The 230,101-nt window shown below is 42.0% G+C and overlaps 7 protein-coding genes and 1 long non-coding RNA gene across 19 annotated transcripts; 4 read left to right on the plus strand and 4 right to left on the minus strand.

The window, feature by feature from the left end:
* Window positions 1-14,897: 14,897 nt before the first annotated feature.
* Window positions 14,898-149,948, minus strand: LOC124306756 (RNA-binding protein Musashi homolog 2-like). 7 transcript variants are annotated; one of them, XM_046767721.1, is made up of 5 exons: window positions 144,689-145,434; window positions 144,268-144,413; window positions 99,273-99,384; window positions 17,134-17,371; window positions 14,898-16,189 (listed from the first exon to the last, which is right to left on the minus strand). In XM_046767721.1, coding segments are annotated over exons 2-5 (1,155 nt in total). In that variant the 5' UTR covers window positions 144,269-144,413; window positions 144,689-145,434; the 3' UTR covers window positions 14,898-15,385. The 7 variants fall into 7 exon arrangements, with proteins under 7 accessions (XP_046623677.1, XP_046623679.1, XP_046623678.1 ...); XM_046767723.1 differs by lacking the exons at window positions 144,268-144,413; window positions 144,689-145,434 and adding an exon at window positions 149,474-149,948; XM_046767722.1 differs by lacking the exon at window positions 144,268-144,413.
* LOC124306758 (uncharacterized) lies at window positions 93,733-182,735 on the plus strand. Its single transcript, XM_046767728.1, has 4 exons — window positions 93,733-94,167; window positions 153,169-153,329; window positions 154,842-155,083; window positions 182,683-182,735. The coding sequence occupies exons 1-3, from the start codon at window positions 93,752-93,754 to the stop codon at window positions 155,042-155,044; spliced, it is 780 nt and encodes a 259-aa protein (XP_046623684.1). The 5' UTR covers window positions 93,733-93,751; the 3' UTR covers window positions 155,045-155,083; window positions 182,683-182,735.
* Window positions 182,736-197,724: 14,989 nt separating this feature from the next.
* LOC124306759 (uncharacterized) lies at window positions 197,725-199,748 on the plus strand. Its single transcript, XR_006908677.1, has 5 exons — window positions 197,725-197,857; window positions 197,942-198,175; window positions 198,761-199,036; window positions 199,130-199,262; window positions 199,645-199,748. It is a non-coding gene; the product is annotated as an uncharacterized LOC124306759 (long non-coding RNA).
* An 8,177-nt stretch (window positions 199,749-207,925) lies between these two features.
* LOC124308253 (proteasome subunit alpha type-2) lies at window positions 207,926-210,130 on the minus strand. Its single transcript, XM_046770807.1, has 3 exons — window positions 209,995-210,130; window positions 209,248-209,580; window positions 207,926-208,406 (listed from the first exon to the last, which is right to left on the minus strand). The coding sequence occupies exons 1-3, from the start codon at window positions 210,033-210,035 to the stop codon at window positions 208,076-208,078; spliced, it is 705 nt and encodes a 234-aa protein (XP_046626763.1). The 5' UTR covers window positions 210,036-210,130; the 3' UTR covers window positions 207,926-208,075.
* Window positions 210,131-210,143: 13 nt separating this feature from the next.
* On the plus strand, window positions 210,144-212,652 carry LOC124308249 (interleukin enhancer-binding factor 2). 3 transcript variants are annotated; one of them, XM_046770798.1, is made up of 6 exons: window positions 210,162-210,279; window positions 210,386-210,409; window positions 210,821-211,127; window positions 211,237-211,543; window positions 211,716-211,973; window positions 212,051-212,652. In XM_046770798.1, coding segments are annotated over exons 2-6 (1,161 nt in total). In that variant the 5' UTR covers window positions 210,162-210,279; window positions 210,386-210,407; the 3' UTR covers window positions 212,338-212,652. The 3 variants fall into 3 exon arrangements, with proteins under 3 accessions (XP_046626755.1, XP_046626754.1, XP_046626756.1); XM_046770799.1 differs by lacking the exon at window positions 210,386-210,409 and having other exon boundaries at window positions 210,144-210,279; XM_046770800.1 differs by lacking the exons at window positions 210,162-210,279; window positions 210,386-210,409 and adding an exon at window positions 210,521-210,537.
* LOC124308252 (uncharacterized) lies at window positions 212,586-215,164 on the minus strand. Of its 2 annotated transcripts, XM_046770806.1 has the most exons (4): window positions 214,887-215,164; window positions 214,057-214,303; window positions 213,565-213,979; window positions 212,586-213,496 (listed from the first exon to the last, which is right to left on the minus strand). In XM_046770806.1, the coding sequence occupies exons 1-4, from the start codon at window positions 214,967-214,969 to the stop codon at window positions 213,462-213,464; spliced, it is 780 nt and encodes a 259-aa protein (XP_046626762.1). In that variant the 5' UTR covers window positions 214,970-215,164; the 3' UTR covers window positions 212,586-213,461. The 2 variants fall into 2 exon arrangements, with proteins under 2 accessions (XP_046626762.1, XP_046626760.1); XM_046770804.1 differs by having other exon boundaries at window positions 212,586-213,979.
* A 1,045-nt stretch (window positions 215,165-216,209) lies between these two features.
* LOC124308247 (uncharacterized) lies at window positions 216,210-223,992 on the plus strand. 3 transcript variants are annotated; one of them, XM_046770794.1, is made up of 10 exons: window positions 216,210-216,539; window positions 218,700-218,910; window positions 219,757-220,117; window positions 220,210-220,506; window positions 220,619-220,842; window positions 220,923-221,159; window positions 221,279-221,774; window positions 221,834-221,920; window positions 222,023-222,199; window positions 222,273-223,992. In XM_046770794.1, the coding sequence occupies exons 1-10, from the start codon at window positions 216,522-216,524 to the stop codon at window positions 222,457-222,459; spliced, it is 2,295 nt and encodes a 764-aa protein (XP_046626750.1). In that variant the 5' UTR covers window positions 216,210-216,521; the 3' UTR covers window positions 222,460-223,992. The 3 variants fall into 3 exon arrangements, with proteins under 3 accessions (XP_046626750.1, XP_046626751.1, XP_046626752.1); XM_046770795.1 differs by having other exon boundaries at window positions 218,736-218,910; XM_046770796.1 differs by lacking the exon at window positions 216,210-216,539 and having other exon boundaries at window positions 218,788-218,910; window positions 219,762-220,117.
* LOC124308248 (venom protease-like) lies at window positions 223,492-227,172 on the minus strand. Its single transcript, XM_046770797.1, has 6 exons — window positions 227,028-227,172; window positions 225,801-226,031; window positions 225,429-225,696; window positions 224,925-225,184; window positions 224,660-224,826; window positions 223,492-224,560 (listed from the first exon to the last, which is right to left on the minus strand). The coding sequence occupies exons 1-6, from the start codon at window positions 227,089-227,091 to the stop codon at window positions 224,390-224,392; spliced, it is 1,161 nt and encodes a 386-aa protein (XP_046626753.1). The 5' UTR covers window positions 227,092-227,172; the 3' UTR covers window positions 223,492-224,389.
* Between the last annotated feature and the right edge of the window lie 2,929 nt (window positions 227,173-230,101).

Consider the following 230,101-nt stretch of genomic DNA (forward strand, 5'->3'; position numbering starts at 1 on the left):
CATACAACAGCACAGAAAAATGCTGATGAATTTTTTAACCAACGTCCGATGCACGCCAAGTCACAAAGAGATGTTAATTCTATTTTATTTTGTTGTTCTTCTAACCCAGAAAAAATCGAAATAAACGAAAAGCACATAGAGCACAAAACGAAAAGATAGCGAAGAGGACGTAGGACAGAAAACGAGAGAATAACAACGATATCGGCAACACGTACAGACAGGATTACTCTAAAAAAAAAAGAAAAAATTGATATGTTGCATGATTTCGAAAGGTATAAGACACACAGAAAGAATAAATCGAGGTATAATACGGATTACGTGTGAGTAGGCACTGGCTGTAGGTATACGTACATACTTCTGAGGGGAACGAGAGGAGGATTCTTTGAAAGTTGGTATAAGATGGACCCCACCGATCTAACCCTCCTCTTATTTTCTCTTTGCCATTCTTCCCGAAGCCATCCAACTTCTAAATCCGCGGTAGGATTTCTCTCCTTTTTTCTCTCTCCCTCTTTCCTCAGAGCTCGATGTTTCCGCAGCCGCGGAACGTGCGGAAGACGAGAAGCGCGGTAGATGATTTAGGAATAATGGCCCCCAGTCGTCCCCTTCATTCCCCCGCACGCACGCCTCCGCTGTTTTCTTTTTTTTTTTTTTAAATCCTTTTTTACTCTTCCAAGAAAATAATTCATCTACGCGTTTTACTACGAGTAGATACTGTAAGCTGCCTCGAGAAGGAGAGTGAAAGAGAACGTAAGTAAAGAAGAGAAAGATCGAAGAAAGGAAAACCCTGAGGGACACTCCTAATTTCTTCCTTGGGAAACAGATGAAATTCTTATAAAAACACACAGCGCCAAATTAGCAGAGCTTTCGAGTGTTTTCCCGTATGTGGTTTATTTTTTTTTTTTTTACATCTCTATTAATTCTCTTTCCCCCTCCATCTCCCTTGTCCACCCCATCCCTCCTATCATCGTCAGTCTTCTTCCCTGTGCAAAGTCTACGATACAAATTATACATTCTACACGCACATACGCATAAAGCGGTTTCTCTTCGGTTTGTAAATTGAAAACAACTTGGGTAACGCAACACGGGGATACCGGTGGCAGGTGAAATTGATCGGTCACTAGGGACACCAGAACCAAAGAAAATCCCACGGCGGCGCAGCCATGCGGGTGCAGCAGACCAATAACCGAGGCAAAGTCGCACCCTCGATTCATCCCCGGGGTTAATCGATGTTTGACGGATGTGATTCGACTCGAATTTCCAAATTATTGTTCGAAAATCTAACGGAAAAAGCAAACGAAAGAAGATTCAAGGCATTTCTGATTTTTTTTTTTTAATTCTCACCCTTGGTTCCCTTTTCGTAAAATTTTTTCTATTTTTTTTTTTTGTTTTTTTTATTGTCTTGCAGGCGATAACGAAGGATTTACGGGTAGGCGGCGAGTAATGGGGGAGAAATTGATTCTGTAAAGCGGCAACGTATATATATGTACATGTACGTATATATGTGTATACATATATATACATAGCGTGGGATAAGAGTAATTTTTTAATGTTTTCAACAACAACAGGTACAGCCTGCGGTAAATACTTCACGATAAGATACTCTTTCAGTTTACCCAAATACTGCATTACCTTAATACTCGTTATTACCAATTAATCATTACGTAATACTTGCTACACATGTGTTTTACTATATAATGATAAATCACGCTAACCGCTATTGATAGACATCTGTTAATTTTACACAGATTCACGAGGGTCTGCAACGGAATTTAATAAGCCGCGTACAAGAATTCACATCGCTTCAAAATTAGATCAACAAGCTTAAGCGACGTGAGAAAAAAATCTTTCTTACTTCAATTGTATTATTTATTCATTTTTCTCTTCGTTATCACGCTGAAGACCCTCGAGATCCAGAGACAAATATACAGATAGATAAAGGAAAGCTACGTTTAAGCTGTCAAAAAAAATTATTGGCAAAATTTATACACCAACACAAACCAATCAATCAATCAATCAATCAATCAATCAATCAATCAATCGATATCAATATCATGAGTATTAGCTCTAAAATAATTCAATTGTGGATTTTTTTTAAATGTTTTTTTTTTTTTATTTTCCATCATTTTTTTCCTTTTTTTTTGTTCATTTGCATTATACTTTTTTTCTTCTTCATTTTTTAAAATAAATTAAATAAATAAATGACTAAAATGCATCTCGCGTAGCCCTGATCCGGGCCCGTGAAAACATTAAGATGAAAAGAGAAGGTTAAAAATTAGGGAGCAGAAATTTTATTGAAATTTCTGACCGACATGGAGAGAAGATTTAAAGGAAAAAGGCAAATAGAATTTCATCAGCCTTCGATCGATTGCCGTAAAATGGCTTATTGACTTGATACGCAGGTGCAGGATGAAATTCCTTTCAATTTCCTTCTCATATCTTTTCCTTGGTCATTTGGCAATGGGAATTACGATAAATATGCAGGCTTACAGACGAAAGTGTCCGAAGACCAGGATCAGGGGTTTTACACATTGGTGCGTTGTATAATAAGCAGTATACAACGATACCATTCACATCTATATACTATAATATATAAGTAAATTGAATATAGCTAATAATATTAATATTTTAAATTACGTTAAAAGTTTTCTTTCATTTCTTCTTTTTTTTTTTTCTTTATAAGAAGTATAATAACTACTCACTACCGACTATAATAATACTATTGTGAGATATTCTATGGTGTGCACTTTGTTCTTCTATTACAGGGTAATCAGAACGTATTACGTAAGGTTCACTACTCGTTGACGTTTTTATTAATTAATTTATTTGTTTGTTTGTTGTTTTGTTTTTTTTTTTTTTGTTTTTTTTTAAATCAATTTTCCGCTTTTCTACTCTCCTTTTCACCTCTTTTATATCTGAATTAATTTTATACGCATTATATAATAATATTATTATAATACTTTTTCAATACGAAGAAAATATATTTACATCAATATCTCCTCTTACTAGATATTAGATATTATCATCCCTGTACGACGCGACACGCGCATATAAATAAATTATACCTAGCGAGATCGTGTTTCGTACAAGTATTAATTAATCACGTAATCAGGGGTTGGGTAATAAGTGAAGGGGTTTACTGGAGATTACGATTAGTAAAAATAAATTACTGCTCCATGTACAGAGTTAATACGATAAATAAATAAATAAATTACTACTTGATGCAGATCATATTTTGTGTAATTTATATTATTATGTCCTATTATAATAAGATAATAAATATTCCGCGAGTGCAATATCGGGATTGAAAAAATATTTACAACTCTGCGCAGCCGAGTGTCTCGTGGTCTAAATATATTTATATGTATATATTATAATATAGATGCATATATATATATATAGGATATCAATTTTATTCACTCATATATATATATATATATATATATATACGTATATATTACTGCCTCTCCCTCAGTATTGCTTTATGGCTCTGTCCCTGATGCATTTATATAACCTCGCAACAAAAATTGGAAGCAAGAAATCTAGCTCTGTTCCACGTGGCACTCGAATTACGTGATAACTCGCGTTCTCAATACGTTACAGTGATAGTGTATAATATATACAGATTTTCGCGGCTACGTACTTGTTACTTTTTTCCTGCGTTCCTTTCCTTCGTCTCTTTCTGTTCATTAATTTTTTTTCCCCCACCCTCTCTATTTCCACGAGATTCACATACAGAGTTTCGCGAAACTTCGCCTCTCTAATGCGTTATGCGCCTCTTGAGGATAAAAGAAATCGTGATGTACGAGAGGAATTTTTTCTTTTCTTTTTTTTTTCTTCTTCGGCATCGGGGATTTCAAAAAGTACCTGCATAGAAAATACAGGATACGCGACGTATATCATTGGGAGAGTTTCTCGAGATAATCGAACGCACGTCGTGTGAAGAAGAATTTTTGGCGTGAAAAGTAGAATCGGAGGAAGAAAAAAAAAAAATGAAAAACAAACGACGAACAACAATAATATCTCGCAAAAACCGTAAAACACTTAATCGTTACAAAGAGTTCGAGTTGTAATTTACAAGTACGTAATATTCGTGATATATACATATATTTGTATGCATGCATGTATGTATTATATGTATATCATATATATTATATATACGTGTCGTGTACAATGGTGTGTGTGTGTGTGTGTGTGTGTTACATGTTAATTTATTTATACTATATGCACGCGCGCATATAGTAGTATGGAAGAGCAGTATGGCCCCGGTGAAATTAATATAAGAGCCAGAAAACGCTATACGAGTCATGTATGTGGGTCCCTTGTCCAAAGTGCTTCGAAAATCGATTAATTATTACTTATAGTATCATATTGAAATATACATGCATATATACATGCATATATGTACACACACATATATATATATATATGAATGTATATACGCATGTGTGTATTTATGTAATAGACGCTGCTCGTATATCATAGAGCAATACGTATAATTATTTTGTAATGCGTTGTAATTACACATTACGCGTTATTAACTAGAGATTTACCTCTCGCGATTATTCCATCAACTCGAAACTGACGTTTACGTAGATATATTAATTTTATCTTTATGCATATACATCATATGTATATACGAATTAAAATTTTATAGAATAAATTCTACACTGTATAGATTTCAATTGCTCTCTAGCTCTTACAATTGCTAATTTTAATCTTACAAACCGCGTATTTTTATCTATTCATTCTCTCTCTCTCTTTTTCTCTCTCTCTCTCTCTCTTTCTCCTTCTATTTATCTTTCTTTTTCCCACACTGGCGATTTGATACATTCGCTAATCAAAGAAAATCGACTCAGTTGATCGTTCGACTCTTAGCTCTTTTGGTTTTGTTCCATTTTTTTTTTTTTCCTTTTCTTTTTTCGTATATACTAAGACTAGCTGCTCGCGGTTGCACCGCAATCGTATTATCGTTATGTAATCTTATATACGTACAGGTACAACAACGATACGTGTGGATAATAATTGTTTTCTTTCATTTTTTTACACCGCGACAAAATTTGCACGATTAATTTGCCAGCCGGTATTATTAAAAATTTGTAACTCGTAAGTTTGAAGGAAAGAAAAAAAAACCGAGTTGCTGATTTTCGCTAGGCAAAATTGGTACGAAAAATATTTTGAAAGTTTAAAAGTCTGTGAATAAAAAAAAAAAAAAAAAAAAAAAAAAAAAAAGAGAGCGAAGCGATCTGCTGCATATATACGCTGGAGTGTTGGCACGAGGAGTTTTGATTTATACTTTGTTAGTGACATGCATGCAAGAATGCACCGATGTGGTGAATTAACTAATGGGCATAAATAAGGTATACGATACCCGTACACCATACATACGTGTACAAAGCAAATTTGAAGCTCAACGACTCAAGTTTCCGCAATTCGCTTAGAAGTTTGAAATTCAACTAACGCGTACCCAGCGATAATGAGCTGCGGGGTAACGCGAAATCATTTCTCTCAAAATGAGAACAACACAGTTGTCTTCTATGTACAATTATTGTTGGATTTACTTTATCACGCGTATAACGAGGGCCGACTGCTCCAGGGTTGAAAATTTCACCGATACGTTTGTCGATTATTACAGGTGTTTATATTTTTCAGGTATTATACAAAGATGCACAGTTTGCGAGAAAGACTATAGTCGTTGTTGAGCTCAAGTCAGTGTGTTACATATTGTTATTATACGCAGATATATACGGTATTATTTACGTATAAAAAGCCGTTACACACGAATCTACGCACTACACCATTTACCACACTTTTGGCAGTTTATACTACGAACAATAAAATTCTATGTATCATAATAAATACGTACATTGGTGAATAATCATTACGCTATGTGTATAGGGTGAATACTAATTAACTAGGATATCTACAAGTAATATCTTACCTGGTCATGGTTACGGGTTCCCCTCCACATACAGGCATCACACCTCCAGACGTTGCACGCACAGCAATCGATTCTATGTCAACCCTTTTTTTGTTATTGTGGTTTTTTTCTTTTTTTTTGTTTGCAAAATCGAAATACCAAAATAAAAACTAAAACAAAGCTACAAAATCAAGAATAAATCCAGAAATAATAGATTTCAAGTAATATATATATATATATGTACACATTATCTACGAGGCTTTCTACATAGATACGAATTTTTTCTATTCTTTGCTTGCTCTTCTTCAAAAACGTCTCTTTTACTATAGGTTATTTTTGGATATATATATATATCTTTGTTTCCTTTTTTGCGATGGAAATCAACGGGTCTCAAAGTCTACGGGGAAAAATTCAGGGTTCAATTCGGTAAGGTAGATATTAAGGCACTCGGATGGATTTTCGAACTTGAATCGATTTTTACAGAAATAAAATCAGGAATGATAATCAGGATGAATAATCGGGTCTACTGTATTATTAAAAGCTGGCAGGATAGTAGCGAATGAAGAAAAAATAAAAAAAGACACACGCAAAGTGTTGTAACAACGAAAAATAAAAACTGCACACTGCACACCCACTAAACTTCGACATTAGGTATCGTCGTTTCAATAAATGTGTAATTTAACCGGGAAAAAAAGAAAGATTGGCAAATTGAGGGGGCGGGAGGGGAGACGGGGAAAATCATTTGGAATTCTACCGGTTAGACTGAAGGGGGTCCAATATCAGTGCTCTTTATCTAACGCATGCGCTACTCGGCGATGATCCCTGGTGGTTACCCATGCATGCCCTCGTACTTTTCCGCGATTCTAATTCGACCCCGACACACGACACGTTGTAACGGACAGCAGCAGCATCCCCTGGCCGTCACAGAGAGAGAAGGAGAGAGAGGGAGAGAGAGAGAGAGAAAGAGAGAGTATCTCTTTCCCTGTTCCCCACCTTTATTTCCTACACTTTGACACGGCGAATCATGCGAGTAGTTACCGGGGTAACGACCAGCGAACAAAATAGCTGCTCTGCACCTGGGAGCTTTTCAATTCTATCACGTGTATATATATATATATTTACAAGTATACGCTGTACGATGGTGCAGCACACTGTTCGCTTCGTGAATGATTACTTTTTCTTTGTTTTTTTTTTTTTTTTTTTTTTTTTTCAAATATATTTAATGGATCAGATCTTGCGTTTGCATTTTGCTCGATCCCCGCCGCCATTCATCGTGAAAGAATTTTCAGAAAGCCGAAACGGCATTTACTCAAAAATCTGTAACCTCTTCTTCTTATTTAGCAAAATCGAAAAGGGGCGGGGTCGAAGGTTTGATCGCGTCAGGTCGTATTTAATAATATTAGTGACAAATTATAGTTGAAGAAAAATAATTGGATAACGGTTGTTAGAAATAAGTGAAAAAGTTTATAAAGAATGGAATGTTGTTTATTTATTTATTTATTTTTCTAATACTTTTCAGTGCAAACTATTACCTGAAACACGAGGCAAAATGACTTGATAAAAATCCGATCGACGTGAATTTTGACCTGACGCGATCCGAAAGCGAACGATGCGTAAAAATGATACTTGCATACGTAGATACGTACGTGTGGCGTTTAATTTTATATTCGTATTCTGGAGTGGCGTATCGGCCAACCAGACGACCGAGTGTGATGAGCACCCGACGGATTAACTCGCCTAATTATGGCTGAATATTAATTAGCCAATTAGCGAAACGTGCAGCCCTCCGGCTGCAATCTCCCTGCAGGGAAAGATGACAAACGAAAATTTCTTCGTCCCGGGATTGTCATATGTGCCATCGTACAGACGTACGTTTGCATGCATACTGCGATAAAATATTCACAAAAGAGAAGATAAGAGGAGGGGGGGAAAAAAAAACACAAACAAATAGACACGTTTTTGCGTCTCTCTAAATACTCAAATACGAAAGGTGGATTAGATTGAGAAAACAAGGCAAATCAATTATTATTATTATACATAGAATAAATACGGTGATATAAATAGGTGAGGCGGTGAGTTGAGGTGAGGTGAGGTGAGGTGGTATACGGGGGGAAAAACACAACAAATTAATTATACATACTGTTTTTTTTTTTTTTTCTACTAGTTTTATCGACTACTTTATTGGCAATTTTTCTAGGCAGTTACCTAAACTATTATACGGTTGTCATATTTGTATAGCAATGCAATGTTATTCCATATCGTGTTCTCGTCTCAGTTACTTTACCTCAAATATGATTATAGTGTGCATGATGTTTCGTGTATTTCTTTTTCATTATATAATAGTATACGTCATACCTGTATTCATCTTTATCTCTTTCGTTTTTTTTTTTTTCTTTTTCATCTTTGCTTTTAAATTTCAGTCGCGGCAGACCGGCGACACCGATTAAAAATTCGCTCCATTTTATATTATATAATATCAGGCTATTTCAGTCACGCGAAACTACCGAATTCGTCTACGATCGTTGTTTAAATTTTTATTCGAGGAAGAAAGTAGCGAGGAAAAAAAGACAAAAAAAAAAGAAAAGAAGATAATATACATATATATAAATGCGCGGGTGATTTGTCACAAAAAAATATTTTATTCTCATTCCCAGTTTGTTAAAGCGGATTCGATAAGCGTAAAATACGACCAAACGAGATGAAATCTTTCCACGGAGTGGTCCGTCCGCCGCGACAGGAAAATATCAGTTCTGTCTCACGTGTACAATTTGGTTCGTGACGATTATGCGCCCAATTCCTTCGGGATGGTAAAGAAAAAAATTGGTGGTGGTGGAAATAGTAGTAGCAGTGGCGAGAGTAGTAGAGTAGTAGTCGTAGTAGTATGCGATGCAACTTTATCGATAATTGTCGTTAGGTAAATTTAAGATTTATTTATTTAATTAATTAATTAATCAATTAATAGTAATAATAATACGTCTTGAGTATTGGTTACACAATTAGGTGGGCGGGGGTTGGGGTGTGAAGATGACGAGTTTGTGTAAAATTTAGAACGTCATCGAAGTGACGATTTTGCCAAACTAATTCGATTCGAGTTTATCACATATTTATATACGAATGTAACAACAATAACAATAATGCTGAGTGTTGTTTTTATCGTTATTCCTATAATTGTTTCACGATTTTTCCATTCCCTATCTTTTTTAAATTCTCATAGCGTACCTTTCCTAACGGGACAATTCTAAGCGCGCGACTAAAGTGAAGGGATTTTTATTTAATTTTTCAATTTCTTTTTTTTCTTTGTCTTCGTTGTTCAAAAATCTACGTGTCATGTTTTATCACGAATATACGTGTGACTGTGTATGAGTGTGTGCATGTGCGTCAATGTATTTATACAAGTTACAGGATTCTATGGTATATTACTTTACTTTACTTTACTTTACTTTACTTTACTTTACTTTACGTTACTTTACGTTAAGTTACTTTTACGGGAGTGACTATATTGGATAATACGGGGTTGTTCGTGGTGGTGGTGGTTTGTTGTTTTCTTTTTTTTTAAGATTCGACGTTCAACGTTCAACGTTTCGAGGATTTCGATATCGTAATTGATGCATTATTTCTCTTACGATTTTATCGCGGCATGCCTTGTTAGTCGTTTGTTCGTTATTTTTTTTTTTTTTTGTGTGTGTTTCAATCGTAACACTGATGTTTAGGCGGTGCGATAACCATTAACGATCATAATACTAGTAGTAGTAGTAATAATAATAATAATAATAATAATAATCATAGTACAAAACTACATACAAGTAATCAACTCGAATTCAACTCAAAAATAGACGAGATACATCGTTAGCTTCAACAACTAATTTATTGCTGCACACTAGAGATTTGCTAAATATATGTATATTATTACTCGCATTCGACAATATACGTATAATATTAGTATGACACAAGAATAAGAATTAAACAAAACAAAAAAAAAAAAAAAAAAACCAGAGACTCAAAAATGAAGAGAAACGAAAGTAAGAAAAGGGAAATAAAAAAAAAAAATAAAAAATTACGGGTGTCAATTTACAAGAAATTGTTTACGTGCATTCAAAAAATTATCTACCAAAAATACCTCCAACAAATTACACTTTCTACATTCTGCGTAAATATGTTTCTCGTTTGTTTTTTTTTTTTTTTACCTTTACAAGCAACGTGTATTACATATTCAGCTCCGTACACTTTGGGTAGTGAAATCCGATACACCATTTTTTCGCGATCGATTGACCGAAAGCGCGTAAAAAAAAAATAAAAAAAAATAAAAAATTGCCGGAAATAATAAGAAAAAGTAAATAAAATAAATAAAGAAAAGTTGAAACCCTTACCGAACATATCGACACAAAAGAGATGTGAAGAAAATAATTAATATCTGACGTGAGTGGGGGAAAAAAAAAACTGGAATAAAATTCGAATCGATCACTGAATAATTGAGACTATATATCGCAATTCAATGCGCGATTTGGAAAATTCGATTCATCGATGGTCGCCGAGCGTCGAGCGTCGAAAAACGAATTATAACTTGAATACGAAAACGAAAACAAAAAAAATAAAATAAAATAAAATGGGAAAACAAAAAATAAATAAAAAAAAACAAAAAAAAAAAATACGTCACCCGCCCTCCCTCCCCCCGAACACCCGAAACCATTCTACTTATGTACCAGGCTAGATAAGACTACGCAACGTATACGCACTCACTCGTGAATTCACTCATGCGCATACCGAGACATAAATCGCTCGTTTCTCTTGACTTACGGATATTACGAATTCAGTATAATTTAACTTGAAGTGTTTTCTATGCTTCTTCTTCTTCTTTTTTTTTTTTTTTTTTTTTGTTGCAGTTTTTGCATATTTTTTTTTTTTTTTTTTTGGTTTTCACCTCTTTTTTCTTCTTCATCGTCAAAGTATATCATAATATTATATATGTATACTTATACTATACCGAATACTTCCGGATGTCGGAAAAATTAACCGTACAATTAAACAGCCAGCAGAGACAACAGACAGACAGACGGACAAGCACACGTATTCTTATTTGCTTATAACTTATAGCAACTTATAAAGTAACTTATTTACTTAATCAGTTAGTTATTAATTTAATTCCTTAGTTACTTACTTATTTTCACACGCACGCACATGCGTGACGCATTGATCAGTACTTGACGGAAATTAATCACCGTTATACATATACAGGATAATCGTTGATTAACAATCGCTTTTCATGTTCCTTATAAATCTCCACCGTCATTAATCGTTATCTTTACTACCATAATTCACCGTTTCGAATATCTCACGAATAAATTTCGCATCGTCGTCTTATCGTATAGAATTTGTGTTGTCGCGTGTGTCAAATGTGTGTGTTTTTCGTTTCTTACAATTCTTGCTCTCATCCTGTGTTATTTCTTGTCAACCTCTGGGCTATTACAATATTTATTTATGTTTAATTAAAATGTATATAATAAATGCGACAAGAAACCTCATAATACGTGGTGGTGTGTATGTATATTGTATACCTATACGTATATTATTAAGTTTTTACGATAGAATAAATGTATCATGGGCTGCGGGCGATGAGATATATTACACGTCTCGTTACCGTACCGTTATTGTTAATTATTTCTTTTTTTCTTCGATCCTTTACCGTTTTTCCTTTCATCCAAGTTTTTCTCCGCATTTCTCATTCATCTCTAAAACCTAATAATATTACTACGCGCTTCCGAATCACTTCCAACAGAGCACACAAATTATTCGTAGTAATTTTTATCGTTAAACATTTATCGTATCGAATATAATGATACATAGTTAATAATAACTATGCGTATAATACTACCGCCGTTGCCGTCGGCCGCGTCCGCGTCGTCGCGTATTGTCGATGGTAATAAGAAAAACAAATTAGACAAGAAGAAATGTCATTTACGCGTTACCGGTGGATAATTGATTGATTAATTACAATTATAATTATGTTGCATTATACAATATAATCATCTCACGTATTTATCACTCGCACGTATATCACTATAGATAATTATTACTTATGGTTCAACAGGATAATTCTGTTTCTATTTAATTTTTTTCGCATTTTCATTTTCTTCACTCTCCTTCAAATGTTTAAGCGATATTTATCGTCATCATCATCATCATCATCATCATCATCATCATCATCATCATCATCATCATCATCATTATTATTATTACTACTATTATTATTATTGTTATAATTATTACTATTATTATTATTGTTGTTATAATTATTATTATTTTTAATTATTGTTAAGTATAGTTGAGTAATCACTTATTGCTCGAAATTTCCATCCGTATTTATTTATTTTTTTCGTGTTTCATCTTTCATCCTTTCGTTTTCAAGTAAGTGTGCTTAATACTTCATTATTCGTCCGTCGCATTATTAAATGCGCCTGCACCCTTTGATACCTCTCTGCATCTCTCTCACCGCTCTTTCTTTCCTGTTTCATTTGCATTTTCAGTTTAGTTTTTCTTTTTCTTTGAAATTAATCTTCTCTTCTTTATTTTTTTTTTTTTGTTTTTTTTTTTTATTTTTTTTAAATTTTCTTTATTTTCATATTGGTTTGCTTTGTTTCGTTTGCTTCATCTATGACTCGAGTCTTTTTTCAAATACTTTTAAAACGTTAAATTTGTAACCTTAAATTCTTAACATCACGAGATATCTAATTTATCGTATTTATATATACGCATATTAGCATAATTAATAATTAATTATTTGTTTATACGTGAATATAAATACATACATACAACGCATGCATAACTTTATGCATTTACGTACATATTTGTATTCACTTGCGTATGCATGTACGTATAATTTAAGTAACGACTTACTTACTGAGCTAGCCTTATCTTTTCAAAGTACATTATCAATATTATTGTTATATGTAATTTCTTAACCGCTATTTAAGTATTGTTAGCGTCGTTAAAAGTTAAGTATACATACTTCATCCAATTTAAGTGGAGCATCATTTGAGTAGTAAGTAATAGTAGTAAGTAGTAGTAGTAGCAGTAGTAGTGGTAGTAGTAGTAGTAGTAGTAGTAGTAATAGCAGTAATAGGAGTAGTAGTATTAGTAGTAGTATTAGTATTAGTAACATTAGTATTGTATTGTATTGTATTACACATATTTACCGTACATGTACGTATTGTATGCATAGTATCTATTGTAGTTTACGAGTCTTATGTAATTGTGGAGAGCAGAGAATATTGTCATTAATTACTCGAATGACTTTTACCATATATATAAATATCAAAAAATCACGCGCCTGTGATAATAGTGTACGCGAAAACTTTGACAAATCAAAAACCAGAAACAAATACAGTCAATCAATATTTGACAAGCTTCTCCGTACAATAATACCGTGATATATGTATTGCTTGAAAGGTCGTACAAATAACAATGCCGAATTTGGATATGCTAGTATATCAACATTGAAGGGGGGAAAAAAAAACAACAAATTCTATAAGAATATATAAACGCGAATTATTTAATTTATACGCGAACGAGTATTGATCGATTTGAGTAACTAACTAGGAACCGAATGCAAACGTGACACGACTGGATTGAGTTTGAATTCATGACAAAAAAAAAAAAGAAAAAAGTAGACATAGTAGACTAATATAGTAATAATTGTATCAGAGGGTGAAAAGGTGAAAAACAACAACAACTCGATAATGGAAAAATGCGTTCAACCAATAATTATACAATTATTGTTATTATTCATCGAGGCAACCGATCTGAGCGCTACAGTTGGGGGCCATGAACCATAAAATTGCATACATAGTGATTATCTATCGACAGAATGGTCCGTCGTCTTTTACGCTTTAATGCGCATGCGCTAAGATCCGAGATCAGTTGTTTGCCAGGGCGACCAACCGTAATGAACGTGACTTCAAAAATTTTTCAGATTACGTACATCGCGGCGAGCTGTCATCTGAATTTATGACTGTTGGTCGCCCTGACAAAGCACCGCTATTGAATTTTAGCGCACTCGCATGAAAATACAGTAGCCGAAGGACCATTCTGTCGATAGATAATCGCTCTTTATATACTTGCAAATGTTATACACGTGTGTAAGCTGCCTCGTTGAAAGAAGAATCGATAAAAATTAAAATATATATTAGATGAAAGTAGGATATAAGAAGAAACGGTGTAAAATAGATAATTTTACTATAGGATTACAGTAATAAAATAATTAATCTCTTTCTTTTTTTTCCATTTCTTTCATCCATCGTATTCCTCGTTTGAAAAAAAAGAGGAAGAGAAAAAAAAAAATTCCTAACACCACACACTTGCGATTTTTGGCTTTGATCAAGGATCGTACATGTTATTTTAATAATTATTATCCGTGTGATGATAGAATATGTGTATTTGCGTACGTGTATATTCAAGTGTGTGTGTGTGTGTGTGTGTGTGTGTGTGTGTAAGTGTATGTATAACACATATAATATAACGTGTGTGAGATCAAATTATCTTGGATTTTTTTTTATCAATATTCATTCATAACGTTTCTTTTTTTTCAATTTTCACTTTTCTTTTCTCTTTTACTAACCGAAGCCTTGCCTTTTCGACGAGTTTTCTCCGCGACGATAGCGCCCGCTCTCTCTCTTTCTCTCTCTCTCTCTCTCTCTCTCTCTCTCTAACACGCCAATTAAATTTCATTCATTGAATGTACACATTTATCCATGTCTATTCGCTGGGCGAGGTGATCGAGCAGCGTTGATCGAAATGAAGTGCAATCACAAAACAAAAAAGAAAACATACAGCCGAAGAGAGAAAAGAAAAAAAAAGATCCGATCCAAAAGTCGATTTACTCGTGAAGATTACGATGCTATTATCAATGCAGCGAGAAATAAAAATAATACTATAACGCGTCTCGCCTCAACTATGTACCAACTTCAAAGTCAACTTTGATTGGTGGTGGTGGTGTTGGTGCTGGTTATAGGAATGTCTATGAAAAGCTTGAATCATAAATTTCTGCAACGTTTACGTTGTACTGTACATGGAGGAAGCGGATCACACCAGATCTCATTGTTCCATGTATTCATACGGTAAAAGATCCGGTCAAATCACCGTGAACTTAACCTCGTTGAAAATATTACCTCATCGTAAATCGAATGAACCGAAGAAAGAAGAAAAAATTGTGTAAGAGAGAAATAGAGAGAGAGAGAGAGAGAGAGAGAGAGAGAGAGAGAGAAAAGGAGGGGGGGAGAGATAGAGAAAGAGAGAGAGAGAACGACTCGGTTACCATTTCGCAAGGTGAAAATATCGGCAAGGTAAAGAAGTTACACAGGGGGTTTCCATCGTTGTTAATTATCAACAACAAATATCCCCGCATCCCCTACAAGGTCGGTAAGAAGAACCTCGACAGTGGTCGGCGTAGTTTGAACGCGTCCCTCGCGTTGTCCCTTAGACGTACATCCCCATGCCGTACATCGATCCCCAGTCAACTCCCTGGAAACTGGACATGTCGACGTTTGTCAGTGAGTATCCCTGGTAGGGGTTCCCTGGGGCCGCAGGTGCCGTCGGTGTCGCCTGGGGTGCGGGTGCCGGTGGCGGTGCGGTGGCCATGGCCCCCGGTATCGGGTAGGGGGCGTATCTGTAGGCGGAAAGCGCTGGATAGCTGCCGAAAAGCTTTCCGTATCCGGCTACCGCGTTCTGAACTTGGGCCGCGGCCGCGGCCGCCGCAGCGGCCTGAACTTGGGCCTGGGCCTGGGCCGCGACTATCTGGGACGCCACGGGGTGCGGCTGCTGGGGTGCCAGTCGGACCCCGAGGGCGCCGAGGACGACGCGTTTCCCGAGGGCCAGGGCCCCGGGCTGGACCGCCTCCTTGGGCTGGGCCTTCTTGCACTCGACCTTCTTGTTCTTTATCGTGTGAAAGTGTATCTCGCAGACGCGATCGACCACGTCCTCGTTCTCGAAGGTGACGAAGCCGAAGCCCCTGTGCCGCTTCGTCTGCTGGTCCATCAGCATCACCGTCTCCTCGACCTTACCGAACTGGTTGAAGTAGGCCTTCACCTCGTCGCTGCTCGTGTCCTGGCTGACTCCTCCGACGAATATCTTCTTCGTGCGATTCGCCTGCTTGGCACGGTTCTTCGGCGTCGCGTGTTTCGGGTCGATCTTCTTGCCGTCGAGCGTGTGGATCGGGCACTTCAACACCTTGTCGACGCTGCCGGGCTCAGCGAATGTTATGAAACCGAAACCTCGACTCCTCTGTAACACGATATAAGCAAGGGGCGTTTTTTATCATACATGTTTGTGCGGTTACAGGTCAACTCGGAAGCGACGGTGATTACACCGATTCATAGAAATCGATTCCAGGATAAACGATCCTCCGTCCTAGGTTATCAACGCTTACGTACGCTGGGTTGTTCGGAACTAGGAACCACCCGATCACGATTTGTTAAGTGCAACGTCCGGTGCGCTTGGAGAGGTGAAGAGATGGTCGCGTGATTCGAGATTATACATCGGTGCATAACAGAGTACAATAATTGTACTTCCGTCACTTCGGAATCGCTCACAATCGATAAAATCAAATATTCAAATTGTGCTGGTACAGGATGAAATTCACTCGTTTTAAATCCCTTTCATCGGTCGAAATATACACGAGATGAGTTATACAAACCGGGGGGTGGGTGGGTGAAATCACTCGGAATGAATATTGACGAATCTCTTTCTCTACGGTTATCCCGACGAAATACTTTACCGGTTTCCACTTTGCTCCGCTCACTTGGAATAACGATAATCAAAGTTAAGACGTTATTGTAATATTCCAACCAGCACGTATCGTTCTTATACCCGAATCTCATCTAAAACATATCAATTTTCCAAAACGCTAGTAAGATTCATCAGGGTGCGTGCGAGGTGACCCCGAAAACTAGAATCACATTTAACCGAAGGATGCCATTTTTGCCCCAGTGTGTACCGAACTTCCATCACGCCTGGGATACGGTTCGAAAAAACAACGAAGAAGGGAGAGTCGGAGGCGACGGTGGTTGACAGAGGAAGACAAAAAGGATCCTTGTACCTTTTTCTTTATAATTATTATTATCACTAGCGAACGTGTGTACATCGAGGTCATAGAAGACGAGCACGTAGGATAGAAATTGCCGCGAACGACGAGGAGGACGAGGATGAGGAGGAGGTGAAGAACTAACCTGTGTAACGGGATCCTTCATGATTAGCACGTCCGTGACAGTGCCGAACATGCCGAAGTATTCTCTGAGCTTCTCGCTGCTCGTTTGCCACGACAAACCCCCGACGAATAGTTTGCCGGGTGCTGGATCGCCGCCGTTCGGCGTACTTCTTCCCGAGCTTCCCGAATGGCTGCCGTTTATGGGTACCAGGGCATTGTGAAAATCGTGCTCAATCGCACCGTTGGCTTCCATGCCGGCGCTAAAACAAAAATATGGAAATATTCATTCGCCAACTGTTTCTCTCATCCCTCGTTAATCGCACGCGCACGCACGCACACACACACACATACATGTATATATTATTATATCAATCAGACATCGTCATCGCACCCCGAACGAAACTCGAACAACCATCTGCAATGAATCACGTTTCTCTCACACGAAATGTGTACACAGTGTCTCGTTTGTTTCAGCTCGCGCCGTTTTACGTTTTGCCGTTCCTTCTCCTCTCGACGATGTCCTTCTTCGTCTGGCACAGGACCATGAGGTCGACCATAGACGTTCAGTAAGTCACGTTTTACGAGTTTCCTCAAAGAACGCGATCGTAAAAAAAATTTAGTCGCATGCAATCGCGATGCGCCGTTGGTGAGTTCAAAGTTTCCTCCACGAATGTTCATAAATTTGAGCTCGCGGTCGTCGGGGGAGGAAATAGCGGAGTCTAGAAGTCTAGTTTTCGAGAAATGGACAAGCAGTCTCCTCATCTGATCCCCGGCATCCCGAGTCAGACTCTCTCCGCATAGATCCGCTCGTCGCTAACGTATCGGGGAGATAGATCTCTATCCGGCCTAGCCAGCCAGGCAGTTCGACTGGGTACGAATCATAACTCCTTTCGCTCCGCGGGGATCGGGAAGGAAGAGGATGAGAAGGAGGAGAGTTTTCAGGTGCGGAACCCTCTCGGTTTTTCGACTTCGTGCAGTAAGAAAATATAAGGGAGGACGAGATGGACGGAATGGGATCTGGAGTGAGAGAGAAATTTATGGACGGGGAGAGCCGAGTTGAACTCTCCGGGAGATACGAGTGCGCGGTTCCCGCGGGAACGACGATTCCCGAGGGTCAGAGGCCGGACGGACGGATGAACGGACCGTGCACCACAGCATCGGCAATTGGGAGAAAAGGCCGCCTGGAAACGGGACGACTGCTTCTCGGGGCCGAGAAATAGTATACATATATATATATATACCTCGTGCCCGGCAAAGTCTGACCCGGGGAAAGTCTCGCGCAGGGGGAAAGTTAATATCGTAATTAGGGGTGTTTCTCCCTCGCCGGTAAGGGCGAAAAAATATCGACTGCGTGTTTTGATCTGCTGTCGAAACGAGACGCGTTGTAACGAACTGCTTTTTCTTTCAGGTTAGACAAGTATCAGCGATGGGAAATTCCCTCGAAGCCAAGATTCTTCGATCTCCGAAATCCACGAAATCTCAAGGTAAAGCGAGCAGACGAATAATGTTTAAACTTGACCGACGTTCTTCCACACCGTGGTCGCGATTTATACCGCTGTGCGTCAAAGTTCATCACTCGAACGATGATTCGGGGTACGGGCATAAGATATATACCTTAGGGTTTAAAAGATCGTATACTTCGAGGGGCTTGTACTCAAGGCTCGGAGGAACGAAAAGACGAAGCCAATATGCTAAATTCTAATCACCTGTAATCCACTTTTTAGATAGAATTACGACGAGTATCAAAGAATTAACATACCGTTCGCTCGGTTTCAGTTCGTACAGATTTACTCAGACGGTCGTGATAGTTGGTGACTTTTTTGTACTTCAACCCCCTATAAAAGAAGCAATAAAAAAAAAAAATATATATATATATATATATATATATATATATATATATATATATCCAGCAATACCTTCTACGAAAAATCAATTTTTCGTATACCGTAGAAGGTTGAAAAACTTTCGCCAACCCTCCGACAAATCGATTAAATTTCAGAAGCTGGATCTTGAGTCTCAATTAACTCAGTTTTAGACGTGACTTGATTGGTAAAGAGAAGAGACTCCGTCATAAAACCCTTCCTGAACACTGCAAGCTCTGACTATGAACACGAACCTCTTGAGTTTCCTCAAAAACTTGGGCTCAAAATGTTTCAAAACCAAGACCCATCAATGCCCAACCGTCAACTCTATGGCGAGGCGACTTACAGTCGCGATGCGTTGCGTTGCATCGCGGTACAGTGCAGACTAATAAGATGAGCCGATAGAGGGTAGAATAGACGGATAGCTGAAGAGCTCGGTAGTCCGTGATGATAACTCTGATCCGAAGGAGGCGAAAATTCCCGTACAAAGGGCTATATAGTATATAGAGATGAGTGTAGAGGAAAGGAGAGCGAGAGACGGCGAAATGCGAAAGAGAGGAGAGGGGTCAACGAAGACTCGACTATCCGGCCGATACGACACGAGTGGGTTATATACGTACGAGTATGTTACACGTATAATGCAGCAAGAAGAAGAAAAAGAAGAGAAAATATAAAACTCGCACGTGCTCTGCATTGAGAACGTGCCTATCGAAATTCAGGAACTTTAAACTGCAGAGTACCAAGATGATAGTTTGAGTAAAATTTTTGCAAACTCGTATGGAATAGTTCGAACTTGTTATTGCACGACGATTGAAGATCTCCAACTTAAGACTTTCATAACCAACGTTGTCTGGGTCGGACACGATAAATTGTTATTTCCACAAAATTGAAAGACAATTACCGATCATCGTATCACAGATTTTGCGTATCGAGAATTACAATTCCCATAAGTGATTAAATGTAGGGGGATAATATACGAACGAATGAATAAATGTACCCATCGGGTGTATATACGCTGCAGAAAAAAAAAAAAAAATTAAAAGATTCCTGTAAATTTTATTCAAACTCGTACAAATTGTACTTCGCTCTAATAATAATTGACGAGTGTGAAAATTGACTCGAGCTTTACTCGACTTGACACCAATTTAGCACGAATACGTATGCATAAAAATTGAATCAAATAAGTTGCCAGTTTTCCACCAAAACATCCGAAACCCTCGACGACGAAAAGTATTCTTCGGGAAAGAAACTTTCAGGATTTTACCTACATTTACACCACACGTCTGCAGATCGATGTATAAAATAAACCTATAACCGCGACATGCGAGTAACCGACGTTGCGTTCTTTTATCAATCTCCATTGCCAACCGCAGGTGTGCGTATATGTAGGAAAGGAAAACTGTTGTTCCCGTTGCAGCACAAATGCATACATAGATATAGTGCCCCTGTAGAGGAGAATGAACGATAGTTGGAAGTCGTCGACGTCGTTCGTTCGGTCGGCAGGCCGGAGCGGCATCATCGCGGGGGTGGAGGACGAAGGGTGCAGGCGACGGCACACAGCATTGGCCGTATCCCTGTGTGCGGAGAGAGGGAGTGAGAGGGAGAGGGAGAGGGAGAGAGGGAGAGAGAGAGAGAGATTGGGAGGGAGAGAGCGAATCTCTCTCGGTTTTCGTTAGTTCGTTCGTTCGTTCCGCGCGGCGTCGTCTCCCCCGGTGAGAGAGAACGCAGCCGGTGGATCAATACGCCCCGCGCTCTCCGTAAGCCGGCGAGGGGTCGTTTCATCCCTCCTCCTCCTCCTCCTCCTCCTCCTCCTCATCTTCCTCCTCCTCCTCCTCCTCCTCCTCCTCCTCCTCCTCCTCCTCCTCCTCCTCCTCCTCCTCCTCCTCCTCCTGCTCCTCCTCCTCCTCCTCCTCCTCCTCCTCCTCCTCCTCCTCCTCCTCCTCCTCCTCCTCTTCCTCCTCCTCCTCCTCCTCTTCCTCCTCCTCCTCCTCCTCTTCCTCCTCCTCCTCCTCTCATCCCCCGGCGACCAGTTCTTGCCACATCTCTCTCTCTCTCCCTCTCTCCTTCTACTTCCCCGTATTTCCCACCCCCGCCTGACCCACCTACGTCGTCGCCCAGTCGGTTCGCCACCCCTCGCGCACCGGCAGCGAGGGGGAGTTCGGGGGCGGAGGGATGAAGGGAGTTCGGGGCGCGGAGGCGCCGCCGCGCGAGCGACGCAGTGCCGTCGGGACGCTCGACCGAGTCGCTATCTAGACTCTCCCTCGGCTCCGTCACCGTCCGACGACCGCATCCTCTCCGAAACCTCCTGCGTTACTTTTCACCTACGACATACGCGACCACGTATAAGCCTGCGTCGCACACGATACGCGTATTCATTGCGTTACACGTACGCGGTTACACACCGCACGCGTCGCTGGATATATATACATGTATATAAATATATATATATATATACACATATATATATATATGCATGCGCGTGTATATAGACATATACGTGTATATACACATGCATACATATATATACATACATATATATGGTGTGTGTACGATAAACGGTGAGAGGGAAGACAAAAAGGATAAAATTCATTGATAAAGAAACAAATAAAAACGGAAAACGATTTTTTTTTCTCCTTCTTGAATCGAAAAGAAGTTGTGTCGCGGAAAAATGGATAACAGGAAGAGGACGAAAATGTGACACAGGATGGAAATTCGTGTCGTATCGGAGGAATTTCATCCCATCTCGTCAACGGATGTTACACGGAGCCGCAGAAACGATGGATCATCATCGTTGTTTCGCAGGGGCCGGGAATATTGTCCTGTCACAGCAGTACACCTTTTCAGAGTTACTGGTGTGGCGGGACATTGTCCTCGACCTCGAGCACACCCGCAAAACTCTCGCTGTATTGCACGGAAATTCACGGAGAACGAAGAAAAATTTCGTCTCGTCTCGTCGTTAGCTGCGGATGAGAAAAGAGACAGGGATTCGAATAAATCGAGAATGATTACATCGAAGGAATTACTAACACACGGATTTTAAATACTCATCTTATCCTATCGAGTCGAGGAAACTGACTAACTAGCTAACAAGATATGCAACAACGACGACGGTAATATTCGATCGCAGTGGTGTCTCGATACCTGCTGTATTAATCGGTGAAAAAGAGAATACCAAGAAGAAGGAAATTGTTTGGTGAGATCGCGAGATTAAAATTGCAAAAATATACGTATCGACCAATGTGCAGGTGTTAATTATAACAACCCTAACATTCTGTGTAACGTTTACATAAACGCATCGGTTTTTCACGCGAGAGAATCGATAAGACGTGAGAAAAAAAAAAGAGGAGGGGAAAAGTTTCTGTTACGAAACTGCCAGGGATTAATAAAAAAAATATTTTAAAAAACCGTATAAATAACAATTAATAACAATACCCGGTAATAAAAGGGTAAAATAAAAATAGAAAAATCGAAACAGCGTGCCGACAAATGAGTGCGAAATAAAGAATTTCATCGTAATTCCCAAAAAACAAAAAAATAAATAATTTTAAGAGCATTGATAAATCTGAAATTACAACGCGAAACAGAGGGATGAAAATAATAATGATCCCTTATTCGGGAGGGCAACGTGAACGCCGCCACAGTCGCTTGCAGGGAGCTTCGGAGCTTCAATGGAAATGGTTTCCGGTCGATATAGGCGCGGCTACTGCCCACCTCGTGGTTGCATCGATCACGCACTCAGACACACGCACGCACACACCCAAAAACCCTGCCCGCCTGCAGGTGGTCCTACTTATTTCCCGAATCTCTGGAAAATTTTCACCCACCCCCTCAAGTCGCCTTAAAATCCCCGTGCTCGCTCTCTGCATCGAAAACGGTGAAAAACAACAAGAAAATAAATAAAAATCGTATCCCCCAGCAGCACAATTTTTCACCACCGTACCGCAATGATACATTAAACAACTCGCCGTCGATTATATCAATGAAATATTTTCACCCTACCGATTTTTGCACCATTTTTCTTTCTTTCCTTTTCAAACCTAATTAATCCCCGAATTTCCCGGTACCTACTCGCGTGTCCGTTTCGTACCCCCGTGAGACCCGTTTATGGACCGACTAGCCGCGTACACGTGCGTAATTAAGGGAATACACGTAATGCACGCGATCCAATTTTGCGTAACGATCGATTAATCGACTTGTGCGTGCTTTTCTTTTCTTTTATTTTATTTTACTTTTATCGTGATTATCCCTGGGGCAGTGACATTTTTACACCACCTCGTCAATTATCCCTCACTGCGGGACTGTAGAACGATTTTGACCTTTCGTACGTTAAAACTGTGTGTGTGTGCGTGTGGGTGTATGTGTGAGAGTCGTGTATATATATATACACATATCTATATGAAAGTACAGATATATCGATGTGGGGAGATGCGCGAAATGTTATAAGAACGTCGATTTCAACCTTTCGTATAATTATTTACCCATCCTCCATTTTGAAACGAACCCCCTGCAATACGTACATAGGTGCTGTAGGTATATATAAAAAGCGCTCAATTGTCAACGACTCGCGTGCCTTTGTACATATATAAACATGTACATATCCCTCGTATAACCCTTACGTAGGTACGTAGGTACTTGGATGCGTATATTTGCTATAGACGCGTACCAACACTAATTGTTCCATCCTTCCGACAGCAGCGCGTTGCTGAAAGTGCCGTGACCCTCGGTCTTTTATAATGATACTCGGGGTGAAATTAACGATCGTCTGAGAAGAATAAGGCAGGTATATATCCAGTAAGCGATGAAATATGAATAACTGAGAAATAAGTTGCACGTTATTAAAGTGGGACAAGAAATGTCGATTTATACGTAATCGTGCGATTTGAAAATTCAAATGACGAGAAAAAAAAAAAAAAAATCGAACAGGAGAGAAAGAATACAGTTACAAAGTGAGATTATACGAGAATTAACCGGATACGAACGTCGTGAAGGGTTGAAGTAAAAAAGTTTCGACACTGAAAACCGTGAGGCTACCGCAGTTACAGAAAGATTCGTTCGGTCGATCGGCGATCGGTGCGTTGCGAATTAAAGGTCGAAGGAAGAGACTCTCCGGAGGTAATGATGGCTATTTATTAGCCGTGGATTAACGGGTTTGGCGCGTCTCGGTGGGCGCGAGACACACAGAGAGAGAGAGAGAGAGAGAGAGAGAGAGAGCGAAAGAAAAACAGGGGCTGGTTGCGTTTGGCAAAATTTCTTCTCTTTTCCTTTCGAGGCCTGGAGTAAGAGAAGGAGAGAGAGAGAGAGAGAGAGCGATGGGTGGGGGCGATAAAAAGGGATGGCAAGTTAGAGGGCGCAGCCGCGCGATGGCGCCAGTTCCGCAGGGGCGAAATCCACCCTCCGGACCAATCAGGACCACCCAGCTGAGCCGCCTTCCCGAATGCCGAAGCCGGGTGGCGCCACCGAATGCGGAGCTTTCGACAAAAGGCAGGCTGAGGCGATACTCTGAGAATCGATACCGCAGCTACGGGGGTAGCAACCCCTGAACGGCTCGAGTAGTCCGGCTCGAATTATCCTCCCGTCGTTATTTGCGGCACGCGAGAAAATACACACGGTTTAACGAAAACGAGGATCAAAAGCTCTGCGGGGCGTTTGTTTGTTCGACGCACGGACGTTATCGACGCGAGTAGGATTTTTTTTTTTCATTTCTTTTTTATTTGTTTATTTATTTATTTATTTATTTATTTATTTATTTTTTATTCCCTCAAGTTGTATCATCTAACCTCTGATCATGTACGAAATGCATCGGGGACGTTAAAATTCGGTATCTCGTCAAAAACGACGCGGTGTTGCTGAAGTTGACAAAGATGAGGACGAAGATCGATATCGAGATGAAGATGAAGATCAAGATCAAGACCAAGATCAAGATGAAGATGAAGATAAAGGTGAAGATGAAGATGCTGTCGCTGCTGCTGCGAGGACGACGAACAAACAACGTGAGAGAATTGATATGAAAAACCACAAACTAAAAAGATGTATGATCGATATTCAAACTAAACAAACCACAGCAAAGAGAGAAAGAGAGAGAGAGAGAGAGAGAGAGAGAGAGAGAGAGAGAGAGAGAGAGAGAGAGAGAGAGAGAGAGAGAGAGAGAGAGAGAGAGAGAGAGAGAGAGAGAGAGAGAGAGAGAGAGAGAGAGAGAAATCCCTGAGAAAATGAACATTTTTTATAAAGTGCCTTACACATAGATGTGTAGTCTGTAGTATATATTGTTAGCTATCGACTGTTATGTAGAACCTACTATATCACGATACGTATATTAGGCGTTTAATTATTATCATTGTTATTATTATTATTATTATTGACATTTGTTACATATATATATATATTTAAATAAATTTGTTAAATATATATATATATTTAATACGTATATCGTAGGTATACGTGGTTGTCTTATACTGTATCGTAGATGATTTATATAAGAAGCACATCCGGTTATTTATTGTAGATATATGTATATTCATACATATACATGTATAGGAATTCACCGCCATTTGATTAGACTGTTTATTTGGTGATTTTACTCTTTTCTTGTACCTATTTTTCTTCACTCGCATAGGTAATTGTACAATAGATGATATAGATATTAAACGTATAGTTATAGAGAATTTTATTCGTTTTTTTTTTCTTATTATGATCACCGTATAAGTAGTTATCACCGATATAGTTGTTATACAATGTAATTATTATCATTGTTATTGATGTGTATACGTAGCTTAGTCATACACAGTGTCGATATGTATGTTACATATGTACATGTATTTTTGTACCGTTTTTACAATATACGAAAATTATTATCCGAACAACTTTATCGACTTTTCAACGCTCGCGCGATACGCTTTATATATAATTTACTGTGCAGGAATTGTTCCATAGAATCGATCCGGCGGATCTCGTAAAACAATTCATCAAGATTGTTCGATATGTTATCGTATGTTCTTGAATATACGACATTTCGCAAATCGCGACTTGACTTCCGGTTACTTATAATGTGGTAAAAACGACGACATATCCCACCCTGCGACGTAACGATCCGTTGCAAATTCAACCAACAATCAATCCGCAGGATTAAGGCTCGTCGCGCACTTTCATTTCTTCCCGTCCAGCCAGGGTGCGGAATAGAAAAAAAAAAGAGAAAGAAATATTAACCGTAAAATAAAATATGACACAAAACTGAGTAACAAAAGCAAAAGTGTAAAAAAGTTACACGGCGGTAGCCGGAGCCGTATACCGGACGAAATGAGAAATTAATATCGCGCCAGCTCACGGTAAGAAAATATTATAAACCGCAAATTCGTTGCAATTTAAATTACATCCTATTATATTCTACGTCGCGACGTGTAATTTATTTAGCGAAGCGAGAAACCCGTAACACCGAATACGAAAGACTAATTTTGCAATGAAAATAACAGGTGATAAAATCTTGCGAAATTTTTACGCCAACGTAACACAGATTCGATCTACAACCAGACGTAACTTGCTAAACTGCATCTCGTTAAATGTCCATTACTTTGCAAACATCCGTCACTCCCAGAGCCCCGATCTCAGGCACTTAGCGAGCTTCTGCCGTGGTTCGTTCGAGCAATCGTCGCTTATTTCACGACAAAAGTAAACATTCGTCAGCAATTATCAAATTTCATCCCCTCCATAAAATGACGGAATAAACGGCTACAGCTTCGCCATTTTGCAAAATTTGAAATTCGTATGTACAATATTTTGCGAACGAGATTGCGCAGAGTTACCGCGGTGCATATTGCTCGTTGTGCTCGAGTGCGTAAAATTTTTCCAAATATTCTTTACCGATTCTAGGCCTACCCGACGTCGCGTCAACCGATGACAATTATCCCGTGAATATCTAGGATCGTTGCAAGATCGGTGTCACAGACAAGTTTCGATGCAATCGCAGGCCTTTGGTTCCCCGAGTATTCGGCATCGGGCTGATCACTCGGTGTCTTTCTGTGTCCGTCTCTCTCCCCCGTTATTGGATCAATACGTTGGAGGTCCAATTAATCCGCGGGGCGAAGGCCGGAGAAGGGGGAGGATTTCGTATCTCTCGACAGATGGCCGAGAGGAAACACTGCACCACGCTTCGACGAATACGTCGAACAACCAGCCAAGTCAGTCGGTCTCTCTCTCCCTCTCTCGACGGCAGCCCCACTTTTTTTTACATACACCAACGTACGCGCGTGACAATCTCATTTATCAATTATATTGTTAGGGGCGAACTAAATCACGGATATTCGTGGTTGTTGAGAGACGGAGAAGGAAGGGATGAAATTTAGAGAAACAGTTGAGACGGATAGGAATCCGGAAGTTGTCGAATGGAAAAGTGTAGAAGTGATGCTGAATTTTTATAACTTTGTATAATTTTTTCACAAATGTAAATCATTGATCAGATCGTTTAGCGATATTCGCTGGAATCCTAGTTCATTATTTACTGGTTCGTTAGACTTTTATCCGGTTTCCGTTGCATTCCGGGATATTCAGGGATCGGTAATTAGCATTAACTGACGGTAATAGTCACATTCCAGCATGATTATATGTATACTTCGGTCCCGGTTGTATAAGGTCTGACTGTTGCAGGTTTTTAGGGAAGGATTTTTGGATCTTTTAATATATCGATTTCATATATTCTTTACACCGTATAAATCTCTTTCTCTTTCTCTATCTCTCTGTCATTCTCTCGCTTTGCCACAATCAGATGTTCGAGACCCTCCTTGTGATCGATTGGTCTTTGCAAAAATTCTGATAATACACTGCGAATTCCATCAGTAATAGTAATAGTAATAATAACGATATTAATGGTGAAAGAACCGTTGAGAGAATGGAAAGAATTGATATGAGAAAAAGAAAACTTTACCAACATTCGTCCATAATCAGTTTTCCTTCGAAGGTGATACGATGTGATGATAAAAATAATTACAAGTGGCTCCGACCCAAACTAATTGGACGATTATCATCATTGTGATTATTGTTACTATTACTATTACTATTATTATTGCACACGTTTTAGTCTTATTTTGGTTATTATTCTTATTTATATTATTAATACTGCCCCTACATTTTGTGTATTATATAATACGCAGAAAATCTGAGAGAAAATTTTTAAAATCATCGAAGAGCGGTGAGTATAACAAAGTACTAAATATTCACGGAAACATGTCAGATTCACTCGCGATCAAAGAATTCCGCGATCAGCAGAATACCTTGATACGGTACCAAATAGATTGGTGAATAGTAAAAGCCAAATTTCGAAAGCGCGAATTGCTGAGAATTCTTCGTTATGAAAACAAAAGCAGAGTCAAATTACACTTGTTAATTTTGTTCAACCGTCTATAAAAAAATATTCAGTTTTTTCAAATACCTGTTATTATACGAAAAGAGAGAAAGAGAGTCAAGAAATTTAAGAAAAGGCAAAAGAATCAGGGACGAGTATTTTCGGCGTGAAAACAAATTCCCCCATAGTTGAAATAGTACATCAGGGTGGAGACAATTTTCCTCAAATAAAATTCCCTGACGTTTCTTTGACTTTTTCCTTCGGCCTTTGGCTTCAAATTCACGGTAAGATTCCTCCGTTTCACAGGAATAATTGTAAACTGAATGATATCATTTCCATAAGTTAGCTTGATTGAATTTACGAAGGATTGCCAAAGTTTTTCTCCCTGGTCCATCACGACTGCCTCACTTTTCCCAATTGTCGAAATTCCACGACTACTACCGATTTTCCCGGCTGTAGCCAACCTGTGTATACATGTATACAAATACGTATATAAATCTTTACATGGCCGCACGTGCGGTTATTGAATTCTTCTGTGTGCTCATTCTATAGCTTCCCTGTCGACGTTTTGCCCCAATTTTTTTTTTCTTCTCTTCATTCCGGAAGCAGCAATCTCGTATAGCCAAAAGGTCAAATCCGGAGCAGAAGAATTGCACGCATATATTTCACGTCGAGGCGCGGTCAAATAATTGGATACATAATAAGCGATGAAACATCTTGCCGTACAATTATTGTACAACAACGATCTTGTTTCAAATTTAAGTTTCCGAAAATTTCCACCCGTGCTTACTTTCGCTCGGGAATTCCCGCGTAGGTATTTCGCGGCAATAAAAGCAACCGTGAATTGGGCGATTTATTACGTGCCACGGGTATATAACATAGCGAGGGATGTGGTTTGAGGGTTGAAAAAAATTTGCGAATCTGAAAATTTAATTACGGCAATTGCGAAATACCAGACGTGAAACGCGTACGGCTGTACGCTGGCGGTTTATCCTCGTGCACACGGTTTTTCCAAGATAAATGCAAAATGTAAGCGTAGTAAAGCGGGAACGTATACAAGAGACGTGGATATATATGCTCGACGCGTTACGTGTGTGTAGTAACAAATGTTTAATCGTCTCTGATCCGCGTGTATACGACACGCGCAGCGACTAAATTTATCCAACTGGATGCGTGTGACAAGTTCGCAGCTTTTACGCAAATATATACGCGGAGCTTGCGGAGCTTGCGAAGCCGAAGGGACAAGCTTTGCCGGATATTTACTGACGCGATTTCCGTACTGGGTAGGCGTCGTGTAAAAGTTCACCACGTTGCGGAATACTCGCGGAATATTTCCAACTCGAAACTCATGGAGAATGTGAAATTCCGAGTTTTTTACACGTTACTCTCATCCGTACGTTGGTTACTACATTTTTTTCTTTCTCTTTTTTTTTTCAATTTTTGCTATCAGTTTTTACTTCGTTCGCCGATGGGTAAAAACTAAAACCAGCAATACACGCACGCGTAACGTTTCCGCGTAATTTCCCAATGCCGAATGAATATTCAGTGATTCTTTTTTCTTTCATTCTTCCTTTTTCCTCGATGTATTCGGGGCGTTTGGAATTTTCCGATATCAGCGCTCTCGGCGTGTAATTAATATTCGCTTTATACGCGAAAAACTCTGATGGTGCAAAAATTCATCGAGCTTGCAATTTGTTTTTTTTTCTTCCTTTCCAATAAGCAGCATGCAAACGGCTGAAAAAAGGCCGAAAAAGAACGTTTCAAATTCCTGCAGCAACTACAACGAAGCACGATAATTATCATCGTATCAAATACAAATTTCGTCTCTTTTCTCAATCGATATACGATGTAACACAAAAATGTTGTATCCAACATTTACACGAATAAGACACAAAAATTTGACGACACGTTAAGTACAGGTGTCACATTCCATCACTCTTTTTATTGAACCAAATGCCGAAAGAGTAAAAAAAAAAAAAAAAAAAAAAAAAATCGAACTTGCAGGTTGAATTATTTAGTTTACTGTGAAACGGACTGTATAAAATTGAGGTAACATTTCGACGCAGGATGGCGTCGCGGTGCAGGAACAAGACAGAAATTTCCGGATATTCTCGTGGTCGGTTTGTCGTGCAGGTCGCAGTCGGTAAGAAAGAGACGATATACCCGTCTTGTCTCACTTAGTTCCCTTTCTTACCGACCGACGAAACTACCCTGCCTTAATATTACCAACGACTGCCCACCCTCCCTACAACCGCCCCGTGTAATCGTTATTACAACTTCCTATCAAGGCGAGTAACGTAATAGCGATACCTCTGATCAAATATCAACCATTGTCGATTTTAGGGTCGGTTTATAAACATATATAGAGAGAATATAGATCATGATCGAGATGAAAGCAGCGAAAAGTTGTGTACGTGATAAAAAGAATAATAATAGATATTTGCCAATCGTGTGATAGTTGCAATTTTAAAACTAAACAATAAATCGCATCATAGATAATCTCTGTAAAAAATCGATAGCTACACTGTTGGAAAAATTCAACTAAACATGATGTCCCAGAGCAGGTTCACTGTAGATTTGTGTTATTCGTTACATTTCTATTGGTTAATGTGAAACAAATTTTTGTAATTCAAGCATTAAAATGGTCACATCGACATTTAATTTGTAATTCAACTTCTTCTTTCTCACTTACTAATAAATTAAAAATAGGTCAAATAATTCCGAAAATTTTAACGGACCTGCTGGGACATTTTTTATTCATTCATTTTTAACCGTGTAGAGGGGGTGAAATAGGGTGGTTAAAAAGCCAGGGTAAATAGGAAGGTAAAATTGTCAATCTCCCCGTGAGGCAAATATTGTCGAGACTCGTTCATCAACCCGGTCAAACGGAATTCGCTGACCGATGGCGCGCGGTCAGTCGAAATGAGTTTTCGCAGTTTTAACCAAATATTTCAATTTAGCAACGTACCTATACTAGGTACGTAGGTAGGGGATGTGGGGAGAAAAATACAGCGAGGGTGGCTGCCGGTTGCAGATTCGGGGGCGGCGGAGAAGCTGGGCTGCGGTAACGCCCTCGACTAAATTAAATCAGGCGAAAGTCGTTAGTCGTGTAAACGCGTCCCTCCGCGACTCTGCAAACTCGCATGTGTTGTGTAAGAGCGAATTTTCCTCTTACGGTTTCACCGTGCTGTGCATCGGCTGCTTTCCTTCTTTCAGAGGGCCGGGAAAAAAGAGAGAGAAAGAGAGAGAAATAAAAATGGATTAATTTTAAGTTTGAAGATAAAAACGAATTCTGATGTTAGCTTTGGTCAGATTGTTTTTTTTTTTTTCATGAGCTCGAAAAATGTAGAATGAATTTGAGGATCCAGTCGCTGATCATTGAAAATATGAAGATATCGCATCAATTTTCAATCGAGATAACTTTCCTATCGTAAAATCGTCAGATTTTTACGATTGAATATAGTTTCTTTGATACATTTGACATTTGGATATCATAGAACGATAATATCAGAGTTTATTCTGTTTTAACTTTGCGGGGAAATTTGAATATATCATCACGATTGCGTAAAATGGAAATGAAACCAACCTCCCGAATGTAATGAAAGTCGAGTGTAATTTCGGCGAGCAATTTTAACCAGTTTCTTTTTATTCACATACATATTCAACCGTGTATTTATTATAACTACGACTTACCAACGATCGGTATCGCAAAGCATAATTGCTTTTGCACAATTTAATGTATCAACCAGGACAATTAGCACAGAAGCAAAAAGACACTGAAATTTGACGCCAGCCTATAAAATTACGTAATCAATATTTTTCTCGGTAAAATATGAAAGCTCGCTCGGAGATAAACTGTTCCCAGGCATCGCATTTTCAAACCCTGTCCAATAATTCGGCTTTACTTTCTAAAGCGCACGTTGCAACGTGGGGCATATAGATATAAAATAACAGGCACGAGTTCAACGACGCTTCTACCATGCTCGCAAAATGGGTACGTAGAAGTGTAGCCACGAACTGCCGTCCGCTGGTGTATCGATTAGTTTACCGGGCGCGTAGCTGCACAAACAGCCGACGAAGCAAACCGAGGCGGCGATATCGCAATCCTGGCATTGGAGAGAGGAGAGGAGAGCAGAGAGGAAGAGAAGAGAGGAGCTCGATTGTGGGCAGCAGGTTTTCGCATCGAGGCATTGCTCTTGCAGCCGGCGGCAGTCCCGAAAGCAACGGAACAACGGAAACAGAAGCATTAATATCGCCAGGATTATGGGGGATGCAGGGAGAAGGGCGAAGGGTGAAGGGTGAAAACCCGCTGGGATGAAACGGACGCGGCGACGTCCTTCCAGATCTGCTTCTCCGTTTCACCCTTCTTCTTATTCTTTTTCATTCCCCTTTCGCAACTCGTACACGGAAGAAGAGATATTTCAACCCTCCGACGTTTCAAGTTTTCACACGAATCAAGATTCGGTTCTCATAAGCAGCTGGTATAAATTTATACCTTTCTCGCTGGTTTCTTTCTTTTTTTTTTCTTTTACGCGAAAGCGCGAACGATTTATTATTAATTACTCGGGAAAAAATGACTCCCGACAAAACGTTATCGTCAAAATGACACGTTTAATCGTCCATTTCGTACGTCTTGATTCAATTTAATTTAATTCAATTTCATTTAATCAAATTAATTTTACAAAACCGCGAGAATTCATTATTGGCATATCGCGTGCCTAAAGGTAAAAGGGCATATCCCTACATGTTAGTAGGGATTTATGCTGAAAGGGCGTACAAAAAAATTTTTTTTTGCCAATCGGTTCAAAATCGTCTGAAACGCAAAGATCTGTAAAAAAATTTTTTTTGGCATCCTAATGCTAAAAGGGCGTATCTCAAGACATACGCCCTTTCACCTTTTAGAAAAATAATACTTAAAAGTAAAAGGGCGCATAAAGAAAAATTCTCATTTTGATACTAAATGTTGAAAAATAGTTTCACGAAACATGCACTAAAAAAAAATTTTTTTTATACCTAAGAAATTTTTCCTTATGGATAAAAAAATGATAAAAATAATAAAAAAATGATTCTTGGGATTAGAATATGGAAGTTTTTTAACTATAAGAATATAGTTTTCTGACTGTCAAAAAACTAGCCTTATAATAAAACGTGGTATTCTAAGGTTAAGAAAACCAATTTTTTTAAATCAAGAAAACTCGCGTAAAAAATTTAGTATTCTAGGTAGAAGTAATTTTTTTTTCAGTGTGTTAGACTGTAATATTTAACAGTTTAATACATAAAGTTTTTTTTATAGGCAACGGAAAAAGTAATTAACAAAAAACAGATTACTTAAAAATCAAGTAATCAATAAAACAATGTTAGATGATATTCAAATATTTTGAAATTTCCCGCCTAGGCGCCATATTGAATACTGCTACTGGTGCTGCTCCGAACAGCTGTTACGTCTTGATCCCGAGTCCAGTTGCAATATTTTTCAAAACATGTCAAATAATTTGTGTTAAATCGATTTATCAACTATTGCAATAATTAAATTTTGTCTTCATTATTTATATATTTATTAGCAACAAAATAATAATTATCATTTATTTTTATAGTATAATTGTTTAAAATTAGTGACATTATTCGAAATTTGTGGCGTTATTTAAAAGTTAATGAAATTGTTTCAAATCAGTGACATTATTGGTGGTGTAAATAAATAATAATGAATAAGTCTAGTACCGAAACAATTAAAAAAAAATATTTTAACGATATTTCATCTAGTGACGATGAAAAAAATTATACGCCCTTTTACCTTTAGATTGCCAAAATTTCGAATTCTTAAAGGTGAAAGGGCGTATAATTAAAGACATACGCCCTTTCACCTTTGGAATTTTTTTTTTTGATTTTAAGCTTAGAATATATCAACCACTTGATTGGCAATAAAAAAAAAAATTATACGCCCTTTTACTTTTGCAAAGGTAAAAGGGCACATAGATTGGGATGCGCCCTTTTACCTTTAGTCACGCGATATGTCCAGTAATTTTTTCCGGAGTAAATAAATGCGGCTACCTTTATTCGTTACTTATAACGGGCGAAGTATCAATTATCGAAAATAATCGTCGTAACAAAATATCGCAATATTACGATCAAGGTCGTTAGATTCCCTCCGCAATCACCGCGCGTGTTATATGTTCACAAATAATAGTGAAAGTGTTAACGATGAGTTTGTTTCAGGAAAATTGCTCAAAACTACCCTCGAGCCATATAGCAAATATAAATTGTAATTTCCGGGCTCGCTTGTGTATTGATTTCCTAAATTTTTTTTTTGTTTCCCGATCAATCGGTACTTTCAACCAGTATCTACCGTGAGTTTTTCTTCTTTCCCTTCTCTTACCAGGGTATCTTTACTATGATACGATATCGCAATCCTCTGAAAATTTCCAAAAATTGGTAGCCGATAAACTACAATTTTCATTATTTTCAAAATTTTACTCTAAAATCATCATTCGACGATCAATCATTGAATTCGCTCAGTTGCGTGGTTAAGTCTAAGAGGGTAAAAAAAAATTAAGAGACATTTTCTTTTTCTATGATTATTACACGTGTTTCGGAGGTAAAAAAAACAACAAAAAAACAAAAAAAAACCATCATATCTCACCGGCAAAATTCCTTAAAAATTGCATTTTTAACAAAATCCCGGCACAATTTTCGAATTTATTTCAAAGTACACGCTGTATCTTGAACGCTAAATTATTGACGCGTATTTCAATAAAATATTTGTTCAAAGAACCGAGTTCCGGGTTGAACGTACATAAATAATGGTTGTCGAGGTAAAACCGATGGCTGCTGTTCCGCAATGCAACTCAATTGCGACAATTTATGTAGACGCATGAATACAGCTACAGATATTAGGGAATGTCCGTGTATCAAGTGTCATGCACCGTGGCCCAGTGGAATGTCATCGGGAATTACAGTAATTAGCGAGTGTTGATTAGAAATTAGGTGCTGCAGCACCGAGTCGCAGATGCACCCGAGGTTCGTACGTACGTGTATCGATGAGTCCGTGTTGCGTGCGCGTGTGTTACCTTTTCAGAATCACCGACACTGTATTTTCGTCGTAGAAACGTAAAGGCGACGAGCCACCTCGTCATTTCACTTAATCCTGAATCAATGATTCGAACCGATTAACGATCTCGTTAGCGCGGTCAATTGAAACGGCATGCGAGAATTCCCCAAGTTCACGGATAATCAAAATTAACTCTGTGAAATACCGCCAATTAGTCGGAACAAAAATTCGTACCGTATAATATGTATAAGATAATTTCAAATCGCGTGCAGACCATAATTGAGGCACCCTAGGTGCTTTTCTCTCCATTTTCGTCAACCTTCTGTTTCTTAATTTTTAAGTGTTTAAATTAAAAGAACCGCGACACAGCGTTCGGAGAAATATTGAAATTGCGTGCATAAGATACAGGTGTGTATATATATATATATATGTATAAACACGGAACTGGGGGAAGATCTGCCGAGGCAAAGTGAAAAAAATTAAATAAAATCTTATCAAATCACTGGAATCAAAGAAAAACGAAGAGGGGGGGGGGGAGGGGGGCTTGACTTTGAGGAGAAGATGACGACCAGCAAATGGACGCGAGAAGGGCGAGGGTGAGGGGAAGTCGCAAACCACGGACGGTTTGTTCGAACGAACCGATGAAAGCCGGCTTTCATCCCGCGAGCGAATTACCAACTTCTAACAAAGTGTGTGTTGGTACCTATGTATAAACGTAGGTATTACGTAGGTATATACAGCGTGTAAGGTATATAATACAGACTCTACACATAGAGAGATAGCCGTTGGGATCTCTTTGAATTTTCGTAATGAGGCGGTCTCTTGGAGTTTCCTTGTGTTGTTGTTGTTATTATTATTTTCGTTTTCTTTTCAAGCACCATGAACTTGAACCCCGTCGGAGAGAATCAATTTAGTTTGCCTCGTAACGGGACAGGAACAAGTGTGGGCAGAAATTTGTTGTCACATGTTATTTGGAAGATATCGCTATTCGCGGACTAAAAATATACCCAAACATTATTCAACGAGCGATAAGCGAAATTGAAACGACGTATTAGTTTAATCTACTCGAGGAGTTCCTCCGATTAAACGATAGCCGAAAATCCAACGAGCCCGAATAATCGTGAGATACGAGAAAAGGTGAGAGGAGAAGATTGCGGTTGACGAGTGAAAATATCTCGAGCCAAGGAGTAATGAGTTTTGCGAAATAAGACGCGAAGATTAAAGGCTTTCAAAGACGCTGTCGGATATGCTGTGATCCGTTCTGAAAATTTAAAGCCATTAATTTATTCAAAGCGTCAAATAAGCTTCGTCGACTTTTACCCCTTACCCTACCCTTCTCACCGCGGCACGACTTGACTCCGACAGGCTGGCAGGTGGGAAAGAGGGATGGTGGGAAGGTGGGAAGGTGGGAAGGAGGGAAGGAAGGAAGGAAGGAAGGAAGGAAGGGAGGAAGGAAGGAAGGAAGCAAGTTGTGTACCGAAGCCAACCGATGAAGTAAGAAACAAGCCAAACCAACCCTTATACCCACCCAACTCACGCCAACCCCGAAGAAGTTTTAGGAAGGCTCGACTTGCTGTGCAATATTAAATCAGTGACGGTTATCCATACGCGTGTGTGTGTGTGGGTGTTTATATACATATAGAAGGGAGATTCGGGAAATTTCACTTTAATCTCTCGCGCAAGATATAACTTTCCTTTCCCGCCTCATCCACATCCCTGCTAATGCAAAATGAATCGGTTTAATACGTACCACCTCCACTTTTCGCCCCAAGGAATTTATAACCAACTCTACTTTTAGCCTCGATAGATATTATGTAACAATTTTTATTCTTTACCGTAATGTTGTTGTTGTTTTTATAACAAACATATCGTAACATTTTTTTCACTCTATTTCATTACAGCTACAGAGCTCGAAGAGTCTGATTTCGTTGAAAAATAATTAAACTTTCCTTCGTTCTATGTTCTACATGTTAAAATCCAACACAGAAACGAGATATCAAAATTCTTATTGTACACAACTTTTCTTTCTTTACTTTTTCACTCGTTATATGTACATATGCGTCGTCGGTAAATTCGCTCTTTGGTTTTTTTTTTTAATAGTCGGTTCTCGGTTTACGTTGACTTTTTCGTTTAATTAATAGACAGCAAATTTTCTCATCAAAGTGTAAACGGCGAGGTGGAAAAGAGATATAGATTTTCTAGTCTGTTTTCGACTTTCGTTTCTTTCGGGATACGATGCAGACGGTATACAGTCGAGACGATATTCGGCATTGATATATAATTTCCGGAAACGGCTTAATCAAGCTTACTATAAACTGAAATTCAAATATCATTTCTTTAGTGTATAATAAAAATATGATTTGGTACGTGAGGCGTAAGATGTTATACATACGATTATCAATCAACAGGTTACGAAGTTCTACAAAACACTAAGCTGACCAACAATATCATATATATGTTCAACTAAGAATATTCTCACCAAATTTTTTTTCTCCTCTTATTTTCTTATCTGCAATTTTGTCTAAGCGTATTAAGGCAGCATGAATCCACTCGTTAATTATGCAATTAATTATTTGCCTGCCGGACGGCGGTGAACATTGAAGCTTTACACATACATACGTATATATATATATCGTGTAATAATATCCGCATGCAATAAACCCAGAGACCTACGTGGTTAATTTCATCTCGTTATGTATCTATATATATAAATTTACGGGAGCTTTTTCTCAATTATTTTATTTCATCAATCCTCGTAAAGAAGTCAATTCGAGCCAATTATCAAATTATGTACCAAAGCGAAAAGTTCCACAGAATTTTTTTTCTCAAATGAAATCGAAACATTTACAACAATTGAAAATTTTTCAAGTATCCGTTAACAAGCATTGTTAATAAAGCTACAAAAAGTAACATTTCCTACAGATATTTTGAGCCGCTTTTAGCGATTGAGATTTTTTAACCACGGCTTATATATTATTATATAATCCATGGCAACGATCGACTTGCTTTACGATATTATAATCTTATCGTGAGAGCTACTCGTATGTTAATAAAAAACGTAAATTATTCATGATTCTTCTATAAAAATATAGGTTATTATATAATATATGATATTCGTACAGGCGTAAGACGGAAAACAAATTAGTAATGAGACGAAACGAAACACATAGCAATTTTCTATACATACGATTATTCAACATTAAGTAGTGACTATGTAATTTTTATAATTAATATACCCAAATAACGATATGTATTATATACTTCGAGTTACGTAGATGATAGATGATATAGATGACATTACAATACGCGTATTGCCAAATTTTCGTACAATTATATGTACCATGCCAGAGAGTTAAAAGACATTATATTTATAAACTATTGTTCCTCTTTTCTTCGTTAACAGTTACACAACCAACATATTATACTATAGGTGTATATATAATAGATTTATACAAATATATTAGATATTCCTAGGGAACCCAAAAAACTAATCCCAAAATCATCCGCTTTTTCTATAAACTCAACAAAGCAACGGGTGTGTGTGTGTGTGTCAAGTATTTACGATGAGTGGGAGGAACAAAATGCGAATAATATTGTTATTATATACTATGTAAGGTACGTGGAGTACGTATGTGTATGTATAATAATAATAATAACAGTAATGATAATAACAATAATAATAATAACAATAACAATACGATACATACGATACGGATATGCCAAGTATAGTGTACGTATGCGTGAAGACTTAAAATTTTAATGCATATATGTAAAAAAGACACCATAATGTGAGCATATCCAGTTGAAACTGGGTTAACACTTCTAACCTACATCTATAAGGTTAGACTAAAATAATGTAACTTCTAAGAGTTAGAGAGTTATGTTTAGTTGACATGATTGACCACGTTATCTGACCAATAACCTACGCTAATCGCAGATCGTGAAAATAACAATATGAAAGAGAAAAAAAATAAAAAAACAAATGAAAAAAGTCTCCCCCTCGCCAACGTTGGCATCTTGACAAATTGTGGGAAGAAGTGCGTTTTGCACAATTCAACGAGTATCGATAAAAAAATTTATGACAATAAGTCGATAAACGATGTGCGAATGATTCGACGTAACTGAAGCTAAGACTTTATAAAACGCGAAATGATCGGCGTTGCCGCTGATTAGAAGGGACAAGAAAAAAAAGCTGCACACCGAAGTACGTACGGTGTACGTAATAAATCCACTACTACGTAGTATATAAATGCATAGGTATAACAATAGTGTAACGGGTCAACAATGTCAAGTAAGTGATAATCCAACATTTATATAATATAATGTAGGTATAAGTATTACATCGGTGGTATTAATGAACAAATATAATACGTATAAACAGTTAAGGGAGTTCCATTTGTTCTTCTTTTCTTTTTTCTTTTTTTTTTTTTTTTTCCTTTTGTCCTCTCATCTGTTTTACTTTAGTTTTCAATCAAGTTATTACCATACAGTCCAAACCAACCAAATACGAGAGAGCGAGAGAGACAGAGCTACATAAAAGATGGATCTAACAAAACAAGAACAACAGCAGCTGCGAGACGGGAGAGCTGGACGAAAGTCGATTCGTCAGGCTCCCGCAGCTTTTTCTTCGCTATTTTTTATTTATTTTTTTTTCAAATCGTTGTACCGATTTTTCATTTTTTTTTTTTTTTTGTTCTTTTACCTGGAGGGGGAGTTGGAGGTAAGGACTGTCAGCGATGGTCCAGTTTTTGATTCCCGTCGCGGTCCAGCGGCATCTTACGACGCTTACGACGCCTTTCGATCCGCAGAAATGTAACCTGCCTCCTTGAAAAACATAATTCAATTCGTGATGAAGCATATCTTATAATATAATGTAATATTAAATCTCATTATTCAAACTCACTTCGTGAGTATTACTACGTATTATAGGCCTCTAATTCACATATTATATCTGTTTTTAATTGCAAGTCTTTTTTTTTTCTACGTGGAATTGTTTAGCATTAGTAGTAGTAGTAGTAGTAGTAGTAGTAGTAGTAGTAGTAGTAGTAGTAATAGTAGTAGTGGGTGTACAGATAATAATAACACTAACGGGATAAGAAAGAATTATTATACATGAATATAAGTATACAAACACTACAGAAATTTTCATATCCCATCCTTGTTTTCAATTCCGTTTTTTTTTCCATTCTTCTTTTCTATTTCATAGACATATTCGTTCTTCGAACCCTTAATATATTATGAATACGTATAACGCCATATATAATTAAGTATATTATAATGATATACGAGTGCAGAGTGATTAGGAGAGAAAGAGAGAAAGAGATAAAGAAAGAGAGAGAGAGAGAGAGAGAGAGAAAACTGGTTATCTTTTACCATCTCATGCTAGTAAAGTACATATAGGTATACATATATACATACATAATTATATATATATATATATATATATACACACACGTATATCCTTCACGTCCAACTATCTAAAAACTTGTGTGCTATAAGGACGGTTATACATATTATATGTTAGACGTGATAACAACTAATATCAACAACTCTGTGGAATTCAATCACTGTGAATTGAATTGTCTGATTTGCGATCGAGAATGTTTTTTGGAATACACGCGTCGAGACCATGGATCTTTGTTACTAGTTTTTATTTCTTTTCTTTTTTTCGATGAAATATTTCAGTCAAAAATACAATATTTCGAATACTTTTTATTGCCGGTTTCTTTTTTCCTGCAATTTATTTTCATTATATCACGGGTAATCAAATAATAACCTTTTCTGTTTTTCTTGAAAAGATTAAGGTTTCACATACGTATAATATTTAACCTTAGTTACTCACAAAACGTTCTTCATAATTACTTTACAGTGTTTAATTCGTACGCGAGGCTATACGTATATTTACTGAGCTACTGTACGTACGTTACGTGCGAAGTGTATACTGATACGTGACAAACTACAAAACTCAACAAAGTTGATACGTGAAAATGTATAAATTACTTTCGAAAAAGATTTCGAAAGAGACACGAGAAAATATTTATAGAAAGAAATCACGGCTTTGCCAATATGTGAGCGTTGATTCTATGATTATGTCGGAACTATCGATAAAATTGCTTAATATTAATACACCGAAGAGACTTTATACTTGGTATGTTTTTCGAAATAATGCAGGGTATGAAAGCGGATATAACGTTGAAAGCGAGAAAAACTTTTCGTAAAATTCTTGCGCCCATTTTTATACCGTTCCTAGTACAATCCTTACAAATTGAAAAAATTACTGTCAAAAATAATCGCAAGTTGATAAAATAACTTTTACCTATACGAAGCTGCGGTAAAAATATTCTTTACTTTTATATTTACGTATTATACTCGATTTTGCTGTTGTATAAAATACACGTAATTGTTTTATTTACATAATAATGCTACGTATGTGTTATCCTCATGTCAAATGTCTAATTTGTTCATAATGACAAGTAAAAGAAACAAACAAACGGTCACGAATGTACGATCTAACTTGTGATAAGTTAATTAACAAGCTACAAAGAACTACTGGCGCTAATAGTTAAACAAAAGTGGGCGTATTGTGTGCTTTGTTTTCTTTTTTTTATCTTCTTCACTTTCTTCATACGTATATCCAATTCATCCGTATCAAGGGTTTTTTTTTTTTTTTTGTGTTTTTACCTAATATATTCCGAACCCAAATTATTATCCGATTTCTCTCTCTCTCTCTCTCCCAATTTTTATCCTCAGTTTCTAAGAACGAACGAATGAATATAAATAGTTATAACTGAAACCTTTCGGTAAGCTTTCAAGTCTGAAAACGAAGGAAACAACAAACCCTTTCATCGCGTCTTAAATTGCAGGCTACATCGTAATATATAGTAAAGTATGTGTGATGTATAAGTACATGCTTTAGACACAATGTGTCTACTGTAAAATGTTCCTGCTGCACTACAGTTATAAGGTTTCGAGATAAAAGTTATCAAACGGAGTAAGAACAAGATTTAAAAAAAAAAAACTACGCGTTTTGGTTTCATTTGCAATGTTCTTTCTTCCTCATCTTCATCTTCTTGTTCTGTTTGTTTTTCGCATTCTTCTTCTTTTTCTTCCTCCTCCTCTTCTTCTTCTTCTTCTGTTTGTTTTTCGTATTCTTCTTCTTTTTCTTCCTCCTCTTCTTCTTCTTGTTCTTCTTCTTCTTCTTCTTGTTCTTCTTTTTCTTCTTCTTCTTCTTCTTCTTCGTCTTCTTTTTCTTCTTCTCCTCTGCACGTATATATTTTGTAACGAAAATGTGAAAGATAAAAGTCAATAATGAAAATAAAAAGAAGAAACATGGGCACACGCTTTCATTAGTTCCGGAATTCTGAAATATTTTCAATCGAAATATATAATAATTATTATTAATTTCACAACAATTTCAAACAACCTTAGAGTGCAGCGATGCAGAAAAATGTGTCGTCTGGTTATTAACATATTTGCTGTACAAATAGGTACTATTTCTAGGCAAGTGACATATATATATATATATATATATATATATATATATATATATATATATATATATATATATATATATATTATGTATAATACCTATGAAACTAACAATAAATAATATACCGTAAATCGAAACTACTCTGGCACGTGATTAAGGCATACCCATTACAATATATATGTGTATATATGCAGGTAGAGATTTATTACGAATACATATATGCACATATACAATACATATGTGATGTGAAACAATTAACCGACTATCTCTAGCTGGCAGCACCTATTTGGGTTACAAATGTAGATTGTTAGTAATATACAGCGATTAGCTCTACGTATGCACAAACAATTAATACTAGGGTGATATATAATAAATTATACCTGTGTGTATATGTATATGTATGTGTGTATATATATTGTGTGTGTGTATATATATACATATATATATATATGTATGATTCGTATTCTACAGTTTTACAAAGTTCCGAAATGACGTGTAGAATAAGATCCGTATTATGACTTGTTAACGAGGTGAAAAGCGTTACTAGACGAATTATGCGGAGAAATCGTTATTTTCGATTAAATGGATGATGTGACAAGTCGTGAGTTGAAAAACAAATAATAAAACTTGTCAAACAAGTGTGCGCGCACACTTTTTATAAAAACATACGATTATGATACTTCGTTGATCACTTTATTCCACCCGATTATTAATAAATTATTCAATTTTTCCGTAATGGAGACAGCAAAATCAACGCGACAAAGATAAATCTCACTGCTGATCGTTTACATATTGTTTCGATATATCTGCAGAATGATTAAACACACCGTGTACTATAATAATGGCGTTTCGAGGGACGTTCAACAAATTATAATCAACTCCGAGTAATGAAATAAATATACATACATATACGAGAAACAATACTACGTGTTTATGTGGTGTTATTAAATAGTTCGTCGTTCGTTAAATGATTATAAATATTATAGAGATGAGAAATTTGGTCACGTGCAAATTAGCCGCGGCTTTTAATAATCTTCTGAGTCACAGGAGAAAATAAATCGCGATGTTCCAACACTATCGATCGGTTTTTCCCCTTGTTCCATCGTATTCAGATATCAGATGCATATCAAGTGTTCACGCGACACAATAATAAACAAAATTACTTTTCCCCCGTTTTGATACAATAAAATAGATCGTGCATAGTCATCGGTGTTTACGATTATAGTCAGTGCGAATATTTACGGCAATAAATAGGTACAATAGTAATTGACCAAGAAAGAAAAAATCAATAAACATTATAAACACAAACGTTAGACTCTGTGTGCCTTATTCTATATATCTATACATACATATATACTATAATCTCAATCTATCGTGATGTATAAGCCCCAAGAATGGCGTGCTAGTATAATAATGATAATGATTCATAGAAATAATATAGATCTACACAAAATCTACTTCTAGACATCAAGATTAATTTGCTCTCTGACATATTGGATTATATCATCTATCGTATACATACATATATACATATGTATATTTATGTAAATATATATGCGTGTGTGTACAACACATATATTATACGGTATATAATATACGTATTACGTTATATGATACTGCAGTCACTAGATCTACGTTTTCGTGTAAATATACATATAATACGTATATAATAATAATATAGTTAATTAACAATATCAAAATATAATGAGGTATGTAAGACAGGTGGTGATATAATTAGGTATAGTGTTACTCGTATACAGCAAGCCAAGCTTTTCATAATTTTTACGCGTCATCGGTTATCCACAAATAGAAACGAAAATAGAAGACAGAAAAGTAAACGAAGAAAAAAGTATCCCACAGTTTTTCTCCCCGTCGTGATTGACGATTTTTCGAATCTTACACTCAATCGGTTTTCAGGTAAATTTAGGGGGGGGGGGGGGGGGGAAGAAAAAGAAAAAAAAACTAAACAGATTAAACCCGACGAAATATCCAGGAGATTTATCAAATTTTCACCACGGCGCATTGTTTCGGTTCAATTAGCATTGCATTGCTTTTCAATTCTCGGGGAACGATAGAAATGGGAAAAGGGAGAGGGGCGGGTGGGGGGTGAATTTCAATTAGCAGAGAACAATGTTAAATTGCATTCTCTCGTGGCGGTTAAACAGCTGAAAATCTCCTCACCACCCTCCCCAAAATAAATTCCTCGTGCAAAAATCTTCTTCTCGTTTCGACGTCATTTCAGGAACAAAGGTGCGATTAAATTCGATAACGTCTTTTTGGGTCCGTTAAAATATCGCGGTAGCTTTGAGCGGCGGCCGAAACGACGGAGGAATCGTATTGCAACGAATCGATCAATCCCGGTCGAACGAACGGCGTATTTGTTGCCCGCGGAGTTATAAATGTCGGTGTAATTAGTTGATTAACCGTAAAAACGCGGTCGAGAAACCTAACGATCGTCTCGCAGTGACGTTTGTCGAGGAAATTTCAAGAAGACTGAAGATGGTAACGTTAATGCAACGAAGCGTCGTGAAAAAAACAGTTGTTGTACAATTTTAGAACGACTTTGCAAAATATGAACTTGTTGCAATATTTTCTAGCTGAATTTTCTAAAATCCTCAGGTTTCAAGGGAAGTTTTTTTCTGAACAGGCGTCGTCGAAGTAACGTTACTAACTTGAACCTCAATAAATTTTACTTCTTTACGCGATACATACAATTGATGGTTTTTCACAATCGGTTATTCTATCATCATTTTTCTCGTTCTCTAATTAATTATTATCACGCTACGCTGTGTTTACTTGGTTGATTAATTATCATACCAACATAGGATGGTACGTAACGTGGTCTCAATAAAAACCTGGACGATGGAAGTGATGACGTTACATCAATGACAGCGTTTACTTCAACGATGAACGAACCTCGTTAAGCAAAAAATTAGAGAACTGGAACGTGGAACGTAATTTAGAGAAGTATGGATAGAGAAGGTTCAACCGTTGAAACTTTTCGAAGTAGCCAACAACTTATCTAGCACCAGAGTAGAATAAAACACGGGGTTGGTCAAAAACAACTTATCTCGTTACAACTAATGAAACATTACTTTCCAAACTTGTCTCTATATGTATATCTTTATCGCGAATATCGATATCAATCGGTATTTGTGCGGCAAGAAAATCGGCGTTACAAAAATGATTTAACTTTAATTAAATTTCCTCTACGTATATATGTACATTTGGGCATTTGTTTGAAAGGATGAACGCGCATAAAATAAAAACAATGAATCTTCGAGCACCGTTCAACGAACCACGACGTCGAGTGTTGCCAATTTTTCCCGAAGCATCGAATCGTTATTACTGGCTGTATTTTCGCGAAACGTTTGCAAAGTTTTTTCCAAGCCCGCGTAAATATCGGCAAATTTCTTATTTTTATTTTTTTTTTTCTTATTTCTAACGTTGGAAAAAAACTTCCAATACCGCCGTTTGCTGCAGAAATTGAAACTTATTTGTATCGAGTCATAGAATTGCGGAGTATCGCTTACGTCCCCCCTCCCCCCCCCCCCCCCTTCCTCAATTTTATTTCCACTTTTGCACATCTCGTCGTTTTTTCGATACCAAGCAGCCAGCATCTCCAGCAAGTCGCAAATAAATGTAAACTGTATCAGTGCATAGTTATCGAAAAGAAAAGAAAAAAAAAAGGGAGAAAGAGAAAGAGAGAGAGAGAGAGAGAAATGGAGAGAAGGGGAGATGGTTCGTACACGATATCGACTGCACGAAGGGTTCAAGAGCCCCTCTGAAGAGCGTCTGTGACTCACCCCAGCCGAACATCCCCTCTTTCGAGAATTATTATTTCTCCTCCATCGACGTAAAAATGAATCAAAAAATGCAACGATCGGGAGCAATTCCATTTCCCGCGATGCGGTATTTTGAGAGAACACGTCCAACCTGACCCTGACTATCAATAATCCCGATCGATCCGCCAACGGTCAAACTAATTAAAGAGTCGTAGAGGAATTGGCGAAAATAAACAACACCAAGCGTGTCAAGATTTGTTGCATTACGTAACACACTCAAAAAGACTCTCGGTATCATCGCAACCACCTCGAATCATTGGAAACGTTATTTTTTAATTTTAAGTCCGGTCGTAATCGAGTCTGGATGGATTTCACTCGTCGATCTTGAATGTTCCAAGCGTCGTGGGAGCAGAGGATGTAACTCGAGCGCATGATGCGGTACAAGCTTGTACGAAGATGACAGGGATGATTATTACGATGCGATTGAAAAGCAAAATGACTGTCATTGATTCCCGCGTTTCACAGCCAGCGAAATGAACTCGCGGAATCGCGTCAGCGTTCGTCCCACGAGCAATGAGAACCACTGTTCCTGGCCCTTGGAGTTCCGAATTTTCTGCTACCTGTTTTCTGCCAATTTCCACTTCGTGACTGTCCGATGATTCATCCGCGGTTTGCTGCACGTGTAAAACGCGCATCCCTCCGTGCTTTCGACTACACTTTTTACTCTGTTCTGTTGCGACTTGCGGTGTTTTCCATATTCACAGATGTAGTCGCACGCAGAGTAAATCACACACGCTGCTCGTATTCTTCGTTCGCACTTCGACCGAACTTTGCCGACTGACTGCTTCCGCAGTCTGCCCGGACATTTATTTACACTGCCATTGATCTTTTTGATTATTTCCAAGCAGAGTACAAATTGTAAAATGAACATGAGTCGCATCATCAGACGCATCGTGTACGAGATTCTCATGAAAACTTGATGCAAATCATTTTACACAAATCCTTGTACACGTTTACATTGGACTGGAAATATGTAAGGTTTCTCAAGGATGAAAATATCCTGCAATTCCAATACTGACCCAACGTCGGCATTCGACTCGAACCGATTAATCCTTCGGCCATGCATCCAGCAGTTTTGTCCCGATGACAACCGGATGCGGAAGGGTTTTCTAGCTTCGCAACTTGGCCGTGAGAGTCGAGAGCTCGAAATAGGAATGAGGAAGAGGAAGAGGAAGAGGAAGAGGAGAGCGAGAGAGGCGAGGGATCGCTAGGTGGAGCCATCTGTGAGGGTCGACGGAAACTTTGTCTTAAAAATCATCCCCCAGATCAATACTCGGGCAAGGGGCGGACGGCTAGACAGAGGGGCTGCTAAACACGAGGGTTCCCAGGGCCGGTTGTTCATTTTCAGCTTCAATGTCGCGTCGCCGGATCCTCCGCTCCGCAAGGTTAAATCTGCGCCAGGTTACGCAAGTCGTACGAGTGGCCAATATCGCTTCTCTCGCGTGGCTGAAACTGGCAGTCGGAATTACCGGACAAATATTCTCGCGTTCATTCGAATAAGGTATAATAGCGATAAGTCCGGAAATCAAAATTTCATCCGATACCTTGAGCCCTTCGATACTTTTACAAATTTATGAGGATAAAACTGAACTGCATTTTTTCCATTTCCAAAAAGTTTACACATTTTGCTGCTATTGGCGGCTTCGGTTTCCGTGTTGCGTTAAATCTTCGGCTGACATCGCGTGTTAACATAGTTCTTAAAGCACATGTTCGACCTGCACGCAGCTTCCCTGATGTTTCGATCACGCGTTTCATTGTCTGACCATTATCCGCCATTTGATAACGTCCTTAGCGCGCGCGATCGGAGAGGTAAAAAAATTCAACCATTTCCTCTGACAATAAATTCGTCTCATTGTTAGAATGTGCAATATGTATGTAATACAAGAATATCTCGGTTACATTATTTCACGTATTCGACATTCTCAAGACTGGAGATACAAAAATACGATAAATATTTGCAGGTTTCTAAGTTTTTTATGTATTTGGTACGCATATCAAAGCCGAAAAAATCCTCGTGAATATCTCTCGTGAATACCGAACTGACCATTGAGAATGAAAAATGGATTTTCATGATAAACGATCGAGCCTGACTGACGCATATCCCTGCATAAAAAAAAAAGACGCTTTATTCTGGGTTTGAAATGATTGTTTCAAAATTTTGCGAATTCATTTTTTAAACGTACTCTTATAGTCAAAAGTTGCGGCCAAATATCGTTATGTTACCGCAACTGCTGTTCCTACGACGTTTTGAAAGCCTCTATCGAATGTTCGATGGTCCGTAATAATTAGAGATGAAAGAAAAACTGGGTCCGATCGATCCTGATATAAGACAAAAAGTATTCGCTGGGGGGAAACTTGTTGGATCGAACAATGAGTAACCTCCGAAGCTGTACCAAATCCTCAAAGAAATAAGAAGGTATAAGGTTCGTGGGTTAGCGACTCGCTCGTCCCCCGCACTTTCCTAGATCCTAGGAGAAAAGCTCGGGCGTATATCGTGCAAGGGATGGTTCTCCCCGTCGGTTATCCCCTGGGATATGACCCCGCTGCCGCTTTACCAATTCATATAAAGATAAGCCGGTGGAACGAGCCCCTGAGACCCCTTAATTATAAACATTCACATTCCACTAATCGCAAATGGGTGTCTGACGGCGATGCAGCGCGTTCGAGCAATCACGGGATTGAAAAATCGGCAAAAAAGATTTCAATTTATAAACGAGTTATCGACAATTGTAATTCGAATCTCGAGACTCCGTTATGCGGTTATAATACACGAGGAAATGAGAAGTAGAAAAATTAACTACGCGGAGGATAACGACAAGCAAATTTTCAAGACGAGTCCAATCGAATCGTTAAAATTCAAAGTTGATTTGTCGTCAAGCTTTTCCGACCGCCAAGCATCCTAAAATTCCCTTCGTACACCTTGCGCCAAGTAAAACTTCAGACCCAAAACGACAGCGATGATTGCATAAAAATTTGATAAAGAAACCGTACAACGCGTATAAGAGACCGAAACTAGGCCCGAGTTTTCAAGAATTTTCCACATATTTCCAGCAACATTTTACAGAGGACGTTGGTATTTCGAAAATCGCTTTGAAAGTGGATTCGAGGCGACGGAATTTCTTGTTTAGACTCGCGTCGTATACCTCGAAGGTTATCCTCGAGGAGGTAGGTGGGTAGGTAGGTTGGTAGGTAAGTACCTTACACAGCAGTCTCTCTTCGCTCCCTCGGGATTCGGGATGACAGGGACGTATTCTTGAGAAGGAAAACGAGGGAGGAAATAAGGGGTCTCGATGACTCGGTGGTTGACACGCGTAACATGTGTATCCCCGAATTACGGTGTATCAGGGAAAAGTTACGGAGGAATATGCCCAAGTTTAAAGTATATCAAGCTTTATAAAATTACAATTACATTACGAATATACGTGACGCGTGTAACGTGTTTACCGTTACATCGGCGTAAGGGAGACCTCTGAAGAGCTTCTCCAGGAGGAAAATGCCGCGAAGACCTGCCAATTTCAGGTCACGCGTTATATATCATACCCGATATATACACGGGGAGGGATATGCTCGGCATAAATTCCCTTCATTTGGGGCTTCGTTGATCTTTCGCTTTTGCCCGGCTTCGCGCGCATCGCGTAACGTCAATTCGATTTGTACGTATTTACGTAAACGTAAGATTCATTCGGACGGTTCGTCGACGACGAGGTAAATAAACGAAATGTAAATACAAGTATTTATTGATAATTTAACTCCAATAGCGTCGTTGATTTTGTTGTTTTTTAATTTTCTTTTCTTTCTTTTTTTGTTTCTAATTTCACCAAATTGAAATAAAATCATCTCTTTCAAATTCCTTCGAGGTACGATGATTTACCAAGATAGGTATCGGGACGTGACGATACCTCCTGTACAGAGGAAATACCAGGATTCCTCGGTTCCTGTATAGCTTTCCCGTAAATTCCCGGTATATAATAATCCAAGTTTGGTACATCGTAGAATAACCGTGAGCGATATCTTGAGCGAAGACAAGCGGGGTGCGGTTACATTGAGAAATTTGACTGAAGATGAGAATAGAATTCCTCCACCCCTCGGGACTCTGCAAGATGGGGAGGAGAGTTCGCGCATCGACTTCCGAGTTTACAGAAATTCGCGTGATTCGCGGTTACGTATCGTGTATTGTACGTCCGTACAACTTGTACACAACTATGCAATACGGATACTCGCATTGTTGTTACACGGCTCCCCCACGCAGAGGCGTATGGTATACACGTAACAGCGATGTACCTAATTAGATTTCACGGCTACCGGGGAAGAAACCGATAGCCGGGGAACGAAATCGAATTTTCTATATAATAATGTATTGTACCCAGTTATTTATTTTAATATTATAGGTGTGTGCGTGTGTATTATATACACACATACACGTCGCGTGAAGCCTGAGAAAATCTTGATGCGATCGGCGTTAAAAAACGCTGAGGAAGGAGAAGTTTCGGCAGTTATATGCTTTATTGTTGTTGTTGTTGTTGTTGTTATTATTATTGTCGTTACGACTTGTATTTCAATTACCCGGTCACATTTTCTTCGATTCCACGAGTCTGCGTATGTGTTACTTTTCGTTTCGATTGTTAGGTTCTCTCACGGCATATCCCACGCGCATTTCCACGTCGTCGCTCAACTTGACACGATCGGATCCGGTATTCGTTCGTTGCTTTGTGTATGATACGAATCGCTTTGGATATTGGTATAAGAGTCGACTCTGTGCCACGCTCTCTTATGGTTTCCCTGTTCACCGTTGCTGCTGCTGCTGCTGCATGCCTGCCCGTTTCTGGATTATCGCGAGATTCAAGAGCTTCGCAAGCTCGAGAGCGCGACTTTCAAGAGTATAGGCATACGTGTATAAGTAGTGTACGTATACGTGTGTTGACACGTGTGCCGAAATACGAGTATCAGATGCGTACGTAATTATGTACTTTCTTTATCGAGTCACGACTACCCAAGCCATGTATAATTATTAATAAATACACGAAGAGGTTAAATGTAGGTACGGTTGTTAGCCGCATGGCGTTACTTTATTTTCGTACTCTTGAGATGAGGTGGTTTCAAAACTGTGTGTATACAAGGAGTGAAAAAAAAAAAGAAAAAAAAACGAGAAGAAAAAGGGGAAGGGAAACTCGGTGAAAAATGAAAAGATAAAAGAAATTGTCCGCATCGCGATGATATTATACTTCCGTCCAAAATGCCGTACTGATAACACCCAAGCAGGCACTGGTTGTCCATTATCCTGAAGATGATCGGCGGGGCACGGCCGAAACGTCGAAAACATGTTTCGTTAATCAAATAAACAAATTACGAAACTGACCGGATTTCGACTAAACATGATTCAATCTGTCTCCCCGGTCACGAATACATCGCGGATGATATTATATGTAACAACAGTAACTCTCGAGAGTAGATTATTATTTTATGCTATCGTCATGATGTGGAGGAGAGTGAATTATTTTTCAAACACTTGCAGGCATAACAGCGTACGATGATACCACGCGGGAGAATTTCGTGGATAACGCAATTTTCTACTTTTTCAAAATATAAAATATACATTGTATACGTATATCCGCAATGAGTATAAAATACGATTAAGTGTAGGGGGGGGGGGGGGGGGGGGGGGAAGGAGTTGAATGATTGAAAAATTATCCACAGTAACATGATGACCACGACTTCATGTACTGTATACATTTATGTTTATTTAAAAAATTCTTACAATAAACCCAAAGATAGTAATTGAAGAGAGAAATTAAAAAAAAGTCTGGAAGTTACTACAACCAAAAATCATAAATTCGTCTGTGAGGTTTTTTAAATTTTTTCATTCAAATGACAGCCTTTTTCAATTCCCCTCTGAGCTTAACATTTCCACACCGATTCCCGCCGATTTTATACATCGATCAAGTATATCGAACAAACCTCGCATGGCGTCGATAATATAATGCGTCAGGGGGTGAACGAGAAAATGAAAAATAAATCGTAGAACTACCGTCACGATAGGGCTGCAAGTCCGCAAATCAAAGTTAAAGACAGTGACGCACAGGTATATAAAGTTACCGGTTAGTATGGAAGAATGGGAGGGTAGGACAGCTCGTAGTCGGATAAATAACGAAAGACACGCTACGCTACACACGGACACGTAACCGAGAGAGAGAAAGAGAGAGAGGGAGAGACAAGCAGCACGGGTCAACCGAGTCTAACAGAAACTGTACCTACAGTCAGTTTTCTCACCGCGATTATCGGCCCTGGATTTCAACCTGACAAATTGTTTTCAACCAGGTATAAAATGGGCGGGAGAGTACCAGGATCAGGAGATTAGCCCCATTCCCTAATTCTCTCGCTACGTGAATAATTTATAGCCCAAAAACTGCACGTAATGCAAACCGAGTGTTAAAAAAAAATCCGTTACGACATTTCCGAATGGTCTTTGAACTTGTTGAAATTTTCTTTTCCTTTTTCTTTTTTTTTTTTTTTTTTATATACTTGAAATCGGAATCGTCACACAAGAGACGAATTACGATACGTATCGATTTTTCAAAAAAGAAAAAAATGCGAGTATCCATAATTTGTAAACTTTGAAAGTAAAGAAAGTCGAAGCGTAAAGAAGTGGACAAATATTTCTAAACCAAAATGTAGATAGATAAGAAAGTTGTCGGAATTTCTCTATTTTTCTACATTTCTACGTTTACACGATACATACGCGATTCTGTATATTCCGACATTCCGCATATCTTCACCTCAATGATGTTGATTTTTCTTTACATTCTAAAAAGTAAAGATGCATCGTCGTTACAATAACGTTACACAAACTTTAACTTCGTGTACAGAGTTCTATAGATCATAATTTGGCGTTTATGAAACCCGAACATTGAACTAGTTTAATTTCGTACCCCGGCGACGTGACGGGAATGAAAATACTGAAAAATTACAACAAACAAAAAGCAATTAGAGTCTAATTCCCGTCATTCCGCGTCTGATGGGATGACAAGAAACGATGGAAAATCAATTTATGGATCACCCGAAGTAATGAAATCGATGGAAAATAGTATTTCCGATAAGCGTGTACTCGTATACACGACTAGCGTAGTAAGATGAGTGGATGTATAACGAATAACTCGACCCGACGATACTGACAAGGCAGCAGCATGTCGGATAGTATGGAAGTCTGTCGGATCAGACGGTACGCGTAGCGAGAAAGCCTGAAATAATCATCGTTCGGAGGGTGGAAGATGAAGCGTCAGGGGGTTTCTGAAAATGGTGGAGTGGAAGCACCGCCTGTAAGGAGGAGGACGAGGAGGAGGAGGATCAGAGCGGAGGTTAAGCCGCTTATTCCGAGAGCGCCGTGTTGCTGGGCTCCTCTGCGAAGTTGAAGCTGATAAAAAGTCGCAACACCGCGAGTAAGAACGTCACGCATCCTTTAACAAAGGCAATCGAATATCAACGCGTCTTTGTAACGAGGATCGTGAATCGCTCCGCGTTGCACGTGGGTGAAAAATTTATACCCTTTTGCAAAAGTGTGAAACTTTGTTGAAATCAAATAACAATAATAATAATAATAATAATAGTAATAATAATACGGAGAAAAGGAAGAACGATAAGAAACAGTGCACAAAGTCAACTTCACGTAGCAGCCAAACTTTTTACCAACAAGTTTACCTATCCCCGGTATATTTTTGAAGGTATAATAATATCCACAAAAAGAAACTTGGAGAATTTTTACCTATATATATATATAATATGAAGAAATGACGAATCCGGTGCACAAGTGTGAGCATGATAACCCCTGGATTGATAATAAAGCGAATAAGGAAATGATTGATGAGAAATTCTACACCTTTCGCACGATATTCAGGATTGGTATATACATGCATACATAATGTGTGTGTGCGTATGCGAACACGTAACAGCGAATCGAAGATTACAGCAAGGCGAGGGTAAAAACGATTGCCATTCGTGACCGCAGAGGAGGTCGGTTACAATAATAACTAAGGTAGTAGGCAGCGAGAATAATAAATAAAAACTTGTCCCATAAGATAAAAATATATACAATTGAAACGGGGAAAGAAAAGATGGGATCGCATGACCGTAATTTAGTATAACTTCTTGCCGGGCATAAATGCGGAAAGCGACGCGTTGCCGTTGAATCTCAAGCACAAGCCGGGGATGGTGGGGGTGGATGTGCGTGTCCGCGTTCGTAAGGATCACGCATCCCAGAGGCAAAGTTTGAAACGTTTAGGTTGGTACGCCCTGCTGACGTGGTTCTTGTATATTGGTAGGAGAGCAGGGAACGTCGAGGTAGAGACGTCGCCGTTTCCCAGGTAGGCACAAGAGGTGCCTTATACCACCGGGTAAAACTCCGCAGGAACAGCCAGCCACGCACCTGGCACAAAAGCTGTACCAAGCACCGAACCAACTTCACGATTATACCTCGACCAAATCTATGCCATTTCTATAAATTCACAAAAATCGTGGCTTATCGCAGCTCGATTCTCTTGCGGCCAAGAAAAAAAAAGAAAGAAAAAAATACCCCTAAACAAATATCGGTTTGAATCTTTCCAAATTCCAACGACGAATCGTTTCGATACGGCGACGATGATTTTATAATAGATTTTCAAACAACGAACGAGATCGAATATAGGAAACGAAGTTATTCGTCTATAGGTATTCCATTAGGGTAACTCGTTGCGAGGTTACAGATTACGCGAAATTGATTCAGCTTTCGCTGATTTCAGATTACAAGTTTCTATTTCTTTCCTATTTTTCAGATAATCCTTCATTTAAGTCAATTTCTTTTCATTTTCGCGGCAAATTTTCAATGTCCGTGAATTCCGTCGTACGATTCGTTAATTTGAAATTTATCGTTACAATAATAATGATATTATACATCATACGTGCAGATTTGTACATACATAACGCGTCGTCTATATTTCTCCTGTCCTTTTGCGCAAACTTTTTCTCGCGTTTAACGAGCGCGTATTTTTCCCTCCTCCGCTTCTCGTTCCTCCCACTCCCGACTTCGCATAGCTCGTTACATAAAATGTGATTAGGGATGAAGCACAGAAGCTGAGAGGTAACGAGATTGTCTCGATTACAAGAGACGGAGTTGGAGAAAAAGAGAGAGACAGAGAGTGAGGGGGAGGGGAGGAGGGGGGGGGAATAATGAATTTTTCATTTCTTCGCAAAACATAAAATTTCTTCACTTTCGTTGAAAAGAAGGAGAAAAAAAAAAACATCGGAACGTACGCGAGCAAAAGAATGTTACACTGGGTCAAAATTTATATTACTCGTTTTCTAAAGGTTGAGTCAAGAATGAAATTTAATGATCACCTACGGTATATAAAATATGAAAATTTATCGAACAATCGATATTTGTTCTCCAAAATTAGGAAGTACGCAGGCCATTAGAAAAAAAAAAAAAAAACGAAAGAAGCACGGATAGAAACTGTTGATTTTCGCTCATTATGCAAGAGGAAAAATCGAAGGTATAATACAAGATTATAAGATTCAGATACAGCAGCAGCAGTAGCAAGAAAAAATAATAAATGGAATTAAAAAAAAAATGGGTAGGGAAAAAAGTTCTCAGCATAACCTTTAATAAATTATACATATATGTATATATATATAAATTATAGTATAGAGATAATCTTATATGCATAGAATATGAAAAGCGCTACAGCCTCTCGCAAAGAGTGAAATTTTCTCTTAGATTATTAAACATTATTATTACCATTATTTTTCCTCGTTTTCAATTTTCCCTGCAAGCTGTTTTATCCTTATTTCTTCATCTCGCGTTATTCTTTTATACAAATGTAGCTATGTATAAATATGTACATATATATATATATTCCAATTTTTTCATGCCCAGCATCTTCTGTTCTTCCAGAAGAATAAAAAAAAAAATTATCCTAACCTCTCTCTCTCTCCCTCTCACTGCGGCCCGATGAGATTTTAATATTTAGCCACGTTAAATTGGATTACTCCACTTTTCTCTCTCTACACAGGTATACGCGTACATAGGCATACATATGTATTCGTTATATCCTTCCAAGCCGATTGTTTTTTCATTATTTTAATTTTATTCAATGTTGAGTTAATTTTAAAATTGAAACCTTTCCTCCTCCCTGTCATTCAAACTCGAAATATGATATTACTATTATTAATAAAAATGCGTCATCGCTGCAGTGCGTGTGTCCAAAGTCCTAAAATAAAACACCTCCCACATATTCGTGCAGTGCCTGGTGTAAATATAAAAAACATGTCATACCCGTATAACGCATATTATACATACAAGTAGATTGTAACAACGATCGATCGAACGAACGCAACGCCATGAATATTCGTTCGACTAAAACCCCGAGAGTGGTTATATATATATACATATATATATATATATACGTATAATATAACGTACATGGCCGTGTAAGCTTATAAGCCGTGTATATATAATATATACATGCGGTACGCGGTGCGAATTTTGAATAAATTTCTTTTTGCGAATTCATCGTGTGTTAAAGCGTGCGATTGTATACATTTCTGTACCTAATGAGAACGACGATGTTACGCCATGTTTTTTTTTTCTTTTTCTTTCCCTTTTTCCTTATAAATTTTTCACCCGATCAATATCGCTTGATGCGATTTTTTCAATTTTTCTTATCGTTGATTTTTTCCTTTCTCCGCCCAGCTGATGAACACGCACAATTGGCAACCGGCGATTCACCTCGACAACAGATACCGCCTGATGCGAAACGAGCCGATGCTCGACGCGGATGGTAACGAGACTGACGAGATTGGGGAGGACGAGACCGGCTGGGAAATTCCCAAGGAATTTCAAGAATAGGAAGAAAAAGCGCGAATATCAAGAATATTGTTACGTAACGTTGATGAAATTCATCCGCAACGATATAACGCCGCGAGTTTCTTTGTACTTCGAAAAAATCAATTCAAACCACATTTGTCGTTGTCATTTCGTTTTATAATATAACGTAATGTATAATGATACGTCTGTACGAAACAAAGATCAAATTTATAAGACCTCCAGGTTTCTTCCCCCTCCCCCCGTGCATTTACTGTTTTTTTTTTAATAATAAATATACACGCAAAAACCGTCCTCTGATCATTATGCACAGCCAATTAGATACAAAGAAACGTAAGTAACATGGAGGGGGGGGGGGAGGGGGGGTGGAAAAGTGGAACAAATTGAATTGAAAAGAATAAAGGTAAATATAAGAAAGAAAATCCAATCACCATTACAAAGGATGAGAGAAGCGAAAGAAAATGGAATAAAAAAAAAAATAAGAACAAGAATTCGAGTGTGTACAAAGTACCTGCAATACCTGTATTTCGATCATGTTCATCCAACGCAAAAATAGAGTGTATTCGCGAACTCTCTCGACGGGGTTTTACCTACTCGTGGACAAGGATTGACTTTGATAAACCGAATCGCCGTCGTCAGCAATTCTTGCAAATATCCTCCATCCTTCCTTACGTTCTTTATATCATGTATCGAACTACATGCATTACTATCAAGACATACCCGTACACATTATATCCGTCATTCCCTATTTTATAGGGTACGTGTAATGCGCATATGCGATACTGCAGCACCCACTCGTGTATTATTACAACGCATGGGTAAATATGTACAGGTGGTTGATCCCTCGGAAACTCCCGCAGGCTTTGCCCGCCGTTTCGAAAATACATCAAGGAAAAGAAGGGTAAAAAAAAAAAAAATAACGACAACGAAAATGACGAGACCGATACGGGTATGGTCACGGAAAAATATATAGCTTGCAGTTAAGCTCTTTGCAACGACAGAGCGAGATAAAGAGAGACAGAGACAAGGAAAAAAGGATTGTCTTCATTTTTCTTCCCCTCGTGCGGCACGTCGAAATCTTGAACCGTCACTGTTATCGCGTACAGAGAAAAGGGACTCCAGACGAAGATATTTGTTCGTAGTTGGAAATGATTTGGACCTTCCAGCGCCAAAGTCGCGACTCAGACGGAGACCATTTCGATTTCCCTCCCTCTTTTCAGTTTCTTCAGCTTTCGTCTTCCTCCATGCATGTATATTGTATGTATGTATATATATATATATAAACACGAAAATGTGCATACCTATGCACTCTGTTATACGAGATCGGTCCTGGCCATGCACGAAGATAATGCGGCTATTCATCTCGAGATTCAAGAGGGTAGAGAGGATGAGATTGTATATATATGTATGTATATAACGTTTGAAAATATGTAAAAGTACCGTGGTATGTTGCAGCAGGAGAGAATTAGTAGAATGTACAGGGAGCATGAAGGAACTCTGAAGGCACAAGGTGTACATATATATATATATACACACACCATTAGCAGATTAAAAGGAGTAGCTTTGAAAACCGATAACGGATCTTTTCAACTTTTCGACTTAACGGCAGAGACTTCAGATATATATATATATATACACAGTATACATGCACCCTGCAAAACTCCGCTTTCTTCTTTCCCAGCTACTACACGGTTCTATATATTATACATTAGATTGTATCAATAAAATCATTTCATAATAAATCTACTCTTTAAAACGTTATCTAAGGTGAATAAATGCTTTTTGATCTTAAATAACTTTTAAAAGAGTAAATTTATCACAAAATGATGGAAAAAGACCTTTTTTTGTAGAACGTTCAATTCCGTACACAAATTACACGTTCTGGTCTTGTCGGTACACGAGCGTTGACGAGTTATAAAATTACAGGGTAAAAAAAATAAAAAAAATACAAAATTTCCCGTGTCATTTGAGTGGGAAATAGAAAGTCGCGATGATGCACCTCTAAATGTTAAAATAACAAGAGCTGAAACTTGGACAGCATCTTTTTTTTGTCATTTTCAAACAATATTTTCAACGTGAATTTTGAAATAAAAAAAAAAAAAAAATCGTCGTTTCTTTTCATACAGTCTTGCATCTTAATATGCATGTAAGTAAGTATGTATTCGCAAGAACCTCTCTATCCCTCAAACGGCCCGTGGCAACATTAACGGAGTCGAAAAAGCAGGGAGAAATAGAGAAAGAGAGAAAACGTAAACATATACGTACCTATGTATTATATACATGCCTACCCATATACACAACTTTCGTATTATACGCTCATTATAATTCGCTTTCGCGAGGAAATTAATTACTTTCTTTCTTTCTTTCTTTCTTTCTTGTAGCTTTCTTCGTTTGCGAGAACATGCAAAAGTAAATTTATTTATCGACTATAACTAAGACTGGTAAATATCCCTCTCTTTTTCCCCTGTACAATTAATTACCAGTTCCTAAACAATACATATGAAAAAAAATCACATCTCTCAGAGTTTTCAGCAAAACTAATCGAGAAAAATGAGGATCGAATCCTTTATCGCCATGCAAATGACGCAGAGAATACCACGGGACTAGATTTTCGCACCGATGGTTACAGTAATTAAAAATGCCGATACAATACGAAATACGCGTATGACGCAGACGTAACGCGTGTCGTCTCGTTAGTCATTCGACGTTTTGTCCCAAAGTACCGATAAACACGTCGAGCGCAACACAGCGCCGTGCCTTTTGACCAGGCGTTTAGTTATCCGACCGGCTTCGACTTTACAACTATACCCACATCGCTGTTGCCGCTGCTGTTGCTGTCGTTTGTTGTGAAAAGCTTGCAGCTGTCGTTCCCAGCCTGCACCCGACAAATCCGCCGTTCCTGCTATACGACCAAACCCTACAGCCTACGTAAACTGATTTCGCACGAAACCGCACAAAGGCAAAGATTTTTAACGACTGTTATACGATAAAGATCGCAAACTGGTGAGAAAAAGAAACAACGTTAGCGACAAATCGTTTCTGATTTTTGTACAATTTTCAAGGTGAGTATAAAATTAAATAGCACAAAGCCGAGTCAAAGTTGCGACTTTTTAGCATTTTCAACGTTACAATGTTGAACAGAAAAATTTATCGATATATTCAATCGTGTCGCCTACGCTACAAATTATGATCAGCTGGAAGCAAGCGTTTGTACAAACAAATACGTTATAACCGATGGTAAATTTATTTATAATTCAGAGGCCACAGCCTCTTGGTGGAGTTTTACGACGGGTCTTAAAACAGGTTATTCTTCTTATACCGCGTACGTCGCGATGCACATCGAGGGCGAAACTCCGTCGCAGCAAAATAGCGGCAACAGCGGCACCGCGTAGACACGTTAAAAATTTTCGCCAATCTTTTTGCAAAAGTATTAAGAGATATAACGGTTCAAGCCTACCAACGATACGTGCACTATACATGTATTACACCACATAACTATAGTTATTACAGAAACTTTATCCACGTTGCTTCTTATTTCATTTTATAATCAACTTGTGGCAAATATTATTCTTACAATCCCAACGTTATTCAAACGTCCAATATTGCGGCGACACCGCTTTCCCCTGGAACTTTTCACGGTAGCCGTACCAAAATGAAAATAAATTGGGGGGTTTATGGGTTCGAGACGAGGTCGAGGATCCCAGGCCATCGGGGTTCCGGACCAGCCACTCCGGGGAGTTCGAATCCACCAGGTGTCTCGACAAAGCCCCGTTCAACCGAGAACAATGCTGGTTTTTAGGGGGGCACGAGGCACCCTCTTATACGAGAGCACGTTTGCCGCTGCTGCTGCTGCTGCTTTTACTGCAACCGGAAGTCTAAATTGCACTTCCTATTATTTATAATTCTATTTTACGAGAGTACGGGATATACGAAATTTGGCGTAATTTGATCCCGTATCTTCACATGGTTGAAAAGTAGTTGCCAAAAATTAACGATCGATGGATCTTGCATCGTCGAATTTGTTCAGACACTCTTCTTTCTCTCTAAAGAGGTGAAGTAAAGTTGACGATGCAACGTAAGGCGGAAATCTTTCGAAATAACATTTGATACTCGGTAATAATGTACGACGTACGATTATCGTTAATTTTTCACAAATGAATCTGTAAAAAGAAAAAAAACCGACTAATCTCTCGATGGTTACAATCGCTCTCTTTTATCATCCGATTAACTTCAAATTTTCCAAATTTTTATCCAACAGACAACAATAACCCGACGGGGGTTGAAATTTCATCAACGGTACGACGGTGACGACAAGAGTATTAATTTCAATGACGATAATAACAATGGTACAACAATGCAAGAGGACGTGAAACGATTCGACTTGCAGGTCTGGGAAAAGAAACAACGAAGAATATGAAGTTACTGCACGCACATTCGTCTCTCGTCTCCTCGTTTCAAACTGACGAGAAGAAGAGCATACACGAGAGACGACTCGATGTCATTAACGTACGCGCTACGTTATAACGAGCGAGTGAAGTTACAACGAGAAGTACAAGGTGGCAAGTTGTACGATGTCGGGGTAAACGACAACAAAGAATTCGACTACGATCAAGCAGGTTCGTAATAAATAAATAAATAAATAAATAAATAAATAAATAAATGAATGAATAAACGAATGAGGAAAGAAGATGTACAGACTTGATTCGAATACCTACACGGCATGTGTGTGTGTGTGTGTGTGTGTTTCTTCTACATGCATACAAAGTTTGTATACACGAAGGAGGAGAAGAAGAAGAGGAAGAAGAAGAGGAAGAAGAGGAGGCAGAAGAAGAAGCAGACGAAGAAGAAGAGGAAGTTCTAAAAGCCCGGGGGTGGTGAGTAAAGAAGACAAATAAGGAGGTGCCTTGTTTAAAAAAGAGGGAGGGAAGGATATTGCCCGCGTATAAAGAGAGGCTGAGGATCTTCCTCGTGCCTCGGTGACGCCAAGCACAACCCCACCATCGTCGTCGTCCCACCCCTGCTGCTTCCAGACTTTATCGTCCCGCTGCAGGGCGCCGCGGAACAAGCAAACGCGGCATCACGGCTTCACCACCACCAGCGGTTCTCATCTCTGAGGATGAGAAAGAAGGAGAGCAAAGAAGAAAAGAAACAAAGAAAAACGAGGAAACTATTTAATACGAATGAAATTATTTATTCTACCAAAATTCATTTTCTATACTAGACTTGTAAGATTCGACTGACTACGTGAGAATTAAAAAAATGTTTTAAAGACGCGAGATCAAAGTTCGTAATAAGATTAACGTAACCATGGAGGATTTTTATGCGGAAAATCATTTTCCTCGAAATTTTGAACTTAAACTCTTTCGGAAACGATATATATAAAGTTGGAAAGTAGTGATTTTATTTTCCAATGCTTGGTAATTCGTTACGTTGACGTCACTCTCGAATTTCAACCCTATTAAAAGGCGATGAGAATTTTTAGAAAATAAAAAGAGACTGTTGTACAACTTGAATTAGATATTTGGACCGATATTTCACGGCGCAAGGATACGCATGAAATCAAACATCCATCCATCCATTCGCTCATCGATCCATATCTATAGCTGAAAAAGGTTTTTGAGGCAGTTCACCCGGACTTCCATCTTCCTTGTACGGCGGCCATGCTTATTATAGACTCTCGTGAGGGATGAAAGTCAAAGAGGAGAATGAGAAGAGAAGAAAAAAAAAAAAGAGCGTGTTCCCGTTCAGGGAAGGCGAGGGTAGTTTTGCGGGCATGACGGAGGCATTCCTGATCTACGGACCCTCAAAAACACACAGCCTCTTACAGTCTGCAAGCAACACGAACACCCACGCATCCATATTCCTCCCGAGAGCGAAGAACCCATCGTTTTGCTGGATTGCCCCCACGGTCAGTGGATCTCAATTCGATTTACCTCATCGACGTCGATATTATTAAATCAAACTCGATAATGCGTACGTACAAGAAACAGAGACAAGATACGCTTCAGTTTGTAAAGATCTTTAAAAAACTCGTAATTTTTCATCAAAATTTTACTCAACTCCTCCGTTCTCGTATATTGCTTGAAATCTTGTTACATTCTGTTTTTCCATATCCTTATTATTACGTGTGAAAAAATTTTGTCGCCAAAGTGCGAAAAGTTTGAACACACTTGAATTTTCAATGTCCCAAAACTGAGAATTTCAATAAACAAATACATGGAAAAGAACCAAAAAAGAATTGACTAAAATGGGTAAACGAGAGGAGTAAAATCGAGTGATCCGGAAGATCGGAGACTGCGTTTTGGGACAGGGAGTAAAAGTCCGTTCGTGTTTGTAATTCTCGACTTGGGAATGGAATGTTATACCTGCTGCCTCGAACAGATCTCAGCATCAGGCGTAGCAGCAGCGGCAGCAGCAGCAGCAGCAGCAGCGAAAGTAGTCTGCAGCTCCTTGTGCGATGATAAAATGTGGTTTTATCGGATGAGAAACTCGCGACCCAGACGGACAAGATGTAATCGACCATTGCAGAGTAACTCCGCGTTTATAGGATACGGTAGACAAAAATGGCAAATTTTTTTCATCCGCACCACTTCGCCAAACATCCACTTTCCAAAATTATGCAATTATATAAATTACAGTGAATGTTGCAAAACCGCACCGGTTAGCGATTTTGGACGAATTTGCGCATTTCTCTTTCTCTCTCTCTCTCTTTAACTCTCTATTTATTCATGTTTATTCACCCGCTTTCAATCGAACAATGGCTAATATATACGTAACAGTGAGAAATTGTCGTCGTAAGGTTTTGAGTTTCTATTCCTCGAGTATAAAACAAAAAAAAGACGATAAGAGTTGCACCTGAAAATGTCCCGTTCAAGATTATTTTCGCCTAGGGCGTTTCAAACAGAAGAAGGAAGATAAAAACACACCCCTGGCAAAATGAAAAAACAAATAGGGGAGAAAAATCGTAAAGTTTTATTTATAACACGGTATGGAAGCTTTATTATGCAACCAAACCTTTTACCTCGTATAATGATCTACGTTCTAAACATACACACACACACACACGTTTAACCAACGCTTGTTAAAGAAGTTTAAGAACTGGGTTAAACTCGGATATACGTCATCTGATTAAAAAAAAATCTTTCCATAATCCGCCCAGCGTTGTTACATTGTGTCATTACATTGCACAGAAAAATTTCCTACAGGCTAGTCAATTTAGGCTAATCAACAAAAAAAGAAGATATTAACAAAAATTCATTCAACAAGTAGCCCGGAACTTCACGTATCAATAAATAAACTTAAACGTTACGTGGTCTCCATACGCATGATAATAAATCGTATTTCCTACCGTATACGATAATTACATGAGTAGTAAATTAATTTTACATCCTACATAATTGATTAGATACGTGTGATAGATTTTGTTTTATTGCTTAGTTTAACACACGATCTAATCGGCGATCAGACGAACCGTGTGGCCGTTTCTAAATGTTCCGCAAGAGTTGCCGTGAATATTCTACATTGTATATTACATACATGTATATATATATATATATGTAATATTGTACATATAAAGATATGGTATAGATTTTTCTTTGTTAGAAGTGTATCCGTAATAATTGAAGGAGGGGGGGGGGGGTAAAAAAAGAAGAAAATAGCGTAAGAACGAGGTAAAAAATAACGTACTTGTCGCGTAGCCGCGTTGAATGAAAACCTGGATCTGTACGTTCATACCTATGCGTTCTATGTGCCTACATATTGTATATTATGTAGGTATACACCGTGTTGAAACATCAAACGACGGGAATGTACGCGGTTGGAAATAATCTTCCCGCAACGGTTCCGTTCCATTCTCGTGACCGATATTATACGTAAGCCCGGAAGAAAAACCGTCTATCCTTACGCGTAATCCGCGCCGATGTTGCGTCACGCGTTAGTTTTGCCTTATTTGTCATTTCGTTTTTTCGATACGTTTTTTTCCCTCTCGCATTTTCTCCTTTTCTGCAAACTGGCTTTTTTCCCCCTCGCGAGACAGGTGAAACCCGGCATACGTGTATTGCGACAAAACAGAAACACGAAGAATATGAGAAAAAGATGGATTTCAATTTTTTAAATTCAACCCACCTTGGCAGGGTGAAGATATTCAAATTTCACCGAATTGTGAACGTTGAATGAATTATTTTTCTGATACACGTATCTTGTGTGTCGTAGAATTTGTAAACCTTCATTCGATGTATTCATCGTCGGTCGAAATTCAACTTACCGTTAACAACGTTTCGGCCAAAATTATATCTCAATTTGAGAAATAGACAATAATACGTGAAGATAAGTATTTACGTTTATACATATATAACAAAAATGCACATGTTTGAAGGTGTTTTAAACGAGATGAAAAAAGATGTGATTCGATTTTGGACTTTTTCAAAAGTATCTAAACAAACTCTTACTATCAAAGAAATAAAGTCCAGAAGTAAAAACAAGATTACCTACAAAAATAAAGTGCTCGAATTCCGTTCACGATTCCCTTTTCACGAGATACGAATAAAATTTGAGTCAAATTTGGAGAAATTTTCCAAAGAAAGGCTGGTGAATTTCACGGAATATTCTGAACAAACTAATCACCGATGCAGGGAAAAATTTCAGAGAGGGCAGTGATCGTGAGCCGAGAAGGCGCGTCTGAAATCGGTGGTTATTCCGCGTCGTCGAGACCCAGAGCTAAAAAGGCCGAGAAGCAGTATTAGATCCTGTACAGCGTCGTGCCGAGAGGCAAGGAAGGCAGCCGGGTCGGTGGAGCGGAACAATGAGACGAGAAAGAAATGACCGCGAGAATAAAAAGTGAAAAGTAAAAATGGTACGTGAGGTAAACGAATGGCCTGGCCTTGGCGTCGCCCGAGGAGGAGGATGAGGACGAGGACGAGGACGAGGAGGAGGAGGAAGAGGAAGAGGAGGGAGGAGAGCGAGAGGGAAGACGAGACGGCGACGCCGCCGCCGCGACGCTGCAGAGCCGAGGAGAGGAGGATGATCGAGATCCGGCGAGAAACGAGGCTCTTCTCTTCCCCCCCCCCCCCGCCCCGCCTCGCGAATTTTTCATCTCTCCAAAAGTCTCGATCGCTCCCGACCACCGAGCAGAGGCCAACCACCGTTTTGGAGGCCAACGACGGGGATCAGAAATGGAGGAAAAACAACCGGCTTATGACTGTATAAGTACACCGTCCGTCCGGAGCGTTCCCGAGACGAGAGAGAAGCGAGTCGCGAATCGTCGCGCGAGTGCATCTCCGAAACGATCCGGCATTGAACGGGAAAAAAATGTCATTGCAGATGATTTTACTTCTGTCGTGGTGAATATATGGACGGAAATTGTTATATTCGGAGTCAAATTTACGTCGATTGTAGCAGATCTGAGTATGTTGCGACGCTTGCTATTGGTTTTGTGAGTTTTGTTATACTTGTCGTCGGATATGTGAATCTTGCCACAATTGCTGTAAATTTGACCCAAGAAAAAGCTAAAATATTTTACTTTCCGTGAGTGAACTGAGATCTGAAACTCGGAAATTTGGAAGCGGCTGGAAGCTTGATTTTTATCTTCGTTTTATACCGAAGAATACTGTACTGCAACATTTGCAGGATAAAAAATATCCGAGAAATCGTGAAAGTGAATGAAAAAAGATGAAAATTTGCGTGAATGCTGGGTAAAAAATTAATTTCCGAAGATATTCTTCGACGCAGAAATTTCAACTCTACAACTTCGTTACGACGCTTTTTTCCACATTCCTTACCTGTGATGAAATAATCGCGTAAAACTATAACTACCTTAATTTCTGGTTAATTTTCGCAATTTCACGGATCCTGCAAATTTGCGTATAACAAGATTCTTCCGTATAAAGCGAAAATGAAAATCAAGTTAGCATCCACTTCCAAATTTTTGAGGTACAGGCCTTGGTTTACCGGATTAAAATTTATTCGAAGGAACAGCGGAGCGGCGATTGTATCGACAGAGCGAGCGAAAACTCGCACTTTTTTTAACGGTTTCCTTTTCTCTTCCGATAAGCAGTAAGACACTAATTGTTGAAATCGGTTGAGAAATTATTTGTATAGTTTGCAGTTGTGCCTGCAGTCCGGTGATTGGCAAAAAGTCAAGAAAGTTGAGCGAAACGCCCCGTGTAAATATATCTGCAGCTGATTCTCGCTAGCATTAAGATTATGACGAGGTATTAATAATGTTCGAAATTTCTTTACCAGTTTTCCGAACTTTGCTTAGCAGCTAGCCACACAAGCGCGATCGTAAACCTTGTAATTTGGAAAGTTTTCGAATGGGATTTAGTTGCTCGGAATAAAGAATATTACTAGAGTGTAATATACGATTATGCTGAAATCGTCGATGAAACGATTGAGAATTTCGAAAGCCTTTTAACCATGATTTTGAGTAATTATCGACAAACGACGATGATAAGGCAAAATAAAGAAAATAGCCAACCTACGGGCGAAAACCTATTTGGTATTAAGTTGTTCGTTTGTTCCTTTTTTTCATTTTGTTATTTCATTTCCTGGGAAAACCGTTCGTGTTGAAGATCTTTGCAAAGTATCATTAATAAAGCGTCGCGCGAAAAGAAGAAGAAAACAACTTTTTCCTTCCGAGGTTGTAAGAATTCTTCTCGTTCTTTTATATCTTATTTAACTTGGTTGTATTACAATTATTATTATTGTTACTGTTATTATCACTGGTTACGATCGTACACGGCATGCGTTTATTGCGATTATTAGCACGGCGCGAAGCTTTTAGTACAAAATCGTGTATACGCCTAAGCGGGAACAGCTCACATAAATGATCTGCAAAACCGATTATACGCACCCTGCGGGAGGACGCAAATGTGTCGACGGTGTAGCGTAGTACACGACAATTGTGCAACCCTGTATATTCCGCATGTTTCAGTTTCATTGCGATACCAAAAATCGAAAAACCAGTTAGCGATGTGAACTCGCGAACAACATCTCCTCGTACGCGATTCGATATTACTATTATCACGTACGCACAGTACTGCATTTCCCCGCAGTCTGCTTTCTATCTATTCGAAAATAGAAAAAATTATCAAAAGCGTATTCCAAGTCAGGGACTAATCGCAAGTACAATAACGCAAGCACGTATATAGCCGAGTTAAATACCGTAAACGGACACTTTCACGGGTAATGATAGCCCGCGGATAAGGCGTGCATTACAATCTTCGACAAACGCGTCGGTAATGCGAAAGAATTTCACGTCGCAGGTTAAGTAATTAACCTTTCAAATATACCAGCTACGAGTTCACGGTGGAGTGATTTTCGTCAAACGATTGCAAAACTTTATCGTACCGTTCCTCAAAGTTTTACATACACGTACGTTTCTTCGACGTTGAGTGGGTATGGATCTAAACGTAACGTTTTTCACCTCGCGTCGGTGTTTTTGTCGACTTTTGAAAATAAATCGCGATCGAATAATAGGGTATACAACTCGTTTGTACTCTCCATGCGAGAGAGAAGCAACGAGCTCGGTTTCTCTCGTAATAAGTACGCATATAAAATACGTACACGAGGAACAGAGTATACATGTATATGCCGATCCTTCAAAGTCCCCCCGGAGTCTCGCGAGAGTCGTAGAATTTCCAATTTTTTATATTTCACTCCAAACTGTACCAATTTTTCCTTCGATTTCGACCCAACTTTATCGATTGACTTTACTTTTCTCCTGCAACTCGAACGTTGTCCGTCGTTCGTAGATGTTGTAATACTTGTATATCTATCAGCTTCAAGAACTTTCGGAAAACTTGCCCGTCTGTGCACAGATGATGGAAGCGCGTCTGCGTAGAGAAAAATAATTGTAAGAAAAGATAAAAAATAAGGTGGAAGATAATAGAGAAGAGAAAGAGAAAAAAGGGAGTTTCGGGGGTGAGAGGGATATAGATGCACGATTCCGGATAGAAAAAGCTGCCTCTCTGCCGGGCTTATGGGTGCTTTTAACCGTTTGACCTACAAAGACAAACGGAGAATACAACGACTTTTTGTTAACGTAGCGAGAAAAACTTTCCTTTGGTACGAAAATGAAACTACCTTTCCTCTTCTATGTTACATTGTTGTACACGTGTGTGTAAGCCTGTACATAGGTCATGTATATACGATGCAGCTATTAGCCCGTACGCAATTTGGGTTAAAATTTTGCAGGTTGGAGTTGTTGGTTCTTCACAACGGATCGGAGAACCCGTAAATAGAGGAGACCGATCGACGATTTCTTTCCGTCCAGTTCGGACCACCGCAAAGCGTTTATATAAACTCTCCACAGTATTTTAACCCGAGTAGCAAAGTCATTATTTTCACGGATAGGCGGAGTCGTGCGATAAAATAGAAGAAAAAAAAGGAGAGAGTTTCGAGTCGAGTATCGAGGGAAGTATTTTTCTTTTCTTTTTGTTTTTTCAGCGAGTCTATCGATTATTATCGTTACGGGTATTAAATTTTCTCGGAAGGTATCATACGGGTTTGAATAAATGTTCGTTACGGTAATGGTGAAAAAAGTTAAACAACAATCTCGTTACGCAACAACAAACGTTCGCATACCTACCGTGTCGAAATATTTCGATCATTTTTACGCAATTCTCCAAACCGTTTTTGCCACGCAACGACGTTAAAGTAAAAGATAAGCCGTAGGAGAAACGCTTCGGTGTGGAACACAACGTCGCGTGTCTCCTCCCTCCCTCACCGACCAGATCGCTGCACAAACTAAAAATCTACGCAACAACGTGTAACGTGCGAATTCTGCATACAGTATCGCCCGTTACCGTACGTACAACGAACGATCCATACGGCCGGTCGATATTTAACGCATGAACAAGTTCCGTGAGTCTCGGCGTCGCGTCGAGGATGAGTTTGACAGTTCCCGGAGAGGAGAGGAAGAGAAGAGAGGGAGAGAGAGGGAGAGAGAGGGAGAGAGAGGCAGATAGGTAGGTAGGTACATCGGCGTGCGGAACAATGGGAATCCGTAGAAGGACGATGAGGAGGAGGGAAGAGGGCGAAGGGTTGGAGGGGGTTCGTCGACGGAAGGGGAAGAGAGCGGAGAGGAGAAGAAACAGCGACGGGATAGGGGGGGGGGGGGGGGGGAAAGAGGAAGAGTCAGACGCGGTGTGGAGATGGAAACTCTCTGTCAGCCACCACGTGCATCGACCGTCGCTGCTGCTGCTGCTGCTACGAGTTGGGTTCAACTTCTTCGTCGCCGGCGTATGTAAATACATACATGCATACACACACACACTGACGCACGTGCTCCGGGGATTCGCGCGAGTTCCTTGAAACTACGAAGGATCGTCGAAGATGAAGGAAATTTAAAGCAGAATGAAAACACAAATGGAAGAAAAAAAAAATAAATAATCATCGTCTGTATTCTATACGATAATATAGTATATATATGTATGCATATATTGAAACTTTGTCGAATGGGAGATTTTTTCTAATTTTTTAGAATATACAACGTAACGATGTATATGGTGAAACGATAGCTAACGGTAGAAAACGTACAGTATTTATTGGCGGATACCGAAAGACGTCTGGAATATTCTCGCTCGCTGCTCGCAGCGTAACAAACGCGTTGAATAGCGTAAGCCCGTCGAGAGGAGAGGAGAGGAGAGGAGAGAAGAGAAAAAACCAGAGTGAGAAAGGTAGGCGGAGAGGGGGGAATAAGAAGAATAAAAAAAAAAAAAAAAAAAAAGAAAAGGCCGAGGAAGCAGAGAAAGAAAACGAAGGGAAGAATCTATCGGAACGAACGTGACTTTCAAGGGTAAGTCGATCCCTGTCCGTTGTGTGCCGATGGGAAAGAAAAATACTTACAGACGTACAATGCGTACGTAACGCACACACCACACACACGTATATATATACACACATATGTAACATATATATACACATATGTAACGTACATAACGAAGAACCGCGTGATGGGTTTAAATTAAGTTTGTGGAATGCGATGCAACGGTGACGGCTGGGGGATTTGCGACTAGGTAAATAACGAAATACTCTTCTTTTCCCTTATTGAAAATATATATACATACATGTATGTTCCAGTTTCCATTTCGCGCGAAGAATAAAAAGGAAAAAACCTTTCCTTATAATCAAACAAACAACTTTCCAGAACATCGTCGTTCGATTCGCATGGACAACTAATGTGAATTGTTTTTTTTTTTTTTTTTTTTTTGTCATGTACGTTAAAAATACGTTACACCTACGCGAAGCGAGCCAACTATGTGTACGGATACGCAGGCAATAGCTGCTTCTGCTTGCAGTACGTGATGCATAATATTAGGAGAGAGACAAACACACACGCGCACACGTCTATGACGTGTGCGAACTGTATACCGGATACCTAGATGCACCTAAGTACATGTGTTACACGACAGAGAGCAAGACCCAGATAGTTGTTATGTAATTAAAATACAACACCATCGTTGATAAATAATATAATACCCACCCGGTAAGTTACGTTTTGTTATTCGTGTTACCATGGATATACAGAGAGACAACGATGCAGCGTGCATATTTATGTCTATTACAATACACAGGTAGAGTATATACCTATATAATAACAACAATAATCTGCTGATTTATTATTGTTATTACTATTATTACCGAGTAAGAGGTATACGTTATAATTATATTTACGTATGTAAATAATGAGAAATAAGACCGGGGGCAGAGAGCTTGTTACATGTAGCATTGCGAGCATGACGATGACGATGACGAAGATGAAAGACATCGACAACCAACCAACCAACAAACAAAAATAAGTAAATAAGTAAATAATAAGATAAACATGACTTTCTAACAAAGTGTACATTGTAAGACAATAAATTACGAATTGAGAAACACGCAGTATTGCTTGGCACACGACGACACGACGCGTTCGTCCTCCAGCTCGTACCAACGGTAAGAGAGAAAAAAAGGGAGGAAAATGACCAAAAGAAACAACAAATACAGCAACACCGTGTATCGTCGATCAAACTGCAAAAGACGATTCGATCCTCTGTACCTGCGTACGAAAATAATAGAGGAAGAGGAACGAGGACGAGGCGTGACGTGCGTGTGCCAGTTATTTTCTCTCATTGTGCTTTGCTTACCCTACGGCCGGGAAAGTTGTGTACGGAAACATCCCTAGGAGGGGGTAGTAAAAGACGGTGCAAAACGCGCGTTTCTTCCTCGCCGCTTCCGCCGCTGCTGCTTTACTTTTCCCTCTTCCTTATCGTTATATTTTTCTTTTTAATTTCCTTCTCCTTCTGGCGGATATTCGCCGTGAGAAACGATTATGTATCACTTCGATTCGCAGCTTCGTTCTCTCCCGAGGTTCCTCGCGCTGTCACGTGTACGAATTGACGGTGATAACAACAACGACAACACAGCGAGACCGAAAACACGGCGAACCAAGATCGGCACGCGACGCGCGGCTGCGGCAAAAACTATTTATTTACCTCGCCTCGAACGAAACGAGGAACAAAGACGAGCGAAGGCTCCTTCTTTATTTCACTTCACTTGTTTACTTCTTTTTCTTTCTTTATTTCATATATTATTTATTTCCTCGCCGATACGTGTGAACTGTCCGTTGCTGTTAATTGTTATTTATCAATAACGATTTCAGGATCTTCGTTTAAAAACACAGAAGACAGACAGACTCTGAGAGCTGCTGTCGTTAGTTTCCACAAAAACACACTTTGACGATACTCTTATCCGGATCTCACACTTTGAACAAACGAAGAAAACTACGACGATTTTACCCACGTTTCCAATTTATATATCATAAATACATGCACCGACCGTTTGCGTCGTTTGGTCAATCGTCCGCATTTCACTCACCAAACTCACTCTCACATCAATTTCCTTTCTTCTTCTTTCTATCCTTGCGTCTATTCCTCCGTATTATCAAAGAATCACACACTAGTTTCCGTACGTGAACAGGTTAATTGACCAATCCGCTCAACCGTCAAGTATCGTCATCGCGTCAACGTTGCAGCGTAGGAAGGAGAAGCGGGGGGGTGTAAAAAGGGGGTGGCGAGGGCGGCACGGGAGGTTACAACAACAATATCAATATCAATATCAAATAGTAATACCAAATAAATGATAAATACACCGATATACGGACATACGAGCGTCGATTGAGAACAGTGGCTGCCGGGGTGGCGAGGGGGGAGGGTGGGGGGTGTGTGTGGGTGGCGGGTGGTCGGAGGGGGCGGCGAGCGGGGAGTTTTCTAATAAATATTAAACACACGGAAAACACAACTCTCTACGCGCTAAAGAGACCGGAGAACGACAACGTAATACAAGCAGAGTCGCGGTGCGTCTCTCGCGTCGGCTGGCAGCTGTGCGCCGCTTGCCGTTCGTCGACCGTTTTCTCGGGTTGAAAGGAGGTGGGGGGGGGGGGGCGAACCCCTGCGCCCCGGCGGACGGAGGGCGAACTATAAACCGGCGAAGCCCCGCGGGCGCCGAAGCCCTTCGACTCTCTGCCTGGAACTCGGATGGATCGGGGGTTCTCACTGTTCTCAGGGCTGACAATGAGAGGCAGAGCGACCCCCTTAAGCCGCGCAGCGATTCTCAACCCCCGCTTCGCTTCTCGCTCGGTGGATGGATGGATGGATGGATGGGGAATTCTACAAGTCGCATCGACTACGCCGGTACGCGTTTCACGCGAATTTATTGCGCTATTTTAATTGAATGATCGTGATTTAAGGTGTGAGAGTCGCACTGTACGACGTCTGAAACGAAGGTGTTCCGATTTCTCTCTCTCTCTCTCTCTCTCTCTTTCTCTTAGGTTAAGTTAATAGTAAGTAAAAATTCTCACTCACAATGCATGTATCGCTTGCTCTTTGTACCTAAGGGTTACCGCCCTCGCACGATAAAAATATGTTCTATTTCTATTTCTGTTATCGTACGTAACCTAATTGTATCGATTTATGTTGATCTGTTGTCTCCAAGATTTTTCCTACTTGTTTTGTTTACATGTTACGTTTCGTTTCCTCGAGGTTATAACCGAGGCATACGTAAAGAATCAATCTCTGGCTGTTTCTCTCTGCGAAACATATAAAAGCAATTTAGATTTTGGATACTCGCTGAATACCTTGTTTTATAATTTCATCAATTCCAACTGAGAAAAACAGACGTTCATTCACGGTCACGCATACAACGAATGAGTCAAAGATTCTGTGTATAAAAAAAGAAAAACAGTATTCCTCCCAAGTTGAAATTCGAAAACATTTTTTTTTTCTTTATAGACATTTCATTCCGATACACGTATATCCCGTCATTTATTCGCGGCATGACGATTCGTGCGACGAATTTCCTCGTACCTTTCGATGAAACTACCTACCTACTGCTTATCGGAAACTGGTTCTAACTGCACATGATTTTCCTGTAAAAGGACCGACGCAGATCGGTGTTTTGCGTAATTGCAAAAGCGGTGTGCAGTGCAGGGAGTCCGACGCGACTGGTTCGTCATTGTTTACCCATTGTTGGCGTATTTACGCCTGTAGCTGCGAATACGTCGCATTATCTCGGACGAGGATAAATTTTTGGGAATCTTGTCTGTACGCGCGCGTCCGCGAACCTGTGATTAACGCTGCAAGCGTGTGTGTTTCGTACCTGATGCGAACGAGCCTGTTTGCTATTCGCACGGCGTTCCGAGAGTATAATAACGAAAGCTGCATGCTCCAGAACTGTATAACACTTGCAGCCTGGACCCAGACAATGGCGGATTCGTATAAATTCCGATTTTCAATTCGACGTACGTGCAGAAATAGGTATAAAAATCATTCGCAGTTAAATCAACATCCGAATGCTACACGGTGACGTTGGTGAATAAATTTTTTAACACGATGACTCTCGCTTGTACGTCAAACTTACAGAAAACAGTAATTATATATTTACACGAGCAAAGCGTTGCGTCATTTACGCACACTCCTGCTGTTGTTATTCTTGCACACAAATGAAATATGGACCAGTAGTTGTTCACGAAATCTTCCAATTAATTAATTACAGAATCGTTAAGAAAGGCCTTATTTGCAGCTGCGAGAGCCATTGTCGTTTTATTTCTCTGCAATGACAAGTACAATGAGTTTCTTCTACGAGTCATGATCAGGAGAAATTAAAAAAAAAAAAAACGCTTTCCATTCATCAGCGAAGGTCTCTCACTTTGTTGACAAGTGTACTGCCGCTTTGAAAAACAGACCGACGCACGTGCAAACGTATTTGACGCGAGACTCTACCGACAATGAATGAGCCTCTAGATACACAGAAACTTGAATCACTGCAGCGGCTAACTTACTGTTGGCTTGAATACAATTTACTCGTATTTAATTTTTATCTTTTTAGTTGTAATTTATACACTGTATTCTCGCAATCGTTGTACGTACTCGCATATCGCATAGCGTGCAACGATTTGCGGTAACATAAAAATTATTCGATGTTTACATCCCTTCCAAGAGATTATCTTTATTTTCTAATAATTTGATACAGAGTTTCAGATCGAAAATTCCATTGTTTCTTAAAAACGAAACTCTCAAAAAACAGATTTCCATTAATTATACCGTGACCTGAAATTTCTGTAGGAAAAAACAAAACAAGAAGAAACAATAGGTACGGTAGAAATAATATCCAGATTTGCAATCTGTAATGTGAAAGTGCATTCGCAGATAACCGCTGATCAGAATGTCAAACGTTCCGAATCGTCTATAACCTATACACCTATAACTTACAAATACTACACATACACGTGGACATTCCTCTGTTGGGTTGAAACAAAACAACGAAACGGCGTTATCTTAATTCGCGGTGTGCAGACGCTGCAATTAGGTGTATAATATACATTATATATACATGCATAAAGTATCATTAATATCACCCAAGTGGCATATCACGTAGCACTGCACGCATAAACTTTGCGTATAATAAACGATAGTTGGCAAGATTATAATACGTCATACGTTATAAGCGTATACGTATCTGTGTATGTACGCATGGAGACAAATCCTGTGCAACGAATTAGCAATACAAATAGTTTGCACAACTGTGTATACATATTCATATAAAGTATACGACGTGCGAGTACGAGTATAACAGGAAGGTGCGAAATGCACCGGCAAAATTACACCCGTACATAACGTGTACGGACTACACATGTAATATGCATAATACCTAGTATATATATCCGTGTAAAATTTTGCTTAACCTCCGTAATAATTTTCCCCCGCACAATTTTCCGTATCCCGCTACTACGAGGCGCAAGGGAGCCTTGCGTTGAAACCGACGCGGCGCGATACGAAACGGCAGCTGCAGCCTCGCGTCGTGTCTATAACTGTGTATGGAAGGGTGAATTTGAAAATTATAACAACAGGCTAAACAATTTATTCGAATCGATTGACCATTCCTCGACGTAATGTGAAAATTGTCATACCAGAAACACGCAACGACACGACAACTTCTTTCTGGAATTCGCATTTTATTTTTCTTCTACCCGCAGTTTTTGCGCAACATGAAAATATAACATACGAACAAGGTTGCAGAGTACTCGTATAATACGATGATAACAACTAAGCGGCAATGTGTGGTATTAAAGAATTAGGAGGATCGAATCAGCTTTTCGCGAATCGGTAACGTACTTTGCGACGTCACGAGGTGCAGCTTCGAGTAGTTATGCGGCAGAGCAAACGAGGCGCAGACTGCAGTTTTGCGACTCTGTATCCTGTCTAGGCGCGAGGCGGGGTGCGGCGGGTATTTCCCTCCGGTTCCCGGTTTCCTTTCCTCGAGGAACACGGTCTGTCTGCGTCTGTCTGCCCCCCCCCTGCCCCCGAGGGTCCTTTGTGCTCACACCCATCCAGATTGCAAATGTGGTCGAGAAAATGCAGAGGTGCTATAATATGGGCGTTGCGGAGGCCGCGGATGTGTGAGAGAGGATAACGCCGCGCGGATTAATCCTGAAGCCTCGGGGAAGGTTCCCTTTTAAGGAGCCTCGATCTGCACCTATACCTGTATCTGTTAAAGCGTGCCTGCGTATGTGGGTCTAATTGTAAGGTGCGGGAGAAGAGAAGGGCTCGCCGACGCCATTTGTCCAAGACTCGTGCCTTTGTTTCATTCTCTGCGCCTCTTCTTTTTCTTCATTTTCATCTTCATCTTCTTCATTTTCATCCGTTCACCGTAGAACCAGGAAACGCTCGGCTCGTTCACACGTCTCGCGTTATCACGCCCGACTCCCACCTGACCCGCCGCCGGATCACAAGCTTCATTCGCTTTTATCGTTCTCCGTTAAAGCCCTTCAGAGGCAGGTAGATATAAGCATACATATGTGGTACCTACTTGATTAAATTCAAGACCAGTCGCGTTATCGTTTTATTGTATTGCAGGTGATCCAATTTAATTCAATGTGTTACGAATATAAACATTATGTCCACCTTAATTATATTCCACAGTTGTAATCAGGTTACAGTACCTACGTGTGACATGTAATTACTGTATGATTAGTGGGTAAAAATGAAATGAGTTTAACCTGATTAATTTTTTTTTTTCCATTATTTACAATATTTTTTTTTAAAACACATCGGGTGAGACTGTACTTTTGCTGTACCTTAAACGCAGTTTCGCAGTCTCCTCATTACGCACGCCCGTCGGTACATTGTGACTGATCGAAGACAGATAAAAAGAAAGAAAGAATTACGTCTACTTGGGATAAAATGAAAGATAAAAATGAAAAAAATCAAAAATTGTGTCAAGGTGCACCCGTAATCCAGAGCAGGCTCACCTAACGCGTATTATAACATAAAGGCTATCGAGCAGCGGCGAGTTACTTCAAAGAATAAAGCTCTCGTGGAGGGTTGCACATAAACGCTTGGTAAGCGACGTTACGGCGGAACCGTCGTTCCCGGTAACATTTCGCGCTCATAGTTATATTACAGGCGAGTCAAAATATCGCCAAATATCGCCAAATATGGCCGACCTTATTTGCTTTAAAGCCAGCCTCTCGGGAGCGGCGGGCATGTGCGCATGTATGTACGTATAATATATATATATATATATATATAAATATATATGTATACACGCTTAGACACGCGTCGACGGGTATAACCTATGGCGAAGGGTACTCAGGTTGGAGGCGCGCCAGGATACCGGCAGCTTCGGTTGTTTGCCTTATATTTCACGCTTTACGGGGAGCAAAAACGAAAGAGAGGAAGAATTTTAGGGAATAAATGAGAAAGAAGGGAAAGAAAGAGAATAAAAAATTAAAAAACCAACAACGGCAAACCACCCGCAACAAAAAGAAACGAAAACAGAGAATGAAGAATGGGAAGGAGAGAAAGAGACATAACCGCGGAGCGAGAGGGAAAAGCGCTTAAAGCTACAATTACGACGGTAATTTGGAAAGGACCGCGTGCACGTCCGGAGATTTGAATTTTCAAGCAAATTAGACTCACTGATGCTGACGAAAGCGCGTCTGCCTTCCGAAACCGGGAACGTAGCTTAACGTTGGTTAACTGTCCAAACATTAGTCTTCGGACGAACCTACCCTCAAACCCAACTCAGCCCTGACCTCTCTGGATGTACGTATCGGGGCTTTTGCAAACCCAGGCTAAAATTATTACAGTTGAAAATCGTAAAAAATTACCCTCTCAATCCGTAAGCAGAACACTTGAGAATTCTGTCGTATTGTGTAAAATTTGTTCAGTCTATATGTACATGTACGATCAGCAGGGACTATTTTGTCGGATGATCTCGGGGATCAAGTTTCCGTGAACAAACTTCTTGGAGAAAAAACCTGCACACTTTGAAATTCGGAGCTTACACACGAGTTGCGCGAAATCATGAAATCTGGTGTGAGAAAAAATTGACGGTTGATTGACCGTTCGATCGATCGAAGGTTGTCGAAAGATTGTCACGTTGTTAAGACATTGATCAGCCTCGATCACCGTTTCAGAACGTATCCGCGAAGAACCGTCATTTGATCGTGATCGAGAACGACGGAGAATAATGGGAAAGGGCGGTAGAGGGTCGGTAAGAGTTCGGAAATCGAAGTACGAGCGACCACTGACGATGAGAGGAGTTTAAGTATCGCGCGTAGCGTCCCCGTGTGTTCGAGGGTACACGATAGGCTAGGCGAGACCTCCGGAGGTCTCATCTCTCGCGGTGGAAGGTGAGAACAAAAGGCCGGAAGCGTTGCAACGAGTAGGTTGGTAGGTACCTACGCAGTGTCCGGTGTCCTACGTCCAGCGATCCCCGAACGGTAACCCAAGCCTCGTCTCGAGAGGCCAGCCAGTCAGGATAAGTCCACCGTTCGATCCGGGGACGTATAAGTGCGACATACGCGACGTTAGTAAACCTCCACGGGGATGAGACGGATACTTCTGCACTGCCGGGGCTTTGCCGAGAGAAACCTGTCCGCGTTACGGCTCTGCGAGGTTTGTTACACTCTTAAACTTAATTTGTTACGGTGCTGTCTCTGTACCTTTTAGAAGGCTCTGTCGGCTCAATTGCGTCGTTTTATATCCTTCTTACAGAATGGACACGATGGTAGGTGATCGGAAATGGGGAAGAAAATTCACGGATACTACAAACGTTCGACCTCAAATCACTTGATGTGATATCAAAACACCGCGGGCGAGTTCGGTGCTACCGGACGCGCCCGGAGTCCTGAGGGATAATTGAAATGGATTGTTTGTCAGTGATTTTCAGCCCCTGGTCGCTTTGAACGTTACGGGATTTGGGAACGGGCTTCTTCAGCCGAAAACTTTAACTACGAGATCATTAAGGTCTGAAAAGAAAAGATCGGTAGACGCTGGAAGCACCATCCAAAGGGACACGGTAAATGTATTCCGAATAAATTGGGGTTACAATGGAATGATCATTTCGACTCTGCGATTGGGTTCCTGCACCGACTGATTTTTCCACCGTACGTGGAACGGTTGCACGAAACCAGAAGCTGGCTTCGAAACCGTTCGCCCACCGTCCGACCTGAATTACCGCGACGATCACGATCAGGTCAGCGGTATCGGAATTAAGTGCAGGTGAGTGAGGCGAGTGCAGGCGACCGGTCGTTAGCACGAACCAGGACGAAGATCGTCAGCTGTCGGAGCACGAGGCGTAGTTCCTGCCGCCTGGCACGAGGCTCGGTATCCAGAGTCCCTGGTAGGGACTGGCGATCGTGTAAACCTTACAATTCGTTACGCCATATGGTTTTCGTGGCTCGTGCTATGGCCGTTTCCTGCCTTCGATGGATCCCCGTTTCGCTTACGCGGACAATCGGATGGCGGTCCGCAAGTCGAAGGGATCCAGGGACCACCCGAGAGGTCCTTGGACTTTGCCTCGGGAACTTATCCAACGGCTCGAAATGATACTGCCGGGACTTCGCAAATTGACTCCCGGTTGTCAACAGCCTTGCAATTCGTTATGCCGCGTGGTTCGCGTTTCCTATCCACCTATAACGTGCCCTATCCTTCCCTATCGTTTCCTGCCTTGGCTTTCATTGCGGTTGATCTTTGGGTCTTCGATTAGGTTTGTTAAATCGAAACATCAGCGACGGATCGCGTGCGGCTTCGGAATTCCGGTAGCTCGGTAAAACGTCGATCTCATAATTTTCCGTGGAACTGTTTCCGCTGTTTCCCTGCATCGCTCGGACCACCAAAACGGCTTTCGAGTATTTTCGACGTTTTCAACTCTGCTCTGACTCTCTGAAATTCCGCGAACTTCGACGAGCGTTCCGCATGAATTGCGGTACCACCGCAACGACGAGGTTGGTACAAACGCTGTCCATCACTCTAATGAGTTTGTCAAACTATTCGCATCGCGGCGAGTGTATGCGCGGGCAACAAGACCACTGGTCGCTGTTAAGTTGCCGCAGCATGTCGTGCCGTTCAACGCGATATCAAATTATACCAAATTTACTCTCATTATTCCAGTACCACTCGACGCGGCCCAACGTCATGACAAAGTTCGACGATGGTGCGTGACTCGAACTTCGATGTTTCATAATCAATGTGCCGGCCTACCCGCCAAGGCATTCGGTAATCCATACTTGGCACCATTTTCTAAACACTTTTTCGAAAAAATGGTCAAATGGATACCGGGTATAGTAGTCCGACCTTGGGTGACCAAAACTGATGTCGCACCATAATCCTCAACACTCCACAATTCGAGGTGGGATCGTTTTGTGGCTGATTCGTCGAGGCGCGATTTGAATCTGAAAGACAGATACGAAGGTACGTGGTTCAATTAGCGCGTATATCAGCTGCAGGAAGACGGCACGTCGTTTAAGGACAAGACGGCACGCGGTGCCAATCAGCGGGCAGAACGATGAGATGGATGGCTCCTGGGGCTCAGGGCCAATTCGAACCAATCCAGTCCAATTGGGTACTATCGATCGGTGGACGAGGGAGTATGAGCTAAAGTCTAGCCTAACCTGACCTAACTCAACCGGCGAGTAACGTGCGTAGCCAAATGGCTCAGAGAAGAGATTCGGGATACGCGTACGTTTTTTTATTTTTTTTTTCATTTTGATGCAGGGGACGGTTTTTCCCTCCTAAAACTTTTCAACCCCAAAACTTCACCGGCGCGATTCTCAAGCGGATTTGATTTACGACGTGAGGGTCCATATTTTATAATACAAATCGGGCGAAAACTTTGAAATCGACGTTAACCGTTCACAATTTTTATTTTTTTTTCTTCATCCAAACTGGCTTGGGAATAATTATTACACAATATATGTATCACCGGTCAAACAGGGATGAATAGAGTTTGGCACATCTCTCCTAATTGGCACGATGTACCCTGCACCTTCCAATTTACCAAAGTGTATCACGCTCTCGATCCAATCCCGAATTCGGAGAACCGCATTCACAATTATGATGGTTATACACCTTTCGTACTAATGACCACTATAATCATCGTATCATTGAGTGTAATTGGTAACGGGATATTCTGTCGAACTGCACGTAGATATGCAGTTTCCATACTAGAGTGAAAAAGTGTTTTTGAACTCCCAGATCTTCCGGGCAACTTCAGCATCTGAAAACACATGACCGGATCGATTGATCGTTGACCCGATATGCAAGTCGCATAAAATCCCGCGTAAGCGCACATATACGCAGTGATTTAAGCCCGGCACGTTCACCCCGCCAAAGCACAGTAGAATATTCCACGAGCGGATGTGTGCTCACGTCCCTTCGGACAACTGGCACAAAGTGATTCTATGTGTGATTCAAATTCAGCCGGACACCTACATGTGTCTTATACGTCTCCGTAGGTGGATGTGCTACATCCAAGATGCATCACGAGTCCGCCGGGTGGCTCTCAGCCACAGATCCTCCGGCTCGATGCTGATCGGATCCACGTCCGTGCCGACTACATACGTCAAGCCTTCTAATCAGCTTCGCTGCAGGGATTGAATCGAAAAACCAGAGGACGAGAGAGCATAAATAGCCTGACGTTGAAGTCGGCGACTCTCGAATGTTTTCGAGACGTTCGCCACCAGTGCAAACAAAGGCGGAACGTGGAAGTGGGCGACTTTACAGTTCACCCTTAAGTAATTGAACAACGGGACATGTGCGCGTACGTATCTTGACCATCCATCGATGGCGTTGGCGTAGACCATTCGCAAGACAGAAAAAGCTACGGTGACCATGGACCTGAATTGTGGCTGTGATTGAGCTGGAGTAGCACTCAGAATCAGTAAAACTATTTTGGATCAACTTTGCAACTTTCCCGTCGAGTTGAGGAAGTCGCGATACCGAAATCATTGGTCTGACCTCGTGTGGCGCAAAAGTTGATACCTCCTCCGGGGCGGGTCGGGAATAGGACTGGCGCATCTAAATCCACGACTATTCGTCCTGATATGCCGGTGATAGAATGCAGAGCGGGAAATATTATGCAGGGACTAAAATTTAACGTAAGAGACGTCGCAGCGAGCGTCTGCGACGTTACTGTTTAACGCGGTGTGCAGCGTTCATCGTTACGTATGTACGACTTCTCGGAGTCGCTGAAAGAAGCTGGGCTGACGATGAGAAGAGGAGGAGAGAGAAAGGGGGCAGCCGGTTTGCCAGACGTCCGTCTGCCCGTCTGCGTGTCTGCACGCGTCTTGTCCGCGTGTGCGTGTTTTCCTCGGATTCACTCTGCGGCTCCATGGTGCACTCTTGCAGCACCGGACAAAATTTACCCGACTCAAAGGCGCGGCACTCGAGTCGAGGAGAGTCGAGTAGAGTCGAGTCGAGTCGAGTCGAGTCGAGTCGGGAACCGGCTGCAGTGCAGGTTCCTCTGCGTCGGGACACCATTGCAGACCAGGTCTTCACGTCTTGAACGCGCCCTTTGACGAGCGACTCATTCGTCCGTCGACCAGACCCCAAGGACATCAAAGTCTCGGATGAATGATGAAAAACCGAGAACCCATCGCCGTTCCTTGTATTTTTAAACTGTCTACGATCCCACGGTCTTCGATCTTCTCGCCCGGTGTACAAATCGGGACTTGAGGAATTGGAAGTGAGTTGGGAAAAGGACACGCGCCGTCAATTTCAGGCACTGTGAAATGGAATTCAAGCGCGTATCGACTTATCGACAGTACCGGAGACGCGGAAGAAACTCTCGATCTACAGCGGTCTTTGACAGTTTCGATACCGTTTCTACGAGCATCCCGAGGTGGAAGCGGAAAATGGATTCTCGACTGTCACTCGGCGTCTCTGATTTCCTCGACATCCGCATGATCTTCGATTTAGTATACCCGTGTGTATGATCAGTGGGCAAGTGAATTCCAAGTAATCGGAAGCTCGTTCCACAGCTGCGAAGAGAATGGCTTAAAGAACTTCGGATCAGGATTTACCAAAATGCATTTTCAACGTTGAATCAACGTGCAAGAAACTGACGATCGTGACTTCGTACGCTAAAAAAAAGGTGAACTTTCAACGGAGCTTACAGGCACCTCCGTGGTATTACGATGCGGAAGGGGAAAGTCCCATGAATCAGACGAAAGGGTCCAGGTAAGTAGAAATCGCGTGGCCTTGACTATTGGTGGGGTTTAAACACCTCGGAAATTGAGCTAATAAATTTTCGTTACCATAAATCGTCCCGCAGCTACTCACCACCGGCCGTCTTCCGCGAACTTAACACGCCGGGGCGAAATGGTGGTTAAAGAAAGGCGGCGGATGCTGCTGCTGCTGAAAGGTATGTTTATTCCCAACGAAGGATTTCCATTTTCATCGTGTTCGTGCCGGAATTTCAAATTGCGCGCGACGAACCGAGTGCACTTCCTACTTTACCCCACCGATTTAACTCGCGCCCTCTTCATATACATACCATATATGTATATATAGCTTGGCTACACGTACACGCACACACACTCGCTCTTTATCAACCACTCGTGTTTTAAATCCGATCAGATTTCCGGCCTGTAGGGTTTCTCCCACCGGATTACCGGACGGCTGGCCGAGGTGACGACCTCAAGCTTTCCATTTCTTTTTTTTTTTTCCTCTTCTCCCTCTTATTTAAAAATAAAAAAACTCCACTACAGCTTCGCTACAACATCGAGAAAAATTAAATTGATTTATGCAGTCCACAATGTAGAGCTGGTATTTTCGTTTCTAACATTTAAATTGGATTGGTGTAAGCGATATACATATATATATATATATTCTGTGGGAAAGAAAAATCATCCGAGGTTGAGGGTTTGAAGCAGGAGAAAGGTTCGCTGAATAGCGAAGACCCGGGGATTCACTTCTCCCTTCTCATCGACTGTTTAATAACGAAATACCTGCTCAGCCCTGACCGGGCTTCTTTGGTGCTCGAAAACTCGGTCTTTGCTGCTTCTTCTTAATGATACCGAAGACGTTTGAGGGTTCCCGGGTGCTCGAGTCGGCAATTAATTTTGTCACATCACGAGTCCGCCTCGTTGACCCGTCTCGGTTGAAGTTAACAGGTGTTCCTTGTTTGGAAATCGAGGAAGTGAGCGAGGAACCCCGATGGCTGACATCCCCAGCTGTAAAATACTTCGCCTATGTCCGGTGAGAATTGCGGCAGGCCGGTGGTGTGTGCCGGGTCGAAACGGAGGTTCCAATCTTCTGATTAGAAACGCCGGGCTCAGCGTGGCTTTCGTCGTTCCCCGTTCAATCGATCTCCACGGGGAAACGTGACGTTGCCTTGGCATTACGCAGGGTCCCGCGGTTTGTTTCACCGTTACCTAATACCAAACGATGCTCCTCATCATCGAGCCTCGCCAAGTGCGGAGACCCGTAATAACTTCCAACAGGTTTCTAAGGCCTTCGGTGAACCAGCGTGTAGAAATGCAACGACGGAAAGAATTAATGCGAACACTTGCAGGAAGCGGAGAATTGGAAATTACCGGGTGGGGATCAAAACTTGGAAAGTTCCACCGATTAGAACGGCTACTAATCGGTGACACTTTCGAAAATCAAAATTGTTAACAATTTATCTTTCGTTCTGGTAATTATATTTCTTCTTTCGCGTGTTTGAAATCCGATGATACAGGCCATTCCAAGCTTTGACTTTACCCTCGCCCGAACGACGGCCGCGTCTTTTTACAGCCTCGGAATTGAGGTCCTGCGACGCCAGGACAGCTGATTCGAAGCGGCCTCCTCGAGTTTGGCCTCCATAAAACGCTGGTGTAGCCCCTCGTCAATTCGGTCCTCGTATATTACGGCTCGTGCAGGTCTCTCCTTATATTTATACGCCTGGTGAGAGGTAAGAGCGAAACGTGCACTTAATAGCACGAGTACTCGAGTCGGCCCAGCGGCTCGTTCAAAGACGCGTTTATACTCGCACACCGACTCTCGGGTGTCCTTGGTTCCCAGGCCGGTACACAAGGGGCGCTGTTTCAAAATGTAAATAAATCGTGGGAAAGGTTCGAAAATGAAAGGATAACGGTGAAAAGAAACTCGAGAGGAGTGGCTGTCCAACTGCAATGTCGCTGAGCATCCACTCGGGGGAGTCCGAATTACCGCTTATAGATCCACGTGGAGTTGCCCGATTGCGAGTTTTTATCGTCGCGTATATTGCTCGAAAAATTCATCACCCATCAGAATTTCTCGCGTAGTTTCCTTTACCCTTGCTTCAGATTTCAGCGTCGTTTTTCCTCAAGCCGCATAACAAAAATACTGGCAAAAGTTTCCGGAAACCAAATGTTCCAAATGTGTACGTAACATTTCAGTCGTGAAAAAAAAAGTTGCTTCAACCGTAGACGTTGAATCTTTTCTCAACTAGATTCGAGCCACAAGAGTGAAAAGAAAAAGAAAATCAAAATTCTCAATCATGATAAATTTGATTTAATCAATCAATCCGTTCAATCATTCTCCCGTCACGATTACATGTTTTCATTTTTTCAGGTCAAGTAAAATAATATCAAACCTTAGCAATGGCGTAATACATAAGCAAGAATATAAAGTATAGAAATACAAGCACAAAGAGTATAATATTTCCGTGTGTCGAACCGTGAAACGGAGCGTTTCTCTCTCTCTCTCTCTCTCTCTCTCCCCATTTTCTGAACGTGTGCGAATGTCTGATCGATAGCGATACGCAGAGGGAGTAGAAAGCGGCGAGTTAGGGGCTGAAAAGGGGAGGTTTGGGACACGAGTAGGGGTAGAGGGAGGGGGAGGAAGTTGTGACAGGAGAGACCAATGGCAATCTGGTGGCGATATCTCTGGCAGCGTGTCGTAAATCGAATCTAACCGGGCAAGTCGCGCGGGTCTCGATTGATGGGCGTCGCGACGCTGCCGGCTCGGGGAGACTCTAATCACATCGGCTTTATTATTAGGTCCGAACTCGCACAGTTTTGCTTCCACGATTATTACTTCCTACCGTTGCCAAGAAAACGATTATCTACGCACCTTCTTTCACCATTCCACGATACAAGTAATTACATCGACGTCCCTGCGATGCGATACTCGTACATCGTTATACTTAATTATCGTTATATATAGATACTTTTTAACGAATCGGATTTTCCTCTCTATAATGTATAATAATATTCCTGTCTTCAGTTTGGTTCCCCTTTACTCGCGGGTTGTAATGTACGTACGAATGTTCCTCGCTCGTTCTTTGTTTCCTCGGATATTTTCTTCTCTGTACCAAAGTTTCAAAACTTAATCTTCAACACTACGCTGTTGCACGCTTGTCCCGTTAAAACTTTGCATCTTATCTTCCGTTCGGATGCAGGAGCTACGAATATACACCCGGTAATCTTGTAATAAATACATACGTATGAAACACAAAAAGATGCTTCGTCGCGCTAATCACGCAGTTTCACGCAGATCTTCCGTTTTAAGATAAAGCTTGATTAAAGTGCCATCTGGATATAACCTGATTCGATGAGTAAAAATAAATCCTAATCAAGAGAGAAAATCCTGAATTCAACAGAAACAATTTTAGTTTCGTGTTGTGAAAATCGTGAAACGATTAGTAATTATTCTGTTCCGTACAAGAAAATTGATCGGTTTGAACAGATGCAACGAATTTACACTCCGAGTACCATATTTCTACAAATACGATTATTCCCTGTCGTATTGTCGGAAGCTGTATAGGCACGTATAACGAATAAAAACGTTGTTTGAATAACGTCAAAGTTTGCAAGTGATTTTTCCACGTTTCCGTCATCGGCGCCTCAAACTTTAAGCTACGCATCGTGCCTCGAGCGTGTTTTTAATCGCGTATCGAGTCTTGGCAAGGAAGTTCGAGCGTTTTCGATTAGCCAGACGTTGAGTTAAGCAGTAATGATACGTCATCGGGATCGAGGCACGCATCCGACGTAGCCTTTATCGCAAGGCGCACGCCAGCTTGAGCGCCAGGCGAATGGCTGGCACCGATTTGCCCGAGACGCCGACGTCGGTGGCCGACCAAAGTCAGCCGCCACCACTTGCGTCGAACCGGATTGCACCGATTTTATTCCGCGTCGCTTTTACTTACGCGGCCGTGAAAAGTGAAACGCGGATCAAAAGAAAACTAGCCGCGATAACCCTCGTCTATCGCGAAAGAGGAAGAGGAAGGATAAGAAGAGGAACCAGCTTTGGTTTACCGCGCGATAGTTTCCATCTGGTTCCTGTGCGATGATACTCGAAAGAGCCGATTGCTCCTGCAGGTTTACGGACCGTGCGTTTCATATACCGAGTTTCATGTATCGTATTTATGTAGGTATCTAGAGACGCGGCATTTTAAGTATATATTTAGAAAAGCACCCCGGGGAAGGCACGCGTAACCCCGAGTCTATGGACACGCCTCGCTGACTTTCGACGAGGAAAACCCCGTGCAACGGCACTTGCGAGGTTCGGCATATTTCAATGCTTTGCGCACAGTTCAGCGTATTGCACAGCTCGACAAAAATTATATTTTTTCTTTCGAGCTGCCATTGACGTAAATAAATTTCTATTCTATACGTCGAATAATAACCAGAACCTTTATTTATTACTTAAAAAGTTTGTTTTTTTTTTCTTTTTTTTTTTATTTTTTACGTTGACAAACGAGTCTCCAAGTTTTTGGTTGATAGCCAGTATGGGTGACTATTCGAAAAAACAAGGAAAACGGTTTTACCATGACGTGATGGACTTTATCGTTAATAACGTTATCAGGGGCGGAAAATGAGAGAATGATGGGAGATTACGTTTCGGGTTTGATACGAGAAAGTACGTAGGTACGAAAAATATTCATTCTTAAACTTTGCTCATCAATTATTTCATATTTGTCGTTTATTTTATTATTGATCAATATTTTTGAATAAAAGCGATTTAAACGCAAAACTGAAGTTTTTTTAATCGTTATTTGCAACAAATGTTTGAGAAAGTAGGTAATTTTTCTTAAAATCCAAAATATCGTTTTCGTTTGTACAAAAACCAACTTTATCTAATAAAACTATTTTGTTATTTATTAGTTAGGTAGAAGAAATCAAAATTTGACATTTAGAACCCGAGAAAAAGTCATTAAATCAACTAAATCTGTCGTGACAAACGGCGAAGTGAACATTCATTTCTGTTAATTCAAGATCCGTTGTTCTGACAAAACGCTCAGTTGTTTTCAATTAAATTTTGTCGACACAAATAAATATTCACTTCGCCGCCCGTGGACGCACATTTTGTTGGTTCAATGACTTTTTTCTTTCAGTGTAGGCTCCGGAAATGCCTGATCATATCTCGAATTCCTCGGTGAATTCGTAATCGTAATATATTTATGGGACATTTTGTCGAATACCTACACGACCAAAGTCGTGCGCGTTCGTTATTCGAGTAAAAGAAAAATCGCTATCGAATAAGCTACTGTTGCAATTATTGCACTAAGTAAATCATCCCGTCATGAATTATCTTAAAGGAACGTGTTGGTGTAGAGAAAACGAGAATTCAGACGAAACTGCGGAAGAAACGAGAACATTCTGTCGAGACGAAAGTTTTTATTTATACAGCGGTTTCGCGACGATCGTTTTCTTCGCTCGAAAGTTTTTTTTTTTTTTTTCTTTCTACTCTCCCTTGTATCAAACTTTGTTGAAAACGTTTATATTATCGCAAGCCGCAGTGTGTAATATATAAACTTGTCCCGAGTGAATATATTTTGAAAATATATTGATATAAAAAAAGTTATAAGTCGTCCAAGGTTTTTGTTTTTCTTCTGTTAACAAAATTCAGAACTTTTATGCTGTGAGAATTTAGAGGTGAAAATACGAGGAGATATATTAGCGCGCCAATAATTCCAATGCCGTCAAGATTAACGAGAATCAAAAATTGAAACGATTACGATCGTGCGGACAAAATATAGCGTTGAAGACGTTTATTTCGAGAAATGTACTTTACAGATTTGTTCACGGACGGCGAGTAAATCTTCTCTTTCGTGTCTAACGACAAACAAACGAGGCTTCGATCTGGCAAAATGGAATGCTCGGAGAGAGAGAGAGAGAGAAAGAGAAAGGAGAGAGAATGACAAAGCAGGGAACAGAGGAGACGAAAAGAAAAATCGTATTAAACGTGAAACCCCGGAGGAGAATTTATTTCCACCGAATGAAATTTACTTTGTATCGCGAGCACCGAATTGTATACATGCATAAATCACCAAGCGTGCCATATGCATGTATACATTATATACGTAAAATACTTATAAGATATATTTATACACAAGTGTCTAGTTTTTCAAGCCTGTACTAAATTACTTTTTCCGATGGTAAGATGTAGGGGGTTAACACCTTATAGATAGAATCGAGGACTAATTTACTATTGTGCCCTAACATACATCAGCTTTGACCAATTGAGATTTGTTTCCACGTATTTCGTTAATCCGAACGAGCAGGGATAAAAAAAAAAAGAAGAGAAAGGTTCCAATCAGTAGTAACGAAATACCGTAGGATTGCCATGCGCGTGATATAATGTGTGGGATTTTGCACACAGACATCCGACACAACAGAGAGCGACAATTCGCTTCGCGTTTCGACCTAAAATCGAATAACAGACTACAGTGAAAGAATCTGAAGAATTACAGAGCTTCGTTTCACTTTTTTTGGTAGATGTTATTCTCATTCGCACATATCTCAAGTTCGGTTGGTCTGGATTCGAGATTTTTATACTTTTTTATACTCGCGAGCTGCGAAAATCTCTTCAAAAACATTACGACAGAGAATACTAAAGTTATCAATCAGAGTTGTCAGATACCGATGCTTGATTAAAAATCTGGTAAATTCGTTCGTCTTCACTCTGTGGTGACTCAATTTATTTAGAATACTCATTTCTATAAACCCACTGAAGCAATTTTCGTTTATCACGTTCACGTTATCGTACATTAAGCGTTAGTGAATTTTTAGAAACTAGTCTTCTATAAATAAACTGAGTCACCGCAGATTGCATCTCCTGAATTTCAAAGAATTTCGAAGCGATTTGAAATCAAGCATCGATATCCAACAACAAGTTCAATTTCATAACATCGGTATTTTCGATCTTCGTATCTTTCCACAGATCATCGTAGCCGTGGATAAAATTTATAAAAACCATCGATTCCTCAACGATATCGTCGTCCTCACGGGTCTAATCGGCGCCGAACCGAAAGAGGGTGAATGCCGTGCAAGAGGGTGAGGAGGGTTGGCCGCCCTGCGGCGAGGGTCGCAAACCGGAACGTACGTCGGTGCAGACGACAGCATTGCAGGAGTCCTGTGGGTGGTACGTTACCGACCGCGAAAACGCCCCGAGATGGGCTTGTTTAGGCCGCAAACTCGTTTACCGCCCCCGCCATCCGGCCCGAGGGTGCCTGCCCGCTTACAAAGGTCCGCTTTGACTTCGAGGCGCTAAACCAACGCCCCCGTAAATGTCCTCCCCCTCCCCGCCCCTTATTACTTAAGGCCGACTATCGCTTATCCTTTTTTGCAAATTTTATACATTCATATTTTCCTTTTCCCTGCATGCACGTTTTTCCAATCCTCAAGGAGGGTCGTCCTGTATAATATTTTCGAATATTAATATTATATATTTGATTAATACGAATATTAATCAATTGGTTCCCGATTATGAAACAAAGAATTGAAAAGGACCGGAAGAATTTCATCGCCCGAAGTCTTAGGAACCTTCAAGTTGGGCGGAATTGATTCTTAGAGGAATTTCAAACCCGGAGGCATAATTTGTCCGCGGTCATAGCTGTCCTTCAGGCGCAGGATTTCGCCATCCGGAATCGACCCGGTCTTCTTTGGTGGTCTTGGGTATGCGAGAGGAAAGCGGATTGTTTGCAGGGGCGTGAATTCCGGATAATAAATATCGCGACTCGAAGACGAATCACGGCTTTCAGGCGAGTGCAGAGGAACGATTGCTGCCGAGTACAACCGAGAAGCTTGTTGGCACCAGTTGGCCGTTTCCGAGTCAGCGGCGGATGGAGAAGAAGAAAAACGTACCCGCTACCAGGGCTGCAGGGGAATTCGTAAGCCGGCAACGAGATTGCGGTACGCTCAACAAGAAACCTGGATATAAATATAAACCACGAAGGTTAACCGAGAAACGTCGTGCACCGTCAGCCTGAGATGAAAATTATACGTGTAAATAGAGGCCGAAAGGAAAAGAGAAAATTAATACGCCGCAAGTAGTCCTGAAAACTGGAGAAAGTACCGGCTATGAATTATTCTGCAAGAATTTCGCGCTTCTTCGGATAGGAGAAAAAAAAATTTGTTAATATTAAAATTAACAACGAGTATACGGAACATTCTGAAACTCGTTTCAGTTCCTTCGAGTATAAGACCGATGCTTTTTATCCACATTATGGGTGAGTTGAGATTCCGAAACAAGAAGAATCGCGAGTATATTGTGCGATGGAGAAAAAAAAGGTACCTGATAAAATTTTAACGAAACACTCTGGAATATCGAAATGTATTAAATCGGGACGAAACTAAATTCTGTCTGGAGCCTTTCATCCCTTTCAGCATAGAAAGCTCTGTTAGAAATCCGACAAAAGCAGACAAGGCAGGCAGGAAGTTAGGTACGTACGTACAACGGGAGAATACAAAAGAGGCTAGTTTTGAATTTTTTGCAAAAGTTTTGCAGATACGCAGAGAACGACGCGATACTGAAAGCAGGCAAATAATACGATTCGCGAGTATCGGGCTGCACGCGGTGTCCTTTCAAGATTACCATATCGTTATATTTTCGCGATGAAACGCTGCAACGGCAGAAGTCGTCTGCTGACGATGACAGTGACTCGGTTTCGAAATCCCGCCACGGCGAAGCGTCTCTTTTATTCGGTAAAATGGAATTCACAACGGCCCCGGTAATGGAGGGAAAAATGATCCTTCGTATGGAATAGAATAATTCCCCGCGAATACGTCGAGGCTCATCCTCCCCCGGTACTCCGCGTAATTGGAACACCCTGCCGACTGAAGATCAAAGTGTGGCAACCGCGTATCCAGGGTGAAATCACCCTGGCCTCGAACTCGCCGAGACGAGCCAAGAGGGTGTTTTCGAAGTGATTTCGGTTTCGTGGCGATCATCCGTTGAGTTTGTACGAGACACTGTACGAGAGTACGAAGAACAGTGAGAGAGTAAAGCGAGCGAATGTGCCGAGGAGCAATTAGTCGAAGAAATCGAGGGTCGATCATAGCCTGTAGTCAATTTAGACAAGTGCTTAAACGAAGGTGCCTGTAACAGTTTCGACGTATCGAGTTATTCTAATCAGGAACCTGAGTTTTCACCCGTACCGCAGAGTTTGAACGATCGGTTGTTGACGGATAATCGAAACCTCGCGAGCATGTCCGATCGCCTACGGACATTCGTCAAGTCCTTGATCACGCTTGATCGACTGCAACTTCAAGCCGATGCGCATAACGCGTCGCAGCAACAATTCAGCCTCACCTCAAAATCTTCTGCACACGCCGCACGAAGGAACGACGGAACAAAGGAACGACGGAACGGAACTCAGCGTGCTCGCAAAGATTGGCCTACGACGTGCACCCGAGGGACGCTAAGCGATCTTCGACGATGTCTTGTAATTTGTGCAAAGTATAATGTTTGGTTCGCGAGTTTGGCGAAGAGCCACGCCGTTCGACGAACGTCGGAGGAACGGAAACAGGGGTATAACGGGCGTCTTCAGGGCTGCCGGATCCAAAGTTCGAACGTAGATATCTGGATTTTCTTGGCCGATGTTGGCGCAGCAGAACAATGCAGGTAATTGTTCCGTATTTCGTACATAAGGTGGTTCGTTTGTTTGCGTATCGGTCACTACAATGTGCCCCGTATATACGGATACGTACACGTATACCTGTACGGGTATCGATCGATCTTTATTCAATTGTGTCAGACCTCAGACCGCGAACAATGGACGCTGGGATGAAGTTGTATTAATTGAGTGACGGCGGAGTAATTAGTGGATATTTGATCCCAGCAAACCCGTCTTCCTTCGTATTAATAACAGTTTAAGTTAGTCAAAAACCCGGGCGGTTCACGTCGTGCGATTTGGTTAAATCTCGAGATTCTTCGCGAGTCCATTTAGCCCGATCTCTGCTCATCCCCCCTCCCATCTCACCCCTCCGTAACTCTCTTTCGACCCTTCGGACTCCGCCGCTCTTTGCTAATAATTCGCGTCCTCCTCGAACACAATCCAACCGGCCACTTACAAGAACAAACATCCCCCGGCTCGAGAGCGTCTATATAGGAAAGAGGAGGCGAGGGGTGGAAACAAAAGAAAACCACGACCAGAATCCAACCCCTAATCCTCACTCAACTATCCACTCTTCCTTAATCCCGACCCCCGCAGCCACCTCTCGCATCCCGGTAGCAGCTTCCGTATCCGGCACGACTCGATTTTTATCTGCGTTTACCTGGAGGCTAACTTTTTTCTTTTTTTTTTTATTGTTTTGTTCGTTTTCCCCGGCAGTACGCGAAGGTGCCCATCATATCCGTTCGCCCGACAAGACCGAGTCTTACGAATCCCGGAAACGCGTGGCGTTCGTGGGAATTTTTGCTTCTTCTATTTGTGTTTTTTACGACAGTTATTATCTGAAACTAGGTTAAATTCCCCATTAAAATAACTCGCCGGATGAGGAACGGCTTTCTTTATCCCGCCTGGATATAAGCTGTGCAGGTTATATGACCTATGTCGAGGTGAACTATATTTATAATTATATTTCCTCCCTCTAGGCTGCAGCGCAAGTTCTTGCGTAATTAAAATAGTTTCGGCGGTAATTTTCACGGCCGCGGCAAAAGCGGAACGGCGATATAAAGTATTTTAATACCCGCTACCGCAGCTGCAGGCGAGGAAACATTCCGTCTGGAACATCGTTATACCTCACCTGTCTTTAATCTTAATCACATACACGTACGTGCTCGAATCGGTAGAACTTAAACGTATCGTACAATTGTATTTAGACACTCGTAACAACGGAATCCGTAATACATTTTTTTCAATAGCGAAATTGCGCGAATACCATGAAAGTAATATACACATACATATATATATATATATACATGCAAGGGTTAAAGGGAGCAAGATGCAGTCTTACGCTGCGGACTTTGCTGACCCGGAGGTGAACGGATGAAAGAAAGGAAGCTGGATCAGCAAAGATAAAGGGGAAGAAAGGGGGGAGGGGGTGAAAAAAAGAAGGCAAAAGTTTAATCAAAACCGGGAAGAGTGCAGAGGAGAGAGCGAAGGTGCGCGCGGCGAGAGGGATAATATAGAAGGACCTACTTTTCATTCGCACCATTCTAAGGAATCAAGGCTCGCGGGGCTTTTATAGCGCGTTTCAGACCTCCTGAGTTGACAACAATGGTTCTTCGTATACATTGTCTATGCGATTTTATTGTTCGAGTGGTGAATGGGCGCCTCGGTGCCAACTTGAAACTCTCACCGGAAGCACCTCTGCGCCTCAGAGCCGACGGCATCCATCCCTTCGGGGTAGTATCGCACCCCGGCTTCGGGACGGGCGTCTCGAATCCGGGATCCCGTTTCCGGATCCCGCTGGGGAAGAGGAGAGGACGACGGTGTAAGATTTGCCGAATTTGTAAACCCGACCGCCGATCCAAACGACTCCGCAGCTATTCGCGTATCCGAGATGTTTTCCTTTCTCTTCGAGTTCGTCTAACCGAGTTTCCGAACTTATTGAGGACGCGCGAATTGACAGCGGTAGATATGTAAGGGCGTTATGCGAACTGGCATGTATTCACCTTACCAGAAAATCACCATTAACCGCTTTCATCTCTTCTTCGCGATTAGGCCTCGAGGCACCGAAAGTCTCTCTCTCTCTCTCTCTCTCTCTCTCTCTCCCTCTCTCCTGCGGGCTGTCTCATCAAGGAGAGTGTTAGCTTTTGACGTACGTACGTACGTTACGCGTAGGTCTACAGACGATACAGATCCTGTTACCAATTCGTCGAGGCATGCGCTGCCGCTTTGACTTACAATTAGTCGTTCTCGAATTCTCACATCAAACGAAACTACGCGATAGTATGTAATATGTATAATATATTATACGCTATGAGGCGCGGTTGCGAAACGTAGCCCCTTTCGCGTCTCACCGAGTGAAATGATACCTCGTATACTTGAGGTGAAAAACCAAAACCAACAAGCTCTCGCTGGAAATAACCGTCTAATCATCCCACTCAGCTTCGAGACGGCTCGGTTTCCTCCCTTCATCGTTACAATTGTTTTCCGTACCTACCGTAACTTTTCAATAAACATCGAAGAAAGTAACGCTTGGTACAGAAATTGCTAAAACACTTTTGAAACTCTTGTACGTAACTTTCTGCAGTCACAAAAATGGCTGCCGTTTGAAAAATTCAGATAATCGATAATACGCGATTGAATTTATCGTATATTCACGTTATTCGATTATGCGACTACACGACGAGAAAAGCGGCTGATCCGGTGTCGTCGGCACGATTTTCGCAGCTATCAATTATCACCTATTCGCGAGATAAGAAGTCTTTCGAAGACACAGGCCGAAAATGTTTTCCATCTAGTTGGTAACGAACAGAAAATTAGGCAACGCTCTCGCTACTCGCTCTCTTTACGTAACCGGTAGAGGGCGAATCTTAAAATCCGAGGCAGTATGAAAATGGTTGAAAAATATCGTTGTACGTATACGAAGGTGAGAGAGGAGGAGGCATTGTGACTCTTCCAAAGGTTGATAATAACGTGTATTTTATACAGTAGCTTTGAGGGTGGATAAAGAGGGTTGAGGAGGGGGTAGAAGCCCAGTGTTAAAAAGGTCGGGGCTTTCAAGACCCACAAAACCGGACGATATTTTACACTTGACACGAGCCGGGGTCTTTGGGCGTCGAAGCGTCGCGTCGTTTCGGTTTGCAGAGAACGACGGCCGCGTCGTTGAGGATTTCAAGAAAACGCGACCCTCTCTCTAATGCTTTTTTCCTTTCAATCAAAAGCTTTTGGCAATCCGTGCGCGCATCGCATCCGCGCGTATTATAATTTCACCTCCTCGTTCCGTAGAACGCGAAGAGACGTCCTCCTCCCCCTCACCCCCCTCACCAGCCCCCCCCCCTCCCCCGCCCCCGGAAAAAAGGAAGAAAAAATTCGAGCACGTCGAGTCGAGAGGTTTCAAATTGACGTACGGTTCGAGAGCGTGGCCTGCAACCCTCGAAACACTTGTGCTTTTTAAACGGCTGTGCGAGCACTCGAAAAAGGAATTCCGGTCGAGCTTGCGCGCGTTGCGTACCGAGAGTAGATGTTTTCAATTACACGGGAAAAATGATGAGGGGGTTAGATGCGTCCCTTTTTGTCGACCGCGGTAAATCTCGTTTCATAAAGCTAAAAAAAAAAAAAAAGAAAAAAAAACTGCCAGAAAAATGATTCTCTCTGAAATTATTTTGTGCAATTAGAAAATTACCGCACTTATTGAAATTCACGAGCATTCCAGAGCGAGGGTGACTTTTCTGTTGCTGCTGTTTGTTTTTCATTTTGTTTCTCGTTCGCGGTCAGGTGGGGAAGACGCGAAAACGATGGAAAAATTCACGCTGCTGCAGAATCTCCGCCAAGTTTCTATCCCCCGACGCTTTTCTCGCGGAAATTCTTATTTTCCGGTTGACTGACGAAATAAGAGGATTCTCACCGCTCTCTAGCTTGAGGTAAAACTCTCTCTCCTCCACCCCCGTTTTTTCCTCAAACTATACATATATAATACAAACACACAGCCACTTAACGATAACTCGATCGTCTATCCGTCCGTCTAGCGAATGTCCGCCTTGGCGTGAAAATTTTTGCGGAAGATCAATTGTCGCTACGGTATACATTATATTATCGTATTATTGCGTCTATATTCCGGACGCAGATTTATACTAAAGTTCGTTCGTCAAGTTTTGCGCGTGTATAAATTACGGGAACAAGTGTTGGTATAAAAATTACAGAGCAAACAATTCACGTTTCACGAAGTTTTTGTATTCGGTGAAATTAAACTGTGTAAATTACCTGCACACCGATACACGCAAACGACGAAACGATGGAACCAGATATTGTTGTTAATTCGAGAAGTGCGCAGACAGCCGCAAACTCTGGTTACGAGTATATCACGGGAATTTATACGTACGAATTATGCGGCGTGTTTGTTGCGCATCTGCCGTATGATTGTTTGAATAGCAAATTAATGTAACAACGCGCTTTGACCGACCGATGGTTGAACTTAACCCTGCAGGCGTTTGTAACTCACGTTGTTGTAAATTTTTTCGAGGCATTGACAATTATCTGTCAACACTGTAGCCAGGTCAAATAATACAATATCACCGAGCTGTCCGATTTATATTTAGTGTTAATTGACAAATTTTATCGTTATTACTAAGAATTAGTTACGCAACGTAAGTCTAATTTATATGCATTATGCAGTTACGAGTGTGACAAATACCCGATGAAAATATATATTTACCTAGGTATTTGTATCTATATTTGGAGCTACAGCGGGTGACCAGTTTACCATGCGATATATATATATATATATATACATACATACATGTATACATGTACGTATACATATAACGTATGCGGTTAGTCTACTACGATACTTTCGACGAGTGTGTTTTTTTTTTCTTTTTAATAACGTATAATAACAAATAATATGCGTATAACGGGTCTTACATCAAGGTTTTATATAGTGTATACAGATCTACCGTTTAGATATTAGTTTCCTAAAAAGTAACAAAATGTACGGTACGATTTAACTGCAGTGTATAATATACTCGTAGTGGTACTGGTGATTGTAAATATATACGGTGATAGATTTGTACATACATACACGTATCGACGTATGTCGTCAGAATGATATTCGACTTACCAGTTGTCCAGTACGCCGACGTTGGAGAAATTCGGAGGGAAGCTTGCGGCCGCCATTTGTCGCAAGAGTATTTTAGCCGCTTCGCTCCGGGTGGTTGTCAGCACCGACTTCACTGCAAGCACGGGAAAAAAACATTGAAAATTTTATTTTTTCCTCGTCGTTTCTGTAACATTATGTAAAAGCACTCGCGAAACGATGTTTATTCGTGAAATCATTGAAACAAAGAAAAAAAGAAAGTTACACCTCTGCAGACGTGAAAGCTTTTCGAATATAGATTTTCCGCGAGAAATGGATCAATTTGCCATACCGTGGGTTGCAGTCGCAGACGGAAGGATCGTTCTCGACGTACGGAAACGAAAATAGACCGTCTTTGAAAATAGTTGAAGTGAGACAAATGATTCGAACGTAGTTTCGCGAACGAAGGATTGATATGACCAATAAGAAGGAAGTCTGACTCTCTACGTTTTCGCTGCACCTTTTATATCTATTTTTTCACACTCCATCCTGCTTCACGACTCTTCCATATTTTTATATTCTTCCTCGTCTAGCTTGCGCTGCAGTTTTATGAATAAAAGATTTATAAGAATAAATGGTCGAACGATCGCAATTTTTTCCCCTACAACAAAGGCTTGAATTTAGAATCATGCATTATTGAGTAGTGGAATATTTCTAATTATTGAAACGTACGTTACCGTTTCGATCTCGGCAGAAAATAATCAGATGATCGCTTTAACGAAATGAAGAAAACATTGTCAAAATTACGACAAGGTAAATGTAGAACAACGTCGGTTTCGTTTGGTACCAAAACGATCTCCGTCCTCTAATTCGCCTGCTTTCTTTATCTACCTTTTCTTTTTTTTTTTTTCTTTATCAACTTTCTGCTCGATAAAGCATTCGTGTCTACCCACCGATTGTTCGACTAAAAATACGCAGAAGAAAGAGCAGGAATATTTGATATAAGGGGTCTCGTCGCTTGAATTGTTATTCACTTTAGGCTTTCCTTTTTCTTTGCTTGCAATGAAAATAACTGTTCGAAAAACCTGGAATACCACTTGAGAGCTAGAAAATGTTCCTGTGCAGACATAAAAACATCGTTATATATACATGTGTGTGTGTGTGTGTCAAAAAATTTATTTTTCACTCGTTTTTACTTTATCACCCTTTGATAAATATGCGGGTAATTACGTACGCTGCAGTAAATCATATCAAAGGCAAATTCCTGGATCGACCCAGATGCAGAATGTATTTGTTGTTTGTTTGTTTGTGCGTTTTTTTTTGTTTTTTTTTTTTATTCCACCGTTACATTTTCTCTCATTCTTTGTTTTTCATTCCAACCATAGAATTTAAAATTATCAATTAATTCCGAATGGCAACAAATTGCAGTATCTAATTGCCAGCAGTGAAGCGCTGCAGGGCATAAGTAATACATATAACAGATTCATCGTGGAAGTAGATTTGAATTTGATTTAATTGCATTCACTCGCTGTGTCGTGTTATAGATACCTATAACATTGGCCGTGAACAACGTAGCAAAAGCGTGTTGCGGATTGTCGATCATGACCCGATCCGTAAAAAATTTATCAATTTTACACAGCGATTGGCGAATCTTTATCAAAACATTTCGTCGATTTCGAATCCTTTACTTTTCTCTGAATTCTGAAATTCACGATCATTACACCTTCTTTTGAGTTCTGCGCAAAAAGAGTAAAAAAATAAATAAATAAATAAAGAAAGAAAGAAAGAAAGAAAGAAAGAAAGAAGGGAATCCGGTAACCGCCTGATACACTCATGCGCACATCCAGCGTATAGAACGTTGATACGAAGGGAAAGATCGCGGGGGAAAAACGTGGCTTGAATCCAGAATTTCGAACGCTCGGCGTACGGGGCAGAGAAAGTGGAAGGAGAAAAGGGGAGGAGGGGCGATGGCCAGGCGCACTTAAGGGTGCTACCGAAACGCAAAAGGGGGCCAGATGGTAAATGTAAATTAGCTTCTTATCGCAAGCTAATAAAGCGGTGGCCCGTACCGGGCGAAGAATGCCGCGTCAGGGAAAATTTAACGCAAACAATGAGCCCGAAATTAAGGCCTCCCATTAAGCTCCAGTTCCCTCAGAACTCTCCAATACGGACATCGTTAACTCCTCGCCCGGTGTATGAATACTTTTTTTCCGCCCCTCCTGCAGGATGAAAAACCGATTTCTCCGATCAGTAAATTATTCGTAGAACAATACCGGTCAAAATCCACGATTGGATTATCAACGACCTTCGGGATAAACTAAACCAGTACCTTATACTACCATCTATACAATGGCGCATACACAATTTCAGCAGTTTTTTCCTGTCTTTCGGTCTTTATAATTTGAAACGTATCCCCACCGTCTTTGTTTCACTTTAAACGAATATTTCTGCAACATTGATTTAACAAACGACTTGCGGCCGTACATGTTTTCCGACATTTTCAACCGATAAGGTAATACGAAAATAGAATATAATTTTCTGCCGAACGATTCAAAGCGACAGCAGCAGGTACAACGGCTAATTGTATAATAATAATCCGCCGCCAACAAACGGGGCCTGTACATTGTTCATACATACCTAATAACACTGTGACCCTGAATTAAAGAACAATATTCGCGCTACGGCTGCAGGAGTCACGCGTTCCGATCTATATCCCAGATGAGATTCAATAAAACAAGAAAAAAAGGAAAACGCACGAAAGGAAATATAAAATCAAACAAAATACACAGGCAGATATACGCGTATATCCCGGATAGCTTTTACGTCATCAAGCCGAAGGAGAGGTTTATTTCAACTCGCAAACGGAATATCGTCCATACGTATACATATACGTATACGTATAATACGCGCAGGTTGCTCGTTTACTAAATTGTACCCATATATATACACGTAAGTGTTTAGCCAGCTTCGCGCACAACCGCTGCTGTGACGTATACGTATGGAGATTGTAGGTAAATGTGTAGGTGAGGTCCGCCTCGGCGACACCTGAGCACATTGATTAACCGCGGTTCGCTGTGTCTGTGCGATAACGATGCACGCACTCGCGGAATCAGGCTGAAGGGAGTTTGAACAGGATTTTCGACGGTCTGCGGGAAGAGTGGGAAAGAAAGGGTGAGAAGGGGCGAGGGCGGGAGGGCAGGAGGGCAGGAGGGACCCATTAACGAGTACCGTTTTCACGCCTCGCCCTTTATTTTTCACCCCATTTTCGGTCCTCCGTTTCCACGCCCGCAATTGTAGACGATTTTCATTAGCGTAAACGTGTTACACGTATCGCGTTTAGCGATTATCGCAAGGATTGAAAAAATCCATTTATATTATACAGACCTGTAAGTTTCGTCGTTTGTTCGTGGTATTGGTAATTTTTATTTAAATACCGTAAGTGTTAGAAATTTAGCCTCGTTACTTCTGTTCAATTAAGCAACTCGCGTTGAACGAGATTGTATCGAAATCAAATCTCGATAATTTTCTTATATTTCCGATCACAAGAAATTTCTAGCTATTTTTTAACTTCGTTTTAATAGGTATGATACATGAATGCTGTCTGTAATGTAATAATGAAATATTTCCATTCGGGCTCTTTCACGGAATTCTCTTTTAATCGATTCCGATTGATTTCGGATGAATTTTATAGGAAACGATGCGCGTCAGCAGCGATACTCGAAGCACAACTACGAGAGTGCGAGACACACGCATGCGGTAAAAGGACGTTAGTCGGCAAACTGCTCGTTATAGGAAAGCGGCAAAGTGCAGGATAGTCGCAAAAGGTGAAGTAAACGACGTTGCAAGATGGAGGAATGTATCGAGGGGCTGTCGGTCATCGGCGATACATGAGCGTAAAAGTTGCAACAAGTGGAGTGCAACTGGAACTGCGAATTTGAAACGCGTAATGTGAACGCAAGTGAAACCGATAGACGGTTGCAGAGTATTCGCTTTCAGGCGGATGACTGCAGTGTCGGAGAGGCTAGAAACCGTCGTGATCGAGACCCGCGTGCGTGAGGCGTGTAATATATGCATGTGTGTTGGACGTGTCTCAAAAGGCGTCGCGGGATGAAAAGACGAGACGAAGCGTAGTTTTATCTCTTCTGCAGCAATTCGCTCGCTCGCGACGACGTCGGATTGACTTACGGCGAAGCCGATTCGTACAAGAGGCGCCTTTCCTCTCATCGCCTTATCGCCTTATTTCTTCCGTATATTTCACTTTTACTATTTCGTTCTTACGTCGCGCGGATTATAAAACGCTAGGTGTGTTACAGCGGGCGATAAACAGCGTTTAGCGCAGCGTCTCGCGACCCTCCGTCTATTCTTTCGCCTCTGTGGTTTTTTCCCTTTCTTTTTCATCCCTCGGCTGTATCGCGCTTCGATTAATTTCTAACCAGAGCTTTCCGGATTATTTATGTATCGTATATAATGCCGATGGCAATGATCGATCAGATCACAGAAACAATTGTTATTCCACGATATATGAAGTTTCTCTTTACAGTTTCACGAGCCTTTGCGTTTTCACGATGCCGGTTCATTTTTCAAATCCTTATATATTGTTCTTCAATGCGAATTACGTGTATCGTATTCAAAATTAATCCAACAATCATTCCCCGATCAACGATCGATATCTTGCGAAATGAAAGACTCGTCCATTCGTATAATAATTTAACAACAAATACGTATCGGCTGGTGCAACGTAGACGAGAAAATCCGGATCAATGAAGCATCAAAAGTCAGTCAACCGAATGTCATTGGAGATTTGAAACTCGGCCTCCAAGCTCTGCTGATGATTTTATCAATATTTCAACGCAATTCGCGTACGGCTTATACCGCGCACATGTGTAAAGTATAGTATACGTGATTTCCCGCCCCCGTTCACTGCAGTGAGATAAAATTTTTCAATAATTAAAATCCCCGGGTCTAGATATGCGTCGGCGTTGCAGCACCGACGCTATTTTCGTCCCTGCATGACACCGGCGTGCCAATATCCAATGATCGTCACTATGCGATAATACACGTTCGTCTCCGTAAGTGAAACGAACCAAAATTATCTCTCATTTGATTTAAATCGCCGTCAAAGAATTTTCTGTAAATTCTCGACCATCGCTAACTTGTATAATCATATCGAGATTTCAATCTCTCGAGATGATTCACATTTGCATGGACAGACTCGGATTTTTTTTTAAAACAACAATAATAATAGTAATAATAATAAAACAATAATTCCGTGAAATTTAACACAAAGCGTTGCGAGAATCGCGGTTTTCGCGCAAATGGTCCCTCAGACTCGAGCGAACTTCTAAAGCCTCGAAAGCATACCCTCGAAAATGTTAAACACAAACAGTTATGCGTTAAAAAAATTCTTTGATACACACGGATATACATTTAAGGTGTGCCAAAAAAATAAATAATTCCTTTTAACCGCCCATCAAAATTTTCGTAGAGTATTTCAAATAGAATATCGCAGCCACGTATAAGCTCTTAATATTTAGAGGTGCTGATTTTGTTTTTAGCATTTTCCATTCAAATAACGCGCAAAGAAAATCGGAAAATTTCTTATTTCAATTTTTTTTTGCTCGTAAACGGCTTGACTGGTAAACTATCCGAATACTGATTATTGAAGGAATTTTCGCGCTCTGTAAAAAAGTGCTGAAATAGAATTTTCCTGACTCTAACCGATTCAGAGACATTCGCCTATAAAAATTGAGTCATCTCGAATATCTCTTGATCGGTTAGAGTTAGAAAAATTCTATCTCAATGCTTTTTTATAGAGCGTGAAACTTTCTATAAGAATCTGTATTTACGTAGTTTATATGTCAAGCCGTTTACGTGAAAAAACCTAAAAAAAGTGTACCAATTTTTTAATACGTGTTATTTAAATGGAAAATGGAAAACCAAAATCGGCAGCTCCAAATATCAATATTAAGAGCTCATATTTGGCTGAGATATTCTGTTTAAGATGGTCTACCGAAATTTTGATCAACCTTTGAAAAAAAAGAACTTAATTTATTCCTTGGCTCACCCAATCGTACGTAGATATTAAAGAGAAAAAAAATTCCTCGATATATATTGTAATTGAAGTAATCACGAAGTTTCGAAACCAACGATACAAAATTCGCTCCATCTATGCGAGGAATTTGTTGGATGATTTCGGGAAAGCGCTGCCTGCATCCTGCGGTAGTTTCGTTGTAAAACGCAGCGGAGATATTCGCGGCGTGCATATCGCGTTTTATCCGCACGTTTACACGCCCACCTAGTACAGGACGACGTCTCGCGGGGTTGGATATGATCGATTCTTTGCAAATTCGCAAATATTATCAGCCGGTATCGGGCAGGTGTAGGTGGTCATAGAACGCGGTATGTCGCCGGCGCACAGAGGCAAGAATTTCGTCCGCGCAGGCCGCCGCAGCAGTGAGAGAATCCCGCGTTCCCTGGCGGCGGTGGTTTGATCGAGGAGCGCGGCGGAGCGCCGCGGCGTCTGGCGTCGCGGTATCGACGTCCCCACGGCCCCCGGGCGTCCCGACGCCCACGCCGCCCTCGCCCCCGACCCTCGATGCCATTCCGCCATCCCGCCATCCCGGTGTTTCGCCCCTCTCTTTCCGTACGCCACGGCTCTCGGAACCACCCGCGGACCGACTGCAAATGAACATCAGAAGCCGAAGGCCGCGGGGTTGCGTTGCAGGAAACAATCACGCGCGAGATGCAGGCTTACACGTGTATGAGGCATTCCACCCCGAGCCGACCTGCGTCTGATTGACCCTCGACCCGCCGGCGGTTTTGTTTACTTTTAAGTATGGTGCGGATTGTACGAAATAAATTATTTTTCAATGAATTTCAGAGTTTTTGAAACACGGGTTTGATTTTTACTTTTCGTAAAAATACATTTCCGAACGAAGAGCTCTGATGAATTGGCTTTAAGCTTCTCTCGTCAATTCTTTGTTGAAAAGGGAAAATTTTTAGACCAACGTGGAAGTAAGTGATTGAAAAGTGAGAAAAATCGAATTAAATATAATTTTTAAATACACAAATTTACATTACATACGTTTTTTCTCACGCTTCGCTTGCTTTTATCGCATGTCGTCTTGAAATTTTCGTTTTTCAACAAAGAATTCGTGCGCCAATTTTCGGGCTAATCAAATCAAAAACTTGAAGCCAATCGATTCGGCTGTTCATTCGAAAATAGGATTTTCATATCTTGGGATGCACTAAAAATCAAAACCCGTGGTCCAAAAAGTCTAAAAACTCGATGAAAAATGTTTTTTTGTACACTCTAAGAAATACTGAAAATTTTTTTTAAACCGCCCATGGCGAGGGTGATACGTAGGTCGGTTTGGCGTTGAATGCCTCGTATACATTACAGGCATAGGTACACCACCAATTTCAAATTATACGCGAAACCCTTCGGGCTGAGAAATTCGGCGAAGTTGGTATAATACGACTGCGCGGAGCTTTCATCTTCAATTGGAATCGCGAAACGGCCGGTTTCGCATCCGCAAATTGTAATATTACCTTCGCAAGACTTCTCCCTGCATTAGCGGTTTGAAAGACTGCACTCCGATGATTATTCCCCTGACTTTGTACTCATCGTCGAGGAGATCGAGGTCGCTTGGCTTCAATTTTTACCCATATAAATTAGTATATAGTTGGTAGTGCATATTTTGAAATTCTAGAAATTCGATTCGATCCTACTTTTCAGCCCCCGCCCGAAGCATCGAATTGAATAAGAGTGTCGCCGTCATTGTCAGACGTAGGTTGGTGGATAATTGTTTACGGAAATCCTGAAAGTTCTGGAGTTTGTGACGTCACATTTCCGTGCTCTGAAATTCTGATGAATTACTTAATTGATTGAGATGAAATTTTGGCAGAGTCCCGTGCTTCGAAACTTTCTAAACTTCTACAGGTTGGGTTGTGCCCCTTCTCGTTTCTGGGCTTTCCGTGCGCGGTGTGCCGACGAGACTTTCCACTTGAAAACTTGAGGAAAATTCATAACTTTTACGATCATTCGTCGTGAAGTCTTGATGAAATTCAGCGGGTGTATAACTTCTTTTTTTTTATGTACTCCGCAGCCTGGGAGTCTTGAATTTTTATTTTATTACTATAGTGTTGTTGTTATTATTATTACTATTGTTCTTTTCTTCTTTTCCATTTTTCTTTTTTTTCTATTGGTTTTCTTTCAATTACCGACATTTTCTTCAGTCTTGTAACACTTTTTCCATAAAGCTTTGATAATCTTTTGAGTATGAAAAAAGAGAATCGAAAACTGATCGACAAAAACATTTCCAATTTTCTTTCTGTAATAAATTTTTGTCCGAGGTCAAATAATTGCACGTGCTAACTGAAAGCTCAGAGCCTCGCATTAGCGAGGATTTTACGGTACGAAAATAGAGCGGGAAGATAGGAAGTTAAGCAGCGGCCGTGGCTTTGGCACATCAGAGAGGGTCGAAATTGTTTTTGGTACGTCTCGCGAGGCGCGCGCGGCTCCGATCTTGATTTAGTCGTAAAGCGGCATTTTATGGGTCTGCCAAGTTTTAAAGAATCGTTTAAACTTCGGCAAACTGATCTCTGATCGGCCCGATACATAAAACGGAAAAAAAAAAATGAGCAACGATTCCGCACCCGCCCTTCGCACTTAATAAAGGTAGGCAGGTACGTACATAAATATCCGGGAATTGAGACAAACGGATTTTCCATTTTTTTTTTTTTTTCCATTCGGTCAGCCAAAACAGCGCTGCAAAAAAATAAAATAAATAATAAAAATATAACGCCCGTCGAAGCTACGCAAAGCTGACATTCGTTTCCGGCTTTTTTAATTTCACCCCCCCCCTCCCATGGCTGAGCCATGAAGCCGCTGTAGTTGCAGTGGCGACGTATTTCCTGCCTGTACATACCCATGCATAATACATATATATATATGCATAGTTACATACATTCGGGCCGTAAATCGTGGCCGAAAAACATTCCGACTGGCAGCCGCGTGTTGCGGTCTCACATCACGACAGTTCTGGGCTATTATTTCGGTAGGAAATCACACGATTTTTCGTCAATCTCGGATGGATCATCCGTTCTCCGACTTTGTCGTGACTTTGAGCGAATGAATCGATGTGACCAGAATTTAAGCTGCGACATTATACACGTATTCCGTGTATCGGAAATTTTACGGTTATAACTTACAAGGTATATACGTAATGCATATATATATATATATATGTATATAGGTGTACGGATTACGGATGCATATAGATGATGGATTTTAGAAGTTGCGAAACTTCGTATAATGGCGTAATAACGTCGATTTTCAAACCCTCTCGACATTTTCTATTCCATATATATTATACCTACATATGTATATACATAGTATATTATGTAGCCAATTTTCCGCCATTATATCGGTAACATTGTGAACGTTGTATGAATCGCCGCTGGTAATATCGGTCCAGGTATCTGATCTAATTAACTCGAGGTTTTCAATATAGACTACTTTTTTAATTTTATATTTACATTATATATACGAGGATATTAAGGACGTACATAAACGAGAACCGAGAGAGGAATCGTCGTTGTTATTTTCATTATTATTATCTGTCGTATTAATTTCTGCTTCGGTTTTCACTCTTATTTTCTATGACGACTTGAAGCTGCTCGGATTATTGACAAGCTGCGTCGAACAAAACACGTAGGTGTTCTTACCTACCTTTTTACGATCGACAAGGATCGAGTTTCCCGTCTTTTGAGAGAAAAAGCCTGAAGCTGGTCGTGCGTTGTAACGAAGTTCGCATTATATATATATATATATATATATGTATGATACTTGGAAGTGTCCGGTTGCGGAAAACTTTTCCTCCCCGATCCACGCCTTCGCCCGAAATTCTTGCAACTCAACTTCAAGCACATCCATATTTATGGTATGTATACCGCTGTAGGTATAAAATTAATAAGTCTTGGGAATTTTTGATCAAAGATATATCATATATCCGTCAAAAAATCGCCACATACTCATGGAAATATTTGCCTACACTCTAAGTACACAAGTAAAATAATTCCGCAAGTGAAGTCGCGTGATGCGTGTTTCGAACATCTCGAGAATCCCTGACTCGTAGCTGACGCTGAGAGAAAAGCTCGGGATGATCAAGATGGAGGGGCGAGGAGTTGCAGGTTTCGCGAATTTAGAAAAAAGAAAAAAAGAAAAGAAAATGCATCGGTGGATATTTTACAGGGCTAAAAAATCGAGGTCAAAGATTTACGAGGTCGCTTCGCTGCGACTAGCTAGTGATCCCGGGACCGCGAATTTGTAAAATTTTCCCCATTATTTCGCAGCTTCTTTCTCGCTGGTATTACTTTCCCATATCTCTCTCCCTCGTCCCCCTCTTTTCGTCAGATTTTTTTTTTTCTTTTTTTTTTCTCCATGCTCTCGGTTATTATTAAACGAGGATCGGCGCCAGGGTGGCCATTTCATCCCCTGCAGCGGGGGGATCGTTGGTAACCTTCCAAGGCTTCCAAGTATCCCTTGCTTGGCTAACGTTCAAAGCGATATAAGCCGTCCTCGCCCCTCGCCCCTCCGCCCCTCCTCGCCGCCCCCGCGAGTTTAAACTCCAAACTTTTCAATGAACGGCCAACTTTCCGAATAGTACAAACGACGACGACCCTGTTTGTAATTTGTTGGAATTCGGTGTTTTTTTTTTTTTTTTTATTCGTTTTTCACTTACACTGGTTGTTTTTTTTTTCTTTTTTCCACCTATTCCCTTCTCCCCTTGCCACGCTCTCTCGCCCCCGCACTAATCCCAATTCACACACCCTTCATCACCCCCTCCCACCTCGAACTCCACCGCTGATTACCAGCGCACGCCAATAAACTGTTCCAATGTTCACCCGAACTTGTACCGCCCTGCAAAAACTGTCGTTTTGCGAGTTTGCGAGTTTCACGGGTTTGCGTTTTATACGCTTCACGCCTACACAACTGCCTGCGTCTCGCTGTAATTAGGGTTTGCAAATTCTGGCTTTTTTTTCTCTTTTTGCTTTATCCAGGTTTTTCTCTTTCTCTCTGCCCCTGCCTTTCTCCCTGTTTTTTTTTTTGTTTTTTTTCTTGCTTCATCTTGTTCTTCGGGAATCATTTTTTTACACGTCGGGTTGCGTGTGTGTGTGGAGAATTTTTTCAACGATTTTTGAACGTCGCTTTATTTAACGAGGCCTTCGAACTAATTCCAATGTAACCGTGCAGGAACTTCAACGATTCCTAACCTATACAAGGTGAACAAAAGAAAATGTGAGAACAAAAAAAACTTTGCAAAGGGAATCAGAAAAACTTTACCAATTGACGTTTTTTGTAACTCGAGAGAGGCGGGAAGTGTACCGCGAGTAAACTTTTGAAAATGAGAAAACTACAAATTTCGTATGTGAAACTCGTTTTATACATCTCATAGAGCAATGATTGTTCAGTAATTTCTTCAGTTTCATCCTGGAATGAGTTTTGCAAACTGTAAACTTCGTTTTCTTCGGTCAGCCGTTAGTTTAAAAACTTGGATTCATGTTTCTTAAATTATACATTAATTATCCTCAAACATACAGAATATTAATTGAGTTATCAAAACGAGCTGTTTCGCATTAATCAAACCTTTAAGGACGATCGACGGTTCGATAAATGTTAAAAAAAAAAAAATCCCGTCTAGAATAAATTTGCAATTGTGATTTTCCGTTTTCTCCGATTCTGCACGTTATATGTCACACCCGAAATGTCACATGATTACCTTTCTATGCAATCGAACGAGGAGATCTAAGTGGGCCACGTTGTTATACAATACATCAGGGACACTCACATCAAACGTTACATCGCCCGACACGTGGACGGAGGGGATTTAGTGCTCGAGGAGGAGAACGACTTTCAGCTGTGGAATGGTTTGGATGTATATTTCGGCCGGTGTTGACCTAGCCAGATTTGGCCAGTCGAGCCGGCGCCGTTAAAGATGAGCCAAAACTTCTGGCCGGCAAAAAACAAGAAGAATACGCTCCTAGGATCCGATGCTCCACGGTGTGAAAAAATTCCCGTCTATGAGACAATTTCGAACCGAGGCAAAGAATTTGAAGAAATTCTATAACGTAATCCGTTGCGGTTTCGCCCCCGGCGGAGAAGAAAATCGCTGCCGTATACGTCTGAGGACTTTATTAATTCCTATAGTTTCCTAATTGGATTACTCTCTCGATTTAATTGGCGCAATGAAAGCGCCGCTGAACCTGGCAAACGCTCCTCCGGCACCCGCCGCCTCATAACTTCGACTTTTGTTCAATTCTCGCGGTCGTGTATAACGCGGAATTAACCCTTCGGCTCGGAATCAACGCTTTTAAAACTCTCACACTCCGGAGGCTTCTCCTCCTCTCGTAAAATCTCAAAATCGACCGATTATTATTATATCCGTAACCTTTCACCCGTGGCAACGGCGCTTTATCCGAATACAAGAAGCGGAGCGTAAATGAATCCGCGAAAAAAATTCGACCGCACCTTATTGTTGGACTTTTTTCTTTTCACACAACAGTCTCGCTAATATTACACGTATAATTACGTTCTACGAGCCGATATTACACCTTCGGCGCTTTAACGACTTCGAAGAAAAAAACGCTCGTACGCATAATTTGAACGTAAAATATTTACAGAATTATTTTTACAAAGAATGGGGCTGGCAATTTCTTATCTGCTATTGTGTGTGTGTGTGTGTGTGTATAAAAACTCTGATGAAATTAATACTTTACAGAAGAGAAGAAAGATTTGAATAAAAAGTATTTAAAAATAGTCATAAACGAATCTTGATTGATCGTTCAACGGAGTGTAAGTAATGAGAAAAAGAGTTTTTTTTTTTTTTGTTCTTCTTTTCACGTTCAATTTTGAAGATCCGCAGCTGTGAACGATCGTTACACATCCTAAAATTAAATAGCGTGGAACGAGACGGATCGGAGTTAACAATTAAACAGTGGTAAAATAATATGGTGCAGGAAGTGTTTTGTAGTCTGGAGGTTGTAAATCAAACGAAGCATGCGGGAAAAGTTGGTCGGCCCGGCGTTGTCATTACTTAGCGTCGCGACGTCTTCGTCGGTTTCCTCGGCCGCTGCATCGCGACACCTCGACAAAAGTTCCCGGCAAAGCGTGCCTAGAACTACCGGGTGTAAATTGGATAGGACGTCGTAACTCGTCGGGGTTCGACCGTTTACAAGTTAGGTACAGTCACCCGGATTTGAGGGAGTACGCGCGGCAAAGAGGTCGACGTCGACGTCGTATCCGACGGCGGTACGGAGAAACTGGCGAATGTAAATATAGATCACCAAGCGATCCCGGAGTAAACGTCGACGGCGACGTCGTCTAATATTCTAGCCTCGCTCCTAGGACACGCGGTTGGTTGTCTATCTCGCCGGGAAACAGGAGGAGAGCGGGGAAAATTCATTCAGCTTGCCAAACGCCTCGTCCATGATAGATAATAAATAGATGAGCACCCGCCGGGGGCCGAGTCGATGATAACCGAGGGACGGGAAGTCGGTTTCTCGAACGATTTCAACCAACGAATATACCCCGCGCTTCGTTTCGGAGTCGGGGAGGCGAATTTCCCGGCTTTGCAAGGTTTTCATAAATTTGGAGAGGGCAAAAGTTTGGACGAAAGGGTTGAGATATCGAGTTCGAAAGACCTGAAAATCTATTTCGTTTATAGAATATCAATATTATGTAAAAGGTATGATTGCGTGTGTGGAAAAAAGTGAAATCTTAGAAGGATCGTTCAGAAATTCGTAATATAGAATCGTCGGAATTCTGTAGGTACTTTTTTGATTAATTTATACTTTGACCTTTCTATTTACGAAAAAAGAAAGCGCGTTAAATTCAGTAAATATAGTGAAAGAAACGTTGAATGAAATTGGTTAAAATGAATTTACCTACTTTTATCTAATAACACACTATTGTTTTGGCTGCATTTTTTTCAATTTAATTACACTTATTTGCTATTACAATTGATAAATCGAACAAATACTTTCTCCGAGTGTACGGACATTCAGACTGTTCGATGTGTTCAATTTTTACACTTCAACGTTCCATACGTACAAAATGGACTGCGTTTTCGGAAATCCGATATTGCGATCGTTCAATTTTCTAATCGCCCTGCATTTTTACCCTCGCCTCTCTAAATTAAGAGTACATTTTTTGCTCCCGACGCAAGTAATCGAATCCTGGTCAATCTGAAACTCGCAGAGTTCGAAGTTCACAATGTTCGACAAAATTTCTCGACGACTCGGATTTGAGTCATCAATTTTCTCGCGCGTGTTTCGCCTGTTTCGTGACTTTCGAGCCGTGGCTTCAGAGCCAACGATCATCTAGATCAAAGCGTGATCCGTTTAGGAGAGTTAGAAGGAAGCTAGACCCGCGAGTAATTCAGGGGCCGGGCGTGGGTCGTAGTAAAACCAAGCAAGCGAATTTCGCAGGTACTTGGTCCTCGCGCCCCGGTGGGTTTTCAAAATCTGGGTTATCCGAAGTTCGCGGCGAATTTATCGTCGGAACACAGCTAGTCGTCCAGTTATTCCGTAAGGGCAAAAAGCCCGCTTTGCAGTTACGTAATTTAAGTGACTGCCGCTCCTGTTCCTCGCCTCTTCCTTCGACTCGAACGATCCTTGCTGTAATATTCGGCGAAAAGAAACAAGACTGGCAGGCTTTTGGATAGTTGCTTTTGAAATTTTAATTTTTCATCTCTTCAAACATTGAAAATCGATCGAAAATTGAAAAACGCGCTCGTGGTCTGCGAAATCTTGATTTTCACGACGATTCGGTGGTCGAGTTCGAAGCTCGAGCGATCAGCCGTCGGAGCGCGGATAATGACCGATTCCAGTTCTGGATTCTTCGTGCGTCGAATCAGATCAAATGGATTCCGTAGAGCCGCGCTTAGCCAATTCGTTTTGCACGGGCGACGCGAAACTCGAATAATCATATTTAATTCAGTCTTGTCTCACAGTTTTCCCCGCTTATTCTCCTCCCTCTTCGGCAGATGCATGGAAACATTTTCAGACGGGAGAGACGGGGAATCTCCTTTTGCGGCATGCGAACTGCTGCTGCCGAGTGGGTAGATACTATTCAGCGAAACGGGAGGAGAAAGGGGAACGGGAAGGCGGGAAACGGGCTCGGGTCGATGGGAGAAACAGGAAGAGCGGCGGTAGAGCGGGGGTGTAAGGTAAGTAAAGCGCGCGAGCACAGAGGAAAAGCAGAATAATGGAAACTACAATGGCTGCAAAAGAGCTGCCGCTGTTTCTGGCGCACTACGCGAAACGTGTGTCATTTGTCCCGCACACGGTGTCTCGGTCAATGCGCGTGCAACGAGATAGGAGACAGAGGGGAGGAGGGATGGAGGGAAATAGAGAGAGCGAGAGAGAGAGTTAGAGGGAAATTTAGGGGGTGAAAGAAAAAGAAAAGAAAAGAAAAAACTGTATGCGTGAATAATTTCGAACGGGACGAGTGTGTTTCACGGTTGTATAACCAGTACGATAAACATTTCAAAATTGGTAGTGAAAATCCGTGGTGGGGAGGAGCGATTTTCAAACTGCTAATTGCTATTCCAAACTCACCCACTTACGCGAGCGATTAGTGTACGCAGGCTTTTGTAACGGCTGTGAAAATTTAAATTTATCGGGGTTGATAAAAAGTACGCGAATGCCCACGCACGTGCGGTACAATATCGTTTTTACGCTTTTTCTTCCTCTTCTTCTTCGATGGGAACGATGCACGATGAGAGTCTCCGTTAACTATCAATTTGAGAGATCGATAAGCACACCGAAACGCGTTTATATATGTATATATCTCGACGTGCTGCAGGATTTTTTTATTTACTTTCGTTACAATCGCTTTTTCTACCTTCCTCCGCCTGGTTTTATTTCCTTTCAAATTGCTCCTCATCGGTTTATCGCTCTGGTTCTGTTTCTTATTTTAATCGTTTTTTCTTCTTCATCGCTTCCCTCTTACCCCAAGTCGGTCCGTGGCGACGTGACGCGACGATGGGTGCGGATTCACTGATAAACCTACCCTGACTTGATCAACTTCAGAGATCGTTCGCAAATTATGGAAATCTGGTGGATATTTCGTGGATCGTGGGATTGCCCGTAATTACGTAATCCTGGTCTTTTCCCTCTTTTTTCTCGATCCCTTCTAAAATTAATTCTATAATTTTACCTTTGTCAAGTTCGATCGCTCGCAAATCGTCCCCCTACACTTTTCAGTCATTCTCTTTTTCTAGCGTAACGTGTTTCAAATTCTCGTTTGGCGATCGTTTGATCGATAAAATATCGTAGCTTGTCAAAAAAGTGTCACGATGTAAGAATAGAAATGAATTTGAGACAGAGAGCGTTGAAAAATTATCACGATCATCCGCCTGCAGTTTGAATTTGATTAAAACAATATCTCCTGGATGTAGAATTTATCAAAAAATGCGTCGAAACTTAATTATTCTATAATAATTTTAGAAAAATTATGCGATTGAAATATTTTTCAATTCTCTGAAACGAATTTTCCGTGATAAATTTCGTTTATTGTGTTCAGTTAACCCTCGGATACATCCGTTTAATTAATTTCAATTTGAGGTACCTAGCTGAGCAAGGTAGAATGAAAAAAGAAAGCGGACAAAATAAGAATCCAGAATTACGAACCATTGCAATTGGCCAATTAACCGCAATGAAAATTACACCGCACAGCGCAATTGGGCTCGGCGTTATTTACCCCGTTTTACTGCAGCTACTCTTCGAGCCTGGAGAACGTTTCCCGATACACTCTGGAACTGTACTTTCCTCTACAGCACCGGCTTATAAGCATCAGCATCAGCATCAGCAACAGCAGCAGCAGCAGCAGCGACTTTCCGCAGGTACAGAGTTCATCGATTAAACTATGGCAGCGTCGTTTTACGCTCCCAAACGGCATCGGTCGGTAGTTAAAGTAATTGTTACCAATCTACTCCGTTGGATTTTATGTTCAGACCGCGATGTTGCATCGGCAGCTATAGCTTTTCAAGCTGAACGAAGTCAGTTCGCGTCGAAGCTTTCCCGCGGCGAGTTTTTATCCGCTCAATCGAACCCGTCCGGTAGGTATACGTATAATTGCGTGCAAATAATCGGGGCGAAACGATTTGCAATAAATTAATGGAGAGAATTTTCCGGAAAAATGTAGGTGAACCATCGTCGCGTATAATTCGATATCGGGCATTGAGTCATTTCAAGGGGAAATGGAGCTGCATACCCGACCGATAAAAGTTCAACACCGTACACCAAGTTCCGTTGAACCGTAGTTGAAACGGCAATAATTAGCAATATAATTAACAGCTCGTATCCAACGGTACCGGCAATTTGTTACTCCTTGTTGTATCCACGCTCAGCTCGTCTCTAAGATAGGCGATTTGCTCGGAAGGCGAGTTCAGGTCTCCTCGGACTTTCTCTATCCGTAATCGGGTGTGTCTAGTAGGAAGTCGTAAATATCTGTCCGAGTAAAATCAAGACTGGTTTACCGGTTGCTGTATCAGTGTTGGTATACTCGTCGGCATTGTCTCGCTTCGCACATGCCCAAGTAGTCCATAAGATAAACGTTTTCACAATCGATCAGACACACACACACACACACGCGCACGCGCGCGCTAATATGGACAAGTGAAAAGGAGAAATAAAAGAGACTGCGGAACACGCGAGCAAAACCGGTCGTAAAATCAGGCGCTTTTGCGTCAATATGCGGGGTAATTTTTTTTGCGACTCGAGATTCGTTGGCCGAAGCTTGATCAAGACTGTTTGAAAAAAGCGACGGGGATCAAATCCGAATCTCGTTGATCGAGCAGAGCGAAAAAGAAACTCGAGGTCCGCGCGTCAACGTCGGGTAAAAAGTTGTCTGCGCTTCGTGCGGTTTATTGCGATTTTTGCAGGCTTTTTCCCCTCGAGGGAGGGTCGCGGGACTGACCTTCGGATTCCGTCGGGAGGTGCAAAAGGGCTCAGGCTTGAAAGTGACGGGAGGGACTCGAGTTGCTGGGAAAAAGTCCCTTAATTAAAAAAATACCGCTTCAGTTAACTCCTTGTCCTCACCAGCAGACACCGAGGGCTAGAAGAACAACGAGAAGGTGGAGGGGAGGGGAAACACAAGAAGTTGCCGAGAAAAATAAGACGAGGTTGAACAGAAGAGTAGGAACGCGTTGTGCACGGCACTCTAGACGGCGAAGAATGGGAGGCGAAGAAACTTCCGGAAAACCCGTGTTTTTTTTTTTTCCCTAACGAGAGAAAAAGTCACGAAGGCAAACAGCGTCGTCTTGGTAATTGGCGGTAAGACCTTTTTGATAAGGAAAAATTGCGTGCGGTGAAAATCGCGCGTCAATTTGTGCAGCGAAGAAAGTTCGAGAAAGCTGCGAGCTTGCTGCACGGCTGGCTATTTTACCGACCCACACTCCGATCCATCGCACATGCGATCCACGATGGATCACGGATCGATCCTGCCCGCACGCGCTAGCGGATGCGAGTTCCTAACTCGCCCAGCTTTTTTCACGTCATTCGATCGCCGGTGTGTGGGTGGGACTGTAAACGTGATCCGAAGGTTCCGGTCAAATGCACCAACCCATATAATTCACTCGAGTCACAAGCCACGTGGGCTGAGGCCGCTCCCGTTTTGCTTCGCATTCATTTAATATACGTATCGGACATATAATATACTATATAATATATATAACGTAACGTTAATGCGTGGAAATTTTTTTCCCGCTCAAGGAACCTCCGTTCGCCGGAAACTTATTGAATCGAATATCGAAATCGATCGATGAATTTTGGATTGGTGATTTCGAACAAGTGTTTGTTCCCGAATTAGTTACGTACGTAGCGATCATTTTATCACGTAATCGGGTAGCTCGACGATAATCTGTCGGGATTGTGGACGCGAATAAGGAAAAGAAAGACGCGCGGACTTTTATTTTCGTCACACGGTTTTTGGTAGAATTTCAATAGCTGATACCTATGAACACGCGTGCAAACACGTATGTAGATACATACGGAATAATACTTTGCGGATTTCGAGTGCCGGTGAAATTCTTTGTCAGCTCGAGCGATTCTGTCGTTTAATCGAAAGCTGCCGGAATACATAGAAATAAAATCGGAATGTGTAGGGAGAAATAAAAGAGGGACTCTGTAAAGCGAAGGGAAGGTGAGGGAAGGGAAGGGGCAGCGTTCGCCCATTTATTCGGCGCAAAAATCAATCGAATCACGAACGAATCATGAAAACGTGACTAGCTCGTCGTATCACCTGTATGTGTAGGTAGGTGTATAAAACTCTGCGGACCTCGAGGGCTTGTTGCGTGCGTAGAGGACGTAATGGTATTTATATATATATATATATATAGGTATCACAACGACTATGAGTTTCAGATTTAAATCCAGAGATGTCTTTCGACGAGCGGCGATGTCCGTTGCTTTATCTTCTTCTTCTTCGTCTCATCTCCTAAGATGTAACATGTGCCGTCTCATCTGTTACATGGTGGATCACGGGTGACCGCGATCGCTTCGTTGATGCGTGTTCGGCTTCGAGTTGTAGCCTTTTTGTCTTTCCTCGTATAATTATTCCCTTTTAACTCGTACCCACGATTCTAAAAATAGACACCATTTTTTTATTTGATCGTGTTGCTTATTCTCGATTGAAACTGAAACGGAATCTGACCATAGTAATGTAATTACTAAATCTCGAACCAGATCTCTCTCAATTTCTTTTGTCTGATTTTAAATCAGTTCATGCCTACACAATTGGCAATCAGTGATCAATCGATCACGTCTGATACGTGTTGAAAACAAAATTAATCAGGGCTTAGTGTCTGTATTTTACGCTGATTGGTTCGCGCGACGTCTCGAAATGTCTGAAAAAATTTTATAAATCTTTGAAAACGCGTGCGGATATAATTTCGACGGCGTCGTAGAACAATATCGAAGTAGATAACGTGGCCCAGAGTAAGTCGTTGAGATTACGAATAATCAAGCCGAAGCTGTTAATGGATCCTCCGAGTCTCCGTATTAGCTTGTCTCTGGAAATCGCGTTACCTTCCACGACGTACTCAAGGAAGAGGATCCATTCGCGTATCGGCTAAAGGTACTCGGCAAGCTGCTGAACTCGTTCCCGTTCCACTTTTTCCTCCTCCTCTTCTCCTTCTTCCGCTTCTTCCTCCTCTTACTTTAGACGAGATTTTAATGTTCACCAGCGCGCCGATCAACCTCTGCCTCCGCCGTCTGCCGAGGCACTTCCGGTCTAGTTAGCGCTAACAACTTAAAGAAAATGGGAAAATTTTCCTACCTGCAACGCGGGCGTGTGTTTACGGGCGAGACGTGTTTTCGGCTGACGTTAGTTCGCGATTGAAAAAAATCGGCGCAGTTTTACTCGTACTTCGGTACTTCGTCATTTTTTACAGACCACTGAATTCGAATTTTACATTCATGGTGCGTACAGGGTAAATTTTTCAAGTATTCTTTACCGATTCGGGCTGTAAAACACGGCCAGTCGCGCATAATATCGAGAGAATTCCAACTTCACCGAGAGCTAAAACGAAATCTCGGTATATATAGGACGGCTCTTATCCCTTATCCTCTTAAGTTTTGGGAGGAGTAAAACAGCGATTAACACCGTGGTCCAAGTTTCTTGGATTCCCAAGTACAGTCGGCGGCCGTTTAAGTTCTTAAGTAGGGGCTTTCCTGTTTCAATAGAAATCTCTGCAATGCCGCCGACAAAACTAAAACCCGGTAGCTGGGGGTAAAACTTGACGTATTAATCAGTTGCCCACAACGCGCGCCTTTCGTCGTTCGATACCAGACGCCGTTTGCAGTTTCCGATTCAGCGACGGTATCGGTTTTTCCCCAAAACCGACTCCACCGAAATCATAGAATTAGCGTGCATCGTAAGTTACGATAATAACAGGAATTAACGATAAGAGAATTTATCAATTGATTGCTAATTCCCAACACTAGTAAAATAACATTATACGTTACGCTTGACGCTTGTTTTTGACTTCTATAAATAAACTGCGGCGAAAGAGTTACGAACGTCCGTCGTAATTAGTTTGCCCGCGTTTCGGAAGCTTCGATAAACCAGGCTTGTAATGCACAAACAAAAATGACCTTTGAAAACGCTAATTTCATCAATATGAGGGGGAAAAAAGTTCAAACAAACGAGAAATAACGCTCATTCGTACGAATTATTTCGAAAATCGAAGGATAAAATTCGCACGAAGGAAAGCTGGGAAACGTATACGAAGCCTGGCTAAAATTGTATAAAATTGAAAATTTAACGGGATTTGACAGTTATTTGAAAAATTATCGCGACAAAGGAAATGCCTATATGCGTATAAAATACATAACTGATACGGTTTTAAAGCACGAATTGTCGAGTCAGCGTTCGTCCTTTTTGTCACGTTAATCTCAGCTTACAGGTATTACGAACTTGAAAGAGAATTCTTCTTTGCAAACTATTCGGCACGAATCGTTTTTTATTTTTTTCATACACTCGGTAAGGTTGACTTTGCTTCCCGCGGTACAAACTCCGGTTGCCGAAGAAATAAACCAGGCTGATTGCGAGTGCACAGCTGTGCACGGTGACTGATAATCGGTGAGCGAACAGGAAGTACTCAATCTGCTGCTTTTCCTCTCCCGAAAACCTTCGTCTACGGCCTGACGTACGTACAATTTTATTGACAATCACGAAACAGCCGAATTTCGTGTATTTGAAAAAAATATATCATACGCACACGAAATAGTTGAAAATAAGGAAATAAAACAGCAAGATGAAAGAAATAAAATTCTATATCACCAGGCCCCGAAGGTACGCAACGCAGTGCTGAATGTTAAAGAGTGAAAATTCGTTGGACGGCTGTAAGAAATGACGTTCAGACGAAAAGATGGGGGAAAAAAATGAGCGATGACGAGATGAAAGACTCCTCTCGTTTCTGTACCTTTTTCCTTGTTCTTCTCTCGTGACAATAATTCCGTTGACGAACGAATAATAATATCGGCAGATATTTGGATCCATAAATATAAAGTAAATATACACGAGCGTGTCCCAACCACCCGTCAAGTCCAACGCGTGCTTCGGCTGAACATATAACGTGCGACACACGTGTTGATTAGAGCTAGAGTCTAATTATAGTATCGGAATAACCACGCAAGAGCGGCGAAGCTGTCGTAGGGGAGCCTAGACGAGACGGTTATTTTCATTATTTACGAAGACTGTCAAATTGATGGATAACATATCGTAATTCGTGGATATTTAAGGTGCTGGCGGAGAGATTCGCATTCGGTGCTTGGGTATAAAATACGGCTGATATACGCTGGCATTGACTTCGCTTCGAAACTATTTTACAGGCCGTCTATCGACCGCGCGGAGAGAAACGGTGGCAAAGCGTGATAGAAGCGTGACGAAAGAAAGGTAGACGGATGTATCTCGGTGCCGCAGCGTTTCAATGCCTAAGAAATCACGCCTCGACGGAATAGCGTGAGAACTCGACGTCGCGTCGAAACAACGAACAATGCCAAAGTAGATCAGGAATAGTTTTCGTCAAGTCTCTTTCTTTCTCTCACTCTCTATCCGCCCCCCAACCTCTGCACCCACGGCGCACGATAGAATCGCATAAAAAGGTGTCTCTCCGCTCGTTCCTTATCCACTCTCCGACCTCGCGTAAAAAACGAACTGCACGAATCTTGTCGATACGCGTATTTTTATACTGCCAAAATGGCGATGTGTCGCAGTATCGTTCAAGTTCCGTTCCAATTGCTATGTACAACACGTTTTAGGCGGGTGGACGAAGGCGAAGGTGGACGGCAATTAGCGAAAGTTTTTTTTGGCTCGTTCACGCAACGCGGACAGCCGGTAAAATATGTTTTCTTTTTCTACTTTTCTTGTTTTTTTTTTTTTTTTGCACTTTTCCCGACCTCTCGACAAATTCTCGCTGCAGGACCACTTTTTAGTCACGGACGTCAGTACGCACGTTCCGGCAAGATCAAAGATTCATGAATCAAATCGAGGAGTGTCCCTCAGGTTATCGCGCCCCCGCGATTCGCATGCTTGAGCGCGGATAAAAAATTTATCAGCATCCCCGAGTCGGATGTTTCAGTGGGCGAATTGACAACGGGACGAGCGGCGAAAATCTCATGGGATATAAAATATAGAAGAGAATTTATGCAGGTGTGCATGAATGCCGGACGAAACGGAGCCGCATAAAAAAGGGCTGCCGGCATTACGCAGGAAGAGCCGAGCTCTCTCTTCTCCCTGATTGAAATTACCGGAGAAATAATTAGTTTCTCCGTTAGGCATTGTCTGAAGCATTTGAAACCCTGCAACTTCTCGGGGCGTTTAGTTTAGATTAGGAATTCCCCTTTTCTGCCCGTCGACACATTTTTTATACAGGTAGTACAATGAATGTAAAAGATGATGTTTGTACGGATATTTGGATGTATTCTTACGGCTGTATAAAGGTGAAGTTATTTTACATTGTTTTGTACATTTCGATACTGTTTCGTTGTTTAAAACTGTCGCGTTTTGGAAAATTTGGTCAACCCCTCCTCGCAGAGGGTGACTAATAACCAGAGTTATTTTCTCACGACCACCGCGTTCCCACGAGTCTCTTGAAGGACCTCAAGAGTCGGTCTGGTTAATGTCTGGAATCCCAAACGGCAAACCCTGAGGTTTTGTCCGTAACTTAGTCCAGGTCTGTACAATCCCGAAAATAGCTTATGGTTAATATTGCGTTAGATTAGCACAATTAGTCACATAAAAAACAAAAAATTGGGAACTTCCCCTTCTGCGATATTTCCAAGCGATTGGCGACGATCATCCCGGTAATTAACTGCCGCTTCCGAAGCTTTGAACTCGGTATGATTAAAACGAGAAAGGGCGAAAGATTTCAGAGAACCGTTCGGCTCCTCCGACAACCCTCTTCTTCTTCTTCTTCTTCTTCTTCTTCTTCTTCTTCTTCTTCGGCTTTCCGCTGACGGTTTATCAGTCCGGCGATAAAAGCTCCGGGCAATGCGCGCGTCAACCCTTCGCCCCCATCGACAGAGCACCGAATTCATTTATCTTTCCCGAAGGGGTATTCCCGTAACCCGCGACAACAGTTGGCCCTTCTCTCCTTTCATGGAGGCTAAGGAATCGATGATTCCGCGGGTGAAATCGATGCTCGAGTAATTACCTGCGCAGGCAAACGAGACCGGATCGACGAAGAGAGGAAAGGACCCAAGGGCCGCTTTGGCAGGCGAACGTGTGTATGTGTGGGTGCACACGTGTATGTATCAGCGAGGCAAAGCCCCCACAGCGGCGGATGAAAAGTGAAACACCGGGTGCTCATCGCCGCGTTTATCCCTGATTGCTTCCCTTCTGTTCGGTCCTTCTTTCTTCCGATACTCTTCCTCTCCTTTAATCCCGCATCTTCCGCTCCGCCTCCGCCTCGGTTTCCATCTCTGTTAAGACGGCGTTCGGTATCGACCGTTAAAAGGTTTTCCTCCTCTCTCTCTCTCTCTCTCTCTCTCGCTCTCTCGCGTTTTCTTCTTCTCCTTCTTCTTCTGCTCCTTCTTCTTTTTCTGTACTCCGCAGCTCCCTGCAGTAGCTGTACGCCGACGGTAAGAAGGCGAATGAAGGGGGTGGAGGGTGAGCTGGTGGATGTATCGCCGCGTTGCGTAGAAGAGGGTTGCTTTAGCGGAGATGATTAATGACGAAGTAGGTGTTTCCGCCCCTCCCTCGCCCCTCGCCCCTCGCCCGATTCACGCGGCCATTGCTTCCGCGGCTGCGAGGATCATCCGCGAACTACCCTTTGTATGTATACCGTGTATTATACATGCACAGGCAGTCCCTGAATATGCCAACAACAGCTAGCCCTTCGGTACAGTGATTGTTACACAAAGGCCAAATGACCTCTGACCCGGGATTAACTAGTAGGAAATATCGGTTTGCTGCTGCCACGGGTTTTGATAAATCGCAAGAAATTTCAAACCTCTTTTTCTCAGACTTCATTGGACTCTTTCCCCTTTGCGAAAAAGCTTCAAGTACCTAAGCCTGGATTCAATCCCTAGACTGTTTGGCTCGATACTTCGAAGGTTAGAGTATATTCTTACAGATTCTCAGGTGAAGACTTCTTTTTTTTTATAATTCACCGGAAAACTTGGACCACAGAATAGATCAAGGATATTTTTTTTGGATCGGGTCATTTCGATTGGTGACTCTTGGACTTTCGCACTCGATCGATAGCCACGTTTCCTGCTATCCCAACCGTTCGTTACTTCCTGTATTCTATATGTTCGTGTAATTTACACTTGGACGAACTTGAGCTCGGACGTAACTCAAACATCTCCTCGCTTCCATTCGAAACACGACTTCTGGACAGTCCTCGAAAGACGAGAGTCTCGAATGAAAGCCCCGTCGCCGTATCAACTTTTCGAACAAACTCGAGCATCTCTCTGCCCGTGCAGCAACTGATACAGGTACTAAATTTCCGGAATCCTCCATAACGATCCCGGACAATCAAGTTACGACGTCGTTTAATACGAAGTCTCGACTCTGAATTACGTAATCCTCTCATGCCGCTTTTATGTTACTTTTAGCCCGTTGTTATCATCCTGATTATCACTGTCGTTAACGGCCAGATAATAACATTCCTCTCGGGCCTGAATTTTGCAGTAATTCTTTCGCCGCGTCGACCGTTCTACGCAATATATACACGATTCTCCAGCCGATCGGTTAGCTGGGAATTCCTCACTCGAAACAAGATAATCATTCTCTCTCTTGCTCGACTTCTTCCATTCCGGATACCTGGTTCAAGGAGGGAGAGGTTTTTCCAGTTTGAAAAAAAAAAAGAACGGGTAAACACAAACAAGAGATATCGGACGGGAGGGATATTTCAGCGCTGCGGTCGCACTGAAAGCTCATATTGAAAAAAACAATAAAGCTCCGGGTCGAAGGGGCGCAGGCCGGGTCGCCGATGAGGAAGAGGAACGAGCAGCCAGTGCGGCCCCTTTCCGTGTGCGCGCGTCTGTGTTACTTGACAAAAATCTACGCGATCGACGTTCGCATTCACGAGTTCGTCCGAGAGACAGAAATCTGTGAATTTATTGTATGGCTAGAGTGTAAAAAACCGTATCAAAATTGGTCCACTCGCACGGTATTTATTTATTCCTTTTTTTTTTGGGAGTGGGAGTGAAAAAATTTAATATGCGAGACGCGCCATTTAACGCAGATTTACGAGTTATTTCGACGATTTTTCCGTTGGAGACCGTCAGGACACGCGGTTCGAGTTTAACAAGTAGAAAACCAGTTTTCAGCGTATATTCCCAACAGTGAAATCGTGTAATTGGGTAACCAGAAAAGCACAAAGACTAGTTTTAAAAACTGCAGTTCACAGTCGAAATAAAAGCTGAACGCGAACGGTCGAATTCCCGCAAGCACCGATGCGTGAAACGATTCGGTGCGTTTACTTTCTACTAGAAATGCGTATTATGCGAGTTTCGATGGGAGGGGTTAGAAGGGTGGAATATAGTGTCCCGAAGGTGGAACGAATCGATTCGGTGATTATCAATTATTTATGTAGGTGTGTGCAAATTTAATGGGGCCAGGGTTTATTGATACGTTGAAGCGTAACATGCGAGTTTCCTTCTTCTTCGTCTTTTCCTTCTCCTTTTTCCCCTTGAGTTGAGTGTGGAAAGATCACGCGGCGTATTCAGTATCCCGATCAAACCACGAATGGCGAATTTACCTCTCCGGTGCGTGCAATTAAAACAGAGCACAGACGCCTTCGATCCGTTAATTTTAATCCGGAGGGACGTAGCCGTGGAATCTCTTTCCATCTCTCTCCCTTCCTCTACATTTCGCTTCGTCTCGCTAATTACGAGGCTTGCTATTCAGTTTCGGATTACGGGCGACGCCTGCGATGGCCCAAGAATGAGAGAGAGCTTTTTTCCTGCATGCTTTTTTTCTGGCTCGGGACGTGAGTCAAGGGTTGGCTGTCGCCCGGGGTGAAGGGGGTCGAGGAGATGCCTGTTCACCTGTTACTTCCAGTCACGTTTACGTCTGCGTCCAGGTCCGTGTCTGCTTCTAGATTCTTCGGACTCCTCGAACTTCGTTCTCCTTGACAAAAAAAAAAAAAAAAAAAACCGACGACGGAAGTTTGAACCAGCCAATGCGATACCCGCTCTAAATTCGCCCACGCTGCAAACACGTCGTTGATAACACGATCTGGGAAGGGACGTCACGCTCTCTATTTTTCTCTCCCGCGAACCCCATCGAGGGTGGATGAGATTAAGGAGTGACAAAGAATCAGGGACTCCACCTGCATTATCGTCCTTTTTCTTTCTTCAAAGTGCATGATAGATACTCGGGACGAGAAACGCGTGCGTTACGGGAAAGTGAAAATTTCACACCCCCGTTGTAATATCGTTATTCTTTCTCCGCTCGAGTCATGCAAACGTAATCATTTTATACCGCGTGCTTGTTTGTTAAAAAAAAAAAAAATACAAGTAAATCTTCTTTTAACAAACATTTCCACCCATGCGGGAAAACTTTATCTCCCGTGATTAACGTATCGCATGATTAGCGACACCTTGAATCTCCGCGATACGATATCGTGCAATTCGATGTAATAATAATCATCCACCCCATACCGATAGTTTTTCAAAAGTTTTTCAACCGTCCTCGGGGAAACCGGCACATCATCCGGTAACGGCTAATTAGCAAGTAAGCGTCCGAGCTGCGGTGCGCAGCGATATCGATTTTCAATCTCAAATATTATCGTAGAGCACAACGAGCTTAAGGATCATCTCTTAAACGCCCAGGACGTTGTTATTGAATTTTTCTTTAATCTAAACGTGCGAGTACGAATATCGCCGCAGTCATCATTAAGGTTTACTTCGTGAAACTGTACAACATATAACGTAGAACCGTCGTCCGTTTCTTTCTCCCGCTTTTCTTCATCCCGAGTCGCGTTTCCTCGCTTCGCCCCTTCTTTTCTTACCTCTCGTTCGCTATACGTTTCAGGCACAATAAACCCACGGTCCAAGCCTCGACCTGCTCCTTTACCCGCGTACACAAAACTAATCGTTTACGGTCTAGCTGAATCGCTCGTGTTATTTTCCTCCTCGCATGTTTTTCCATTTCGCCTCAAACCTGAGATACGTATTCCTTGTTTTTCCTCGTAAGGATCATCCGGTTGAGAGGTTCTATTTTTTTTTTCCACACGAACTCGCGAGCCTCGCCCGAATGAACTCGGCTAAATTAAAACACCCTTCTTCTATCCTCGCAGGAAAAATCACCGCGGAAAAATATCGGGTGAAGGAAAAAGGAGTCAGTGTTCTATCCTTTTCGCGGATCGGGATGTGTACATACGAAGCAAAATAACGCGACAGAAATATTAAACAGGCTTATAAGATTTCGTCGAGGCGCGTACAGCAGGAAGTACGAAGCGATGAACATGAGTCTACCTGATATAAGTACTAACCGGCCATTGCGCAACGTTGAGATTTCCAGGAGAAGTAAAAGATACTCGAGGTTTCCAGGACGACCATCGGCTGATCCGATCTTTGATCGCTCCAAGGCTCGGGGAAAACCGAAAGACGGATCGACAGGCGGACGGATTCGACTTTTGTTCAGATTCAAATAAGTCTTCACTGACTATACGCAAGACGCGGTATAAGAGACGAGGTTTGAGAAGGGAGTTCCTTTATTTTGGACCGAGGTTTCATCCTCGGTAAACCATACTGTTTACTTTGCCGGAATTACGTCAGCCTCCGCAGGTTGAGAGAATTTTCTTTCTCCTCTCCTTCTTCTAAACCTTGTTTTTCTTTCTCTTTCGTTTATTCCTCCCTCGCGTCGTACGTAATTTGTCCCTCTGTATACGAATGTAATACATTTATACATATGTGTATACGTGTTCTCCTTTCCCTTCGGCAAATTTTATACCCATGAAAGAATAATGTTTCTTTCTTGTTCCAAATATTTTTTATCCGAAACTAATTTAGTCGGCGTGAGAGTGTAAAAAAACAACAAAACAACAAAACAACAAATTCGACCATTTTTCTGTACGTTGAAAATTTGCGAAATTTAACAGTTTTCCTGCACCAATTCCAGTTCAATTGTATTACGATCGAATATATCACACGGCGATTCGAATTCGAGTAGGTTTGTCGCGTTTATTGTATCCGTTATACCTACACACGTTCAATACCTGCACAACCTCGGCGCGTTATCATATTGTAGACGCTTTATTTTCGTCACAGAGAACAAAATTTGTTGAGCACGGGTTTCAATGGGCAATGGTGCATGCAAATCGATAAAACTGGGGAATCCTCTTTGGCGAATAACCGAGGTCGACGATCAGCCTCGTGCATGTTGAGTTTTTCAAAACGTTGATGTAAATGAATTTTCACCTCAGAAAGTACTCGGTACCTCTCGTGGATAACGAGAGAACGGAAAGGAGAAAAAAGAAAAAAAATTAAAAGAAAACCGAGCCGAGCATTTGATCCACGTACTTGTACAGCAGTGCGTACGTGTAATGCGATATACGTTCGTACAAGGCACATAAAACAACATTCCCAGCCATGCATAATTCGGCCGATGCGTGCGTCCTAGCAAGCTCATCCCATCCACTCTCCACTCTGGTATATGCGAATCGAGGGACGAATTGTAGGAAACGAAGATTTTTCATCCTCTCCCTCGAAACGCGCGGCTTCCTCTCCCCCCCTTCTATTCTCCTTTCGTTCCCCGCGCAGCAGCAACAACCGAAAGTAAACAGGTGAATTTTGTATGCAGTAACCGTACAGCGAGACGGTCGTACATAACAATTCGTGTAATTATACATATGTTCGGTTGAAGGAAAAGAATATGAAAATCACCAAAGGTCCGTTGGAAATAAAACAATAAAATAACGTAACTAAACAAACGGAAGGTCGGCGCGAAATAAACGGCGGAAGGTCAGAGGAGAAGGAAAAATACGAGTGAATAATTTTGACGTTGAAAGGGAAGAAAAAAGATTTAGAAGAAGGAATTAATGAATTGTTGAGCGTCGACGCGAGAGGTGGAGAAAAATATTTCATTATACATGTGCAAAATGATGAGATGAGATTCTAAGAGGGGTATACGATACGTATAACGAGGATGTTGGCCGGGAGATATCGTCAACTTACCACTCGAGCCGTATGCAAATTTAATATACCGCTCGAAAATCAGATTCTGCGGGGGTCGAGGAAACTGGTTGCAGCTGGGCGAAAGCTCATCCCTGCACTCGATGCACTCTCGGCTTCCTGCAGTCTGCAGTTTAGCCGAAGCCTCGGGAAACGCTCGGTCGATAAAGAAAGAGTTTCGCCTAAAGTCGGATGTCAGGTTATTCGAATCTGTTGCGGCTGGAGGCAACTCGATGATGCTAATATTAACGCCCGTGGCGACGGGGATAGCGAAGAAGATCAGTTCCTGCTGCCGACAAATATTTCGGTGTGCATATTTCTATAAAAGCAGACGACAGCTGTCGCCGACTCGCGGACCTCGTTCGTCTCCGAGATGCCGAATTACACGCGTGTCCGTGCATCTCGATGAATGACGATACTCCAGCAGCGGGGAAAGATTCGTACTGGAAAATAGGCGAGGCGCCAGTCGACGGTTAATTTTAAGCGGTTGGCTCTCTTTCCGAGGAGTTCCCGCTTACGAGACTTTGAAAACGGTCTTGCCACGAGGATGAAGAGAGTCTGAATTTATTAAACGAATGAATGAAGGACGAGTCGCTGAATGAAAGCTGCTCGGGATGAGAGGTCGAGTATCGGCGAACTGTCGAAACCGATTTCAGATAGCGCTGTTCACCCGTCAGACTACTTCGAGGACCTTCGTTTGACTCGGGTCGTCGTTCGACGAAGGAAATTATTACATCCCGTTTCGTACCTGCCGATGTCACACGTCCGGATTCTTGTATATCAACTTACCAAAGTCTAGACTGCAGGATGGACCGTCTGGCTGACGGTTCTTTGGTGTTTGTTTGCTATTTACTTCTTCTATGAATTTTTCCTTTCACCCTCGAGTTGGAAACCCACCAAGGATGACAGATGAAACTTCCTGATCAATTTTTTTATCGCCGTTCTACTTGGAAGAATCCCGAAGGTTATCGAGCCGACATCGCGTGCCGAAAACCGGGGACAAATCGATGATTGACTTGCTTCAAGGCTTCGCCGCCCACTTTTCTACCGCGTTTCTTTCGCCCGGGGATAGAGCAGCTGGCGTTCGAATAAACAGAGATATACCGCAAACGAATCTGGTCTGCATCCTTGCCGAATAAAAGGAATCGCGAGTGCCCGGTTCGACGTTTGCTGGAAGAACGCGAGCGACCTCAGAGCGTTGATCTTGACAGTGAGATAAACTAATCGCAAAAAGAAACGACGGACGTTCGGAAAGTAGTTTGAAAAACTGGGGATCCTACTTATTCTTCGTTCCGTGCTGGCCGACTTCTACCTTCAGGGGATAAACTTCTCAAGTTGAAAACCCCCTCAAGAGTAAAAACCAGTCGATACTTCGTGGGCGTAATCGAATCGCGGGGCGATCGATCCGAGACTTCTTCAGCTCCCAGACACCGGTCGCACGAAAACCGGATAACGGAGTCATTCGTCAATTAACGTACAGATCAGACGGTCCGGCCTGAAAGTGAAACGCAATTCTTTGAAAGAACAGAGAGCCGAGCAAGGAACGGAAGAACAACACGCGTACCGAGTATACGTAGTCGTACACTCTTCGGAGATCTGAAGTTGGTTTCAGAAGAGTCCGAAGAGGGAAGAGGTTGAAGTTAGTAACGCTAGCTGTTTTCCGGTTTTTTAATTTTTACAATGATTATAAAAGAACTAGGATTGCAAAATATGAAAACGTTTTGTTTCATCGCGGTTTAGGTATCGAATTTTAAACAGTTCCAAAATCGCCAAATAACAGTTTTTCCTCAGCATTGGATCGTTACGACACGTTACCAACTTCAACGCGACGAAGAGCGACGGCGGAGCAAAATCCATCAGGATCTGAATACCTGAAACGAAAAGATTCGGCATGTGGGCAGAGTTGATCGTCTGCAAAAATGGTGAACAAGGATACCTGGAAGAGGCTCGATGTGTGTCTGTCCGACGAAAATTACCGGTCGATTCTTATTGCGTGGGTTGACGTTGCGTGTATATACATGTATATAAAGTGACGTTGGTAGAAAATTAATGGAGTGTCTACGTCAACGTGCACGTACGTGTACCAAACGTTCATTTCCGACGGTGAATTTACTCCTCGAGGGCAAGAGGTTTGCGGTCTTTGTTTCAGGGTCTCGAGTTTCCATGGTCACGAGGTGGACCTAATTCGCGGCGCGCCTCGTGCCAGTGAAATCCGATGGCAAGGACAAAGACCCAATTATTCGAGGCTCGACCCCTGGCTCTCGATTCGATTCTCCAAAGTTCCAGCCACGTTGAAGATACAACGAGTCGATACTTATCTCGATGTCAAAGAAACTTTATCGTCGTCGTCGAAAAGAATACCATACCTATGCTGTCTTCGTCGTACCTTCTTCTTCTTCGCTCTGTTTTCCTCCGGTAGGAACTACCACCCTTACTCGAACGATCTCGTAACTCAAGTCCTTCCTCGCGAGTTAATATAAGGCGAAAATAAACAGGCCGAGGGAGATAAAAGCTAGGCGACGAACGGTAAAGGCGCCAGGACGTGACAACTCGGCGACGAGTCTTGATGAAATTCTGGCTGAAAACTCAACCAGAGAGATGTTCGCTACACTCGTTGTTCCGTACGACCGAACGGACTACAGTAACGAAGCATTAAACGCTATCGAATAAAACGGTCTCCCTTTTACTTGGAGATTCCCACGGGAGCCGGAAATCCTGGTTCAGGTTCGCGGGAGGGTGAGCCGAGTGTCGCACTTTCTTCGATTTACGGTTTCATAACGTTCCTCGAATTCGGCCCGTCCTCATCCCAGCTTTTAATTAATATAATTGGTCCCGCGAATTTCGTTACGCGTAAGTCGCGTCCTCAAGGATATGGGATGCAGCGGAGGGATCGCATGTACCTAACATAGCACATAGACATAGCGTATAAAGGTAAGTAATTTGCTGGAGAGCCTGAGGTGTACTCCGGTAGTCGGTGAAATTAGCGAGGACTTTTATCGCCAATTAGCCACTTCAGCATCTCTACCGCGAGGCAGAAGCGAGCGAGCGAAATAGATGATGAGCAAAAACGGGGGGAGGGCAAAAAAATGACAAAAAAAAAATGAGGAGGAGGAGGAGGAGAAATGCCCGGAAGTTTAGTTTTCAACTTCTCACAGTTCTATCTCCGGCTATGCTGCTGTACCTACCTAGATAACTATCTCGGACAATGGCAACGCCGACGCGTATAATGTCGGTTGGTGATCCTGCAGCCGTGCACCGGCCCAAAGTTGCAGCGACATATTCGAACGCCAACCAAGCCATTCAGCCAACCGCCTACTCACGACGTTCAAACCCGTGCTGAAAGTGTGTCGCCGCCCATTGTAACAGCGCACAGAGGCAATTCCGATAATGAAAAAGCTACGCAACCGAAAAGTAGGCACCCAACAGCTCTGGTTTCTCTCTCTTTTTCCTCGTTATGTTCCACCATCCCCCCTCCTCGTCCGGCGACTTTCCTATCCGTGAAATCACGCGCGGCTAGGTTATGCGGAATTCGCCGAGTCTTTCGCCAATAACGCTTTTCGTTCCGGTTTTGAGAATCGCAAACAGATATTCAAAGGTGAAACAGCACTGAATTTTCAAGATTACGTCGTCGAATCAGATGAAGAAACGAGGCATGTGTAAAGAGTATTTGAATTTCGTTTCATTAGCGCGTCTTTGCAAGCCTCTTGTTATAAAATGTATACAACTGTATACCCACAGACACCGTCGCTCAGAGACGTCGCGAAATCGTGAAAAACGTGGAAAAAACGTTCGAGTTTTCAGTCCAACGAATATTCCCACTTGCCTCGAGAGATTCTTTTGATCTCATATTTTGGCTCGTTTCTCGGCGTGTTTGGGTACTTTGGGTATGCATATTGTGCCGTAGGATACACGCGAGGGTGCGTCGAGACCGGATTCCTTTATTCGTCCTGCCCCTCCGCGCAAGGATGCGAAACGATAGAGCCGCTATGCCGTGTCTGCGATGCGAGCGTCCCACGCGATCGCCGAACTAACCGGTTTACTCGTTCTCCGGCCGGAAGCTCGAGAGGAAATTGAGCAAAAGCTATTTCAATAATTTTTACGTCTGGAGCGTATCGATGTCTGAGGCGCGAGCCCGGCTGGCTCTACGGAACGGTAGAGTTTCCGCAGAATTTATATTAGCGGCGCGAATCGTATTAAAAATTTAATTCAAACGTTCCAGCTTCTCGACGCTCTCCGATTCTTTTGTCAGTATGCTATAGGTGTACGTATACAAATTTTTATAATATCCGTAACCAGCTATTTATACGTATAATTTATAATTATACCAAATTCTTCGCTACGACTAACGCGTTGCGAGAAAATTGGTTTCCCACCTTTCACGTCTATGCTTTTTTATCGTTTACTTCGTTTCCGAAAAAAAATCATCTTCTCTTTCGTTTTATCATTTTTCAGCTGTTAGAACTGTTCCACGAATGGTAAAACCTTGTTAAAATACTGCTAATTCTTGAAAAACTCGATCCCGAATTTTAGAGGCTTGAAATTGAGGTGAAAAGAGGTTCAGTGAATGCCGGCTGTGTGGTAACGAGAATAATTTAGAAGTTATTAAAAATTTCAACGAAACTCGGCTTTCGTACAAAACCTATCCGCGGCGTATAATATCTAATTCGAAAGAGCTCTACGGCTATTTACTCGGTATGTACGACAAGGTTTGAACGTCCGTCGTTTCGGAGCTGGCTGTGTGGTCTGCGGCTGGGGCTATATAAGCATCAGTTCGAGGAAGGAAAGCCCGTCAATTTATGCTTCGACGTTGGCAGCGGTTATAAGCTACGGGTATCGGGGCGAATCACTCGGCAAACAAACGATCCTTGAAATTAGACAGCGAAACGAGGAGCTGCCGGTCGCTTGCGGTCAAGTTTCCGATTCTCGAATTCGATCTTCCAACAACTCAACGCAAGCGTTGTTGCTAATTCACGCCACTTATGATAAACATATACAAACGCGGCAAATTTTATCATATTCGAGAAAAAATACAATCTACGCGCCCGCGTTTTCCGTCTTCGTTCTCATTCGACTTGAGAGATATTTGAAATTCAAATTGAGTTCAAAGTTAATATCGGCCGCGTCTCTTCGCTCTTCGCAAGGGAGTCGAGAATTGTACACGTGATTTTTTTTCTTTTCTCTTCTTGTTTTTCTTTTTCTCAGCTTTTTCTTCCTCACCGTCACCTTCGCTTCACCTCTCTCAGTTTCTGTTTCGTTAACTACTTTATTCGAGCCCCGATCTCCCTTAGCGACACGGAACAGGGTTGATTAATTAACTGAGTCAACAGCCGGGACGCGACCCTCCGAGCTGCGGAGTGGTCGGGAAGTGCGAAGCCTCCGTTAACGGAAACGTGTCGAAAATTCCACGAGCAGTTGGCAATTGGTCGGTAGTCAGAAATCAACCGATTCCCAAAAGTGTCAACGAGCCTGACGAAGGGTGCGGGGATGATCTTCGTGCACTTCGTTAACACCATCGATCTCCCCACCCTGCGCGACGCTCGGGTCAAAATGTCCGTAGGATTTCATCGGAAAACCGAGTGGTGAAGAAAGGAGAGCGAAACGGTGGTAAAAATTGTTTTTATTTATCGTCACGCGGACAGAATACAACTGCCGTGACAATATTTCAAATTTAAACACTTTTCTGACGCTTTTTTTTATCACCAACTCGGTATGAGATATAGTTTCTCGCCCCACAACGTGCCGCTGCTTTATATACGCACGAGATGCGAGATTCAAAATCTTATTCACTACCATATTTTGACCTGCGAGAACCTCTTAAAAATGATACATCAAGACTTTGCGACGAGTTTATACTCTCGCAAAAAACACAAGCACGCTCGGCGCGCGAATTATGCTGTCAACCTTCGGATTCTCCGGGGGGTTGTATATTTTTATTTACCCTCCGTGCTCTGTGGAAGTTCCAAGGATTCCGAAGATGAGATGATCACGCGCGATTGCGCCTCGAAAGGGAAACTTGAACGAGAACGGTCGAAAACGTTGCTGCCGTGCTTCGTTGAAACATGCAATAGATCGATTCCTGTTTCGCCAATTTGTTGAAAACTTGTCCAGTTTAATGTAGCGGAAACCGCGTCGTGGTCTTATAATTTTCACGTCGTTTCTCTCCGTGCGCACTGTACGACGGAAGCTAACGGGGTTAGAAATGAAACAGGATTGATAGATCGATCGTTTACGTTTGATTAAACATCATTCTGATTTTCCTTCAACAACTGAGAACCGCAGAGCTGAGAACTGATCGATTTTGACTGACGTTTAGTTCTGGCTAAGTGATATTTAGGTTAAGCGAGTAAATATTTGATCATGCCCATCCAGAAAATATCCGTTTAACAAATTCGACATATTTTTCTTTCCGTCTCACGTACATTCCCCCTCAATAAGAGTTACAGCTTTTCTACAACACGCGCGGAAAGTCTGGTAAGTAGAAGAAATAATGTCACAGTCCAACCGATCGAAAAAAATAAAAATAAAAATTATCCACATTTAAAACGTGTTTAAGAACTCGATTGACGCGATTATCCTTTCAGCAAGCTATCTAACCTACATTTATTTATATAAAATGCAAATACGTATAAATTACATATTCGCAAAAGTAGTTTGGTTAAAAATTACCTTGAAGAATAAATAATTTCTCAGCACATGGTCAGCTATATCGAATCGATTTCTTAAATGTGTTATTTTCAAACGATCGAATTACGACAGAATGAGTGTGTAGCGAAAAAATCCAGTGCGAAACTTGTGAGCAGAAAAATTTATTCCAATAGTACATAGAAATCGAATACTCGTCGTTATACTTTCTTCAGTCGCGTAATTTAAACGCTGCTTTCGTAACGCGAAAAAGTTTTTCCAATTCGACCATTCTAAAGTTACGCCTCTGCCTGTATCCACATGCATATATATATAGATAAATATACATTACGTATACAGACACCGATACCCGCGCAATATTTAGCGATCCGTACCGCGGGACGTTTCGACGTAGGAATAACCAGAAGAGATCACTCGATCCGTCAGTCAGTAGTTGTTCGAGCTCCACGGTATGTGTCCAACTTTCTCGAGGGTTCCGTCCTCCTCGCCCCTCCCTCCTTCTCTCCCTCCCTCCTCACGCCTCTTTACTCGGACAAATCGGAGGAAAAACAACAATATACCGGGAGTGATCAGCCATTAGGAAATAACGACGCGTCGCTGGTTCAGCGATAGACTTCAAATGGTCTTTAAATTGGTCGAATAATCGACTCGCGGGCGCCTTTGGCCTATTTCACGAACGGCATACGAACGGCTTGCACGGGCTTTGATTGTGAGTCTCGGCGATCGCTGGACGCGAGGCCTATTAGAAGCTGAATTTGGAACATCATTCGCTGCACGATGCCTGTGACAATTCGAATTTTCTACAAAAATGCGAGAGAAAGTCACGCCGTGATAATTGATTCTCGATCAAATTTTAGTGTAGGAATAAAAACGGAAGAGAAAAGTGAATACGCAAGTAAGTATAATATAATATTAAATGTAAAATAACCGGATTGCGATACTGTAGAAGATTTCGAACAGCTTTTTTATTTTGACCAAAGTCGAATTGGAAGGCGAGACCTTCCTTGTAGTTTAAATTTTGTCTATCTCTAATCGTGTGATCACTTTGAAAAGCCACTGGGTCATGGTAAACGGTGATTTGAGCCCGACCAACTTGATGTTCGTATTTCAAGTGAATCATGTCAAAACAGGTTCCGTTTTCGTAAGCTGTTACGATTTTGATTGTGAAAAACGCGTAAGGTCTCGTATTCGAGGATTGAATAAATTATGCAGTCAGAATGTAGGTGAATATTCATGATTCGCAGCGAGGGCCGTGCAAGGAGTTCGTTCCAGCGGGAAAAAGGAGGAGAATTGGAAACAACACGAATGTGAAAACAAAAATCGCTGAAATATGTGCAGAGGTAAAATTCTTCGATACAAGGTAGCAAAATAAAAAAAAAAAAAATTGAGCCACTTTTTTACGCGAAAACAGAAAGCAGGAAAAACCACTTCGACGATTCCAATTTCTTTCGATCATTAATAGCTAAATGAGTCTTACGTTTCTTCGACCTAATCGTAAAGTGAATTACAAGTTGATCGATCGCGGTGTTAAACTAAGCGAAGATGATTGTCAGAAACGGTGAAAAAGAAATAATTCCTAACGCGTGTAAGAAATTCGGGGTCTGCCAAAAGTCGGAAAACTTGCACCTTATACCTCCACATAATACGTGCGAGTTATTTAAATGTCGAATGCTTGAAACGCGAGGAAAATTATTCATACGAAAAGTTTCGTCGTTCAAATTTTTTTTTTTTATCTACCATCCAACGAAATGCAGAGACTTCATTAAAATCGTTAAGGTGAGTTTCACGCGGATCGAAAAATCGGACGTGATAAGCCAGCAGCGGATAAGTGAACGGTGACTTTTATCAGGTAATGATCCGATGCATCAAAGATCAGTGACAGCGGTTTGATTCCACAGGTGAGTCGACGGGCAGGAATTAGGAGATAATTCGAACGATTCGTTTGAATGTTTGTACTGAATTGGCTCGGCAAACGTTGTGTATTGATAAAATAAATATCAAGCGCGTAGTTGTTTCCTATACAGTTTCGTTCGCACATTGTATACGTAGAAAACGAGGACGCCGGGTCCTCAAGGCTGTTATCATTTCGATACAATTTCAATTCATTGAACAATTGTCGACAATTGTGTTATACACACGACGCCGATGTGTTTCATACGTAGATACATGTGTATACATTTACGAGCATACGTGATGCACACGTATAAATGCGTTGAAGATTGATTTTATGTGGGCTACGTAACTCGTTATGATCCGTACAAAAAAAAAAGAATAAATAAATAAATAAATAACCGGGGGCCTTGACGTTACGTTGCCGAAACTGATTCACTAGGGTATTAATCGTTAATCGTTTTCGTCGTCGTTGTCGTAACACGTCTTTTCCGACTCTTAATTATATCACTGATTAGACTGGCGATCGTTAAGCTTGGCATTCTTTGACATACGCCGTGCCTTGTTTTCCATCTTTCCTTTCCCGCTCTCTCTCTCTCTCTCTCTTTCTCTCTAACCGATGTGTTTTTCGAACGAAAACTTTTAATTTCCAAACAATTTTTACAAGTAAGAAAATTGATTTTTAATCGGAAGTTTCGTTCGTGCTACGTTACACAGTTTTTGCTTTTTTCTTTTTGTCACTCGAAACTGCAAAAATACTGACCCCTGTGACACGACCGGCAAATTCCAGATATAGCTGATTGAATTATCGTGAAGCTGCACAAGTTCGTGCCTTCTTTTTTGCGATAAGCTCTGCATGATCGAGCAACGAAACGTTTGTTCCAATTACTCGTTCCACGCGATTTCGGATCGCGAATGTCTGTAATAGCTAATATCGTGTTTTCGACCGTCAAATATTCCGGCTTCCAGTGTATACTCAATTATGTTAGCAAGAATTCAGAAACCGTTCAAATATGAGATTTTTAATTTAATGGACGCAATCATTGATTGTATTACAGATACATACATACACGAATACACTCGCATATTATGAAATCAGGCGCGCATTCAGTGAACACCGCTTTATGGGTTTTCGATAAATTCAGTCGCTATGACTTGGCCAGCTTTTGCATCTCTATATAATCCACCGTCGTGTGCTGCACATGTTTGCGCGCATCGATACACGCGGAGCAACCGGCACCGGATGCATTTGCATATGTATATTAAGCATATATATATATATATATGTTTACATATACTTCGATAGATACCCAGGCCAACATCTCGATCTCGAATCTCCGATTCGGATTATATACGTGTTACGCAGTTTCTCTCCTGGAACATATTAATTTTGATCAAAGAATTGAAAATTTGACGTTAAAGAATCGGCATGATATAAACATTCCCGAATAACGAATCAATCGCTGTACGTATATATCGTTGCGAAAAACAGCGACGTTTATCTTGTTCAATTAGCGCGCGTATATCGCTCGAGCTTTAGCAACAGCAGCTTTTTACCCTTTGATCTAATAAAGCGCTTTTCCCAGTAGAGCCAGATCTCTCTATCCCTCTCTCTCTTTCTCTATCCGGTTTGGATGCGATCCTCGATCGCTCGTCTGTCCGGGGATATCGGGACCAGCTTTTGCGTTGATCATAAAAAAATGAGGAAAAAAAATAAAAAACAATCGCGCGGTCTCTCGGTGAGAAAATAAACCGTTTCACCTCTCACTTGCATTGTATACATCGAGCCGTACGGTATGCATGTGTATTCGATGCCTTTAACCGTACGATTAACTTCCGATATTTTGGGAATTTATATTCTAACCTTTCTCTTCGTTTTTTTTTCCACACCAAGATTTTCCAAATTTTTAAATTCCAAAAATGAAACATTCGCTCCTGTAACAGTTTTTCAACATCGTCCCCTTCCATTTTTTAGCTCTTTCCATGTTCTCACCCACACCCGAGAAATGAATATATTTCCTTCTCTCTAAATTTGAATCAGTGAAATGTCGTCCAATCGACAGTGCGTATGTACCGATTTTCTCCACCGGTATACTCGGGTGTAACCGATTCATATTTAGAGAGTTTTCCCCCGCAAACACTTGACCGGCTGATACGCGTGATGCGCAGGACGTCGCTTTGCGGGAGGAAATCGAGCCGGTTTCAATCACGCGACGGTGGAGCGGAGCTGGATCCGCAGATCCAATCTGGAGATAGGCACGCGGAGCATTGAAGAAGCGGAGTGGATGGCTGGCGACGTTCCGGCTGTGTACGTACCGGCGTTACTACTCGGCCGTATTAAACGCTACGTCGCGTATCTCGCAATCAGGTTCCGTTGCGTCTTGTCAGTGACGAGTCTCGCCCTCGATATCTAATTGCGAAGAGAACGGCATCGGCAGAGTTTGATCGTAAAGTCAACGCACCGATCGTACAATTACACAAGTCTGCAAGCAAAGAAGTGCGCAGGTTTTTTTTTTTTAATTTTGTATCGTTTCTTATAGATTTTTACTCGCCGAAACTTACAAAAATATTCAAAAAATTCGATCGCGTTAGGTTTTTTTCTTGAACTCGTGTTTGTAGTTTCGTTTAGAGTGAAAATCCTATTCTTGATTTTAAAAATCCTATGCAAAAGTGGTTTCTTACTTTCATTTAATACGTGTTAGCGTGAGACTCAAGAATAAATACAAAAAGGGAAAAACAAAACGAAAAGTGAAAAAACGTGTTCGGAGAGGAAGCAAAGAGAAGAAGAAAAAGTCTTGTAGGCAAAAATAATGAACACGGGATGTGAGGTACGTTTCGTGAAGAAATTGTTTGTTTGATTTTATAACAAATATTATTCAGTTCATTGTAATGAAACGGTGTTTTATTCATTATTTTTATATTTTTTTATACAAACACCTTGTATTTTGCAAAAATACTATGCGTGATGGAGGGAAATAGAAGTCACTTTTTTCGATTCAGCACACCCGAAAACATATTATTTATCATTTGCAGGCCTGTGTTATACGTTCTGAGATTCGGTCCAATCTATGCTTTTGTTTGTGTTCCGACATGTTCTTGTATCGTTTATGCAGAGTTGATATACTGGACAAACTTCGACCAAACAAATTGTCAAAGATGAAACTTTCTCGTTGCTGGTATCTAGGAAAACGAATTCTATTCTCCTAGTTGTTCAACATCGCGCGCCATGCGTTCTGAATAACGACAAAGGGCCCGTTTTTTTTTTTTCTCGTTGTTTCTTGCACTTGTCCATTTGCGGTCTTTCCAGCGAGCCGCAATGCGGTACACTTGGCGAACGGAACTGCATCCATCCTCCTTTGGCCGAGAGAGAACTGGTTTGGTAAAAATGAAAAACGAGAAGGCTGATGTTGCAACTATTTCCGCCCGTCATCATAGAGCGAAACGCATTAAGTTTCTGAGAAAGGTTGATCGCTGCTGGCGCTGCGCTCTTGTGTCGCTTCTTTGCTTCTTTGCAGCTCAATCCGATGCTCTTTCGCACTCTTGGATGCTGCACTTTAGTACGACTTTCAAAGCACTTTGGTGAAACACTTTGAAAAAAGCCTGCAGTGTAACCTATACGTATATATGTATAACCGAGCTGCTGCCCTCTCACTTGACCTGTCGACGTATTTATAACTTTTAAGAATGAGGCAAAAAGAATGACGAGGGACGGTTAAACGAATAAACGAAACAAAATCGAATGTCTCCAGAAATGTGGGTGATACGTGTGTTATATCGGGTACACCGTTAACACCAGCGTTTTTTTGGCATTATCCCACATTATTATACATATAGGTATTATTTCGACAGCCTTAATCGTTACGTAATACCTTAACACAGTTGAACTTGCAGCCAAGCTCTCGCAATGATTATTATCAAAGCGTTTCTCTTGCGCTTCGAGCCGCATGTCACACGTGAAATACTCTTACGATGTACAATCGTTGCTCTTATTTTCTCAAAGTTGCTCTGCTGCAGTTCACGGATCACGTGCCGAGGTGAAGCGATACTGCAAACCCGAACATTACGCTTTTGGGGAAAATTATACGTATACGCAGAGTTGGTCACGATTCGACGATTTCACATAATTACACCGAAACACGCTATTTTTGCACGAATGATAAGGATGCAGATTTATATATCATCCGCGTTTGGAGATTCGTAAATCGTCATCAATGTTTTTCAATCGAATGATACCGGATTTTAATCTATCGTCAGAGAAGCGAGTTCTGTAAAGCTGTTTGGAAACGGGGAGAATAGATAATTCCAAACAAAATTCATCCTGCGACAAAATTTCCTCTTTCTTGCCGATGTCTGTCCCAGCTTTTTCATTTAGTTTTTTATTTTTTACCATCTATTTAATTAAGTTGAAAAATCTCACAACGATAAAAACGAGCGTGAGTTATTTGGCTGAAAAACAGTAGCTTTTTATCAACGGATTAAAATCTATGCTGCCTGACTCATTTCGTTAATCCAGAATGAAATATGGGGGTGTTTCTTGATGAAATAATTACAGAGTACAAAAATCGCCTCGGTATAATATTTTTTCTAAATTTGCACGAAGCTAGCATCAGCAGCGCACGAACTCGGGTCGCCCTAAAGACTGGATTCCGGCCTGAAAAGGTCAACGACTGCGATCACCCCGGATAAGCTAATTTTACATTAAGATTAGGTATGGATCACCGGCGGTGTGTTTACGTACAGCCAAACGTACAAGGCATTAGTCGGTAGGATCGTTTTGTCCCCGGTTAAAAATCCCCCTCGATTTTCTCTCGCGAGAAAATTCGCCACAACGCGAACCTAGAATCGTTTAAATAGAACAATGCGAATAAAATATTGATCGGCGATCGATAAGTACGCGTTTCAGCTCCCTGTTACGTAGGAATAGAAGGCACGCGGAAACGAGTCTAGGTGTCATGCCCTGCTTGGTTATTTCAAATCATTGCGCATAGAATTTCTGAAACGGCACTGGAGCAGATGTCATTATCTAAATTTGTCCGAGCGTGCGTTAATCTCGTTTTGACTCGTTGGCAATCTACCGTTTATACCGGCTTTTATTTATAACCGTACATCCGCCCTTTGATCATCCCGGTAATGTATCGGTACCCGGGTTATATATTAATTCAAAACTCACCGACTGTCACGCAGGAAGTTCCCGACGTCGTTCGCAATTACAACGTGCGCTCGAAAAATCTTTCGGCCTTTCGTAACATTCCTTTTCGAAATTGTGCAAAATTATGCTATCGTTCGATAAAACGAACAAACGATACGTTAAATCTCTAATTCTTCGCTGATTCTCTCTGAAACCGCGGGGTGAATTCCGCTCGGGTTCACGGAGGTCGCGAGGCCGAGATTCCGTCTTAGTGCTTAGGATTTCCGGTGCATATCAGCCGTTCCCTCCGACCGTTTCTCGCACCCCTCACCTCCTCACCTCCTCACCTAAAGCGGCTGCTCGCCTAATGCCCCTGGGAAATTGCGAGAGACGTTGTTGTTTCCTTTACGATTAAGCCTGGCTCCGGTGTGTTCAACGTCGTTCTTTCACTTTTTCTCTATCTCTCTCTCTCTCTCTCTCTCTCTCTTTCTCTATTTCTGCCTACGCAGGAATGACAAAGCGAAAAATTGTTTCAAGCCCGTTCGATTCGCAATCGTATCGCGTATCGCTTCGTCCTTGATTAATAGGACAGGAATTATGTTCCAAGGCTTAACCGCCAACGCGATTCTTCAAACAAGTATATCAGGTGGTTTTCCATAGTCGTTTCTCCCCTTATTTCTGTACGGTAACTTCCGATATTTTATCGAGGGACTAAGAGTTACACGTCAATGTATCCAACGATCGCGGTGAAGAATAATTTACGGTAACCTACGTTTCTTTCTACTCATGGAAATAATTCGAGGATAACGATGAGAAATAAAAATAAAACAAACTGTAATCCAAATCACGCCTGCTGCTGGAATTAAAAGACAAAACGATAATCTTTCAAAATCAATCACGCCTGTCGATCCGCTCAACGATTATTAATAGAAATAACAAATAAATTCGTATCTTTGATCAACCCTTAATTCGCCCTTGCAACATCGAGTAGGTAATCGATTCTCGAACTGCAGCGGCAGTGATTCAAAATCGTAATGACATATACACACGTTTAATTACTCTCTCTCTCTCTCTCTCTCATTCGTTCCAAATCTTTCACTCGAGTTTCTCCACAACCCTCCATTTTTTCTTTTTTATTTTGTTAAATGTATCATGTCAGACGTTACAAAGAAGAGGTGAATCTCTCACTTCTTTATATTGCGTGTACGGTATAGCGTCTGGCCTACAGCTGGTTGCCGCTACTGCTGCTCTGAGGCCGTAGGTGCGTTGCTGCTACTACCGCTACCGCTGGTGTTTCACTGCTGCCGGTTGCCTTGTGCCTGGGCTTCTGCTCCCTGAACACACGATGCGAGAGCCGTGACAGCGTGACAGTTCGCACAGGTGGTTCACTTCGATTCAATTTCTTTTCATTTTTTCTTTCCCTCTCTCTCTCTCTCTCTCTCTATCTCCTTTTATTTTACGCTTCTTCCCTCCCTCTCCCCTCTCTAAAACTTTTCCCCCTACCCCGTTTCTAGGGTATATTCCCCCTCCCCTATGGTTTTTTTGTTTTTTTTTTTTTTCTTTCTGTCAATCAAATTCAATATATTTATATTTTCTTATATATACTCACGTCAATTATACACCCGGTGGATAAATTCAATTCTTCTGCACACACGTTTTAAAAATTTGGGTCAACGCTGTTATTATTTCTATCATTATTATTATTGTTATTATTATTATTGTTATTGTTGTTGTTATTTTTATCTGTATATAACTCTGTTTTATTAGTATTATTATACAACTTTTTAAAATCACCCCTCGTTCATGATCGTTAATAATCGCCCTCCTTCTCGCTATATAAATACAATATCGGACGCGTTCGTTCTTTTTTTTTTTTTTAATTTGTTTTATTTTTGTTTCAAACACTCAAACTATACGTAAACACGATGCCACGTACAATATAAGCTTGTGATATATTATAGGTATACTAATAATACCTGCACACAAATTTTTGTTAATTCAATATCGTGTATTTATTATGTTGCTTGATTCGTTTTTTAATTGATTAACAAACGATTGATATTCATTGTTGCTGCTATAATTATTACCATCGTCATTATCGATATCGTTATTACTATTATTATTATTATTATTATTATTATAACTGTATTCGTAGGTTGAAATTTATTATCTCAATGGGAAATACAAGATAAATCGAAATAATCTCCGCGCAAATTGTTTCTCTAAACAATTAACAATTCACTGCACATTTATGCATATTCATAATTCGCACGCCCGTTTTCCAATCACCCGCTGCAGGTGGCACGCGTCGAATTTCTCGTCGAAGGGGTGGTTCACCCGTTGTCTACGACGATCGGCTTAGGACTGAGCGCGGTTACCTCGCGTCCCGCGCCTCTCCCCTCGCCCTCTTCCCTCCTCCGCGGTTTTCTCTCCTCCACCTCCACCTCCACCTCGACCTCCACCCCCGCTCTCCTCTCCTCGCCACTCCTCTCCACCCCCTCTCCCCCACGTTTTGCCGTAGCGTCGCGACGCATGCGCTTGTGCAGTTCGCAGCGGCGCCCGTTACTCCGAACGCCTTCGACGCGGAGGCCGCCGGCATATCCACGGATTCCGGGAGCCCTCCTCCTCCTTCTCCTTCTCCTCCTTCTCCCCTTCCTCCCTCCTCTTACTACTCCTTCTCCTCCGCCTCTTCTATAATGCGCCGGCGGCGGGGCGAAATATCGGCGTATTTATAGACGACGAGGATTATTAACGACGATTTCCACTAAATATGCGATTCCGGACGAAGCGGCGGCGGGGGAAGCAGGGCACAGATTTTGCTACCGATGCGCCTCACCGGCTAGAATGATACATACTCCAATTTGTTTTCCTCGTTTTCCTTTTTTTCGTTCATTCGGATCTCTACATTTTTATTCGTCGACTATTTCGTTAGCTTTATTTTATTCAAGCCATCAGTTTCATTGATATCTTCTATCATTTTTATTTTTATTTTTTTTTTTTTGCACAATTTAACAACGACCGAGAACCGCAGGCCGCAATCGAAGTATTGTTCTATGCATTATAGTAACGTGGATTAATTAAGGTTGCACGCAGCGAGTGCAGATTATTATGCACCGAAGCAGCTCATCTCGTACAATAGTTTCGGAAGAACAATACACGTCGTTGTAATTGTGATTCTGGAATCGATAAAAATTCTATGTCGTTCTGCTACCACCCGTCCGCACGTCCATCGATTTATAAAATTTCACTCATTACGCACAGATAACTTTCAATGTTCACGTGTGAAAATGTATCATGCAGCACTGATAATAACGAGAATGCAAAAAATGAAAATTGTAGACTGCGTGATGCAGGCCATTGTTATTATTATTATTATTATTGTTATTATTATAAACTGTTTAATCGGCAAATCTCGCCCGCGGAAGTTTGCGCTACACACATATACCTGTCGCCGTCTAGAGGTTTCTCAATCTCTGTGCGGGATAAGGAGAAGCCTGCAGGCGGCGTCCCGCACCTGCCGCGATGTACCGGAATACAAGAAAGATCCCAGATCCCGGTGAACTCGGTGCGCTTCGGTATCCACTATTAATGTCTGAATCCAACGACGGCACCTGCAACGAACGGCAAGCCGCATTGAATAGGTATATATAACCACGCACTCGACGGTGCACCTACGAACCCCATGCAGCATGCGGAAACTTTCCGCGTCGTCGTTAAAAGATTCAGTCTAACCGGAGAAAAGTTTGAGCTGCCGAACAAGTTCTTTGGCGGAGCTACGTGTTCGTGGCTTCCGATCCTTCGTCTTTATTTATTTATTTTTTTTCGAGGGTTTATCAATCGTATTAGAAGATTTGCCCCGATTTCGTCGACGCACCGCTGCATGTCAATCAGACGGCGAGGAGATGCGAATTGTACGTTGCGTAATTGTGGAATTATAGAACGAGAATTCCGATTCAAAGTTCGAGGCTTGGATCCGAAGGTCGAGAGTTTTGAGCGGCCGCCAGGCGTCTGCAGCTTTTGCATTGTGAGGGAAATATACAAGCTCGTTATCGCGACGAGCTTCGTCTTAACGACGCGAATCGTACAAAAGTGATGTACGGTTATTTTCCTTTTTTTTTTTTTTTTGTTACTCACGTTTTCGGCAAAACAGCGGAACGAAAGGAGTGTACTTACGCCGTATTTAATCTACGCGCGGGATGTAACTTCACTCGCGTTTTTCACATTGTTAATACCAGATATATTCGTCCTTTCGGCCATTAACCGAATAAGGGTAAAAATGTTTGTACGTTATACGTACGCGTTCGGGTGTCGAAACGCAACTTCTGGGTTATGGGACACAATCAACACCCGTATATCTCGCTGCACCTAAAGGGACTTTTCCTCGCCCCAAACACGTTACGCCGTCGGACCGTAGTTCGTTCCCAAGTGGACAAAAACTGGTTACGGGTTTGGCCGTGTAAGCCGCGAGCCGTACACCATTCGGCTACCGCGGTAAAACCATTGTGAGTTACCTTTGACCCGGGTGGTTTTACCCCGTAGAGTTTTGGCTTCATTTTCCTCCAACTTTTTATCAACGGTCGCCATGGGCGGAAAAAGGGACCCGGTATTACTCGGTATATGACGCGCTTCGCGGCTTTTGAATATTATTTTTATGCTTAATTAATGGAGGGTATCATCCAGGTCGATATTCATCCATACCGCATACTTTGTATTTGTTCTCTGTGTCGAAATCCGAAATTGATTGATAATTGTAACGAAATCGACTGTGTGAAAAATTCGCGTTGAAGTTAGTAAACTTATTGTAAACGATTCGTGTTGGGAAAAATCGTTATTTCGCATATTTTTAACTGTCTGAAATTCAGTAAGCCGCATAATAAAGCAAGACATGCTCATATTTAAAAAATTCAGTTTGTTCAGTCATTCGAAAATTGGAAAACAGTGGTTTATGTTTTGTCCAATCATTCGTCACGAGACGTTACTAACTTCAACCTCGTGTGAGAAAAGAATTTGCATCGACTGTACGAATTATGGACGAGTCATCCGGCGATTGATATAAAACGCGTGCGCGTGTTTTTATTCGCGACAATTAGAGGAATTCACTAGAACCTTACACCGCAGCTACAAGACGTAGTTTTTCATTCATGGAAAAATGCTGGTTGAACTCGAATCGACTAGTGAAATTTAACAAGAGTTTGGAAGAAGTGAAGCTATTTCGAATAACATATTTGTCAATACCGCGTTCAATCTCTTTACACAAAAAACGGAAAATCCGTATAGAAAAACGCGGAAAAGAGGCTCGAACTAATCAGAATTCAAGTCGAGCGTTCCCTTCGAATCCTGCAGGCAGCCGCAGCTGCACGACAGCACCGCGTTGGTTCCAGAATTAGAAAATCGAACCAGTTTACGGTATTTTAGCCGAAGTTGTCCTAGGCCTCGGTGACTGGAGCCCGAGGCGAGCGGCGCGGCGGAGAAGCATCTTTCATTCCGTGCTTTTTTATTCCACATCTCGTCGTCTTAATTTTCCAACGGCAGCGGCGTTCCTCGACGATGTTTCGTCTGCGTTGAAAACAGAGCCCGAAACCGAAATACGAGACAACCTCTGTCTCCCTTGGGAGCGGTTTCATGAATTAGACCGGCGCAAATACGACCCGTCAAATTACGCCGACTGATAGTCTAACAATAAACCAGTTCAAAGCTACTCTCTCACCTCGGAGTTTGCCGAGCTTTCGATCTAAGCTCCAAGATCATCCGATCGCTGTTCTTGCGACGCGAACTCGGTTATCGAAAGCTTCACCATTTCCTGAAACTCTTGTAGTCATACCAATGATACGAATATGAGATGCTCCGAAGCGGCAGGTGTCTTGACACTGAATTACATACCTCGTACCGCTGCGCCTGTAATCTCTTACGGTTTAAGTTTACCGTCTCTCAATACCGAACGTTTGTGGCGAAGAGAAAAAGCTTCGCTGAAAATTCCCGGGTAGAATTGTACACCCGGTAGTTGTATGAAACAAGCTTTGTACACGTGTTTCGGATGTCCGATGTCACGGCGTTCCTTCTATTACACGAATGTACGTATCTCGTTACTCCCTCTGTCACTTTCTTCATCTGACCAACGATAAGAAATGGCACGCAAGCCAACAACAAACAACTGCTTTTCACCACATTGGAATTTTGATTTTCATCAAAATGCACGGCTACGTTCTGGCAGAATTTTGCAAACTTCTCCTGTATATTATCGATTTCCGGAAGTGTATATTGAACAGAATTTCCGACGTCGGCAACGCGCGCGTCTCAGAAACGGAGATTAACAAACTTTCGCTTCCTTGATTCGACCACCCACTTGATGATTCTCGCTCATTCTAGCGAACAATAGTAAGTATAACATACTCACACTTGCCTGCGGACAATGAGCGTATCCCACGCGATTCTTCATAGTTTACAAGTCTGCAGAGCTGAGAACTGGGTCGGTATTTGTCTTATTTTCTCTCCGGAACGCGATCGCGGTATTCAATAAACACTCCCGAGGTCACCTTTCGTCATTCGCAACATCATTCGCTTAAACTGAATTAACGAGACGCGCAACATTTAGTCACTCTCGATACACTTTCAGACGGGGCGAAAGAAGCTAACGAGCCGAACTAAAACCAATCACCGACGCACCCGCAAGACGAGCTTTGTTTCTCGAAAAATCCGATTGCGCTTGGGATCATCGAATGACTGACGAGTATACCACACCGCACCATAACGATCAGTAAATGGCACCTCACGGAATACGAATTGAGCCCGACAAACAACGAAAACAAAGCACCGTACACAAGACACAGAGACTCGGAGCCATTGACACTCGACGTGAGCAGCCTGATCGACGCACGCGATCTAGCGCTTAGATCTCGATCCAGTAGTCGTGTCCAGTCTCCAATTCCTCAACGATTGACCCACCATTCGAAACACGTCGCTCGAGGCGCCCACCAGGTCCTCCTTTCTCGTCTGCCTGTGTAAGGTATGCATAATACAATCACACATTGTGTCTGTGTGTAAAATATTCCGTTTGCTTTGGTGCTCATTTTGGGAATGCTCGATATCGGCTCCGGAGAACGGGACGCGATGTCGAAATGCTGACTGTTTTTAGTATCGGTAAACGGAGCAAAAATGAATGAATTAGTGATAAGTTTCGAGTGGAACTAGTGCAATAAATGTTTCGCTTTGATTTTTACCATTCGCGTATGTTATTGTTGAGGAGGTAAACTTCCACCGTGAGAGGAGAAAAGAGACGAACCTTGGCTTGAGGATACGGACATTGTCCGTTAGTGTTGTGGCTGATATCTATTGATTTGAATCCGATGCTCACGAACAGGTTTGAGGTAGAAAAATAGCTCGAAATTGCCGGCGGATAATACAATACTTGTGTACCTACGATACATAGTCGCAGTGTAAAATTAATTGACATATTTACGTGTAATTTGATTCGAGCTTAATCGGTCGAACAAGATGATGCAGTGTCGCGATGCATGCCGAATAATTTGATGGTGATAATTATTATCGATACTCATTGCGACAATTTTACTAAATTGTGTACCTAACATTATAAGCGCGGCGGGTAAAGCAAGGAGGAAAAAAAAACGAAGGAAAAAGGAATAAATTCGAGCGTTCGGCGAATCAATGGGCGAAAAGGGATCCAATAAGCGTCGAATTTAAAATTCTGTACCATGCTGGTGTTCTCTGGTATAGTAGTTTCACGGGTGCGTAGAACGGGGAACAAAATAACATCGCCGTAATTCAACCGGTTAGTCGGTCTGTTTATCGGAATGAGAAATAAGCAGGTATTATTCACCGTTGTTAACCTTCGTTATTCGACGCGTCATATGCCACGTTGTGACGAGAAGAAATAAGAATGAAAATAGGGTACGAAAGACTTTATTTGGCATGCGGCTTCGTTTCACGTCGCGACGAGTATTTTCACGCACGATTCAACTGTGACTCAAATGTCCGTCCGCTAGCTTTGACAAACGAATATTGACGCATGAGTATTTTCGGTCTAAGAAATATAATTCACACCGTAATGCTTGAGGTACGTCGTATGACAATCCGTCGATCGAACACGATTCACCCGGTTTACATAACTGTAAGATTTGCAAATTTTATGGCATTGCATAATTAAGTTGCCCAGCTCGCGGCGAACGAAAAGAAGTACAAAAAGAAGACAGACTACCGAAACGAAAAGGAAAATAACGTTATCGGGTCGAGAATTCCGGTTGGACGAGATGATTGAACGGCAACGGTAAAAATTTGGGAACCTGCGTATCGCACTCACACTGCTCTGAAAGTGTGTATAATCGATAAACTGAGGGTTGGGACGAATTCAATCCATGCAAATATCGACAGCATCGGTTTAATCTTGATAACAAACCCGTACATCCGCAGGTCGATAAAGTATGTATACAACATTGATCAGTGTCGTAAAACTTGATAGAATACGCGAAGCTCCTTGCAAATTCTGTTATTACGCGTACCAAAGTTCAAGCTAGGATTTGTAATTTTGCAAGTTTTCTTTCTTGATTAAAAATGTCAAAAACAAGGAAACGCCGAAACTCCAAATGCCAGTTTCACGGTTCTTCCACCGCGAGTAAAACTTCGCACGACGAATGTCTGCGTTTGTCCGTTATTCGCATACCTTTCTCGAACGATCCAAAAAATGACTCTGTTCCCGCACGTCAGTGATTGCACACTCGACGCGAGACGCGTGTGTGTTTTTGGCACGTCAATCAGTGATAAAATTGATCCCTCTCGCTCGACGACTTATTAATAACCCGTAATCCAGCGCCTGATCTTCAACTCAGCAATTAAGCTCGGTCCATCCGAATATAAAAAGCGGTTGTTGAACAGAAGGTCGAGGATCCGAGTTGCGAGTAGGAAGTTAAACAGAGTGCCTAGACATGGTTGACCGCTAAACCACGCTGCTGATCATTGACCGAGAGCTGAGGTTTCTCCGAGTCCATGTGCGGTCCGGATTACAACTGTGCCCGAATAACTCGCGTGGATTGTGCCCACCGCAATGACGCATAGCCGGCAGACAGCGTGGATACAATAAAGACGAGTCGTCGGTTCATTCGCACCTCGCGATGGCCTCCGTCATCTAGCGTGTATGTAATACGTATACGTCGTCAATATTCACAATGAAATGCTGTGCCTACGCCTGGCTCTTGGAGCCTTTTGAATTATGCATTCATCCGGCGATGCCGCTCCGCTATGTACTTACGTGCTCACGTGTGCTCAGCTCGGAGGCCATCGAGGACGGTTTCGCTTTTTATCCCAGGTCAGTTGGCCGTCCGGTTGATACCGCTAATCGCGTGAACCTTGGCTCCGAATTCGTCCTTCTTCCTCATTCACTTTCAATGTTACGAGGCACTTTCCCCTGGGGAATTTCAAGAAGCTTCAGTCCGTACACCGTGTTTTTGCATATTGTTATTACCGTCACTATTGGTATTATACTACCACGTACCCATTACCACTGTTGTCAAAAGGTTATATTTTTCGCCACGATGGTCAAACGAATTCCAAGCGACGAGTCTCGGAAGTTGGCGATGGAGTATTTACCGATTTAAGAATTCCTCCGGATGTTCTCTCACATAGGAATATTGTGAAAACAATATTTGGGGAACGTCGAGATCCAGGATATTCTTTCGTTTTATGTGCTCCCCGCGATCCCCTGACGCTCAGTATGCCCCGTTTCAATCTGTCGTCACCCACCGTCCGGGGTGCGGGTTCTCTTGGAAATTCAATTGCCTGCTAACGAATAGAGATCGAGGCATCAATTTTAAATGCGAATTTTTACAATGATCTAAGTATCAGCACCACCTGAGCCTAGTCGTGTTTCACGCTCGGAATGTAGAATTACGATGCGCAAAATAATCCGATCACGACTGTCAAATGACCGAAGATTCCATTTTTGAACACCGTTAGTGGGAACGATTCAAATCTGACTCTAAATATTTCGCGGAGAGCTTTTTTAGCAAGAAGGTCTGCAGATCAATCACACTGCTGTAATGATGTTTTAGTAGATACTTTGAGTGAATTTTCTAATTACAGATTTCCATCAGTCACCAAGTTCTTCATCAAAGAGATTCCGATTCCAATGTACCGAGTCTCTCGTGACCTTCGTTCAAAATACCTTCTGATTCTGGATTCTGTGGCCACCTTCACATGCATGAAAGAACAGGAAGGGAGGAGGAACGGCTCTTGCAATCCAAGTAAATATATCAGTAATCCTTTATCCTTCTCTTTTCTCGGACCTGCAATTAGTTGACCAAGCGTCCCCGGATCCAGGAATCGAGGGCGCTGATAATTGGACCTTTTCATGTCGGAGGACTCGGAGGCCTCCCTGAACCCGGAATCCCTGCTCCAGAGAGGCGGCAAGGCTTTTGCGCGGTGACACCGGATTCGCCCGGAGCAGATAGATCATTAGTTTTCGATCGGAGAGGCAGCGAAAGAACGGGCCGAGGCTCGAGAGGCCAAAAAGTGTTTCGTCGAGCCTTTGCGACCCAGAAAACGCGCGGCTGTGCAGTCGGACTGTAAAATACGTGCTTGAAAAGGATATGCAGACCCAGAGGCATGGCATGCATTAAAATATCGGGTTATTATTAGGGAACATCATAATTCACCGATTCTCTGGCACAGGCTCAGCTAAGCTCTTTCGGTGGGTACATCGCTTTCCACGCTAACGATCGAAAGGGTGGAAAAAACTTGGTCGTTTTTCAGCATTGACGAACTCTTGGTAATATCAATAATGCTGCGTTTGGACAAAAATTCACGAGGAGAGGGTTTGGGCGTTGATGATGCCGTTCAGTTTATTTTCGAATCCTCGGAGAGACAGAAGGATCTCAATTATCTGCTACTTCGTCAAATATCGAGCATAACAATCGAATTTGGATTAGGTACTTGGCTCGTTTTGTGTTCTCGGGTAAAATGGTACAATATTCTTTTCTTCTAAAATTTTATAGCACCAAAGCACGAGTACTCTACGTTCTAAGAAATGTTTAAAACGAAGGTAGAAGCTTGGAGTTCGGTATGAATTGATTAAACCGTGCTACACCGTGCCTACAAAGAGCTTGGTATTAACTGATTTCGGGCATCCGATCAAACAGTTCGAATAGATATAAGTCGATTCTGAAAAAGACGCGGATTATCGAATGACGGGTCCAACAATTCCGCATAATTTCGTCTCATTCCAAGCCGTTTCAAAGCATCCGCAGACCGGACAGACAAGCGTAAGGACACATTGACTTGCGTGCGATCTCGCGACTGCCGTCTACTTGACGACAGTCGGTCCCGACGCTAAAGCTAAAGATATTATTTTTGGTATCCACGTGCGAGCGACGTCGGTACGTTATTTGGTTATTTGCGGCACGATGTCCGCAGTTTCCACTCCGGTTTCCGCCGCGAATAACCCCGACTACCAACAAGCCATACCTACTTCCCGATTCTCGACGCAGCACGCAATTCCCTCTCTCTGTTTCTTCAGAGAGAGGCTTCGTGAATAGGAAGCCTCTTTCAGACACTGCCAAAAACTCTGCGACAGCCTCCATACCGAAAACCTCCTATGATTTGGTAATCGTCGAGGGGTAATTGCGCGACACCAATCGCAGCTGCGGTACTCGAGCTTCGTTAGCGTCCCTGCGTGAAATTTAGATCGAAACTGGGAGTGGCCGGAGTGTTTGTTATGGCGTATAACCCGGGGTATAAACGAGATTTATTTGTTTAAGAGGGACGGAAACGAACCCCGGCCGAAGACTGTCGTCGGTTGTTACGGCGCGTGGGCGCCTGCAGCAAGAACCAAACGGCTGTCAACGCTGGCAGCGGCACCTGGCCGTGGATAATTGTTGCTGTTGGCAAACGCTGCGACACCGCTTCTCCTCCTCTGTCTCCCCGGTATCGCTCCCGACTTCATTCTTCGACATCTCCTTAATCAGCCAACAATCCTGCAGATTAACCATGGCACGATTCGGTGAGTCCTGACTCGCGGAAAATAATTCATTGCAATCGTTTTCATTGTCACCTGCGAATTCATCGTGCGTCTAATTTCACTGCAATGTTTTACACATGTCACTCACTTGGGACCGCTGACAATGGACTCAGAGATGCTGGGGAGGAGATAATTGTGTATCTGCGACAACGATTTTTCGTGGCTAGTCGCGGGAATGCGATCTGATTTTTATTTCACCCGGTATTTTATTGTGTTTTTTTTTCTTGTTTTTTTTTTTTCGACGAACAGATATTTCTTCGCCACTTCGCTGCAGCAATGCTTAGGAGGAGGCGAAATAAACAAGCTGGATACGCTTTTCCGAGAGGACAGGAATTCCGGCAGACATATTCCGTCGGTCGAAAATTGGAATGAAAACATTTTATTCACGCGACGACGTCGCCTATAAGAGCCGAGTCGGTACTCCCTGCAAGCTTTCCGGATCCAACTCGTCGGTGACTGACTGGTTTTAGGTGAGCGTTGGATATGTTTATTTTTGAATATCGAACGGGCGGGTTTTATTAGATGTGAAATCTGATTTGGAAAGCTGGCCGCCTCCAGCTGCTCCGCAGAGGACCCCGGCTAACCGTCCTCTGTATATTTTTGTTCGACGTGTTTTTCAACGGCTTAAACGACCGCCGCGACCACTGTCCCAATACACATCATAAAACCCCGCGCACGGTTTCTCGAGTCAATTAACTTTCCCCGCACACTGAGCTATCATCGCCACATCTCATCGCCAACCGCGTCTCTAACGTGGAATTAATCGCGTTCCACAAGTCAGGAGGATAAAAGGCGCGATATAGTAACAGAAAATAGCCAGTGCATTAAGTAAACGATTATAACTTGCCACAGGCGCCAAGTTTCAATCCCATTTTATCCTCCCCCGTTTTCTCAGCGATGGCCACGCGGTGGTCGTATACCACGTATACACTATCCGGGAGTTTGTTATCGGGCAAAATCCCGAGTTCCTCCACGTCCGGAGTTGTTGCAAAAACGGCGCCTAATTTTGCAAAAACGACGCGTTAATGACGAGACAATGACTTCGCGACGAGATGAGCGCGTCGGGCGTTCGGTTGGGATGGGACGTTTCTCTCCACCCTTCGTCCCCCCTCCCCACGCCCTTTCCACCGGTTAGCGTTATCAAACTTCCAGGCAATAACACCGGGACAGTGGAGGCAGCGAGTGAGACCGGGTGACGCAGGGCTTGCTTATCTCTCCTTGATGTCTAAATATTTCATCCCTCTACGAGGCGATCTCCGCTCGACAATCGGCCGACGGCGCAACCCTGCGCACCCTTTCGAAACCGCGAAATAAGGGGCGCAGCGGGCGCTCGACGTCGGCGTCGGCTGTCTACAATAAAGTGACGATGCGTTTGCGCTATCGTTTCAACGGGAAGAACGACTAGTCGTTTAACTCGTTTGAATTTCACATGGCTGAAAAATACGTATACTCGTTTTTTTTTTTTTTTTGATTTTTTGTTTTCGACGAAAATTATTTCAGACGATGAAAACTTGTACGTTTTCCCTGGGTGATAATTTATCCAGCTTACTTGTACAATCTTATTATTCTTTTACACGCTAGAGGAACGACGAAATTCGCCGAATGATCGATCGCGAGTCTTGAGCGTTATTGCTGCAGCCTAGACTTTGTGAAAAATTTGCCAATTATACGGTCTATAATGGATTTGTAAAAAGAATAAGAAGAGGACGAAAGAAGAAAGAATTCTGACCGCTTTGCCCCGTCAAATGGTGTGCATATTAATAGTGAATATTCGGGGTGCGAGGTGGGCTGAGAAAGGAGAAGAAAAAGAAGAAGAAGAATCGCGAATGTGACGAAGAACTGAGAAAAAAGGGAAAAGGAAAAAGTTTCAATTATGAATAAGGTGGGCGGTTTCGGAGGCGGTGGGACGTTAAGTACCTTCAGAATCGTTTAGCGTAAAACGTCCGCGGCGGTTGGTCGGAATTTATTTGGTATGGTCAAATGAAAAACCGATAAGTGAAACAGACGTGAGCGGTTACTCTCGGCTACGGTCCCACTACCAACCTAGGCAATCGCGTCGACGTTGGCCTCCCTCCCTCCCTCCCACCCCCCGTATCGTAGCCTCGAGGTCGAGGGCTCTACGTTACTCGCTGTCAATAATAATTCAAGAACCGGAAATGGCCCGTGAAGTCCGCGTCAGCCTTCTCCAGCGGTCCACCATCCACACCGTTGCTCGCAGCTTTTTATAATAACGGATCAGGCCATCATTCCCCGGCGTCAGTGACTGACAACAACGGCGTTGAAGCGGTGTCTGAAGTTTCCTAGAAAAAGATAGGATGAAGAGAAATAATAAATTATCGATCTTTTTACCGTTCGTTGGGTGGAAAATCTCAACTACAACGCTGCACGAGCATGGCTTTGTCGGGGAGCAAAAGCTTAGCGGCGTAACTCTGTGCACCGCAGCATCGCATGTCAGCTTTCTCCCAGGTGAGTGAAAAGCTCGTTTTAACAGAGGATGTATCACGAACGATCGAATCAATGCTCCAGCAGAAATTGCACGACGGAAATATTCGCGGTTAGCGGTTTATCAGCGAGAACACGCGTGCAATTTTACGGGGTATGAAATCACGCCGTGTGGGAATTGCCCGTGATTTTCACGGGGTACCATTAGTGCCTCGACGCAAGCAGGCCGGACAGTCTACAACCGTCCCCGGGAATTCAATCGAGCCAAAATTTCGCGGTCTCAAAGCTCGGCGGCGCCCTTCATCAACCCTGACACGGATCCTCCTCCGAAGCTAACTACGCCAAGGTGAAAACCCCGGGGTCCTTTGGGTTCAACGGGCTTTGTCCTCTCGTCGACCTGTCGCGAAGCCGGGACGAAACCTGAGTTTTTTTCGTCTCTCCGCGGTCTTTCCTCCCGATCAATGGTTTTGCACATCGGAAGCAAGCTTTCGGACTCGCGGGAGCATCGATCCTCGTCGATTAGGCTATCCGATGAGGGAAGAAAAAGGGCGAACGAATCGGCCGCGTGTTTCCCTTGCCGCATCGTTGATTCACCGATGGATTCCCGAAGGGTGGCGAGGAGAGGACGAGCAGAACGTGACCCTTGCCCCGTAACCCATACGCATACCTCGTAGATCAGCGATATTCTTACGGGACCGAAATTCCAGACGTTTTCCCTTCCCCGCTCCTGCGGGACGGCCGCCATTGTGTGACGTCTAATTTATAGGCCGATTAATTAATACTCAACGGAATATTCGTCCTGCGCCAAGCCGCGGGTTTAGACCCTGGTCTAACTCTCTCGAGGCTCGTGGGTATACGCGTTTCAAATTCTCCGGATTAGTTTCATACCGCTGAATTATAATACCCACCTACCCCACTCGGTACGCCTGTGTACGTTCACACCCACCGATCCCTCAAGGCTCGAACGCGTTTCAGCTTTGTGCGCAGGAATAACACGCGAGAAACATAATCGCGGTGTGGTTTCCAAGTAAACGAAACCATCCTCCCCCGCTTCGATTAGACCCATCCCTGAAACTTCCCCAATTACTCAATATGTCGGATAGAACGAGGCGATGGCTGACCCGCGCCATTGTACAGCCAAATCGAACGTCGTGTGAACAACGTCGACCCGGAACGGGTGAGATTCAGGTGAGCCCGCACGCTGCGTGCAAACACCTGTGTACTCGGTGTAGCTGTTGCACGGGAGTGAGATGGGCCGAGGACGAGGGAGGATAACGACTAATCTACCTTAGTGCAGAGTCTAATCCATTCGTTGGTCCGGGTGATGGGTGGTGGATTTGGCATAGGGGTATACGCCTGGTTAGCGGAGGGTCAAGAGATGCAATTGTACCCAGACACCTCGGGCTACGACTCGGGTGTGCAGCAACGAGTGACGGACTGTCGAGGGTCTTTGGGTCAGATGACAGGAATACACCGGCAGAAGCTAGTGACGATGAAAAATGTCGGGTGGATGCAATTTGAAAGCATTTACCAACTGCAATGTATGCCTTTTATAAATTATCGAAGACTGCAATACTCAATTTTCATTGGGGTGGTTTTTAGAAAGGTCATTTTTTAATTTTTACCTGCTCGCTCTTCAAATCGGCTCCAGATAATTCGAAAATAATTCTTTAATTTGTCCCCGAAAGAGGGTGGATTTCATTCGACCCTTTCAGGGCTACGTCACATCTACCAATCAGATTTGGATGAAATTTGGCACAGTGTGGTTTTTTGGGTCGATTATTACGGATCTGAACTCATAGTTTGACAATACAAAGTGCTGGATCCAATACGGCGAGGTCAACTGACTCTTGGGGGTTTGGTCCGCCACATTGCATCCGTAACTTTCAGTTTTTCAATTTTGAGCTCAGATTCGTAATCAGCGATCCAAAAAACCCCCCTGTACAAAATTTCATCGACATCCGTTCGGTAGACTTGATGTGCCTCTGAAAGGGTTCAATGGAATCCACCCTCTTTGAGGCACGTGGTAGAGTTGAGATAAAAATCTGAAAAAATTGAGAAATTATTTTTGAATTATGCGGAGCGATTTGAGGAGCGAGTTGGTAAAAATTCAGAAATTATATTTTGCTCACTATCACTTTGAGCGTCATTGCACTTTGTGCCCGCTCTACAAGCATGGATTTCATTACAACTTTGGCATTCTCGTCTCACCGTCGGAACATCGTTAATCACGAGAGTCGAATTCTGCTCGCATTAACTCCGCAAACGTTTCCCTTTTCCAAGAGACAGGCAGTCGGACTGCCTGGCACAGCAGTGTTGAGTCAAAGTGGCGGTTCCGACTATTTACCACCTTGGCAACCGCGTCGCGAGTTTACGAGAAGGTCGCCTTGTGCTCAAAGGCTTTTGGCACATTTCTAAGGCAGTTTGACGCAAGGACCTTTCTCAACAAGACGATTTTCAGTCGACGACTCGCGTCGCCAAGTTACAGCTGATCATCTCATTACTTTCTCGTCCATCCTCTGCAGACTGGGACGCTGCTCAATCGATAAGCATCGAGATTGGAACGAACCTGAAAAATGTCCGTTTCCCGCTTCTCAATCAACCCAAAGAGCCGAGGACAAAACGAGGTGAAACGCCTTCTGCTCGTTAGGCTATCTCGGGCGGTGATGGCGCCGTTCCGAGCCCAACGGTCTTCTTAATTACTCTTTACACGTACCCGGCATCCGTCCGAGTGTGGCCACGTGCACCTAATGTTGCAATTACATTGCGGAACACCGTGTACATGCATGTTTATATATGCGCCTCAATGTGGGGCTTACATTAGGTAGCGGGCGAGTCGATTTGGGTCAAATTCGCACGCGAAACACGGTTCGGCTATCGCTGTGTGCAGCGGTTGGCAGCCCTTGAAATGTTGCAGTTTTTGCTAAATTTAGAACGCCGCCTGATCAACCGTCGCTCTCCCGATTAATTTACCGACTCTATAAATGATTTGTAAAATTCAAAGCTGTAATGGGTAAGTATCTCTTATACTGTTGGCATGTTCCTTTCCAATCAATTATCCGAAACAACTAAATTACTGCAAATACATATCGTTACAGAGGGTGAATTAACCCGTTTTGCCTCCCGTCCCCCCCCGCACCCTTCTCTAGTCGAATCTGGAAATCATCATAGATAAAAGATGCGTTAAGCTTTCATGTGTTAAAAGAAGATTAAGGTTGCTGAGCCAACCATAGGTAATTATTGTGAAAACAATCCTGTTCCAGACTTCAAACAGATCACGGGTATCGCTAATAGAAGCATTGTTCTCATATTTTAATTTCTGCATGCTTTAGTCACTTCTTTGCCACTCAACGAACCCGTATTTAATTTTATAACGCCGAGATTGTTACAATGCGAACAGTCAAAGGCGCCGCGTGTATTCGCGACAGTATTTATAAACACTCCATAGAAGGTCTATTCCGTTATTAGATACCGATCGTGACTCGGCGTTATTTAATCCCTTCGACATCCGCTCTACCCTCATCCGAAAATAAACTCCGTCAGATATCAGCGTGAAAATAATTTTCAATTAATTATCAAGGGTAGAAGGGTGGAAGCGCGAGTGTTCAAAGTATGACCATAAAAAATTGTTATCGTCTCTCGCTCGTTGGAAAATCATGCTCGTGCGTTATCAGCTTGGTTATTGAATCGTCGTAATTGCCCTTCGAGTTCGCCAGGAGGAACGGCGAAGCCTCTCGACTTTCCCTCTGCCGAGTTAATCGCTGCCACAGTAGTTCCTTCAGGCATAACGACACACACACACATGTAGCAATAAGCACAGGGATCATTAGCCGGCAGCATCGCGTCGCCGCGAAACATGGCGCAGATAGATGACACTGTCAACGACAGCGGGTGGCGAGTGTCATCCAGGCGCTGTGCACCAGACACGAAATAATTCATCCCGAAATCGAGGGTGCATCAAGGCCCGATCACGTCACGTCCAACTGGCCGAGGTTTAACGATCGGTCTATAATTTTTCAACCCTTCGATCATCCGTGGATCTGTCGATTTTCGGAGACGATTCCGATCGCACCTCAGCTTCAAATTGTCGAGGAAATTCCTGATGCACAGCTTTGACTCGACCGCTAGAGTCGATTAAAGTCGAGTCGTTATACTCGTGCTGATGTCACCGGTATATTCAATAATAACAGGTCGTTTTCAACCCCCACCCCTTACGTTTCGACAAAACGAATTATATATGGGAGGTTTTGATAGTCTGCACAGACTCCGAGTGTAAATCATTCGCAGGCCTGCTGCAGGGAGGACAACCGCGGTGAGTATTTCTCGTCGTTCTCACCCTAACTAATCGTTTCGTCATCACGGAATAATACACCATGCAGATGTCGAGAGTCGCGATGCTTTGTACGCAGTTCCTCGATTGAGTGTCGATTTCAACTGGTAATAAGTTTGTTTATTCAACACACCAAACGGAACAGTCACAACTGGCTGGATTTTCCAGAGCGTCTTTGCCGGAAAAACTTAGTATCGAGAATTTCTAGAACATCTCACGTCTCGCGTTGTTATGACTGCAGGCGGCGGTCGAGACAAAAATCCCATTCGCTTTTCGTACAGGTGACTCTATAGATTTTGTTACGTAATCCGTGAGTCGACGTCTCGTTACTTGTGAACTCCGTTCATTTTCCAACGACTTGCCGAGTTTTCTGAGGCACTGGCTTTACCCTCGGTAATAATATTCGCAATTATACTTGAAACAAAGTTTTCCGAGAACATTACAATTCCCTTATTTCCGCCGAGTCTGTAGTCAAGCTCATGCTTTCTCTCTCTCTCTCTTTCTCTTTCTCGCTCACTCACTCAAGACGGAGTTGAGGTGACAAACAAATCGCGTGGCACTGGGGAAAATTAATGAAGATGAGAATTCATGCACTTGCGGAGTCCACGAGGCGAGAAGCAGTGGGAAAGAAGGACAAGAATGTGCCTAAAAACGTCGGTAAATCGCGTGTGTGTCTCGCGTTATTTTGGCAATTTGAGCAACACGCGTTGAAAGAAATTTTGCACGGTTTGTTTCAGGCGAAAGAAAGGCGCTGAGAAAGGGAAAAATATGACAGGTGGGACAGGAGGAGAAATAAGACGCGTTAGTTTTGACGGGAGGAAATTTGTACGTTTCCAGCCGTGCAGAGCTAGGAGCGTTTGGCGTTGAATTACAAAGACAAAGAAGACGAAGAAGGCAAAGAAGAGGAAGAAGAAGAATAAGTCGCGAAACAAGGAGGGGCGAAAAAGAAAAAATTAAGGAAAAATAGCGGGTTTACGATTCAGCGGAGCCTTAGCTCCTCGTCGGGGCTGAAATCGAATCGCATGATCCGCGCCTCGACGTGGATCTCTGAAAATAGTTACGTCTAACAAAGCCCTCGAATCCTTATCCGTATCTCCGAAGGGAAATTCCCGAGCCAGTCGGCTCGCCGAGGCCGCCGTGCAGGCACAGAGCCTGGACATTTTCCAAGATCCGAGATCCTGTCACCGCGAGTTTGTACCGCAGGAACTCCTTAACGCCGGGACATTTCTCATCCCGTCACTACACACGCCCGGCTTCGTACTCGAGGGTGCTGTACCGAAAGAATTGTAGATCCTGCACACCACACGTGTCCCCGTTCTCTCAAGGCTTCGATCCTCCCAGAAAATCGCACCCAGACGCGAATTTCGGATCGCGTATAATTCTTGGCATCGTCAAATTTTTCTCAACAATCAAATCGGGACAGATGAAATTTCTCGAGAATTACTCAGCGACGGCTGAGCAATGAATCAGCAAATTTAACCGCTCGTAGGCGAGGATGAGAATTAGGACGGTTGGTCCTTGAACCTTGTCCCGTACTCGATGAGATCGAGAGCTGCGGCGGCGGTTTACAGTCACCGTAAACCACGAGAGCTACGAGGCGGCTTATGCCGTTCGCGTTTCCTCCTCCAGGGAGCTAATGCGGCGATAAACATGCATCTGCGTAAAACAGATTTTGTTTTTTGGTGCTCCCGAGGAGCGCGTGGCTTTAACGGAAAAGCACGCACTGCGAGGGGAAAGAGGCGATCGAATCGCGCGAAAGGGCAAAAAGCGCAGGACCAAGGACAAAGGAGGCGAGCTTTTCGCGAGACTCGGTTCGGGTCACGTGGATTTGATTGATACCAAGAGGCCGGTGGACCCACGGTTCGATTCAATCTAGCCGAGTCGCGGAAGTCGTCGAAGAAATCCGAGGATTTCCGACCGTGAAGACCGCGGGGATCGGATTCAACGACCGATTTCCTACCCCATTAGGCGACGAATGAAAACTCACCCCCGAACTTCTCTTTCTTCTTCTTCTTCTTCTCGGCTTCTTATTTCAACAACCCCGTCGTCAGGGAACCCCCTCGACTCCATGGGCTTCGGTGGCCTGCACTCGACAACCGTGTAATTTCTGGCATTGTTTTTGCTTCTCTTTTTTCGAAAATTAAACCCCCCCCGTCCCATCGTCGGCGAGAAACTTTCCGAAGACGATCGGATGCTCGAAACAATTTCACTCGTTGTCAAACTCACTGCGAGGCAATGATTTTAGATTTTGTGAGGGATGAATTTAAGGGGGAAATATCTACGGCATTTGCGTCCATTGACTTGACCACAGGTGTGAACCAATCCGCTGGTATCTTGCCAAAATTTCAATCGCGCTACACGCGTTACGGACGATCCGAGTTTTTTTACGGACAAACCATTCTTCTCGACGCAACACGCCAGCTTGAATGTTTGAGTCTTCATTGATTGCGTGAGTTTAATTTGGTAGTAAAATGTCAATCAGCTCGTATTAACCACTTGATTTGACGTGAAATTTTGAATTAGATTTGCGCACGCGTTAAACTGGTATTAAAACTGAAAAATGCATGGAATACTCAGTGAAGTGAAATATTTCTTCAAGTAAAAACATTACAACATAAAAGTGTAAAAGTGCAACTGCGGAAGCTAATCGAGTTAAATCAAATTAGAAATGTCTGATCCGGAAGAAAAATTTTTATCAGCGAATCTTATTTCAACGAATTGTTACGATTGTATGTATCAGACTTTTGTGCCATCTGATGAATTTGAAAAATAATTCGTTTTAGACCATTTACGGAAAAATTAAACGATTTTCCAATCGAATCATTCGAACTATACGGATTTTTTGGATCGTTATTATCGGGATGATAATTCAAGCTCCATCGCCGTGTACAATCACGTTTCTCGTGACCAATAATTCGATATGCGGGAAATTAATTTTTTTCCCCACATTTCCCGCGGTCCAAAATCACCCTGGTAGTTTATTTATGTGTAGAATCGAAGCGCGAGCCAAAGCATCGCGTGTCATTGCTGCTAATTTCCTTGGGGCGACGGAAGAGCAGCGCAGCGAGTGTAAAGATACGCTCACACGCGAAAGGCTTGAGGAGCGTAGAAAGACAATCTTCTAAAATATTTTGTAATTTCCGGTCTATTCCTCGTCACTGGTCTACGAGAAATGTGCATGAGTCGGAATACGTAAGAGTCAATCCTTTTAGCGAGACGTTGGCGTATTTTTACGAGGAAAAAACGGGATGGAAAAGATGTGGAAGAGGGAAAAAGGGGTACGAAACAAAAATGAAAATAACAAAAAAAAAAGAATATTAAAAAAAAAACAAAGAACGGAGAAAAATATCGCACGCGACCCCAGCTCGCTATCCGCGCGCAAAGTAACAACTTTTGTGTTTTAATGGCTAGAGAAGGCTGGGTAGGCGATGAAACCAAGTCCGAGGCAGCAGCCGGTACTTACGCAAATTGCCAGAGATGCTCCGACTTCGATATTTCGACCACTCTTGCCGACGGGAATTACAGGCCCTTACAGCAAAGCCCGGAGCTATGCAATGCCGGGAAACTCCGGAAGTTGTATCACGGAAACGAGGAGAGAGTCTCCTCAGTTTGAATGCGGCATCAACGTGAGTTCAGAATCATGTTTTCAGCCTCTTTGCTCGCGGATGAAAACCTCCGGCATTTTTGCTACCGCCCGCAAAGTTCTTTGCGCGATGAAAAATTATTTTGCTTTTCTTTTTTTTTTCCACCTATTATCGCGTTCAAAATCTACCTGCGCACATTCGTAACCAACTGCCTTGAAAATATGTGCAATTGACTGAAATTTCCGTCCAACTTTGCGGCGGCTGTTTACTCGTCCGGAATGAAAATTGTTCGAGCTCATTTCTCCATCTACTTGTCGTCAAGCTCACGATTTACCCGCGTTGCGGAGGCAAACTTAATCTTGTGAAAATTTCTGTTCGTCTGCTTGGCTGGACGGTTCGATGCCGTGACAAGGGTGGTGGAACCTTAAGGGTAAAACATTCGCCCCGGTGGAGAAGAGTTTCTGCTGTACAGGGGAAGATCATCGAAAGCGGTTGCAGGATTTCCGCCTGCCGGGAAAATCAAATTTCACGACTCAATTTTTCAACGCAGTTTTTCCGGCAAACCGGAAACGGAGAAATAACGCAAGTAGGGAGAAACTTTTGAGGGTGCATGAAACACCGTAAGAACCGGCGGACAGAATCTTTTGCCCTGGGGGAATCGCTTCTCGATATTTGTCGACGGACAAAGTCTCTCCGACTGCGATCGAATATCGGACGAAAGGCGAATACATTTCATTCACGGTCGAGTTTTGCGATCATCCGTTAATCTTTTGCTCCTCTACACGTGTATACGTAAAAATAATAGACTCTCAAACTATAATTTATTTAGTTTTACGTCCCTTTTCCATCACTCAAGTAAACTTGGTCTGAAAAAATTTTACAACAGACTTTTAGCTAGGCTAAATTGAACTACGAAAGCAACGAGTAGCGAAAGTTGATATTTAAACGTTATTAATTTTCGCTAGGCGCCTTCAATGTTAAACCGCGAAGTTCGACGCGTTTTCAAGACAAACGTTCCGCTAGAAATTCATCCTGCAACCGATGCACCCCGGTTCGTTCGCTCGGCTTCAGGGGTTGTTAGGAATAAAGTATGTAAGGTCGTCCGTAGATCCGAGACACGGGAAAAGGGATCGCGACGAAGTGACAGCGTCGCTCTCCCAGCTCCTGCAGCTCCTCAGACTCTTTGCTTACACCTCGTAAACTTCCGGGGCGAACCCACACGCCGTTCCATAAAAGTTTAGTCTTTACTTTGTCGTAGTCTACGTCGTCTATTCGACGAACGTATATCTCCGAGCTCCGGATCCCCGTCCTCCGATTCCCGATCATGCTCGTTCTTCGCGTTATACCTGTATTCGGGTTTTCTCCACCCCCGAGACGTAATCCTCCCCATTCCCTATAACTCCCTCCGTTTTCCCTTCGCAGGGCTTTTTGCGTGTTTGAACAGCCGCGAGGGCGCTAGATTAGGCACGAATTAGGCGAGCTTTTTTTCTACCCCCACGCGAATCGAGACTGCACCCTGTGCAGCCGGCTCGTTAAAATTTCCATTTAATTTTACCCCCGCATTCGTGGCGACGAGGCGAAAGATGAGAACAAAAAGAAGAAGAAACAGCGCCGAAGCTAGCGATCGGCTGGCGGAGGTGTAAATTCGGCTATTACATGCAGAATTTTTATGAGCTGCATAAAAACGCGTGAAATTAAACGTGCTTTTTCAACCTTCTATCTTCCTTTTTCTCCCCCTCAGCTTCACCTCGTCTTATCATTTACCGAAGATAGTTTCTCCCCCGATCTACGTGGAAACCAGAAAGAGTTAGTCCCCTCTTCTCTTCTCTTCTCTTCTCTTTGAATAAATTGTCTGCACGCCCGAATTGCTGTCTCTTTTTCTCTTTTTCTCTTCTTCTCCTTCCGTTCTGTTACCATCCTTCAATTATTTCAATTCTGCTTCAGCCCCACTGCAGCCCATCCCAATATCCGTATACCATTAAAATCCTTTCGCGTTAAAGTTCGCCAGCACGAGTTTCAACCCCCCCGCAATTCTCAACCCGATGTAAACTCGACGCAAAACTCATCCCTGGATGCTGTTGCCGCTGTTACTGCTGCTTCTTTTTTTCGACTCACCTGCAATTGCAGCGGCAGCCCTTCGCTGCAACTTTGCGAAATACCGCGTGAGCAGGGTGCAAAAATATTCACCGTCGGAAAAACGACGTCCGCAACTCTTGTTTACTTTCTTTTTTTCACTCTCCTTGCACTGATGAAAAAAACCTTTCAGAGAATTACTATTGCTAGCGGTAAAACGAGGAATCAGCGTCGCATAATCCTGAAACAGAATAACTTAACTGGACCCGTTACGGTTTTATACCATTGTTTCTAAAATTATGCATCATTAGCATAGTCGGTCTGTGAGACATCGAAGTTGGATTAGTTTACACTCGTTATTTTCCATGTAACGTGTGTTTCGTTAAAGAGTAAGGTATGCCGTTGTTTTTAGTTTTGCTTTTTGTTTTTTTTTTACCGGGGAATTGCTGGCGCAAATGTTTGTCGTACCAAAGCTGATGTTATTACGTACTGAAATCCATTTCCCTGTAAGTTTCTGTTAACCTTATTTATATTCATCGCACTATTCACCATTTCAGAGAACGTGCTGATTATATTCGATGCGCGGAGGGGTGAAAAATTTTAGTACCGAAAAGGAAATTCCACGTTATCAGATATCATCTTATCCGGGTAACAGTACAAAGTTTCTCGCGGCAGTTTCAATCCAGCCGCGTGTAACAAATGGAATAACTTTCTCCCTCTATTCTGATTAACCAAAGAGAAAAGCTAGTCTGTGTGTGTTTGTATACCTGGACCTGTTATAACGGGGGGAGAAAAACATGAAGGGGTGGTTCTCGTTAGGAAGTAGGCAGTAAGTGCTACGGGGAGTGGGGCGCAATAAAGAGGAGGGGGGGGGGGGAACTGACCCGCGAACCAATCGGACTTTTCTCGAGTTCCAATAACGTCCGGGAATCCAGTCCGCGGCCGTCTGCGGGTTTTAATTATTTTTATTGTGCTTTTTGTCGATACGTGAACGCGGGTCTCGGGGGGTGGAGAGGGGGTGGAGGAGGAGGATGGGGAATTATTATTTATGTTCCCGCTGCTTTTCCGTTCCTCTCTGCGGCACCGGCAGCGGTTGAGTTCCGAGGTCAGGTTATATTTCGCGAGATTAATATCTCATTAACCGCCGGCCAGCGGTCAGCTGCTTGTGAAAGCTCTGCAGAGCTGCGAGTGAAAACCAGGGTCGGTATATAAATTATCAACGATCGCTTGGTTTTACGGGAAAAAAGAAAGAAAGCAAATAAAACACGTTCCCCTTGCACCTTCGCCATTCGTCAAAAGTGCCCGTTAATTGTTGATAAACAAAATTATCCGCGAGAGTGACGAGCCACCGACGGCATCCCGATGGCCACGTCCAAGCCCACCATTCTCCTCTCGTCCACTCATTTATCATCATACGGTGTAACCTCGTTTCAAGGGCGTAATTAATTTTGGTCAGTATAATTAAACCCTCTCTCTCCGTCTCGCTCGCTCTCTCGCGTGCGATTTCTAACGCTATACCGAATTCCCTCGACCGATCCTTTGCGCCCGGCGATAACAATTCAATCAAAATCTTCATTAAATGTACCTCATTATTAACAGCGTTAATTGTTTTACGGATTTTATACACGCGTGGAGTTCGCACCATCGGTTTACTTCGTCTTCATGTCTTTACAACATTTTTGGTAACACGCAATTTTCAGGATATATAAGGCACGTAGTTTGAACAAACGTGTCTAATAATACGAACAAAAATATTAATCAAGTTGAATCTCTTTGAAAATATGTTTTTATTAATACGGGAAACAATTCAACAGCCACCAAAAATCAACATAATACAAGTTATGGAATATTTGACTGAAGTTAATTACGTTGATTCAAAATGGAAATATGAGTGAAAAATTGATAAGCAATAATGTTATGGCATTCGCAAAATCCCACGATGTAAAACAAGTTATGAATCTGCTGAATTTACGAACACTTGCCTAGGATTTTTTTTCTTCGAATTTATCATTTATATAATTATTTACAAAGTCAAGAAAGAATTTTGCATATAAAAATAAATCTGACTTGGTTATCATTAAACTTCGGTGTCCCATTTCAAGACTGAATTTGGTAACGATTTTACCTTGAAAATTTTCAAGTCAGCAACAAGCCAGACACGTTTAGCTGATTTTGTTTCATTTCTGCGCATCGAGGCGCAAAAGTTGGAGGAATTATTTAAGAAAAAGCTTATTGCACGGTAGTTCCAAAAAAGAGGCCGGGGGTGAAAACAGCTGTGAGAATATGTTTCAGTCGTCGATCACTTTACGTCGACATGTAGACGTATTTAAGGTCGTGGTAGTTGGCAGGCACACGGGGAAAATTTGAAATTCCATCAGAGCTCTGCCGTTCGACGACGACTGACGTCGAGTACCAAGTTTAGGTGTTAGGTGTTACTAAAGACTTACCCGATTAGTTCCGCAACTTCGACTTTCCCGTTATTAGCTATATGTACCAGAGTCTCGACAGCATTAACAAACTGACAGAGCTTCGCGTCAAAGCTTTCGACGATCGTTTTGCAAAACGTTTATATATATATACATATGTGTTATTTGAATGCGCGTGGGTTCAGCGAACGGAAAATAGCAGCAAGAAAACATCAAGCTAGGCGCAAGAACGACAAGGAGATATTTTTCGTTTCTAATTCACCCTCTTTTATTTCTTCTTTCGTTCCTGGGTGTATCGTTTCGCTTGAAAGAGTAATAAATCCAGTCACGGTTCTATCTGCTTATTTATTTCTCCGTCATTTTTCTTGATTTTCTTTCCTTATTTCTCTCCGACGGACCCGGGAAACCAGAGAAAGCGAGACAGAGACAGAGAGAGAGAGAGAGAGAGGAGAGAGGAGAAAACGAAAGCTACTGTCTCAGCCTCCGAATTAATATGTATCCGAGTGGCAAGATCCTTTTCCTTTTTCCTACCGGCCGATGTTACACGGACACGAAGCGACTTAATTCGGAGAGTAAACTGCTGCGGGACATCTGATCTTTCTAATTGACCTTACAAAAATGACAAGCCAAGAGTTACATACCTGTCCGATTTATACCCGTGGACTTACTTTTACATTTCACCCATGCAGAATTCGATCCTTAACAGAATGAAAACAGGTATACCTTCACTTTCGAACTAAATCTGCGTAAGCTTTCGTAAGCTGCGAAATATTGTTTCCAACTTTGAAGACGACGATAAGTATTATGTATTTATCTACGTTTAAAATTCGAGAAAGAGTCGAAGAGTGACCGCATGGCGGTGTTGCAGAAATAATGACGGTAACAAAACTAACAGCGATAGCAATGGCAATGATAATGTGTAACAGCATTGCCGAACATTATGAGATGATGGCTGGGGAGAAACATCGGAGGACCAAATATTACGATCCGGACGTCGAATCTCCATGGCAACGGAACGGGGAGTAAATTGTGCGAGGATCTGCTCGCCTAATCGCTCGATACACTGGATCGACTGGGACCCGCAGATATAAATTTTGAATCAGATTCGCACGGATGGATAATCGCGGTACACAAACCGCGAGTAGCGAAGGCTTTGAGCGCAGTCGCGATCTTCTCGATTTTGAAAGCTTCTTTGTTGAATGCAAACGTTTCTATGCGCCCGTTCAATTCATTGAAGCAAAATTGTAAACCGACAATTTTCGTTCCGTTTCATCTCGCTTGACTTTGACGTCATCTCCGAATAAATGCATTTTATTGTACAAGTCGACGAATGACTTTTTGAAATTATCTTATTACCGTTATCATTCTTGGCCGATACTCGTGACAGCGTAATCATTATTTCGGGTCGCATGAGGAGACTGACAGTGACGGGCCAGACCTTGAGCCCAAAAAATATTGTCTAAAATAAGACTCGATGGTGGAGAGTAAAGCTGAGCGAATAAATCAGAGGGTCAATCGCGAAAGCAGCCCAGCAAGAAGTAAATAAGTAAGTGGATAAATGAATGAAACGAAAGTACAGACGTTTGAAACATTTCACCATATATACTTCCAATGATTGTTTATCCATATTAATTTATGACCGAATTAAGTTCACGTAATTAAGCCCGGGACTTTATAGTCGGTTCGTGAAAATCCCGGCAAAGATTCTGAGGGGAACGTTTTTCGCGCGTAACCAAGTTCGACGATTAATCCTGTTGTTTGAAATTGTTTGGAAAGCAGCACCGCGGTTTTGAGCCATTCCTGAAATTTCGGTCGTGCATTGACGTGGAATACCCGCGTTCAGGATAACCGGTCGTTGTCATCGATGACACGTTTAGCATATATAACCCACTCAGCATCGCTTAAGCTTTTGATTAACCGAATATCCGATCGCCGGAATCGCGAGGCTGAAGTTACAACTTTACTCCGATGACTGCGCGGCAGGGTAAATTTAACGAACTTTTATTTCTTAAAATATATTTTTTTTCCGCTGCATTTTACTAAATGCGTTACACATTGTGTATCCACGTATTGTAATGATTCTGTTTCAAGCACGGTCAGAAATCAGTTTTGTTGTACTCGTAAATTTGCATACTTTTTTCTCCTCACCTCAAACCGAACTCTCCAGAGTTGGAATATTTTTTACTCAAACTTTATACACCGGCCTGCACCGAAGTCGAATATTGAATTATTCATCAGCCCAAGATGCCATATTAATACAGTTCGTTAAGCGCAGTGAGGTATATGCATCCATATATGGATGTACGTGTGTATAGATGTGTGTATATCATTAAATTGGAATCGATTAACTAATATCTTGACATATACGAAGATTCTAATTCAGCTTCCACGTCTTAGACCGCAAGCTCTATTCGATTTCATGGATTTACTAATTTTTTCATCGTTTTTATCCTCTTTTTTTTTTTTTTTTTTTTTTTTGTTGCAAACGATAATCTCCGGCACTCGCTCACCCTTTTTCCTCTCATCCTCTCCGCCAATATATGCGAATGTCAGAGCTCGGCGTGGCAGCAGGAAGGGGAGATTTTAGAGCGCCTAATTTATTACCTTCTGTCACCTGTCGCTTGAACTGACAAGTAAATATTTTCAATCGGACAAAAACCGGGGGAGGTCGAGGAAAAAAGTACAGTTCGGAAAGAGCGAGAGGGATAGACGAGTGAATGGGAAAACGCGAGAGGGAGAAAAACTGAAAAAGACTGATTGTCGGAGAAATTGGGTAACGAATGATCGAGCCGTGTGTTACGAAGTAAAAGAGGAGAAAAAAAGGGAGAAAACACAAACAGATGAAGAAACAATAAAAAAGAGGCGGCGGGGGGTGGAAGCAACTCGCATGAAAAACTTGTTAACGATGGCGGGCGAACTTGATCCGGTGAAAATATTATAGCCGGCAACAAAGTTTGCAAGAAGAAATTACACACTTGCAATAACCGTTGTTGGCGATAAAAATTCATGTGCCTAATATGTGTTATCTGTATATGTGTACATACTGTAAATAATAAACCCATACAATAGACTGCGAAGCTGTATTTTCGGCGAAAAGAAACTCCGGCTACTCACGCCGCGAATTCTGCCAAACCGCGTTAGATTCGCGAAGCGAAGATATCTTGCGATATTCCGTGCACGAACCGAACGGTAAAAAATGACAGCTGCTACAGATCTCAATGATTCTCTCGGAGATTCCTACACAATACTCAATCACTCTTTTGCTTCGAGACCGCAGAAAGTATAGGTATATACCTATATTGCAAATCCGTTGCCCGAGAGCTCGTGAACAGATGACGTGTGTCTGTCTGCCTCATGTCGGCGCGATTATCGTTATTGCAAAATTTTGGATTTTCAAAATAATGTTATTTTTGTTGAAAATTCGATGAAAAGCTCTTTGCTGCAACGTCTGCTCGTATAATGCAGTAACGTTTGACGAATACTCGAATGTATTTCATCACTCCAAGTCCCCTCTGGTCGAAAGAATCATTTTTTTATCACAAAACCTTTGTGTTCTTGATTCCAGGTTGAATTTTCATAATTTTTGCACATCTTTTTCGCACCTGCTGAAATGTAGGGAAATTATTTTCAACAGGTATGCGACTCCACCGTGCGAATCATGGAATATCGAAGAAATTCGTAGAGCGACGGTACTATTTTCTGTATAATTAATTTCCGCTTCATGTATACATAATAATGGATCGGCATTCCCATCGGAAATGGGAATTTATTAATTAACGTTGAAATTTTTGCAAGTCGATTTTAATTGCACCCTGCAATACTTACACAGTTCCGCGTCCGGACGAGCACTGCGAACTATATGTGACCGATAAGTGAATTCTAACCGAAGGGTTGCATAATTGCGGTCGTTGAAATAATAACGATGTATATCGCGCAGCACCGCTGTCCGTAATGTGCAGCAATACCGATCGCTTGCCATTGATACCCGATTTAATTGCCAATCTTCTCATTAGCTCGTGGATTTCTACAAATTGCATTGCCACGCAGCGTCGTAACCGTAATTAAGAGCCGTGAAAACGACAACGAGAAAAAGAATTTACAGATATATCTGACCAAGGCCTGCACGCCTAATGAAATAAGAAATTTGGTGAATCCGAGCGCATATTAGTAACGTAAAGATTAATTCGATTAACTGAACACCCACTTAATTTTCTGCCTCAACATCGTGCAATTTATTCGACGAGGTGTATCTAAGCTGTAGGAGGGGATTTCTCGCAGCCTGTGCAAAATCGCCGAGGGACGTTCGGACTGTCGTCAAGAATTCTGACCTGGGGGGGGGGGGGGGGGGGGTTGGAAAGGGGGGATGAGAAAAAAATGTTTCATTGGTCGCAGGCGGCGGGGGTTCGTATATCGGTGGTGTAATCGGGCATGAGCCTGGCTGTCAGAGGCAGAGAACGTCTCCTAGGAAGGAGAGGAGAAAAAAAAAAAAAAAAAAATGGAAAAAAGAAAAAAGTTGGGAGAAAAATAGGGGGTAAAAGGATAAGTTGCGAGATCGTAAGACTACTCGAGCGGCGTCGGCGTCGGATTTTCCGGATGGCGGTCGGCCTCTGTTGCTGACTTAAGGAATACGGGTCACCGAGCAACCGCTGCCGCCTACCTTGATACACTCGAAACGATAACCGCACTTCGCTCGTGCTACGGCGTTGTGATATTTTTCGCAAACCCCGCGACTCGCAGTGTTCTGAAAATCCCGGGATTTTACTCGGGGTTGACTCCATCAACCCCTAATTCATCCCCAATTCTCGCCGTTGTTGTACAACCGTGTTGTTTCGAACTTTGATCACACTGAGAAAACTTTCATTTGTTACAGTAACAAGAAAATTTCAGTAAAATAGGTGTCGTTAGAAAAACTGTTTGAATATTGTTGGAATTAGGAAGAACGAGGTACGCCTAACTATTTTGCGCTATCGCCGATCCTTTTTTGGTAATTGCAACGCAAAATCAGTTTGCGAGGTTTACTCTACTTTTTTTATTTAAACAAGGCTTTAACGTCAATTTATTCTTGCACAAGCGTTAAATTTTCGCAACAGTTGTAAGAAAATATAGCAACAGTGATCGTAACGAGAGAGAATAGTAACGGATACTAGACTTTCTCGTAACAGCTAGAAAACTAATTTTCATTTTTCACCTAGAACTGTATTTTTCGATTGTAGTAAAAAGTGAAAATAGTTCAGAACTGAACGGTAACCGGAACTAAAAGTTTCTCTCAGTTCATGACTCTGGCGATCGGATCCCATTAGCGAGTTAATCGCGATTCAAAACGATCGTTCGTCGTTATTACCGTCGCTGTCGTTACCGTAGTTGTTGCTGTTGTTGTTGTTGTTAATAATATTATTATTATTATTATTATTCCAAGTGACCTCACCTATAAATATAAGATCCCCGGCTGATCATCGTGACGCAGCGGGGCGAAATAAGCGAACGTAAAACGTGAAATATTTGATGGAAATAGGGCGACAGGTGGACCTGAAGTGTACGTCTTTCACGATCCTTAATTATCCGTCAGTTACATACATTTAACGACGAACCACGGTGGTTATATTTGGACCGGAAAGTATGACGTTTGAGAATTATCTGACCGTACGGCCAGATCGACTCGACCTCGAACTTTCGGATGGGTGGCGAAATATTTGAAGGAAATGAATTTGAATTTGAGACACCTGATATTCTCGAAATCTCTATAGCAGTTGACGGTGTTTGAAGTTTTATAATTATGCTTGAAAAAAATCTACAGCCGCTTGACTTGAGTTCGGGAAGCGGTCACTAGAGATGGGAATGTGAGAAAGTTGATCCAATTCACCTATTAGATGTTTCTATATCTTTTGACAAACCATCTCACATCGTTTTATTGCAGGGATTCCCAAGCAAAAAATCTTGCAAGTAGTTATGATTAATTATCCAAACTTTCGACAAAAAAAATTACTAACTGGTAAATGAGTCTGCGATGGCAATTTTTTTTTTTTTTTTCCGAACAAAATAAGCCGTAAATGATTTATATCAAACCAACAGTGTGGAAAAATCCTTAGGACGAATTTTATTTTATTTTTTTTTCTTAACGTGAAACAAACTCCGGTTGAGAAATGAATCTTGTTTGGAGGACGTTGATTTTTCGGAAGTCACTTCACTCGACTGGATAGATTTTATTGTTTCTTATTACATTCGTATCGGATTGTATTACGTCATAACGTCAAAAGAAGTTACAAATGTGCCGAAGAAACTAAATTTACACTGTCGATAAATATGCGATTAAATCGATATACTTTATTTAAACAAAAATTCAGTACTTGCGAAATGATGCCACGAATTTCGCCAATCGTTTCCTCCCGTCAATTTCGACTCGATTGATTGTTCTAAATTTGTAAGAAAATTATCACTTTATTTTGTTCGTTTACTATGATATTCTAGATTGTTCGTCCTATCGGACGTTCGTTGAATTATGAATTTAAAACTAATTTAAGAATCGGAGGATTTCCATTTACATACAACTGCAATAAAATATCGAAACTGCAGCGAAATCAAATTTTTAGGACCTGATCGGTGACCGATGATTGTTGAACCGGCCCACAAACATTACTGTCGAAACAAAGAAGCCTTTAAGAAAAAAACCAACATTCGTCAAAAATTTGAAAAACAAATGTTAAAAAAAGAACGAAATCAACGGATAGAAAAAATGTATTATAAATTTTCGAACGAGTTTGTTTTTTTCGTTTTCTTTTTTGCATAACCAGAAACGTTTGTTCGCTGCAAATCCTGAGAATATATTTCAAGGAATAATTAACACGGAGAACCGGCGTCGTCTTATCGGTCCCGTTAATATCAGGGAAAAAAGAATCCGCGGTACGATCAAATTTATGGAGAAAATGAGGAATGAGAGAAATAATGGCTGCGAACGATTCCTCGCAAAAGACGTCCCACATTACGCCGACATGCAGCGAGGCCCGTCTTTCACTCGGTTAAAACACACGTACACGTATTGATATACGTATATACGTACATACACACATACATATTTATGTATAGACGGAGTAACTAGTTACGACCGGTATAAAGGCGTTCCTGAATCATAAGAGGGGGGGTGGTAGGAAGGGAGGAAGGACCGCTGCAGGGTTGTAATAAGAAGCGGTATCTCTTCTTCGCATGATTAAGCCTGGCGGTAGTAAATCATCAATTATATTCTCGTTAGGGTAAGTATGGCGGAGGAGAGGAGGACACCTCCTTACATTTGGTATACCGAATTCGAGTTCGTCCGTGCGGAAAGATATCCTTGGATTTTTTCTCCTTGCCTTCGTTTTTTGTTGTCGTTGTGTTTTTTTTTTTTTTTTTCTTTTGTGTTTGCTCGCTCCCGCGAAATTTGGCTTTATAATGAGATAATGTCCCGAACCGCACCTGTCCCTCGGCCCTGATTGACTTCGTGAGACTGTAATCGCGACTTTCGTTTTCCACCCTCCCGCGAAGGGTGTAAAAAAAAAAGGTGGAAAAAGGATACTTGAGGGAAAGTCGAGGTAAGCTCGGGAAAGCGGATGATACAAACCGAACGCCGTCTTTCGCCTCGAATTTACTCGGGTCAGGTTCCGCAACACGCAGCTTCCACCGAAGGGACTCGCGTAATGGATACGAAGCAGGTTTACCGGGGTAATTATTCAAACAAAGTTAACCCGCTTCGACGTCCAACTGTATATTACGTTTGTCCAACGGCTGTTTGCCTTCACCACCCGCACCTTCCGACACACCGCGTGTCGGGGTTAAGGCATCCCTCAAACTGGACCCTGACCAATGTCGTCTTTGGAGGGTAGCTGGTACGGAATTGATGTTGTTACTGCCACGGTGAGAAGAAAACATCGTGAAAAGGAGGGTAAGGACAGTCTCAGATTTTGCGAACGTCGTCCTTTGATAACGGGTTCGGTTTCAGCTTTGGCAAGGGATGGAGAAATTTTTGCGGTGACAATTTGTTTCTTGCCAAACCGCCGTGACGCTACTTCAGGCGAAGCTTGATTCGAATGGGATGAAAAAATCTTTTGGCCAGGATTATCGAGTCGAATACGGTGCAGGCATTCAGTATTCACCTGACAGGACGCGGCTCCTGCGGAAGGACGAGAGGCTGGCGGGTCGTACGTGGCGGATCCCTGGCGTAATATCGTAATCCTGATAAGGGTTCGCGTGTCCTTTGCATCCGGCATCGCCCCGCGAGAGCGTATCGTAACGGCTGGGTAAGCTATCGGAAGTATCCGAAATTTCGAAGTGCCGTCTTGGGTGTCGGGCAGCGGCGTATTAAACCCGCTTATAATCCGGAAATCTCGATGCTCATTGATTTCCGCAGCTGCGGGAATTTCGATTCGAGGGTAAAAGGCGACGCGGAAAACGGAAAATGAAGAACAAGGTGCTGCAGCGGATCGTTCCTGCGTTCGTTCGTTCGTTCCGGGTTCAGGTGTACTTAAAATTCGAAGTGAATGCAAATTTCATTAAGATTTTAGTTGCAAATCTTGAAGCCCCGTAAACACCGGGGCGCTTAACCTTTCGGAATATCAAAACAGCTTTTTAATTGCCTGGAATAAAGTCTCTAGCGAAGGTGTGCCGCGGGATTTTCTTCAAGAGGGTGGAAAACCGGAGATGGAGGTGGAGAGGGAATCGGAGCGAGAGAGGGAGAGAGAGACGAGGAAACTGAGATATACGAGCGATAAATAAACGTCGAGGCGCACCAGCCGCCCGGTTTTAATAAATAACGAATTGATACATCGTAATTAGTAATGCGTCATTCGCTCTCTCTCGCTCTCTCGCTCTCTCGCTCTTGAGCTTGAGCTTCGGCTTGAGCTTGACAAATTTCCACCTGAAGGCTCTTCCTCGGATTTTACAGGCTCCCGAAGAAGGTCCTGCAGAGGGTCTTAAGGTCGGGTTATTGCATAAATTATTACCTCGACGGTTTGCACAGATAACAACACAGCTTGATTTCCAAGACACGTAAATTGCACGTATATATGGGGCGTTCCATCCCAACGCCGTTAAGTGAAATAAAACGCTCCGTTTCAAAGCTTCGAAAAACCGCGACTCGAACGATTAGCTTAGAAATTTGATGCCGTTTTCCTAAAATAAAATAGCCAAAAACTTCAGGGGGATTGGAATTATTTGTTACATTTTTGTATTTATTAAGATATATTCGAGGCTGATACGGATATGTTCACTCGATGAATAGTCAATCTGCTGCCATCTCGTAACGAAATGAAACCAGTCTAAAGTGAAACGCTCACTTTGTATCACTGACTGCTGATTTTCTTGAGAAGATGCTTTCCTCGGGAATCTATACATAGTTCTTCAAAGCACGAAACATCACCCACGTTTGAGTTTTAAATGAAATTCTTTGAACCGGCGTGACAGAAATAGCGACAATTCATCGCAAAGACCCGTCACTTTCACGACGAAGTTGGGATGATCGCTCAAATTCTTGTCTCCGAGGGTAAAAGGCAATAATAAAAATTTTCAAATTGACTCTCATCGCGTTTTCCTCCGGCTTCCCGCACCTGTATTATTCGCGCTTTTCATGTCGCCCACAACCCGTGTTACAGAGACACGTGAAAAACATCAAGAAACGCCGGTTTGACTTGTGAGCTGAGGGATGGAATTCTTTAGCCGGGCTCGAGTCACGCACTCGAATTCGCCCTCAGGATCTTAGGAGAATGAGAAAGTAGCGGAGGACTTTTTGCACTCTCGGGATACTCGAGAATCGAAATTTTCCAACACCAGGAAAAGAAATCGTGGGGAGGAATTCCGCTCCTCGGGATTATTTTTCATCAAAAAGTCGTATTTTGACCGGGAATATCCGACGGAGAAGCCGACCGTCGTTGCGCGAAGTCGTTCCTCTCGTTGAACCACTTCGTCATCGCTCTTCTCGCAAACTTACAGGGGTCTGTGTGTCTAATCCGGCGTAATCCGGTCAGCGAATAAAGCTTCGGTCCTCGTCCTTTCGTTGAAGGGTGTGCAAATCGTAGGGTAAATAGGGCGCGTCTCACGTGCCATGGAGAATCCTCTTTCGCGTACGCCCGAGGGCCTCTTCGATATTTCGCGGTGTCGATGAAACCCTCGCGACGAGAGAAATACTTTTGACAAACGGTTTGATCCCACTCGGTAGATTTGCTCCAACGGCACCGGCCCAACTCCCTAATCCTCTTGTAAGCACACCGTGAAACGTTGCTCGCTTTGTTGCCAGTCAAACTCTTGTACAGCCGGCAGACTGACCCAGGTAAGCCAGCTTTGTTATCAAGAAGAAGAAGAAGAAGAGAAAAGAAAAGATGAGATAAATTCCTTGCAGAATCCTCGCGAAATAAGTCTTCTGATTATCGTTAAAGGCAAATTTCGAAACCGACAACTTTAGGCACAGCCTTAAATCCTTATTATTATTATTTTACTTACTCTTCTATGCCGGAAATAAACGAGGTTATCGTAACGAAAGATTGGGGGAAAAATCATTATTTTCTTAATTTTATAATGATTTTGAAGAAACTAAAACTTCGAAAGATGAGTGTCTTTTTCTTTGTCACGGTTTACTGAATTTCAGGCAATTCCAAAATCGCGAAATAACGATCTTTCCGCAGGATGAATCGTTACGATGACGTTACTAACTTCAGTATGATGGAAATAAAGCCTGATCTCTAAGACTGTCACTGAATTGAAACATCTGCATATTGAGAATCGATCGCTTAAAGGTCGTGCTTAAAAATTTTGTTCAGGTGAGTTTCGAACATCGCTGAGAGAAAAAAAAACCTTCATTCATACCGTGATTAGAGAAAACTCGATCATTTTAAACATATTAAACGAATGTCATGGTTGGACTAATTTATTCTACGCAACAGTTGAACAGATAATTAATTTTTTTCACATCTTTCATGACTGATATCATTTTACTGATATTGTCAAATCGTTTCGTACAACAATGTCTGTGACAAATATATTCGAACGTTTTTTTTTCTTTTTTTTTTCTTTCCCTTTTATTCCAACCGAGTCCCGTCGTCCCGCGCTTCCCAGGATATAATCCTGCGGAGGATGCGGGCCTCTCGAAAGAGAGCATCGCGTCCTCTCGGCGGGCATCAAGTGGGCGCGGGGTTCGTGCGTGCCTGCAGCTTAGTCAGGACTATGTTAATCACGAGGGGAGGGAAAGGCGGCGACGCATCCTGCAGCCCTGCAGCTTCTCCCGCCTCTCGAAAGACGTCGACGCGGTGATACGCGACCGATATTGAATTACGAGACCAGCGTGAGTCACCGCAAGCTTTCGACAAAGACTCCGGCCCTCTTCAGCCACGACTCTCCGCTTATCTCCTCTCCTCTCCTTCATCGCCCTGGACCCCATCCGCGGTGAATTCTCTCTTGTACACGCGACGAGCCAGCCCTCGACTTCCTTTATCCACGTCGCGATTCTCCCGCCAAATTTCACCACGATACTCGCAGCTTTCGATTACACTTGCGGGGACAAATTGGATTTTTCTTTTCAGACTCATCGTTAATACGGACGGAGAAAGCATTCCTGGTGAATTTATAAGACGCCAAAAGTGCCGAAGGAAATGTTTCTTTAATTCAAAAAACTTGCTCAAAAGCGATCGGAAGAATAAATCGAATTATTTGGTTCGTTTGAATTGACGAATCAATTTTTTTCGCCGCACTTGGCGAATTCAATAAACTTCGTAGTTTTTTTTTTTTATGAGTCAGTATTCTCGCGCAGCGAAGCGAATGAAGGGTCGGGCTTTATTTATTCACAATAATCAGCATCGTCGTCATCTTCGGAAATTATCGTAAATCATCTCGCGAATATGTTTGAACACTTGGAACTAAATGTTGCTCGATTCTGCTGTAAAGCTTCCAATTTTTTCATCAGACATTCAAAAGTCCTGTTATACCGGAAGGATGAATTTGTGGTTATACCTAACGCTGAATCGAAGTGTTACATGAAACGGACAAAGAGACCGTGTCGAGTCTCGCGACATGCAAAGGATGAACCCGGAACTTCGTAGAGTTGTGGAACGGAGAACGTAACATAGAACCTATTCGAATCGATACACCCGGCACAGACTGGTAGACGCCATCCAGATGGAACTAGTAACTGGAAACTGGATGGTCAAGATTAGGACGAAAAAGCGAAACTTGCCGCGGCATTGAAAGGCGACATTTCATTATTTCAGGCGATTAATCAAATTTTTCTTCTTCTCCAGATACGGTCAAAAAGCACTCCGATACCGTGAAAAAATTCCCAAGCCTGTAATACTCAACAGACCAGAGAATGAAAATATATATACATATGTATGAGGCATTCCACCCGAAGCCAACCTATGTATGTCTGACGCACACCATCGACGTTTATTGTTATTTTGTTGAATTTTTAAGTATTTGATTAGTTTGGATCGGATTGGATTCGCCAAATTGAATATAAATTGAAAGAAAGATGATTTTTTTTTTTTTGAAAGAGAAACAAAAAAAAAAAAAATACTCCGTCGGTGAGCGTCAGACGTGGAATGCCTCGTATATACCTGCGTGCACGAAAAGGCGACGTAATCTAAAATCTGACGTTGTTCAGGAAGTCGGGATGCTGTGAAAGACGATTGAGAGGGAGGATTTTTTTCATACATGGTATACGTATACATATACTCGAAGCATGTATATATAACGGTCGATAAATTTGCGTTACAGCGTTGCTGACAGCAGGTGGTAAAAAGCTGCTGTACAAGTATATCCTCGGAGAGAAAAAAAAAAAGGGAAAAAATCGCGGCTGCGAAACGACGTAGCTAAAAGTCTTGATCGATTATATATGACGTAAGAGATCGCATCGAGTTTCAAGATCGCTGTTGGCCGGAAAGAGGGGAACGAGAATCGACACACGTTGGTGGATGTACAACGACGAGTGTGGAAAAAAAAAACACCATGAAAGTCCATGGGATACGTCGACGAAGAACAAGACACCCTTATGACAAAGCCAAACCGTTGACAATGGTGGTCATATATTTTTTGCCACAAACCCGTGGCAATGGCGAACATGGAATGGGCGGTCGACTTCACCCCACAATAAACTTCGCAAACAGACCGCTGGACCGATGATCGTTTGTCATAATTAGCGAGAGGTACGAACGACGCGCGATGTCGCGCAATTTATTTCTCATTGCTGCCGTGCAGTTTCCGCCACTCTACGGTACAGACGATATTTGCAGAGGATGATCGCAATTCTTGCGATCCTTTCGACGAACGGATTTTCCCGTTACTTACAAATTATTTGCGAAGGAGGAGGAGGAGGAAAAATATTGGTCCGGATCTTCGAACCGCAGGACGCGGTTTATGTACACCGGGAATTAGAGATCAGGACTCGGAAGAGAAAGGTAAATAGGATTCAATTATAAACATATATATATATATATATATATCTGATAATCGAATATCGTCCGAGGCGGAAGTCAGAGGAGCCGTTTCCTCGAGGCCTTTGCTAAATAATTGAGAGCTTTTCCTGCATCGGCGGCCGATTTCTAACGCAGGTTCACCGAACGATCCGCAAGCTCGGCTTCGTTCTCTTTCTCTTTCTCGCTGTCTCTCTCTCTCTCTCTCTCTCTCTCTCTCTCTTTGTCGCTTCTCTGCAGGGCTGCTCTTTGAGCTTGCGGGGTTAGGTTTGAAATTTACATCCTAAAGTTGTGAATCGCTCGTCTATTGTTTTACCGGAGATCGTAGACCTGCTCGGGCGGTGGGCGACCCTCGAGTTTGTCAAAGGCCTCTCGCGTATTGAAATTTGAAATATGTATAATCGAGGACCCGAGGGGACCAACTTTTGAACGATCCCCATCGCCCTCCATTTTTTTACAATTTTCGTTTACGGTCAGATTCGCTTTTGACAAACACGTGGAAAAGTTGGGCGAAACAAACTGATAAATCGTCAAATTCAAGGACGAATGGACTGAATGCATGAAAATTTGTAGGAAAAGACAAAAATACCGTCAGAAAAATCTTGAAAAATTTTATTTTCGTCGATCGGAGAGCGGACATGAATGAAATAACATCCTTACCATATGATAGAAATGTGTTTAAGCAAATTCGAACAACGCGATCAACTAAAATATCAACAATTTCAGATAAGGTTTTATAATTAGAAATTTCGATACAATTAAACTCGTGTTTTTATGCGATTTTATTGTTCTTGGGCGAATTTTGTTTATAAAGAATTGGCGGCTAATTGTAAAACCTGAAAATCGGGTGACGCGAAAAAATGATAATGCCGCGAAAAGGAAGAAAAAGAAATTCTCAGGGTACGAATAAAAATGGGAATCGTACGTTTGCAGGTATTGAGAAGATTTGAGAATGTTTAAATAACCGCGCTTTCGAGCGGCTCCTGACTTTTACTTCTGTTCCATACACGTTTACCTAACTTCCGGCAAGACAGACGGAAACGATTATACAACCTCTGAAAGAAGCGCTCTTTTTTAGTATGATCGTAATAATCGAGTGTGAACCGAAAGCGTCACAACAGCGTGAAAATCTGCGTTTAAAAATATCGTTCTCGCTCAAATTTTCATCTCGTCTTATATATACATCCTATATGTGCGCACTTAACGTATCGCGTTGGTTTATTTACGTAACATTTCCTGTATGCAGTTGATGCGCCGAGCTTGTCGTGCGCACTTTTAATTTTTTCGAATATTTATTTTAACCGAATTATACCGAGTCGCTGAAAAGTCTGAGAAAGCATCGACCGATTTTTTTTTATTTCCCAGTTTCCGCAGGCTAATTTTTACGCCCCAACTACTGATCCGAGAGAGTTTATGTAACGCTAGGATCGAATTGATTTTTTAAACATCTTCCGCTTAGCAAAGTGGCGGCCCCATTAGCCTGATGCGAGAGATGATAAGCTGCATCGATCGAACAAGTGCGAACGGCTCTGAGTGCAGTGCAGTTAAATTGCGCAGAATTATACCTTCCTTGAACCATTCGATGAAGAATTTTGCACCCACCAAGCGAGGTCGGGAAAGTTATACGAGAAGTAAAGACAAAAATTATATTACACTGGTCAAGAAAAATTCACTTTTTGTGTGTAACACGAAAACTTTTGGTTGATTATGTTAGGACCAAGGTTTAGTATGATAGAATTTATGTTAGAATATTTGAGATACGAATAGTTTTATTGTGATATGATTTTTTTTAGTTTTTTCCAAAAATACTAGGGGAAAAAATTAGGTTATATTTAGTGTTATAGTATACTGGTGAATAAAATTTTCTAATAAGGAAGGTGTTTACTAATTTGGAATTATTTATCTACCCTCGTTATAAAACCACATTTATTTTGATTCGATCAGGTCTAGTTTTTATGTTACAACATTTTTTTTGAGTCAGGGTATTTCGTTATTTACAATAAATACCAGTCGGTTAGTTACGATGAATAAAAAACATCCTGAATCAAAAAAAGTAAGTCAAACCGATAAACGTTCAATTTTACCGGTAGTAGTTGTAACGCAAAAACTATACCTGGTTGAATCAAAATAAATATGGTATTACAACAAGGGTAAATAGGTATTTAAAAAATTAGCAAGCACCTTCCTTGTTATAAAATTTCGTTGACCAGTGTTAGTAGCAGAAAGTGCATAAAGAGCAGCAGCTTCTCTTTTTTTTTTTTTTTTTTTTCCCTCGATTAGACGTACTTGAGAAATGTGCATTATTTGCACTCGTTTCAGAGTTGAGCGTTGCTCGTTTATTAATCGGCATTGAAGTTTAACGACGTGTACTCGAGGAGTATGTACCAATACAGGTAGAAGGAGTTTTGCCGCTGTGTATTATATAGCCACGGATATAACTGGTAACTATAAAACGGAGAAACTGCAGAAAAGCACGAGAATAGCGAGAGAGCGACGCGGCGACGGTGAGCAACTGACCCCAGCGGTATAGTTTGCTGTGTAAATTATACACGTTATAAATTATTTATTCACTCACAAGTTTCGCGTTATTGCCGCGAAGCAGCCGCTTTTGTTTCACCTCCTCCTCCTCCACCTCCTCATCCTCCTCGTCCTCCTCCTCATCCACCTTCGTCGACGACGCCGCAGAAGCACCGGCAGCTTCCATTCCCGGGAAGTAATCTCGGGAAGAGTCAAGTTTCGAGATTATAACGAAACCCTCTTATTCCTGGAGTGGCTAAATCCGTTGTCTTGAGGATTTACTCGACTTTGTTACACCCTATACTCCGAACCCGCCACATTTCTACTTAAACAATCCAACGACTAACCGCTATATACCCGCATTAGGACGTATGCTAAGCTTTCTCCTAACATAATTAATACCCAAGCTACCTCTTATCTCTCTCTCTCTCTCTCTTTCGGCATTTGTGAAATAATAACAGCAAACGGTGATCAAGGATCGTGAGTACAAGTATAAAGCTCAAGGTAGCGAACCTCGACAAGTCGGGAAAATATACAAACGACTAATTTATACCTGTTTTAATTCGGTAAACTGATTCGCTCATCTCGCAAGCTTTCAGTTTGCTCAAAAAAGCTCACTGCACTTGTCTGGTGAGGAAAAAAGAATCTTCAGTTCAAAGATCCGGATCAGTATTATGAATTAGTACGAAACAATTTGTTAGATTCTAGTAGGGTACGTCTTATTCAAATCAATCGTCAAATTATTCGACGTCGAATCAAGCAAATTATCATGAACAAGTGCTTCTATTTGCTACTGTATTATAGCGGAAGAGATATCCAAAGAAGCGTTTATCTTCGAGAGGCTTGCAGCAGATACAACGTGATCGCAATCGTCTGAATGCTGGGCTCCGTACATACCTAGATGGGTATAGTATACATAAGTATACAAATGCAGGTTTCGATGATGGGAGCAGAGGCTGATAATGGCAGGTATAATTCGAGGTGGGCAACGTTACGTTTCCTCTCTCAATGCGTGAGTATGATCGTACATATAACCTAGTTAGCTAGAGCGTTGTGCCCCATACAATGTGTGCATGTAACGAATATGTATATATATAATACATATGCCCATTGGGCTTTAAGCTCAGCGCAAAGGCACACGCGCTGTATCAAACAGCTGTGGAACACACTGAAATTGACACCTCGAGGCGCAGCTTAATTTTCCACGATTCGCCGCCTCGCGAGGCTTTCGAGTACGCGTGTTTATTTTTTTTTTTTGATTCATTTTTTTTCATTCCCCCCCCCCTCTCTCTCTCTCTCTCTCTTCCTTTCTCTCTCCTGATTAACCGCGGCGAATATTTTCTGCGCAAGGATCAGTTGCGACGTAGAAAAGGATTTTACCAACTACAGAAACAATACACGAAGAGAAATGAGTGGGGGGGGGGGGGTTAAAAAAATAAATAGACAAATTTAAAAAATGGGGGAGTAAAGAGCTGTGGAAGACAAATGTATGTACGTAATACGGACGGTTAGGTGCGTATATGTATATTATATAAGCTAAGTACATCAGCCTGTACAAGCACTGAAATTCCCGTGATGCATTGTAATTACGATCCTGTCTAAAAATAAATTAATTCTCGCTGGAACAGAAGAGGAATCCGAGCGTAACAGGCACACGGACGAAAGATATGCAGTGTGTGTGTGTGTGCGTGCATGTGTGTAGGTACAGGATAACCAAGCATGATGGATATTTTAATCACGCATGTGCCTCAGTGTTTGGATACCGCGGGACTTTGAATTTATCTGTATTTTTTTTTTTTTTTTTTTTGAGAAGAAAAAACGAAAATAAATTAAATAAAAAACAAAAAAAAAAAAAAAGGAAAAAAGAGGAGAAAGTTTTTATACAGTCACAGAGAAAACGGTAATGTATACGTATAATAAAAAGGCGGTAAACGTCGGAGAGACAATTTTTTATTTTATTTTTTATTTCTCTTTCCATCTCTCTCTGTCTCGTTTCATGTTTCGCGAATTTGCAACGATATTTCCAATTAAACGTCCCTAAAAATTTCTCACCTTTGATCCGCGGTGCAGGTCGAGAGCGTTGCGCGACTATAAGAGGCGAGGGAGGGATGAGGATGATGGAGAGGGGAAGAATTTTTTTTCTATACAGCTTCCGTACTTTTAATAACATAACTTTTTTTCCCTCACATTTTTAAACGAGGCTTTGGAATTTTTATGAAAGTAACTCCGATCGCTACGCCGCCATGCTGCAGGTTCAGCACCGCCCAACGATAAAATGTATAGCGTTAATTAATTATGAAATATCCCGCTTGGCACCGCCGTTTCCTTCTCACAATTTTTCATCTTTTAGTTACCATTTTTGTTGTTTTTTTGTTGTTTTTTTTTCTTTTTTTTCTTTTTCTTCAAGTTTAGGCAATATTTTGAAACAATTTTTTTACCTTTCCCTTTTTGTAATTTCGCAGTACCTCGCTTTTGCGCAACATCGCTTCGTATTCCCGTTTATGTAATAAAAACTGTCTTTTTTTGTCTCTTTTTTATGCTTTGTTGTTATTGAAGAGAATATTTCTTGCCAATCTATGCTCTACAATATCAGCCGCTCTCGCTCACCTCGACAAATATTTTGCATATTAAACGTAAAAGCATCGCGGCGGAATTGCAGTCAACCGAGTTTGCGAAACCTTCGCTGGTATTTATTATACGATACAAGGTACGATATATATATATATATGTATACATATGTATGTATTATACATTCACGAGAAGTTATAATAACTAGAAATTTTTATTCAGCTAGTCTACGGCAGTGCAATTTCATTTCAAATAACTAAGTGTAGCTGCATTTACTAAACTTGTGACGTGAGGTCAGAATCTGTTGTAAAATTGATCGATCAAGTTTATTTCTGTAGATGTCTAAACGTGAAAACGAGAGATGCAATAGTCGACTGGTAAATCGTTAACAATATTCAATAGTCTGACAAAATATTAGCGGAAAACTAACGTGGCGCTTTGTTTTCCGTAAAATGGCGATAAAATATAACCGCACTGTTTCCGAGGGTGGTTAAAATTCATTTTCTAAATTGCTTTTACCACGCATCGCTACAGCAATTGCAGGACGATCGAACTGATAAATTGTATGCATTATACGATTGCAAAAAATAGGTATTGTAACAAAGTTGATGAGAGAAAGGGATAAATGGATTTTTAGTTTGTTTAACGACCCACTGCAAGCTGCTTTTCGAGTCTCGCTGATAGCCGATATCGTTCGAGGCTTGCGATTCGTGGGAATCAATCTTCACGCGTAGCGTTTCCGCGTGTTTAGATTTCACTCGCCGTCCTGTCAGCCGGAAATTGACAAATAAGCGGAGATATTAGTTTTGTCGTATAATATCGCACGCCCAAGGTACACGTCATAATAATAACGGGTAGAAAATTACTCCACCCCACGGAATTTCGTATAATCGCTAATTGCCAATCAAGTTGAACGGTCTCTGCAGGACTCCACGATCGTACATCCGAGTTCGATAGTAATAATTGCGAATAATACCAATTACCGCATATTCTACCCTTGCGCCCGGATATTAAAATCGAGAAACTTACGCCGCGGCGGTCCGCGCAAAGTGAATTGATTTTTAATTAACATGCATTTACATTTCGTGAGCGTATTCAACGTACCTGTATACCTACGGACGTACGTATACACACTTATTTATGATATATTTACGCAGAAATTTTACGTCAGAGTTTCGACGTATCGTAAGGCTGACGATGAGACGAGACAATAGGGAGAAGTAAACCGAAAAAAACAAATAAATAAAAAATGGAGACGCGTTGCGCTGTAGAAAAGTTAGAAATTTTCAATCTGCGAGGCTTACAAGAAGACGCAGGCGGGTTGCCGAAGCACCTGAGACCTCCGGTATACGCGAGAGACGATGAAGAGCGGCTCTGCAAACGGCTTCTGCTAGATTGTACAAGTTTCGCAAAAATAATCGAGACGCGTTATTATATTACGGAGCAGAGGCGAGGCGCATAAAACCGCCCCGGACGCCGTTTAATTCATCGACTGGTAAACGCGGAAGACTCGTAAGGTACGTAGATCGGGAGACCCGGGGTTGTGTTTGTACTCCAACGCGAGGAGAGGAATAGCGGAGATTTATGCGGGGATTCCAAAGATCCTCAGGGATCTTTTTCAGGGATTACCTCAGGTTTTCAAGATTTCTTCCATTTTAATAGAGCCATTTATTATCGGCCCTATGTATACGAAATATCATAATACTTGTAGCCTCGGTTTTTTCTTTTTCTTCTTTCTGTTTTGCAGCCTCTATTCCTCATGTCGGTACATAGCTTGGAGAAATATACGTTCCAGCTTGTTGGATATTAATCGATTTTATTGAAACATTAACTGCGGATGTGAAAGTATCGTCTAATGAGGTTCAAATTAATTTACCAATTCATCGTGAAAGATTTTGCTATAAAAGATTTTATTAAAGGTTTGTAGCTACGATTTAAATACACAGTTCTTAGCGGTGCGAAAGAGATACATAAGTGTCAAACGATCAAACGCCATTCGTGGAAATTAATTATCCTCAACTAGATATTTAAGTTGATCATATTTTTCGATTACAATTTTTAGGTGAAAAAATTCACTTTTGAATAAAACATGCCGACGCACGTTTAAGTATTTGAAACCGATGAAGGGGAAGCGAATGGGTCGGTAATATAAAATGGATCGAGTAAGGGGAAAGTGATCGAGATTTTTTATTTTTACGCTGGGACAAAAGAATTGCGATATTCGCATTCCTCGCTGATCCTTGAACGCGACGTCGGCATCCTGCAGCTGTCATACAGCCGGAGAACGGTGGCGAAAAGAAAAAGGGGGAGGATCGAAAGAACGCGGGGATGCAAATTCAATGCTTTTGCAACGCAGACACAAACGGCCGAGCAAACCTTATAATTCCCGTATTAAAATTGCAAAAAAGGCAAAATGACTAATTTGCGGCTTTTCCCCGAGGCCGAGGCGAGTCTACGTCGAGAGAAAAAACCTCTCTCTCCGTCTCTTTCTCTCTAGGCGGTCTGTCACAGCTGAAATAAAGAGAAGGATAGGAGAGAGAGAGAGAGAGAATTGGCGAAAAGAGGAAAAAAGCAAAAAAAAAAAAAAAAGAAACAACGATGACAAATAAAACGTAATGAAAGACGGAAGGAGGAAAAGCTTCGAGAATGAAAACTGCCGTTCGCAGCATCCCTATTCACGCATCCGCTGCTGTTGCATGCCATATTAAAACCGAGCAGTGTTTGCGAACTGTTCTTCTCATTGTTCGAGTCGCGGAACGAGACGCGAAGAGGCATCGACGTCATCACGGATCGGGAATCCCGGCTATGTGTTCCTCCCGATCCGCCTGTCTCGACTTTACAAACAATCGGCTGACTGACCCTCGGCAAATAACGAATATACGCGACGTACACTGGTAAAAAAATTTGTTTAAACATAATAGCCTAGCACGTCCACCTTATGTTTGTGTTATTTGTTAGATTTCTGTTGGTGAATAAGATACTTTGCCTTTTTTTTTTTTAGTATTCACATTCAAATTGTCAGATCAACATTTGATCGGTAAATTTTACTTTTCTTCACTTGTAGTAATACATTGGTTCTAGTAAAAAATGGTTAAATCAAGCTAAAAATTTAAGTGAACCTGCTGGGTCCGTGTACGAAATTTCGAACCGTTTGCGAAACAATAGTTCACAAAATCGAACCAACTAAAACAGAAAAACTTATCCAGAGCGACAGAGGGAGGCAAATTTTCGTTTCAATTTGGGAAACGAACAATCTCATTGCGGTGCAGAAAAGGGAAAGAAAATTTTTTACGCAGGAATCATTGTGAAAATATTGTGCATATATATTGTAATATTGAGAATCGGACCATGCCCGATTTTAAAAATGTTCGTACTAATTTGATACATCATTTATTTTGATTTGGGAGTTGACGTTAGAATCAGAAATGTACCAAAGTTCCTAAATACGCGCGGTGTATTATTTCCTTTCGCAATTCCAAATCTCCATCAATTATCGCAAGATCCAATGAATCGCAGAGGGGCTAGATAACGCTGAAAATGGCGCACCGGGGTAAAAACTTTGGCGACTAAATTGGCCCAAGTCTAATTACGCGTGCCGTTGACGCGGTGTACTACGAATTGCATGCAGGTATAACATGTATAACGCAATCCTCATTCGGTCGTGGAACGCGAATTGCGTTGCACATTGTAGCAACGCGTGGGAATATCTGCACAATATGTATATCACCGTGTACATTTGCGAGGTGCACGCAGGTAGGATACCTAATTGCAGGTGACTGCGCGCCATTTCGCATCGGCGTAAAAGTAATAATTCATCAATCGCGTTAGAAGTGGGTGATATAGCCATGCGACAAAATCCATTGGAGTTTCGTAACATTGGGATAAGTTTCGCGGGTCCAGATGTTGGGATTATACCTCACGCGGTGCCGGGTTATTGCACAGGTAAATACCTGAGGCGGTTATAATAAATCTGAGGTTAATTGCCGCGAGTTAAATTTGCGACAGTCAATTACCAGCTGTGAAAACTTCACGACACTGCACCGGGCGCAAACCCGGCAGCGTTACGATATTCGCGTGTAAACGCTATCCGACACAGACACGTTCTCAACCCACGCGGGAGATTTCAATTCTCAAGGAAATCCGCGAAGCCTTGTATGTATACCTACCGTATGTAATACGTACAACGTATAACGTATAACGTATTGTGTAGGTTTTAGTATAGCTTACGCTGCATGGATGCGGGGATTTGCAAAATCGAAGCAAATACTCGACGCGGCGGCGTTCATTCTTGTATTACGAGAGGAGGGTTTGTGTCTATGGGTATGCGTGTTTCATACACATGCATACGTACTTACGAATGCACGGGGCATCGTGTGCCGCACCTACACGCATGCGTACGTAAATACGTGTATACCTACCCGGCGTTTCGCGAGCCGGGGTTTTAAGGTACCTACCGGCAACAATTGGGTGAATGTCGGATCGACAAAGTCCCCGGAAAATTATTATCCCCCCATTTTGACGCTGAGGAATACGCGTGGCGGCGAGGCAATTGGCAAACTTTTCATATAACGTACGTTATACGTACCTACACATACGTATCGTACCGTATACTGTGTATAATAAACGAACCGCAGGTATGCCGGTATAATTTTTGGTTAGGTCATGTTTTTCATTTTTCGGTGTGATTATTTTTTCCTTTCCTTTCCTTGCTTTTTTTTTTTAATTTTTTTTATTTTTTTGTTGTTGTTGTTGTTCTTCTCGTTTCGCAAAAGGCTTTCTCCTCTCCCCCCCTCCCCCCCCCCCCTACCCACTACGCAACTCCCGCTTGAAATACGACCTTTGATAAATCCTATTGTATACGCAATGTTCAGAAATTCTTTACCTTGTCGGACAAAGAGGGAAACTACGCCCGGGACGCCTGGGCGGTTCTGGATTGCCGTAGTTATATTCTTATATTCCCCGGGAGAGAGTTTTCTCTTTCCCGTGTGGCTTGGAATAAAAAGCTCGCGAGAGGAGAACGAAGGAACTAAATTTTCCATTATCTCACCGAGTGGGTATCTATTTCACATGTATAAACAACAACTTGCCGGATATTATTTATTATTTATCATCAGCTGGCTTAATACATTATATCTAACAACTACACCGCACCATGAAGCAATTCCGCTAATGTACCGCGTGCGACAAATGGATGCAAGTATAATAATGCAAAATTGGAACACGTGTCAAAGAGTTGGCCACTAATCGAATTTTCATTTATATCATGTATATCCACCTCGTAATGTCACTGGGAGAGAAATTTTATTTCGTTATACAGTCATTAGGAAAATGTAGTACGGAATATAATCATTCGTGTCAATGATCAAATTTTCTGCTCACCGTAACGTCAACGTCTGTTCGTCTAGTTTACTCCATTTTTCTACGTCACTCAGGGTTTTGACATGACTGGAATTATTTTTTCTATGCAATATTCACAATAAATTAACCACATTGTATACTGAATATTCTGATTACAGGAAGAAAACTTGCACTCATTTTGTAACATTTTGTACTTTCAGTTTTTTCGATAAAGAAATTAAAAATCCGTTGAAAATTTCAGGTATTCCCGATTTTTCAGGAGTGTGGCCACCCCGAAGACCATCGAGTAAAAACGACAACTGTAAGTTATTCTCACGCGGTAGCGATTCGCTCGTACAATTGCGAGATCTTATTTCTGCGGATCACGATTGGTTCTTGAGGTAAAAAATAAAAGAACAATCGGGCAGTAACTCGACGGCGAACGTCGTCGTCCCTTCGCGTCGCCAGCAGACATCTCGTCGGCATTCGGTATCTCAAAAGGAAGGAAGGAAGGAAGGAAGGAAGGAAAGCGGGGGCAGGCGGGCAGGAAGTGCCGAGTTTTAGTCCGATGCAGCAGCGTGCCTCTGTTTGATATTCAATTCGCGATCCGCGAAGAGGTATGTAATACGTGCTTCGTGGACACGGACTAAATCGATATATCGAGAATCCCAATATCGCCCCCCCCCCACCCACCCCCCTTCCCCCTTCCTCCCTGTGTTCCTCCCCACAAGATCGCACGTCGTGTATGTCCTACGCCGTAATTGCACCCCTACGCCTCCCATACGCCTATCCATGGGGGATGATTCCCGGTCTCCGGGTCGGGAAGTTAACCGAACGACATCGTTTCAACCCTCGATGTATGCCCCGAATTGTAAGACGTGAGGAGACGCCAGAATTTGTATCTGGATTTTTGAAATTCGGATGATGGATTATCGACTCAGGCAGAAAAGCTCAGGAGCAAAATCGTTCGTAGAAGTCGACGGTTGGAAATTGGAGGGATTACGAATTGTTGACGGGAATTTCGGGGGTCAGGGTGAAAAGCTATAATTGTCGCACAGTAGAAGAGGTAAGGTATTGAATTTTTTTACAATAATGCAAAAGTTTAATTCACAGAACTTCGGAATGTAGAAAGACGGTGTATAAAAAAGACTGTGCGTAAAGGTAAGAATAAAGAGAGCCTGAATACATAATGTCGATATAAAAATAGAAGAACGAGAAAATTCTCGAGAGTCTGATTGTACTGACTTTTCTATTTTTCGACTTCGTCTTTCCGAATAAAAAAATTTCAATTCCAAATTCGACTTCTTAACTTTCCAACTTTACATATCCATCTATAAATTCGATGATTCAAACGTGAACGCATAGTTGAAAATTGTAAATCCGTAATTTCGATAGAACCTGACTCATTTTCTATGAATGTGGAATTTCCCCTGATCAAATTTCACCGAATCCGCAGTTTTGTATCAGTTTGGTGCATGGTTGCACCACACCAATGCAACCAAGAAGCCAATCACCCGAACGTCCTTGCCTCATTTTTCCCACGGAAGTCGAATCGATGATAAAGAAGAAAAAAAAAAACAAATCGAAAAGACACCACGGGCTTTGGGCGGAAATACCAGGGTGACATTACGGTCACCCCGAAGGCAGTAACAGGTGTCCACGATGTTGGCCAAAGTGAGTGGAGGTCCGGAGTTCTTGGACGCAAAGGCAGGCAGTATAGAAGCAGGTCACGTGTGGTAACCATCGGATACCATGTCTCGGCTTCATAATTAAACGGTTTTGATAACATCGATGGTCCCGCATGCATATGGATGCATATAAGCAACACGGCGCGGGGATCCCGCAGGGTTCGATTCCCCGATCCGAGCTGTAGATCCAGACTCGAATAAGGAGCAGGAGACGCTCCTTTTCCTCCTTCTCCTCCTCACCTCCATCACCGCGGCCTATACCTCCAGACTGTTTCTGTAGGTGCGCCACACAATGGGGTCACAGATTTAACGGCGGCATCTGGTAAAGAATTCCAGGGCGCTGTACAGGTAAGCGAAGGAAAGAATTTCCGAGTGCTCGTAATTCCCGGAGGTCTCTGGGGTGCTTCGGCGTACTGCAACGCCTCGGAGTCGTGCAGGGGCGCGAATTCTGCGGACCCTTGAGCCGGGTTCCGGACCTTTCGAATCGTCCCTCTTTTCCCGAGGAATCAAAGCTCGGTGATTTTCCCGGGCAATTTGGAGGGTCAGATGTTCGGGTGTCTCGTAGGCGTGATTCGTTGCAGTTGTCTCGACTTCGAGCGGGCCAAATTGTATCTTAGATTGAGCTTTTTCATCAGTACACAAGAAAATTCCCCACACCACGAAGAGGATTTACGACTTTATCACGGTCGACGGTCTCGAGCCGCGGAAGCCAATTTGGCCGATCGGTTTATCCCGCGCTTCTCCGTCGCTCGCCTCGCCCTTCGAATAAGGGAAACAAGCTCCCGGTGTTAAGCTTGCAGCGTTACGCAAAGTCAAAGTGCCGACACCCGATTCTGATTAAAAGTCCGGATCGTCCTCCCGACCCCGGCTGGTCATCCGTAATAAGCGATTCCTCCGGCGAGCTGCCTGTGCAAAAACCTCGGCTCCGGCAGTTGAACATTTAAACCGGCCCAGCGTTGTACGTTATAATTTCCCTTTTTACATTCCATCTAAATTTCCACCGGGCCACATTTTTTATGGAATTCCCACGAGGCAGATGTACTTTAGTGGCGAGGCCCGCCCCATCGCGTAGGTATAATAACATATCTGTCCACCTTACACCTCCCGCACTTTGTCACTGAGTCGTGTAATTAAATCCGCACCAATCCTGCCCTCCGAACCCCCCGAGATATGGGCTTTTTATATTTCTTTGCCATTCTTATCACGTACCCGGTATACCTACACTTCTAGTCGAGTCTCTGCCGGGGGTTGAGAATGGCGACCGTTCACAGCCTGAGTCGAAAGATGGATATGAATCTTCTCGAAACCAATTCCAATTAGTCGTTTCATCGGAGGTTCCGTATCGACCGTACTTGCGATAGAATTCGACCTATGCGAAATGCATAATCCACTCACGATGATTTGATGGATCCCAAATTAGCGCGAGATCCTAATATGTTCAGGTACTTATTGAAATCCTTGAAACCTCAAACCTCTAGGTCCTCGTGTATGAATGTTTAATTGGGTAGGGAATGTTCCGTGTATCTAGAAGAACAGACGACGAGGTAGTCCCTCAATTACCTAATGGAGCCTCTGGTGCTCAGCCACACAACACGAGGCTTCGGTCGCAATGACCGCCACAGTTCCCGGATGAATTGACACTGTGGCAAAACATCTCGACGGACAATTTTGATTCTGACATTGATGTGTTTTTACGCAGAGTCGAGATACCGCTGTGGATTATGGACCATCTGCAATACTGACCCCGATAAAAACCGAAACGAAGTCGAGTCTCGGTCGTGATGACGATTTTCCAAGTGTCACTGATTCGCCGACTGCAGCTACTTTTCCTCAGCAATGCGAAACAGCTAAAGGGGCTCGCTTTTGCTCAACTATTTCCAGCTCCGCTTTGTTCCCGATGAGGACAATGGAAAAGCATACGGCCAGAGAAGCGACCAAAGGGAAAAGTCTCGTCACAGAGAACGTGCAAAGTTTCCTCCAGCCGCATTTGTGTACCACAGATACAGACCTACATTTTGGGTCAGAGACTGCGATCAATTCGCGCGTTTCGGGTCCTGGGTGTAGGACTAGAATCCACTGTGGCTAATTTACCCGTACAGTTAAAACCCCTCCTGCACAACATTGTCCAGCCTTGCAAAACAGGCCAGGGGTTCGCAAAGACCTCCACTCTCATCTCTCGCTTTGTTATGATTTCCATGATTTAAATGTAACGCAATAAAGCTAATGGACGAGGTTCCGCTCTTCTCTCACACTCCGTAAAACCGTCACTCGACCGCCAACTCTGGTTTCGACATGCGTTATGGGTTGCCAGTCAAGTATGGGGGGAAGAGAATGCCGGACGAATCCACGTCAAGTGTCATCAACCAAAAGGTACAACGTTGCGTTCGTTTTAAAGCCCCCAATTCACGGTTTGTCATACGATGAACGTTACGAGTCCAATGATTTAATTTTTAGATGACTTCGCCGAAGAGTGACTCCAACGTTGAGCCTAGGATGGAAATGCGACCAGCTGGTAATGCACCGCAGTACCGCATTCCCTGCCTAACGGATCCTATTCCGGATCACAAAAGAGTCGAAGAGCAGCAACGACGCGACGCCCGGAGCTGCGTAACGGGCTTTTTATCTCCGGGATGACTCGAGGAGCAGCTGAATAACCGTTAGAGTCGGTCTAATTGCCCCGGACGTAAGGTAGGCGAGACACGTGCGAGGCTTTTCTATGGGTACCAGGCGATTAAATAAAACTTTGCTTCGTCCTAATCGACCCGCCGTCTCTCATTCCAAGAGGGCGACGTTCTTCCTGAGCCACCTCTGCAGCTCCCACGCATTCGCGGAGCTCGAACCGCGTGCCGTCGCGTTGATAGTCGCCTGCTACCTCACTCTCCCTCTCTCTCTCTCTCTCTCTCTCTCTCCCCCTCTCATCCCCGGAGAGTAATCAAGAGGATAAATAAAAAGGAGAGCTTGAAATTTCACCAGCGGACACGTTTGACCTTGTTTTTTCGCCCTTTCTCCGCAACGTGACCCTCAGTTAAAGCCGTGACGGACGGATGATCCAGAAAAATGTCACCCCATTCAGCAACGCTCGGTATTCTCGTCGCTCTAATCGCAACATTCGTTTTTAATATCCTTTATGGTTCACCTTCGTTAGAGAGGATCATCGGATAACGATGCTTTCGGAATCCACGAGGGCTTACAATCCTCTTGGCATTTGTTTTTTTTTTTGTTCAAGCATTTCGGGACCGAGATTGTAATAAATACGACGGTGTCCTTCCGCAGCCGACTATCGACTGCAGGCCGTCTTGAGCAGGGAACGAAGTCGAAGCTGAATAGAAAAAGTAGAGCAGTGGTGGAATGACGTGACTTGGGAGCGTCAATAATCGAAGTGGAGCAGCTGCAGGTGCCGGCATAGCCACTCGAGTGCATATGCAACGTGTCGAGGGTTCGGCGCTGTGATGGAAATCCCAGAGAAGTCAGGAATAACCATCGGAACACCTTGGCGGAATTGAGTCCAGGTCCTGCGCCTGGTTTTCCGGGTAGTATAAGAACCAGGAAGTAGGTATTATACCGAACAGTTAACAGGTGGGATGTGCACGAACGGAGTAAATAGACGGCGTTACTGGAGATAATCGTACCTCTTTCACTCAGCTGGCGTTTCGTTCGATCCGCACCTGCGATCCGAGGAAAAGAAGACCATTGCTGGGCAAGTTCGACAACGGGCTACATCGTCAATTTCTCTTTTGGCAAGAATGGAGTGTACATAATTTATTGCAATTTTCTGGTAACATTTTATACATATATTCAAGTAACTGTCGTGATTGTTTGAAAGTATTTCCTTGGAAAATATGGATGATGTCAGAGGTCTCCGTCAGACGTAGCTGTTTGTGTACATTCTGGAGGCCAACAGTTTTCATCTGAAATTAATAGAGTTTCAAATTTACTTTGATGACGTGTTTGTCTTCTATGTGAACCTAATTTGACCCAAAAAAATTAAACACTGCATTTTTAGAGGTGTTTGAACAAAAGAGCATAATTTTTTGCCATTCTTTGAAAACTTTTTTTTCCAATAAAAAAAACAGTTTAAACAATGATATTATTTGAAATTTAGGTTGATATAGAAGAAAGACACGACCTTGAAGTAAATTTGTAACTATTGATTTCAGATGAAAACTATGGCCTCCGGTGTGATGGTGACCTCCGATGGGTGGCAGCTGATACCTTCTATATTTTCCAAGAAGATACTTCGAAAAATGACGATATTCATTTTAATATATGTATAAGATTTGACTTGAAAGTTTCGATAAATTATGCACATTTCTTTCTTGCCAAGAATAAAATTCGTGAAAATCACTCAAAGAAACGTAGTCCTAAACCTATTTCCCCCCTTAAGTTACCTTACGGAGGCTTTATTTTCCCGACGAGCGACGTGTATAATCACGAATTCTTGTTACCAAAATGAACTCGGCACAAGAGACACTTAGTCGCTCTCTAAAGCGACTGCTCCTCTGGCTTGTTCTTCGCCCTTAATTGCGCGCAATTTCCTTCTATGTGATTCGTTTAACGACGCGTATAATATAACTTCGCCTCGATTTAGGAGAACGAAACGTGTTAGGTACGACTTTCGAGGATTTTCGTTTCAACGATCTTGCGACTTCTCGAATATACGATTATGCCAGGGTTTTAAAATCACACGGATTTTCACTCGTCAGCGATTGAGATGATCGCAAGGAGAAGAACGATCCGATCAATGATTCCGCACATCATTTTCAACGATTCAAACTAACGACGCCACGGAGTGAATATCGCAGGCTGCTCTACGGGGCCAATCAGTACTGAGATAATAAATACGCGTGGAAACGATCGATCCGCGCTTTTCCACCGACTTTTCATCTGCCGGTGTCAGTTTGTCGCAATTATCATTACAGCAGCCGAGTGCAGATCGTAACGCGAAAGCTGCGAATGAGGTTCAGGTGGACGGGCATTGCAGATGTCTATTGATTGCAGTTTGCAATTGCACCATGCTGCATCCACAGCTCGGGGAGTGGTACAGTCGTCAAAGTTTTCCTTTGCGGGCAAATTAATTGCAATCCTCCCTGTTTTATTTACCCATGTCAGACGTATTTATTTGCACCCTGGGGTATAACCTATACTTTGTAATGCAATGTACGACACGCATACCTTCGTTTCTACAACTTTTACGAATATGAAAACCTGTAGCCGAGCAATGACGAAATTAATTAGCGATTTATATATTTACTGCGGTGATGGGAATTTTAATTACATCGGAAATCACGCGAAGAATACTATATCGAATTGAATCGAATCGAATTTATTGACCAAAATACAAGACCAATACAAGGGTGGAAATATAAGAAGATAGTAGAGAAAAATATGCACAAAAGTGGTAAAAATATTTCTAACAAAAAATTGATAATAGAAAGATAAGCTCAACATTGAAAATTTAGAAAATATAGGTACGTATATTTTTTACGGAAATGAGCACGTTTTTGCTACGCATCTCTGTACGATTAGCGCTCCGCAACACAGAGGATTAATCCAACGTACTCTGTATCGGAGGTAAAGTTTCGGTTAAGTACCGTCGCGACGCGCAATTTTCTGTACTTTGCCGCGTCGTTGTTCTCGTGGAAAATCCACTTACACTGCACCCGTACGGTCAGGCGGCGTAATTCAACGTTATAAAATCAGCTCGTCGACCGCGGCTCGGAGATAAACCCGGAGATTCTGCGCCGATGACGCGAAAAGCGCGAATGGTGTGATCGCGTGCAAAACGTCGACGTGGAAACGAAAAAGCAGCTACTTTGCAAATTCAATTTTATATCATTTTTTTCGCGTTACGCGGTGTAAGATTTTCAACGCGTGAAAATCACAATTTTCACTATTATATACAAATCTCAGATGATTTACATTATTATTAGAATTGAAACGGAATTCTGGAAAAATTTGAAAAACTTTCTACGTTCTTCATCAAAGATTTAAAAACTAAGATTCATTTTCGTACTTATCCCACTGTTTAAATTAATTTCGTTAAAAATTTTGTAATCCTCGATTAAAAACGTCGACTTACACGCGATTGAGTAATTATACCTATATGTATGTATAATGGCATCGTAATAATGTAAGCTTTTTTGCAAAACTTAGTCCCTGATTCTGGCCGGTGATATCCCGTACCCCAGATTTGTAATCGTGATAAAAGCCATTGTTCGAAAAAATGTCAATAGGTAATGCGAAATCCTCGCATATTTTTTCGCCAAACGGTTCAGAATTTTTCCATCCATTTCTGACCCTCGTCTTTTTTACGAGATATGAATCAGGGTATGTCGCGAACAAATCCACGTGGCAGGTATTGTGCACACGTACGATGTACATTGTATACCCGAAACCGTCCATTATTACTGTCGAAAATAAGGCGAACAAAAGTAAACGTTTCCTATTTTCCCGAATGAAATTCGCGTAGGTTCGGAATTATTCTGAAGTTATGCCGCAGTATTTCGTTTAATAATTTATACGCGCGGGATGAAACGATTCATGAGATTGCGAATTGAGAATTCGCCATTTCTGTAATAAAATTTCTTTCATCCAGAGCTTTTTGAACTTTTTCCGGGACTCTTGCAGATGGACGTACAGTTTCCCTCGCAGCCTTTAGAATATCCGCCTGAAGACTCGATTCGCGAAACGTGTCCAGATACAAATCTACATAATATACATATATTCTATCTCTTCTTGCGCCAAGCTTCGTATCGTTGAAAATATTTTTCAATTCAAAAGTATTCGAAGAATACCGCACCCACGCTCACAGTAAGAAAGAGATCAGCGGAATGATATCGCAATTCAGAAGGTTGAGACTGACCTTTGGACTATCCTCAGATGAATGAAATGTTTTTTTTTTTTATTTTTTTTTTATGGAAACGGTGTACGTATAAAATATAAAACGAAGTTTGTGAAAAGCGTTGCTAAAACAGAAGGTTACAGAATGTGTTTAAGAGCAGAAGCGTCTTTTCACATACTTCATGTGATCTGAACCACAGACTGTTTGCGAAGAATTATAAATAATTAGGCGTAATTTTTTCTTATTACGATACCGACATTTTTTCTTCATGCAAAACAAAATGTTCAGACTTTGAACAGCGAAAGAATCCAGTGATTTATTTTTACGCTAAAACAGCTTTACGACACACGTATCACATAAAGGTCCAGAGAAAATCGGTAGAACAAAGGTGACCTCATCGAAGGGGTTAGCGTGTCGAGAAGCCGGTATTTCGCGAGTGAGAGAGAGAGAGAGAGAGAGATGCGAAGTTCACTCGAGCTTGCGGAAAAATCCGCGATAGTTGGCTGCGGCGAGTTAAAGCTGGCTCGCTTTAGCGGCTTTGACCAGCGGCAGTAAGGCGTAACAAAATATCCCCGTAAGTACACACGCCATGCACGCCACTCTAGGTACCAGAAATACACCATACGCGAATCCTGTTACAGCTCAGCAGTCACGCCGGCTAAATAAAGCCGGTAGGAATCGATGTTTCGGAAAATTGTGTTGAGTTTTTGCTGCCATATTTTTGAGTCAAGTTTTTCGGATATCTTGTTCAATTTCAGGCTGCTTTTCTATTTCTTTTAAACTCTTTGCTTGTTTTCGGTCGTGCAAGCTCAGTCGGGAATGAAAAGCGATAACCGTTTCGGTTGATTCCTTTTTCGTTTTTTTTTTTTTTTTTTTTTTTTTTATTCGTTTTTGCGAAAAAATGAGGAAAATATGCTTGAATATCGTACGTACGGAAACGTTTATTCAAATTGCGACGTGCTCGAAGCGAGTGAGCGGGCGAGCACCTGTTTACGAAAGGAAAATTAATGATTAAGCGAGCGAAGGACGTGCGGAATTCCCCGGGGACAACTTAGTAAATGTCAGGAAGGATATGGCGTATATACCTCAGCCTATAATACTAACGGCCGGGGTGTATGTAATACCCTTATAGAGGCGAAAGCGGCGTCGGGTCTCTCTCATTGGTCGCAAATTAATCAGTATGACAAACGAGAGTAGCGACGAACCCGTCCTTCGCAGACCGCCGACTCTCCTTCTTCTCGCGACGTTACGTGACGGGTTCTGTCTTACATCCGAATGTCAGCTTAATTACATTCCGTAGCTGGGTTTCACCGATGTTTACTGCTCGTTATATTCCTCGTCGGCGAGTTATGGACGAGGTCTTGTTCGAATTGAGGAGGACGGGTTACTCGCTTATCCTGCGGGCAATAAACGATCCGTCAACGATAAATCGGGGAAAACCAGAGAGGGAGAAAAAGTCGACTCGTTTCGTACTCGCGAATTTCACCCCCCCCCCCCCCTTCGGGGAGAATATCATTCGATCTTAAATTCGCGGAGGCGCGATTCGAGTAACAGGTTTAGGACGCGTATCCGCAAGCCGAGGATGGATACCGACGAATTTTAGCTTGCATGGAATATTGCAAGAGGGAGGAAAGAAGAAGCGGGGGAGCTGAGGGATCATCGAGTTACTCTATTTCATCACCGGAATCCTGTCAACTGTCCTGGACTTTGAATAGAACCACTCGAGCCAATTTGAAAGTCCCGAGAGAAGTGATACCGTGAAATCGGGAGATTCGTCCTGCTCCTTGACAGCTCCGACCGGGACAAGATCAGCAATTCGTTGCAGATTTTCTTATAGACGCGGGCGATTAGAAACTAACGAAGTAAATTCTCGCGGTTTTGCGAAAAGGTAATGCAGAAATTTGCCGAGGGTAGATTTCCTTCTTCTGCACACGTCCTCGCGTTTTTCTTATCCGTAATTTTTTTTTTCTCCTTCTTTCTCCTATTCTCCCAGTATGGGGTTACCTTCGGCGTGGGAAAAAAGATGGACAGCGATGAGGGGCGGGGGAGGGAGAAGCTCAAGTAAATGACGTGTCACCGAGAACATTGGCGCAGATTGGCCCGCCGCTGCCCGCCTCCTGCAGCAGCTCTTCTTTTCCCTCTTTTCGTTATCGGACTACGTCCCGTCTCTGAGCGGGACCTCCGAGGTGACTCGGCGACTTTTTCCTACCAATTAACTAGACGGATGATATTGCGGAACGGAGCACCGTTCCACGTTTTCCCCGTCTCAACAAATCTCGCCAAATGTCCATAGTCACGTCGTCCTCCGCAATGACCAGCCCAAATGGTCCACTTCAACCCCTAAGAAACGAACGCGCGTTAACGTGCCTCTCCTTTAAAGCACTTTTTCCAACTTTTATTCCTGGACATCGTAGAGGGATAAATGAGGTTCGACTCTTGTCCAAAGTAACGACTAGCTCGAAGAGGTGACTTTTTCACGGCGATAATTAATTGAAATAAAATAAAAAATTACTTCCAAGACCAACTCGAACGATCGATGTTTGGAAGAAGTATACAATCGTAGGTGGGGAAGATGTAACGATACTTGTCATTCGGAACAGTTGTGTCGTACGTAGAAGACGAGGAAGATTTGTTGTTGCCTCCTCATCTGCCAAACCGATGGACCCTTCTTCGAAAGAAGGAAAAACTTTTACATTGTATACCGAAGCAGCGAGGAAATTTCACCCTGCGACTAGATCGTCAACTTCTGCAGACTGAAAAGCTGCAAGCTTGGAAAAAAGAACGTTGAAGGATGGACAGCTGGACCTGAGGAAAGAGAAGGAAGAGCAGAGGTAAAATGACGGTGGTTAATGGGCTACGATACGCGTTTTTATTATATGCCGTATTATTCGCTACGGGGTGTGACTATGATACAGCGATGCTTGACCATTGTCTCCGACAACGAGGAAGCTCTTGAAATGGAAGGCGGAGCCGAAGCGCCCGGAGTTAACCGGAAATCGAGAAAATAAAATATCGCGGTGGAGAACGAAGAACGAAGCGTAACGGATACACGAGACAGAGAGAGAGAAAGGCGGCAAATTATGTCATTGTTCGTTTCATGCTGCATAATAATTGTATCTGTATGGATAATATCGGGATGGTACAATCGCATTTTAACGAGAGAACTTTTAATGGCCCCCTCTTCGCTTTCTGCCCTGCAGTAAAACCTGCAGCGTCGTCTAATCGATGACTCGATTAGAGTTAATTAAAATCCCTTTCATCTCAAGTGTATATTATAATAACCGATTGCGAGGCTCGTTCGATCAACCCAAAACTGCTCAGCCCCTGAATGGAGAGGTCGGTATACACGCCGCACAATAAACATCGAGTATGCTCCAGAGCGGGCGTTGGGTGTCTCGATTCTCAGCCCATCACCCTCTTTGCAGCCCATTGTCCATTTCCGGTTCGATACACCCCGTGCCAATTCGCCCACTTCTCCGCGAATCCTGCACGAGCGAGCCCTACAATTAGGCGCAAACTACGATTTCCATTCGCGCATCACGGCTCAGGGGCAAAAATTGAGTGAAAGCAGAGTTATTTTCAGGAGAGATCGGCACCCTGCTCGCGATTACGTTTTAGCGCACCTGACGATACGGGGGTGGTTACAATTTTAATGAAAATTAGTTTGATAACTCGCATTTTTGAATTACAAGTTTTCAATCTGAACTTCAAAGTGTGAACGACGAGGGTGAGAATGTAAAAGGATTGGAAGATGGAAAGGTCGCAATATCGAATTGGCAAAAACGCGGAAATCCATTCTATAGAATTTAGAAATGGACGACGAAACCGATGTACAGAATAATTGTAAAAAATTATCACTATTCTACGTTTTTACTTGTACTACGTATACATGTTCTTGTTTCTTTCGACGAATCTGTATTTTGACTGTGTCGAAACTTTGACCTTTCTAGTACACCGATCATCTACGTATTGAAATTCTACGGTTAAACTAGATTTTCGCGTCTTTGAAAATTCGATATTGTGAACATTTTAATTTGTGATATTTCTATTTCTATTTTTACCCCGACCCGTTGTAAACCTCAAAAACAACACCGAAGCTTCGAGCAGTTCTACTTTGGTTGCAGGTATATTCAATTTGATCACGTCATTTAGATCTCTGCAGTTCGAAACAAAATCAAAAAATTTGATGTGTCTTTTGGATCAAAATCTGCGACAATTAGCGTTCCAAAAATTCGAAAAGCTCGTTTATACAATATGGACTGGCAAGTCAAATTTCGCACTTTTCATGACTGTTGCAAAAAAAAAAAAAAAGATTCACATTAGTGGTGGAAAATATTTTTTTTTGGAAGGGGGAGAAATATTCGGGGAATAATTCATCGTGGCAATCGGTGGGGAGAAGGTAACTTGAGGGCACCCCGCACGGCTTTTTACCGTTTGCTCTCAGCGCGGTTCCGGGTGAAATTTAATAATTTCCTCCAATATATTCTGGGACAGAATGGCCTTACGCGAAAATGGGATATAAGTAATACCCGGGCGAACTTTGAAAATACGATATGCGGGGGTGGCCAGAGGCCGATAGATTTATGGTTCGTTGGCCCGAAAATGCGGTCGAATAGCCTCGTGCGTGTTTAAGCTCCGTGTCAAAAAATTTCCCCTTCATCGTCGCCGTTGTATAATCGTCGATACTCGTTTATTTTTGTCCCTACAATAAATTGTGTTCCGCTACCTGAACCGCGACGCTTTTTAATCAATCAGCGAATTAGCGACTAAATCGAATTAAATATTCACTTTGCCGTTCGCAAGCTATCCATCTTTCTTTGTAAGAAGAGTTTGATCCGTACCGTACTTGTTTAAACTTTGTAATCTCTAAGCGAGAACTCGCTCTCATGGCATAATATACCGCAAATTCAATTGATTATCGATTAACTGCAACTTTGGAAACTTGAATTTAACGTTCTAATCCTAATCTACAACCAACCTCTCTATTATGTATAGAAACTGTTACGGCTTTCGCGTTCTCTTCTCTTAGATCGGTACCGTTGTTGTATAACGTTCAATATTAACTGAGCCTTGTCAACTTTACATTCCCCTCGCGGCGAAACTTCTTCTCGCGAATATTACGGTTCGAGGAGAGCTCTTAGATATTCCGATTCAATATTGAACAGCGAAGTGCACACGCAGAGCGTCATTGCCTTGTTAATTTTTGCCGCAGTTCACACGAGTTCTTTGACCGCCGCTTACGAATCAGGTATTCCAGAATTTAAATGACTGAATAAAAAAATGAAAAAGAAACACGGAAACGAAACCAACAGGTCTTTACCTAATCTCACGCGAAATTAAACGCGAGAGCGTCAGAGATAGCAATCGTCTAAGACGCGTGGCGAAATGCCACAACTTAAATTTTTACACCAAATTTGACTGTATTTATTCAACTTCGTTAATTGCAAATTCAATAACAGAGTGTCGTCCGTTTGAAAAAAGAAGAGGCTGAAAATAGGAAGAACACATCATTTCAAACAAATCTGCTTCGTGGTAAGATGCCTAAAACATTAAAAGATATACACACTGTTCAATCAAATTAATATAAAAGGCATACGTAAGAAATTCACTAGCGATTTTTTATTTATTTTTTTTTTTTGTTTATTTCAAGAGATTTTTTTATTCGCGAGCACATTCGTATTGCCGACTCAATTAATGGATATTACAATACAAACAAAAAAAAAAGTAAACGTAGATACAATAAAAAATTAGGGGATGTTCGCAAGGTAGTCCTTGACATTGGACGGATGGAGTCTCCTGAATCCATTGGCGTCACAAATGCCGACTTCAATATTGTCCGCGGTCATTTGCCCCTCAAATCCTTCCTTCAAAGTCAGAATAGCGGTATGAACGGCGTCATCGAGCTCCAGATCTTCGCTGTATCTCTTCTCCAGGAATGTTTTACCGTTGATGTGATTCTTTCCCATCGCGGTTGCCTTCCAGGCGTAATAAGCACCCGACGGATCGCACTGGAACAGGTACGGCTTGTCGTTGTCCCAGCCGCAGATCAGCAGAGAAACACCGAACGGACGTACACCTCTGCACAGACATTATTTAATCAGTTCCAAAATGTGACTATGCATGTGTTACGTACTCCGCACTATTTCACAGTTCTATTTCACTCATACATCGACTTTCATCCCTCCTACCTAATAGTCACTCCATTTTGCCAGACAATACAAGCCTTGCACACCCCGTACACACCCGATTACCGCTTCTTATTCCCGGAACCTTGATCCTACACACCCCGCTTTTTGCACACACCCATACTTTGTTTTATTCATTTCTCGATGCAATCCTGGTCCGTCTTTCATACGATATTCTGACTTTACCTTTCGAATCGAACACATGTTCGATAAATCATAAGGCATATTCCAACATCAGCACACCAGACTCGTTCATTTAAATCCCTCACCTAAACTTTCCGGTTGTTCTTAATCATAAAAGTGAAGCGGAACCTCATCTATTGTGTGCTGCTCGAAAATAGATAACCCGTAAATCATTACACGTGGTTCCTTTTAAATCTTTGTGAAGCAATTTTCTTCGACTTGTCTTATGGCCTTCGATTGACAAATGTCAAACAATGATTCTATTATGGAAATTTCCAACGAGAACCATTTTACGACAAACTCTTTCAGATTTCAACAATTCTTTACATAAATATACTTTTCTCACACATCTGCTTGCTAAAACCTTGTATCTAAATTTGGTAATGTCTACTTTTCATGGTTTGTAACGTTGATACCAAACATCAAGTCAAAAACAGCATATAAAATTCATTCAAAATCGTTTAAATTGCATAAGGTCATAGTAAATATCAGCTGGAAATTATAGTCAAGTTTCGGCTAATTATATGAAATCATGAAAACTCTGATCTTACCCTGACTGCGTGTACTCCTGCATGAGCATCGCTACTCGTTGAACGAGTTGCGCAGTTGGAATTGGTTCCTGGTACACTAGCAGGTACTGCTGGGCGATTTTGCGAGCTTGCTTCACAAGTAGACGATAGTCAGGCCCCATTCCACTATATATCATCCCAATATGCTTGGTGACCATTTCAACCTTGTTAACACTGTGTTCGTCATAGAGTATCGATTTGTGCTTGTTTTCAGTGGCAAGAACAACTCCGTTGGATGCCTTGATGCCAACCGAAGGCGCCCCAGCTGATACTGCAGCCAATGCATACTCGATCTGCACCAGCTTGCCCGACGGGCTGTAAGTATAAAATAAAAATGTAAAATTTTGAAATGATGGTGAAGAATAATGAGGTTTTATAGTTGACGCAATCAAATTTGAGCCTTAAACGATGTAGAGTAACAATGACAGGACAAAAAGTGGAGATTCTTTGATCAAAACATGGGATGCAATAAAGCTCACTTCAAGTTTCCACGGAGATTGAGACAGAAATTTGAAACAAGTTTGATATTGCTTAGGTGAGAATAAAGTTTCAGACTCGTTTGACACGAAACTTTTTCGATTCTTGACGTGGTTTTTAGGTTAGGACCGAGTTGACGGACTTTGAAACTGCTGGCTAAGAAAAAATTTGGAATATTTTTCCAGAAACGGTTAGACTGATTGATTGAAGGTCGCAAGAATACAGGAAATACGTTAAATTCCCTGTTCTTACCTGAACGTAGTCAGCGAAAAACTGTACCGCTCCGAAGCCATGATTACCTTGCAACAATACACTAACCTGAAGCTCGAACGGCTGAAACTGGAGAGTTTCGACTTTCAAGTTAACGATCTCGAACGTAGAATCCAAGATGGCGACTCGAATCGCGGCGCACTCGCGCTCTCGCGCCTCTCGCGGTTGACTTCAGATGAAACGCCATCAGGATCGTTAAACCGGCTAAGCACGGCTAAGCACACGCTGAGGACCAAGGTTGGCTATTGCTCAAATAAATTATCCAGGGTAAGTTATTATTGAATAAATACCGCGATAAATACTCGATTAGATGAATAAATAACAGCTCATCTCACTCCGAGTAACGAAATACCGGAATACGATTTGTTTTCAGGGTGATCCTGGATCTTCCAGCAATGTAAGTCTGCTATGCTTGGTTAGGTTCTTCGTTCAATGTTCATTCGCACCTTAGAGCATATACTACTGGAGGTAGCTTTACGTGTACAGAAAGTCTAGCCGAGGAGTGAGTGAGAGAGAAAACGAGAGGTATATTTTCGTTATAATTGGTTTCTCTCTCGCTCAACACCCGATTGGCCAATACATAGTCCAAACATTTCCCTGATTAGAATCGTGCGAGCTCTGAACGATTGTGAAATTAAACCTTAAAAGAGCACATCAGCACATTTCTTTCATTTCATCCATCTCTTGTATTGGCGTCAAGCATCAATCGAGCCAGAAATCACGTCCCACCAATTTTTAATATCTTGTGAACTATGCATCGACTCCAGAAATGATTAAACGATGCATTCGATTTGTTCTGACATTGCAGGCTTAATATGGTTCGAGGTGCTCGCGGCGGCATGATAAGAGGTGGTCGAGGAGGAATGGGGCGTGGAATGGGATTTCCTAGGAAACAGTTCCTGCCCAGACATCCCTTTGATTACACCCTTTGCGAGGCTGCGTTTCCTCGCGTCAAGGCAGCTGCGGATGAGGCTGACTTTACTACGGCACTTTTGAAGAAAAATTCAGACATGTGTCCGACAGCGAAAGAGCAGAATTCCATCTTGAACCTCGTTACGAAGCTACAAGGAGTTCTGGATAATCTAATCGTTGCACCTGGAACCTTCGAAGCTTGTGTGGGTATACAGCAAATTTAAAATGGCTGTAAAAGTTAAAGCTATGTTTTTCTTTTTTCGAGTGAAACGAAAATAAGAAGGAACATTGATGGATTCGTTTCATTTACAGCAACTCGAGGAAGTCAGACAAGTGGGGAGCTTCAAAAAAGGGACAATGATCAAGGGTCACAATGTAGCAGACATCGTTGTTATCCTCAAAACATTACCTACAAAAACAGCGGTTGAAGCGCTGGGCACGAAAGTAAACACAGACTTGAAGGCGGGCAATCCTAAAGAGGCGTTTAAGCTGACTCAAACGGAACGTGGATTTGATCTTTCAACTAATGAGGCCACTGTTCGTGTCCTCATCACTACTTTGCATCAAAACTTACGTAAATTGGAATCTGAGCAGCATCTTGACGTTAAAATCTGCCAAGGTATTTACCAACATTGTGTTGCACCCGGATCGTTTGACTTTTTGATAAAATTTCACAAGAAAAAATTGAGATAGTTACCAAAGCTTAAAAACCTATTCAAGTTTTATTTTCAATTCGCAAAATAGTATCAACCTTGTTTCAATATGTTTCAATTTTTTTTTTTTTCTTACAGGGCACCTAGCAGCTATCAGACACTCTCGATGGTTCGAAGAAAATGCCCATCACTCGAGTATCAAAGTACTGATCAGATTGCTGAGAGACTTGAGGACCAGATTCGAGGGTTTCGAACCCCTGTCACCATGGATGCTAGATCTTCTGGCACATAACGCAATCATGAATAATCCCAGCAGACAAGCACTGCCAATAAATCAAGCCTACAAGCGAGTGCTCCAGCTCCTCGCTTCAGGGTTATTTTTGCCTGGGTCAGCCGGTGAGTTGTTTTGTAATCGACAAAATGTTGACCCCAACGACTGAAAGGTAAATTTTAATTGATTATTTTATCTCAAGGAATTTCCGATCCCTGCGAGGGTGGAAACATCCGTGTACACACCGCTATGACGTTGGAACAACAGGACCAAGTGTGTCTAACGGCACAAACATTGCTACGAGTTTTGGCGCACGGTGGTTACAGGCCATTGCTCGAAGGCGGTAATAAATTAGCGGTAGAAATGAGTGTATGGGCTGGCGGTGTGGTTGCCAGTCCTTTGGACAAGGCGTACGAACCTCCAACGGAACAGGAACAGCAGGAAGAAATGGAAGAAGGAAATGAAGAAATGGTGACTCAAGACGCATAAGAAATATTTTAATGAAATTAACAAACTCAGCTTGTTCCAGATTGTTATAAGGCGTGTTTGTATCTCTGTCTGTACATTTGATACAATTTCACGTGAGATTTGGAACGACTCTATACATGGTATAACGCTGGATTTATTGAAAATCATATAATTACGAATTTGTACAAGGATCGGTATCAATAGAGCGGGGATGGGTAAAGAGAAATCGTCCATTTTCAGACTCGATAATGAATTTTTTCAATGTATAGTCTTTCATTTTTGTCGGCAACCCGTGACGTACACATTACATGTATGTCTATGTTTGTCGTTGCCGATCGATCGTAAAAAAATTGATCCTGCTTAAAACATAGATGATGATTCATTATTTTTCAGTTTAAATCACCAAATATCTTATTTTGACAAACATTTGATATACAATGCGATTAATATTGTAATTACTTATATACGGATACATTCATAAATGGCTAGCTTAATATTAATATAATTCCTATGAATAATAATATTATTATTATTATATTAGTAGAACGTCTCGTGTGCGTGTATGTGCAGTCTTCGTATGAATTTTGAAGTACGTTTTCTTACTCGTCAACTCAACAATAATATTAATAGGTCAAATCAACAACGTCACTTCGAGAATGCGACGAAGTTCTTTTGATCAATAAATATTCGGTCTTTATACATATGAGCCCGCCGCGTAAGTGGTCTAACTAACTAAACCTCTATTTTATTCTATATACACAAAAAGAATCGGCGAGTGAAATTCAACCATTGAAAAGTGCAGCCTCAAGCTACAAAACAGTTTGACCAACTTTGTTGGAAAATCGTTAGACTAAATTTCTGAGGAAGTTAACGATCACCATTGCTCTGAATTGGAGACTCGCCTAAGATTCAATGTACTGGTCTAAAAAACACTTTAAAATAAAATAAGTGATATTTCATCTTTCCAGATACGATGCGGATCGCTCGTCGTGCGAAAATATTACAAAACAAGACCTCAAACTTCCTTCGATCACTTGCAAGGACTGTTTTCTGGCGTCATACTCACGTGGGCACAGCTCACCTGCTTATTACCAGGCGGCACTTGAACCCGGAACAATTTTCCCTGAGGCATGCAAACGCAGACTTTATACTGGTTTCGACCGTTCTGGCTTCTGGAGTCCTGAGGAACGACACGAACGCCGTTAAGGTCGATCAAAATCCCCTCCTTACCGCTCAGAGTTATGCTACCGTTGTCGCTTTTGAGGAAGAGGTCCGTACGAGCCTTCCAGAGGATGTCCTTTGCCTCCATACGAACTCCCTCGGTGCCGTGGACGGTCACCCGCCTGTCGGCCTCGAACTTCAAACTCGAGTTTATCGGCGATGTAACTCTGTGGGTCTCGGCTATCTTCACGCCGATTTTCTCCACCCCCGAAGGGAGCTCGAAGTTTGGGGAATTTGTTGAGAAGTATGTGGTTCCCGTTCGCGGATCTTTCGCCTCGAGTACCTTTACCCTCGACACCGTCGTCCCGTTCCAGTACACCTGGACGCTCGAATGGTTTTGGTCTCTGAGGTTTCTCACGTTTATTTGGACGCCGCTGTCGTCCCCGGATATCGCCATTGGTTCGTCGCCGTATCCCTGGCAAATTCCGCGCCATATACAGAGCTGCGTTTTGGAAGGAATTCGGTTAGTTTTGTTATTTCATTTTCGCCATTTTATCACCCCTCATCGCAAATACCTACTCGGTCTAAATCAGTTTTCCCAAAAAATGTTATCAGGTTCTCTTCTGGTATCACCTCCATGCTCTCCATCCTCTGATTCATCCGTAGCACAGCGAATATCGTTATGCTTAGGAACAGATTGCACAGCCCCATCACACCCAGCAAAAATATCAACATCCATAGGCAGTACCTTTTCCTCTCCGAACTAACGTCTGTTGTGCTCGAACGACTTGAACCATCTTTCATCGTGCCCCTCGCCTTTCCTAGGCTGTTGGAATTTTGGAGAAAAACAATTATTAATACCGGGTTCATGGATGAATCGTTTGGGAGAAAATAGAAATAAAAATGATAGTGATCGTCTCGGTTCCAGGAAAATTATAATGGGACCGGCATGAGATGAACTTCCGGTAAAGAAATATTATTTGGCGATTAGACGTGGTTTTATAAACTATTGAAAAATCCGGATATATAAGCAAAGTTTCTGTTTTTCTTCAATGTATTTTATGACGGATAAAATGTTATTTTTTCTGCAGAATGACTTGATAGTGATTCGAGATGACACTTCAATCACAGTTTTGATTTCAAATTTTCGGAAAAGATGTCACTGTATTGTCTCGACGTTATAGGAAACTTTGCTCATGAAAATTGACCTTTTTTTTACACGATTGCGACTTATCCGTACGTGAGGAGTTCTCCGAGGCTGGAAATTAGGGCAGCTCTTTGATTCGAAAGTTTCGGAAATATGAATGATTTTTTAACAAAAAAATAATAATTTCACAAGTTCGAACTCCAGTTCCTGCAGTTTGAGAGTTGAAGCTTCGCGATGGATAAATAACGTGATAATTACGTACCTGACGACGTTGTTATTCTGGTTAAAATTCTGAGTGATTAGCGGTTTGTCGCTGTTTGACAAATCGTCGTCGAGTTTAGACATCGTCGAAACGAACGGCTGCCTCCCAGCTTGCGGATTAGAAAAAAAAGGGAAAATAAGCGAGGAATTATAGCCAAAGCACGTCTCAGCGAGAAAAAACGACGAAGCGATCTTATTGAGCGTTTACTAAGAATAGACGAACATTATTTCGGCTTAAGATTTCCCGAAGCACGGCGCGTCGGTTCCGTCGGCTTTTCTACAAAGCTGAAAATAAAACTGATCTCGGCGCTTGCGCTCGCCTTTCGTCGCTCTAACGAAGATCGATGTTTCGCCCTCGAGGAGCGTCGGCGCGATCAGAATTTCAAACAATTCCAAAACCCGAGTCCGGACCGCCCGGAATCGCCGAAAGAAATTAAATTGACTGACTGTTTTTCCTTCTCAGCATTCCGGACGGGCAAAATCAGAGCAGAGCTTCGCTCTAACTTATTCGACCACAAAAGCTCGTGCACAGTGTATCTTTTTCGGGATTTGGCTTTGTACCAAGCGCTGAATTGTTCCAGCTGTATTTCCAAGGGGATAATAATTAATCCCGCGCCGTCTGGACGCGTTGCGAAAGCAGGAGTTAACCCTTTGAGTCACACATTATTGTGCTGCGTCAATAGCAAGACAGTGGTGTGATTACGAATCTGAAATCAGATTTCAAAAATTCAAGATGGTGGATGAAAATTTCAGATTTGATCGAATACGGTCAAAAAAAAGCTATTCAGGGGTATTTGGGGTCGCTGATTGTATTCGCTATACTGAAGTTTCAAAATTTAATTTCAGATTCAATATCAGCGACCCAAAAACCCCTGGGCAGAGTTTTTCTTCGGATTCGATCGAATTTTAAATTTTCGTTCCTCATACTAGACCCGTCATCTTGAACTTTTTGTATCCAATTTCAGATTCATGATCAGCGACCCCAAAAACTTATAATTTATGTAAAACACGTAAACGCGTAGAGGGGTAACTTTCTCGGAAATGAAATTTGCCCGATTCTTTTCAATCAATTTGTTTCTAACAATAATAATTTACATTATATCGCAACAATTACTCTAGAGTATTGAAAACCTGTTAGTATACTATCAGAAAAAGCATAAAACCGCAGAGAAATATGCTATCGAAGTTCTCTAAATTAAGAAAAAAAAAAAGAATTGGTATAAAATAGGTGGTAAGAATACTTACCACTATGACTCAAAGGGTTAAACATGAGGAGAGGACAGAAAAAAAGGGAACAAATCAGGAGCGTTATTCACTCGGCGACGAACCCCGACAGCAGCGACTGAGTCAGTGATTTCCCGTCTGTCATTCGCTTACAGCTCGAGTCGCAGCGAGTTCGTAACTTCGCGCTGATCGTGAGTCTGTCAGTCCGCGGAGCGACTTTGCTACGAGCGAACGTTTCGAGATTAATGACCCGACAAAGTTCTCTGTGTGCGAGTGTGCCGATTATTTTGCGACTGTCAAATAATCCCGCGTCTCAATTCGCGCGTGCTCAACCCGCGACTTTCAAGACGTTCGTTGCCGGCTTGGCTCTCCGAGTTTAATCTACGATTAGCCGCTCGAGGCCTGAAAAAAGATGCGGTCTTATCATCAGGTGAGCACGATTACTAAAAGTCTTGAGTAAGATCTGAGCTATCGAATCGTTGTTTCTTCGCAAATTCAGGAGAGTAAAAATTTTCAAAATACCTAGATGCGAACTGTGCGTATTTCTCGATTCTCTTACACGGAAATAACGTATATTTTGTAGAAGCGTCATTAGACGTTCATCGAACGAGTTAAAGAGCGATCAGAGTAGAATCGGCGAATGTAGTGAAGGATCTTCCGGTTGCAACGGAGAGAATGATTTTAATTACGGAGGCATATATTGTCACCGGTCAAACGTCAATCATTCGCTGTTCTGTGTTGAATTTTTTTTTTTTTTTACTCAACTTTAGTCAAGGCTTCGGAACGCTGACCAACACGACATGCTGTGGTCTGGCTCCTTTCAGATTTCTATCGAGACACAGGCCGTTTATCAAGTACGAGGAGGTTCCATGTCCATGTTATATTATGTACCTTCGTCAATTATCATCCGTACTCGATCTTGGCCCGCCTTTCTTTGGTCCCGAAACAAACACCATATGTGTCATCCAAGCCAACCAAAACCTGTTTCGAAATCGGATTCTGTGGTATTGAAATTTCCTTCTTACTCCGGCTGAAGAATCATTGAAAATAATTTTCTCTCGTGTTTCAGCCACTTTGACCGATACGCAAAATAGCCGGTACGATTTGCACATCGTGTATATAACAGTAAATAATTCCAAGGAATCGTTGTCAGTGCTGAATGGAACGATGCAAAGTGGATTCTTTGTACGCGAATCGGTACTACATCTACCGACTTAAAAATCGGTTTGATCCGTGAGAGTGAAAAAAGTCACCGCAAACGTGAAAAGCGGCCCAATTTACCCGCGTTATGTTAACACCGCGTGTATCATAAGTGTACACATACCTATATATCCATTCTGCTTATCTCATCGGTTACACGGAGTAAACGTTTTTTCATTCGTTTCATTTTTTTTTTTTAGTCTTCTGGTAGTAACGTTACATGATATAAACCATCGCGGTTCCGCATCTTCTTTTCAAAGCAAACACATGCACGTTTATTTTGACGATCTAAAAAGTAAGTATTTTACACACGGCACATTTTTGGCAAATTGAAATTCAAAAGGATATGTTTTTTCCACGTGGTTATTACAGCTCGCTAATTGTCATACAATCCGCGATACCCGTTTCTCATCCTTTCACCGGCAGACTCCCTATCCGGCCTCCACAGCTTGTTATCCCATCGGCAAGTACAAGGTGTAACTTAATTATGTGGTAATTCTGCGCAAATGTTCCAACTCCTAATTCAGCGCGCATCTTGCGTACACGCGGCGCCGTGATAAGAACGCAAAACAAACCAGCGATGGACCACCGTTCTTCGCCTTCAAGGCACGTGTTTCTGCGGTTCGCGACCCACATGTGATGCCTATAACGTACATACACACACATCGTTGTGAAACACAGTAAATACCTTGCCCTGGCGTCTACGAGTCTCACAATCAGCCGTCGCAAGGAACGTTAATTATTAGTATGTGCTATTCAAACCCGGTGTCAAGACCAACGAATTGTTTTTTTTTGTTTTTTTTTCCTGCAGTGCAAATTACTATTTCTTATTTCCGTATCTCCATTGTGGATTTACGTATTGCTCTTTCCTCTTTGACATTTTTGCTATCCAGTATGAAATGGTATTCGTATATTTGGAGAACTGTGTAGGTGATTGAATAGAGCTGATAAAGAGCATGTACTTGGAACTGCTCTGATAGCTTTGAATTTTCGAATATGGAAGTCGTCTTTACGTTTCAAAGGAGATAGAATGGACCGGAACTCTGGTTAATTACACACGTTTATTCCTATGGGAGAGTCCAATTGTTGATAATTTGGTCACGTTCGGTTAGCTGTAGATCACGTTTAGGCTGTCGTATATTGTTCACCCCCCCCCCCCCCCCATCAATGGTGCCCCGGTATAGGAGCCTAAAATCTAAATGGAATTAACCAAAGCCCGGGTCCCACGGTGGAAATCATCGACAAATTATACAGCCTAAGGAAAATAAGTTTCTCTGTTCACTGCGGTTAAAAATAGAGTAACAGCGCCTCGCGGATTTACATATTTCATGGTCAAGACACTTAATATGGCTGTAAACCGAATGTCTTTTACTTTCTTTTTCGTATCAAGATTTTATGGGTGATCTCGGTGATCTCGTCGGCACAGGGCGTCGGTCCCTTGACGACCTCGACGACGACGCAGCTGCCCTTCGTTGTACCGGAAGTCCAGACGATCGGTCAGCCGGAAATCGAGCAGAAGCAACCGGAGATACAGAGGTCGCAGGTTGACCGTCTTTGGGAGGAGATCGGTGGCGTTAAAGCAATGATGAGCAACATAGCTGGTGAGAGAAAAGACACGTTGACATTACACACCGAACCGCTTCCCACGCCATACTTATACACACTCTGTAAGCTGTGCTTGTGTCAAATATGTGCCTCCGAGATCATGAGGAGAGCATCTGTGAAGCGCATGAGAAGCGCGCGATCTGGCGTTAAATATAAAAAAGAGAAGAAACAAAACAACAAAAAAAAATAAATAAATAATAGTAATAATACACACGAAGCAAAGCAAATAACGAGCAGCCAAATTTTTTATCCCCTCCTTAATTGAGGAGGGTACGATGTTAAAGTTCGTTGAATTATTGAAGAATTGAAAACAATTGAAGTTTATTTTCTTTTCTTATCTTCTTTTTTTTTTGTGACCGAAGCCGGTGCAGCTGACGAAGAAAACAACTTTTGCGCAGACGATCGTTGTTTAAAAGTCAGAGTTCAGATTTGTGTCTGCGTATTTTTTTTTTCCTTATACTTTTATTACGCGTTAGTGTGATTTTACCCTTGAGATTGAAAAAAGTTAATTTCGCACGCAGAGAGTCTAAACAGAAAGCGGTACGATATTTTCCAGTGTATCAGTTACTTGGCAACATGTGTAGGCTTGTAAAGTCTGCCACTTTGGGCGCAGATTCATTAGTTTGACAGACAAGGTCGCTCAACTTATTGCTGAGCAGACAATTTGAATTCATTTTGCACGTGACCCGAGCACTCGACACTTTCCCACAATCGTTTTGTACCTACTCTAAAATTGAAAGCGCCGACGATTAGAACTCATTTATCGATGAACTTGACAACGTATGAATATTTCGGGAAGAAACTGGAATCCTGTAAAAATTTGTTGATAAAAATCCCGTCAGGTCAGTTGGACAAGTTCAACAGTCTGTATCTGGGTAAACTGGAGCACAGAATGTTGACGACGTCAACGCTGTTGGCGAGCATCGACAGCAATATTCATGGTTTACAAGAGAGAAGCCACGTCTGGGACACGTTTCAACTGCACGTGGCCGCCTGGAACGAGCAGATAAAGAGTCTCGACAGCAAGGTGGACCACCTATCGAGGGGCCAGGAGAAGATGATAGTCCTCGACACGAAAGTCTCGCAGCTCATGAACCTCGAGTACAAATTGGAAAGAGTCGCTGCGAGCCTCCAGGAGACTTCGCAGAGGATTCATCAATTGGAGGCGCCCAAGGATCCCCTGATGGGAGAATTCGCCGTCAGGTTAGTAATCGCGATACAAAGTCGACAAAGAACTTTACTTCTTTCTTCAGGAGACCACAAGCACCACTTACTCTGGATCGTTCAACTTTCAGGGGCGTTCTTTCGACGCTAAAGAACGTCGAGCGCAAAGTGGACCGAGTGCAGACCGGTATTCAGGGCATTGGAACGACCCTGAAACAGAAGAAGAAACGGAACGAAACGGAGGAGGCTTCCGGAAAATTGGTAATTCGATGCAACACGCCACCGGCGGTGGAAGAAGCCCTTCAGGATGTGCAGGCCAAGGTTGATCTCGTCTACGACAAGCTGTTGTCCGAAACGGACAGTAACGAGTTGAACGATCAGCCAGAGTCCTCCGATCTTCCGCAAGCCGAGGCTAAGCTGCTCAATCGGTAGGCTGTGTCGGTTTGTTTTTCTTCCTATAATCCCAGTGGAGGGATTGTTTTTTTTTTTTTCTCTTTATGATTCGGAGAAACTCGACGAGGACAAATTTTCACTGTGCAGACTGTGGAAGAGGTTGATGGTGCCGCAACGAAAGATGATCAAATCGTTGGACGCCATAGAGGATCTACTGCGCGGATCAAATGTCACAGGCGTTTCCTGTCGCGGTGACTTGGACGAAAACCTTAACCGCGATATTGAAGAATTGTCGAGCTGCTGCCGAGCAAGCAGTCATCGGGTCAGTTCCTTCGTCGAAAATGCAGAGACCCTTATGAAGCGGGTCGAAGGTGGGTGACTTCGGAACTTTAAGAGACTCCGATAAACAGTGACAATATTCATAGAATTACTCCGCGTTTATGATCGTCAGGAGTTGTCAACCACGTTAATTCCCAGTCATCCATCGGTCTGGAGGCTCTTGAGCGCGGCTTCTCAAAGCAGAGGAATCACATGGAAGATGTCTTCGGAAAAATCAGCGAGACCTGTTCTCGTACCAAGGGCGAATCACCTTCCTCGAAACAGTTTCCTGTCCTTGTCTACGACGGTTCAGGCGACGCTACCGACGATACCGGCAGTGGAGACGACGAGGACACTCCTCAGGGTGAGGGTGAGGACTACGTCATGGAATCACGCGATTCTGGAATCGCAGTTCCATTCACCTTTTATTTCCCAACTTTCCCACCGTTCGTAAACACCAACGAAAAACCTGAAATATACTTATTGCAGGCAGCGCTGACGGAGAAGTCACGGTGATACCGCTCGAGACTGGGGCGGAAGGATGGACGCCTAACAAGGGCGAGGACGCGACGTCGACTCCCGGATATCCGGTTCCACAAACCTGGAGTCCAGTGGCAGCGGTGCCCAACACCACCACGTTACCGCCGCCTGTCACCACGGCAAGTGTCGAAACGTTATCGACGACGGAGGTACCAGGTGATCAACTACTTTACGCGGATGCAAAGAAGTGCGAAAGTCTGGTGAACACTGGGAGGAATTCTGGCGTTTACATGCTCGGGCAAAACAGAGACCTTAACGATGCTGGTCGCGACTTCTACACGAGGAACTGCGATCTCGAAACCGCCGGGGGCGGGTGGACCGTGATTCAACAGAGGGGCGGCGGCTGGGGGGGCGTCGAGAATTTCACGAGAAACTGGGAGGACTACAGTCTCGGTTTCGGAAGTCTTTGGGGAGAGTTTTGGCTCGGTAACGAGTACATTCACAGGTGAGTCGATCGGTCAAAAATAGAATTTGCAGATTTGGATGAATGTGTCGGCTCCGCAGGCTCACGTACGAAGCCGACGTCGTCCTGAGGGTCGAGCTCGAGGACTGGAAGGCCGTCACGGCCTGGGCCGAGTATTCCACCTTCAGGTATAACTATAATCTTCAGACCAGGACCTTTATTGTCCTTACTCCTTTCGTGAAATGAGATACGACATCGGCGTTCTTCTTCCTCACTTACATGATCGACAGGGTGGACGCTGAGGTGGACAATTACAGAATATGGATAGGGGATTACGAGGGCAACGCCACGGACGCTTTCAGCGCTCACGATGGAACTCCATTTTCCACCATCGACCGGGATAACGACAGCGCACCGCCGTGTTGTCCTTGCGCACCGGCTTACGGTGGTGGCTGGTGGTTCTACAGGTGAGATACTCGGATAGGATCCTTTGATCCTTTCGGTATACTCCGTGTTTCTATCGTTCCCGATTTCTCGCAGCTGTTTCGAGGCGAATCTGAACGGCGACTATTATCCGGAAAACGCTAAGCACGATCCGTTCCGCGGTGTTATTTGGGAACACTGGCACGGTGATTACAGCCTCAAGACGACCAGGATGATGGTTCGCCCTCGCAACCTCGGCGACATTCCTCTCGATCCTCCGGACCAGGTTTATCCAGATCCCTGACTCCCGGAGGTTTCCGGCCTCGCCAAAGGCACACGCAACGTGACGCTTCACCCTGATTCTGCTCTGATCGTCGCGAGCTGTTCCGGGAGATTCATCCTCGTCCGTCTCAGATGGATTCCTTTGGCGTTAACTACACTCGCAGTTATCGCGCTGGAGCAGAAAGCGCTCTTCGCGCTCTTCATCCTCATCCCTCATTCTCTTCAGATTTGACGCTGACCTCCGATCATTTCCTCTTTCATACATTCGTTATTCAAGCGACAACAATTCCAGCTGTCAGTATAATACCGCAATGATTGTTTTCTTATTATTTCCTAATGTCGGTTGTAGTCAAACCCTGGCCGTCAGCCATTCGTAGAAAATAATCTTATAACCTGTCACATATTTACTTTTATACATTATATCTATTTGTATACATATTGTTGCACTGCTGCTTGTCTTTGCAAAGGGATTACACGCCCTCCCGTTATACAACTGATCGGTTTCATACTTTTCAGGACTGTAGCGGAAGTTGAAACATCTGACAAGAGCACTCTTAATTTTTTCGACCATAGTCTACCCCGATCTTTGTCACCACCTCGTCTATTTCTGAAAACAATTGTTCATTACCGTGCCTGTGTTTACATCTAGATCAAAGTTGAAAGAGTCTGAGTGAAAGAGGGAGAAATACTCACACAAGATGACTGGAACAACATAGCTGAGTTTACAGATCATATAACAACACAATCTGCTAGGAGACTTTAACGCACATAATCAAAAATGGAACTGTACAAACACTGAGAAGTTCTTATAATGGCCCAATTACCTGCCCCATGTAATTTCCCCTTTAGGAAACCTCCCGAATTTCGTTAGTTTTGCCGTATCTATCACCGTTCTCGAGATATTCGCGATTCAAGATTTTAGTCAGCTAAATCAATAGAAGTTATTAATTATAATGTTAAAAATAAATTTCCCCCACCACCTAACCCCGAATTATTACTATTTTCGCCGTATCTATCATCGTGGACGTGTAATTGAATTGCAGTCACAGCTGAGTCATGTATAAAATTTATTTATTGAAATGTAACACAGCCGATTCTGTTTCATATTTGAATGCGTATCCGTGTCATTTTTAGAAGGTAAATTTTACTATATCTATAGAACTAAGTAGTATAGTACGACCAAGTACGACATACATTTTTCTAAGTGAATACACAAAATAAGGTATATGTTTGTGCGTATACGTACGCGTATGATCCTAAAAAAACTAAAGAGCTTCGAATTGTTTTCAGGACGAAATCCGTTGCGTCATTTTCACTACAAAATACGGCGATACACCGTCGAGTATTTCAAATTTTTGATCCCGTCGAACAATTACAGTGTTGACTATACAAATGTTGTTCCGTGTGACACACAAATCTGCACAACAAACTCACGTCAAAACTTATTGTTAGACCAATTTTCGTTGCATAACACAAGTCATCTTTTTCCACTTTTTTTTTTGTTTTTTCCTTGTATGTCGTCATTGTAACGTATCATCGGCAAATCGCGGTAATAGAATGTTTCAAAAAATGACTGTATATATTTTGAGATTCAGCGGACGAAGAAATTCCGATGACCGGTTGATTATTCAATGCAATATAAATTGCTTGTCAACTTAATTAATTCATTTTTACAACGATTCCTCTCCGCATGTCCCTTACATACGTGCATCACCTTATATCGAGAGTAAAACCGCAAACGACTGTGGATAAAATGGAAAACACTTCTTCAAGATTATTTTCTTTGAAATGAATCGACTGTCATGTGAGCTAGCTCTAAATATTAAACTTTTTTATCCGACAAATTATTCTTTCGAGCTGCTCGAGATCGTGACTCCCGGCTGCACTGTCCAAAAATGATGAGCGATGTTGTTAAATTTACTATCTCTTCGAATCCAGCCCAGTATTGGGATTTATCCTCGTCCCCACACAACGGACTCTATCCACGGAACGTAGTGATAAACGCGTGTGTAAATTCCGGGAACTGAACTTCCGCAGAACCTTCCTAAACTTGTGACTCCGACCACATTGTACATGCAGTAGTCCTTTTTACTGTATATCACGAGAGGGCCTCCACTGTCACCCTGAAACAAAAAATGCCACCCTCAGTTCGCGAACAATTTTACACGTCGTGATATTCCGCGAAATTATGATTGAAGATACTCTTTCATCTGTCCGCATACCTGGCACGTGTCGCTGCCATCTTTCCCAGCACATATCGTCCATTCTTCAACTACTCCATCGCGTAGCTGAGCTACAGACCCGCTAGCCAAGTAGCTCGCGTTACAAGTTTGCTGATCGACGAGGGGAAGCGTAACTTTCAGAAGATCACTCGAGCCTTCATCGTCGGCTGTATAAATAACCGCGAGGACGGAGGTAGAAGTCATTGACGAGGAATATTACCGGCCTGTTTGCACATGCATTCGTTATCACGTGTGAGAACCTTACCCCATTCAACGCGACCCCATCCTGTCGCTATTGCGTTCTCAGTTCCAGTCGTGGGTGATGTGTGGAGACAAGCCGGTCTGATCCAGGCGTTGAAAGGCACCCTGGACTCGAGGCGAAGAAGCGCGATGTCGTGATATTGCGAAGGAAGCTGGTACTGAGGGTGTCTGATCCTCTGGGTGATACGACGATCCACAGGTTTCGCCCCGTCGTCGGAACGCTGCAGGTTCAAATCGCCGACGCGCACCCAGTTCGCGGTGCCCCTGGGAATTGAAGAGGCATTGGGTCTAATTGCAAGATTTAGCGAAGACAAAAACCAAGGACCAGCAAAACGTGCAATCTAGTGTCGATGGTGGAATTCCAAGTGATTCAACAGCGACTCAGGATCACTTTGTTACAGCGCGTCGACTACGTTTACGGTTTGATTGACCAGCAACTTTTCTTGCATGGTTTCATACGCAATCCTGGAGTGAAAACCCAGAACAATGACGTGCTCGAAAGGCTTACCAATTCGACGAAAAGGTGCAGTGGGCTGCCGTAAGAACAAAGTTCTCTGATATCAAAGTGCCTCCGCAGTACCAGCCGACTCCGGCGGTTGGCAAATCGTAGCCAACCGCTGCCATGTGGGGAAACTCCATACGCTCGGCCCTTGTTCCTCCCACAATCAACTTTTGGGACTTGATCGCGCACACGGATCTGTTCACTTTCTGTCGATTCAGGGTCAAAACCGGTGAGTCTACTTGTTCATAAGTGTACCGGGCATATTCAGCGCATTCTGGAAATATATTCGCAATTTACGTCGACGGTTCTTCGAGGCAGTCGTGTATACCTAGACTGGCGATAAAAGTTGCAGGATAATTTTAAGCAGATGAAACTCACTCTGTCTCGAAATTTCACCTCGTCCGTCACTGACTGGATTTCTAGTGACAGTCGGAGTTGACTGCGTGGTTTGCGGTCGGCTGTTTGGACAGCAAACGACTGGTTCAAATCCGGCATACCCGCAGATTGAATCCGGCGCATTTCCAGCCACCAATTCCTGGAATACGATGTTGCAATTGTTCAGCAAGGCACAAACCCCGGAAGCGCCGCTTCTCAATCCGCATGAATCACCTGGAGTATGTGGGTGAGAAATATTAGTCCTTCTCACAAGCCGATCGACAAGATGAAATGCTTTAGACACTCGTAGATGGAACAGAAGTTGCAATTTCGCTTTCGATCTAAAATTGGCAATGCTCGAACCTCAGACCCGTTTCGATAAACGTGTTTTTTGTATTTTTTGTATTTTTTTTTCCACCGATCTGGTTTATCAACATACCTCCGCTCATATAAGACGAAAAAAAAAATCGATATACCGGGTGTAATTTGATTTTCCAACGAAACGAGATGCGATCATTTCAAGAAGAAACTATGAACCAAACAACCTATCATATTACCGAAATTAAGAATTTGTAAAACGTTAATTACATCAGTTTTAAATGTGTATTGGAATTTTTAACCATCGGAAAGGTATCGTAGACATTAATCAATAACATTACGTCATGCTGCACATTTAAGTGTCTTCCATAAGCTATAATAATAAACAAGCGTGATCGTAAAATTTTAATTTTAGCGATGAACCCGCGAAGCGTTGTAAGTTGATACAATCAAAATTATAAATGAAATTATTATCAGATTTGTCGCCAGAAACCGGTTTCAGAACTGAGTACCTTAAACTAATGACATTAACTGCTATAACCGTCGTTTACAGAGTCTGCGAATTTTCATCTAACGCTGACCTTCCATTTCCATTTATAACTCTTTTCTACGATCCTAATACCTCCGTTTCTACCACTCGCATGCGATATTTGCAAACAACGATCTTTCACAATGTCGCGGTGATTCAAAATGGCGTTATCGAGAAACTAATTTCTTTGTTTGGAAAAATAGCCGCATACAATCACAGACACTGGTACAGTCACTATTCACGTAATTAAAATTTTCAAAGTCCTTCCACTTTTTTTTTTCTTTTCAGCCGAACGTACGTCCATTACGTACTGATCACGATACTCCAATTGGCAAATGAGAACGGAAATCGTATAATCCATAAAATTTCACGACCGAACTCACCTTCTTCCGCCGACTCGACGCGGTGCGTTGCATAAAAGAGGAACAAAATAACAGGGAGAATCATCTTCGAGGACAAGTGACTCCGCGGTTCCGTCCAACAGTGATCGTGGAACGTAAACTACCGAGATATAACAACTCGAAATCCCCACCAAGCGAAACCGTTCCGGGCTTTCGACGTGTGTTAATACGTGTATCGTGTAGCGGTAGGTGTATCCATAGCTCTCTCTATCTCTCTCTCTCTCTCACTCTTCCTTCTCTTGGTAAGGTCGCTCGTGACGTCAAAAGTTTGGATCACCGGTACTGATTAAACCGTGGTTCCAGGATAGTTACTTGTTGGATGAGTCAAGAATATTAACCACAGAATTTTTTTTTTTTTTATCTCACATTCTCGTTCTTCCTCATCTCCTCCACGCCTCATTTCACGACACTCTCCTGCAATTATTTGCTAAAATTTCCTTCTCGCCTTTACACAGTATCCAGAATCCTGCGACAAATATAGATCATTCCGTAAATTACAATTAAACGATTCCTTGGATCGTATCGCACAGTGCTCGGATTCGCTTATTAAACCTTGACGTTATTCATCTTTGATATATGTATATAATACATAGACACATGTATATCGTGTTATTATTGCAGTTCTTCAATTTGAAACCGTTTCTTTTCCGTTTCCAAATAGAAAAATTAAGCTCCGCGACCGGCAGCGACGTTTATCAACCGCTTACATAAATTGTAATAATTTTTCAACCGTTAAGCGAATATCAAACCGTGCTATGACGTCATCGACGACGCCCCCCCCCCCCGCCCCCCCTCCCGATGTAATTAATAATTGTTACACGCTCTAATCGACGCGTCCGCAGCAGCAGCTTCCGTATCATTCACTCGATGACCAAAAACAACGTTAACAATACTGATTCTTCTTATCAGTAATTATCCGATTGGATACACCGATTTTTTTTTTGTTTTTTTCCCGTTGTCGAACATCACCGTTCGTTTGCAAAGCATCCAATAATGCCTACGCGATTTGTATTTCGCCAAAAGTTAACGTGATATTTTTGATGCGCAATTGCGATTGCATATACACGACTAATTAGCCAGATTTACGGACCGTAGACTAACGTGGTTTTATATATAGCGGCGTGTTTCCCAACGATGACAAAGAAGGTAATAAGCAAACACGGCAGTTAACCTGTTCCAAGAAATAACTTATGTTTGGTAGGTGAAATGTTTTTACATCAATGGTTCAGCCGTGGACAAGCCGATTAGCCGCTGTAGAGTAGCCGCTTCTAAACACCTCGCATTCAACTTCAAATTAGAAATATTTTTCTTACGACTGAATTAATATTATTATAAGTTTCTTTCAAACGTAGTTTATCACCTTCGTTTCGGATAAAAATATTGTATTATAATTGATTTCCGCGAAAAATTATCGTAAACACATGCGTTAAAAATGATCATCACAGCGTTACATATCCCATATGAAATAACGTCAGAAGATATTAATTCTAGGCCCGAAAATTTATTCCTGAAACAGATTTTTCTTCATTTATGAATAATCACGATAAAATGTTCCGTTCAGTCCTGCATCAATTCTGAATAATCGTTGAATGTTGTATTATAGTAGCTTACTTTTTCACGTCATACGTCAGTTCGTACATATGTAGCTATCGTTCAATGACCCAGCAAGTAAACAAATGATTTTTACGTGTGAGAACTAAATTGTTGCTTGATTTTTTTTTTTTTTTTAATTTTTTTCAAACTACCTGAAGTAAAGATAAAATATCAATATTCGAAAATAATTGATCGCACAGTTTGATTTTTTTTTTTTTGACATTAAGTGGGCTGTGACTTGCCTTCGTAAGATCCAAATTCAGCTTTTTCAATTGTTCGTCACGCTTTTCATTTGACCACAAAGGTGATGTAACATTAATTGACATCGTCCTTGGGGATTATCGGTTTAATTTCTTTCATCTTGTACGTTATCTTAAGTATGTTAATCTATACTGAGAAAGTACAAAATTAATGTATGTATTGTTTGCTTTAGGTTATTTCAAGCATATAATCTATACTCAGATTGTATAAACAACGAATGTGCAATCGGTGTTGTATGCCAACTAATTAATTTCTAATGAAACTATTGAAAACGCAGTATTAAGATACACGATTCCTATTTGTCAAACGTAATGAAGATATACGTCTCATACGTGATGCAGAAGTACTCGGTATTCAATTGCAAATTAGACTAGTCTGCGAAATTGATATTCACCCATTCGCAGAGCACATTCTTTTTATTCTTTCGAGCGTAAATTTTCTTTTGATGCGGATAGTTCAAATTACGTGACACGTGAAATCGGCTTTATTCATCTCGGAGGTATTTTCATCCTTCAACAAGAATAATCTCGATTTATCCTCCCACGAACTACGTAGCATACTTTAGTATGTTCACGCGAAGGAAATTAAGTTGCGCGTCTACGACATTGGAAGATGTAAATACAGTTGTGTTTCAGCTAAAGTTTTTTTTCCGAATGTGTTTAGAAAAACATGCCTGATATGTGTATCAAATAACGTTTCACGTTTACGATATCCCAATGATTCAAAACAGACGTATAACGATTTGGTGTTATCACCTTGAATGTACGCCCCAATAATTGGACCGCTTAGCTTGGTTCACTTATTACTCAGATTCTGTTGAAATAACGCACGTTACCAATTTCAAGTGCCACTGTGCGTGACATCTGTCTCTAGTGCTGCAGAGTTTCTGTTATTTATTTATTTTTTTGCTTTCACCAACGAAGATAATTCGGAATTTATACCAAGAGATGGAAGCATCGTTTCCAAAGCGTTTGTGAAATGCCAGCAGGTTGCATCTCGCTTCGTGAATAACATCACATTTGGTTTCCACGCACGACGGTATCGTGCCAGCAGCAACGCTCCAACGATACAAATTCACAGCTTGAATAATTCATTACTGAAAAATCAAGTTTATACGGATTCTTAATTGTTTGTTCGCGATACGATGTTTCGCACGGCAGCTGCAGATCATTGCGAAAATCAGCCGCCTTGTGAAAATTTTC

This window comes from Neodiprion virginianus, chromosome 6 (genome assembly GCF_021901495.1).
Source record: "Neodiprion virginianus isolate iyNeoVirg1 chromosome 6, iyNeoVirg1.1, whole genome shotgun sequence".
Taxonomy (NCBI): Eukaryota; Metazoa; Arthropoda; class Insecta; order Hymenoptera; family Diprionidae; genus Neodiprion; species Neodiprion virginianus.

What these genes read in the sequence shown, in the direction of transcription:
- LOC124306758 (XM_046767728.1), top strand. Translation starts at nt 93,752, where the DNA reads ATGTCCGATCGCCTACGGACATTCGTCAAGTCCTTGATCACGCTTGAT. An exon ending in GGCGCAGCAGAACAATGCAG is followed by an intron (nt 94,168 to 153,168) that starts GTAATTGTTCCG and finishes TTCTAATTACAG; the next exon opens with ATTTCCATCAGTCACCAAGT. An exon ending in GAACGGCTCTTGCAATCCAA is followed by an intron (nt 153,330 to 154,841) that starts GTAAATATATCA and finishes TATTTGTTTAAG; the next exon opens with AGGGACGGAAACGAACCCCG.
- LOC124306756 (XM_046767721.1), bottom strand. An exon ending in GTCGGCGTACTGGACAACTG is followed by an intron (nt 17,372 to 99,272) that starts GTAAGTCGAATA and finishes TTTTTGTTTTAG; the next exon opens with CGCCGGCATGGAAGCCAACG. An exon ending in TGAAGGATCCCGTTACACAG is followed by an intron (nt 16,190 to 17,133) that starts GTTAGTTCTTCA and finishes ATCGTGTTACAG; the next exon opens with AGGAGTCGAGGTTTCGGTTT.
- LOC124308253 (XM_046770807.1), bottom strand. Translation starts at nt 210,035, where the DNA reads ATGGCTTCGGAGCGGTACAGTTTTTCGCTGACTACGTTCAG. An exon ending in TTTTCGCTGACTACGTTCAG is followed by an intron (nt 209,581 to 209,994) that starts GTAAGAACAGGG and finishes TTATACTTACAG; the next exon opens with CCCGTCGGGCAAGCTGGTGC. An exon ending in CAGGAGTACACGCAGTCAGG is followed by an intron (nt 208,407 to 209,247) that starts GTAAGATCAGAG and finishes ATGTCTGTGCAG; the next exon opens with AGGTGTACGTCCGTTCGGTG.
- LOC124308249 (XM_046770798.1), top strand. An exon ending in CTGGAACCTTCGAAGCTTGT is followed by an intron (nt 211,128 to 211,236) that starts GTGGGTATACAG and finishes TTTCATTTACAG; the next exon opens with CAACTCGAGGAAGTCAGACA. An exon ending in TGACGTTAAAATCTGCCAAG is followed by an intron (nt 211,544 to 211,715) that starts GTATTTACCAAC and finishes TTTTTCTTACAG; the next exon opens with GGCACCTAGCAGCTATCAGA.
- LOC124308252 (XM_046770804.1), bottom strand. Translation starts at nt 214,969, where the DNA reads ATGTCTAAACTCGACGACGATTTGTCAAACAGCGACAAACCGCTAATC. An exon ending in CAGAATAACAACGTCGTCAG is followed by an intron (nt 214,304 to 214,886) that starts GTACGTAATTAT and finishes AAATTCCAACAG; the next exon opens with CCTAGGAAAGGCGAGGGGCA. An exon ending in GGAAAACTGATTTAGACCGA is followed by an intron (nt 213,980 to 214,056) that starts GTAGGTATTTGC and finishes TCCAAAACGCAG; the next exon opens with CTCTGTATATGGCGCGGAAT.
- LOC124308247 (XM_046770794.1), top strand. An exon ending in GAGGCTAAGCTGCTCAATCG is followed by an intron (nt 220,507 to 220,618) that starts GTAGGCTGTGTC and finishes TTCACTGTGCAG; the next exon opens with ACTGTGGAAGAGGTTGATGG. An exon ending in GGTGGCTGGTGGTTCTACAG is followed by an intron (nt 222,200 to 222,272) that starts GTGAGATACTCG and finishes GATTTCTCGCAG; the next exon opens with CTGTTTCGAGGCGAATCTGA.
- LOC124308248 (XM_046770797.1), bottom strand. Translation starts at nt 227,091, where the DNA reads ATGATTCTCCCTGTTATTTTGTTCCTCTTTTATGCAACGCACCGCGTC. An exon ending in CGTCGAGTCGGCGGAAGAAG is followed by an intron (nt 226,032 to 227,027) that starts GTGAGTTCGGTC and finishes CACATACTCCAG; the next exon opens with GTGATTCATGCGGATTGAGA. An exon ending in TGCACCTTTTCGTCGAATTG is followed by an intron (nt 225,185 to 225,428) that starts GTAAGCCTTTCG and finishes TTCAATTCCCAG; the next exon opens with GGGCACCGCGAACTGGGTGC.